Source organism: Engystomops pustulosus, chromosome 5, assembly GCF_040894005.1.
Source record: "Engystomops pustulosus chromosome 5, aEngPut4.maternal, whole genome shotgun sequence".
Lineage (NCBI taxonomy): Eukaryota > Metazoa > Chordata > Amphibia > Anura > Leptodactylidae > Engystomops > Engystomops pustulosus.
In genome coordinates, this window is record NC_092415.1 from 153132436 (window position 1) to 153420793 (window position 288358).

At 41.7% G+C, this 288358-nt stretch overlaps 6 protein-coding genes and 1 long non-coding RNA gene across 13 annotated transcripts; 4 read left to right on the plus strand and 3 right to left on the minus strand.

The window, feature by feature from the left end:
* Positions 1-16366: 16366 nt before the first annotated feature.
* ACAD11 (acyl-CoA dehydrogenase family member 11) lies at positions 16367-79356 on the minus strand. The gene is made up of 20 exons (XM_072153453.1): positions 79098-79356; positions 70383-70482; positions 68851-68976; positions 68294-68455; positions 67287-67451; positions 66853-67000; positions 66419-66540; positions 63717-63823; positions 59125-59245; positions 57408-57485; positions 54965-55103; positions 53521-53628; positions 52010-52108; positions 36930-36996; positions 34773-34858; positions 33585-33656; positions 28685-28839; positions 28390-28506; positions 22555-22664; positions 16367-20073 (listed from the first exon to the last, which is right to left on the minus strand). Exons 1-20 carry the CDS (start codon positions 79235-79237, stop codon positions 19962-19964), a joined length of 2334 nt encoding a protein of 777 aa, XP_072009554.1. The 5' UTR covers positions 79238-79356; the 3' UTR covers positions 16367-19961.
* ACKR4 (atypical chemokine receptor 4) lies at positions 43253-49931 on the plus strand. Its single transcript, XM_072153457.1, has 2 exons — positions 43253-43350; positions 48012-49931. Exon 2 carries the CDS (start codon positions 48020-48022, stop codon positions 49085-49087), a length of 1068 nt encoding a protein of 355 aa, XP_072009558.1. The 5' UTR covers positions 43253-43350; positions 48012-48019; the 3' UTR covers positions 49088-49931.
* Positions 75137-93623, plus strand: UBA5 (ubiquitin like modifier activating enzyme 5). 3 transcript variants are annotated; one of them, XM_072153455.1, is made up of 12 exons: positions 75137-75198; positions 81557-81602; positions 82147-82236; positions 84022-84131; positions 84402-84488; positions 86226-86307; positions 87081-87185; positions 87854-87981; positions 89051-89186; positions 91539-91617; positions 92200-92306; positions 93387-93623. In XM_072153455.1, the coding sequence occupies exons 1-12, from the start codon at positions 75170-75172 to the stop codon at positions 93462-93464; spliced, it is 1077 nt and encodes a 358-aa protein (XP_072009556.1). In that variant the 5' UTR covers positions 75137-75169; the 3' UTR covers positions 93465-93623. The 3 variants fall into 3 exon arrangements, with proteins under 3 accessions (XP_072009556.1, XP_072009555.1, XP_072009557.1); XM_072153454.1 differs by lacking the exon at positions 75137-75198 and adding an exon at positions 79617-79908; XM_072153456.1 differs by lacking the exon at positions 75137-75198 and having other exon boundaries at positions 81555-81602; positions 82147-82231.
* A 6286-nt stretch (positions 93624-99909) lies between these two features.
* Positions 99910-142893, minus strand: NPHP3 (nephrocystin 3). Of its 3 annotated transcripts, none has more exons than XM_072153459.1 (28): positions 142799-142893; positions 140382-140759; positions 138898-139023; positions 137998-138148; positions 137105-137257; positions 136276-136409; positions 136042-136202; positions 134254-134416; positions 134004-134078; positions 128081-128245; positions 119821-119924; positions 118569-118683; positions 117480-117623; positions 116340-116437; positions 115613-115715; positions 115342-115424; positions 115103-115241; positions 113301-113465; positions 113049-113146; positions 111753-111875; positions 111441-111630; positions 109863-110104; positions 109591-109666; positions 109055-109182; positions 106724-106964; positions 104347-104472; positions 101110-101225; positions 99910-100408 (listed from the first exon to the last, which is right to left on the minus strand). In XM_072153459.1, the coding sequence occupies exons 2-28, from the start codon at positions 140703-140705 to the stop codon at positions 100237-100239; spliced, it is 3915 nt and encodes a 1304-aa protein (XP_072009560.1). In that variant the 5' UTR covers positions 140706-140759; positions 142799-142893; the 3' UTR covers positions 99910-100236. The 3 variants fall into 3 exon arrangements, with proteins under 3 accessions (XP_072009560.1, XP_072009561.1, XP_072009562.1); XM_072153460.1 differs by having other exon boundaries at positions 140382-140769; positions 142799-142885; XM_072153461.1 differs by having other exon boundaries at positions 140382-140751; positions 142799-142867.
* Positions 128983-133366, plus strand: LOC140133905 (uncharacterized). The gene is made up of 2 exons (XM_072154594.1): positions 128983-131714; positions 133287-133366. The coding sequence occupies exons 1-2, from the start codon at positions 129917-129919 to the stop codon at positions 133364-133366; spliced, it is 1878 nt and encodes a 625-aa protein (XP_072010695.1). The 5' UTR covers positions 128983-129916.
* Positions 142894-142931: 38 nt separating the features above from the next.
* Positions 142932-177758, plus strand: LOC140133361 (intraflagellar transport protein 70A). 2 transcript variants are annotated; one of them, XM_072153462.1, is made up of 20 exons: positions 142932-143116; positions 146114-146179; positions 150409-150618; positions 152852-152908; positions 153018-153153; positions 153965-154069; positions 155025-155153; positions 155565-155614; positions 161735-161887; positions 162815-162880; positions 166151-166204; positions 166462-166527; positions 166974-167050; positions 168151-168361; positions 168727-168774; positions 171922-171993; positions 174034-174137; positions 174390-174468; positions 176424-176553; positions 177349-177758. In XM_072153462.1, exons 1-20 carry the CDS (start codon positions 143063-143065, stop codon positions 177483-177485), a joined length of 2004 nt encoding a protein of 667 aa, XP_072009563.1. In that variant the 5' UTR covers positions 142932-143062; the 3' UTR covers positions 177486-177758. The 2 variants fall into 2 exon arrangements, with proteins under 2 accessions (XP_072009563.1, XP_072009564.1); XM_072153463.1 differs by lacking the exon at positions 168727-168774 and having other exon boundaries at positions 142933-143116.
* On the minus strand, positions 170500-203736 carry LOC140133362 (uncharacterized). Of its 2 annotated transcripts, none has more exons than XR_011855877.1 (5): positions 203679-203736; positions 182737-182870; positions 178617-178671; positions 172255-172284; positions 170500-170858 (listed from the first exon to the last, which is right to left on the minus strand). It is a non-coding gene; the product is annotated as an uncharacterized lncRNA (long non-coding RNA). The 2 variants fall into 2 exon arrangements; XR_011855878.1 differs by lacking the exon at positions 203679-203736 and adding an exon at positions 192811-192966.
* Positions 203737-288358: the final 84622 nt, after the last annotated feature.

Genomic DNA, 288358 nt, shown 5'->3' on the forward strand with positions numbered 1-288358 from the left:
TAGTATAATAGTTTAATAGTATAATTATTTTAATTATATAAAATTATATAATTTTGTAATTTTGTCTTATTTTTGTTATCATCCCATTATTGTACATGATTCGATTTTATAAATGCAACTGATCAAATTATACAGGTATCATATAAATGAACATTTAGAAATATAAGAATATTTGCATTGAAAGTTTATAACATACACACAGTAGCCCAGACCTATTAAACTGGCTGCAACAGTTTTCTGTTGTACTTTGCACTATGAGGAACGTCTTTAGTGTTGTATTGCATGTATTTAAGAAGTGTCTGCGCCAGTTTTGTGTCGTGGCTGCACTATGTCTGACAAGACAGAAAAAAGAGGTGTGTTCTCGGAGTTTGCACCACATTTAATACAGCGACTCCACAGAATTGTGTTACGCGCTGTATGTTAAAGGTGCACCAAAGAAAGATGGTGCATGCTTTCCGAGCAGCTAATTGTAGACCATGGGGCTTATTTACTAAGGGTCGCGCGGACGCATTTTTGTCGGGTTTTCCGACTTTTCGGGGATTGCATCGAGGATTGTGTCGCACGTGATCGGATTTTGGCGCATCAACTCTGGCTTTCATGAGACAGAAATCGGGGGCTGGGCTGTCGGACGATCTGACGGATTCGGACAAACAGCGGGATTTAAAGGGGTATTCTCGTCTTGGCATTCACATTCAGTTTGATAAATCTGCCATTTATAAACATTTCTTCAATTAGATGTTATTAAAAAAAATGTTCCTGTGTGAAGATAATTTCTCATAAATGTAGTCATTTTGTCCCTTAGAAACGAGATGGCTTCCTCGGATACGGCCACGTCTGCTGAAGGGATTGCACAAAGAAACAAAAGGTTATTGTATATAAAATGCCGGTCCCACAGCCGTCCTGTGGTAATGATCACTGAATCAAGGTGGTCAGGCAGGACTCAATAGCGCATGTCTGGCCAACGCTGCCAGAGTGTGATGTTGTCGTATCCGAGGAAGCCATCTCGTTTCTAAGGGACAGAATGACTACATTTATGAGAAATTATCTTCACACAGGAACATTTTTTTTAATAACATCCAATTGAAGAAATGTTTATAAATGGAAGATTAGTGAAACTGAATGTTAATGCCCAGGCGAGAATACCCCTTTAACTTTGAATTTGTGTTGCAAGATCAAGCACTTACATGCACCGGAATAAGAAGGTGAACTCCGGCGGACCTGAGCGGGGAGCGATACATGCAGGATATCGGGCGCATGCTAGTAGTGAATCGCAGCCGCTGTGCATTGTAGTTGGGGAACGCACCTTTTACTTAGCTTACTTTTCTTCCTGTCTGCCAGTCATAAAAAACAACTGATATACTGGGCACATTTACTTAGAAATTTGGAAAATGCACTAAAAGTGCTATTTCCGTGTATAATGCTGTGTGCGGCGATTCACTTAGATAGTGTGCCAGAAATCATGAATCTGCTGCTTCCCCGCACTGGCTCGACAGAGTTCACCATCTTTTTTGTGGTTCACACTCTTACACGCACTCAACTTTTGGAAAACTTCATGCCTCTAAAAAGGGAATTGCCTGAGTGAGCTTACCTGGTTTCAGAAATTGATCTCATCCAATGCCCTGGTCACTAAAACAATATCTACTTTGTATAAATCATTCTTATCTGACCCCTCAAATCAGATGCCCAGTTACATTCAGGCCTGGGAGAAGGTGCTAGAATGTTTATTTTCAGATCGCTCAGGACCCTCTAGATGTCTCACCCTCCAAGAAACAAGTTACAAACTAGTCAGCAGGTTGTACAAAACCCTTTGATCCTAAACTAGTATGACCCTACAATATCCAACCTGGAGTGAGGGCACACTTCTACACATCTGGTGGAACTGTCCTGATATCTGCCCGTTTTGGCAATCCGTGGAATCTACAATTTGCAGTTTATGCCCAAATGCTCCACCATTGGATGAGTGTTTTATATGATTAACTCTTCTACCTTCTCCTTTGAACAAGAAGTTTAACCCTTTAAGGACTTCGCCCTTTTTTGTTTTTTCATTTCCATTTTTCACTCCCCACAATCAAAAGTCTATAACTTTTTTAATTTTACAGGTACAGAGCTGTGTGACTTTTTTCTGTGTAAGAAATTGCACTTCATAGTGATGGTATTATTATTTCATGCTGTGTACTGGGAAAAAAAATCAAAATGCAGTGAAAATGGTGAAAAAACACATTTGCGCCATTTTCTTGTGGGCTTGGATTTTATGGCTTTTACCGTACGCCCCAAATAAAAGGTCTACTTTTTTCATTGGGTCAGTGCGATCACGGGGATACCAAATTTGTATAGGTTTTATGTTTTCATACATTTACAAAAATTAAAAACTAGTGTAGAAATGTTTTTTTTTTATTTTGCCATCTTCTGGCGCTAATAACTATTTTATACTTTGGTGTACAGAGCTGTGGGTGGTGTCATTTTTTGCAACTTCTGATGAAGTTTTCAATGATATCATTTTTAGGACTGTACAACCTTTTGATCACTTTTAGATTTTTTTATATTTCTCAAAGTGGCAAAAAAGTGCCATTTTCGACTTTGGGCGCTATTTTCCATTACAGGGATAAATGCAGTGAAAAACCGTTAATATATTTTGATAGATCGGGCTTTTTCGGATGCAGTGATACCTAATGTGTTTATTATTTTCAATGTTTATTTATATTTATATCAGTTCTAGGGAAAGGGGGGTGATTTGAATTTTGATGGTTTTTTATTATAAATTTTTACTTTTACTATTTTTCAGACTCCCTAGGGTACTTTAATCCTAGGTTGTCCGATTGATCTTACCATATACTGCCATACTACAGTATGGCAGTATATGGGGATTTTTCTCCTCAGTCGACTCACTCGGTGAAAAACTAGAAGAATAGGTGGACCATTTGTAACACCAATTGTTGATATCTATACCTGGCTACATTAGGGATACCAAACATGTGGTTAGCCTACTAGATAAATACCTTTCGAAAGCCAAAATACAAGTGGTTAACTTGTAATGTTGTAGGGCTATACTCGTCATTGAAACGTGAAATTGCCATACGGAGCTTATGTTTTTTTCTGGATAAACATAGTTTGTATTCCAGTGCAATAAAGGAGTTTCTTATTCTATCTGCTGAGTTTCTTCTCAAGAATAATTATTTTTCTGTTGATGGATAGTTTTATGCACATAAATGTGGGGCACCGATGGGGAGCAAGAGCAACTCCCAATCACTAGCCAATCTTTACATGGCAATATGGGAATAGCTTTCTCTTTTTAGCCCTGACAATCCCTATTTCTCCCACATCAGACGTTATGGTGTTACAGCGACGACCTGCTTCTGGTGCTGGAAGGAATGGAGTCGGCGGCTTAAGAATTTGTTCACTATATTAATGACAACAAAATTAATCAAAAATTCACACACACTCAAGTTTTTCAGAGATACTATTCAATATTTGGACATCAGTCTTATAGGGAGGAATAATGTTTCAACTGAGACATATGCTAAATCTATAACTTTGAACTCCACATTGAATGCTAGATCATGTCCCCCTAAACATGTAATAAAGAAAATACCACTATGGGAAATCAGCCCTATCAAGCGGAATTGTACTAGCATGGATACCTCGGTTAATAAAATCAATAGGAAAAGTAATGATTTATTGCAAAAACAGTATCCCAGATGGATGCTTAATAGAACATATTCCTAGAACCAAATTATTATCTGAAAGTACAAATAGACCTAACAGTCCATCTAAGCCTGAGTTAACATTTCTTACCACATACAGTTTGCGATATAATAAATCATACATAGTATTAAGAAATACTTCTCCATGTTGTACATGGATAATCATCTTGCAACTGTATTACCCCCCCAAACAAATCACTTTTGTTGCATAGCCGTGAATAAGGAAAAAGATTTCCGAAACGCGAATGTTTTAAACTTGTCTCTAGACTACCCTATGCATACTCCTATGTCATGCAATAGATTTTTTCATAGATGTTTCAAAAAATTTTTTACTTCACATGGATTCCGTTTGGATTTTTCTTTCTCTTAGTTGGATATTTTGTATTTGGAGCTGAGGTTTTCCATTGGTCATGGTCCCATGGAAGAACTATATGATCCATTGTTCAGGTAAGCTGAAAAACTTTTTGATTTTTGGTGGCTTTATTTTTTAATAGTATACTTCTACCTTGTAGAGGTTAGCCACTATGATGGATTCTATACACTATGTATAAAATATGAGGGAAAAACTGTTTTCTTGCATCTCAAATTTAGAAATACAGAAACACACAAATGAAAAATACTATAGGTATTTTAAGCCAAGCTTTCATGTTATCTAGCACTTCTAAACTGTGCACAATTATGATGTGAAACAGTTAGTTAGCTGTTTTCAGAGAAAAGCCTGATAATAAAAGTCAAACTGTTCATCAAAACTAGAGATTTTGCCCTTGTGGTCATTGCCACCAACCCAAGTTAGTGTAGAAAGGCTGCTCTCTAGCCTTTAAATAATTAGGTCAGACTTGAAGTCCTCTATGAAGGTGGATCTGATGGAGGTGATCCTATTTTCTGTTTCATAGAGTCACTAAACAAATATCATTGAGTACATTTTGCTTAAAACAGTTTTCTTTTCCAAACAGTTTTGCATAATTAACATTTATTGAAGTTAAAGTTCTATGGTTGCACTCCCATAAATAGTTTTTATGTTCTACCTAAATAGCTGATAAAATTGTATCATAGTGGTTATAAAAAGCCTTATAATATAATTACTGTAATTTTTCACTAGTGGGAACAAGGGAAATTGAGGAGTCGGAGTGGGAGGTTTGGCTTACCAACCATGCAGGCTGGTAAGTGCAATCGTAATAAATGGAACTGATAATATTTGAAAATCAATTCCCTGGTAACAGTGACCCCAAAATGTACTGCAAGTACATTACAGTGACATTCCTCCATTACCTTTGACTGGTATTGAGAAGGTACAAATAATTTGCCTGCAGTGGTGTTGTTAGGAGCCACAGCCACAGACAAAACTATTTTAGAAGGTAAATTTGTCACAGATTCCTGCAGATTATAGAAACCAAGTCTGAGGCGTTTGGTGTCTATTACTTCTTAACCAACAATGGCCTTGTCAGACACCGTACACTCAGCGAAGGAAAAGCGACATCAGGCGACATTATCTGCGGTCAAATAGTGGATTATAATATAGCCAGTTTGGTGGTAGCCTAGGGACCAAGACTTCTTGTGGTCCCGTGTCCATTAAAACTACACACCAAATTTTATACTCAGAGGTACCTTGACCTATGAAATTATTGTACAGCTTTTCCTGCTCTCAATAACCATGTACACAAGAGCCATTTAAGGACATTTGAAGGTCCTTACCTTGGTGGCAACACATTAACTCATGTCAGGCTCCTCATTTAATTAACCCAAATAAAATGCATCAAATGAAAACAATTATGGGGCGCCAGAAAATAAAGAGAATGCCCACATCTGAGGATCTCCATTCAAAAGGGAAATTATTATGCCCAATCTTTTGGCTTCAATACCAGATGGCTGGGGTTTTAATTGAAAATAAAGCTTACAGTTGTCTCCTAACAAGGTAGATCCGATGGTAGTTTCCTATTATCAAGCTCATCCCCATACTGTACGTGGCTGATATAAGAGTTTAGCAGAACCTAAGAAAAACCTATGTCATATTTATGCAAATGCTTTGCTGCATCTACTTGGGTGTGGAGTAGCCACAGTGTGAAGCGGGAGCAAAAGTTAGTCCACTCTCCTATAGCTGCAGCCGATCCCACCTTTTAGCGCATCCCTGCCTCGCTCCTATCTTTTTTCTGCTTCACAAAGAAAGAGCGTGGCAGGTACGCAATGGAGGTAGGATCCTATGTTCATATCCTCCTTCTAATGAGAATGCAAAAAAGATGATAGGAGTGCGGCAGGGAGGTGCTGATAAGTGGGATCGGCCTCGGCTCCAGGGGAGTGGAGTTGCCTTTGCTCCCACTAAACTCTTATACAAGCCACATACAGTATGAGCTCGATAGTAGGAACTTACCATTGGATCTACCTTATTAGGTAGCTCTGTGATGGTAGGTTTCCTTTAAAAGAAAAGTTTTTGTGTCTCCACTGAAAAAAATCAGGTAACTTTACTTTAGGTTCCGACACTGACCAGTAGTGGGAGGGCTATTCCTGCTGCTGTACATATTCACCAGGTTCCCAACCATCTGAACCAGATTCTGCTCCTAGTTAAACACAGCGGACATGGTTTCCATACCAGAGATGTGTTACATCATGTTGATATTTCGACAGTAGATTCCTGTACTTCCTTGTTTTGCCAGCACTCTATGTCCGCCAAGATGTAACATCACAATGGGGGTCATTCATCTCAGTTCCTTTTCTATGTTTTCTGTGGTTCTTTTTGGTTGTGTTTTTGTCTTTTGTTTAAATTTGTCAATTCTTTTTTTGTCTTCCTGGCTTTCATGGACACAATTTGCACCCTTTTGTGCCTTTTTCCTCCTCCTTACATGAAAGAAACTTGCGCCAAGGTTATGCTGCCAAAGTTTTGGCCAATTAAGAAGATTTGTGCCAAAAAGGAGCAAATCAAAACAAGAAAATCTGCAAAGGGGCAAACTTCAGGCAGACTACACCTTATATAGTACACTAATAGATTAGGTGCAAAAAAGGTGCAATGCACCAAAAAAGAGCAACTAACAACAAGAAAATACCTAAAATAAATGACCCCCCATTGAAGTTTAACTGTGGAATGCATCCAAGAGTATCCCGGTTTTCTTTGTCTTTCAGTGATGGTAGATTTTAAGTTTCTTTTTTCTTTTAACATTTGATGGCAACCTTACTAATATTATGGTACCTACTCTTGGTATACATCAAATTGCAAATAAACTGTGTATTAAAGGCTGCTGAATAGCTGACTACAATCAAAGCAATACTTTCAGATAAATCAACATCTTATCTTAGTTGAGCTATTCAGATTGATAATATTCAGTTATCTGAATCAATTTTACTGATTTAGGTTTGCCAGCAGGTAAAGGCTGTGAAGCAATTGCCCAGTTTGCTCACCCCTTATTCTATCCTCATCCATATTTTAGCTGTTTATTTATGTAATTTAATTCAAATATATTTTGTAAATCAATATTTATGAGCCCAAATTCTTTTGTGACCATTTTTTATTTAATAACTGTTATCATGGTTAAAGTACTTTAATTTCATTAGGGTGCTTGAGACCATACATTTGTTTTCCGATAGGAGCACGAAAAGCTGAAAGCCATTTTACACATCTGCAGTTTTAATTGTGTGGTCAGCAAAACAGTTTTCCAAAAATATTGCTTTATCAAAGATTTGTCTCCAACAAGATGTCTTAAGATTTGACACAGATAGTAATATCCATGTGCTGCACTGAGATTACATTATGCAGAGGGAGGGGGAAGTGCTGGGAGAGCAGAGGGGGAGACAGTGTAAAAACCTGTGAAGCTACTGCACGGAGAGCCTCTTGTAACGCCCTCAAAACCCTGCTCGCTCATTAGCATAATTTTCAAAGTTAATAACATGGATAACAAATATAACAAGATTACCACAGATTACTCGAATCTATGGGTAAGTGTTCCTTGTTTATCATGTGCAACAACCGTTGCAAATAGCACCCTCTCCATTGGGAACTTTGTAATTGCAGCTGGGACCACTGCCTGGGAGGGCCAGCGTTAGCATATCCATTGTCTAAAACCAATGATATGCTGTGTTCTTATTGTATTCTTATTGTAAAGCAAGCTTAAAGCTGATTGGAGAGTGCTGCCGCCTTTTAGGAAAGCCCCAGAGCAGAGGTTCCCTGTCTACACTTGGCTCCATCTTTACCAGCTTGACTGAAGTTACTACTGGGCTGTGAGCAACAGTTCCTGTGGACCAGCTATCTCCTTACAGCTTTCCAGCCTGCTGCAACAGCTGTTGATGTTAGGCCCTTACCTGTCCTTGAAGTTCAAATAAAGAACTGTGAGTTGATTTAGACAACGTACCTCTGTGTGATCCCTGGATCAGGCTGTTCACCATCTCAGGCTCCTCATTCTTTATCATCCAGGGATCCCTCTTCATATCTCAGGGGTTGCCCCAGGGAGAAACCTCTTTCATCAGCCTCTCCCTCCACTTTTTTTTTGCACACACCACCTGCTGGAGGCTGTAGGGCCTGTCCTCCGGTCCCAATACCAAGCACCGTGACCACATCGTGCCTAGGCCGCAACCGGCAGCCACTCCAATATTCTGGGCCCCGGCTGTCTATAGCCACTCGAAGAAAGGCTAGGCCTCAGTGGGTGGACGTTTCAAATGCTTGATTTTGACAATAGACGGTGCTCGTGCGCATCCGGATACATCAGGAGGGTCTAGCTGGTATAGAAATAAAAGCAGCCAGCTGCAGCAAGTGCGCAGGTGCAAGAACAGGAACGGCCCATGCAGGCCGTTCTGATTGAGGTAATATTTTAAGTTATATGTTAAAGGAAACCTGTCATCAGAAATTGGTCTAATAAACCACTACTAGTATGTTGTGAAGCAACTGAACAGCTTCTAGATGATGTTTCTTTTATGGCCCAGAATGGTGGCATCATCCAGAAAATCAACTATGATTTAATTGGTTGTTTAAAGTCAGGGAGGCGGAGAGTTTAACACTGAGGCTCGTATAATGTACATCAAATACTTGAAAAAAGGGGGTTAAAATTACCCAATATCCTCTGGAGCAATCTCCCATCATGGAAGCCTCAGATGCAAAACAATGTCGATCTCAGCGTCTGAAGATCCAAACCGAGCGTGTGCCAAAAATCTGCGTATGCACAGTAGCATCCACCTTTGGGAAAGGGCAACTTGTATGGTAAAGAAAAATATAAAACGTCTGTGGCAATAGTTTGAGCATCGCAACCGGCATAAACATGAATCACCTAAAGGGGAAGGTATTATATATAAAAGGAGGTGTATCCAACATCCACATATGTTTATGCCAGTCGCGATGCTCAAACTGTTGCCGAAACTGGCCCCAATCCTGAATTTGTAATCAAGGTTGACTCAACACTACCCACTACAGCTCTATTAGCTCTTTTAAGGTATCACAATTTCCATCATACTGATAGATATTTTTCAAATATGCTTTAAAACGGGGGATTTACAGAAGTAACTTTTTGTTCTACAGTCCGCACAATTATAGCCATCCAGACTAAAGGCCAATAACAAACTGTGGTTCAACGATCCTCATTACTTCAGTCTCAATATTTCTACGAAAACACCCTCCAGGCACCATTGTCATCCAAGCGTGCTTTACACTACAATCAATAGCATAGACGTTCATCCTTAGTTGCCCAGGGTAACATTCAGCTGTAACCTAGAATCTACTCAGTTTTATAAATCAAGCAAAATGTTTTCTTGTGTGTAAATCTTTTCATACAATGCTGCAGAGAATTTATATTTTCTGTATTGTCAACATTTAAATAAGAAATATTTATCTGCAATACGTAGATGTTTGTCCTTAGGCAGCACAAATATAAATGGGTTTATGTCCCCAGGATGGTATTATAAGAGACGTGTGCATAATCAATCACCATTGGACCATCTATGCAAGGCTAAGCTGACCACATGATCAAATTCTGTATTACTTTGACCCTGCCGGAATGAACAAGCTGTTTATTTTAGCTGGTTATGGGCCACATTTATCCTTCAAAATGTGATCTATGTTGCTCTTTTCCCCCCAAATATTTGCATTGTTGTAATATTGTGATCTAATTGCAAAGGTTTTTTTTACGTAATTTTTGAAAATGTTACTTGGGCAACTAATTTATCAATTTTTGTGGGTGTGCAATGTTGTATAACGATGGATTTATCTTTTGCTAATTTTTTGTAATCTTGAGCAAAAAAAATCACAAACTCACTCCCCTCCTGTCATATGCGCCGCAGCAATTATTTCTAAAAGAAATCCCATATACTGCTGAGAGATTTATTAAAGGGTCAGTGCCGCTTTAATAAATCTGATGCAGAACAGAACTTTAAAGTAGTAAGACAATCATAGAACTATTGCAAGGAGTCTACCTGTTGATAAATGTCCCCCACTTAGTGTAAAAGAGTGACCATCTCATATTTCCATTTGTGCTTATCATAAGCATGATTGACCTCTTATCAGTCTCTAATGTCATCCCTTGAGCTATATCATACATGGCCTCCCTCCTGGCCAGCAATGGGTTATACATATGGGCTTCCCTAATTCAACACTTTGCTCAAAGAGAGTGTGTCTTAAAGACACAGATGCCATTGAATGTTTCAGCTACAGTAAAAGAACTTGAGCAGCCAGTTTTGTCTTCATCGACTACTATTATTATCACTGGCAAGGGCCTCATATAGGGACAGAGGCCCATTTCATAATGCCATGTTGGCAAAGGTGTTAGGGCCCACAGTGGATTCACCAGTCTACCGGTGGCCATGTCTTAGCCTGTCTCACCACCGATGATGACACAAGATGACACCTGGGACCGGAGCCTAAGTGGCACCCAGTCTTCACCAGAGCCCGCCGCACAGGATGGTCTTGCTGCAGCGTGGTGCCACTAGGTTGTTCTACAAGAGCGACTTGTCCATGGTGGCAGCCAAGGTCGAGGTACAGAATCACTAGGCAGTCCTGGGGTCGGAAGACAGGCAGGTGGTCAGGACAGGCGCCAATGATACAGAATCAGGAGCAGAGCAGGTGGTCATGGCTGGCAGCGAAGGAGCGAGGTCAAGGGTAGGTCCGGGGTCACAATGGGAGGTCAGAACATAGGGGAAGCTTTATGATTGGCATAAGTTCAAAGATCCGGATCGGTCCAGACTGGGGTGCCGCCACGGAGAGGGGCCCAGGTGTGCCTGCGATCCGAGATGTGGATTGCAGGGGAACCCATGACAGGCACTTTTTAAAGATCTGATTAATAACTTTAATGGACAAGATACAACAGGGCATAAGCTGTAGAGCACTGCATCAAAGTAAGAAAAATGTACCTCAAAAATGGAGAGGCCCACTATCTCTATACAGACAGGGGCCCAAGGTAGCTTTAATCCAGCACTATATACAAAGACTTCACTCAAATACATATATGTATGTTAGGAAGTCTTTCTAACATTGGGCAGATTTATCAAAAGTTGTTCACAGTTAAATGACAAAATATTTCTCACTGAGGCACATTTTGTCATACTAGTCATAAAAGTAGCTCTTTGAGAACCCATTATAAATGCGGGGTAGACTTTTTTTGGTGCAAATTCCGACACAATTCTGTCATAAATGGATTTTTTATTTTAGCATCTGTTTAAAAGGATTTTAATAATACAAAGCAGCAGACAGTGCTAAGTATTGGCCTTGAAGATCTGTATAACCTGTCCTTTTTGTATGTTGTAGCAGTGACAGGGAAAGGGAATTTATAGTCTAGCTATGCATCTATTGCAAGGTTTATGGGAGCGTCTATGGGCCTGAAGAGCTTTCTGCTCTCTGCACAGTGCTGCTCCACAGCCCCTTCCCTTTGGTATGAGATATATCAGGATATTGCTTGGATAATCACTCAGAGCAGAGGGGAGGGGCTATGGAACAGTTCACTGCAAAGAGTAGAAAGGTCTTCAAGCTGCCCAAAAGACTTGCAGAAGCTGCAAACCTGGATTCAAAATTCACGTTTGACAGGCCTGCTGCCCTTTACTACTACCTAGCACTGTCTGCAGTTTATAATGGACAAAATTAATGATGGATTCCTAAAAAATGTTTTGTGTGATATTTCTGTATGGCCAAAAGTACTGAAAAATTGATTTGAAAAGAAGATACGGATTATCAGATTTTTCAAACTGGCTGTGCCAGCTTTCTGTGGCACTTTGCACATAGATACAGTACATGTGCAACTGCTTTCAAATTTACTTATGTTGTGTTTGCGCCAGTTTTTTTTCACGGTTACACTGTGTCCCCCACAACACAAAACTCTGCACCTAAAGGGGTGCCAATTTGCCTCACTAATGATAAATCTAGGCCACAGTCCTCTATAGACTTTGAGGAGAGTTAATAGAAGCGTCTTGAGGTAAAACTGTTCTAGTTGTCCATAGAAACTAGAACTCAGCTTTAATTTTATAAACAGCTGCTGGAAAATTAAAACTGAGCTCTGATCAGTTTCAATGGGTAACTAGAACAATTTGGCCTCAGACACTTCTGATAAATCTCCCCTATGATGTTTACACATTAAAGCAGAATGCACTTCACAATAAGCTCATCTACAAAAATCTATTTTCTGTTCACTTGAATCTGATGAAAGTTCTAGATCTCAATTGACCATTTACTTAATTGCTGCCAAGTGCCCAGGTGGATTTACTAAAGTGAATGGAGCAATGTGTCACATAATGTTTTTTTTACAGTGAGTCCAATAAGAAGTAATTCTATTAGATATTTGACAGAACTTTTCAGACCGCATATTTATTCCTACACAGTACTGTAATGCATAGAGTGGGTATAGGTTCATATTTTGGCCCTCAGGCACGTTATATCGCACTATGGTGCCTCTATTTGACATTATATAAAGTACACCCCGAAAAACTATATAAATCTCTTCAGAAGAAAAAGAAAACTTGTGCATTCGCCACAAACTGTGAATATTTTTTTATTTTATGAACAACGGACCGTTTTGCGCTGCCTGTGCTTCCTTGAGCCTACTGATAGAATGTATGATTACATGGCAAACTACCTACATAACAAAGAATAATTTTTAAAAAACCTCATGGTACAAAGGTACAATATGGGCATGTGAAATCAATCAAATTCACTATCTGTGCAAAATGAATCCTAAATAAATATGTGCTTGAAACGTGCATCTGCAGGATTAACACACTGGGGCTCATTTACTAAGGGTCCGAATCGCTCACTTTTGTTGGGTTTCCCGACGATTTCCGATTTGCGCCAAATTGCCCTGGGATTTTGGCCCACGCGATCGGATTTTGGCGCTTCAGCGCCGGCTTTCATGTGACAGAAATCGGGGCTCGTGGCCGTCGGACAACCAGATGGATTTTGAAAAAATGCGGAATTTAAAAAAGAATTTGGGTCACAAAATCAAGCACTTACATGCATCGGGACGAAGAAGGTGAACTTCGGCGGACCTCGGCGCAGCAGCGACACCTGGTGGATATCGGGCGCACGGACCCTAGTGAATCCCGACAGACCCGAATCCTCGTTGGAGAACGGGCTGCTGGATCGCGACTGGACCGGGTAAGTAAATGTGCCTCACTATATACATATAAAAGTATTCATATTAAATATTTCTAGATAATGATGGAATTTAATCACATTCTTTCTTGAAACTTTTCTTAGAAAATTACAAATCAAATGGACCAAATGTGAAATATATGCTACAATTTGAGAACATTAGATTAGAAACATTAAGAGGAATCCTAAAATGGAAAAAAAATCATTACAATTTTTAAAATGTTGATAACTTTACATCTTTTCCACATTGTGTTGACATCTATATTCACTATCTGAAAGTGAATATATTAACATGTTAGGATTATAGCTTAACATCAAACTGTGCCAAATGAGGTGGGAGAACTTTACCTTTTAAGTTAGAGGCTACACAATAATGGCAGAATTTTCTTCAATATAAAGTTGGAATTGTCTGAGCTTTTTCTAGCTATTAGATCAGATTATAAATGTTTTGCCTCCAGGAGAAACTAAATAAAATAAATCAAGACCAGAGTCTGCCGGTCAGGCCCAGGAGAGTCCATAGGATTGATTTTTGTGACAAACTGCATCGGGTTAGCATATATAATGTAACGAGGTTAGCAGGGAGAGAATACTAAATCCAATCCAGAATCAGTGACTGTTTAATGTATGTTAGCATTTATTATATATCACAGCTGTATCAGCCCATGCCATGTCCCATCCATATCCATAATACAGAATGGGCAAAGGACTCAAGTACAGAGTATAAAAGTGAAGCTGTAATTGAATTGTTTTTACAGTTACCACATTTAAATATATTATTTTATATAAGTTTAATCATGTTTTTCTACATTGACAGATTAACAGACCTTTTGCAGTCTTTCAATATATTGTTTATAGGAAATCTTCCATTGGGAACCTACTTACCAAAGCAGATTCAGTGGTAATTTCCCCATGCCAGCATCATCCCGAAAGTGTTTTATATGTACTAGAATACAGCTTTTTCCTAAAAGCCTGTGCGCCCTTCTCCATGCACCCGCGGCCAACCCGTGACGTGCTATTTCGTCATGCGACGTGAAAGGGTTAAGAAGTGCCTATGCCACATTTGTGCCGCCCGCAACAGTTTTGTGGCGTGGCTGCACTTTTCTTCTCGCAACATACATTTCTGGTCTGATGTGACAAAGATTGAACTTTTTGGTGTAAATTCTAAACTGGTATGTGTGGAAAAAAACAAGCACTACTCAACACCTGCCAAAAACAATCCCAAAGTGACACATGGTGGTGGCAGCATATTATATTTGTTATTCTGTATACACATATGAGAAAGCTGAATAACACAGCTGAAATGTGTTATATAATTTCCTGTTATAAAATTGTGATAGTTGGCTAAAAAGTACTAATGGACCCTCTTTGTCTTACAGCAATTAAAGAGGAAAAGAAGTAGGAGAGGCAGCCAGACATGGGTCTGCAACTCTGATAGGGGTGAAGTCAGTGTGACACATACAGTATGAGAATAATCCAAAGAACGTGGTCAATAACGGTTAATGACCCGTGATCACTTATATTCTTAAGGCAGAAAAATACATACAAAGAAGTGATCTTTTTAAAACTTAATGTTTGTATATTTTATGAGACTTCTCAGTAAAAGTTAAGTGGTACAAATTAGCTGCTGCTATTTACCATTCATGTGTGGGGCGGCTTCTCAGCCAAGGGAATCGGTTGTCTCAGTTTTGCCTAAAACACATCCATGAATAAAGAATGGTACCAGAATGTCCTCCAAGAGCAGCTTCTCCCAACCGTCCAAGAGCAGTTTGGTGATCAACAGTGCCTTTTCCAGCATGATGGAGCACCTTGCCATAAAGCAAAGGTGGTAACTAAATGGCTCAGGGAACAAAACATAGAGATTTTGGGTCCATGGCTTGGAAACTCCTCAGATCTTAATCACATTGAGATCTTGTGGTCAATCATCAAGCGACGGGTGGACAAACAAAAAACAACAAATTGTGACAAAATGCAAGCATTGATTATGCAAGAATGGACGGCTATCAGTCAGGATTTGGTCCAGAAGTTGATTGAGAGCTGCCTGGGACAATTGCAGCGGTCCTGAAGAAGGGGCAACACTGCAAATATTGACTTGCTGTATGGGTGGGCAACGGCAGTGTGAATATAGCCTAAGGGTGATGCCACACGACGCGTTTTTGGACCGTTTTAACATGGTTTTAGCACTTTTTGTGAACTCCAAGGCACAGGTAAGTAAATGTGCCCCAATATTTTTACAGTCCATCTCTGGAGTGCTGCAAGCTTTTTGGTTAAGATTGAAAGATAGATTATAGATAAATAGAAAGCTAGGAAGAAAGAAGATAGAAGTTATACAAGTAGGCAGAGTTACAATAGCTAGATATGTACCTCTTAAAGGCAGCAGCCCAGACTTTCTCTGCTTTATTATGGCACTCACAGGCAGGAACTATTTAGCAGCTGCACACTGTGCTCGGATCTTCTGTTCCTGCTGCTTTTGTGTTCCCCTGCCCTCAGCCAAATCCCGACTGGCCAGGACTAAGGTATTTGTGCTTTGCTCTCACAAAGCAGAGCAACTTCTCCCTCACAGAGCTGCTGACTGCCCCCTCAAAGTTACTGCAGTATTTGTTTGGTCTATGGGGGAGAGCAGCAGCAAGAACACAGACCCCTGCTGCTGCTCTACCACCAATGAGCGAGGGCTCTGCACAGGGGGCAGGGCTCTTCTCCCCCTTCCATGCTGCTGCCCGAAGTGGGTGATTCGGCCCCAGAGGGGATCGGCCCATCGGGAACTTTTCCGGCAGATTGTATGGCCAGTCCGCCCCTGATGGTGTTGTATAGATAACATTTATAATTATTCTTAAAGTGTCTTGTAAATTCATATTCACCATTCAAAATTAGGGGCTCAAACAAAGACCAAATGATTATTCAGTAGACTCCGTTTGACCTGATTTCAGTTCATTTCAATATTTTTCCTAGAAAGTATAAGTACATTTTTTTTTCTCTTTTTCAAAAATTGGTACATACATTCCATAACAATGTAAAATCACACCAAAAATAAAAGAAATGAAAATATATTTTTTTAAATATTACAAATCTTGTTTATTGCTTATTAAATTCAATAAAAAATAAATTGAAGAATGTCATCATTACAACAAAGTATTTTATTTTCAAAAATTTCCATATTGAAATGGTTTTTATCTATGTTCATTACAAGTATAAATTGGTAATTTGTTAGCAGTGTAATAGACAATCAAAGATAAAGTACATCTTAAAGTCTCAATAGGTACATGATAAAGACAGAAGAGAAACTGGCATCATCTGTTTAGTGATAGCAGCTGAGTGATCTAATGCCAGTAGATACTAAATCTTATCAGTTTTATTTTTCTTCAACAAAGTGATCAAAATAAGTTATCGTCCAAAAATTGCCGTGACACTATACCGTCTATAGACGAACAAATCACATCAGGTTACTGAGATTATCCTGATAAATTTTGCTTGTAAATCGCAATTACTAAAACAAAAAATCTGGTTGAGTTTTGAAAATGGTTATCCACAGTGATTCGTGTATGACTGCCCCTTTTAAGTGGTTTACAGCTTTTCATTAATAGTAAGCCATAGGACAGGTACAGGGCTGGGGCCAGCACTGGGCATACCCAGGCAAGTGGGGTGCCCTGAGGGACCCACATAAGGCTGTACCTAAAGGAGGGGGGCTGTATCTAATGAGGGGGCTCTATATTGAATAAAATAAACATAAGGGGGCTGTATATAAAATAACCATTAAGGGGATGTTTGGTATGATAAACTAGGGAATATTTTAGGCACCAGGAGACTATTTTAGTTTCAGAATTTTTACTGCTACCATGTGAGTTTACTGCATGTGGACAGGTAATTAATATTAGATCGATGGTTGTCTGACAATCTGATCCTCCGATTCCCACACACAAAGAATGGAGCTGCACTATGTCCATCTCTGTAATGTGGTGGTGGGGTCTCCAAGCTATGAGCTACAGTATTAGGCTAAATTCATAGCACGGCAGGCACACGCTGGCGCTGCTCACCCCCGCTCCTCTCCACAGAGAAACATGTCGCACAGCGCCGTATTCCAGGGAAGGATAGGACATGTCCTATCTTTTCCCTGGGTACGGTGCCACATGTGTGCGGCACCGTACCACTCCATACGGCCTTGCGCACCCATTGCTGACCTATGGGGGACGTATATATAACGGCCATATATACGTCCCACAACGGCCGTGTGAATGCAGCCTTATACTGCACATGCAGCTTGTACTTTGGGTCTGCACTATTTGGGGGGAATAAACTTAGCCATTCATCTTTGTAGATTTCACTAAATAATGTATTTCCCATGAACAGACTGCACGAGTCTGTCCTGGTGATAGATTTACTTAAAAAAAAAAAAAAATTTTAGGCTTTAAATCAATGTAAAAAGAAATCACCCAAAAGGTAATCAGCCACTTGGTCATAACCTCAGATCTGCAGATCCACCCTCGACACAATCGTGAAGGAGAAGTAAAACCGGCCCTCATGGATCACTCCGGGGGATCTTTCCAACGCAGATCCTTTATTAAAGTATAAAAACGGTTACATGCAACACAGGGAAAAAGTTAGGTCAACATGTTTCGGTGCCGAGCGTCTTACTCACACACACATGTTATTGATTGCCTTTTAAACCCTGCTTCTGGTATGTCACAGGCAGGACTAGATACCCACCCCTTATCATCACATGACTAATGATGGGAAAGACAGATGGGAAGACAGGGTTCTGCGCCAATCCAAACCCACACCTAAACTATACTACAGACTCCGGGTGTGGGTTTGCAGGCCAAAAAATGGTAGCTTCCTTCCATTGGGAAATATATTATATATTTGCAAGGGAGGGGGAAAATTTGCCCCCCATAGGAGGCTTCTTTGGGTTAACCCCTTCATTACAATGTGCTATCAGCTCTTTGTAATGAAAGAGGAGTAAAATCCCCATATACTGCCATACTGTAGTATGGCAGTATATGATAGGATCATACAGGCAACCTAGGCTTAAAATACCCCAGGGAGTCTGAAAAATAGTAAAAATAAAAAAAAGTTAAAAAAAAAATTATAATAAAAAATCCTAAAAACTCAAATCACCCCCCATTGCCTAGAACATACTGAATATAAATAAACAGTCAAAATGATAAACACATTAGGTATCGCCGCGTCCACAAATGCCCGATTTATCAAAATATAACAACTGTTTTTCACTGCGTTTAACCCGGTAACGGAAAATCGTGCCCAAAGTAGAAAATGGCACTTTTTAACATTTAAAAAAAAATAAAAAATTCTATAAAAAGTTATCAAAAGGTCGCACAGTCCTAAAAATGACAACATTGTAAACATCATCAAAAGACGCAAAAAATGACAAAGTTATTAGCGCCAGAAGACTGCAAAATCCCACCCCCAAATTTAAATTTTTGTAAATGTATGAACACATTCTAAAACCTATACAAATTTGGTATCCCGGTAATCGTATCGATCCAAAGAATAAAGTAGACATGTCATTTGGGGCGTACAGTGAAAAACTTAAAAAATTTGGATTTTTTTTCCCGCTTCCCAGTACACGGCATGGAATATTAAATACCACTGTTTTGAAGTGTAATTTGTTACGAAGAAAATAAGCCAAAACACAGCTCTGTAAATGGGAAAATAAAAAAGTTATAGATTTTTGAAGGTGGGGAGTGAAAAATGAAAACGCAAAAACGAAAAAAGGGCTGCGTCATTAAGGGGTTAAATTTGTAGCAACTATAGGCATGAGTATTTCGCCAAACCTATTTAATAGGCACAATGGTAGCCACACGTGGCTTAGCCTTTCTGGATGTTTTAAATGTGGCCACAAACACTGCAAAACTTGTGCACACACCGCAGTGGGTAATACTTTTGCATCTTGCGTTACAGGAGTTCGTTTTCCTATTAAATCTCATGTAACTCGCAATGCTTGCAATGCCATATAACATTTTAAACATGTGCAACCACAAGCCCCCTTAAAATACAAATTTTATTCCATTTATGGGATGTAACAAATGTTTCACCAGCACCTAGACATTTTAGTGAAGGTCATAGGAAATCCAAAGTTTTTCTTTGGAGGGTATAGAAAAAGTCAGGCGAAATTATTTAATTGTGAAACTTACTGGATCTTCATATTGGAAAGTAGGTTTCTGCTAGGCTTAAACAAAAGATGGGATCTTATTCTTAATTATTGAGCGATTTAGATTTACTTTATCATGATTATGTTTGGTGTTCTCATAACTTATATTTTAGTCAAATGATATGAAATTGGTTTTCCTGTTGTTATGTTATGTGAAATGACGTATGTATGATTTGGATGTTTAATCCTCAATATCTGTATTTCAATGTTGTTTAGGATTATCCCATTGTAAAAGCACACTGTAGTTTTGTGTATCAATATACTGTAGTTGTCCGTCCTATTATTAGTCATGTGACGATGGGAGGCGGATACCTACTCCTGCATGTGACGTCATAAAAGCAGGGTTTACATGGCAATCGTTAACACGTGTGCAGGATCATGAGCAAGACCCTTAGTGCCGAAACTCATTGACCTGACTTTTACCTCGCTTTGCATCTAACAGTTTAATAAAGCATCTGTGTTGGAAAGATCCCCCAGAGTCATCCATTGGGGCTGCTTTTCCTTCTTCTCAAAGAGAAAATTAAATTCATTTTGTTTGAAAATCATAAGGCGTGTTTTACATTTTTGACAACCACTTTGCTTGTTCCATCAATTCCATTCTTGCAATGGCTGATAGATGAACTTCATCAGGGCCATCAGCAATACGGAGAGTCCGAACAGCTGTATACCTGCAAACAAATATAAAATATAAATATAATTTATGCCACATGACATCTCACACATGGCATCCCATCTGTACTGTTTAAGGTCCAGGTAAAGGCACGCTCGGCTCTGACAACTTCCGCCTGCCTGGCACAGGACGGGTGGACGTGACACACACATGATCGATAATATGACTTCTAATCTTTAGAAAATGTAACGTCAGTTTTTCTGCAGTTTATGTAAATGGTTGACTATCTCCAGGCAATGAACAGTATAACATTGAGAAAGCTCTCTTTATAAAATAAAGACCAAGTGCACCACTCTTGCCAATGCAGGAGTGGTGCACCAAGGTGGTTGGTGCGAATAGCGCCCTCTCCTTGCCGGGAACTATCTAGTGAGCCTGCGCAACTCACTCAGAAGCTACTGCCCCGGTAAACTCTGTAATTGCAGCTGTAAGTCACTCCCTGCTAAGGCAAGAGTTAACATGTGAAATGTTATTAAACAATGATATTCTTTGTACTATTGGAAGCGGATTAGAGGGTGCTGCCACCTGACCCGGGGATTATAAAAACCCCTGGTGGGGGGGAGCACGTGGGCTTGGATTTTTCGTCAGAATTTGACAAGCAGGTCCAGTGTGCAGCTCCGACAGAGCTGCCATCCAGACACACTACCAAGAAGCAGAGGTGTCTTGGGCCAGCTGCCTGACACTGTGGGGAAGTCAGGAGACTAAGCCCCAGAGCAGAAGTCCACAGTCCGGACTCAGCTCCATCTAGCAGCCCAGCCGGAAGTTACTACCAGGCTTTGAGTAACTCTTTCTGGGGATCAGCCATCTCCTTCCAGCCTGCTGAACCTGCTGCTGATGTTAGGTCGTTGCCTGCTGTGCCAGTTCCCATAAAGAACTGAGAGTTGATTTGCACAATGTGCCTCCGTTTGATCCCTGGATTAGGCAGCTTCATCGTCCTTCATCATCCATATACACCTCAGGGGTTTCCCCAGAGAGAAACCTCTTTCATCAGCCTCCCCCTCCACATTTCTTGCACACACCACCTGCCGGAGACCTGCCAGGCTGTAGGCCCGCCCTCCGGTCCTAATATCAAGCACCGTGACCACAACATGCCCAATGCCACATAAGCCAGCCACTCTGGTATTCTGGGCCTCGGCTGTCACCAGCCAGCTAGGCGGTTGGGGATGTTGAAAAAGGTTCCAAAAAAATCAGCAATACAAAAGTCAGAAGATCATATTCAAAAGTCACAAACCCTCACACTGTGTTTAGCGATAGGTAAAATTATGGTCATCTTTTTTTTTACATTTACTAAATGTTTATTTGGCATAGAGGATATTAAAGGGGTTCTCCGGTCACTATATGTACTTTTTTTTTTAAATAACCAGTTCTTTTGCATATATCATAGTTGCACGCCCTTACCTCACCACCATGGGCTGTATACTTTCTTTTCCTTCACTTGTCACTTCACAGCTCACTGCTGCAGCTGCATAACTCTAAGATGGGGCTGCCCCCATTCTGTTAAAAGATTACATCTCCCACAATCCCCCTGGTCGGCACAGCTTCTTCACACAGAGAAAGGTGCAGCCACACCCCCACAGCAGGGAGCAAAGAGCTGACTGCACATGTCAGACCAGAGAGCAGAGACAGTATACAGGTCGTTTCTATGGAAACTGTAAGTGTAGCAGGAGCTGGCAGTGCACAGGAATGACTTTGATTTTATGAAAAGGGGGCAGAAGATTTAATGACACGGAATTAGTAAAGTGATAAGTGTGGGGAGATAAGGTATAGTGAGGTCAATCTTTGTCACCGGAGAACCCCTTTAACTTGACATTTAACACATCACATTTCATTGAAGTAAACGGTATTGGAATGGAATATGCAAATAGGTTTTCCTGGATGTAAGAAGGGGACCTTTGTCTCCCGTGTTGCCTTTTAGAAAGGAGCTCCCGACTTTCAAAATTACTTGTGACATGATGAGCAATTAAACCAAACCGGTCCAATCTTCAGGCAGCAGCTGTTTTAGAGTTGTCAGCTGCTTATCAGTACAGGGTAGATGTTTTGTATGTATGCTTTAACAAACCACTTATGAATATAATGACTAAAATCACACAACTGTAAACTGCTTGGCCTTAGTGAATAATCTGTATCAGGTCCTCTAATTTTCAAGAATAACTAAAATTAACAATCTGCAAATATACACAGTGCAGATGATAGTACACTTTGTATTATACTTTATTAAGGAAATATGTTCTTCATATGTCCTACTTTTCCCTCTGCCTTGTGTAAGCAGTTAGTGGATACAGGACTGAAAGCTGATTTACACAGACAGTTTAGAGATGAAGGAATCTGATAATGTTCCTAACACAGAGAATCTTCTTTTATTTATGAAGCATATTATAAAGTTTACTTTTATCACTTTTATTATTAATTTCTAAAATAATGCAGTTACATATTACTAGTCTTCTAGTGTGACCACACCCTAGTTACAGTGATAAAAACTTACATGAAAGCCAGTGGAAAATCTTGAGACACTCCAGCTCCTCCAAATACTTGGATTGCCCGATCAGCCACTTGACATGCCATTCTAGGTGCCACAACTTTGATCATTGCAATCTACAAGGAATGAGAGCGGACAATTTGAGCCATATATTGTAAGAGGATCCAAGCCCGAACTGTGCAATAAACTGGGCCTGGGCAACTGGGGGCAGGGGCGCCAATACTGGGGGGAGGAGGGGGGGACTGGCGTGCAACATCAGATAAATACCCCCAAAAGATTTTTATGTTACAAAAGCCTAAGCAATTTTTATGGTCCTCTGTTCCCCTTGCATATTAAAATGTCAAATTGTAAAGAGGTTCTTTAGTGTAGTCATTGCACCATTCATCTACAGTTGTGAGCTGAGCTCAACACAGAGATAACTTAGTAACTGAATTTAAGCATTAACCCTTTAAAGTGAATATATCACCAGGAATGTTTAACTAGTGACAGGTTCCAATAGCCTATGCCAGTGGTGGCGAATCTATGGCACGGGTGCCACAGGTGGCACTCAGAGCCCTTTCAGTGGTTACCCAGGCCATTGCCATTGCACACCAGACTGGATTCAAAGGATCTTTCTGCAGTTCCAAGGAACTTAAAAGATGCTGCCTTCAGTCATATATTAAAGTTATTACTTCACTGCTTGCGACTGTAGGAAGAGAGAGAATGTGTAGACAGGGCTGAATTATCTTTGGAGGACCTTCTGTTGGCCCCACGATTCTCTGAGTACACAGGGACACTGGACATTTTGTCCTCAGGAGGCCAATATGATCAAAAGTTGTTGAAGAACAGGGAGCAATAAGTTACTGCTTTAATTTTTTGTTGGCACCTCGCAATAAATAAGGCAGGTTTTGGGTTGCAGTATGGGCACTCGGCCGCCAAAAGCTTCGCCATCACTGGCCTATGCTATACGGATTTTAAAAATGTCTGAATCATTTCAGTAATTCCCTACCAGCAGCGTGTGGTGTGCCCCTGGGACCATCACACACTGCTGACAGGGAGCAAGGTAAAGTGAAGTTAACCTATATAAACTACTGAAATGATTCAGAATGCTGACAAAGGCCTTTAAAAAAAACCTGCTTTTATTAAAGTTTATGGTACTGATTATCATTCATATACAGTGCAATTTTGTTATACATCGCCATCTTCAGATTATGTATACCGCATAAACAATTGCGATATTCTAAATAAACTTGTTACATTACAAATAATTTGAATGTTATCTTTGTTTCTATCTAAGTAGGAATTGCAACACTCAGACCATATAAAAAAATCTAGAGATTCCCTGCTCTAGAGAGAACGTTCAAAACTATTCTAAACTTAACTGTCAGCACTTGTCTACTAAGCTGCTACAGTGTCCTATTATCTCCTTGCCAGTGCCACTCATCCGGTTTTACCTACCATATCAAAGCCCATTAGCTGCCAGAGACTAGTCTCATGTTGTGTGTGTATCTATTGAAGTCACCATCCTCATATGTCTTTAATATGTCTTTTTATCCACTTTATGTGCTGGTGGATGGACTGCTCATTGCCTTGTTAATCCCTCGACTCCATGCTCCCTAAACGGTCAAAATCTGGTTAGTTTGGAGGTTCCACATACTCAGGGTTGGAGTATTTGGAGCGTACCACCACTTTCTGGTCATAAAGTTTCCCAAAGGCATATGTTATGATGGTAAACAGACCAATCTTCTTCAGAGATTAGGCCCAGAAGACACTACACAGGGGAAAAGGCAACTGAATATACAAGCAGTCCCCTGGTTACGTACAAGATAGGGTCCGGAGGTTTGTTCTTAAGTTGAATTTGTATGCAAGTCGAAACTGTTTATTTATAATAGCAGATCCAGACAAAAAAATTTTCGGCCCCAGTGACAATTGGAGTTTAAAGGGAACCTACCACCACAAATCTACCTATAAAAGGTAGATCGGGTGGTAGGTGAATCAATGGGACGTGAGGATAGCCCTTTTAAGGGCTAATCCTCACGTCCCCACACTTTTTTGTTAACTTTTATTAAACTTGTATGCAAATTTACTTATGCGGCTACTGGGGCGTGGAGTAGCCGCATCTGAGGTTACACGAGGCGGCTACTCCACACCCCGGTAGCCTCTTTTCCCCTCCTACTCACCATCTTCGGCGCGCAGCTCCGCGCCCTCGTCCGGCGATCCTGCTGTCTGAACATGCGCAGAAGAGCAGGCCCGCGCCTGCGCGGTCACTGCTCCGAAACAGGCGCGGGCCTGCTCTTCTGCGCATGCGCAGACGACAGGATCGCCGGACGAGGGCGCGGAGCTACGCGCCGAAGATGGTGAGTAGGAGGGGAAAAGAGGCTACCGGGGCGTGGAGTAGCCGCCTCGTGTAACCTCAGATGCGGCTACTCCACGCCCCAGTAGCCGCATAAGTAAATTTGCATACAAGTTTAATAAAAGTTAACAAAAAAGTGTGGGGACGTGAGGATTAGCCCTTAAAAGGGCTATCCTCACGTCCCATTGATCCACCTACCACCCGATCTACCTTTATAGGTAGATTTGTGGTGGTAGGTTCCCTTTAAACATTTTTTGCTGTAATAGTACTAAGGATTATCAATAAAGACATTCATTACAGACACCTTACAGCTGAATATTGCAATCTGGGACTATAGTAACATCCAGAGAGCTTCACCAGAGGTCAGAGGGGTCTGTCTGTAACTATGGGTTGTCTGAAAGTCGGGTGTCCTTAAGTAGGGGACCGCCTGTATATTAATGTGAATAAAAAGTTTGTTAAGTCTTTCCAAAAGGGCTGTAATAATGAGGCCCCTATACAAAAAGGACCTTTCCAAATCAAATAAAATCTGCTGTAAATCCGGGAAAGAGTGTAGAATGTCCACATTATAAACATCTGCCAAGGTTCGTACTCCTCTGATACTCAATATACTGCCATAGTGGGGTCTCTGCTATGATATCAGTAAATTTGGTTATTTTCATTGCTGCCTGCCATACATGTCTAGCCAGTCTATGCAGCGGAAAGAGGGAGGGGGAGGGGGGGGGGGTGAAATCAGGGTGAGGCGCTAACACGGGCCATAAAGTGGAGAGGCCAAGGTGGGGCTTTAGATGATGTTCTGCATTAGGCAGCTTTTGCTCTGCCACCTAATGGCTAAGGTATTTAAGTTGTTCTGCAATGTAATAATGATAGAAGTTGGGCAAAGCTCGCCTCCTCTTTAGGGTGCTGTAATGTGGAGAGACTAAGTTTGGCTCTAGATGTACCCTACACAAACACTCCTGTTATCATTCTTAAATGATATTACATTCTTTAAAAAGATAAGTTTTACTAAGTTGATTCTCCCTCCTACTGACAGAGTCAGTGTTTTCCAGGCCTTATCCAGAGTATATGAAAACAGTAGACTCATCACCAGTTCACTCAAGTTTTGGTTTGTCTTTCATATGACAAATCCCAACTATTTAAATTTTGTGACTACTTGAAGTCTTTCTATATAGTCGGGTCCTGTCCAGGGGGAGGCTCCAAGCGGCACAAACACTGATTTAGACCAATTTACTAAAAGCCCGGAAAAGACTCTGCCCCATACCATCTCCCTTATTAATGAATTCAATGAGGTGGGGGCGTTGGATAAAATAAAACCATATCCTCCGCGTATAGACCCACGTAAATCTATATTCATGCCTAAATCTATATTTATATTGATGCCTTAGTACTCCAGATCTTGCCAGAGCTTTATAGCTAGGGCCTCTAATGCCAGGGCAAACAAAAGAGGGGAGAGCGGACACCCTCCCGGGTGCCTCTTTACAGGGTAGAGGAGAGCGATAACTCTCCCTTAACTAAACCTCTACTAAAAGGGGAGACATATAGGATCTCTATCGTTGTACGAAATCTCCAGCCAAAGCCGAACCTCTGCAAACATTGCCCAAAAATGCCTGGTCAGTGGAGTCAAATAGCTTGGCCGTATCCAATAATGACAAGGCCTAATTTCTCCCAGTCACCTGTCCTATTTGTGCTACCACCTGAACCCAGAGTATATTATCTGAAGTGGATTTCCCAGACACATAGCTACATTGATCTGGTTGGATCAGGGAAAGAATCACTGTGTTCAATCTGGTTGCCAGTATTCTGGTAAGGGTTGGACTGTGTAGATAAACAGCCAAGTCCCTACGGTGTTACTATTTTCACAAATTCTAGTGGGGCTATTCAAAAATATAGCCCCAACTAATTCACATCCTACTATCCTTGCATCATTTTATTAGGGTATGTGTGGATCATCCCAGGTACAGGACCCATACAACATGTATGTGATGAATTATTTCATCTTTTAATACATCACAAATAAAAGTACATTTTTAGAATGTAGGGGAATGGGATTATTATGACTGTGTGTACAGTATTTGGTGGCCAGTATTCTGGTAAGTAATTAACACTATGGGTCGGTATGAACCACTGTTTGTGGGGTCCTTACCCGGCTTTAAGATTAAAACCACAGTTGCTTTGTATAGGGAAGGGGGAAGGGCCTGGGTCTCAAATGAGGAGGAATACATCTCCAGTATACAAGGAAGTAAGAAATCCTTATACTTAAAGAAGATGTCTTTTGGTAGCCCATTCGGGCCCGGTGACTTATTATAATAGTTCCCCCGCATCCTCCACCTCTTCTAAAGTTAAGGGTCTCTCTAACTGGGCTATTTGCTCTGGGGTCAGGGAAGGGAACTGTATGTCGTTCAGATATTGTCTAATGTCCTCGTCCGTCTTTTCCAGTTTGTCCGTGTTCGGGCAAATTTACGTAGCTTATCAGTCGTATTTGTCTTTGGGGGGCTCATGTTGTTTATGATGGTTCCGGGTTCTGTAGAACTGGTTATGATGCTTCTTCCATTAGTCTGTGGTCCTCCCTCTCCAATCAATCAAGCAGGTCTGACAGTCTACATCCAGCTAAGGACTGGGCCTATAGGTGTTATGCCTGGACAGCAGGTTGGGACACCCGGATAGGGTACAGTTTCTCACCGCAACTCTACAGGCCGAGCACTTGTGTGGATGTCAGCAGCGGCAAGTTTGAGTCTACGTGGTGCTCCATCCCCGGATGTCCTCCCGCGACCATTGGGGTGTCTATCACTGCACAGGGTCCCGCTGCGCGTGGTCAGTTGTTGTGGGTGACTGGGAGGGCCGTTGCCCTGCGTATTCCCCATTGTGTCTGGGCTCCAATCTCCCACCTCACTACTCCAGAGCAAGCATTGACAGGGGTAGGCCGTATCCGGAGACGAACTTCAACTCAGGCATCGCGTCGTGCTCAGGCCGCAGGATCCATTGCTTTGTTGCCTGCTGCTTTAGTCTTTGCCTGTGCCAGATATTTCCTCTTGGTAAACTTCTCAGGTGTCTCTAGCTAGCCGGGGGTTGTTTCAGGTCGCTTTTAAGCCTCATTGGTAGAATTATTACCGGGTTACTAGAGGTATGCACGGAGCTCAGCTAAACACGTCCAGCCATGCAGACTGTTAGACTGCTAGCCATGCTCCTGACAAAGGCATTTTTAAAATCAGCATAGCATAGAATAGCATTATTGGAGGCTGTCACTAGCTAAAATTCACATTGCTGGTAATAGGTTCACTTTAACTGTCCCTAACTTCCTGGAATGGGGTAATTAATCCCTACAACATGAGCCACCAATAGTTATTTTTGTGATTTAGAATTGTTTTAAAACTAGTAGAGTATCAATCTTACATGTATATGTGGTTTACAAAATAATCAATTGTGGAATATGGATTTACTTTGATAAACCCATTTTCATTCAAGACGGTTCCCAAATGGGAGAACCCCCTCTATGACATCCATACATCTGGTACCTCTTTCCGAGCTCTTGCGGCTCCAACTGTGTCTATGGCTTTTGCTGCTCTCAGTGTCAGCAATCTGGCTTGTTCAATGGAAATGCGGCTCTCTGCTATCCAATGCGCAACCACTTCCTGTGTGAAGAAAAACACAAAATCCCACATTTGTTTTTATATGTGAATGGCCTTCCGGTAAACCAAATTACTAAGGTCAGCACAAACTGTATGAGTGGGAAGCAAACATGCTGCTTATTACAGGAAAAATAACTTCTTTTATCATGTGATGACATCTCCAACTATGGATTAATCTTACATGATGGTAGAGTTTCTTCCCAAAAGTTGTTCTTTCCGCAGCTCTGGCACACATAAGCTGGAGAGCACTCTCAGCCGCCCCAATAGTCCTCATGCAGTGATGTATGCGGCCAGGACCGAGGCGTCCCTGGGCAATCTCAAAACCTCTGCCCTCCCCTGAAAAATAGGATAAAAACGTTCATAGCAAAAAAGCAGGGGGTCATAAATGTTTCATACAACCTACTTAAAAACATTAATAAAATTACATATAAAAATTATATACCCATAAATGAGGCTTCAAGGATGCATGGGGATATACTAAACTTTAAGCTACTGTAGTAAGCCTGGCAAATTAAAACGCCAACACGAAAGACTCATAGAACTCAAGAAGACAGAGTGATTTAGGAGACTCCACTGCCTAAGGGATGTGTTCAACTTAAAACACTTTTACTCACTTGGTCAATGTATATAAACTAAAAACTATACCACTATGAAATATGGTTGTGTTTACAAATGTTGTATGCTTTTATATCTACAGGTCCTATGAAAGCTATGCATCTCCATGGTAAATACAACAAATGAACCTGGTGTACATCAGATTTCTTTTGGCCAACCTACCAATTGTATGGAACACATGGAAGAATGTATAACTTTGCATTTTGTGGAACATTCTGCTCTTTTCACCGAGAAGCTCCACAGCCCATTCCCTCTGAGTACCTGCTGTAGTATCCAACCAGAATCCCGCTACAGCTCATACTCATAGTAAAAGCGAGGGAGCGGTCGAGCTTGTTAATAAGACAAGCAGAAAGACCCACCCATAGCACTTGCAAGAGCGGTGGACCTGCATTATAACTTAATAAAATACATAAGTGTATGGTTACACAGTTCTCAATGCCTATTTTACTACTTGATGTGTTGGCTACTGGTTGGAAAATTGTATGGTTAATAAAGAAATCTTTACTAATATATAGTATGTTTTAAAAGCAGGTTCTATCCTCTTTAAAATATCACACAACTATGTAATGACTGAGAATTGGCTCATAAAGACCTGGAAAGTGTGAGGTATGTGCATGTCCAGATAATTGGTAACATATCCAAACATAACTAAATAGTGTAAATTGAAACCTTCACTTCAAACAAACTGCAATTCCTTGCACATACCATCATCGTTTCTGAAGAAATCACCTTAACAGCTTTTAAAAGCTCTATTATGATCTAACCAAAGAGCTTATAAATCTGCAACACATGAAATGAGGGAAACAGCAAGCAAAAGCATGCCTAGAAAAGTTTCCTGTAAACAGGGTGACCTATTCCAGATACACAAAGTAATACAATGCACAGCTACAGAATAGATGGAGAACACACAGCACGCACTGCACACACACAGATAGTGTGTACACAACACATATTCACTGATTATAGCCTTTTTGTTATTTTGTATAGACAAGAACTGGAAAATTAAATGAATAAGGAAATAAGACATATTAAATCATCTCTGCCAGTCTAACGTCTAGCTGCTCAATCTTTAATATGTATCTTCTAGAGATGCCATGTCTGGAGGGGATATTAAAAGTGTTTGTCCCAAGTTTATAAGTGGTGCCCTATCCACAGAATGATTGATGGAGGTTCAACTTTGACCCTCCCACCAATAACAAGAATGGGACCCCAAACAATGCGGAGAATGGAGATCCTATGAGTGGAGCTGCAGGATGAGCATGTGCCCTGCCACTCCATTCATTCCTTGGATAGGAGTGGCGGTGTTTGCCAAGTGTTACCCCGTTCTATGGATCACTGGGATCCATTCTCATGATCGGAGAGGGTGCCAGCAGACAAACCCTCACTGATCACCTTGATCAGTTGTAACTTGTAAACTTGGGACAAACCCTTTAAAATATCTTCACATATGCTATAGAAAGATGGAGAATAATGTATTTATATTTCAATTGTTAACACAGCATACTGGCCGTATAAAGATATAGAGCATTTCCTATTTTCTCCCGTATTTCAGTTCCGTATGCCCTTAGAAGTCTATGGGGCTGTATAAATACGGGTTAAATACGTGCTGCATATGGATGAAAAATGTCACGCATATATGGTTTGTGTAAATTTGGCCTAAGGCTGCATTCACACAAACGTTTTTTCCGCCACGTGCCTGGAAGTAATAAAAATGCACCAATAATGGACAGGGAGCCTCAATAAGGGTTCTAATAATAATTCTGTGCATAATTCTGTTTGAAACCTCAGCTGCTGCAGAACCTTTTTATTAATAGTTGAAGAATACCTTTTGGCCACAAACTTCTTATAATATCAATGTCACAAAAAGGGATTACTATGTACAGTATTATAAAAAAAAACAAGCGATGGAAAGTTTGTCATTTTGCATTTTATACCTCAATTCTTTATTTGCGTCAGTAAAACATTAGACATTGTCTAACACCAACCACCTGCTTCAGACAAGCAATGTAGATCTCACTAACATTGGAGTGCTCTGGTCTAACAGCATTTTGGCAATGACTGAACTGACATCAGCCTCTATTGTTATCTAAGCAGAAAGTGCTTTTATATCTTCAGCTGGCTTCCTCTATGAAAGGGAAATTCCAGAATTAGTATAGGACTTGACGGACTTCTCATACTCAATTGTTAATCACTTCATAGTGTTAAAACCTACAGCAAACATAATAATCCTAAATAGTTCAAGATACAAGATACCACATTCCAAAAGCCAAAAACTAAATTTTCCAGTGTGTTTCCTTATGGTATTCCATGCTTCAATCTCTTACCTGTTCTTCTGCTTGCTGTTTCTATCTCTGCATATCGCATTTAGATGGTTGCTTATACGCAGTGTGAATCTACCTTCCTGTAACATGGTGTTTTTACTTGGGTATTTGGGGGTCAACGTTTAAATGATCACAGGCATCAGATCTTTCAGATCAGAAAAAAAGCAAGTCTCTTCCAGCACTTATTCTTTAGATTAAAAAATCCATCTCAATAATATCGCTTGAAAAACAGTGTACAATCCTGCAGGCTTGCATCACATAATAAATAAAAAAAAAACTCTTAATTTGGACCTAGGCGTTTCGGACAAAATACAAACATCTCAGTCCTTAACCCCTTCCCAAAGCATGCCGTAATAGTACGGCGCAGTGGGAAGTGACTTAATGATGCACACCGTAGTATTGCGGCGTGCGGTAGGTGCCAGCTCACGTTCGGAGCCAGCACCATACAAAACAGGTGTCAACTGCAAATCGCAGCTAACATCCTTCTGTAACATCCCCGACCCGAAGTGTTAGCCCCTTGTAAGAAGCCTCTCATGTTGTCTGTTCCTCATGGCAGGACCCACCTGTATACATGCTTAGTGTATTACGCTAAACAGTGTAACACATCTGTATTGCGCTGTGTAAGCTGTGTTTGAGCTTGAATAAGTGATCAGAAGATCACTTGTTGAAGTCAACACGTCGGTAAAAATAAAAAAAAATGTTAAAACAATAACGTTTTTTTGAAATAAAATGAAATTAAATAAATTGAAGTCCCCCAAACAACACAATTCCCTATACACAACTAATAAAGTACAACCCCCCCCCCCCCCCCCACTAAATCACATAATTCGTATCGCCACGTCCATAATAATCTGTACAATAAATCATAATCGGACCAACTTGGTAAACCCTGTATAAAAAATAGTGCCAAAAAAAATTTACATGTTTTATTAAATTTCTTTACAAAATTTTTTTTGAATAGGTGATCATAGACCAAGAACAACTTGTCATGCTAAAAATAAGCCAACAAACAGCTTTGTCAACCAAAAAATACTAAAGTTATGCCACTGCAAAAATGGCGATACTAAAAACTTGTATGTGGATAATAATACCAACATATGCAACCCAAAGAAATAAAAAAGAAGAATACCGCAACGCACAAAAATGTATCAACCTATCCAAGAACTAAAATCTGAAAAACAGTAAAAATAAAAAAAAAAAGCTTATAAAAAAAAAACTGATATAAATAGAACTGATATAAATAAACACGTAAATACATTAGGTATCATCGCATCCAAAAATGCCAGATATATCAAAATATAATGTTTTTTTCACTGTGTTTAATCCTGCAACAGAAAATAGCGCCCAAAGTCGGAAAAAACCCCCACTTTTTTTGCCAATTGGAAAAATATAAAAAATTCAATAAAAATTGAAAAAAAAATAAAAAAGGTTGTACAGCCCTAAAAATTGTAGCATTGAAAACGTCATCAAAAGTCGCACAAAATGACATCACCCACAGCTCTGTACTCCTTAGTTATTAGCACCAGAAAATGTCAAAACCAAAAAAAGAGGTTTTAATTTTTGTAAATTTATGAAAACATTATAAAACCTATACAAATTTGGATTCCCTGTGGTCGTACCGACCCAAAGAATAAAGTAGACATGTCATTTGCGGCGCACAGAAAGCTGTAAAATCCAAGTCCATGAGAAAACAGAGCAAATGCAGTTTTTCACCATTTTCACTGCATTTGGAATTTTTTTTCTCGGTTCCCAGTACACAGCATGGAATATTAAATCATCACTATGAAGTGCAATTTGTTATGCAGAAAACAAGCTGGTAATTTACTGTACTTTAGCCCCGATACAATAAACAATAAACAGCTGTAGGGGTTATCAAATGTGTCTGTAATTAAGCTTTATTGTGAAGCCTGGTTCTAATGGCAATCCAATTGTCTCAGAGACCAAAAATTAATTTGTCTGTAGTTACAATTATAAAATATACAGTTCCGACTTACATTCAAATTCAACTTAAGAACAAACCTACAGAAGCCTTCCTGAAAGTAACCCAGGGACTGTCTGAGATGTTATATATATAGTCAGATGGGGGAGGTACAGGGATGAAATTTGTGTTACAGTTACAGGACTTCCTTAATACCAGCAACTTACCCAGAATAAGATTTGTTTCAGGAACTCTTACATTTTTGAAATGCACTTCAAAGTGTCCTCCATGTGGTGTATCTTAAAAAAAACAAACACATGTTTATACAGTCAGTAAAGTTTGCATAAATCAATAGTACAAGGGATTATAAGAAATGGCAATATTAATTTTATCAGAGAAAAAGCACAACCCCCTATCCCTTCACTAAACGTACAGTTTACAGTAATCTGAAATCTCTACGGACTCCATCATGGTTTCCCAAGATAAACAGCAGGGAACTGTCACTCGGGGAGGGAGGAAGAATTAGGGGCAGTGACATACGTTTTACAACAATACTGGTTATTTCTTTCCTGTAATGTCCTTTAGGGGGCTGCTTCCCCACCTGCTCATGGAAAACTCTGGAATATCAAGACTTATTATGAAAAGTTAACAAAAAAGTTTAGTAGGTCTTAAAAGCAGCAAAGCAGAATTATTGATAAAGTTATAGTGTGAGGTGAATGATCAGGAATGTGCTTTCTCCCAACATGTGAGGTATTAACCTGAATATTTGAGTTTGTGTAAAATACTTACATCTTAATAAAACATGTAAATTTTTAAACCCTTTCCAACCATGGGCTTATTAAAACTGCAAAGGGGCTTGGGATATATCAAAATTGTGGGCCCTCTGCAAGTTTTTTTTTTAAATGTTTTTATATTTCCTGCCTATGTTCAGTACCAGAACTAAACTTCTTGGAAAAGGAAGCAGGTCCCTTCTGCCTGCTTTTATTTCTGCAGTTTAAGGGTTTTTGTTAGACCTTCAAAGGTCCTGGAAGGGCCCTTGTAAAAATCTGTGTCGAGAGCTGACATGTGTATGAGAAATTCAGGGCTTGAGGTCTCTTTATTATCTCTACAGGGCAGTATCAAACTTGGCAGGTCATTTGGGCCCTCGGCTGCTCCTAAAAACATAATCTGCTATCGTTTCAAAACCTTGTGAATCTGTTCAGAGTGACCATTGTGATGGCCGAAAGCAAATAGACACATTTTATTTATTTTGTGGTATTTTGATTTAGAAGACCTGCATTCCTGTTACAAATCCCAGCATAACATGAAGTTCACCAAATCTTCCTGCAGCCACAACTAGTAGAAGTACAAGTAAGCCTGACACATATAACTCTATAGCAGAAGACATATATTTGTGATGTCAGTGTCATCATTACCTTCATAGCCAAACACTTTTAGCGCTCTGATAATCTCAACACCTTTTGTGTCCATGGGAACAAGGATCATGCTGTGCTGCTTATATCTAGAAAATATTATATAACAATAGATGAATAAATACTGTTCAGAGTGAATCTTTCATGAGTGATGCATTGCCTCCTAAAATGAAATAGCATCATTGGATAATAGTAAAGGATTCACTGCACTAGCAGGACCCTTAGGTAGGGTATGATACATAATTTCTAGAATTATAGTCAATCTGAACTGTTAATCTATTTTAAAAAGAATTGCAGCCAAAGTCATTATGAAAATGACCAGAAAATAATCACCTTTTGTCTGTGATGAGATCTTTGGCTGTTTAGGTAAAGAGGGCTTTCTAGGGAGGACATTTCATACCCTACTTGAGGGGTCTGGTAGTTAGGAAGTCATTTAAATGCTGTTTTCTACATGGTATCCAGTATGCTTCTGGAATAAAATGTAACTGTTCTGGGGATTTTTAAAAAAGTGATGTCAAAGTGTTCTGGCGATATCCTCTCACATATGTAAAGGACTGTCCTGTACACAACCCCTCTCCGCTGCACTGCTATGTTATATATATTCTATTTTTTATTCTGTATTCAACAATGAGAAAGTTGAATAACACAGCTGAAATGTGGCACTTGTGACCATCTTAACTTAAATAAATTAAAGATTTGCAACTACGAGTTATAAGACTTAAGGAATGGGAAACGGAAAGACCATTAAAGTTAGTTTTCTCCCAAAATGTATCCACGTGGGTTCTACAGGAATAAGCTTTTACAAATTTGAAGGCTTTGCCTCGGTGCTTCAGAGTTTTTCCTGGTTTCCATTTTTTAGCCAACATGATATACATGGATTTTCCAAACAGTATATTAATAAGGTTGCCCAGGATTGAAGGAAATGCTCTACTAGATTCAGAAACCATTATTCATAAGCTTTGTCACTTTATTTACATTCTTTAGATTGAGCTGCAATAGAGGACAAGGCCTATAAACAAGAGACACGCTGTTTCTGGATATAAAAGTAGACCCTTTTGTTATAATTAGTGCTATGTTATAATTTCCTGATATAAATGTGTGACATTTGGGTAAAAAGTACTAATGGACCCTCTCTTTGTGCCTTACCGCAATTAAAGAGGAAAAGAAGTAGGAGAGGCAGTCAGACATGAGTCTGCAATTCAGATAAGGGAAAGAAGTGTGTGGCAGACACATATGAGGCAGCTCTATAGAATGTTTGAGTTAAATGGAACCTGTCATCACATACCTCAACCAGAAACCTGCAACAGTACCTTGTAGTCAAGTGTAAAAGTGATCCATTACTTACTTTTGTTCTATTATTGCTGCCACCATTCATGTCAAAATAATTTATACTCTTACTTTCTGAAGATAAAGTCAAGGAGGCGCACCAGGGCTGGCAGTCAAGCTGGACTGCCCAACATCATCATCCTCTTCAGACGAGTTCCCATACCGAGTGCCCCAGAAGCTCAGCACCAGTCCATCATGTTCCCGGCTGCTGCCACTCTGTTCCACAGGCTCAGAGTGATAAGCGAGGAAGAGCTAGCTGGCCATGCTCCAACATCTACACGCATGTCATTGATGAGACATGAACTCAATCGGAGCATTCATGATGTGTCTGTAAAGCAAGAACGCTCCAGCCATGTGCTGCATGTACAGGAACTCAGGCTATGATGTCGGTGGAGAGGGGGATGCATACAGTGAAGGTTGCCCGGCTCCATGACTTAGTCTTCAGAAGGCAAGAGGATGAATAAAAATTATTTTTACAGGAATAGTGGCAGCAACAATAATAGAACTAGAAGCAGCAATGGAATGCTATTGAACGCCACTATAAGGTACTGTTGTGGGTTTCTGGTGACTATTTTGCTTTAAAATGGATTCTAATAGATAACATAGGACATAGGACTGATGGGTGGACATCATCAGACATTTGTAGGATTCCCTTGATACTTTTTAAAGATGATTCTCATTAGCAAAAGCTTGCAATGGGCACCAGAAAGGTGACCATACATGCCCTATTCTAAAGTCAAATTTTAGGTTTAGATTTCAGTCTCCCATAAAAAGCTTATCTTTTATTAAACATTTTCACACTGGTGAATTAATAGGTTTTTCTCCTACATGTACCTGGAGGAGGAGGCATTTTCTGTTTTGCCCATTACAATTGCTATTTTGCAATTGAAATTTCCAGCACCTAAAGAAAAAGGGATAAAATGGGAAAATAAACATCAAAAGTCTGTACAGTCATTTACTAAAATCAGCATGACCAACATAACTGTATTAATTGTGATGGCAATGCCTCTTACTCCCCCAAATCTATATGGCGATTTCCATTTTAACTATATGTCATAACTACTTTTTACCTTTGCTTTACTTCAGTTCCCTTTTTCACTACACTTAAAAGGTGTATTTCCAGCTGGGTATTCAAATGTAGTTTAATTCAGTTGCCATATATAGTATAAACATTTCTTCAATTGAATGTTATTTAAAAAAACTTAACATGTGTGAAGATAATTTCACATGAATGTTGCAATCTTGTCACTTAGGAATGAGATGGCCGTCCTTTGATACAACCACCTCTGCACTCTGCCAGCATTGGCCGGGCATGAACAATTGATGCCTGTACGACCACCTGGATTCAGCAATCGTTACGACTGTGGGACACACAGTAACTCCTGTCCATTTCATATCAAAGAACAATTTGTTTTGTTGTGCAATCACTTCAGCAGCAGTGGACAACATGGCGACATCCATGGAAAATTATCAATTGAAGTAAATTATGTAAATGGAAGATTATATGAATTAAATTAAATGTGAATGCCCAGATGAGAATACTCCTTTAACCCCTCCCATGCAGCTATATATGTTCTTTCTGTACATACACCATGTAAATAGTACATGTATAGCTGTCATGACAGTGACCCAAAGCTATATGTTCTAAACCGTGGTATCATATTAGGAAAAGGATTGTGTTTCTAGGCGCCACAGAGATCCACTGTCAAAGTTGCAGTAAAAGTATTATTTTATGTACAGCTCTCAGTTCCAACTGTACCTTTAACAGTAGAATTCTCCAATGACACCTAGAAACACAATCATGATTCTTTCATATGACACCAGATCTGTGTTTCTAGATGTCAGCTGAATGGAGAAGGAGCTGCAGGTAGACAGAGCTGAGAGTTTGCAGAAGTACATGGCATCTGTAGATAAACCTGGGGAAAGGCGGTGGATTCACAGATTGAGGTTTAATTAATTTTAGTACTGGAAAAAATGACAAAAAAAGTGTAAAAAAAAAAATTCTCACATAGCATGCAGAACAAACTAAAAATTGTTATATGTAAACCAGTTCCAAAAATATATTATCATTTCAAGAAGAACAGAACTGCAAAAATTGACCTGGGCATTCAGGTAGCAATGACCCTCAGTCATAAAAGGGGTACGGTAATCTACTGTGTTTACATTCCAAATCAAAGAAAGGTTAAAAAAAAATTATAAAAATATTTACATAACTAATTTGCTATCATTATAAACGTATCAGAGAATGTACAACTTTGCAGGTGTAAGTGGGTGAAAGAGGGTTTCCTGCCGATGGACAAATAGAAATCCCCATGGCATCTCTTGGCAAAACATTGACTTTAGGGAGTTTACTTAATTCTGGTAAATGGGATGTGCTAGTCACAAGACAAAAGCCAGATTTCCTATTGTCCAAATACTCCAACATTACAGAGAATGATAGATTGAAACCAGAAAAAAATATGTTGAGATTAAAGACTTCTAACCTGCATATATTTTGACTATTAATAATAATTCTCCTCATAATACATCTATATACAGCTGCCTCGCCCCTCAGTAATACATCTATATATACAGCCGCCAACCCCCGTAATACACCTGCATACAGCTGCCAACTGCCCAGTAATACATCTATATGTACAGCCGCCAACCCCCCCATAGTAATACATCTATATATACAGCCACCAACCCCCCAGTAATACACCCAGGGCCCGATTCTAGGCGTGGCTCCCGGGGAGCGCCTCCATTACCCCCACAATCGCTGGCCAGGCAAGTCGAAACGCATACATTTTATTGATATTAGTCATCTGGTGGGGGCCCGCACTGGGAACAGGATGGTGGGGGCCCCTGGCATACTCCCGGGCATCCAGCCCTGGGCTCTGATGCAGTTTTATGTTCATTTATCCATAGAGTAAAGAAGCACCCTTTACTACTCATTATCCACTACTCCATTCCTATATACTGATGTATGGATGTGATGGTAACTGCAGGATTCCCTGCTAGCAAACTCACAGCTTCCTCCAGCACTGACTGGCCCAGGACTTCATTGCAGAGACCCCACACAGGTTGCGAAAACGAGGGGTCCGACGGACCCCTTGCCACTCCTCGGAATAGTAGAGCAGATGGCCTTGCATGACCATTCTGCTCAATTAATCTCTATGGAGCTGACGGAGATCGGTGAGCGTGGCACCCGGCAATTTCTGTCAGCTCCATAGAGATTAATGGAGCAGAACGGTTATGCCGGGCCGTCTGCTCCATTAATCTGACGGAGTGACGAGGGGTCAGAGTCACTGAGACCCCAATGATCAGCAAGTTAGGCCCTATAAACGGCATAGGGCCTAACCTTTCTTCGAGGAAAACCCCCTTTAACCCCATAGCGCAATAAGACGTACCTGTACGTTTTATTGCGCATGGGGTAGTATGAAGAGGGTTCACGGGCTGAGCCCTCTTCATACACGCCGGGTGCTTGCTTCACAATGAAGCAAGCACCCGTCGCTAACACCCGCGATCGGTGCTTGTACCGATCGCGGGTGTTAACCCTTTCATCGCCGCCGGCAAAGCTGCCGGCAAAGCTGCCAGCGGCGCGTGGGCGCCGCGTGGGCGCCGCCATCTTGGCTCCGATCGCCGCTCCCCGTGACGTCATCGGGGAGCGGCGATCCATTGCCATGACAGCCTCGGATCACACAATGATCCGAGGCTATCATGTTTTAGGCCATCTATTACAATGTGCGATCTGCACATTGAAATAGATGGTGTGCAAAATCCCCATATACTGCCATACTGTAGTATGGCAGTATATGGTAGGATCAATCAGACAACCTAGGGTTAAAGTACCCTAGGGAGTCTGAAAAATAGTAAAAAATTTTAATAAAAAAAATTAAAAATAAAAAATTATATTAAAAAAACCTAAAAATTCAAATCACCCCCCTTTCCCTAGAACAGTTATAAATATAAATAAACAGTAAAAATCATAAACACATTAGGTATCGCCGCGTCCGAAAATGCCCGATCAAAATATAAGAATGGTTTTTTTACTGCGTTTAACCCCGTAACGGAAAATAGTGCCCAAAGTCGCAAATGGCATTTTTTGCCATTTTGAAAAATATAAACAATTCAATAAAAAGTGATCAAAAGGTCGTACAATTCTAAAAATAAAAGCATTGAAAACGTCATCAAAAGTCGCAAAAAATGACACCACCCACAGCTCCATACACCAAAGTATGAAAAAATTATTAGCGCAAGAAGACGGCAAAATGAAGAATTTTTTTTTTGTACAAGAGGTTTTAATTTTTGTAAATGTATGAAAACATTATAAAACCTATACAAATTTGGTATCCATGTGATCGTATTGACCCAATGAATAAATTAGACATGTCATTTGGAGCGCACAGTGAAAGATGTCAAATCCACGCCCACAAGAATACGGCGCAAATGTTTTTTCACCATTTTCACTGCATTCAGAATTTTTTTCCCGCTTCCCAGTATATGGCATAGACAATTAAATGCCATCACTATGAAGTGCAATTTGTTACGCAGAAAACAAGCCATCACACAGCTCTCTACATGGAAAAATAAAAAAGTTATAGATTTTTGAAGGTGGGGTGTGAAAAATAAAGACGCAAAAACGAAAAAGGGCCTGGTCCTTAAGGGGTTAAGCTACAAAAGGGGATTTGTAGCTGTTAAAGTTTAGAATTTATTTATTAAAAAAAAAAAGAAAGAAAGAAAAATTGATGAATTTTTTAAAAAAATTTCCATTTTCAAAATTCAAAATCATTGCATTTTCAGGCAGATAGTTTTACCACCTAAACTAGTGGTTAATAAATTTTCCCATATGTCTGCTTTACATTTTCATAATTTTTGAAATGTCTGGGTAACTTATTTTGATGTCATGTGACTTACAAATCAAATATCAGTTTTCCGTATTCTCAGAATTGACTATTTTGGGGATAATTACGGATTTAATGAAATTTAGATACATACTGTATATACTGTAATATAAGCCAAACTGAGTATAAGCCGAGGTACCTCATTTTACTACAAAAAAACCTGGGAAAACATATTGACTCAAGTACAAGCCTAGGGTGGGAAATGCAGCATCTACTCATCAATAAAAAGTCTAGCAGAGTACCCCCATAGATTAACCCTCCAGTCGAGTGCCCCCTTAAAAAGAAATAAAGTCATTACTGTCCCCTGGCGTCCTCTTCTCCCTGCAGCAAAATGGAGGTTAAATCTTGTCAGTTACACGTTCATACGTTAACCCATCTTGAAATTTGTAATTTCTCCCAAGTGCAGAGACCCCCCACATGTGGCCGTTACTTGTTTTATGGGCGCAGAATTGACAGAGCCCCGTGCAGCTACCAGGATTTTAGGTTCCTCATTGGCCCCTTTTGTAGGCTATAAAATTTTAGCTTCTTCATTATTGGGTCCATATGATGGCATTTTTTTGCGGGATGAGATGCTTTTACCAGTGTTACCATTTTGGGGTTGGTATCTCCTATTGTTGAAAATGTATGAACTTTTTATTGAAGGCCGGAGTAGAAAAGCATCATTTCTGTTCTGGATTAAAATTTTTTTTTTTGGGGTGTCCACCGTATAGCCTAATAATCTTGTTGTTATCTTTATTCTATGGGTCAATACGATTACTATTTTTGCCAAATAAAACCCTAATGTGGTGAAAAATCTTATGTGGGGGCAGTTTAAATGCTCTTCGAATTGTAACAAATTCCTTTATGCAAATACTTCTCTGAAGAGAGGTATTTCCATTGTCTATAACAAACTTTAAAGTTATGGGGGGGGGGGGGTCATAAAAAATGGGCTACATCGTAAATTGGGAGAAAGAACTGGTGAAAACGTTTATGATAATTAGCTGGCAACAAGCAGTATGCCGATCAAATAAGCTATTTTACTGTGTAAAACATATTGAGACACTGTAACTTGCAACTAAGATGCTACCTACCACCATCAAGAGTAGCTAAATTCTCAGAGCAAGAGACGATGTTGGCGATGTAATGAGAAGGAGGTGGACTTATTACATATAGTTGGAATGTCCCAATATTAAGAATCTATGGGTTGAGGTCCAGAAACTGATCAAGGAGATATGGTCTATAGAGCTTAATCTGAAACCAGAACTTGTTCTTTAGAATGGACGCAATACCCCTTGTATCTAGTTGGTCAATTATGAGAATGCTAGCCGTTGTGAGAAAGGTTATAGCATCTCAAATTGTCCAAATCTGAATATGGTTTTGAAAAATTTTAGACAAGTGTATCAATATGAGAAAATCCTGAGCAATAATGCCACCATTATAGCGACTAACTTTGAAGAAAAGTGGGAAAAATTGGTATTACCGTATATCTGCAAATCAATGATTTATTCCTTTTAGGTATGAAGGTCCCTAGTACACATATATATATATACACACACAGGGAATAGACATATTTATATTATTTTATATTTATGTCTCTGTAGATACTGATTTGGAATGTTTTGTACATTTTGTATAAGATGTAAAACCTACATAACTCAATATGATATAATGTTATTTGTGTGAATATCACAAATAAATAAAAAATACATTCCTAAAAGATATGTTTAACATTTAGGGGGAGATTTATGATAAAGGCCACACACCCCTGTCGTGGCAGATACATCGAGAGGCATAGATCATTTGATGTATCCATCAGGAGGAGGTGTCCCTAGGCAAAACCTTAAATTTTCAGAGAGTACGCAGACACAGGGCACGAATGCCCCATGAGGGCGCACTACACCGGTGGCCATGCCCACATGGTGTGGAAGAGGTATAGATGCAAAAATAGCCACAAATCGGCATTGAACTACTGATAAATACCCCTCCCATTAAATTTCATTTCATATACAGGTCATTCAGCAATTTGGATGCAGAACATCAGATAAGCATAGGAACATCGGAGATCACTTCTTATATATGCAAAATGTTACCTTCATTTTACCCTGTAAACTTGCTTGTATAAATATTATGAGAACCTTTTAACATCATAAATCTTTACACAAGCTAATATACTGTAGTACGCCAGACTGAAATAAAACAACCTCCTCTAATATTTCCTGAAACTGCAGGAAAAGAAAACAAGCAGGATAGGAGGGTAGCTTTATCTCCATTTCCAGAAAGGGAGGGGTGTGGGCTGGATGACACAAAAAGACTTGTAAACATTTTTTTCCCTTGAAATGACATTCTTATAGTGGTGCACACACTGCAGAAGTGCCAGGGTTTCTAAGGAAGAGGTGAGTACATCTGCTGCTTTAAGATGTTTGCCTTGTAAACTCTTAGTTATCAGTGATGCTATTATATTATATTCTAAATGCTACCTATCACATAACATATGAAAAAACTGGCTGCATCCAAATACAGAAAGACTCAATATCTCCTACTGCTTTACGACTTACTTTTATTATGTTTAATGTGTACAATAGTTGTATATAAAAGTTCCATCAGTATAAACTATGGCCGATTATACAATGGTTTCCAGGAATTTGTGGTGTGTGTATCTCTACAAAGTAGGGACAGGAGCTCAGTGAAATATATGGTTGTAAAATTTTTCACAGCCTATAGCACAATCTGTTTCCAATCCACATGTTGTACTCTGCAGTCTCATCCCTGCTGGAGTTGTACTACACTGACTTTCAGGAAACACTTGTGCACTTGATTTGTTGATCTAGCTCCTTCTACACTGACAAGTGGGTCTCTGGGATATAATGAACAAAATCTATAACAGACAAAACCATACAGGACATGTAGTAACTGTCTGACGAATCCCATTCACATACTGTAGAAAAATAGAATACAAGATCACACCTTTCCAAACCTAAAACTAAAATATACACTGTATTGATTCAGTGTATGTTGGTTCATTACAACTAAAACCATTATAAAACTCCCAAATAGTAATTTAAGAAGTATTTTCAAGGGAAAACATTGAAAATAGTTTGGACTTTTTTGTATTTAAGTGTTTTAAAACTTCTATTTGTCCAATTCTTTGTCCCAAACCTAAAAACAGGCATTGCCATAGAGGTGAGTGAAACCCCTGGGCAGCAATTAGATACTCTGGCTATCACCAAAGAATAAATCAATTGTAATCTTTAATGTCGTATGCGTAAATATGTATTTTCTTTTGTCAAAAACAAGCAATATATGCCAGAGTTCTAGTCTAGGAAGAGACTATGAAAAATTTAGTGCCCAGGGTTTAACACAATCTACCATCGAAATCAAGCATGGTAATCCTGGGGCACTTACTTATAGATCCAGGCACTGTAATCTTCTTATATTTGTTATTCATGGCATCCATCCTTCTAAAATCATCACAGAAAGGGGTGTTATCTGAGCCCATCTATGCTGCAGATTCACAGGCTGTGACACTGTACAGGAGCACTTTCCCCTCCCGTTGTGTGAGATTACAGCAGGCAGGGGGAGGATGATAGTGTAACAGGAACCCCAGGAGCCCTTTAATCTCATTAGCATAATATTTAAAGTTGGTTGAAAAGAACTTACTACCATATACAGGCGCCCCAGGACATAAGGATACTCAATACAACCATTGTGACCTCTTGTGAATCTTTCATGAAACTTTTACTTTAGTCTTAGGCTGCAATCGGCTGTAAGGTGGCTGTAATGGTTTTTTTCACAGGGATTTTGTTATCTGGAGTTACAATTAAAAATATAACTTAAAGTTATAATATGTTATAAGTTAAAAGTCCATATTCTTTATTCTAATCAATTAAAATCTTTTAACATATTTTCTACGAGTGCTGGCAAACCCAGCACTTTAAAAGCTAAAGGTGTGTTTATTATTATTTCATGGGGACAGTGCTCTGGCTATAGTATTAGCAAAGGCATGTGTGTGTCTCCCACAGGGAGTTTTAGAACTACTACTCCATTATTTTGTAGCATCTGAAGACTTAGGTCATATACATAGTACATAATAGGAAACAGTGATTTCCTTTAACAGTTGCTTAACCCATAGAAAACCATAACAGCAGATGTTTTTCATTTCATAGAAAGGGGATTAGCATCCTGCACATAAGGATCATTATAAGCAATACTGGAATGGAATGCAGATTTCAGCAACAAATGGACACTATTATGTATAAAAATATATTAACGTGGGGGAGAGTTAGCATGTAGGCTCTATGGGATAAGTTGAGGAACAAATCTTTCTCACTCCAACAAGTTTTATATCCACTTGTATTAGCTTTCAATTTCAGAAAAAACACTGTGCAAAAACATTGTACATCCTAAGATATCAAGATCCAGACCTTATGTCTAGTCATCAAAATGGTTGCAAAACCAGGCTCATCACTTTCCTATTGAGCTCCACAAGCTGTTTTTTTTTAACTACCATAATTGACCACCGGGAAACATGGAGGTATAGAGGGGAAGCACCTCCACCCTATTCAGAGTCTAAGGCATCTGCACATGTCCAGAATGGACACAGTAATCCCGCAGTAATAATGCTGCAGCCATTCCTCAAGCACCTGATACAGATACCGGCATATCACTGCTGCAGCGGGTGGGTGATGCTCAACCTATGCATTGCCATGGTTGATTTCCACACCACAAACCTCAACAAGTCACTAATTTGCAGCAGATGAAAAATTTTCGGGAAGTTGTTTCCACTGGTAACACTTTCTGGATTATGTGCATACAATTGCCTTCACAGTCACATCCAAAGGCAACATGACAGTTTTACGCTGCCCTGCCATGATGTAGAAATAGTTTGAGATTAGTATTTACACAAGCAGACTCAAGACACTGACTAATAACCACATTCTGGAAACCGCACCTTCTGATTCATTCATTACAGAATTGTTTTCGGTTTCTCTTCCTATAATTTTCTGCCTTCTTTATTTGTCTGCTCTAAATCACAAATTTCCCTTCGCATATGGACAGACTTCTAAAGAACTGAGTGACATCTTTAAGTAAATTCTCCAGTGTAAAAATCATCAAAAAAAGCCTATGAACTTAATGAGGAGTCACTGTGTACTGGTTCTGTAGTGCTGAGCTATAAGGTGAAACATCAAACTGTGACTTGTAACAAATGTGACTTGTAACTTATTCCATCAACTAATAAACTAAAATATTCTCTACTTGTGAACCTCTCTCTCTAACTGCAGGCGGTCTGGTTAGGAGAAGACATATAGGTTTGGTACACATCTCTCTAAAATATAGGACTTTCTTAAAGGGGTTATAACACACTAGTTTTTACTCATGAATGTACCTAAAAGGCTAATAAAATTGATTAAAACATTTTTTTCTGGCTATTCCTACCGTTACTGTGAGGAGCCTGACATGAGATAGAGGGGGCAGGTCCAAAAGGATTTACACGACCATTGAGGGACATGTATACGACCGCAAGCTTGCTGCCATATATACACACCTTTTACCACTTTGTACTCTTCCTCACAGATTGTAAGCAGTTATGAACAGCGGCCTCATTCCTACTGTTTTAACTAAAGAATTATTTATTACTCTGAAATGTTTCATTTTTTTCTGTCTATTCACCCATTACAAAATACTATGCTACCAAAAATTATTATAACTATTATCATATTTAGTGCCATCATCATGAAGCTATTAATATATAAGGGTGCTTAAACTTCATCTATACAGCTACCTCGGGGGGAAGGAAGACTTTAAAGGGAACCCTTCATCATATTTTCACAAATACAGCTAATGACAGTTTCCCATAGAGCCCTATTTACCAACTAACACCCTTCTTTTAGCTAAAAATTGTTCCCTCACAGCCCCATAAAATCAACCTTAGGGTTATATAACCTGGCATCAGACCTTCTAGTTCTCCCCATCCCCCATGGAGGAATGCGGTTAATGTGATTTCATGTGATTAGATACATACATGGGGTAGAAATGGCAAATATTAGGTGGAAAAGGACTTTTGATGACATCACCCTGGTCACATGACATAAATGTAACACAAGGGACTGTGTTAAAATGTTGACACAATATTTTCTATAAGTAAACAGAGCTTTATACGTAAGTTGTTGAATATTGACGGTCCCCAAGTACTAGTCCTCTACAGCAGCATGTCCTAGCAGTGAGACCTGTCAATCAGGAAGAAGGAGGCAGGGCAGTGCGGGGGTGGGTTTACTGGCAGCCTGGGAGAAATGAAGAGTCATATCCAGGAAATAAGTGTCAAGTATGGTAATTTGCATGTAAAAAACAAAAATGGCTGTAATTAAAGTACAGTGCCTCACTAGAAGCCAATTTTAGGTGATATGGGAAGTACTTGTAACCCTTTACCAGCAGGCATTGTTGGTTTAGGAGGTAATATTCTGATGACAGGTCTTCTTTGTGCACCATACACAGCAAGTGTACGTTCCACAAAAATGACACCTTATAAATTTTAATTACAAAAATTACAACTTTTTTTTACATTTTACAATAAAACCTTAATAAATTTGGCATCACTGTGATCGTACTGACCCATAAAATAAAGAGACTGGTTAGTACCAGCCGTCCAGTACATTGCATACAATATTTAATTGTGCCACTGACAAATACACTTTGTTACACAGATAACAGGCCCGTATAGGTCACTGTTAATTGTAAATTAAAAAAAGGTTTTAGCTTTTAGGTTTTAGAAACACAAAAACGAAAAGAGAAAAGTCCTGAAAGGGTTGATGTTATTTTAAATATTTTCCTTACAGAACCCCTCCAAACTGTGAAACATGGGTTTCTATATTCCAGGTACCGCTGTATAACATTACTACTATTTATCCATTGCTTTATTAATCTACCTTGTGAATACTTACATTTTCTTTAGGGTGCTCTGGACCACACATAAGTTCCCTATAAACTTATCAACATAATTTAAGAAGTTTAAAAATGGACCACTGTCTTTCTAAAACATTTTTCTCTGTTCTTTTTATAGTCAGCAAAATGGTTCAACAAATAAACACTACAGTGACAACATCAGAAAGCTATGAAGATTACAACCACACTACTTTTGATTATGAAAGTTATGAAGAACTTTGCATGAAGCATGACATCCGGAGATTTGCTTCCGTTTTCCTCCCGGCATTCTACTCTGTGGCATTTGTGGTTGGCATTGCTGGCAATTCCTTAGTAGTGGCCGTTTATGCCTACTATAAGAAAATGAAAACGAAGACGGATGTGTACCTCCTCAACCTGGCAGTGGCAGATCTGCTGCTGCTCTTCACCCTCCCCTTCTGGGCTGTAGATGCTTCCATCGGGTGGCAGTTTGGGAATGCAATGTGTAAGATAACCTCTGCTTTGTATACTATAAACTTCAGCTCCGGTATGCAGTTCTTGGCTTGCATTAGCTTGGACAGATACTTTGCAGTGATAAAAGTATCAACCAATCAAAACTTCAGAAGAAAATGCTGGGCGATTTGCTTTTTTGTATGGATCACTTCAGTATTACTGTGCATCCCCGATTTACAATTCAGTGAAGTAAAGGAGCACAATGGAAAAAATGCCTGCCTACCAACCTATCCTAAAGATTCGGTAAAAGAGGTTACTGCCTTCATTCAGTTTCTGGAATCTGTATGCTGCTTTGTCATCCCTTTTGCTATCATATTGTTCTGCTATTCTGCCATTGCCAGAGTCCTTGTTAAAACCCCAAATATTAAAAGGTCTCGATCACTAAAGGTCCTATTGGCGGTGGTGGGAATGTTTCTGATCACACAGTTGCCATATAATGCCATCAAAGTTTGGAGGGCTATAGATATAGTATATGCTTTGATAACAAGCTGTAAGATCAGCAAAACCCTAGACATAATGATGCAGGTGACAAGCAGCATGGCCTTATTTCACTGCTGCCTTAATCCGCTACTATATGCTTACATGGGGACAACATTTAAATCTTACGTGACTCAAACAGTGAAGAAAGTTGGCTCATGGAGGAGACAAAGAACTCAGAGTAGTGAGGAGTATTCAATGTGCTCTAACAATCATGTGGAAGAAACAGACAGTTTCTCCATCTAAAACCTCTAACAGAAGTTAACCATAGCTAGAGAAAGCCTGATAAACCTATAAATGTTACAATGTACAGGAGAGATAGAGTGTAGTGTTATACCTCGTAGCAAACATTTATGGATATAGTAACCCATGTAAAGGACAAATTTTGGCCATTAGAAGGGGAGGCAGTAAAATGAAGAAAATCCTATACTTCTCTCTTTTCTACACTCCAATCCTTCATGTGGCTAGTCTCGGTTTGCAAAAAGAGGCACATTTATTGACGCTATGGGGACGGCACTTGACCCTTGTGGCCACCAGAAGCCAGAGACAATGTGACCCACAATGAAAAAGAAAATTGTGAAAAATCCATTTCTTCAATCCATATTTTCAAGTGTACAGCCAGAAAAATCTGTGTGATGCCTAATTCTTTGTGTTCAATAAGATAAAAGTATTATGGACTGAAGAGAAGTCAAAGGAATTACATTTACAAGCCTTCAGAGAACAATCTTACATTGCATCATAGAGAAATACGATACAAGGAGTCCCTGTCTGCTGGCCAAACAGCACTGTGCATACTGGGAAAACTGGAGCCGTATCAGTGCTGTTGTATCATCGTGATCTGTAAGGACTCCCTTTCCGTCCACTGCACTGTGTTCTGCCCTTGGGGATAAAATTCCATCTTCTATGCTGCTAATATAAACCACTGCAGACTAGCCGCAGACAGAACCGCGCCATATATTACTAAACCAAGGTATAAAGCAGAAAAGTTGGCATTGAAGGCCATTCCCGCTATTTCCATTTAATATGACAGTTTTACATTTTTTACATTTTGTAGTAATGTTGCATCATTTATAATAAAATATATTGATATTATTAAAAATCCTTTCAAATGAAATATGTTACTTCTCTAATGTGTAATATACGAGGGATACTGACAACAGCTTATCTTTCTGAACAGTCGTATTATTCCCAGAGCAGTATCTTGCAGATATTTAGTATCTTTGACCAGTGGCATAACTAGAAGCTGATGGGCCCCAGTGCAAAGTCTGTGCCAGGCCCGTGACTATAATGTATGGTTTATAGTAATAGTCTTCTCATATGACACCATAAGGGCACCCTAAACCTCTTGGGCCCTGGTGCGATCGCAACCTCTGCACCGCCTCAAGTTACACCCCATCTTTACCAAACTAAACAGGGAATGACTAGAGACTTCACAAGAATCTGAATGTTGTGGTGTAGTACTATGACCATAGATGAATAATAAATGTCAGACAAGGAAAAAAAAAAAAATATATCAGCATAATAATGATGATAGTGAAGACAGGGATGTGAGTGATCTGTACATACTTGTCACGTATGTTTCTTACAGATCCCATCAGGGTTGCTGATAAAATCATCTGTACTTTTCCATAAATCTCTGGGGAAAGCTCAAAAGAGAAGATTTAAACCAGGCGTGGAGCATCTACCAACACACCGTTTTATTGCATTGAAAGTTTATAGTATGTGCCAGGAAGTACTTAGGTACAGTCAGAAAGCCTAAACATTTACAACACACATCCCCAAAGGAAATCCTCAGCACTTGCTTCATCTGCACCTGAGTATACACGTTGGTATAGTCCCAGCAGGCGTATCCCCCGATCAGCTTGTTATCCCTTATCCTTGGAATAGTGGATAACATGCAAACTTGGTACAACCCCTTTGAGCTTTTGTGAGTGTCTGAACGACTCTTTATTAACACGAAGGCCAATTATTCTTGCTGTCCCTACCCAGATTTCTTTTTGCAGTTACAAGACTACATGTTGAACTTGTAGCTTAACAACAAATGAAGGGGAAATTTGTTAAACAGGAATTTTATCAGAGGGTGTGATAACATTCCATCATGAAATAACCAGCTTTTGTAAGTGTTAGGGTGTGCAAATGTATTACCCTCCAGGAATAAACACAAAGAAGATCTACAAGCTATCAGTGGGGCAGCACAGTGGCTCAGTGGGTATAACTATAGCCTTGTAGCGCTGGGGTCCCCAACCATGTCAACATCTGCAAAGAGTTTGTATTTTCTCTCCGTGTTTGCGTGGGTTTCCTCTGGGTCCTCCGGTTTCCTCCCACACTAGAAAAAATACTAGTAGGTTTATTAGATTGTGAGCTGTATGGAGACAGGGGCTGATTTGGCAAGTTATGTGCAGTGCTGCGTAATCTGTGTGTGCTATACAAATAAAGCCATTATTATTATTATCATCATCATCATCAGGCACGGCATAACTGAGAGAATTCTATGCAACCTAAAATATTGTAATTACCTATGACTTTTTTTTTATTACACGTCCACGGATCTGTATATCTTATGCTTTCATTACACACATTTCATTACAGTATCATTGATTGATGCTTACATGTGGATAAGCCCCTGGTCCAATAATCTTTATTTATATAGCGCCATCAAATTCCACAGGGCTTTACAAATCAATAGGAAGGTTACAGCCGCAGAGCCATGTTACTACTCAAACTAAAGCTCCTTTTTTCTATCCAGGAAAGCTGATGTGCATAATAACATCTCCTCAATACCCAGCAGAGAACCTATGGAGTGATGGTAACATTTATATTTTTAATAGAAAATGTGATTTGAAGAATAAAAACTTGAAGAAGGAATATCCCTTTGTATATGTGAATGAGCTATTCAGAGAGATTGGAAAGCCAAAGAAATAAATTAATGACTCTTTACTGTTAGCTTATTGTTAATACAATTTTGCTTGATTATTTCATATGTGTATAGAAAGACTGCAGATTCCGAGCTTCAGAAGATAAACAGTTTGTCATGTCAAACAAAAAAAGTTTTTTTTGTTAAAAGCAAAATGTGTTAAAATATAGTCAGCATTCAAGTAAAGTTCCCTTTAATCTATCCATACCTCACCCTCCAGGCCTTTTGGGAAATGAAAACTGTGTTTTACTCACCACTGCTCCACCACTTCTTTCCATTAACTATGTAGCTATCTCCATCCCTTTTGATACTGCACTCCATGTTGGTGGCATCACTGGAAGCAACATCAGGTTCTGGGTAAGTAAAATAAAGCAGTTCATTTATAGCCCTGCACTATAGATACCTAAGAGCTTGTTGATGGAATTAGGCATTCATGTTTAGGAGGACATCTATTGTGCTCCAGCCTCCGGGTGCATATGGCGGGCGGCTGGCTGGGGGGACAATTCTATGCCATTTCCTGTCTGGCATAGAATTTCCCTACAGTCTGTGAACTTACAGGCCTGAATGTCTGCAGGTTATAGCTAGTAGGCAGGTGTAGGGCAATAGCATCATCCTTCACTCCCCTCCATGCCTACTTGAAGTGGAGATGGCATGAAGGGAAAATGATCATAATGTAAAATAATAGTAAAGTATTTTCTTTATCTAATTTGATCTTTCAACAAACATTACTAACTGGACTAATACTATCTGTATAGTAAATTTTAGTAAATCAGGACCTCGGTGCCGTAAAAGCCCTGAAATAAACACAAATGCTAGCTTATTGCTAGCACTTGCAATTATTTACCCCAATCCGCCACCTTCACGCTAGTGGGATGTGAAGAGGCATGAAGGGAAGGCACGGCACATGGGAAAATTCGCCAGCTGCATTTATTTCTACTCCAGGCAGTGCCTGTTGTGGAGATAAACGCTGTGCAGGACCCCACTGGATACATCAAGAAGCCGAAGCGTCTTGACCTATCGGGCTGCGAAAGAGCAGCGATGGGGCTATCATACACTGGAGCACGAATGCCGGCGTATGATAAATATCCCCCACTGTGTTGATATATATATAATATACTGTATTTTTTAAATAAAATATTCTTTTGTTTAATAAAAGACATTTACAAAGAACAGAAAAGGCAGCTACATGTTTTGGAATGTCCCAAAATTGTCATGCAGTACAAAAAAAATATCACAAAGACTTTAAAATTAGCACAGGACTGCCAGGCCATGTACCATTCTTGGGAGGGAGGACGTATATTAATCATTCTGTCTTCCCTTTCTATTCTACCTCATAGATTGTTGCTCATGTCTGGATGATGCCAATACTGTGCGCCACCTTGTGGTGAAGAAGAGTATTGTAATTTTTTTTTAATTTAACTGAATTTTTTATTATTTTCAATCATACAAGGTACAAATTCTGGTGGAATACAAAAACATTTACCGGATCTCCGGTCATCGAACAGAGTATTGCATTTTAATTTTAAAATAACACAAAAGTAGATTAAAATGTTGGTAAATTAAAAAAAATCTAAGTGCCCTTCAAGCAGGTCAGCTGTTGTGTGCATCCAAAAACAAAGCTTGAAACAAAGCACTGGCATGCCACGGCCATAATTCCAACATACAATCACCCTTAAGTACACATCCCAACATTGTGGAAACTGAAATGCAATAATATTCTATTAAAACTATAATAATTCAGATTTATATAAGTAGGTATCCTTACCGGTCATGCAGAAACAAGACTGAATTTTCCCCTCTAGAAGAGGCTCCAGCCATTGTTTCTTTTGCTCCTCTGTGCCATACATGTGAAGCACCTCCATGTTGCCAGTATCTGTACATCAAGTACATAATTATTAATAAAGTGAAACCCTTGGTGTACATACACGTTTTGACAAGCATTTACTATTATTTTAAGATTTTACATTATCCATATGATTCAATGATATGTTCACATCATATGTTGGTAAGACAGTTACCAACATGTTCGATGGACCCCTTTAAGAGTTTGTTTACAGGTTCAGCTTTTTAGATGCAGTTTTTCATATCCAAATTAGGAGTGTAATGAAAAAATAAGAGGAGGAGCAGCATCTCTTGATGATATGTTCACATCCGTTATAATTCACACCTGGCTTCAAAAACTGCATCCGAAAAACTGAACATGGGAACACCCCCCTAGCCATTTTGGCTTATGGACACGTACAGATATCTTTTTTTTTATTCTTGGCTTCAGTGATTACTCATAGATCCAGGCCCTGTGACTGTGGTAATCATCTAAAATTTGTTATCTATGGCCTCCTTCCTTTTAAAAATCAACTTACATTTATATTATAATTGTGCCGAAAGGCTACTGGGGTGGTTCCCAGAGCCCCTTGTGCTGCAGATTCACAGGTTGTTACTATGTTCTCACTGTGTGCGGAGACTTCCTCGGCTGCAGTGAGATGAAATGTTTAGGGAGCAGAGGGGAAGGGCGAGACAGTCTAACCCAGCCTTTCAGCTCATTAGCATCATTTTATACGTTAATTTTAGAGAGAAGGAGGCCATGGATAACAAATATAAGAAGGCTGCAGTCCCGAATCTAGGAGTAAGTGTCCCTGGTTTTCCCATGATTGCTTTTGATGGTAGATTTCCTTCCATCAATAAATCTCTTCTTGCAGTGCAGTGAAGAGTGGCCAATGTATAATGCCTACCAGAAGGTTTCCCTAGACAATGTGCCTGCCACATGCTCTGTGCCCAAAATTTCACTTAGACACAATTTCAAAAGGGGAATTCCCTAACATCAGATTTTAAAGTATTTGTCCAGAATGTAATGGAAATTCCAGTCTCTATAAACGTGCATCAATAAAGAGGATTTGGAGACACACAGGACAGACCATCAGTAGTTGATCCCCCACACAGATCAGCTCTTCATCAATATCTCATCACACCTTACAGACCTGGAGTACGTTGGGTGCCCCTCTAATGGACAAGTAATCACTGCATCTGCTGCCCCCTTTCAAACTGAATGAGAGTTGTGGCTGCAGTGTGGCTCTCATCATCAGCTATTGATGGCTTATCCAGCACATGGGTCTCTACAGCAATTCCTGGAGAATCCTTTTAATCCCAATAGTAAAGAGCCGGTAAGTTTTATGACCAAATAAAATATATGTCAGTATCTATAAGATGCATACCAGGTGCTTGGCAGTTGAAAACTTCTGGAGCAAAAAAACATTTTCCAGTCTCTTCTGCAATGAAGGCGTAGTCCGTCTGGGTAAGACCACTGACTGCCGGCAGGAACAAGTTCCACAACCCCTCAGCTTTTGCCAGTTCCTAAAGAGAGAATTGAAAACAATTGTAATATGCTTATGAGTCAAATTACAAAAAAAGAAAGAACTCTTGCTCTGACCAAAGAACCTTATTGTCAAACAGAGATTGCTAACATTTAAAGGGAACCTGACAGCCGCACCTCACATTTTCACCTAATGACAGGTTCCCATAGCCTTTTTAATACTAATTTCCAATTTATTTCGGCTTCCTGACTGCAAACTGCATCGAGTCGTCCCCATCCTGGAACCATCAAATGGTGTATTTATCATTGTTCACCAACTATATTGTTCCCCTTATTGTTTATTTAGGATGAGGTTGAAGGAGAATTCCATTTGTTGTAGATGCTCCCTGGAGAATGTGGACTTTATCCTTGTAGCAATCAAATGCCAAAAGTTAAGGGCAGTCCCCGGGTTACATACAAGATAGGGTCTGTAGGTTTGTTCTTAAGTTGAATATGTATGCAAGTCGGAACTGTATATTTTATCATTGTAATCCCAGCCAAAACTTTTTTAGTCTCTGTGACCATTGGATTTTAAAAATGTTGGGTTGTCATTAGAATCAGGATTAACAATAAATCTTCATCACAGACACCTTTTCTAACTGTTACAGCTTATTATTGTAGCCTAGGACTAAAGTACAATAAATTACCAATATCCAGAGGTCCGTTTGTAACTAGGGGTCGTATGTAAGTTGAGTGTTCTTAAGTAGGGGACCGCCTGTATTGGGAAAAAATCTGTTGTATAAAAATTCTTTTTTTGGCCAGGTTGCTCCTTCTTTTCATGAATGTTTGGCAGAGGTGCAGAGAAGTAAGAACTACGAGATGATAATGCCCAAGTGGGGACGGTATTTGGTGAAATGGAAGAAGATATGGATGGTTGGGCATGCTAAATTTCTGGAGTTATAAAGTGTTTCTTTGTTTTTTTTCAGGGTTTTTTCACTCTCTTTTTCCCTCTCCTCCTCTCTTTTTAGGTTGGTGCGAGTTGGCTGGGGGTGATTGGTATGTATTGTATAATATATTTGGATTATAGTTTTGTATCCAGTGCTATTGGTTACCATTTAGGAAAATTTTATTGGAATAGATGATTGGATTAATGTATTTTGTATGGTTGTATTTTTTGATATACAATTAATAAAGTATTTAAAAAAATAAAATATTTTATATAAATACTCATGGGCAAGGCTGCAAGTCTCTGTGTCATCATCATTATCTCCTCTGTAAGGGAGGAGCTCACATCTGCATAGGGAGGTGGGAGGAGGAGTTGGAGGAGAAAGCAGGAGATAATGAGGAGTTAGTGTTAACCCTTCCTTGCCGAGGCCCTTTTTCGTTTTTGCGTGTCCATTTTTTACTCGCCACTCAAAAACTTATAACTTTTTTATTTTTCTATGTAAAAAGCGATGTGAGGGCTTGTTTTCTGCGTAACAAATTGCACTTCATAATGACGTTATGCTGGAGGCATTTACAAGGTTAACACTCGTGATCGGTGCCAGCAAAGACTGTGGGTGTTACCAGTGGGTGTTTGCTGCAATATGCAGCAAACGCCCACCTTGTATGGAAAGGCTCAACCCGAGAGCCCTCTCCATACACCCGCAGCCGGCATGTGACGTTATAGTACGTCAAATGTTGGTAAAGGGTTAAAAAGCCCATAGAAACCAGTCATGAGGTCAAAATGTGAAATCCTTAAGACAGGTTCCTTTTAAGGGGATTCACCCAGGAGCAGAAAGAATACATAAGCAGCAGGCGACTTGACTACAGGAAAAATCTGGAATTGCAGTTCTACCTCAATCACGTGCATAAGATTGAGCTTGAGCTGGGCTTTTTGGCATAAAAAGTCTCAAAAAAAGTTGCATTGAGGTTTTTGGGACTTTGCACTGAAAAAAAAAAAAAAAACCTGCACAGGACTGTTTCTGTTGCTTCATTAATCTGGCGTTAACATAGAACTACGGCTAGTATAACATTGTACAGAGCCAGCGTCATGACAGCGACGTGTGCACTTAGCTGCCAAACAGATTTATTAAAGCTTCATTGTCCCGTTAATGAATGTTCCTATGCTCACTTGCTGTCTGGGATTTTTTTTTAAATTTTATTTCAAAAAGATGCAGAGCTCCAAAAAAAGGACTAAGAACTGTGGCAAGGAACTGCCTATTGATGGTCACAATAATGAACACAACAATTTTGTTTCTTATTTTGTTTTCTAGTCAAACAATCTAGTCAATAAAAAATCCAGTCCTAGCGGTGAGCAAATATAGAACAGTTGTAGGATATCTTGTGTAGAAAAGTATGTTTGTTTCTGTAATATTACCATTTACCTTGAGCTTTTCTATAACCAATGGCTTTGACCATCTCAGTGGGGAGTTTTCATGTTTCGTGTAATACTCTAAAACCTCCTAAAATTACAGAAAACACATTACCTCAAAGAAAATTGCAGACAAAACTTTTACTTGTACTGTAATAATTTTTACATTGTTACATGTTTCAAGTTTAAGTTGTTCATGGCACAAGATGGTGTAAAATTTCTTCCCTCATGGCCCTATAGAGGGTTACTCTTGGATAGTGCACCTCCTGGTTAAGAGATTGTTGACTGTTATGTTTTTACAATGTACTCAAAACATATTTTGCCCAGTTGCCAATCTTTGAGCAAAAAAGCATCATTGGATGGACAGAGCATTCATATTCACGAAACAGGCTCTGGAGGGTCCACAGGGACCATCAGGATGGAAGATTGTTTGATCTACTGACCAGCAGGAGCAGCTGCCATAGTTTCTTTGTCTACCATCCATACAGGTGACACCTTCATTAGACACATCTGTGTTAAGGATCTACAAACCGTGGTGCTACACCTATAGGCAAATGTGCTGCTTCATACCATATGGAACCCGTATGACTCCACAACCAACCACATCTCATCTATTATTCAGGCTAGAGGTGGACCAACAGGGTAACCGAAAAAATGTATCTTTTTAAACAATATATTGGTTCAAACACTTTGCATAAAGTAGGGCCATAAAAAATTGGCTTAGAGGTGAATGTGAAGATCCATACATTTATCAAAGGGTACCTGTCACCATGGACCTCATTTTCACTAAATACAGGTTACAGAAGGTTACAGAAACAACTGCATTACAAATATGCCTTTCTGCCTTTTCCAAGTATTTGTATTACAATATAAGTGTGTGTTATAACCTACCTTGCACCCTGACAGAATCCTCTGTTTAGTCTCAGGGGTTTGCTTTGGTTTGGATTAATTTTTAAAAGCAAAAAGTGACTTGTCACTCCTCAGCTCTCAGTTGCCACCTTTGTGCTCCTGTACAACTCCTCCCTCCAGCTCTTTCACAGAGCTCACAATGTGGGGAGCTGACATCAGTGAGGGATGGAGGAGCTGTACAGGAGCACAAAGGTGGGTGCCGAGAACTGAGCAGTCTGCATCACAGACAAGTCATGTGTTGTTTATCAAAATGAATACAAACCAAAGCCCAACCCTAAACAGGGACTAAAGTTATAACACACAATTCTATTGTAATGCAATTGCTTATAAAAGGCAGAGTGAAAATTAGGTTCCTGGTGACGGGTTCCTTTTAAGGAGTTCTGAAAGAGGAGTTTCATGACCTTTCAAACTGCAGTGAGTGGGGCGGTCAGTTGGAGAAGCCTTGTCCAGCAGATAACGTTGCTAGAGAAAGCACAATGTCATGGTCATTATAAGACACTATGGGCCACATTTATAAAAAGTAGTGCAAACAGTACTAGGTGCCTATGGAGAGTGCAGAGTGGATTCATCAAAAGTGGCGCATGGTCTTCATGAATAAATATAAACATAAAATAAATCTGGCGCTCCCTGCAATGCTCTGGAAGGAAGTGTGCACAAACTTTTTTTGGTGCTCTTTAACATAGAGCGTGCAACATAATTCTGTCGGGTCGCTGACAGTTTGCATGTTCTTTTCAGTGCAAAGTCAGAGTGAAAACTGGAAATGTGGGCCTATGTGTGGGTAGCGCATTGTACTCTATAAAACAAGTGATAAGAAGGCTAACCTGTTGTGAAGGGAGTATGTGTTGCTGCATAAACTGCTTCACTTGCTGCAAAACACGTTGCCCTTTGGCACTAAGCAGGAACAGCTCTCCGGGAGAATTTGGCAACTCTACAGTCTTTTCTCTAGACAATTGAAAAAAAAAAAAAAAAAAAAGCTAAATTTTACTGTGACAAAACATCAAAACAGAGAAACGTATTTAATTACACAAATGTTATATACTGTTAGTAAACTGTTATTATAAAGCATTGTCCCTCTACATGCCTGTAAACCTAAGCAATGAGGTCCTAAAGCTGCATGCAAATGATCTGTGAAATGTCCAATGAGTCATTGGTATATTTAAGCTGTCCGGCTTATTCATGAGTGGGAGGCACAGCCACACCCCCTAGTGCTTGACTGACAGTATGAGGTAAAATGGTATAATGGTCCTCCATTTGCTTCCTGGTGCTGGAACCTCCTGCAGCTCGTGTGTGTATGAGATACTCCTATACACATGACTAACAGTCTGTGTAATGGTGTGAGGTATAATGGCGTAATGGCTCCTCTATGTGCTTCCTAGTGCTGGTGCCCCCTGCAGCCTGTGTGTGTATAGGAGAGATACAACAGCTCCAGGCAGCCATATTATAGCAGAACATGTCAGGTACTTGTGTAGCTGATGTCTGTGTCCCTCACATGTGTATTAGGAGGATGCAGCATGTCAGCAGATAAAGCACAGACACTGGCAATGCTTTACTATACATTACACACAGACATGAGCAGGGGGAGGAGAGGGGAGGGGTAACAAGGGTGACATCACTGCCTCGGACCATGTGACCAGACTCATTTACATAATAAAGAAAATAGGATTTTATAATGATTAATGTATGAGTTGACTAGATAAAGGCTGTGATGGATCCTTGTGAGCTGCTCCAACAGGTAGTGGTGACAGAAATAGTGACAGACACCTGATGACAGGTGTCCTTTAAGCTCTGCTTTAGGTTCATATACATCAACACCAATAGCACCAAACATGAAACGGGGTAGTTTTTTCAGTGGCTAGCATATGGCCCTATTAAATTCTATAGGCTCATACACACGGCTGTGGATTCCACATACCCTGTGCTTGAGTCGAATGGCCATAAAAGATAGATCAGGTCTTTTCCTATTGTCCTTTGGGCCGACCCTCGATCTAAAATGACGCAATTGATACCGACTGTCACGAAAAGCCCTTGTGATCAGAGAAGACCAGCACTGAGCGATATTTCTTGAGTTTTACTCCAGTATAGCAACAAGTTACACATCAGCCATGTACTATGGTAGAGCGCCGCAGCATGCTCTTCAGGCAAGGTTCATCAACAATTCTTCTAAACAAGTTTTCAAACACCAGCCCCACACCCAAAATCCACCCCCACTTCCTCTGCTATCTGATTATCACCTAGTAGGGGGGGGGGAATTTATTACACTAGTACAGCAAACCCCCACTGTATCTGTGGAATGACCAAGACTTCTGGAGGAGTGTAGAACATTCCATGACTACAAACTTCCAGAGGTCAATGTTACACACATGAGTATATACAAATACACATGAAACTCACTACAAAACACCATATAGTGATATATATCAAGAATGCGCCATAGCCTACCGTGGAGTAAAAAACGGAAAAAAAAGGAGAAAGGCCAAATCGTATCTAAAATAGCTAATAAATAGCTGGAAATAATCTGAATTGAAAATCTTTTATTATATAAAACAACAAACAGTGATAAAAATAAAAGTCTAGGCAACATGCTTCGGTTATAAAAACCTTCTTCAGACCAAAATAGACAGATAATACAACCGGCAGATAATGGTCCAGCTAAGTGGCTGTAGTGTGCTGCCTGGAGGATAAAATAGAACCCCCACATTGCTAGAGAACAATATCCTCCAACATAACCCATATGAGGACTATTCTAACTACTGGGATGCTCTTGAAGCATATTTGAGAGGTTGCTTACAGTCCTCCATCTCATACATTAAAAAGTCATCCGCTATAGAGGAGGAAGCCCTAGCATCCAGTTTTGTGTTCCTTAAAGCAACTTATGTACTTGACCCTACAGTTTTAATAGGCAGGGAAGGAAATATCTCCACTGCCTATATAAGAAGAGTAAGAGACACATGTTTTTTACAAACCAACGGTACTTTGAACATGGCAACCAGTCAAGCAGCCTCCTGGTGCACTTGATACACCACAACACTGCGTCCCCTGCCATACTTAGAATATAAAACAACACAGGTACGGTTGTAAACACAACACAGGAGATACTTTCTGTATTCACCAACTATTACAGTGAGTTATACAGCTCCAAATTGGAGAAATCCCCAAGCCAGATAGACAAATTCCAGAATTCACTGACATGTAGGACATTAGACCAAGAGCAAAGGGAGTTATTAGATACCCCCATCACCCTGAAAGAGTTACAGGAAGCTATGGAAAGCATGCCTAAAGGGAAAGCGTCAAGACGTGACGGTCTCCCACTGGAGGCTATAGCAAAATACCTGGAGTCTAACACTTTTGTCCCTATCCCCAAATCCTTTTTTTTTTTAAATCATTGGACTCCCTGATGATTCCATTAAGCTGGGGCTCAGGACGCTATAAACTACAACTAGCAAAACTTTACCAGATATGTATTTGTACTATCTAGCTGAACAGACTAAACATCTGGGAACTTTGGTGAGCAATGAGGAACTCTCTACCCCAGAAATACATGTTTCTGCTCTTGCCCTTTAATAGAAGTGGTCCGTTCACAGGGTCCTGGAGGACTGATATTTACGATATACTCATACTTTATTCAGGCTAAAACCAGCTCTAACGAATTGAGGGCCTTGAAGGATTGGAAGGTTCTGATTCCAGCATTAGGCTAGGAGGAGTTCACCAAGCTACTTGAGTCACATTGTTACGTATCACCTTAAAGGGAACCTGTCACCAGGGACCTCATTTTCACTAAAGACACATTGCAGAAGCCCTTCACACCAGCAATGCAAAGATGCCTTTCTACCTTTTCTAAGCATTTGCATTACAATATAATTGTGTGTTATAACTTACTCTTGCTCCCTGACAAAATCCTGGGGTAGTCCCAGGGGCTGGGCTTTGGTTTGGATGCATTTCAAAAAACAACATGTGACTTGTCTGTTACTCACTCCTCAGAGCTTGGCCCCCACCTTTGTGCTCCTGTACAGCTCCACCTCCTGCTCCTTCTCAGAGGTCACAGCCTGGTCAGCCTGACATCAGTGGGGGAGGGACAAGCTGTACAGGAGCACAAACATGGAGACAGCCTGCAGCACAGACAAGTCACATGTTGTTTTTTTTTAAATGCATGCAAACCAAAGTCCAGCCCCTGTGACTACCCCAGATTTTGTCAGGATGCAAGAGTAAGTTACAACACTCAATTATATTGTAATGCAAATGCTTAGAAAAGGCAGATGCATTTTTGCACTGCAGGTGTCATGGGCTTTAACAATCTGTCTTTAGTGAAAATGAGGTCCCTGGTGACAGGTTCCCTTTAGGTAACTAATAGGTTAATACAACTTTTTATCATCCACCAAAGCTACCTCACACTAATAAGGCTCCACAAAATGGGCCGAATTCCGGCTCTTTACTGTCACAGATGCAGTTTCTCCCCTGCCTCTTTTTGGCATATGATATGGACATGCCCACACCTTCAGACGATTTGGAGGGAGGTTTCTGCGGCCATATCTGATATAGCGGGGTCCCCGGTGGAGTGCTCCCCAGAGATATGCCAGTTTGGAATATTGAATGAGGAGATCTGGCTTCATCACTCAAGGATTCTTCTTAGTGAAGTGTTAATCGTGGTGTGTAAAGTGGTGGCCATAAGTTGGATGGATTCCAGATCACCACCTGCTAACATTGGTAATCTCTTGTAAATAGTGTAGTCCCTTATGATAAAGTAATATACATTCATAGAAATCACCCCGAAAAAATTGATATGGGGTGGGATAAATGATATGACTCCCCCATCACATTGTATTCTGCATCGACTTTATCCTCCTTGCTGGATGCTTATTTATAAAACATATTCTAAATGGTGAAAAGTGTATTTTGATAGGCCCCGCAGTCCCCATAACATGTGGGGGTAGACTGGGGTGTCGTGCATATACCCATTGTACATATTTTATTTGTATTTTTTTTTTTTTTATGCTGTCAAACGCTGTGAATTTGCTGTTTTTCTCCATGGAATCAGAAGAATGTGATGAACATTTATGTAACACACTGCTTATTCACTTGTATGTTCTTTTATTGTTCAATAAACTAGTTAAAAAAAATTATACTAAGGGTCCATTCACACGCGGTATGCCCGCCGTGGCCCCTCCTCCCTCCATAGAGAATAGCGGCGCACGGCCGCACATCTGCCGAAAGATAGAGCATGCTCCACGCCGCTATTGCTGTCTATGGGGACGAACATGTGAATGAGCCCTAACAAGAGTGAAGAGCTCTAGGGCAATTCCCAGGCCATGGAAAACAAATATAAGAAGGTTATCACAGTCACTATGCCTTACCATGAGTAATTGTCCCTGGTTTATCATGTTCGAGTTTGATGGTAGATTTCCTTAAAACTTCTTACCTTTTAGCTAGTCTCAATCCGTTTTCAGCCAAAGGTTGAACCATGTCAGCAAATATGCTGGCATTTTCCCCACTAGAGTTTCCAAGTAAGAACCGTGCATGAATTCCCTGAAAAACAGACATCACAATCAAAATAGATAATAGAGGGACCACTCTTGAGTTAAGGCAGTTATATCCAGTTGTATTGCTCTATTTATCCTACTGTAAGTGAAAAACGATCAGTAGATATCCAATAAGATTAATGATAGACAGATAGGGGGAGAGTTATCACCGCTTCTATGCTAATTTTCTGGTGTGGAAGCAGTAAAAATTGCAAATTATTGCACAGGGCAAGAATTTGCAATGTAAACAGCGTCTATGCCACCTCCGCGCCACGTGGGTGCGGAGGGGGCATAGAGGAGGCTTGGAACCCCAAGCCTCTTGATGTATGGGGTGGGACACATGGGAGCGTGGCCGCTATCATGCAGCGCTCAAGCGCCATCGTTTAATAAATCTCCCCCATAGTGTCCATGATGGAACTGTTGTTAAACTGCATCCAGAAATGCTGCAGAATGTCACTTCTAGACTAATAAGGTAATAGTATTCTTCCAGGAGATTATTTTGGCGCCAAATACTCTGAATCTTGCAGCTGTCTTGTTTCATAGATCCATGAAACAAGACAGCTGCGAGATTCAGAGTATTTGGCGCCAAAATAATCTCCTGGAAGAATACTATTACCTTATTATGCACGCTCCATAGACGCCCATGGCTACGGAGACCAGGAAGGCTGCCGGATTTACTCATACTTTATCCAAAACGTCCTTTAACGTGTTGTACCGGCCGTACAACCGAAAAAGGTGAGTAGAACTGATCTTGTCTAAAGCTCTCACATTGAAAATACCGCATATTCCGGCGTATAAGACGACCTGGTGTATAAGACGACCCCCCTACTTTCCTGTTTAAAATATAGAGTTTAAGATATATTCGCCGTATAAGACTACCCCTTTTCCAACGCATACAAAACACCGGTAAAAATGTAAAAAAAAAACAGATTTGAATTTAACATGGTCCTTTTTTCATTTAAATTCTTATGACATGCAGGTATATAGCAGGAAAACTGTCGCTCATAAACATAAGGCATACAACAACATTACCATCGTCCATTTTACCATACTGTACCTTAAATTTTTATTTTATTAAATATTCCATGCCATGTACTCAGAAGCGGGAAAAAAATTCCAAATGCAATGAAAATGGTGAAAAAACGCATTTGCGCCATTTTCTTGTGGGCTTGGATATTACGTCTTTCACTGAGCGCCCCAAATGACATGTCTACTTTATTCTTTGGGTCGGTACGATTAAGGGGATACCAAAAATAGGTTTTATAATGTTTTCATACATTTACAAAAATGAAAACCTGAACAAAAATTATTTTTTTTATTTTGCCAACTTGAATTGCTTTGTTTACGGGGGCATCAGAGACAATACTGTGCCAATCACTGATGCATCAGATGGTTATCTCTAGATGGCACAGAAGTGACTCCCTGGGGGGCTGCTGTCACACAATGGCCCCCCACATGACTGTAGCCTACAGGGGAGGGCATGGGGGAGAGCCTGGCACCGAGCTCTGGGTGAGATACAGCCACTGGCAGGGCACGTGTTTCTCTCTCCAGAAAAGGGGATGTGTGAGGCCGTGCCAGTGCTGCATGGATGGAGCTCACCCCCAGATGTGGGGCACCCCTGGCAGGGATGAGGGGGCACAGGCAGCACAAAGCCTCATTAGATGCAGATCAGTAAATCTGGAGACATTTCTCTACATGACGAGAACTAGTTCCCTTTGTTACAAGCAGAGAAACAAGCAGCCTGCTGCAGCACATGGCTACCCGCGCACGCCCAATCCTGCCGGGCACCAACCTGGTACGGGCACCTCACAGACCGCGGGCACGGGGGTCTCAGTGCCTCCTGTTCCTGCACAGCGACCTCCTCGTCCTCCTCCTGGTCCTCGTCACGTCCGTGCCCTCCCGGTGACCCCGTGCCCAGCGCCGGCAGAGGCTCCTTCATGCCAGTCTTGGGGGCAGCCCTGGCAGTGCCCAGCTTGTTGCCCAGCACGGAGCGCTTGCTGAGACGGCGAGGCTGCATGTTCTTACCCGGGACTGTCCTGTCTTCTACCCCTCAAGTCCTGGAGCTGTCAGATCCAGCACCTCTCCGGGTGCGGTACACCCCTCACTGCCCACACTGTGAAAACACCCGCGATCGGTGCTAGCAGAAGACAGAAGATTTTTCTGTCTTCAAAAGTCGTCTTATACGCCGGAATATAAGGTAGATCTCACACAGTGGCGCCTGCATTGTCCTTCTTATTTTCTCTGAATTCACTTCTAGACTAATGATAGACTGCCATGTGGATATTCTAGAAGATTCAATTTGATAAATAAAGGAAATCTACCACCAGGATGAAGGATTATAAACCAAGCACACAGACATACTGGTGTACTGCGCCTCTGGCAGGATCCGTTCTTTTAGCTCCTTATGCCCTTGTTTTTACAAAAAAAAAAGGGAATTAAAAATCAAGCAGATTAACCTAAAGGGACTTCAGGCTCAATTAACAGCTATGGAGCCTGGAGTTCCTCACCAGCATGTAAGTGTGCTTGGTTTACAATCCTTCCTACTGGTGGTAGATTTCCTTTAAAATGATATAAGTTATATGTAAAAAAAAAAAGTCCTTACCTGTAATATCCCGGCTAGCTTAAAAAAGGTAAGCGCAAGAAAAAAGTTCCAGTCATCTTTTTGTGATGATGCACCACGACAGCGATTATATATATTAAGCAGATCCTCAAATGCAGGCATTCCTTGGAAAAAAAAAAAAATTTTTGAATTTGAATTATTATTATTATCTTTAGGACAGCATCCCCCACTAAAGTTAGACTTGGTATATCTGGGTCCCAAGCAAAGTGACATCTAGATGCTCCCCTAATACAGTGTTCCCCAGCCTGTTTTGTATTTGGGGACTGGCTGCACCCAAAATTTTATTCCAGGGACCGGACCCATGGTCCTTGTTAACAAAAAATAATTTAAAAATTACGTGCCCCACAAATACCCCATACCTTACCCCACCCCATGTAATGGGGTGAATCTATGCTGTATCTATCTTTATAACCTACCTTCAACATCTGTAAAGGATTTGTTACTACCACGTCCAAGGAACTGCACATTTCGAGGCCAAAAATAAGGCGAGGTAAAGTAAGCCAAGTCAGACATAGGATGTCCAATAGTGGAAAGCTCCCAATCCAGAACAGCAATTACACGGGCCTAGAGAGAAGGATTAAAACTGAGATAGCCAGGATGTAGGCAAAGAGGTGTCTGCAGCCAGTGACTGGTTAATGAACTGCTGTAGCCCATGAATGGTTAAGCATTTTAGCAAAGAGGGTATTGTTTCCTTTCCTTTTGTTTCTTAACACAATAGGCAGCATATACTGAAATAAATATGTACATATCCTAACAACTTTGGGGTGAGATGCACTGGTCCAGGACTAAAAACAAGTAAAAAAAATCATGGTTTAAAAGAAAAAGAAACATGTTAAAACAGAAAAACTACCTCTGTTTGGTGGAAAATAATATTATCAATCCTATAATCTCCATGGATCAAGGTCTCTTCATTGTCATTGCTTGGCACGTTTCTTATTAACCAGTCTGCCAGTTGGTTCATTGCAGGAATATCCTTATGTGCAGCCCTTTCATATTGCTTCTTCCATGTGGTCACCTGACAAAAGAAAGGACATCCTCTTTGATTCTCTAGTTTTTACCTTGCACATGGCCAGGTGTAGAAGGGTATGGGGAAGCTGAGAAGCCGCGCTGTAAATCCGGGCAGGCACGACCTGCTCTATCTCCTGTACCGTGGCTGCCTGGCTTAGACATGGTGTGCTCACCACACTGTCACTGGGTATAATAGACCTCTATGGGGGCCATGATCTGGCCAGATCACAGCCCTTATTACAGTATTGTGCATGTGGCCTTAAATTTAAAAAAATGACAAAATAATATGTGCATGTAAACATTTTGCAGCTTTTTGATGTCATGACTGCAAATACAGCACCACCTCTAAAGTTATATAGAAACAGTTAATGTCCACTTTACTAGATACATCTTCTAGTGTGGGAGACTCTCTGTAGCCCTTAGAGCTACAGAAATGCCTTGCAGCAAACAAGGGCATCATCCACATGCATCAGAGGATCCTTGGCATGACACATGGTCATCTGATGTTATAGCCCAACCTACAGCAAGAAATAAATAGCTGTGTATTTGTACAAATGTTGTGTTTGGCTGAAACGTGCATGACCTTTGACCTCTTTCATCAGTCCCGTAATTATTCTGTTTAATCTGAACTATTTTCACCTCCATAGAAAAGTTTCTCCCTGGAATTTATGCTGCAGATGTCTCTAATAAAGTGGCCATTCAGTGTATGACATACAGTATGTGCTTTTGATAATGAAGACGATGACGGCAGAGTTCAAACCCAACACTACAAAGAAACATTTTATATGAAGACAAATTGGGAGTTTATTAGTGATAAATATGTGTAACTGAGGATTATGTAGACTTTACCTGCCGCTGGCAATATCCTTTTCCCTTGCCGTATCCAGAAAGATTTAATGTATGTATATTAAAGGAATGGAGCTGGGCAAGAGTTTCAGAGAGAGCGACATACAAGGCGGATCTTTCTGCAGGGGTGACTTCTGGTAATGTGACATCTCGAAATATGCGTCCCTGACAGACCAAAGGAGACATGTTATTCTAAGAACTATGAAAACAGTTCCTTCTTAGCACCATATAGACATATGCCCGTAGCAGGGAAAGGGTTACGGAATTTATTTCTTTGTTGTAAAGTGATATAATATTGAAGTTTTCCTGTATATAGAATGTTACCTATGTATACATGTTCATTATATTTTGCTCTTTTGATATACACATTTATATTTATGGTATTTTATACTATGGTATTTTTACATGTTTTTTTTTACATGTAGAGCCCACCATCAAACCCTAGGTCCTTTAACACAAACCAGAAAAGTTTGCTTCATTTGGAAAGATACAGACACATACATACATGTTGTCACATACATGGTTTGTCACATACAAAACTATACATAAATAAGACTAACCTGGACGTGCTCCATCAGATAAAATTCTGTACCGATAACCGCCTTATCATTGCAGTACAATAAAGGTCTCGGCACAGGAAATCCATTAGAAAACAAAGCTTTCTGTACCTCATATTCTCTTTCAATCTAAGGGAAAACCTGAGATATTACTACATGATATTTTTATTTTAAATCATTAAGTTTATATTAAAAAGTTAAATATAGAGAACGGCGTAAAAAGACTTTCATAGCACAAATTAGGGCCAATTCACAGGTTTTTGTATCAGTTATGCAACCAGGTATGTAAACTACACACTAATTAATACATTGGGTTCCCTGACAAAACAATGATCACTTCGCGTGGAGAAACCTGAAGCCAAATGTCAAGAACCCAAATGTATAATCCTAGAATTAACATGAGGAATGTACTGTTGCATCCCTGGGATCTATGTTTAATACCACATGCACACCATAAGGAATTTCTACAGACTGTCTGCAGTATACATTCTGCCAAACCATCTAAGGAACCTTCCTGAATGTATAAAACATTGCTTTTTTCTCTAAAAGTGCACACATTTAGCAACATAAGCTTTGTGCAAATGATTGCGTACATCTAAAATTACATGTACAGAAACCATTTTAACAGTATCCATTGGTTTGGATGATTGTGCAAGAAATATCCACATATTTTCTCTACCAGGAATAGGATCTGCCCTTTCTCCTGCGGTGCAGCCTCCTGGGATCTCTATGGCAGTGGTGAGTTAGCTACCATTTTGCGGCTAGCTCATGGCTGTGGACTTGCACATGCAGCCTAAAGGAGGCGTCTGGCAGATGTCATATAGATATTATGGCCTCTATTAAACAGATACCTTTATTTGTTGTAGCTTGGAGGATGAAGCTTTGTAGTCTACTTTGTTTTACTATTTACCATATTTTTTAAGCAGTTTACTGATGTATACCAATCCAGGTGGAGGCTGAACACCCTTTCAATCTCCTTATGACAAGTGAACCATTTACAAACGTTTAGAACATATGTCAGGATTTTTTGTGGGACACACATAGAACGTATCCAAATATTTATGTCTTAGCCTATAGGTTCACAGTGACAATCATGACAAAAGTGAAGACTGTATGTACAGCAGTTCTGTAAAAAAGCTACCGTATATAGCCTTTTAGAACTGTATATCACAAGCAATGGTATGTTAGTAAAGTGAGTTTATATATGTCATTTACTAGTAGATATAAGCTAAAAAACGAATCTAATTTTATAGATATCTGTACAAGGTAGCAGTGAGCTAGCCACAAAAACAGCATCTAGCTCACAGCGCCATAGGTGGCCACACCACAAAGATAGGGCAAGTCCTATTCTCGCCCTGATTTATGGTTTGGCCACTCAGCTATTTATGGAGAGGGAAGGGTTAAGCAGCGCCCACCTCCTCCTTCCCCAGACGGCTTGTGGCTGATGGCACACGTCTGATCATATGGGCATGTGCATGGAGCCCAAGCAAAACCTAGACGAAAATGAATGCGTTTATATAAAATGATGACTTTACCCTATGAGCTCCTGGCAGCAGCAGACCATGTGGCTTCTTCCTGAGAACAAATTTTTTCTCCCCTTTCTGCAGGAAAAATGTGGGGTTGGACTGTCCAGATCTACAATAATAATCAGATAAAAACATATTTAAAACCAAATATGCAATACATAAAATTAAAAACAAAAATTACCCAAGAGCACATCTACAGAGTAGTTCTTACAAGCCACATTACATTGTCTGGTACCGGCTCCACTCAGTTCGGATCAGTTTGTTTACTACCACAGAGAAGAACTGGCCTCATGGAGTGTCTTCTAGTGATACCACCTACAGCTGACATTCTAATATTTGGTCGCTTGATAACTGAAGTGAAATAGATCCTGTAAAATATCCACTTGCCAGATAGATTCCATTTCTTTCTCACAGTGTAAAATAACAATGGTGACTACAGCCAAGCCAGTACAATGCCGTGGGAAAATAGTTATTTTTTTTTAAATAGAAAACTAAACTAAAAGTAAATTTTATACACTGGTATTGAAAAAGAATCATGTACACCATATTCCCCTGACAACTCTGTCTGTTTCCCCATCTACATCACTGCGATAACCAACAAATCATACCACAGCTTTCATTTATTGCACTTTAACCACAGCTCGGCTTTCATTTGAAGCTGGTATAGGCAGCAAAAAGATTTTTAGACAGTTTCCCAAATATCCCCCCTCATATTTCCCTCATAATTGCTGGTTGTGGGATAGTGGAATGCCCCATAGAAGTCTATGGGAATGTGGAAAGCATGTGATGCATATGTACAGCAGATGGTTGTGCACTGTATGGTGTTATGTATACGTGTAGTATCCATGGAGACCAGAACCAGCGAGAGGTGAGTTCTGTCAGTCAGCCAATAGTTAGCCATCCACATGTAACCCCCTCCATCAGCAAAGCCCACCGGATTTTATATGGATTCGATATGGTCAGGCAACCAATGTACGACTGAATGCAGTCCAACTTACGATGCCTAGAAATGATGATGTCTCAAACGTACCTTATACAGTATGTAACAAAAAGGTTCAAAAAATAGAATCCACTGGTGGAAAGGATTAAAAAACTTTCAATTCTTCAATTCGATCTTGACATAAACAAAATACCAGGATACAAAGAACATAGCAAATCAAATTGAGCCTACACGTTTCGGATAGAAACTATCCTTATTCATTGATTTGATGTGTTCTTTGTATCCTGGTACCTTGTTTTTATCAAGATCGAATTTAAGAATTGAACCCATTTCCACTGGTGGATTCTATCTTTTGGAGCTGGATTGTCCTTTTTTTTTGTGAATGTGCTTGTAAGCTGGAGTATCCGTGCTCAAGATTTACACCGGAGAAATCACGACCAGCCTTCAGGTGAGCTGACCATTTCTGTTTTAACAAAAAGGCTAGGACCGTTGAATACACATTGGATCAAAAAACAGATGTGTCAAATATTTTTGAAAAATCTATCAAATGATACCACACCTGGCCCTCTACCTTCACCCCCCAAGTGCAGATTCAGATTACCTAGGAAAAATGGTGCTGTAAAAAATTGAAATTTGTGCAAAAATATTGAAAAAGGGGATAAATAATAAATTAAATATATATAAATAAATATACATCCGATCCAAAATCTGAAAATAGACAAATGCAGTATTTTTCTAAAAACAATGCAATGTTACCAAATACAAGCACCCAATGTAGAGCATTTGATATTTTTTCAAAGATGAAAATACGGTGTCAACTTTAGTATCATTGGATAGATTTTTGAGAAATATTGGTTTCATAATATTTGTTTTTCACTCCCCACCTTCAAAAATCTATAATTTTTTTATTTTTCCATATAAAAAGCTTAGTGACGGCTTGTTTTCACTTCATAGTGACGGTATTTTGTATTCCATGACGTGTACTGGAAAGCAGGAAAAAAAATTCCAAATGCAAAATGACATGTCTACTTTATTCCTTTGATCGGTGCAATCACGTTGATACCAAGTTTGTATAGGTTTATAATGTTTTCATACATCTACAAAAATAAAAAAAAAATTATTTTGCCATCTTCTGGCACTAATAACTTTTTCATACTCTGGCGTACGGTGGGTGGTGTCATTTCTTGCAACTTTTGATGATGTCTTCAATGCTTCTATTTTTAGGACTGTACGGCCTTTTGATCCCTTTTTAATTAAGGTTTTATATTTTTCAAAATGGCAAAATATCTCTCACGTGGAGAGACGATTTACACCAAGATGGCGGCGCCTACACGCCGGCGGTGTTAGGCGGGTTAACACAGACAATCGGTGCTAGCAATACTTAGCCCTCTCTATTCACCTGCAGACGGCGTGCAACATACGGGTATGTCACGCCTCGGTAAGGGGTTAAAGTTGCCCCTCGCCCCCATCCTTAGGGGGTGTGGGTAGGGGGCCAAGTTTAGTATCATTGGATAGATTTTAGAAAAATATTTAACACATGTATTTTCATTTTTTCGATCAAATGTGTATCTTCTTGACATATTCCACCGTCCCAGCCGGTTTTTTACACTCTGTATACTTCAGATACAATTGCATAACTACCTACTGCTCTCTAGTGGCAGTTCATGGAACTTCAACTATCACCTATAGAGTGTGCATATAGCTGAACACACTCAGTCCTTCAGACCCAAAGATCACTGTCCACAGCAAGGCGTCCCCAGTCTGTAGCTCACAGGCTCCTAACATGGCCTGATAGACCTTTTATAGTATTTATGAAACTCCTTAGTGCATGTACAGGAGTTATCAGTTTTGACACTCTGCCACAATAGACTCCTAGGGGCATCATCCATGTGAGCAGAAGTGTTCAGTGTGCTGCAAGCTGGGTGGAGAGCAGCACTCACCCCTCCCCTCTCCGGGTGTAGAGCGCAGCACTCACCCCTCCCCTCTCCATAGAGAGCTGAGCAGCTGCACTGTAAAGTTGGGCAGGAATAGGACCTGCTGTATAACTTACAATGAGGCCAGCCATGCAAAAAGCACATCTATTTTTTGTGGCTAGCTCATGGCCGCCGCTTGTGGATGTGTACATCTAGCCGAAGATGCACCAAGACCCCTTTTTCTCGACCTTTCTCTTTTGCATAGTTTTATCAAAGAACATACATTATAATTCGCTGCTCAGAACAGACTTTCCTGTCACACCCTCTCTTATCAATATCACCTCTCACAAGCAGTCACTTTCTCTTATCAGTATCCATGGTTCTTCATGTGCCAGTACTCCATTTAACCCTGAATTAAAACACTGCATTAAAGCTAATTTAAAACAAGTCTTATTAAAGGAGCCAACTTCTATATAGCAACATCAATGCTAGATGGTGACCTGGGTGGACACTACACTACTAATAGTATTACACCCCGATACAGTGGTAGTATCCACGTCTGGCCACTTGTACTGTGGCTCATCACTATATCCATGCCTCCTCCTTGGACACCACTCCTATGGCCGGAGTATTTGGTATTTGTTCCCAATTCCTTTAACTCAGCGGCAAACAGTGCCTAATAGGGGGAATATGCATTTTTGTGTCACTTGCCATATGAACTATCCTTTTTCCCAGACAAGCGCATTATGATTTCTTTTTTGCTTGGCTGCTCACAGTGTCACTAGAGACCTCGCCTTTGTTATTTTGGCAACCTATAGCGATGTCCGTTATCTCCAATTAAAAAGAAAAATTCCCCATTAAGTCCTTTGCCAACTGTGATTCTACTTACATTGTATACATTATAGAATGCACAGTTTGTAATATTATGTATGTAGGCTCCACCACCCGCAAACTCAAAATTAGAATTGCGGAACATTTAAGGGATTGTACCAAAAATTTCCAGAAAAACATGTCAGGAGCGTCCAGACATTTTGCCTACATACATAAAGGAGATCTATCCTCTTTTTGCTTTTTTGGATTTGAAAAAGTACACTCTCCCTCAAGGGGAGGTGACAGGAGAAAAATATTGTTACAGAGAGAAGTTTTTTGGATTTTTAAGTTGGGCACCAGATCACCCCAAGGTCTAAATTTCAGAAGAGATTTATCATATTTTTACTAATTATGGGTCTATTTATACGTACCGATAGAATGTTGTTAACTTTTCTATGTTTACAGAGGGTTTGAAACACCATTACGAATCTAATGACATCTGTACTCAGCATTCTTCGTTTTCAGGTTTTATAACAACGAATACTTCAAAATGTGAGCTGTTATTCCTAAATTTGGGTCTGTTCATACGTACCGATAGAATGTCGTTAACTTTTCTACGTTCACAAAGGGTTCGTAATATCATCACAAATTTAATTACATCTGCACTTAGCTATTTTCGTTTTCAGGTCTTACAACAACGAATACTTTAAATATTAGCTGCTATTCATAGATTTATTATCTGTTATCATTTTTTATCTTGCTACAAATATTACAATGTTTGCATTGATTATATCTGGATGTACTGCAACACATACGATCCATTGAAACAGCGGTGGCTGTGACGTATCGTGACGTATGATTGACACACACCCCTTAATTTTGATTGGTGGATTTTTCCTTTAAATTTCTAAACATATTGTGTATTTACATGCTATGACTAAGAGCTGTAATAGCTCGAAACGCGTCAGCTGTAACCTTGTCCTGCCTATCATGTTTTAATCTTTGAACTAATAAAGAAGCAAGATTTTAAGGAAGTGCCGTGTTCACCTTGATTGGAAACGCATCATTACACCTGCAGGCTACACGGGCACACCCAAAGACGTGTTGGATTCACACGCCACTACACTCCTCGAATGGCTGATCGTTGGAAATTATTGGAGAGGTGAGCTGCACGATACTTGTTTATCCATGTTGTATACTTACCACAGGCTGTATACTACTTGGGGCAGGGCAGGCTGTATACTACTTGGGGCAGGGCAGGCTGTATACTACTTGGGGCAGGGCAGGCTGTATACTACACCCTCGTCTTATACTCGAGTCAATAGGTTTTCCAGTTTTTGGTGGTAAAATTAGGGGTCTCGGCTTATAATCGGATCGGCTTATACTCGAGTATATACGGTAATTATGTCCTATGCTTCCCCCCACCATTAATTATTTCCTAAGCTGCCCCTCATAATTAATTATTCCCTATACTGCCCCTCCACCATTAATTATTTCCTATACTGCCCCTCATAATTAATTATTTCTTATGCTGCCCCTCATAATTAATTATTCCCTATACTGCCCCTCCACCATTAATTATTTCCTATACTGCCCCTCCACCATTAATTATTTCCTATACTGCCCCTCCACCATTAATTATTTCCTATACTGCCCCTCCACCATTAATTATTTCTTATGCTGCCCCTCCACCATTAATTATTCACTATACTGCCCCTCCACCATTAATTATTTCCTATACTGCCCCTCCACCATTAATTATTTCCTATACTGCCCCTCCACCATTAATTATTTCTTATGCTGCCCCTCCACCATTAATTATTCACTATACTCCCCCTCATAATTAATTATTTCCTATGGTGCCCCTCATAATTAAGTATTTCCTATGCTGCCCCTCATAACTAACTATTGGCCACCACAATCTTTTTACTGCCCTTTTTAATAAAAAATAAAAACCCTGTACTCACCTAAGTCTCCCACCGCGCGGCCGCGCAACCTAGTTCATGGAGCGATGTGCGTCCGGGTTGTCTTCCGGCCACACCGCTCCAGTAATAGTGCCCGTTTCCGGCCGCATCGAGCACTATATAGTGACGGGCAGGAGCTTCCTGTCCAGACGGACGGAGGCTCCTGCCCGACTGTCGCAGGCCGCGAGGTCCCGGCGCTGCAAACATCGGGGGCCGGATCAAAACGGCCCGCGGGCCGTAGTTTGGGGAACCCTGTACTAGAGCAATACCAATATTACAACACATTTTATACACTCTTCCCCCTTGTTTTCCTGTCTTTCCTTTCCCCTTAGTTTTACTGTTTAGGGTACATTCACCTCTCTTCCCTCCATAGGAAATAGCGGCACACGGCCGCACATCCGCCGAAAGATAGAGTGCCGTTATTGCCGTCTATGGGGACCCCACAGACGGCAGTGTGAATGAGCCCTTACTATGATGCTGTATTTGACTATGTACCCAACAAAGCTGACTTCTAATATGCTCCCTGCGAGGGGTCTCTGTTCAGCCTGTTCGACATGCTTTTGATAAACGGAACTTGCATTGCACACACACCCCTTTTTTTTTTTTTTTTTTTTTTTTTACACGCGTATAAATCTCGGCATGCTCTACTTTTGTTACACACATAAAAAACGCACCATGCATCAAAAATGCATTGCACTCTGAGACACACGCAAGTGCAAAGCAAGTGCAATGCGTTTTTTACTGATCAGTTGCCACAGAAAAGATAGAGCTCAGATAACACGCGTTATCTGCGTGTGAAAAACTGAGACACTGAACAAACTCAGACTGAAAACTGATTGAAAAATGTCAGTTTTGAACCCTCTTGAACATGTATAAAGTATTGATCATAACAACCTCCTGCGGCAGAGAGTTCCATAGTCTCACTGCTCTTACAGTAAAGAACCTTTGTCTATGGCTATGGTAGAATCGCCTCTCCTCTAGGCGTAGAGGATGCCCCCTTGTCCTGGTCACAGGCCTAGGTATAAAAAGATCTTTGGAGAGATCCTTGTACTGTCCGTTCAGGTATTTCTACAGAACTCGAGGTAAAAAATAATCTTTAAGTTTTAGCATTCTGAAGGCGTAAACTGGATGTGTCTGGGTTAATCTATGAGAAACTGCAGATTTACTATAAAAGGTCATAGTATATCTGAAGTCTCTCTCTGACTGTGACTTACTTGTAGGTCATACTTGATGTTAAGGGGGCTGCCTTTCAAGGTAGCAAAAGGAGGAATTGTTTTCAATTTAAAGAGGACCTGTCACCCAGAAATTCGGCACTGGGAGCTGCTTACTAAAGTTACAATGATAGCATTATCGGAAACCTTGGATAACGCTATCTAACACCGCTGCGGAGTACAACAGAAACGCCAGGCCGCTCTCAAAGCTGCCTCTTCCCCGGTCTGCCCCGCTCGCTCCATAGCTCAGCGATGACTGTCGCACGTCATGCGGCAGTCACCGATCCTAATCCCGCCCCCTCATGAATATGCCGGACCGCTTTGAGATCATTCCGGCGTTTCTATTGTACTCCGCAGCGGTGTTAGATAGCCTTATCAGAGGTTTCCGATAACGCTATCATTGTAACACTGCTGCTTTTGTTTTAGCACTAGGAGCAACTTACTTTAGTAAGCAGCTCCTACTGCCGAATTTCTGGGTGACAGGTCCTCTTTAACACCTAGGAAAACATATTTGCATACTTCCCAGAATTCCCTAGTGGAGCATCTATGGCTTTAAAGAGGACCTGTCACCCCCTAAAAAGAAACTCACCAAATATGCTTCCCATGATCCTCTCCCCAGCCAGTTTCTATTTATGCAATTTAAAAAAAAATTTATGTTGGGAAAGTTGAATTTAATAGATACGATCTCTTACCAAATAAGAGGTTGTATCCTGTGGGCTGCAGTCGGCCTTATTCATGAGAGGGCCGGCTGACACTTCCCTTCCACGCCCCTGTCAGCGGGGACCTGTAAGAATAGCCGGCAGCAGCGCATATGCTGCGCAATCACTGCCGCCTCCTCGCGATGCGGCCACGCTGTACTTTTGGAGAGCCGAACTGACAGTGGCTGCGGCCACGCCATGCTTATTCACAGCGCCAGCTGAATGTTATACGAATCCTGTGAATGAGCACGGCGCAGCCACTGTCAGTGTGGCGCGACCGACGCTGTCAAAAAGCATGGTGCCCCCGCATCACAGAGAGCCGGCAGCGATTGCGAGAATTTATGCGCTGCTGCCGGCTATTCTTACAGGTCCCTGCTGACAGGGGCGTGGAGGGAGAGTGCCGGCCGCCCCCCTCATGAATAAGGCCGACAGCAGCCCACAGGATACGACCTCTTATTTGGTAAGAGATCGGATTTATTAAATTCAACTTTCCAAATGTTAAGGAAATCGGACTGGTTTCGGACGACATCTTGTGTACTGTCAGCCATGTTAGATCAAGCAAACATTTTAGCTGACCTCTGTCCAGGCGGGGAGCATGATGCCAGACGGGAGCCGAGGGGGGTTGAACCGGGGGCAGAGGTATGCGGGGAGTGGGGGCGGGCGCACGGTGCCAGACGAATGGTACCGTCCCCTCGTCGAGCAGGAGATGCTCAGCTCGCCTCATGGCAGGTGTTCCCCTGCTTGGTGTTGAGGGGGCTGCCTTTCATGGTAGCAAAACGAGGCATTGTTTTCAAATTAACCCCTTGGAAAACGTATTTGCATACTTCTCTGACTGTGACACACAGTGACCTGTGATGACTCCCTGTCCGACTCTCCTCTCATCCGGCAGATCGTTAGTGTGTGACTGGATGATATGGGCTATCAGAGGTGACAGGCTAAGTTAATAATAAATAGTTTTAATAAGTGCAGGGAAAGATTTAGCTGTGAATATACATGTAGGCAGCAGGCGGGAGAGTGCAGACATTATCAATATTTCAAGGTAGATTATTTTTAAAATAAACGTTTAAACTCCCATCTATCGGATAAAAAGATCACCAGACATTATGTGACAACTACAGCCTGGAGAGGTGCACTACCTGCAGACTACAAGGCAGGGCGCCCCCTGGCACTGCACTCGCAGGTGCTCACCTGTACTGCCTGACTGACAGGGCGGCACCGGGACTGCTGCTGAATCCCGGCAGGTGGAGGGACAGGTAGTCGTCTAGTTTGCTCTCGTCAAACTTGTGCTTGTCTCTAACGGCGCTGGTGTCCGCTTCTAGAGCTGCCATCTCTGCACAGTACACAGGTCTGCGAGGAAAGTCCACTCCTGCAGCTGCACCTTTGGAACTCTACCTTTGACACATTACAGTATTTTGTATGCTCTGCCTTGTAAATAAAGTTTAAAAAGAAAACATAAAAAAGTACACGCGTTGACGAATAGAACGTTACGTTCTCATCATAGTACTGATGTGCCGCAGCAGCCATATTGGAGACTGGCAAGCGCCACTCTGCTATCTATTATAAGGATGCTTACTGGTGTTCTGGGCTCACAATAGTAAAGAAAATGTAAGCTTCACTCTAATAACTACTAGTCCTAACTATCCTATGTGATAACTGAGCCACCTACAGCTGCGCACAACCCGCAGTCAAACTCCTGGCGCTGCCACACCAGCTAAACTACAACTCCCAGCATGCCATAAGGGTCTGATAGATTGCAGGCATGCTGGGAAATGTAGTGTAGTGACTCCTCTTCCTGACTGCAGACGTGTCTCTAACCAGCGGCAGTGACTAAGTCAGAGCATCACTGCACTGCTATGGCTGCTGACAGGCTGGTGGAGGAGCTGCGGGCCAGGGTTAGGGACCTAGAAGAAGAGCTGAACAGGGTGAGGAGCAGACATGACACCCGCCGAGCTAAGATTGAGAAGATGAGTGCAGAGGTGGTGGACTCCAACCCCTACAGGTAGGTACATGCCAGCTGCTGGGCATCCAGGGGGGCTAGGGTTATGTATTCCGGGGTGCGGTAAGTGAACCGAGATGACATAACTCCCAATGATCGGGCGGATTGTGTGTCCGAGAAAGGTCTCCCTGTTGCCTGCAATAACCTGACTGTTTCCAGTAGTAAGAGCTTTTTCTGTTATTAGATGTTGTAATAGGACATTACAGGTTTCATCATGATGTGATTACTAATATACAGGCGGTCCCTTACTTAAAAACACCCGACTTACAGACGACCCCTAGTTACAAACGGAGACCTCTGGATGTTGGTAATTTACTCTACTTTAGCCTTAGACTACGATAAACAGCTATATTACTAAATGTGTCTGCAGTTAAGATTTATTGTTGTCATTGTTATGACAACCCAACATTTTTAAAATCCAATTGTCACAGAGACAATTAACAGAGACAAAAAATTTGTCTGGAGTTAAAATGATAAAATATACAGTTTCCACTGACATACAATTTCAGCTTAAGAACAAACCTACAGAACTTATCTTGTACATAACCTGGGGACTGCCTGTATACATATTTAGATCAGCACCTTACACGTCCTGTGATGATGTGATGGAGAAGTGAAGTAATGGCCAGAGCAACTAGTTGCTATAGGCAATCTTTCATGCCTTGATGCATCATTCCCCTTCCATATTGGAATTAAAGGGTCTGTCTAATATCACAACCGGTGAACTATTATTGTATGACCAAAGCATATAGTACGTTCTACAAGTTGGGGCCAGTTCACACCTCAGTTATTTTATCTGCGTTTTGCATCAGTTATTGGAAGGCAAAACCAGGACAAAACATCTGCATGTCTTCCCATCGCGCTTTATCTCTTCAGAGTCTCCACACCTGGATTTGCATTAACTAACCCTGAGGTGTGACCTTACCCCTACCAAAGGTGTTAACCCCTACCAATCTCTGTATCAGAGTACAGCGTTCTCTATAGGACTAGTGCAGCAGGCCCCTCAAGTGCATTTTGTTACCCCAGAAAGCTGGAACATATGTCTGAATAGATCGTCCGAAACAAACGCACACATCTGGCATACGAACCCTGAAATAATAATTATTGTTGGGATTATTTTACCCTTTTTGCCACCTCCACGCCAAGTGAGGGTAAAGGGGGTATACCGGCCGACAAAGTGGGGCAAGAACTATGTCTGAATGGCGCAGGTTAAAGAGCAACTCTATGCCACCCAGAGCCTGGTGTAGAATTGTCCGCCCGATACTTCAGGAGGCCAGAGATGATAAATTACATCTATTGGGCACATGACCCATTTATAGTCCAGTTGTATTCAAGTGAAAGGGACTGTGCTACAATACAAAGCAAAGTACACCTCCTATATAGTGTCTCTGGTAACAGCTGATCGGTGTTCTAGAGATCACAAAAATCCTGCAATATCTTTGTTCAATTGTCAGGTGGTTACATCACATATACTGAAGTAAAATGCTTCATTACACAAGGAGATCTGCTGACTATTATTTGTCCCTGCACCATTGATAATGTGTGTGATCAAGCAACATTTTGCCATTCTATATCACCCATTCACCCTCATCAAATACTGTTTCTGTTTATACCTTGCTGATGGTTGTTATATTTTTTTTATTTCTTTTAGCCGTTTAATGGCATTGAAGCGAATGGGAATTGTTGAAGATTACGAGGTATGACATAAATATTTCAGCGAAAGATATAATTGTATTTGTTGTTGCGAGCAGGGCTCTCACTCCTATTGTTCCATATTACTATGTTTTTACTCTGTACTGTCTTATTGTATTTGTATATGTCCCCTATGATTTGTAAAGCGCTACGGAATATAAATGTGCTTTATAAATAAAGATTATTATTGTTATTGTATAAAGATGGAGCTACTGTAAAGTTGGTTATCTACTAAGAAAATAAATAATAAACTAGCAGACCTCTCCCCCTGGCAGGGTACGAAATATCCTTTTTAGCATTCCTTCTTTTAGGTCCAAACTGATGCATACACCTATAAAAAAAAAAAAAAAAAAAAAAGAAGAGAGGAGAAGAGTCACTTTTAGCCTTAGAGGAGTCACTTTCATAGGATGATGAGTGTTACTTCAGATAACCCTATTTTTGGCTCTATAGCTGCTAGAAGCAATGGTTCTCCGATTGTAAAATGGTTTTGGATGTGTAGTTATATTCCTGTACTTAGCCTTAATGTTTTGTTATTAATTTCAAAAATAGAAAATCCGTACATACACTGTGGCAGTAGTGGGAGTCGGTGGTGTTGGCAGCGTAACTGCAGAAATGCTAACAAGATGTGGAATTGGTAAGGTAATAAAGATTTTTCACAAATTTTAATTACTCTGTTTCTTCATGTCTGCATATTTATTCTCTACGTATAGCCAAATCTAGAGGTTGCATGACCTCCTCAGACTGATTCCAGCAGCTTCTTCTCAGCATTCAGCAATTATGTCATTTTATCAGACTGACATCATCTCAGTTCCTTTAGCCTCCTAACATTAGAAAACTACCCCATGTATGTAAATTATCACATCAAGTCACAACAGCCTGCATGGAGAGGAGTAGAAGTCCATGCAGGCTGCTGTGATTTCATGGGATCAGATATATGCACGGTGTATAGTTTGCTAATGTTCGAAGACTAAAGGACCAGAGATGAGGTCGGTCTGGTCACATGACATAATTGCTGAATGCTGAGAAGAAGTTGAAAAATTCAGCCTGAGGATGCTATGCCCCCTTGACCCCTTCTAGATTTGGAAGGCAAGGTTATAAATTTTGATTTATGGGGATCTGAGATAAACAATTTTTAGCTAAAAGAAGGGTGTTAGTTAGTTAATTGGGATTTATGGAAACCTGGCACTAGCTGTGTTTGTGAAAATGTGGTGACAGGTTCCCTTTAACCTCTTAGCGCTCTGCTGCTCCGGCATCTTAAAACATGGAGTGTCCACTGTAACACCCGTGGTCGTAGTTAGCTCTGATCATGGGTGTTTAACCTGTTAAGTACCGCGTTCAACGTGACCATGGCATTTAATGTGCCTGCTGGGGCTGACTTAGCTAATACCCTCCAAAACATCAATATTGCAGGGTATTATCATGAACAAGCAATCAGATGATTGCTTTTTCATGTCCAATGGCGGAAGTAAAAAAAAAAAAAGTTATCTTATTCAATTCATTCGTAACCAAATTTCCACATGTAGTATCATCGCCTCTATAACAGCTGTAGAATATATATAAATCATTATTGAACCTGTACGATGAACGCCATCGTAAAAAAACTGTGGAAAAACCCACCAAAAATATGATTTGTTCCTATTTCATCCCACAAAAAATACAATAAAAGTGAACAAAAAACATATCTCCTCCAGAATGATACTGGTGCAAAGAACTACATGTCCCGCAAAAAAACGTCAATGAAAATATTAGATTTTTTTTATTGTGAGAAATTAAGTAAAACGTGAGAATAACTATCTAAGTATGGCATCAGTAATCATATTGACCCATAGAATAAAAATAAGATGTTTATTAGGCTATATGGTGAACACCCAAAAAATGTTTTAAAAAGTTTAAAAAAAAAAAAACAATTCTATAATTGATGCTTTTCTAATCCTCCACCCCCCAAAAAAAGTTAATGGGCCATGCGACAGTTTTCTGTTGGACTTTGCACATTCTCTTTAGTGCAAACTGCTTGCACAAGTATTTAAGAAGTGTCCGAGCCACTATTGTGTCACACACGACCCTTTTGTGGCGCAAAGATAGAAATAATGGGACACATGGGCGGGATGGGGAGAAATGTACAGTAATAGGTAATCTGATGATAGATGTCCTTTAACTTAGAAACTGGCAGCGTCTTGAAGGGGTTAACATGCACCCCAGGCTTGGACAAAGTGGTGTTTAGAAGCAGATATCATACAGGAGAAATAAATGGGGCATCTGTATCCATTGTTTCCTAGCTTTTAATATCTGATTTCATGAAAGGCCCCATTCACAATAGATTTACTTCTGAACCTGCTCAGAATTTTCTTGCCCTTTAATAAAAAAAACATTCATTACTGTTTCTTTTCTTATTTTTGTTTTTGTGTTTTTTTCTTTCAATTCTAGCTCTTGCTGTTTGACTATGATAAGGTGGAGCTGGCTAATATGAACAGACTCTTCTTCCAGCCACACCAGGCTGGACTCAGCAAAGTGGAGGCAGCGGAGCACACCCTGAGGTAAAGAAAACCTCTCTAGATGTGTAGAAGTTTTGATGTCACAAATGAATGTGATCAGATAAATACAGGATCTCTTTATCCCCTTTGTTCAATTCTATCAAATAGACACTACATCCAAGTTTTTCTATGAACAATTTGGTATTGCTTGGCAGATAAAGGGCAATAATACATTTGTACAGTGTTCATAACTTGGTATATTCACCCATTAGTGCTTTGCTTGATAACAGGAATTTTCTGATATATCTGTTGTGCTTATTTTCTTTTTTACAGGGAAATAAACCCTGACGTCCAGTTTGAGGTCCATAACTATAACATCACAACTATAGACAATTTCCAACACTTCATGGATAGAATAAGGTAAATTTTTCTGTTCACTTACAAATTGTGTTCTTTACGCAGGATTTTAACACTTTCTGGCTTTCTTCCTACTTTTCTCATTTTTGTCTTTGGGGATAACCCTGTACTAGACAGTATAACAATCGTGCTATGCAGACAGCTATATCACCAACTTACAGAGAGACTGGCGCTTTCACCTGTTTTATCCTCCACCCTCTTATATGTCTTCCACAATATACTCTCTGCTTGCCCCATGTTTGCCCAATTAGGTGTTTTTGCTCCAGTGTTGCTATTCACATGTACATTAGTGGTCCCCTACCTTTTAGTATCCGTGGGACTGGCTGCACCCAAAAAAAATGTTTTCCAGGGACTGGGCCGGGTAACCCCCTTAACCATGGTCCCTTGGAAGAAATAAAATTGGTCACCCGCATATACCCCATATCTAGCCCCAACCCATATAATGTGCCATTTGCATCAGTCTAAAATGTCCCCTCCTTTTTCTGACGCTTTTTTTTTTCTGTCTATGTAAGAAAAGGGCTACAATACTATACACTATAGTACCCCCTTTTCTATTCCACTTTTCCCCCTAATTTTATCATAAAAAACAGGAAAAGAGATTGACACGAGTATAAACCTAGGGTGGGAAATGCAGCCGCTAATCTAACAAAATGTCCAGCAGCAGAGCTTCCCCCTCTTCCCCCATTCATGAAATGTCCATAGCAAGGCCACCTTGAGAAAAAAAAAACCTCTTAACTTGCCTCAAGCTTCTGTTCCTGCCCGCACGCACACACTATGACGTCACTAGGCCGTGAAGTTAAGAAGACGGAGCTGCGGGGAGAAGAAGCCCAAGGAGCTTAGTATAGAGGTTTAATTTTTTTTTATTTTTAGCTATTAGGCCACGACCTGTTAGACTACTTTGGCAAGTGTCACTTCCAAAAGAGGTCTACCCCTCCTTCATATATTTCCTCATTTTCTATCCTCAATCTACTTCCATTCTTTCCTTCCTAGGACAGGCCAATTTATTTTCCAAATGTGCTCTCCCCTCAGTGATCCATATTTATTGTGCATAGGGATAAAGGATTTAAAATGTGCACTACTACTGAGGCTACCTATCTGCAATAAATCATTGTACAAGTGCACTGAACCTTTGGATGGGCAGCGCCCCCTGAAAGATAAGGGATCAATCTTCTATTTGGTGGGAGCACTGGACAACCTGTTTAATGCCTGCCCCTTGTGGCAGCAGTTTTCTTTAGTCTTCTGTATATACCACCAGGATGAAGGGCTGTATGCAAATGATCCTAAGGGGCTCCATTAACACCTATGGAGCCTGGAGCCCCTCAGCCTCATTTGCATACAGTCCTTCATCCTGGTGGTAGATGCCCTTTAAGAACTTACATGGTAAAAGACAGGATGCTACATTTGATGAAAATAAAAACATAAACCTTCCTATATTTTTATCTATCAAAAGGATTGTGATATCTTTTGTAAAATGCAGAGGGGGGACATTTCCTATTACTTCCTATGAAACCTGAATTTCTCTGTTTTTAGGATTTTTTTTTTTTTTTTTTTTTTTTTTTAATTTTGGCTTCTAAATTTGATGCAAGATACTGACCAGAATGTTTCTGTGTGAGAATGACCTAATAGTTTCTTCCTTACATAGTCATGATACAGTAATTTAATTGATCCTTTTTGGTCCCAGTTGAGGGGTGCTATTCTTGGATAAAAAAAAACTACTTGAATTTTTTTTCGACATTTTAGCAAAGGTGGACTAAAAGGAGAGCCAGTAGACCTTGTGCTGAGCTGTGTCGACAACTTTGAAGCTCGCATGGCAATTAATACCGTAAGTAGAATTGATCATTTTTAAAAAAACTGCCCCCTTGTGTTTTGTAGCAAAAAAAAAAATGTTTTGATATTTGCCCAAAATTAGGATTCCTAGCATTTTAATTCTTCTTGTCACATTTCACACTGGGAAATGGCATTTGTATTAGAGCCACAACACCCTACGTCCTAGTAGTTTACTCCAAATAGATCTTGCAGCACCATAAACCTCAGTGGTGATCTCAAATCAACTCAACACTAGTGATCCATATAATATAAACTAGCCGCCATGGCGCTTGGCTGTAATGCCTACTAAAGCAACAGAAATTGGGGGAAAAAGAGTTCAAAGGAAATCTACCCCTAAACTAATCTGAAATGAAACTACACATACTCTATCGTCCTCTTGTCCAGGATCCCGGCACTTGTTTTCTTTGATATTGACATGCCGGGATCGCATGGAAAAGGAAGAGTTAGAAAAAGCATCCCCGAAAAAATGTCTAGAGTACCAACACTAGTATTCCCTCTACCTGAGGAATAATGTATGATCATGAGTCAAGATAAAATAAAGATAAAATGAAGATAAATTTATGTGAACGTTATTTTATCTTGGTACAATGGGGTTGGGGGATTGCTCAGAGGACTGTTATAATTTCTTTAGCTCTAATTGATTTAGTTCTTTCTGAAAGCTGCTCCACCATAACCCTGACGTTCATTCATAGTGCCCTGCTAGTGAGATGGACTTCCATTCAAAGCCACGTGTGTGTTTTCTGAAGTTCTGTGTATTTTATCTTCTAGGCTTGTAATGAACTTGGGCAGATCTGGATGGAGTCGGGAGTCAGCGAAAATGCAGTCTCGGGACACATTCAGCTTATTAAACCTGGGGAAACGGCCTGCTTTGCGGTACTTTATTCTTTGTTTAGATTGTTTACTAACTTTTCAACAAACGTTTCATTTATCAAAAGTGAATAGAAGAAGCCTTTAAATTTGTCTAATAGTGGAATGTCCTTCTTTTTACGTCCCTAACTTTTGTCTCTTCTTCCTTCTTGATATAAGAAGTTTCACTGTAAAATCTCTGCAGAATGATTGGCCGATCTGTTAAAGAGAGCATATCCTAGTCAGAAATAGGTCCTCATAGACCCTAGTTTACAAGGATCCATCAAAAATGAATGCCCTACTGAGGCTTTTTGCTATGTTTTTGTAACATAACTTTCCAATGGCAGTGTGCACCCAGACTGAGCCTTCTCTATACAGGGAGCCTGTCTACTATGCTACAGCAGACATCCGCCATTAACTCTAGCAATCGGTTGTTATGTTGCATCCCTTATAAATGTGTGCAGGTACAGATGTATACATTTACTGCAGTATATTATATGAGTTTTCAGACTTCTTGGGTAACTAAATTAAGTATATTAAAATTCAGAAATGTGGTGCATTTGGAGAAGTTCAGTGAACCTCCACCGTACACTGTGTGATCTATCGGCTCACTTTTGGGTTGAACTGCCGTTTTCTTCAAACCTGAAATATATGGATATATTCATTGACGTCCGTGTCTTGTTTGTGTTCTCTAGTGTGCTCCACCTCTAGTGGTTGCTGCAAACATTGATGAAAAGACCTTGAAGAGGGAAGGCGTCTGTGCTGCCAGTCTCCCCACCACGATGGGAGTCGTAGCGGGAATCCTTGTACAGAACGTGCTCAAGTAAGTGATAAAAGACCCAAAAAATATATTACTGTAAAAGTAACTATGTCAACTCGGTTGTGGATTTGTCAGTATTCTTATAGATTCTTTCAAAGATCAGGCCTTGTTATTGGTATTAATGACCAGACTACACGCACAGTAGGCACAGCAGTAATTATTACTATCAGTGTGTATATATATCTCCGCTTGTAGTATAGAAGGTAATCTTGTGACTGGTCCGTTTGAAGGGAATGTGCCCAATATTTGGTGGCAAGATGAAAGATACTGCACATGTTTATGCTTGTGTTTTTGAAAACTTGTACAAACTACTGTAAAAGTGGAGAAAAAGAGAATAAGGCTTGCACCTTGAACGGCAGCAGCATGTTTCTCCTCTCCCCCTACACTTCCTGTAATCACAGCAGCAGTGAACAGTGAGCACACATTCGGAGGGGGAAGTGCTGCTTGCACACTGTAACAGCCTGTGATGCTACAGCACGGATGGGCTCTGGTAACGCCCCCACAGCCCTTCTGGTTTGTTAGAATAATTTAAAAGTTGATTTGAGATGGAAGTACAAGAAGATAACTACAGTCACTTAGTCTGGATCTGGTAAGTGTCCCTGGTTTATCATGCTGTACCTCCAACATTCTCCACTCAACGACCTATCCTAGAGATAGGCCTTTAGTTGTCAGTCTTGGAAAACCCTTTTATTTCTTCTTCAAGATTTTCAAGCCATTTGTGTTATTTACCCAGAATATGTTTACATCCTGGTTAAGTAAGAATTTAAAAGGTTGTGTAATCACCATAACTTATCCGCTAGCTACAGTTTAGCAGATTTTGGGGGAGAGCTTAGTGGTGGGATTACGAGTATGATGGTCCATTATATCTCAAAAGATTGAAGCTCCATTTACTTTGGCACAGGCTGACGAAGCAGAATTCAATTCTAGGTTATCTCTGTCTTTGTGATATGTGGGTGTTGCCAACAACATGAAATAATGATCATGGCTAAAAGATCTTGACAAATAGTCACGATTTTAAAATCACAGATAAGGTTTAAGGGCTCTTGAAGGAACAATATTTCTTACTTTGTAGGTATCTGTTACATTTCGGCACAGTCAGTTACTACCTTGGATACAATGCAATGCAAGATTTCTTCCCTACTATGTCAATGAAGCCCAACCCATCCTGTGATGATAAATACTGCAGACAGCAACAGGATGCATACAAGGTAAGAAGGTGGCGATGTCTTGTAAACCACATGTAACTTACAAAGACCAGGCACCTGGCGTTTTATTGTATAATAAAAATAGTACAAGCTTAGTGTTTCGCCCACCGTATTTGCATTCTCCTACATTTTGTAATCTGGACGAGTTGACTGCACAGACAGTCCAAAATGCCCGCAAGATGATAACCCTGCTGTGTAAAGGACATCAACATTTTTACATAAATCATAGTTAAAAAGGAGCAGAAACATATCTATAAGGGATAACATTGGGCAGCAATGTCAAAGGTAAGAAGGATTTGCATATTCATAAAAAGTTATGGCTCCATATAAAGTTGTTATGACAATGGTGACAAATGTTTACCTGTAAATAAATGAGGCCACTATATGGTACCATTATATATGTAGGGTTTTCCAGTAGTGGAAGAAGAAGGCAGCCAAGATATTTGAAGCAGAATTTTAAGGATGAGTAAAGGGAAGCAATATGTACCATTGGCAATGGGGTCAGTAGTGGATTATAATATAGGCGGTTTTGGCGGTAGCCTGGGGCCCATGGCCACCCACACCACCCACCAAATTTTACACCAAGAAGGACCTTCACCCATGAAATTCTTGTACATTATGCTCTCTATACACATGAACACAAGAGCCATTTTAAGACCTTTGAAAGTTCTCCAGAAGTCCTGATACCACAGATTGAAAGCCGATCGGAAGGGCACGTCCCCCCTAACTTGGGTCTATTACCTTGTAAGGCTACATGCACACTGCCGTTGCCCGCCGCACCGTAGCACAGTGGGCACACGGCAGCGCGCGGGAGGAGGAGGAGGTGAGCGCAGTTCACCCCGCCCCTCTCCATAGGAACATATGCGAACATATGGGCCAGGGCACCGTAATACGGGAAAAGATAGGACATGTCCTATCTTTTCCCGGGGTACGGTGCCGCACGTGTGCTGCACCGTACCACTCCCGTACGATGCCGTGAGCCCATAGAAGTGTATGGGGGATGTATGTCGCCCATATATACGTCCCCCATACATGTGTGTGAATGCAGCCTAACAAGTGAATTCCAGTTACAAAATACTGTTTGACACGAAGCACAATGAGACAGATTTATCACAAGTTTCTAAAGATTTGTGTAAAGTTATTCTGTACCAGATTCATCACTATGTCTAATACGAGATGATAAATCTGACATGGTAGAAAACTGTCTAGTAAAATTTGCATCTCCTGTTACATAACCCTTTTCCCATTTCACTAAACCAGTGATTCTTAAAGAGGACCTGTCAACCCAAATTAGTGCCCCCATCCAAACATACCTACTGAATCTATGCCCCGGCCCCTATCTAATGCTGCCCATTTCAAAGCCCTGGCATTAATCAAACTTCAGTAATCGGCGCTTAAGAATATGACACATAACATTCATGATGTCCGATCGACGGACCAGCAGTCTGGCTTATTCATTAGGGGGCCGTCCAGGCAGTCCTCTTTCTCACAGGCCGCCACTCCCCCAGGCACCAGTTCTTGTCCTATGCACTAGATACCGGCGATCGTGGCATCCAGTGCGCAAGTGCTGCCGCATCATTCTCGGCACTTACTTTGCATGCGCAAGCGTGACAATTGGGGATGGGGGAGTGGCGGCCTGTGGAGAAAGGACTGCCTGGACGGCCCCCTAATGAATAAGCCGGACTGCTGGTCTGTCGATCGGACATAAAGTATGTTTTGTCATATTCTTAAGCACTGATTTTTCAAGTTTGATTAATGCCAGGAAATGGGCAGCATTAGAAAGGGGTCGTGGAGTAGATTCAGTAGGTATGTTTGGATGGGGCACTAATTTGGGGTGACAGGCCCTCTTTAACCTTTTTTGAGGTACCAAACCCACCAGTTTCATAAGCACATTCGCCGAACCCTTCTTTGGTAAGAAATCAGAAATGTGTATGTCTTGACCTCCGTGGGAGAGGCTCCGCCACTCCACTAAACCATGCGCCTCCCTGTACTAAAAAAAAAAACTAGTAGTAAAAGTGCCTAAATGGAGTCAAAAATCATTAATAGATGTGGCATTTTAGACAGTTGGCAATAATTCACAACCTTTTTTTCTGAACAATTTTCCATAGGTCCTAAATACATGTGTCAAAAGAGTTTTTCTCCTGGAAATCTCACAAGAATCTGACCTATCAGATTCCATTCTTTTATAGTGATTGGTTAAATTAGATTTCATTAGTTAAATGCAGTGTGACTCCCAAAATCTGAATGCATCTTTATACAGAATGCTCCATGGGATTTTTGTGTAAAGAAATAAAAATGTTGGCATCTGGTTAATAATACCACTGCCTGTAATCAGCAATTTTTGTTTTTTCCCAGCTCAGATCGGCTTCAGAACCAAAGGCTGAGGTGGTAGTTGAAGAAGAATCTCCAGTTGTACATGATGACAATGAATGGGGTGAGGTGACCCTGCAATGTACAAAGCATGTCTAACACCAGTATGACCCTTATGGAATATGAACTGGGAAGTTTTCAATCCTACTAATTCAATATTTTAATACATAATCTATAGATGGTTCCAGTGCCTTGATGGGTACAGTTTGTTGGTGCAGTGTCCAGAAGTCCTGCAGCTATATTATTTTAATGAGAAATAGCTCATGGGCCAAAAACCGCTTAGAGGAAGTAGATCTGATGGTAGATTCCTCCTGCCTGCCACTAATCTGTAATTGAATAATCCTGGAATTTAGCCTTATTTTTAAAAACTTTATTTTAGTAATCTGTAAATTAACTGCAGAGGCTACCGGAGCATGTACTTGCCTGGCCAGGCACTGGGAGCTAAGGCTACTCCGCTCCAGTAGCCTCTGCCCTAATCTGTTATTTAATCATTTTAGTAATATGTAAATGAACTGCAGAGTCAGGCAGGATCTACTTCTGTTGGTCGGTTTTCTTTTAACAACTTGGCCCTTTATTTTTGTGTTTACTTTATTCGCTCCCCACAGTTTGCATGTCAGGCATTGATAATGTGCCTTACATTTTCCAGGCATTGAGCTGGTATCGGAGGTTTCTGAAGAAGAGCTAAAAGAAGCTTCTGGACCGGTCCCTGAGCTGCCGGAAGGAATCACTGTGGCTTATACAATCCCTATAACAGTACGAAAATAATCTTGCCTGACTATTCTTGACAGCAATATGACAATATTACCACTCCAATGTAATCAATTTGGGGAGCTTTGAGAACTAAATTATGAAAGATTTGGGTTTAATTTCTGGCTTTGGCATAGGCCACTGATATTAGAAGGGTGAGGTCCGGTTTCTGCAACTTTCCACAGCAGAGTGCTCCACAATACAGTACAGTGTTTGCTGACATGCCACAGCTCTTTCAAGCAGCTGATGATCGGGGGTGCTGGTTTCTGCATGATTTTACTGTGATAGGGGACAGATGCAGTTGCACACGAACCGGATGTCAAATCTTACAATATTTATAAGCAGCTTTGCCTATAGACACACGAATAAATCAGGAGAGGAACAAACATTACTCTTTGTCCTTTTTTTTTTTTTTTTTTTTGGTAACTTGAAAAGTTCAATAAAAGGAGTTTTTCCCCCCACGCATTAAACATGCACAGATTCCAGAAGTCTATTCTTTGACTTAAAAGCTATAGGGTAACTTAAAGAGGACCTGTCACCTGGGAAAAACATCCCCAACAAATTAGCTCCCCCTCATCCTATCACCAGCCCCTTTATATTTATTGAATATGTATTGCGCAATCGCTGCCGGCTCTATGCGATGCAGCGCTGTGCCGGCAGCATAGAGCCGGCAGCGATTGTGCAATACATGCGCTGCTGCCGGCGAGTCTTACATATCCCCGACTGACAGGGGCGTGGAGGGGGGGTGTCGGCCGGGCCCCTCATGAATACGGCCGACTGCTAGGGAACTTGTACAACGATCCGACCTCTTATTTGATAAGAGGTCGGATCGTTTTAAACCAAGTATAAAAACACAAATCTTAATAAAAATTCAATAAATATAAAAGGGGCTGGGGACAGGATGAGAGGGAGCTAATTTGTTGGGGGTGTTTTTCCCGGGTGACAGGTCCTCTTTAAAGGCATCCCATTCAATGTTCTCTACTGATGTCCATTAGCTAAAATAGAAGGTCGCAAATTAGGACAACAGCTTTTGATAAAAGTTGTTATTCTGTCTCTAACCACAATCCATTGTGTTCTTCTTTACAGAAACCCACATCAGGCGCCACAGTAGAAGAGACAGAGCAAAGTCTGGAGGATCTGATGGCACAAATGAAGAACATGTAGAACATCCAATAATTCTTGTTCCCACCACTGCAATTGTCCATCATTCCCATACGTGTCCTAGTGTAATGCATTCTTCTAGTTCTGCTATAAGAGATATTAGTCCTCTGTCAGGTTGTATTTACACTGTACTAATAAATGGTTCAGCATTATTTAACTTTACATATTATTTGTGTGATCTTGTATAACAGCTGGGGCAATGGAATAATTATATAGTCCATCAGTAATATATATAATTCACTATTTTTATCATTTTTTTTGTGTTACCTATTTTAAGACCTAACCATCTGTAATTGTTGGGTGGATAAACAAGAGTTATAAACCACAAAAACGAAGATTCTACCTCCAAGCAGGGTTTCCGGATTTTATTTTCTAGTAAGTATGTCTCAAACAGTACATTTATGTTCTTCAAATAAAACAGAGCTACAGCCGTTTCCTTATTATTTTCTTTGAGCATCTCGTAGATCCTTGTTTATCTCAAAAGAAAGAGGCTGCGATCCACTCTCCTCGATGCGTTATTTTCTCACCAAAGATATGAGGGAGACTGATTCCCAATAGTACAACACAGTAGTGATAAAGATAAAATATTTTATACTTATTATACTCACAAAACGAGTAAAACAAGCGCTTCACATAAAATCACAAAAGCCAGCAGACAGCATTGTCCGACCCTGGATTTCGCTGTAAACCTTCTTATGGGGCATGTCTCTGGCTATTCAAAGATATTTTTAAGCCAAGAACATAATCATAAATATTAACAACCACTGTCCATAAATCTATATACAGGTAGTCTCCGGGTTACGTACAAGATGGGTTCTTTAGGTCTGTTCTTAAGTTGAATTTGTTGGAACTGTATAGTTTATAATTGGATTTTCAAAATTTTTTGCTGTAATGGGAACAAGGATCATTACAGACACTTTACAGCTGATTATTGCAGTCTGGGACTAAAAGAAAGCATCCAGAGGGTAACATTGGGCAGAGAGCTCGGTCTGTAACTAGGGGTCGTCTGTAAGACGGGTGTCCTTAAGTAGGGGACCGCTTGTATGTATGCACATTATAGATTTTAAGTAAACTTTACATAACTATTTTTCTAACTCTGTTATTTCATAAAATGTGGGTTTTACCCTCTAAACAGCGATAAGCCAATTATAGTGCCCCAAACAGACATTCTAAAATCCCGCTCAATTTTGCATGAATGTGTATTGTTGGCCAATCAAATTCATATAAATTGGCCAATCCATGTCCTTCAATCCAAGAGCCACCTAGTCTTGGTCTTTATTTTATTTGTGGATTATATGAAGGTTGGACTTTGCCTTTGATTGTAGCTCCCTCACTTATACCATCACAGAAACACCTCTCAAATTTTTTGTAAACTAGTTTAAAAACTTGAATAAACAGAACAAAATTTTACAAACAACATTAACTGATTACAGTAAAAGAGGGATAAGACGATAAAGAAGCAATGAAATGATATCTATCACCAGATCAAGGATTGTAAACCAAGTACACTGACATACTGGTGTGTGCCCCCTCTGTCAGTATCTACTCTTCTTTTAGCTTCTCATGCCCTTGTTTTTAAGGGGGAAAAAAGGCTTTTAAAATTATGCTAATAAGCCAGAGGGGCTCCAGGCTCCATAGGAGTTAATGGAGCCCCTCGGGCTCATTTGCAAAATTTTTAAAGCCATATTTTTTTAAAAACAAGGGCATAAGAAGCGGAAAAAAAAACAGATCCTGCAGAGGGGGTGCACACCAGTATGTCAGTGTGCTTGGTTTACAATACTTGATCTGGTGATAGTCACATTTTACTTTAAAGGACATCTAAGAAACTTTGTAATATATCTTGTCAGAGAAGAAATTTGTTGACCATTGTGTTTTTTAAGTGGTTGTATCCACCATAAGTGATTTTCAAGGCGTATCTTAAAAGCCATATATTAAAAATATACACTCACCGGCCACTTTATTAGGTACACCTGTCCAACTGCTCGTTAACACTTAATTTCTAATCAGCCAATCACATGGCGGCAACTCAGTGCATTTAGGCATGTAGACATGGTCAAGACAATCTCCTGCAGTTCAAACCAAGCATCAGTATGGGGAAGAAAGGTGATTTGAGTGCCTTTGAACGTGGCATGGTTGTTGGTGCCAGAAGGGCTGGTCTGAGTATTTCAGAAACTGCTGATCTACTGGGATTTTCACACACAACCATCTCTAGGGTTTACAGAGAATGGTCCGAAAAAGAAAAAACATCCAGTGAGCGGCAGTTCTGTGGGCGGAATTGCCTTGTTGATGCCAGAGGAGAATGGGCAGACTGGTTCGAGCTGATAGAAAGGCAACAGTGACTCAAATCGCCACCCGTTACAACCAAAGTAGGCAGAAGAGCATCTCTGAACGCACAGTACGTCGAATTTTGAGGCAGATGGGCTACAGCAGCAGAAGACCACACCGGGTGCCACTCCTTTCAGCTAAGAACAGGAAACTGAGGCTACAATTTGCACAAGCTCATCGAAATTGGACAGTAGAAGATTGGAAAAACGTTCCCTGGTCTGATGAGTCTCGATTTCTGCTGCGACATTCGGATGGTAGGGTCAGAATTTGGCGTCAACAACATGAAAGCATGGATCCATCCTGCCTTGTATCAACGGTTCAGGCTGGCGGTGGTGGTGTCATGGTGTGGGGAATATTTTCTTGGCACTCTCTCGGCCCCTTGGTACCAATTGAGCATCGTTGCAACGCCACAGCCTACCTGAGTATTGTTGCTGACCATGTCCATCCCTTTATGACCACAATGTACCCAACATCTGATGGCTACTTTCAGCAGGATAATGCGCCATGTCATAAAGCTGGAATCATCTCAGACTGGTTTCTTGAACATGACAATGAGTTCACTGTACTCAAATGGCCTCCACAGTCACCAGATCTCAATCCAATAGAGCATCTTTGGGATGTGGTGGAACGGGAGATTCGCATCATGGATGTGCAGCCGACAAATCTGCGGCAACTGTGTGATGCCATCATGTCAATATGGACCAAAATCTCTGAGGAATGCTTCCAGCACCTTGTTGAATCTATGCCACGAAGAATTGATGCAGTTCTGAAGGCAAAAGGGGGTCCAACCCCTTACTAGCATGATGTACCTAATAAAGTGGCCGGTGAGTGTATATACATATATTACTTGATAACCACTTTTAAGATCACTACTTCAGTTAAATAGTATAAGATGTAGGAGTATGTGGCCCTACGAAGCGGCAACTTGATATAAGAATAAAACCATTGAAGGGACCAATAGAGTCAACAACACAGAACTTTCACTTAAGAACTTTACTTGGAAGGTGTAAATATAATAAAACATAAAAGTGAACTGGTCAATAAAACTTAATCCTGCAGCAGCACTACTAATAAATATAGTTTAGAGTACAAAAGTGTATATGTTTCTCCATTTGCTATACAATATGCTACTAAACAAGAACATTACAATGTCATTTCAGGTTCAAGTATATGGAATCACATTTTCTTGATCAGTACCTGTAAATACTGGTTATGGAGGGGGTCACATCTCTGGAAAGTGGGTCACCTTTTTATCCAAGAAGGTGTAAAAGGCTCCATATAAGGGAATTATCCATCAGTTTTATACCATTTTTCTTCATTCCCAAATAAAATATTTTTTAGACTATTAAAATTGACAGAAAATGCATAGAAATAAAAGCTAAACCACATCTTACTACAGGCGGTCGCCGGGTTACATACAAGATAGGTTCTACAGGTTTGTTCTTAAATTGGATTTGAATGTAAGTCGGATCTGTATACTTTATAATTGTAGCTCCACGCTAAATTTTTTGGGTCTCTATGACAATTGGATTTTAAAAATGTTGGGTTGTCATAAGAACCAGGATTAACAATAAAGATTAGTTACAGACACCTCAGATAACTGTTACAGCTGATCATTGTAGCCTAGGGCTTAAGTACTGCAAATTACCAAAATCCAGAGGTCTGTTTAGGTACTTAGACTGCAGCAGATCAGAAGCTTGAAGATTGCGCTCAATGGTGAAGTGATGTGTTATATCTATGGGGATGGAGCTGTCTCTTAACACTTCATTGACAAATGTATGGGGTGTAGAATGGAAGGAATAATATCCCATGTCCTATTAATGAAGTAAATTAGATTGAAGGCTCAGTTCAGACTTTTAAGGTTATAATAATTTATAGTAGGGTTAAATGTAGTCTGGTATAACAATACATTTATGGTTTTGACTCCTGTAGGCAGACGCACTCCATTACAGATAATGCTGCACTTCCTAAAGTTCTAATGAACATCTAAAAAAGTTTAAATAGATTTCTGAGACAAATCTATTTCTTTCTAACATTGGGGGACACAGCACCATGGGGATAGACCCTGCCACTAGGAGGCTGACACTTTTGTTGGCTCGGCCTTGTTGGGCTATCCCCTCACCACAGGCCTCTGCTGATCACTTTTAAGCCTTGTGTCAGTAGGAGGCAGACATGACCTGCAAGCTGTTCTGCTGCTTTTCCTTTGTTAGCTTACATTTTTCCGCAGGGCGCACACTGCTACTTTCCCCTGCTGGTGCTTTTTCGCCGGTCACCCAGTCCGCTCTTGTCTCTACAGAACGAATTCCAGTGCCCCACTACAGTGCGCGGCTACTGAGGGGATGTTCCTGCAGCATCGGAGTGGTAAGTGGGTCTGGTTTATTCTGCCTGGCTCCACTTTCCCTTGCTAACCCTCAGGGGTCTATTCCTGGGCTTTCTGCTGCTAGGGGAGGGGGGGGGGGGGGCTTGGATTCTTCACCCAGCTGTTTTTTACTTTTCACCTGGTAGTTTTAGGCCTCTGGAATGTTCTGGGAGCCTTCCCCGCCAAAGGCCTCTCATTTTCAGAAGGCTTTTATACTTATGGCCGTACCCCTTTCCTGGCTCCTGGGCAATCTCCTGACCCTCCCACAGTTCTCATTGGCCACTGGAGGAAGACAGCCCCCCTCCTATCACAGGCTGCTGGGTTTTTGCTGTGGGAGGGGCTTAGGACTTCTGTAACCAGCTCTCTCTGATGTCCCCTGTTCTACCAGAAATTACCAAGGCTGTGTTTGACTGTGTGGCTCAAGTTATTAAAATGATTGAGACTTATAAGCCTCAGTCCTCCAAAGTCTTCCTTTGATGTGAGCAGCGTGGGTTCCATCCTCTGGTCTGATCCACTCCCAAGCTCCTCTTCTTCCTATGGTTGGGGTTGGACCAGGGCCTTAGTCTTGTCTCTCTAAAGAGCCAAGTCTCTACTATGTCCATCCTGTTCTTGAGAACACCTGCCATTAATCCTCAGGTTAGAACCTTGATTTCGGGGGTAGCGCACTGTGCTCCCCTCACTGGTACCCTTGTGAGCTGAATCTTGTTCTAGATTCTCTTCAATCGCCTTCATTCAAGCCCCTGCGGAGGTCTCCTTACACTTAATTTCTTGGAAAGTTGTCTTCTTGGTGACTATAACATCCTTATGCAGGGTTTCAGAGCTGGCCTCTCTTACTTGTCGGTCTACCTTTGAGGTGGGAGGGGAAGCCTACAAAGCCCATGGTCTACTACTCCCCCTTTTGAGTCACTGCGCACTCGATCCAGACTGTCAGAGCCTCCTGGGTTGCCCAGGTGTGCAAGGCTGCCACACGGGTATCTATTTCCCTAGCCTCTGCCAATCCCAGCCTGGTGCTTCAGACAGCTATGTACTAGGTTGTGCGCACAAGTGTGACAATCTGTGAATTTGCAGTAAGGAGGTGCTCTGGTAAAACCCCAAGAGCATTTTTGGCTCATTAGCATAATTTTAAAAGTTGATTTAGAGGAAAGGAGGCCTTGGTTTACCACAGTTACCATGCCTGGATCAATGCATAAGTGTCCCTGGTTTATCATGCTTGATTTTGATGGTAGATTTCCTTTAACCATACCGTGTGAGTTTTTAATAGCAGCAGAACTGTGAAAAATTGATTTATAATGGAGATGTATAGCAGGCTTGTGTTTGAGTATTCAGTTACTCAGGAGAGAAGTGCTGTGTTCAGTGAAGAGACCTAACACGCCACTACACTGCAGTGCTCCAAGTCCAGCTACAATACTGGAATATAAATGCAATTTTCACAGTTCTGCTACTAACAATATACATAAATGTATGGTTATATAGACTACAAATGAGCTGCATTATCTCTTTCTGAAAATGCTGTGGGTGGATACTTCGGTTAAAAAATTATTACAGGCGGCCCCCTACTTAAGAACATTCGACTTACAGACGACCCCTAGTTACAAATGGGCCTCTGGATGTTGGTAATTTACTGTACTTTAGCCCTAGGCTACAATAAACCGCTATAATAGTAATATATTATCAAAGGTGTCTGTAATGAAGCTGTATTGCTAATCCTGATTCTTATGATAATCCAACATTTTTAAAATCCAATTGTCACATACAAAAAAAAAAAAAATTGTATGGGCGTACAATTATAAAATATACAGTTCCGACTTACATACGAATTCAACTTAAGAACAAACTTACAGAACCTATCCTGTACGTAACCCGGGGACCGTCTGTACTTAAATTTCAATTTACTTAATCAGACAGAAATGTGTATTATATGTATTATCTTTGGTGTCTGTTGTGTACACATCCAATAGTTCTACTGAAGCACTGACTATGATGTGCAGCTTTCATAGCTGATGTCTGTAGTACCTATGAGTGAGGTCAGGCTGGTTTTTCACATCCTCTAGCTTTCTAATCTGCAGACAATGTCCATTATTTCATATTTCATTATTCAGTGAATGCATTGACTGGTAAAGTGTTCCTGAGGCTATATGTGTCTCCTCCGCTGGATGAATGGCCAGAAGGAGCCTTCGCTCCTAATACAGAGGTGTCGGCTTCTTTGATTTCCATTGCTCTTTTATAAAGCTCAGCTGCTTTTTCATAATCCCCTTCTTCATATCTGTTAAAAGATGTAAAAAAAATAGAATTCACTAATACCCAAATTTACTACACCCAGCAACAAGTCAAAATATTCTTACAGAATACAAAACTTTTTGTTCTGTAACTCCTGGTGATCAGTTGTTATTGTTATTTATACATCAGAGAATCTAGAATTACAGGGGCTTCATGTGGTACATGAAAATGCCCATGAAAGCAGAAGGTGCAGAGGGGGTGTTTTATAGTCCGGAAACTACTTGATGTCTTTGGGCGGCACACTGGCTTTTGGATCCCAATGCAATCCCCCTGCTCCTACTCTTTGCCTCTAGTGTAAGCTCTATATCCAATTGTGTACCTATGGTTAGGACTTTTTATGTTTTAGCTTACTGGGTTTGTTTAGGAGGAAGTATCACTTGTCACTATTATCTGCTTATACTATATCTACATGTATAGCTTTTACACATATAAGTGCAGGGAATTCTTTCCAGTTGTGCCATTTTACAGGCCCACATCATATGCAGTAGTCATTTTCATTTCCCTGACTTTCCTTGTATTTATGTATTTTAGATTTTCTGATACTTATTCAATAAAGGGTTCATTTTTTTGTATATTGGTTTATACTTGATGTCTTTGTCATAAGGTGATGGACTCAAATAATTTTATTGTACAGAAGTTTTGTACAGAAACCCAACCGAAAAATACATAAAATAACAGTAGCATTACCTTAACAAAGCAAGGTTTTTCAGGGTTTCTCCAACTCTGGGGTGCATTCGACCAAGACTGTCTTCATAAATCTTCATGGCACGCTCATATAGAGGCAAGGCTTCTGATTGCTTTTTCTGAATGATAAGAACAGGTAACATAATAAAGACTATTATACAGGATATGCAGTTTCATTCTCACAAAGTAACATTTGAAAAGTTATTTTCATACCTCACTCCTTTCTGTTCATCTAGGTTATTGCTCTGTAATGTCTCATATTGTTAGTGGGTAGTAGATTAGTGGGAAGAGTGCAGAACTTAAAGGACATCTACCATCAGATTTACTAATGTTAGATGTTCCAAACTTACTCGCTCGCTACGTCTGTCAGGGGATGACCTCGCTGTCATCTCCCAGGACATCCGCAATCTTGTTAAAAAAACAACTTATATCACCTGAGCGTCTCTCAGTTCCAACGCCTGCTAATATATGCCAATCCCTCCAACCAGGTCAGTGCAGACTTGAGGTGGTGAAGGAGGCAATACCGTTTCTAAGAACAAATTCATGGACTCACTAAACAATTATTATTCAGTACATTGTTTGTTGAAAACGGTTTATTTCCACCTAGTGTTTGTTGTAATCCAATATTTTTTATGTTCTAGCTAATACCTATTATTGTACCATAACGGTTATAAAACAAAAGTCTTATTAGAACTGTAAATTTCAACTTTACAATCCTGCCAATAGTCATCACAGTCACATGCTCCAAATAACAGATTCCCCTTAACCCCTAGGCGCACCAGGACGTTATAGTACGTCCCCGGGGCTAGATGCTTAGCGCACGGGGACGTTCTATAACGTCCTGCTTCTGGCACCGGCTCACGAACGGAGCCGGTACCAGAAGCAGCGGCTGTCAGCTGTCTAGTACAGCTGACAGCCTGCGCTAACACCCGCGATCGGAGCCGGCTCCGATCGCGGGTGTTAACCCCTTACACGCCGCGGTCAAACATGACCGCGGCGTGTAAGGGTGTTTGCGCTGTGGATCGGATCCCCCGTGCCGCTTACCGGGGGATCCGATCCACTTCTGGGCAGCTCCGAGGACTGGCATGTGCCCCGGAGCTGCCCGGTCTCCATGGCAGCCAGACCCCTTCCGGGTCTGACTGTAAACTGTCTGAGCATGCGCAAGCTTGCTCAGACAGTTTACACTGCTCTACAATAAAATAGTATTGTAGAGCAGTGTATTGAACTTAAACCAGTGATCAGAGCATCACTGGTTCAAGTTCAAGTATGTATAAGTAAAAATATGCAAAAACACTTAACACTACACATTATAATAAATAAAAAATAAATACATAAAAATATAAGCCCCTAAAATGTCACTTTCCCATAAAAACACTTAATAAAGTATAAAAAACACAAAAACACAAAAAACCCCGCATATTTGGTATTGCCGCGTCCGTAACAATCTGTATAATAAAACAGAATCGTTACTGGACCCGCACGGTACACGCCGTAGAAAAAAAACGCAAAAACGTTCCGAAAAAAGATAATTTTTAATTAATACCCTATAAAAAAATGCTCTAAAAAGTAATTTAAAAAATGTTATGCACTCCAAAATAAGCCCACTAAAAAGAACAACTCTTCTCGCAAAAAATAAGCCCCTAACCAGATTTGTCAGCCGAAAAATAAAAAAGTTATGCATATGAAAAGATGGTGATGCTAAAATGAATAAGATTTTCTCCAAATTGGTTTTTATTCAGTACAATTGAATAAAATACACAAAACCCCCACATATTTGGTATCCCTGCGTCCGTAACAATCTGTATAATAAAACAGAATCATTATTAGATCCGCAAAGTGAACCCCGTAAAAAACAAAACAAAAAAAATCTCCAGAAAAAAGATCATTTTCAATTAATACCCTATAAAAATGCTCTAAAAAGGGATTTAAAAAATGTTATGCACTCTAAAATAAGACCACTAAAAAGAACAATCCTTCTCGCAAAAAATAAGCCCTTAAACAGATTTGTGAGGCGAAAAATAAAAAAGTTATGCATATGAAAGACGGTGATGCTAAAATTAACAACATTTTTGCCAAATTACTTTTTATGCAATAAAAATGGGAAAAAAATAAAAAATCTATATAAATGAGGTATTTTTGTAATCGTGGCGACCCATAGAATAAAAATAATATACTATTTTTATGGTATGGTAAACAGCCAAAAAAAAAAACCATAAAAATCTTCCTGAAAAGTGATGATTTTCATTTCCTCCACCAACAAAGAGTTAATAAAATCTCACCAATTAGCCTATAGATTCCCCCAAATTACGTACCAGAAAAGTGCATCTCATGTGGCAAAAGAAATAAGCCCCTATAGGTCCACAATAAAAAAAAGAAAAAAATGATAGCCTGTACAATGTGACATAGCAAATCTGATGTGGATGGCGCCTCCTTCCCTTCTATGCCCGGCCGTGCGCCCATACAGCAGGTTACCACCACATATGGGGTATCCGTGTACTCGGGAGAGATTGGGTAACAAACTTTGTGGAGCCTTTATTCATTTAATCCATTGTAAATGTTTAATTTTCCACCCAAAATGGGTGTATTGTGAAAAAATATTACAAATTGGAGACTGCACCTCCATTTTGTTTTAACCCCTATAAAACACGTAAAACGTTAACAAACTTCTTAAAAGTGGTTTTTCATACGTTGAGGGGTGTAGTTTCCACAATGCGGTAATTTACAAGTCTAGCTATTATTTAGGCCTCTCAGTGTCAATTAGAAGTTGAGCAGGTCCATCTAAATACAGGTTTTGGTGATTTTACAAAAAATGTGAAAAATGATACCCAAATTCTGAGCCTCAGAACATTCTAGTAAAATATGTGGAATCTTAAAAAACCATGCCAGCATAAAGCAGACACTTGGGAAATGTAAGTTATGATTTTATTTGGGAGCTATGACTATCTGCATCAAAAGTAGAGAATTTAGAACGTTGAAAATAAAGAATTTTTCCAAATTTTTGCCAAATTTTGTTTTTTTTCATAACTAAACACAAAAGATTTCATCCAAATTTTTAAACTAATTTGAAGTACAATGTGTCACGAGAAAACAATCTCAAAATCCCCTGGATATCTCATAGCGTTCCAAAACTATAACCACTTATAGTGACACAGGTCAGATTTGAAGAATGGGGCCGCGTCCTTAAGGCCAAAAGAGGCTGCGTCCCGTAGGGGTTAAGTAAAGTAACTACAAAGTTCTTACCATTTGACAGTACAATACAGCAAGATTCACTAAAGCAGTAGCAACACTCGGGTGTTTTGGGCCAAAGGACTTCTGACGGATCTCCACAGCCAGCTCATAGAGGGGTACCGCTTTATCAAGCTTCCCCTGGGGGAGAAAATTTAAAACAAAACAATAGATGTAAAAAAAACTATTGCCAATAAATAATTGTATTTTCACGTGAAAAAATAAAGATCTCACCTATTCATTCACAATAAGACTGGACATAAACATTAGATAGCTTTATTAGTGTGCCTGCTAGTTTATAATGATACCCCAATTGTCCCAAGTAGAGATATAGACAGCTTAAAAGGGGTATTCCCACAAAGACAAGATTCTTAAATATACTCAGGATAACAAAATAACACATCTTCTGACCTTGGGTCGGGAGGACACTGAGCTGAGCTCCTCTCTGCCTACAGCCCCCACCCTTGCATTCCAGGAAGAGCTCACACAGAGAGTTCCTGTCGGCAAACAACACATCATGAGGAGAGTGAAGCTGCAAGCTACAGAGAGATAAGGTCTTTATCCAGGGGTGGGGGAAGGAGGCATATAGCAGAGCTAATGGTGTATATTATGGCTGTGTAATATGCACCTCTTGGATCTCATCATCTCTGATCTGTTTTATCTCTCTTTCTACGTGTCCAATACAAGTAGAATGTTCATAATGTAAATCAGGGGTCTCAAACTCAATTTACCTGGGGGCCGCTGGAGGTAGATTCTGGGTAAGGCTAGGCCGCATCAAGTTTTCCACACAAAATGCGCTTACAAAATATCATTATTCAGATTCAAATGTCATGGCGTCTCCCAGCGCAAGGAAAGCCCCGAGCTGGGAGACGTGTTTTCTCTATGAACGCGTCCTGTGCACCGAGGGGTCCCAAGCTCCTACCGCACTGAGCCCAGTCAGGGGCTCAGTGCGAAATTTGATAATATGTTCAATGATATCATTTTTAGGACTGTACGACCTTTTGATCACTTTTTATAGATTTTTTTATATTTTTCAAAATGGCAAAAAAGTGCCATTTTCGACTTTGGGCGCTATTTTCCGTAACGGGGTAAAACGCATTGTAAAAAACGTTATTATATTTTGATAGATCGGGCATTTTCGGACGCGTCGATACCTAATGTGTTTATGATTTTTACTGTTTATTTATATTTATGTCAGTTCTAGGGAAAGGGGGGTGATTTGAAATTTAATTTTTTTTTATTCTAATTTTTTTTTAAAAAACTTTTTTTTATTTTTATTTATACTATTTTTCAGACTCCCTAGGGTTCTTTAACCCTAGGTTGTCTGATCGATCCTATCATATACTGCCATACTACAGTATGGCAGTATAAGGGGATTTTCCTCCTCATTCATTACAATGTGCTATCAGCACATTGTAATGAAGGGGTTAAAACGAAATAGCCTCGGGTCTTCGGAAGACCCGAGGCTACCATGGAGACGGATCGCCGCCCCCCGATGACGTCACGGGGAGCGGCGGTCCCAGGTAAGATGGCGGCGCCCATGCGCCGCTATCTGTTTGAGGCTGTCGCAGCTTTGCCGGCAGCCTACGCTGTAAAAACACCCGCGATCGGTGCTAGCACCGATCGCGGGTGTTACCAGTAAGCCTTTGCTGCAATATGCAGCAAAGACTTACCGGCTATGGAGAGGGCTCAGCCCGTGAGCCCTCTCCATGCAGCGCGACCCGACCGCCGCCGTGAATACACGGCGGGCGGTGCTTTTCCAGGTGGGGGCCGCAAAATGTTGGGCCGCGAGTTTGAGACCCCTGGCTTAGAGAGTCCCCGTCCACACTGTGGAATTTTACACTGACAATCGCTGACTGATAGGAGTAAAAAGGTAAAGTAAGGGGGTTAAAATCATTTTTACAGTGTAAACATCACTAGAGGACTGAAAGTTGAGAATTTTCTTTCATGGGCAAACCGATTTAAGCCTTGACCTGTTTTAATTGGTTTGTCCCACAATTGTTGATAGGGGATAACAAGGTGATCGATGTGCGTTTAACTGCTGGGACACCAATTATAATAAGAACAAGCACCCCTGTGATCTAGAAACAAGGGTTCCCATACACGCTAATAGATGGAGCAGCAGGCTGATTATGTGACCCGTTGCTCCATTCACTGACTCAGTGCCTAAGTGAGCACTGAGCTCAGCTATCTCCGGCACTTCCATAGTGAGAACTGGATCCCTGTTCTTCAGATCATGCAGGTCTTGTTCTCGTGATCGGCTGGGGTCCCAGCAGAGGGTCTCATAATGATCACCTTGTTATTCCCTGTCCTGTGGATAAGGGATAACTTCTATACTTTAGACAACCCCTTTAAGGGACTTCTATGTATACTGGAAAATACAAAAACATACTTTTCTTTTGTAGAGTACAGCCAGATGCTTCACAGTATAAGCCAGGGATGGGTGGTCTGGAGACAGAGCCCTCCTCCTGATGTCTAAAGCTCTCTCGTATAGTTCCTCTGCTTTGTCATATTGCTTTTTCTCATTATATAGAGCGGCTAGATTGTTCAAGGACTGGGCACAGTCAGGATGTTCTGGACCAAGCACACGTTCTCTCATTTCTAATGATCGCTTAAGGAACATTTCTGCTGTTCTACAAAGATAAAAATACAAAAACAAAAAGTAGTAAATGCAAAAAGAAATGTTTAACACAGGTGGCCATATACATTAGACTAAGTCTTTAGTTGATAGGCTACACAGAATGCTACACAGTTCAGACTAGGACACAACGTACACACAGTCCATTATACAGTTTTCACTCGTGGATCACTCATTGACTACAATTTGAGAAGATCTATGAAAAACAGAAAAAAAAATGCCAGATTTTCACAGGTGAGACTCTAATTGGATGTAAAAGATGCTTGGTCACCAACTGTTCATTCAACTGCTTAGGTGAGGGAAACGTACCAACATGCTAAATTTCCACAGGTCTGGTCCTGTTTTCCAGCAAATTTAAGGGAAACTGTAATCAGGGAGGTCATTTTTTTACCTGCAGACAGGTTACAATCATCTATGGCATGTTCACTTCAAAAATGCCTTTGTCAGCAATATGAATAAATCCAGTGCGTTTCCAATTATTTCACATTACCTGGCTCACTGCCAGCAAGATGTACCAAGTCCCAGGAAGGGGGCAGTCATCTTCTCCTTAACTACTCCTCCTCCTCACTCAGGGAGCAGGGAAGAGGATGAGGTAGAGAGAGGGAATGAGGTGAAGACACCTTGTGCCATTTGGTCCTCCCCCCCCCCCCCCCTTTCCCAGGACTCAGCACATGCCTCTGGCAGGGGGCCAGATAATAGAAGCACTGGATTTATTCATATTACTGACAAAGGCATTTTTGAAATCGACATGCCATAGGATATTCAACCAATGCACATGTGCTATTTAACAGACATAGAGCTCACACATTAAACATCTGTGACGATTTTTCTCTGTCCGTTCTTTCCTCCATAAGAATTTTACGAAGGCACCTTGAAAAAGGTTTTATGTTTTAGTTTATGTATAATTTTATCTCCTTCTATGTATGAACACAAAGGTCAATTACTCATTGGAGAACAAATAATAATATTTTTTGGACTATATCACATCCAGAAAAGATATGCAGATTTCTTGTGTTATACATTAGTTTTTTAATTACTGTTTTAAACACTGGTCTTTAACTATTGTTGTTTATTATGGTATCGATATAAGCCAATTGAATTAAATATATTGTTTGTATATTTGGTAACAATCTGAGACAGTTTCTATTTTAGTGCCCACATTCTCTGTACATAGGATATTCAAACCTGTCTTCTGGCAAAATTTACTTCCCTGATGACAGGTTCCCTTTTATATGGTATGACATGCATGAAAGGGGGAAAGTCAAAAGCTGCCACACAATGCGACAGCTCATCATACATTTCCCCCCATTGGGCACTAGATATTCTATACATATCTAATTTAATTGGTTTTCCAAAATATTGATATAGATGGCTCATCCACAGGATAAGCTGGGGCCCAACACTTAGAGCCCCCACTGATCAGGTAATTTGAGTGCTACATCAATTCAGAAAACAGAGCCATCACAACAGCCCTGTGTATGGGCCAGCCTTATTGTAACTGCAGCTCAGCTCCAAATAAAATGAATATCGGATCTCCACTGATAGGTCATGGGTTAACATATTTTGGATAACCCCTTTATATGAAAATGCAAGCAAAATTTTTCCAGGAATAGGCCAGCTTCAAGAAACTGTATTATTGTAGTCTGCAATTGGTCATCCATAGAACAACTACAGACTGTTCTAAATATCACAATATAAAGAGAGAGTCAACCTCTTCCAGAAGCAACCGCTGTGATATTATATTCTGATCTGATGCACTTCTCTAGCACATTATACCAGAGCTCACTAATGTATAATATGTATGTATAACACTGGGCTCAGAATCGAAATAGGGGCAACAGCACTATGGAATTTCAATGTTCAGCAATGCCAAATAAATTAAAGCTATATATCGGAATAATGGAAAATGAAATATTCTTATTGTTTCCATGAACTCAACATGAAGTAATGGGTTTTCTGAATTAAAACACAACTAATAGCTAGTTTTCTATAAATCAGAAAAAATTAAATATCCAATACACAGTCAAAATAAATCATGGTGAGAGATAAATGATTGATAAACTTTAGTCAGTTTTCCGTACTTACTCTAGGTTGTTCTGCAAATAATATAGAACTCCCAGTTCGTTCAGGGTCCTTGCATTATCGGAAGTATCTTTGCCCAGTGTCAGTTCCTCCAGCTGAAGAGCCCGACGCCTCAATAGAGCAAATCCATACTAAACCGAATATGGAAAACAGCCCTTTTATAATAACAGTGGAATATAACACACATGAAACATTGTTTTCTGGCAGCACTGTGAAAGATAAGTAAAAAGAAAACTGTGCAGCTACAGTACTGCTCCACAGTACTCTCTATAATTGGTCAAAGATATTTAGTAATGTCCAGCCAATAATTAATGGTCTGGGGGGAAGACTCATTTTGAGTGAGTATGGCCTCTGAGCTATGCTGGATCTGCCCTTTGTAAACCATAAACGTGAGCCAAAAAGCACATATTGACAATGTTTTTTTAAATGCCTCATTACAGGTGCGAAATACATACATCTAGCTATAATAATATGTTGTGTAAAGTAACAGCTCCTTCCTAGATTCACTTTCATGAAGAATAATGGAAGAGTAACATTACCACACTCCCTTTCCTTCTTGCCACTTTCTGGCGGATTCTGAAGGATCTCTTCCTCAGTTGTTCAGCTTGCTCATATCTGTGAACAACAGAAATAGTTATACACGTCACTGCGTCATCAGTGAAAATGAGTGGAATTTTCTGGGATGTTACATAGGGTCTGTGATTTGTTACATTAATGCATGCGTGTGTTAGTAAGCTCTACCTCATGCAATAGTATGGAGCATGATATAATTCATTGCACGTGTGTCAGGTATATTAGTCAGATGTCTTACTTGTTTTGCTTCTGGTACAACACGGCTAATGCGTCAAGCTCCCAGGCTACTCTCAGGTGTTCACTACCATAAGCATTTTCACTTATTTCTAGAGCTTGTTTATAAAGCTGCTCAGCATTTCCAAATTTCTTGGATTGTACATAGACTCCCGCCAGCTGGTGCAGAGACTGAGCTACACTGGGGTGATCCGGATCTAGGGCAGTCTCTCTGATCTCTAATGAACGTTGGAGAGGGGTCACAGCCTACACATTAAAACAAGCATAAGACTGTAGTACTACAACCTAGAACTGCAAAGAGGAATACAAGATTGTGTAAATCATTATACCCAGCATAGAACTCATGAAAACATTTTCCAACCAAGCTGAAAAAGATACATGGACAGAACCAGAACAGGCAACAAATACAAATTTGGCTACATCTTTGTATTTTTTGTTTACCAAGAACCTATGAACTGAATAGAGATTGGGTATGTAAACCTTAAGAGCCACAATGAAAAGGCCACAAATACAACTTTAATTAAACTTTTGGCCATGTTCAAAGTGGCATTCGAATAGAAGCCTGGCCCTATCTTTTATGTATGTTCCACTGTTTACATGCAAAACATGTGGTGCTTGTTCCCAATTGCATACGTTTCAGTGGAAATGCATACACCATTAGACCAAGCAGCTCCCCTTTGCATTCAAATTGCATTTCAATCTTGTGAATGCTGCTTAAGGCCCGGACCTTCAATGCGTAGCAAAGGAGTCTTTTATATCAATCATGCTCAGTAAAGTCACTAGATACTGCGAAAGGGACTTAAAAACCACTTCCGTGAGTGGGCAGCCTAAAGCATGGTAAGTCCTGTTTGCAAAATTTTCCACAATCCCTTCCCTTTGGTGTTGATTGATGGCTGCGCATTGTGAGGAACTGTTATGCTTGAGATCATCCACATGGACTTTGTAAGCACATTTACTTACATTTATAAAAAAAAAAATTCTAAATTGCATTCATCTAACAGACCAGGAGAGCCTTTTAAAAAGATCACCTCCTGATATGCCAGCTATACAGAATACTTGTATTTTTATTCTTCTTACTCTTGGTTTTCCCTCTCCTGTTCCTTCTAAAAATATATGAATAAATGTCCAACTGAGGTCAAATCAGTTTTGATGAGGTCAAATCAATACCAAACCCTGTATAGACAAACCACTCTGCAAAGGAGATTTAAAGGCACCATTCGCACATTTCTAAGGGCAGATGTACACTAGTGTTTTCAGTCCATAAATCAAGGACCTTGCACCATCCGGTTTCATGGACAGTAAAGAGGGCGAGATTCTGTGCATCACAGTGATATATGGTGTGATCTTGTTCTCAGTTTGGTGCTGCTTTTTTGCAGGAAAGCATGGACTCCTTTCATCATATATCACTATGATGCTTGGAGTCCCGTCCACTGTACTCTGGTCACACTGTGAAACAGTACTTCATGGTTGGTGATTCAGAGGCTGACAATTACAGTAAGTAACTGTCCAAAGAGGAATATTTGAGTAACATTACAACTATTACTTGTTTAACAAATCTTTTTAAAGGCAATAAGCAAGAGACCTGACTAAGTAGACCCAAGTCTTTAAGGAAACGCCCAAGCGTTTCATAGAGGTCTGCCAAACAGGTCATGCTCTCCTCTCCTTCACAGCTTTTTTCATATTGCTTCAAAGCATCAAAGTATTCAGTGGCCATTGAGTTCTTGTCTTTCCCAACAAGTTGCCAGTAATTGAGCAATTCAGCAAAGTGCCCCCTGTGGATAAAGAAAACAGATGTAAAACTTGTTTCATAAAGCACGAGTTGCAAAACTCAAATCAAACAAGTCACACAATGAAGAACACTTTACAGAAAATGATTGTTCTCTGACAAACCTACCTTTTGTAAAGATTCTGAGAAACAAACAGGTTCATTAGACAAAGATGAAGTTTCTGCTTTTCCCCTTGTTGCTGGAATAGCCATGTGAGCTCATCCGCACTTCTCCAAGTCACTCTTTCCCGACTAGAATTAGGAAAAAAAATAAAGAAAAAAGGTCAAAGTGGGGATCGTAATCCATGTTACATTAGTGTGAGCACGAAAAGTTAACAGCTTTCCTGCTGTGAAGATGGTGTCAGAAGAGCAGAGGCTGGTGTGAGGGGTGAAGAGTGTAGGGCAGTGATGGCGAACCTTCTAGGCACTGAGTGCCAAAACTACAAGCAAAAGCCAGATATTTTCACAAAGTGCCAAATGACAATTTAAAGTAATTCACAAGTTTCAAACGTATCGGCGCCCTGAGGACCCCAATACAGGAGTAAGAAGGAGAAATTTGGATTGTTATTGTAGATTCCCTCTAAAGTCCTCTTAACAGGATGAATCATGAGTCCGGAGAAGAGGCTACAATGATAATCAAGCTCTGTCCACACCTCCCTGATTCAGGTCTTGAGTCCTGAATGCTGACCATTGTGCTGGGCAATGGCCTGGGTGCCCAAAGAGAGGGCTCCGAGTGCCACCTCTGGCACCCGTGCCATAGGTTCGCCACCACTGGTGTAGGGTATAGTTGCAGAGAGAGACAGAGAAAGTTATGTACCATCATGGACTGGGAACAGGGGAGATCTTCTACCTCTACTCTTTGCTGGAGATTTTTGCATCTACAGATCTGCAGAAACAAGGCACTACTACTAGCTACACACAGAGAGCATGTGCAGAGTGAGCAGGGAGCAGCAGCCCTACCCCTCCAGCAATTACAATCTTTCCAGTTTATTGAGTAAACAAGCTACAGTCTCACATACATAAGCCAGGGGAGACAGCTACTGCCACAACAAGCAAACTGAGGAGGATAGCAAACTGTGGGGCATAGATAATTAAAGTAATAGACAAAATTATCACACATCACAAGAGCTATTGAAAGGTATTAGATACACATCCAAAGCTATAAACACAAAAGGCAATTTTTGGACTAATCAAAGCGAAACATTTAAAAGTTACATGGCTCCTAAATATGGAGCCTATAATCTACAATACTGCACTGCCATGTGTCTCCACATTTATTTTCCTATCCTGCTTCAGAAGTTGCTAGTATGTAGTATTTACCACCTCTAGAATGTAAGAAACCCTTTTTAAAGAAAACGCAAAACCGCACCAAGTTTAACGACAAATGTCGTTAACGGCATTTGTATTAGTAATGTAAACCTTTACCTTAGCTGTGAAGTGAAGTATTGTATGAGTTTCTCTCTGTACTCAGATACAATATTGTGTCCTCCTTGCATATACTCCAGTCTCACAGCTTCCCACGCCTGGGGAGAGAAAGGAGATGGCAATAATATTTCCCAAGAATACAGACAATAATCTTTCGAACTAATATACAAAATATCACATGCAACTTTGTATTTCTCCAGAGACTCTAAGGATCAAGATTTCCATGAAGACTCATGAGGTGTTCTAACATACCTGGAGATGCTGAAATTGAAGGAGTCCACAGCTATATCGGAGTATAACCATCCTAAAAAGATGGTGTACCAAAAATGTCAATATTGGCCACGTCAACCCAGTACAGAGTTCCATCAGTTCACATTCACTCACTCCATTGTGGCTTACGCTGATCAGACAGAGGACCTACAGTCAGGTGAAAAAGAGTATTAATATGGTCAACCACTAAACTAGTACAGAGACTCTTTCCCATTCTTTACCATAGCATGTACTTACCCAGATAGAAAAGTCCAAAAGGGAGCAGAAAACAAAGAGAACAAGTAGTAAAATATTAATACTAGCAGGAACTATGCATAACTACAAGGGGATTTAACCCAAGTTTCTGGTCCAAAATCTGATCAAAATTCTGTTGTTGGGTTTTCCAACATAGATTTTCCCCGACATACCCTATATTCTGAGCGGTATCTGTCTGGATTGCACTCAGAACATAGGGCATGTGGCTTCTTTTTCCTGCATGCGCACAATGCCTCTCGTGGAAAAAAGACACGACAACCTCCAATTAACTTCAATGAGGGAAATGCAATGTGAACCAGACCTAACAGCCCTAGAACAGGCAGAGATTGCATGGAATAAGTGCTGATCAATAATATGAAAAGAAAGTCCATGAAAATTATCTGGTATGAATATACTGTTATACTCGCTTCTCTCCGTGCTCCAGTTCACCGTTACTGCCAGCTTCTGTCTCTATATAGAGACCAGCAAAGCCACCTTGACCTAAGCTGCACCCCTGCTACTGCCTGCAACTCATGCTTTAGCAGGCCTACATGATAAAATGATAAATGTGGTATATCTTAAGACGTTACAACAACCGCTGCTTGGTTTACCAAGCAACTAAATTTAGCAACACGCTGTCACATATTAATCTACACATAAAGTCTCACTCTTATCCCATAAGGATCTTAAAAGGGAACCTGTCACCACATCTGAACATATACAGCTAGTGACAGGTTCCCATAGAGTGCTATTAACTTACCGACACCCTTCTTTTAGCTAAAAATAGTTTCCTTTACATCCACCTAAATCAACTTTATCTTATCTTATATTATTTGGCATCAGCCAGCACTTCCCATCTACTCCTCCCCATGTCCTATGCCTCTTCTCAGCATGTCATGTGACCAGGGTGATGTCTTCTAAGGTCCTTTACCCAGTTAACTTTGCAACATCTACCCCATGTATGTATCTGATAACATGGTGTTATCATGGTATGATCACAGCTGCCTCCACGGATTTCTACTCCTCGCCTTGGGGGCTGCTTTGATTCCTTGTCATCAGATACATAGATGGGGTGGGCTGTACTGTAACAGGACCTTAGATGACATCACCCTGGTCACATGACATTAAGTGGCCAATGATGTAACAGAGCTCTCTTTCAATGTTCCACATGGCGGCATATTCAGTAGTAGTGAGACCTGTCAATCAGGTACAAGGAGACAGGGCAATGCACGTAACCCATGATTATGCAAGGCCTTATTGGACTCACGTAGTGACATTGGACTCAGGTGACTTGCATGTAAGTTTACAAACGGATTTTCTTTTTAACATTGCCATGAAAATGAGCCAATTTGGGATAAGGGCAATGCTTTTTAATCATATTTTTTTAATGAAGTCTTTATTTTGGGTGGGTTCATTTGCATGGCAGGTTCTATTAATGTTTAGTACAAACATATAGTAAAAGAGTTTTTGTGTTGTGTTTGTACCCTGACATTACAAACTACACACAAGAAATGATTTCTGGCTTGAGCTCCAAACATTTGGGTTCTCACCTCTCTCATGAGCTCCTTGTCTCTTGCAGTTGATAGAAATTCCTGCACTGTGTGAAGGGCAAGTCGATACAACGAAACTGTATCTTGACAGTGTAGACAAAGCTGCAGGACATCAGACACGTCCCCCATATTCCCTGCCCTGTACACAAGACAGAATTTATATTTTTTACTTCTTGAATTTCAAAAGCCAGGGTGCCAGCGCACCCTGCGCTGTAAGATGTAGCTGTATTTTAACTCACCAGATCAGTATTCTAGCCAACAAAGTTACGTATAGAGGATTGCAGGTTGTAGCAGACCGACAATGTCTTTCCAGTTTTCTCTCCTGGGAAAAATTACAAAAGATATAGCATCACCGCAGCAAGAAATGCTCCATAGTCCTACTGAATCACTAGACATTATGTAGACAAGTTGGGCAATCTGTAATAGTAAAGGATGTAACCAGATTATGAACATTTAGAGGAACAGGAAATAAAACACTTGATCCAATAAGTAAAAGATAGGAAAATATACCTGTTCTTTAGATAACGAAATACTAGTTGCACTGCATTCAACATTGATAAGAGATTTCACATCCTTTGGGTTCAGTGGATCCAGATGGAGAGTTGGCCACAACCTGTAGTCAATCACATATATAATATAACAAAGGTTGTTATCTTCTAAATGCCTCGGCTATAGAAAATGTATGAGCAAAGGCAGCCAATACATGTTTTATTTTTCAACAGATTCCAAAGCTAAGATAAGATTCTCTATCAATCTACTGCATGGGAATTCTACTGTTTCTCATAGAGAAAAGAAACACTTCAGGTCTATGACGGACGCTCATCACAAGACCCTATAAATAGAAAAGCATCTGTGTAAAAAATGTAAAAAAAACATTTTTTGCTGGATTCCACAGACCTGAAGAACAAGGTGTTACCATTCTCCTACTTCCAGCAGTATATTGGGACCACAATTTAACAAAACACACAACTCCTGACACACAAGGAAGTAAAATACAGCAGGTACCCGGGCAGAATCTGCACCTGGGCAGCAGTGAACTGGAGATAGCAATTATGTTCAGCCATTTTATGAATGTATTTATGCGGATGCATATCCCTTTATTCTTTTTAATCACTAATGAAACATAACTGAACATAAAATAGGAAAGGAGGATATAATACGGATACTATAATAGATTTTGAGGAGTGATATCTAGTATTAAGTAAGTGATAATATACATTATAGTCAAGGAACTTACCTCCATGCTTGGGGACAAGTTTCAACATTTACGGAGACGATTACACGAACATTTACCGGTAAGGGATCGATCAGCCATTTCATGTGTTTTTCAGATTGCTGGAAAACATATAAATCCTTATTACACTTTTCACTTTTCTTATTATATAGTATTGATCTTTGAGTTTTATTAGTTTAATACTTTACTAAAATATACATTTTGTGTAGTTTTGCACAACTACCCATTGCGAAAAGACAGGGAACTTTTTCCTTGTCTTCTTTGCCCTTACATGTTACACTCATTAATGGGTGAGATCTATCAGTGTCTGAAGTAAAACTTTGCCTTGAAGACCAAGCAGGCGCCCATTACTGCATTTTACACATGAAATATGACTTTACCACTGGGCTGAAGGTTTGTAAACCACGCACACTGACATACTGGTGTGTGTTCCCTCTTAAAGGATATGAAGCTAAACGCAGAGCAGATCCTGCCAAATTTCTCCACAAATATACCCCAATAAAAGATGTACTAACACCCCAAAAGTATTATATCAGCTAATAAGTGAAAATAGAAAACTAGAAAAGTTATGCATAATAACCTGTACCTGATTGGTTGCTAATTTTAACACTTTTCTACAGAATCTAATGCTAGATTTTAATTTCTGCAAGTAGTGATATGGAATTATTATATTATCACATATAACCATATTTACCACATTATCATATGCACCCTGGATCAGCTGAATGGGTGGTTGCAAGAGTTGGATGCATATAAATGCGCATATATTTTAACTTATTTGTGTGTTACTAGATTAAAATACAGTTTTCCTCTATTTGGAAATCTATGAGGTGCGCATGCATTTCTCCAACCTAGTTTCCAAGAAGATGCAGAAGAAGGTGGGTAGTCGTGTGGGTATCTGGCTTCCGTGTGTGAACAATTACCTGGAGACATCGAGAGGAGTTAGCATACTAAAAATTTAGAAATCCCTCTTTATTCCACTACAGAGGTGGTGAGATGTTCCTTGGAAGCCTTAATTCATTAATACTGAGCTCTATCAATTTGACTTTTTGATCTCATATCAGTGGCACCCCCTAGGCTGTAAATTTTCACATTAACCCCAACAGCACACAATCACACAAAAAAGATGGTATTCTTGCAAACCTCGATTTGATCAATGGAGTCAATTATAATGATGATGTTTCCTTGATAGCGGCTGGAAAGTTTCTCAAGCCAGTGAGGAAATTCTTCCAGGAACTTGCCAGGGTCCATGGAAAATGAGGACACTGACCAGGAGTGTTGCATTAGCTAAGAGGAAAAATTGAGATCATATCTACATAACATTAAGAATATTACACATAAAAGGCAAATACCATAAGAGTTCACATAGGACCATAGCAGATTTAGAGTCTACTTTACACAGCTGCACACATGGCTTCCATGTGTGATGTCACCATAATAATCCAGATTTTTCCTTTTTTTTCATTATCTGTTCAGAAATGTATCAAATGTAGAACCCTTAAAGGGGTATTCCGGGAATATGAACGTCTTACACAAAAACCCATGATGATATAAATAAATGAATACAACAATACTCAATGTCATTAGTCACAAAACGGAGCTAAAATAATATGATTTTATGATTTACAAAATTTATGGCCTCTCTAAAGTAGGTGGAGTTATCACTAAGATGGCCGCCACTGGAAAGTACAAGTCCCATGATCCTTTAGTTCTCAGTAACTCCTCCTACCACTTATGCTCTGCTCCCAGTGATGATATAACAGGTTTTCTTGCTCTGTTACCATAGTAATGATGTGTAACTGCCATCACCACAACACTGACCATACTGGATGCACTGCAACCAACCGACTACAGCCAAATGTAGTGGTGATCACATGACCCTGTGCAGGCAGGTACAGGACATGTGATGTGGACATGTGACCAGCGGCCATCTTCTTTTCTGCGACGGACCGCGCGGAGGAAACTAACGGACTGATTAAAGGGCCAGTAGCATTTTAATTCTCCATTACAGTCTATGTCACCAGCATTTTCTGCTAAGGGGAGCAAAATTTTAAATAACAACTAATTACACATTAGCTTATATTTTGAGTGCCCACTTGTATATGAATTATGCCGATTCCTGGAATACCCCTTTAAGCATTCCTATGACAAGAGAGAACACTATACTGACCAATGACCATCGTTGTGATGTTTATCTTTCACACCCTAAGTCAGTGGTATAGGGAACATTACCTTAAGAGTGAGTCGCTTTATGATCAAAGCTGGCTCCGAGCTGGTTGACATTGGTTTCCCAACAAAGTGATACAACATAAGAGTGTTGGGTGAAAGCTTCTGCTGTAGTTGAATCCTGCACAAATAGACAATTATTATTGGGAACATGAACTGCTGAAATGGATACAGATGTCATAAGTTCAGAAAACTGGTTGTGCTGACAGGTGAATACTTAATCTTCTGACCTGTTCAAATATGAGTGAACGCTCAATAAGAAAACAAGGACTTCTCTTACACAATACTGGTGGAAACAGTTCATAAATACATGTGCCAGCAGTTTGCGAATTTATTTATGTGCAGTCTATGCCAGAATATTGGCCCAACTACTTACTAAATGTGGCCCATTGTGTGGGAGACGGTCCAGAACGCTTGGGACCAAAGTGGGGGGTTTGGAACACTAAACCTCATATCCATAAAGGACCTGTATTTAGTTTAGTCCCCCAAATGTCCCTGACATGTTCTCCTTAAGGAGATGTTCTCACCACATTTGTGCCAGTCACTGTACTTTCTGTAGAGTCCATGGTATCTGAACACATACCAAGAGGATCAATGTATTGTTTGGAAGCGTAGCAGGCTCTTTTTCATTCTCAACAGCGTTTATTGTAAATATTGTTTATTTCCGTTTGTACATAAAATGTCTTTGTCAGCTGGTGTCTGGTGTCAGTTTTAGGCTAGGTTTAAACCACATTTTATGTATATGCTAAGTACACATACACTTGCTCACTTTTAATGGCAGAGGTAGGCATAGTTTTTGCCTCTGTCTGCCCAGTATACATCATATACTGTACAAAAAGCAGAATGAAAGATGTAGCAACCTATGCCCTGCTGCCTCCTGCTGAGCGATGTGTATGCTCATTTAAGACCATTGAACTCGTTTAGGGGTGGGTTTTGAAGTACTGCATCCCCCGGCCTCCGCTGAGCCAATATGTCTCCAGTTATGTCACTGTTCATAAAAAGATTGGGAAAACACCCCAATGTTCACTTCTACCCCCACATTTAGGGGTGGGGGGAGGCACTGGGTGACGTATACCACTGTATAGCATATAGTGGAATACGTCTGTACCATAAATTGTAAGGACATTGTATCCTTACAAATGGCAAACACGAGATATGAATGCAGATTTACACGACCCCACCTACGAGATCTAAATGCAGACTTATATATCCCTACACATAAAAGAAAAATACTAAAAAAGCTTTGAAGGTCAAATACCACTTTGAGAGGAGAAGAGTTTTCCCAGAACCCGGTCCTCCAGATATAAGTAGTGGCGGTATAGGTGCAGGAGCAGCTACTAAATCATTCAAGCGATCATAATACTAAAAGAAAAAAAAAACAAAAGAAAAAGCATTATAGACAAAATCCAGAGTCAACAAAGGGTTTTGTATAAAAAAAAGCTTCATTTTAACACTTTTACACCTTTTTTTGGATGACTAAATCTGTGGGGTTTCTTATAGTAAGGAGCGTCTTATAGTCCGAAAAATATGGCATATACATAGAAAATTAAGTGATGGCTGAAAGAAATATCTTCCCAACGGTCTTGTTGGTTCTTTAGATCAGTACTACTGTCAACAAAAGCAATTATAGCTTGAGGACTGAGCCCTGAGGATCCCCAACAATGAGAGGAAGAGGAGAAGCGAATGATCCACAAAAGGAAACACTAAAAGGGGGAGATCAGAGATATAGGAAGAAAACTAAGAGTGTGCAGTGTCCTTCAGGGCACTTGAAAGAGCAGTTTCAGAGCACTTGAAAGAGCCAGTGGCTCATTGTAATGAATGAGCTGCAAAAATGCCATATATTGCTATACAGAAGTATTGAGAAGGAAGAGAAAATAGTGGGGGATTTTTTAGAGCCAGGCGCCAAAATGTGTGCACAAAAAAGGGGGGGGGGGAAGGGGGGTGTGTGTTAGGGTGGAGTTGCAGCGTCAGACCCCAGAGCTGGATGGGGATCCAGATCAAATGTGCAGTGATAAGGAAAAAACGGGGTCGAAGTAGTAAGACGCGCCCGGACCTAACCTGCACGGTTCTAAATACCTCTCCATTCCGAAAAACCTCACCAGCCTCATCGTACCCTTTCCTCCCTCACCAGGAACGGACACTTAGGCAGCACAGAACCTGCCACACAAACAGCAGGACTCCCTGCAGGTACCTCTTTTGCGACCACATTCCACCTTTCATCATCTTTTCATCTGTCACTAACCATTTGCCTGTTTATCCACTCATCCATAGAGGCTTTTATTATTTTATTTAATAGAGGCTTTATATTACATTTAATAATAATATTACATATTACATATATACTATATAACACTTTAATAGAGGCTTTATATTACATATAATAACACTTGGTGAATCAATTATCTAACCAATCAATCAATCAACTTTTCATTTGTTCATCATGACCATCATTGATTTAATTTAATTATTTATTTATTTTCCATTACCTCTACATTATATTCCCCCCTTTTTTACCATTGTTTTTACCATTGTTTTAACCATTGTTTGTACCAAATCGTATGCCTTCATGCTTACTAATTACTAATTACTAACCATGACATGTTCTGTTTTCTGTTTTTGTCTTGTATTATGTAATTTTACAGTGTTTGACCTGATGAAGACGCCATTACGGCGTTGAAACGCGTAGTCACATTCTAAAATTAAAACCCTCAATATTCCACTTTGGATGTAGCGCGTCTTACTACTTCGACCCCGTTTTTTCCTTATCAATACAGAAGTATTGCAGTATATGGTAGGAGCGATCTGACCATCTAGGGGTAATGTACCCTGGATGGTCTAAGAAACAGTGAAAAAAGAAAAAGAAAAAAAAAAAAAAGTTTAAAAAATAAAAAAATTTAATAAAATATAAAAAATTCAAATCACCCCCCTTTCGCTAGAACTGATATAAAACATAATAAACAGCAGAGGTCGCATTAACGCCTCACCACGCGTCATAGACGCGTGATGAGGCGCCATTACCCCCCAAAATAATTGCCATGCGTAAAGTTACGCTTGGCAATTATTCCTTGCAGCGCGCAGGCTGAGCGGTTCGGCGCGCGCTGCAAAAGAGGTAAATGTCGCGCGATCACAGCGCGCGCCGGGCCGCTCAGCGCGACACGTGACACAGTGATCAGTGTCATCAGCGCTCCGGAGCGAGAGCGCAGGCCCCGGGAGACCTGTGGACAGCGGGGCTGCTGCTCCCTGTCCTGCTCCATCTCCCTACCTGCCCGCAGCTGGCTGTGTTTATGTCGGGACTTCAGAGCAAGGCCGGGTGAGTGTGTGCAGTGTTCTGTGTGTGCTGTGTAGTGGTGTGGAGTGTGTGCTGTGTGTAGTGGAGTGGAGTGTGTGCTGTATGTAGTGGAGTGGAGTGTGTGTAGTGGAGTGGAGTGTGTGTAGTGGAGTGGAGTGTGTGCTGTGTGTAGTGTAGTGGAGTGGAGTGTGTGCTGTGTGTAGTGTAGTGGAGTGGAGTGTGTGCTGTGTGTAGTGTAGTGGAGTGGAGTGTGTGCTGTGTTCTGTGTGTGAGTGGAGTGTGTGCTGTGTTCTGTGTGTGCTGTGTAGTGGTGTGGAGTGTGTGCTGTGTGTAGTGGAGTGTGTAGTGGAGTGGAGTGTGTGGAGTGGAGTGGAGTGTGTGCTGTGTGTAGTGTAGTGTAGTGGAGTGTGTGCTGTGTGTAGTGTAGTGGAGTGTGTGCTGTGTGTAGTGTAGTGGAGTGGAGTGTGTGCTGTGTTCTGTGTGTGAGTGGAGTGTGTGCTGTGTTCTGTGTGTGAGTGGAGTGTGTGCTGTGTTCTGTGTGTGAGTGGAGTGTGTGCTGTGTTCTGTGTGTGAGTGGAGTGTGTGCTGTGTTCTGTGTGTGAGTGGAGTGTGTGCTGTGTGTAGTGTAGTGGACTGTGTGCTGTGTGTAGTGTAGTGGAGTGTGTGCTGTGTGTAGTGGAGTGTGTGCTGTGTGTAGTGGAGTGGAGTGTGTGCTGTGTTCTGTGTGTGCTGTGTGTAGTGTAGTGGAGTGGAGTGTGTGCTGTGTGTAGTGTAGTGGAGTGTGTGCTGTGTGTAGTGTAGTGGAGTGTGTGCTGTGTGTAGTGTAGTGGAGTGTGTGCTGTGTGTAGTGGAGTGGAGTGTGTGCTGTGTGTAGTGGTGTGGAGTGTGTGCTGTGTGTAGTGGTGTGGAGTGTGTGCTGTGTGTAGTGTAGTGGAGTGTGTGCTGTGTGTAGTGTAGTGGAGTGTGTGCTGTGTGTAGTGGAGTGGAGTGTGTGCTGTGTGTAGTGGAGTGGAGTGTGTGCTGTGTGTAGTGTAGTGGAGTGTGTGCTGTGTGTAGTGTAGTGGAGTGTGTGCTGTGTGTAGTGTAGTGGAGTGTGTGCTGTGTGTAGTGTAGTGGAGTGTGTGCTGTGTGTAGTGTAGTGGAGTGTGTGCTGTGTGTAGTGTAGTGGAGTGTGTGCTGTGTGTAGTGTAGTGGAGTGTGTGCTGTGTGTAGTGTAGTGGAGTGTGTGCTGTGTGTAGTGTAGTGGAGTGTGTGCTGTGTGTAGTGTAGTGGAGTGTGTGCTGTGTGTAGTGTAGTGGAGTGTGTGCTGTGTGTAGTGTAGTGGAGTGTGTGCTGTGTGTAGTGTAGTGGAGTGTGTGCTGTGTGTAGTGTAGTGGAGTGTGTGCTGTGTGTAGTGTAGTGGAGTGTGTGCTGTGTGTAGTGTAGTGGAGTGTGTGCTGTGTGTAGTGTAGTGGAGTGTGTGCTGTGTGTAGTGTAGTGGAGTGTGTGCTGTGTGTAGTGTAGTGGAGTGTGTGCTGTGTGTAGTGTAGTGGAGTGTGTGCTGTGTGTAGTGTAGTGGAGTGTGTGCTGTGTGTAGTGTAGTGGAGTGTGTGCTGTGTGTAGTGTAGTGGAGTGTGTGCTGTGTGTAGTGTAGTGGAGTGTGTGCTGTGTGTAGTGGAGTGGAGTGTGTGCTGTGTGTAGTGGAGTGGAGTGTGTGCTGTGTGTAGTGGAGTGGAGTGTGTGCTGTGTGTAGTGGAGTGGAGTGTGTGCTGTGTGTAGTGGAGTGGAGTGTGTGCTGTGTGTAGTGGAGTGGAGTGTGTGCTGTGTGTAGTGGAGTGGAGTGTGTGCTGTGTGTAGTGGAGTGGAGTGTGTGCTGTGTGTAGTGGAGTGGAGTGTGTGCTGTGTGTAGTGGAGTGGAGTGTGTGCTGTGTGTAGTGGAGTGGAGTGTGTGCTGTGTGTAGTGGAGTGGAGTGTGTGCTGTGTGTAGTGGAGTGGAGTGTGTGCTGTGTGTAGTGGAGTGGAGTGTGTGCTGTGTGTAGTGGAGTGGAGTGTGTGCTGTGTGTAGTGGAGTGGAGTGTGTGCTGTGTGTAGTGTAGTGGAGTGTGTGCTGTGTGTAGTGTAGTGGAGTGTGTGCTGTGTGTAGTGTAGTGGAGTGTGTGCTGTGTGTAGTGTAGTGGAGTGTGTGCTGTGTGTAGTGGAGTGTGTGCTGTGTGTAGTGTGTGGAGTGGAGTGGAGTGTGTGCTGTGTGTAGTGTGTGGAGTGGAGTGGAGTGTGTGCTGTGTGTAGTGTGTGGAGTGGAGTGTGTGCTGTGTGTAGTGTGTGGAGTGGAGTGGAGTGTGTGCTGTGTGTAGTGTGTGGAGTGGAGTGGAGTGTGTGCTGTGTGTAGTGTGTGGAGTGGAGTGGAGTGTGTGCTGTGTGTAGTGTGTGGAGTGGAGTGTGTGCTGTGTGTAGTGGAGTGTGTGCTGTGTTCTGTGTGTGCTGTGTAGTGGTGTGGAGTGTGTGCTGTGTGTAGTGGAGTGTGTAGTGGAGTGGAGTGTGTGGAGTGGAGTGGAGTGTGTGCTGTGTGTAGTGTAGTGGAGTGTGTGCTGTGTGTAGTGTAGTGGAGTGTGTGCTGTGTGTAGTGGAGTGTAGTGGAGTGTGTGCTGTGTGTAGTGGAGTGGAGTGGAGTGTGTGCTGTGTGTAGTGGAGTGGAGTGTGTGCTGTGTGTAGTGGAGTGGAGTGTGTGCTGTGTGTAGTGGAGTGGAGTGTGTGCTGTGTGTAGTGTAGTGGAGTGTGTGCTGTGTGTAGTGTAGTGGAGTGTGTGCTGTGTGGAGTGGAGTGTGTGCTGTGTTCTGTGTGTGAGTGTAGTGTAGTGGAGTGTGTGCTGTGTGTAGTGGAGTGGAGTGTGTGCTGTGTGTAGTGGAGTGGAGTGGAGTGTGTGCTGTGTGTAGTGGAGTGGAGTGGAGTGTGTGCTGTGTGTAGTGGAGTGGAGTGTGTGCTGTGTGTAGTGTAGTGGAGTGTGTGCTGTGTGTAGTGTAGTGGAGTGTGTGCTGTGTGTAGTGTAGTGGAGTGTGTGCTGTGTGGAGTGGAGTGGAGTGTGTGCTGTGTGTAGTGGAGTGGAGTGTGTGCTGTGTGTAGTGGAGTGGAGTGTGTGCTGTGTTCTGTGTGTGCTGTGTGTAGTGGAGTGGAGTGTGTGCTGTGTTCTGTGTGTGCTGTGTGTAGTGGAGTGGAGTGTGTGCTGTGTGTAGTGGAGTGGAGTGTGTGCTGTGTGTAGTGGAGTGTGTGCTGTGTGTAGTGTAGTGGAGTGTGTGCTGTGTGTAGTGGAGTGGAGTGTGTGCTGTGTGTAGTGTAGTGGAGTGTGTGCTGTGTGTAGTGTAGTGGAGTGTGTGCTGTGTGTAGTGGAGTGGAGTGTGTGCTGTGTGTAGTGTAGTGGAGTGTGTGCTGTGTGTAGTGTAGTGGAGTGTGTGCTGTGTGTAGTGGAGTGGAGTGTGTGCTGTGTGTAGTGGAGTGTGTGCTGTGTGTAGTGTAGTGGAGTGTGTGCTGTGTGTAGTGTAGTGGAGTGTGTGCTGTGTGTAGTGGAGTGGAGTGTGTGCTGTGTGTAGTGTGTGGAGTGGAGTGGAGTGTGTGCTGTGTGTAGTGTGTGGAGTGGAGTGGAGTGTGTGCTGTGTGTAGTGGAGTGGAGTGGAGTGTGTGCTGTGTGTAGTGTGTGGAGTGGAGTGGAGTGTGTGCTGTGTGTAGTGGAGTGGAGTGGAGTGTGTGCTGTGTGTAGTGGAGTGGAGTGTGTGCTGTGTGTAGTGGAGTGGAGTGTGTGCTGTGTGTAGTGGAGTGGAGTGTGTGCTGTGTGTAGTGTAGTGGAGTGTGTGCTGTGTGTAGTGTAGTGGAGTGGAGTGTGTGCTGTGTTCTGTGTGTGAGTGTAGTGTAGTGGAGTGTGTGCTGTGTGTAGTGGAGTGGAGTGTGTGCTGTGTGTAGTGGAGTGGAGTGGAGTGTGTGCTGTGTGTAGTGGAGTGGAGTGTGTGCTGTGTGTAGTGTAGTGGAGTGTGTGCTGTGTGTAGTGGAGTGGAGTGTGTGCTGTGTGTAGTGTAGTGGAGTGTGTGCTGTGTGTAGTGTAGTGGAGTGTGTGCTGTGTGTAGTGTAGTGGAGTGTGTGCTGTGTGTAGTGTAGTGGAGTGTGTGCTGTGTGTAGTGTAGTGGAGTGTGTGCTGTGTGGAGTGGAGTGGAGTGTGTGCTGTGTGTAGTGGAGTGGAGTGTGTGCTGTGTGTAGTGGAGTGGAGTGTGTGCTGTGTTCTGTGTGTGCTGTGTGTAGTGGAGTGGAGTGTGTGCTGTGTTCTGTGTGTGCTGTGTGTAGTGGAGTGGAGTGTGTGCTGTGTGTAGTGGAGTGGAGTGTGTGCTGTGTGTAGTGGAGTGTGTGCTGTGTGTAGTGTAGTGGAGTGTGTGCTGTGTGTAGTGTAGTGGAGTGTGTGCTGTGTGTAGTGTAGTGGAGTGTGTGCTGTGTGTAGTGTAGTGGAGTGTGTGCTGTGTGTAGTGTAGTGGAGTGTGTGCTGTGTGTAGTGTAGTGGAGTGTGTGCTGTGTGGAGTGTAGTGGAGTGTGTGCTGTGTGGAGTGTAGTGGAGTGTGTGCTGTGTGGAGTGTAGTGGAGTGTGTGCTGTGTGTAGTGTAGTGGAGTGTGTGCTGTGTGGAGTGTAGTGGAGTGTGTGCTGTGTGTAGTGTAGTGGAGTGTGTGCTGTGTTCTGTGTGTGAGTGGAGTGTGTGCTGTGTTCTGTGTGTGAGTGGAGTGTGTGCTGTGTTCTGTGTGTGAGTGGAGTGTGTGCTGTGTGTAGTGTGTGTGTGTAGTGTAGTGGAGTGTGTGCTGTGTGTAGTGTAGTGGAGTGTGTGCTGTGTGTAGTGGAGTGGAGTGTGTGCTGTGTGTAGTGGAGTGGAGTGTGTGCTGTGTGTAGTGGAGTGGAGTGTGTGCTGTGTGTAGTGGAGTGGAGTGTGTGCTGTGTGTAGTGTAGTGGAGTGTGTGCTGTGTGTAGTGTAGTGGAGTGTGTGCTGTGTGTAGTGTAGTGGAGTGTGTGCTGTGTGTAGTGTAGTGGAGTGTGTGCTGTGTGTAGTGTAGTGGAGTGTGTGCTGTGTGTAGTGGAGTGGAGTGTGTGCTGTGTGTAGTGGAGTGGAGTGTGTGCTGTGTGTAGTGTAGTGGAGTGTGTGTAGTGTAGTGGAGTGTGTGCTGTGTGTAGTGTAGTGGAGTGTGTGCTGTGTGTAGTGTAGTGGAGTGTGTGTAGTGTAGTGGAGTGTGGAGTGTGTGTAGTGTAGTGGAGTGTGTGCTGTGTGTAGTGTAGTGGAGTGTGTGCTGTGTGTAGTGTAGTGGAGTGTGTGCTGTGTGTAGTGTAGTGGAGTGTGTGCTGTGTGTAGTGTAGTGGAGTGTGTGCTGTGTGTAGTGTAGTGGAGTGTGTGCTGTGTGTGCGTGTAGTGTGTGCTGTGTTCTGTGTGTGTGCGTGTAGTGTGTGCTGTGTTCTGTGTGTGTGCGTGTAGTGTGTGTGCGTGTAGTGTCGTGTGCGCTGTGCGCTGTGTATTACCGAAATTTTCATACTCCTCCTCGGGTAAAAATACTCCTCAAAAATGGTGAGAGGAGTATTTTTACCCTTCTGGAAAAATGTTAGTGCGACCTCTGATAAACAGTAAAAATCACAGACACATTAGGTATCGCCGCGTCCCAAAATGCCCGATCTATCAAAATATAAAAACGGTTACGGCCGGCGGTGACCTCCGAGACGGGAAATGGCGCCCAAATGTCCGAAATGCGACTTTTACACCTTTTTACATCACATAAAAAATGGAATAAAAAATTATCAAAATGTCGCACAGACCTCAAAATGGTAGCAATGAGAACGTCAGCTCATTTCACAAAAAATTACACCTCACACAGCTCTGTGCGCCAAAATATGAAAACGTTATTAGCTTCAGAAGATGGCAAAAAAATTTCAGCTTCACAGTACATGGCATGTTAAAATAAATAACATTACGGGAAAGTAAAATTTGTTACGCACAAAACAAGCCCTCACATAGGTCTGTACACGTAAAAATGAAAAAGTTATGGATTTTTGAAGGTGGAGAGCGAGAAATGAGCGAAAAAACCCTGCGTCCTTAAGGGGTTAAGAGTTATTATTCACAACTTGGAGCCATTGCCAAGAAATAGCATTGCTCAAGACATTATCTGGCCTATCACAGTGACAGGTTTAATGAGAAAAAGCCATGTGACATGTTCCCTTTTAAACCTTTACACCATTTCTACTTACTTTGTCAAATCCTAACTCACACATAGAGCGAGATGCATGCTGAAAAGCCTCCATTTGCTCTTGCTCATCATGAACATCCCATAAAACATCCCCAAAGTCATCATCTTCTTGAACTGCTGGATCATCTTTGGTATCAGGGTCAGAGATCTCAACACCCAACAAATCCTGCCAAGAAAAAAAATGCAATTACCAGGACATTGCAAGTCCATTCCTTAACATTTCAAGTTAACTTTGGCTACGGTAATTTAAAACTATTTTTTATTATGCCGGATAGAACATTGAACATTACAGATCTAAACTCAATGATAAGCATCCTTCATGATGTTCTACCAATAGACTTAAAGAGGTTATCTAGCACCAAAATCATTAAATTAAAACCTTATTAATCACTTATTAATCTAAATATTTTAGACTTCAGTGATATAAAAACATTACAAAAAAAACTTAATACACAATAAACAGTCAAGCATAAAATACCCCCCCCCCCCTACCCAGAGCCCAAACACACACCTGCAAGTTCCTTATTATTAAGTGCAATGACAAAAGGAATAAAAGACCTGCGGTACCGTTCCTTGCTCATTTTCATCTGCACATATCTGCCAAAAAACTGGCTTTTCCTAGCCTTCACAGTCTCAAACAAGGGATGGGCTGGGTTGTTGGTAATGCCCTTAAATTTGGTCAGTATCCTTCTGTCAAGGAGATATTAATTGTGAATGTATAAGATGGGGTTAACTATAGGGTAATTACAAACTTTGTTTAAATATTTGGCATCTATTGAAGCGTCCAGGCAGCTTTTATGACATCCTGGAGCTTTAACAGCCTGATAACCTCTGAACTGAAGACTGGTCTGTTCAGACCCCAAAGGACATTTGGTCTCCCCCCCCCCCCTCCTTCTGCATCAGGATTTGGAAACAAAGAACTGTTTAAATATTCCTGGACTCTCCCCCCTCATTAACACTTTGCCCAATCGTGAATGACCCTCTGGACTAATTAATGAATGGGAGGTTCTGAAATCTGAACCAAACTGAGAAGTTATAAAACAATATGAAATCCAAGAATTGGTGTTCACATTTTGGGGGCTGCTTGACAAGCTGAATGTGTCCCTTATTTCTCCCACCTCCAGGGATCAGGATTTACTTTAAGTTTGTAAGTTTCTGTTATTTTGCTCCCTTTTTATTTTATAACTGTTTTGCCGTGTTGTGTGTCATTTTATTTTGTAATTCTTTTGTTTTTAATATCTTTTTTATGCACTGATCAACTTTTTGTAATTAAAGCTTTTCACTTTAATTTTGGTCCCTGTATGCTCTGCGAACTCATAGCCTTGTGAAGTGTGGTGAACTGTGTGACTGCTGGAGTGCCGAGTGTGCATGTCTAGTGGTGTGACAAAGTGACTGCTTGAGAAGCAAGAGTTGATGTAGAGTGGGATACTTATTGGTCCCAGTATAAATGCAATAAGTGGTGGCAGCGGGTCTGGTTCTGGTGCTGGAGCTGTATGAGGTGTGATTTATGCTCAATTTGTGTCCTGAGTGAAAGGTGAGCGCAAGTTTGAGTAGGCTAAATTAACCCGTACAGTTGCACCCCACGTCACGTGACGAGGCGGCGGCGTCCTCGCCGTGACAAATTGGTGGCAGCGGTGGGATAAATTCATTTTTGTCAGAGCATTAAGTGTTGGGATTAAGTAACTAACCCCTGCACTTAAGGACTAGAGGAATCCTTGCGAGGAGTACCCTAGTTTTACACGGACCAAATCAGTGCTGTTCTAAGACACACGTGCAAACAGTTTCCCTTCCCCGTTTTTCTTTTCTATCTTTTATTTGGCAACGGTTGCACTCAGTGATGGCAACCATCTACAAGAGACAGAGCAAGGAGGCTCTAGTCCACCTCTGTGAGCAGAGAGGTATCGACCCGGCTGACAAGTCCAAAGAGCTGCTGGTTTGTGCTTTGATGGAGCAAGATGCAGAGCAAGGATCTGGCACGGCTCAAGGGAGCCAAGATATGGACATTAATCCTGGAAGAGTTTCCCCTGAGGCTACCCACAGCAGGAGCCCTCAGGAAGGCATGGATGTGTCTCTACAAATGGCCCTACAGCAGCTAGGTGAATGTGACCCTAGCCTGCGCCTGCAGCTTATCCTTCAATTTAATCAGGCGGCCGCAGCGCGAGAGGAGAGAGCAGCGCGAGAGAAGGAGAGAGCAGCAGCAGAGAGAGAGGAGAGAGCAGCCGCAGAGAGAGAGGAGAGAGCAGCCGCAGAGAGAGAGGAGAGAGCAGCCGCAGAGAGAGAGGAGAGAGCAGCCGCAGAGCGCCAGGCTGATAGAGAATTCAGGCTGGAAATGGCGCGTATTGAAAGGGGTATCAATTCTGTGCAACCCCAATCCCAAGATGTAGACCCCAAAAGACCTCGTCAAGAACGTTTTCCAGTACTGGACAAGGATGGGGACTTGGACATTTTTCTGCGATCGTTTGAGAAGACCTGCAGACAATACCATCTGCCCCGTGAGCAGTGGGCACAGTATTTAAGCCCAGGGCTAAGAGGCAAAGCCCTGGAAGTATTTGCTGACCTTCCTCTTGAGCTTGATGAGGACTATGATGCTATAAAAGCTGCTTTGATTAAAAAGTACAACCTAACTCCAGAGGTGTACCGCAAGAAGTTCCGGAGTGTAAAGCGAGAAACAACTGAGAGCTACGCTGATACAGTAGGCAACTTACGGACTACCTTTCTACAGTGGACCCGAGGACTTTCTGTCAACAGCCGTGAGGACCTGGAGGATCTCATGATAAAAGATCAGTTTCTGCACATTTGTCCTGTGGATGTACGACAGTTTGTTTGTGACAGGGAGCCTAAAACTGCGGATGAAGCTGCGCAGATTGCAGACTCCTATACCGCCAACCGGATGCCTGAAGCAAAGAGGGAAACTTCCCCCCAAAGGTCCACCAGCTGGAAGGAGAAACAAGCCAGGACAACATCACAGCCTTCTGTCTCCAAAGTGGGTGAGAACCTTACACTGAGGGAGTCTATAAATCAGGGGGATATGCGCAAATGTTTTAATTGTAACAAAGTGGGTCATCTGAGGTCTGCGTGCCCAGAGAGAGGGGCAACTGTCTACTCTACAGTACCAGTAGTCATGCTGCTTTCTGGTGATATGGACAAGTTACAGCACCATATGCAGACTGTGATAGTGGGTGATAGAGTCACCCAGGGATTAAGAGACTCAGGGGCAAGTTATTCTTTAGTTCGCCCTGAGGTTATAAACCCTGAGGACATCATTCCAGAAAAGACTTTGCCTGTGAAGGGGATAACCGGATGCCATCCAGGAGTGCCCGTTGCCAAGGTTTTTATGGACTGGGGTTCTGGTAGAGGTATCAGACAAGTGGGAGTGTCACAAGAATTGCCTGTGGATGTATTGTTGGGAAATGATTTGGGAAAAATGACAACTGTGTATGTGCCTGATGTACAACAATCATATGAGAAAATGGGCAGAAGCCCAAGGGGACTGGTTTGGGAAGGAGGACAGGATAGCAAGAGCAAGGCTATGCCTGCTCCAGAACCAGAGGTGTCCCAGTATGAGGAAGCTACGGGGGAGGGGGTGGTGAACGGGCCCCCAGAGATAACCCTACAGTCAGCAGATATGGTGAAGGGTGTGAGAGGCTGCCAAGATGGAGTCTCTGAATCTGCACATCAAAGCTCTAAGGTCCTGAGTGTGGATCTGGTGGAGGCCATTACTCAAGGAGAGGTCCTAGAGCAGACAAGAGGTGTCAAGATGAGTAAGGCTCAGAGCATGAGCCACAAAGATGCCTCTACTCAGACTGGGGAGATGCAGTGTGTCTATGAGCCAAAGACACCGTGTACACTAGAACCAGTGCTGATAGAGGAGACTGGGGTCCACAGTGAGGTCGGGTTCCCAGTGATGAGTGTTGCCAGTGCAGTTTTGGGGAGCAATCAGAAAGGGGAGCAGGGGCATAGGGACTCTCAGGAGAGCGTTCAGTCAGTGGTCCAACCTAAGCCCTGTAGTATAAATGATAAAGAGAGGGACTCTAATAGCTGTATAGTGGGAAAACCAAAACACAATGTAACTGGGTACAGTAGTCCTACACTTAACTCCATTGGCATTTCATCCAGCAGTGAGAGGGTTAACCATTTCACACTTGGGAGAGGGGACACAGAACTTAGTGTTTCTGCAGCACAAAGCCATAAAGTCAGCAGGGGGTCCCAGCACAGAAGTGTTCAAGTGACCAGGGGAGATAGTACTTGGCCTTATACACAGGACACAGGACCAGATGGTTGATGTGCCCAGGTAATCACATCTTATGGCAATGATTTTTATGGTACTGAACTTCTGCTATGTATTATTGGTAATTGGCTTGGGAAAATTCTGCATCAGGATTTGGAAACAAAGAACTGTTTAAATATTCCTGGACTCTCCCCCCTCATTAACACTTTGCCCAATCGTGAATGACCCTCTGGACTAATTAATGAATGGGAGGTTCTGAAATCTGAACCAAACTGAGAAGTTATAAAACAATATGAAATCCAAGAATTGGTGTTCACATTTTGGGGGCTGCTTGACAAGCTGAATGTGTCCCTTATTTCTCCCACCTCCAGGGATCAGGATTTACTTTAAGTTTGTAAGTTTCTGTTATTTTGCTCCCTTTTTATTTTATAACTGTTTTGCCGTGTTGTGTGTCATTTTATTTTGTAATTCTTTTGTTTTTAATATCTTTTTTATGCACTGATCAACTTTTTGTAATTAAAGCTTTTCACTTTAATTTTGGTCCCTGTATGCTCTGCGAACTCATAGCCTTGTGAAGTGTGGTGAACTGTGTGACTGCTGGAGTGCCGAGTGTGCATGTCTAGTGGTGTGACAAAGTGACTGCTTGAGAAGCAAGAGTTGATGTAGAGTGGGATACTTATTGGTCCCAGTATAAATGCAATAAGTGGTGGCAGCGGGTCTGGTTCTGGTGCTGGAGCTGTATGAGGTGTGATTTATGCTCAATTTGTGTCCTGAGTGAAAGGTGAGCGCAAGTTTGAGTAGGCTAAATTAACCCGTACAGTTGCACCCCACGTCACGTGACGAGGCGGCGGCGTCTTTCGCCGTGACACCTTCTTTTAGTCACACTGGTAAAGCATTCAAGTTTACCACCCACAACATTATGGGCCCTTCTGATCACTTTATCCAATTTTCCCTAATACTCATTCCGCTTCCAAAACAGACCGTACAGTAATAGATAGCACCGGCCACAACTGCACATCAAACACATCAAAACCCCCTCAACTTGCACAAGAAGAATAATGGGGACAAACCTTTTTTGTACAACTTTTCAGAATTAAATTTCCAATAATTTCCAATTAAAATCTGTATCCAAATCTAAATAAAGATATTTAGAAGTTGCAACCTTCTCTACTTCAATTCCATTTATAAGAACTGGTCTAACAGTCGGCACCTTCCATCCAAAATTCATAACAATCTCTTTGGTTTGTTTTCGAATGTAAATAAAACTTATTCGTTTTACTTCATATCACAAAATCATTTAAAAGGTAAAATAAAAAGGGTGACAAAACTGTGACCTGCGGTACTCCCACAGTGCTGACCACTGTTTCAAATGCCCGTACAAACCAATGACTTATCCCAATAACAAGAGCAGTGCCTGTAATGAGCAAGGACAGTCGTGATGCAGTCCACTTTCTGCAGTGATGTTGCTGTTCTATATAAGTTATTATTAGATTTGGGACAGGAAAACCGCTTTTAATTTCACACATTTGTGTAGAAAATTCATGCAGGCCACAAAAATATTTATGTGTAAAATGCAGCGGTCATTCTCCATAAATATCGTGAAATTGATACTTTTTACCAACCTGATACTAAAAAGTTGTTTTATTCATCCCTTACAGTTACCCCTCTAGTGATAGACTTACATAAACCAACATACCTGTTTTATAATTTGCTCTACATGACAGTAGGTTGTATATGCCCCTTCCTCAGGTTCGCCATTGTGCTCAATGATCTGAAAATACAGACAAACATCATATTTTAGAAGCTGTCAGTCAGTAATAATACATGGCATTATTTATTTTTCGCTTGAATGTTGATGGTAAGACAACGGCCGTCTACAATTGATTCAAGAAAACTGATAACCATCGAACATGTTCTTTATATCAGTTCTGAACCCCATTTCTTACCTTAGTTTTATTTGCTTTATTAGGATCCTCTTCCACAAGCTGCTGGATGCAGTCGGATCCTCCAGGACCATCATCTATTTTGTAATAAATAATCCTTGGCTTGGCCTCTGTATTTTTCAGGAATGCTTCCTTACAGTCTTCCCAGAGAGAGCTGCATTGTACGCTACAAACAAGGGTTAAAAGAAATAGAGAGACAATTTCCAGGGAACCAATTATAAAAATCCAAAGTAATCTGCAAGCGGCCTGATATAGAGCAGGAAGAAAAAAGATAAATTTATACCCGTATATACTCGAGTACAAGATGACCCGAGTATAAGCCGAGACCCCTAATTTTGACACAAAAAAAACTGGAAAAACCTATTGACTTGTGTATAAGCTGAGGGTGGGAAATGCATTGCCCCCCCAGTATATAGCCTGCCAGCCCCCTGGAGTATATAGCCAGCCAGCCCCATCAAGTATATAGCCTGCCAACCCCATCAAGTATATAGAATGCCAAACCCCTCAAGTATATAACCTGCCAGCCCACTGGAGTATATAGGCTGCCTGCCCCCTCAAGTATATAGCCTGCCTGCCTGCCCCCTCGAGTATATAGCCTGCCAGCCCTTCCCGGTCCGTTGCAGGCCCATGACGTCAGCCGAAAGCTGACATCATAGTGTGTGCCGATGCGGCTGACGTCACGAAGACTGTGACGGACCAGGACCCAATGTCAGGGACACGATGGATGCCGGGGAGCGTCAGAAAGTGAGTTCACTTTTTTTTTTTTTTTTAAATTGACTCGAGTATAAGCCGAGTTAGGGGTTTTCACCACTTTTTTTGTGCTGAAAAACTAGGCTTATACTCGAGTATATATGGTAATTAGAGTTGAGCTGACTTGATGTCCACATTCGGGTTTGGCCACCCGAACCGGACTTTTTGCCAGATTGGCAAATGAACACTCCTAGCTACTAGCCATGTCTATAATAGGCCAGGAGAACTTTCACAGGGACTAAAAAGAAATTTGCTCCAAAATATACCTCTTATATACAAATTCGACTTAACCCACCTTTTTCAACGGGTACAGGCAGTCTCTGGGTTACATACAAGGTAGGTTTTTTAGGTGTGTTCTTAAGTTGAATTTGTATGTCGGAACTATGAATATTATAGAATTGTAGCTCCAGACAAATTTTTGTTTGGCCCAGTGACTATTGGATTTTCAAAATGTTGTGCTTTTATGGGAACATGGATTATCAATAAAACACCTTACAGCTGACTGTAGCCAAGGACTAAAGTAAAGCCTCCAGAAATATTCGGGTTGCCTGTAAGTCGGGTGTCCTTAAGTCAGGGACCTCCCTCCTCTATTAACAAGTTTCCATAGAGCCCTTATACCACAAGGGCATCCATCTTTTATCCCAAAAAATATCTCCTCACAAGTCGATTCCCTACCTGGTAACAAGGCAGAGAATCCAGCGAGTTGGGAGGAAGTGGGAGGGGAGTGTCCTCCACACCTCATCAGTAATCCCCCACACCGGCCTGTATTCGGGGTCACTCCACTCCAGCGCGCCATACACAAACTCTGTAGCGAGTTATGTATCACACAGAGAAGAGAGATTTTTTTTTGGATAAAAGAAGGGTGCCCATGTGGAATAAGGGCTCTATGAGAACCTGTCAATACCATTTTTTATTAAAAAGGTAGTGACAGGTTCCCTTTAAGGGACTGTCTGTATATGTTTCTCCTAATGGCTTATTAGTGAATTACACAGACTGGACAGTGATAGAGTTATTCTTAGTCACAGATATTCAGAACCTTACCTGCTGAAGGAGGACGACATGAATAATATCACCAGTGAACTTTTCTCAATTTCCCACTTGCGCACAGCAGTGTAATAGTTCTCACATTCCTCAGGAAATTGGACCACTTGAAAAAAGTAGCCCAATGTTTCACACATCTTCTGAAGCTTTGGCGAGTATTCCTACAAGACCACAAGCAGAGAGAATCATTTGTGGTTCAGGGTAACATTTCTATAACTTCTTATGTATACTCACCCTTAGAAAGACCTCCACCTCAGTCTGGGTATGCTTTGTGTTCATTAGGTAGCAGCGCACAGTATTGCTCCACAGAGACTGAGAGAAGAGAGGTGTGACCTGTAACAGGCTGGCCACCGCGGCATCCCAGTCATCTGTATAGTGAAGGAATGGAGATCAGACATCGTATTCAGTACACATCTCTATCATTAAATGCTGAAGTAGTCATCACAAAACACAAAGTCTATTGTGGGGGAGGGATTCTGGCTTCCATGTTTTTGCATGTACAGGTGCTCTCCGAATTAAGGACACCCGACTTACAGACGACCCCATAGTTACAGACGGACCTATCTGCGCACTATGACCTCCGGTGAAGCTCTCTGGATGCTTTACTTCAGTCCCAGACTGCAATGATCAGCTGTAAGGAGTTTGTGTTTAATCATATTTATCAAGTGAAACATTTCTTTTTTAAAGATAAATAAAAATTGTCAAATTTACCTGGAAGGATTAGAAGAGGTGTAACATCACAGTACATTACAGTTAATAAACTTGGGACACCCTGAAGTTAAAGCAGTCTTCGGCCAAATAGTCAAAGTGAGAAGGTTCCAGCAAACACTTCCTGTCTGTCTGCGCTGGAACCTTTTCACTTTGACTTTTCGTTGCTTCTGTCTTGGGTGCCCGGGACCCGGGTTATCGGACTGCTATCGGGTGGAGTAGCTGAGCTCACCTGCATATTTGCTTCAGTCTTCAGCCAAATGGCCTTTAAAAAGTCACATAATAAATCTACACTCCAAAAGTGTTTACAGCCAGCAAAAGTAAATTGTAACTATTCAAGATGAAGCTCATTTACCTCGATTTACATTTGCAAATGGTCCCTCGACATCAATCGAACTGTGAGCAAACTCTGGGCCCCGAAAAGACTGCTGGAGCTGCATCATACTGCCCATGGAAGGCTCACTGCCCAAGGCTCCACTGGTCCAGTAGTCGCACTGTGTTCCGGGGACTTCAAAATTGTATACATGCAAAAAATGCAAACAAATATTATTAACCATTTTCAGAAATGTCAAAGAACCATTTGTCTCTGCATTGCCTCTGCCCATTCCAACTCTTCGTATTTATGGATTTTCCTGTGCAGTTCAAAGAATACTACTCCTTTATTCTTTGGGTCAGTACAATCACATATTTGTGTATTTTTTTCCCCCAATTCCAGGGATGTGTGTAATTTGGACGGTTATTTATTTACTTTTTTAATTTAACTTATTTTACTTATTTTTTTAGGCCCCCTCGTGGTACTTGAACCCTAAGGGGTCTGATCATGGATACAATCTACACTGTATAGCAGTTCAATGGATCTGTGATATTTTCTTCTATAACAGTTATGGGTTTCAAAGAAAAAAAATCCAACTGCACCAGATGTGAAAAGGATTCAAAGAGATGCCGAGGCTGAGAGAAGCCTCCGCAGTTCTACTGATATAAAATAAACCATAAACCTCGGTATAATGTGGCTGTAATAAGAATCGTCGACGGACCTATATCACAGCTATATGAAGGCAGCCTAGAAGGTGAACAATGTTTACTAAGTAATAGATGATCAGGTGTGAGGGGTGAGTGCAGAGGTCACTGCACACTCCCTGCATGTGTCACCCATAAAGCCTGATGTTGAACAACTATACAGTGAGGGGATATGGTATACTTATAGGTTACTTCAAGGGATAATTACCTGTTACTTCAAGGGATAATTACCTGTCACTTCTGTGTCATTATCATCAGAATCAGATTCACCAGGGTCAAACACTTGTATTCCCTGGGCTTGTAATCTCTGAAATTTGGCCTCAAGATCTCTTTTGGCTCTGAGTAAATCTTGAATCTCTTTTTCTTTTGTTTCTCTAAAGATCTGTTAAGATTTATTACAAACAGCTTATAGTTACAATATAGATAAAGACAATAAGATATATTCATACTACATGGTGCAGAGAACCGGAGTATCTGTGCACTATTGGTCGCAACAAATCCGGCCTTTATAGAAGAGTGGTAAGATGAAAGCCATTTCTGAAAGAAAGCCAAGCTGTTTGCAAAAAGTTATGTACAGAAGGCATATAGTAGAAGATGCTCTGATCAGATGAGATCAACATTAAACTATTTGGCCTGAATGCCAACCTCTATGTGTGGAGAAAAGCCAACACTTTCCATCACCCTGAGAACACCATCCTCACCATAGAGAATCGGGGTGGCAGAATCATGCTGCTAGGATGCCAAGATTTCCAGGATTTGCTCCTAAAGTTTACCAGTAGGTAAAATACAACTAGGTTTCAAATACCCAAAGCTACATGTAGATCCATAGCCTTCATCTACCCCTTCATCTACCCCCAGGATGAAAGTCTGTATGTAAATGAGCCTGAGGGGCTCCAGGCTCCATTAACATCATTTGCATACAGTCCTTCATCCTGGTGGTAGATGCCCTTTAATAAAATATTGACATTTAAATAAGATCTTTTGAAGTATTTAAGTAAAATAGGCCAATACAGAAACTGTCACCTTGTAAAGCAAATGTTTAAGTTTAAGCCGGGTGTTGTGTTACTGCACCCATGTTGGTAAACTACATGGACATCATTAGGACTCAATACTCTGCAGACTATTGCTCACCTTAAACTGTCGTTTCACCTTATCTCTGTCATGTTCAAATGTAGCAGCTCTCTCCATAGCCTGGTATTTGGCTTCCACCGCACTCTCCTTCTCCCTTAGGATCTTTTGGTATGTTTTCTGAAGTGCCTAATACAGAAAGTCAATTTTATTAGAAACAAATGTATAGCTTTCTCCAATAAACCAACACTCAATGAACTTACATAACAAAAAAAAAAATGCATTTTAGTCACCGCCAAACAAACCCCAAAGATCACTAGTGTCAAGATGTAAAGCAGTTGCCAGTTGAATATTACAGATATGTAATATTACTCATATATCTGGCAGTCCTAAATGTACACACTGGCGTCGTAGCTTGGTCTGGGTTTGATGTATTTGATGCGATTGGAGGCTACTCCGTATATATATTTTTTCAATAAAAACTATAATATATACAGTATATAAAACAAGAATACATTTGACATGTTCAATACATGCAGTCCAAACCTAAAGGGGTTGTCCAGTCACAGTAAATGAGCCCCTATCCAGAGGATGGGGGAAACTTGTGGTGGGGGTCCAATGGATCATGAGAAAAGGAATCCGTAGCACCAGTCCATAAATACTGAACACTCCATTTACGGTCTATGGAATCGACTGAGAAAGCAGACTATGGCATGCACCACTGTCTACTCTGTTCATTTGGGGTGCAACAGACCCCTGTCCTCATAATCCCTGGGGGTCCCATCCCTAAGACCTCGACCATTTAGAAAGTTATCCTATATCCTCCTTTTAACTGCGTTGGTGTCCTTGGGAGGCTGAACGATTGAAAGTTGTCAATGAACAAGGAGAAATAAATTACTACTTAAATTGCTGTGCTGGCACTTTGCAATAAATAAGTGGCTTTTGGTTGAAGTTTGGGCACTGAGGCTCTAAAAGGTTCGCCATCACTGCTAAATCCTGTCAATAACTTGTTGTGACTGGACAACATCTTTAAGGCATATAACTGTATAATTTATGTGGCTGATGCAGCCAATCACTGGCCTCAGTAGTCAAATGTTTTATATACCCGCATCATGTGACCGATTTCAGAGACCAGTGGAGACTGGAGTGGTAAGAATAAGTGGATAGGTTGGTATATTTTAGTATTTTACACAGTTTTCTGCCTTTTTTAGATCTTGGAACCTTAGTGGATTTCAGTTTTTGTTAACAGGGAATAAAGAACAGAACAAACAAAAATATGGTTTGGGTTTAAAAAATTATATTAAGCATAAAAATGTGACTTAATGGTTAGTAGAAGGGAAGTAGATCACATGGGTGAATTCACATCACCAGTGGTTTAATCCACAATGAAACATTTCAGCTAATGTACAGTAAGCCTTTACAAATCCCTACAGCATGTATTCTTATTCCTGCATTGTTGGGGACATTGATGGGCCATGTTGTAATTTAGAAAAGGTAGAGAAGAAATCCCCCCATCATCGCATGAAATTGCCAAGTGCTTTACACACCTGTAACTCTGCTCTAAGTCGCTTATTCTCTTCATCCAGTTTCACCTCTTTCTTCTGCATAGATGTAATTTCATTATTCTTGCTAACACGAAATATCTCGTATTCCTTCTTAAGCCTTTCATATTCAGCAGCATATTCCAGGTCCACTGATGCAGTGGATTTAAAACTGGCGCCGATAACCCTGGGTCCACGTCTGAAGGAGCTGCGGAGAAGACGCGCCTTTGGCTTCACTTCGACTGGAATCTCACAAGCTTCTCCTCCCCCTCCACCATATGTATCTTCAATCACCTCTCCAGGGTTCACCAGGGAAGATGCAGTTCCCATTGCGTCACGTCTGAGTATTGCTGCTAACTCACCATCTCAGGGCATTCTGAAAAACTATATTGGGCTAAATAAACAAAACACTAAAGCAACATACAAATCACATGCACTAAGGGATGTCACATCAAGACAGCTGCTGTACAACTCATATTCTAGTAGGGTACAATGACATCACTTAAGGGGGTCTTGGCCATTTTTTACAACACTTTTCCATGGATGTTATCAGGCATTGGGAAACCCCAAATGTGTCAAAGATTAAGGGATCCCTAGTGTGGAAATTAATATTCTAATGGATAGTCATGACGGAGAATGAAGAAGTGTCACCTGCTAAATTACACAATTACAGAGTGGGTGGTGTATGAGCAGTCCTACACTCGGACGCACATTATGCCCTTCGTCATAGATAACAATACAAAGAATGAAGTGGATTTTAAATCTTAACACAGATATCACGTGATGATTACGTCATAAAAATGGCATGATCACGACCAGTCATGTGTGTCTGTGACCTCACTACAGCAAGATGAACATATAATTGGAGGTATTTGATTTAGAGTATTACAGATTACATCGTATACATGCCTATATATCAAGACAATGCATTTTACCCACAACAAGGTAGGTCATATGTTGTAGTTGCCACCAAAATAATAAAAGAGACATCATCCAATCGGAATTGTGACTAATCACACAGGTGTATAGTTATACAAGATTAAAAGAAAAAAGTGCCAAATAAAAATAAGAACAATTGTATGTAACTATACATTTGTGTCACAATTAAGATTGAATGATGTCTCATTTATTATTTTGGTGGCAACTACAACATATGACTTAACTTGCTGTGGGTAAAATGCATTTTCTTTATATATAGGCATGTATACTATGTAATCCGTATACTCTAAATCGGACCACATGTTCATCTTGCTGTAGTTTGGTCACAGACACACATGACTGGTTGTGTTCATGCCCCTTTTTGTGATGTAATCATCACGTGATAGCTGTATCAAGATTTAAAGTGCACACCATTCTACGCGTTGGATGATGACGATGTCCATGTTTTAAAATGCTGAAATAAAGGGTGTTCCTCGTGGTTGGAGCTGGACATTATTTTCTTGTGTTATAGAATCAAAGCCATCATGAAGTCACCAACTGCCTTCGCAAGCAACGTACTGGACCAGGCTGCAATGCGTGGAAGTGGAAGCGTGTATATATCATCAGGCGGTGAACCAAGAGGTGCTCCAGTGATGTGCAGGATGGTGCACCTCTGGCTCATCTGCATATTTTTATAAAGACTCTTTTTAAGAATAATCTGGCTGTTCTCGGACATAAGAAAAATGTTACCATCCCCTAGTTAAAAGAACTAGCAAGTAGGTTTGGGCAGTCTACCATCAGTCTAAGGCTACATTCACACAAACGTGTGTCCGTCTCCATAGAGATGCACATGGAGAAAGATAGGATATGTCTTTCCCCCACCTATTGTTGTCTATGGGGGACATATGAACATCTGCAAGCTCGCAGCGGTACATGCATCCCCCATACGTCCATATGAATGAGCCCTAAGTACACAGGGCATAACACACATATGTAATACAGTAGGTGTCTTGTTGTCTGACAGCAGATAATAGTAGACACATAATAGGGGAACGGTACGGATTTTACATTGGAGCCCTCAGGCACCAACACCAGGAGCCTCCATCCCAGATCCCATCACATTTGACAGAAAAATTATTTTTTTGTGACATTTCTCTGGCTCAGCAGCTTGGCAGAAGGTGATGCACTCAGTTTAGAAGTAGTATGGGCGGCAGATCCTGCGCTACTGCAGGAGTGAACACAGCCAAAGTGATTGAAAGGTTTAAGGTCACATGACCAACAAGGGACTGTACCCAAACTGCTGTCGGTTTCCATTGGCAACCAGTGCGATTCTGAAACAAGTAGTTACATATTTGGACAAGAATTCAGTAAGTCATTGAGAAACAGCAAAGTATCTGCCAAGAGGCTCAACTTCTCCTCCTCTGCATTGTACACATGTATAAGAGGTTCTCCCTGTACCTAGTAATCACTGACATCTATGGGAAACAACAAGAAGAAGAACTCACTGTTAGGTTGCCACGGAGAAGATTTGGCTCTTATCAACAGTAACGGAGATTATCAGCATTGCTTCTGAACAATAAAGTTTATTGAGTAAGGAAAAAAAATACACAAGCAGCAAATCAGCGTCACGTACCATAAGGAGGCGGAGTTAGAAGGGAGGGCTTCCGGTTGGTTGCTAGGGAGCTGCATGAGCGGCCTTGGTAACCGTGATCAGGGACAGAAGATCGGGGATTCCGTAGACGGATTATTCCGTGACATTCATATCAGGAATGGCTGCGCTGCAGATCAAGGATGGGGAGTACACCGCCACCATCTATAAACTGGTGAGAGGCGATACTGCATGCTGGGACGCGGCGTGTCCATTGTATACGAGGCCTTCTCCGTCTCGGTCCTTCCCGGATGATAAATGCTGTTTAACCTATAAACAGCGCCAGTTTAGTCCTCTGGTTCAGTCTGGTATTGCAGCCTGAAACCGCAGACCCCGCTCACTAAGAATGTGCCCAAAAAAGGCAAATGTCATCAAAATGTTTTCATTTTATTTTTTGTAGAAATTAAGTTTTTTTATGTGCATTATGTAGCAGTGAGGCCTGTGGTCAGTGACAGCAATGCTCCCAGGCTTGGTGAGGTACAGGGCACTGCATTCTGCAGGCAAACTATGAATGTGATCACGCCTGGGCTATAAATTACTGTTTAGATCAATCTGTGAGTGTTGGCTTCTCATATAGTAGTTTTACACAGATTCTGAAACCTTAAGCCATTTCATAGAGAAACCCAAACTCTGTGATTTCACCGGGAGTTATTGATGGACTTTTTTTTAAATTGGTAAAACAATTTAATAGACATCCTGTAATATCTCGTACCAAAACAGTGCCAAGCAGTATCCGACTGCGGGCCACCAGATAAAGTCATTCTGTAGGCCTACTCTTCATTCACCTCTACAAAAGTGACTCATTTCTTTCATATTGGGTTGATATTTGCGGTCCTTCTGTGTGACTATCTGTGCCCATCAGAGGATTCTCTGGTACTATAATAGATTACAGTATTCCAACCCTGGTATCAGGTAAGGGCACATGGATTAACCTGATTTCATTGCGATGCTTGGAAGTACCAGGCTCCACCAGAGAAAGACAGATATTTCATGTCCGCAATGTGGTTTTTGAGCAACATGTTTATATTTTCAGTCCACCGAGACGTGACCTAAGTTGTCTCCTTCCCTCATGGATAGGAACCCCGTTTAATTGTAATTTTGAAAATGACTTCTATGGCGCCTGATTCCTGTTTTATTATGAGATAATGTTATAACTCTGTAATGTGTTATTTTATATGTATATGTTACCCATAATCTCTATAGTGCTGCATTATAAGATGGCACTATAAAAATAAAGATAAACATTATATGTTTATAAGTGATATTTTAATGTACAGAACATGTGTGGCATCATTGAAACAATATTAATGAAAACACTGTGGGGCACATTTATCACAGCTTGTATGCCTGAAAATAGGCGTACATGCTGTGATTTTTGCGTAGATTCTAGAAATGGAGAACTTTACCCACTGTATGCCAGGTGGGCCTGGAGGGTGCAATGCTGCCCCACTCCTGCACTCTGTCTATAGCCTGCGCCTGTTCAGGCGGCAAAGGCTATGGCGCTATTCTACGCAAGGTCAGACCTGGCACGGAAGTGTTCCGGCGGCGCAGCCAGAGCCTCCTGATAGATCTAGTGAGTGCCAGGGGATGCGACCAGCATTATACACTGGCGTAATTAGTGCCAGAGTATGATAAATGTGGCCCTATACAGTACATTTCAGTGATATTGGTTACATATGCAGCTCACCCTTCCAGACTGATCTGGAAGGAATGAAGGCCTCCCAGAGCCACAATCCAGAAGTAATGGGGGTCATTTACTAAGGGCTACGGAAATATTTCTTGCATATAACTTTGTTTTCAATTGATTTTATGTGTCCATCAGTTCATAGGGGGCATTCTCTGGCTGGTTCTGCTTTAGGCTTCATCGCAAGTTCATATGTCATGCTAGTCTGTAATTTATAACAGCAAAAATAGTGCAGCAACCTGCATAATTTGTGACGCTATAAATAATGGAAACATGAGGGGAGGGACACTTTTGTACATGTTATCCTATGGGGGACAAAAGATAAAGTTAAAACTTGCCATTCATTTTTATTACTTAGTTTCCATCATACTTCCGTACAACATCTTGGAATATTAGCACTGATGTAAACTGTTCCTCACGCTAACTAACACAAAATAAAGTTTGCGTGTGTGTTCTCACATTTCTGTATAATGGATGAAAAAGTTATAAGAGTTTTGCCCAGGGGAAAAAAGAGAAGTAGGATATAAATGATAGTAAATGGCGTACATTTATCTCTGGTGTAGCAGATCTATACTCATGTTTATATACTGTACTGTACTGTAATAGTCTGGATGTCTCTATGGTGGAATATTGAACTGTGGGAGAAATATTGATGAGATAATGCTTTGTCTATAAACTTGAAACATGAAGGAGAATAAATAATTCTCTACAGCTTAGTGTGAAACAGGTTTTTATACTGTTGCACTGATGAGGCTTTATACTATTACGCTGAAATTCAGCACAACATATAAAAGGAATGAACCAGATCTATAAAAGTGGCTTTTTATTTTTCAGGAGTATTTAAGAAGTGTGTTGCGGCTGCACTGTGGCCAAAATAATGTGCACCTAAAGGGGCGTGTAAGGGCTTAGTTGGAGTTTGTGACACAACGGAATTGTGGCGCAGGCTGTGGCCCAGATTTATCATTAGTGAACCAAACTGCACTAAGTCTTCAATAATCTGGTGCACTCGGTTTAACAAGTGTGCACCACAATTACGTCGGGACTTTCAACATAAATGTGGTGGTCGGTGTGAATCCTTACCGGAACGCTCCTTCAGGTGCTCTGTGTCCGCCGCAACACAAAACTGGAACAAACCCATCAAAAATACATGTGCAAGCAGTTTATAAATCTGTATGTTAATGGTTAATGAAGACCGTGCACCCATTTGTGATGCAAACTACAGATTGCACTACTTTGATAAATCTGGGTCAATGAGTTCAGTTGGCTGATGTTGGGGTCATGTTCACAAATCAATGGTCAGTAGACTGTCTCCTCTCCTTTTTTATTACCTATAGAAATGTACGAGTAGTTATCCAAGTAGGTGTTACAATTTGGGGAAATTCCTTGCACAATTTGATACAGTCCAATACAAGTAGATACTAGAATAAGAATATACACTACATCAAATAGACAATGGGTGAGAATTTATTAATTTATGCCTTTTTTCAGATAAAAGAAGGAAGATATGCAGAAGCTGTGCAGATACTCAGTATGGAACTGCAGAAACAATATCGGGTAATGTTATACTGTACATATATATACACTCACCGGCCACTTTATTAGGTACACCTGTCCAACTGCTCGTTAACACTTAATTTCTAATCAGCCAATCACATGGCGGCAACTCAGTGCATTTAGGCATGTAGAAATGGTCAAGACAATCTCCTGCAGTTCAAACCGAGCATCAGTATGGGGAAGAAAGGTGATTTGAGTGCCTTTGAACGTGGCATGGTTGTTGGTGCCAGAAGGGCTGGTCTGAGTATTTCAGAAACTGCTGATCTACTGGGATTTTCACGCACAACCATCTCTAGGGTTTACAGAGAATGGTCCGAAAAAGAAAAAACATCCAGTGAGCGGCAGTTCTGTGGGCGGAAATGCCTTGTTGATGCCAGAGATCAGAGGAGAATGGGCAGACTGGTTCGAGCTGATAGAAAGGCAACAGTGACTCAAATCGCCACCCGTTACAACCAAGGTAGGCAGAAGAGCATCTCTGAACGCACAGTACGTTGAACTTTGAGGCAGATGGGCTACAGCAGCAGAAGACCACACCGGTTGCCACTCTTTTCAGCTAAGAACAGGAAACTGAGGCTACAATTTGCACAAGCTCATCGAAATTGGACAGTAGAAGATTGGAAAAACGTTGCCTGGTCTGATGAGTCTCGATTTCTGCTGCGACGACATTCGGATGGTAGGGTCAGAATTTGGCGTCAACAACATGAAAGCATGGATCCATCCTGCCTTGTATCAATGGTTCAGGCTGGTGGTGGTGGTGTCATGGTGTGGGGAATATTTTCTTGGTACTCTTTGGGCCCTTTGGTACCAATTGAGCATCGTTGCAATGCCACAGCCTACCTGAGTATTGTTGCTGACCATGTCCATCCCTTTATGACCACAATGTACCCAACATCTGATGGCTACTTACAGCAGGATAATGCGCCATGTCATAAAGCTGGAATCATCTCAGACTGGTTTCTTGAACATGACAATGAGTTCACTGTACTCAAATGGCCTCCACAGTCACCAGATCTCAATCCAATAGAGCATCTTTGGGATGTGGTGGAACGGGAGATTCGCATCATGGATGTGTAGCCGACAAATCTGCGGCAACTGTGTGATGCCATCATGTCAATATGGACCAAAATCTCTGAGGAATGCTTCCAGCACCTTGTTGAATCTATGCCACGAAGAATTGAGGCAGTTCTGAAGGCAAAAGGGGGTCCAACCCGTTACTAGCATGGTGTACCTAATAAAGTGGCCGGTGAGTGTATATTCTGCTTGTATATTTGCATTTTTTAACCAAAACTACATGTATTTAAAGAGACAGGGATACAGGCGGTCCCCAACTTACAGACGACCCCTAGTTAAAGACGGACCCCTCTTCCCACCGTGACCTTTGGTGAAGCTCTCTGGATGCTTTACTATAGTCCCAGACTGCAATGATCAGCTGTAAGGTGTCTGTAATGATGCTTTATTGATAATCCTTGGTCCCATTACAGCAAAAAATTTTGAAACTCCAATTATCAATAGGGCAAAAAAAAAAAATTTGTCTGGAATTACAATTATAAAATATAATGTTTCGACTTACATACAAATTCAACTTAAGAACAAACCTTTGGAACCTATCTTGTATGTAACCCGGGCCTGTAACTGCCAAATTCAACTTAAGAACAAACCTTTGGAACCTATCTTGTATGTAACCCGGGCCTGTAACTGCCAAATTCAACTTAAGAACAAACCTTTGGAACCTATGTTGTATGTAACCCGGGCATGTAACTGCCTGTATACTGCTTCTTCTACCACTCTCTATATGAAACTTTTTACTCTTTACTCCAGCACCATTTTCCTTTGCAAAGTGCTGGTGCCTTATAAGTCAGGTCCATTTATCAGACAATGCCTAAATCTCATGGGCCAAAGCTCACAGTCCAAGACAGAGGAAACAGGGTATACTAGAGGGATTAAAACTTTGAAACCCCCTTCCATTATGACGAACCATTATGTATCCAATTTTATCTCTGTGTTAGCAATCAGGGATATATCTTAGTTTACAATAACGTGTCCATTCAAGCAAAATAATAAGGTTTCACTTAGTAGCAAAAGATATTGCAATTTACAGTATGTAAGAAGCATGTAAAATATGTAATGTGTCTTATGTGGTAGATAGTGTTTCTGATGCATTGCTCCCAACCGTCCCGATTTTGACGGGACTTTCCCGTTTTTCTTACCTCTGCCCCACGTCACGGGCAGCTATGAGATTGTCACGGATTCTCCCCCCAGGTCCCGCTGTGTCCCGGCGCTGTGTCCCCATAGTAAATACTTTGAAAGTCTGAACGCACAGTACAGAACGGCTTCTACAGACATCGGGAGGGAATCCTTTTCAGAGAAGTGTTGGCTTTAGCGGAGAGCAGGGACCACGTCATCAGCTTCAGATCAGCATCTGTCCATATATGGTCACTGCATCTCCTAGGGTTCCCCAGAGCAGACATCGGGCAGGGAATCCTTTTCAGAGAAGTGTCGGACCAGGGACCACGTAATCAGGTCAGATCAGTATCTCTCCATATATGGTCTCCTCTAGGGCTTCCCCAGACACAAGCTCTTTATATAATTAAATTAAATAAAGTTTTGGCCAGGCTGAGATTCGAACCTGGGACCTTCTGCACTGTAGACAGGAGCTTAACTAACTGAGCTATAAGCCCAGTGATACTAATCAAAGGATTTCTGGTAACTAAGAAGTGTTATCTGCCATTTACACTGTGACACAGACTAATGCACTGATATATAGAGAGGGATCTTCTCAGAGATTATTATTGTAATTATTGAGACTATTATTATTATTATAAATTTTATTATTATGGAGATGATTATTAATAATAGTAAAAATAATAATAATCATCTCAATAATAATAATAATAATCTCCATAATAATAATAATAGTCTCAATAATTACAATAATCTCTGAGAAGATCCCTCCCTATATACCAAGGCAGTAAATCTGTGTCACAGTGTAACAGTAGTCATAGTTCTTAGGTAATCAAAAACAAACAAAAAAGGAACAGAATAGCGGGGGAGAACAGGGTGTAATGTAATGTAGGTGTGGGTATACGAACTCCGCACCTAAAGGCCTAGTGGCACCACCTCAGTATATGCAAATGTGGTCAAATGACCTCAAATAATAGCTACAAATCCAATGGTATTCCCTCGACGGGGAAAAGGAGGAAAGACAACTACGAACAAATCATGGAAATACAATAAATCTTTAATGAAAAAATGTATAAAAAAAAAACATTAAATGTAAAAACATAAGATGCGTACAGGATGGTGAAACACAGAAAAATTACAATCGGCAGCAGCAGCATAGGGAACACAGCAGAGAATTCTACTTGGTGTGAATATATATCGGGACTGGAGATGATGTATGGTACTAAGGATGTCTATTACATGTGCTGAGGTGCAAAGACATGCCAAGTTGGCACCTTAGGAACATAGTGAGGCATCCAGTATGCTATAACTACCAGTCCTTACCGTTAAAACAGGTGTGGTGTTGCCAATGGCTGTGCCGGCTGCAATGCCCCGACGCGCGTTTCAGCTCCTGCTGAGCCTTCGTCTGACCCCAGACGAAGGCTCAGCAGGAGCCGAAACGCGCGTCGGGGCATTGCAGCCGGCACAGCCATTGGCAACACCACACCTGTTTTAACGGTAAGGACTGGTAGTTATAGCATACTGGATGCCTCACTATGTTCCTAAGGTGCCAACTTGGCATGTCTTTGCACCTCAGCACATGTAATAGACATCCTTAGTACCATACATCATCTCCAGTCCCGATATATATTCACACCAAGTAGAATTCTCTACTGTGTTCCCTATGCTGCTGCTGCCGATTGTAATTTTTCTGTGTTTCACCATCCTGTACGCATCTTATGTTTTTACATTTAATGTTTTTTTTTTTTATACATTTTTTCATTAAAGATTTATTGTATTTCCATGATTTGTTCATAGTTGTCTTTCCTCCTTTTCCCAGTCGAGGGAATACCATTGGATTTATAGTTCTTAGGTACCAAAATTCTACACCTTGTTAATCACTGAGGTTATAGCTCAGTTGGTTGGGGCACTGTGTCATTATTGTATATGTACACTGCAGGTTCTGGGTTCAAATCCCAATGATGGCGTGCCGCCATTTTGTCCCTCTTTCCCTTTCACAAATGTTGGGAGGTATGCTGATGTATGTATGTTGTTATACTGTCTTTCAGTCTAGGGCTGGCCTGTCTCTGCTGGGATACTGTTATTATCAGATGCAAGACTTTGTCAATGCGGCAGATTGCTATGAACAGCTCACACAGATAAACCCTGAAGTTGAGGAGTACAAACTATATTATGCCCAGTCCTTATACAAGGCGTGTATGTACCCAGAGGCCATGAAAGCCACTTTTCTCTTGGACAGTCCTGCATATCAGAGTAAGGTAAGGGTGCTATACCTCTACATGACTTTTATACTTTATGTTCCTGCTGTAACCACCTTCAACTGCGCAAAAAAGTATTTCTTACGTACCCTCAATGCAATTTTACTTTTTGACTATTGTGCACCTCAAGGTCTCTAGAATTGCAGTTTAGTAAAGTTTCCACTAACCACACTCATGAGATGTCGGTAGCTAGGGGTTTAGCATAGGGGAGGGGCAAGCCCACCCAAGTGCCCTCCCCAACCCAAGTGTAGCAGTATTCCACTGTACAGTGACCATTTAGTGGTAGATACTGGTTCTCCTCAGCCCTCCCTATTAATATTCACAGGACATATTGTAGTGACATACAGAAGAATTTGTTAAAGAGAACCTGTTAGGTGGATTTGGGACACTAAACCGCCCACAGGTCCTTATGGGACGTTTATAATTAGATGAGGCACATAAGACTCGCATATGGAGCTCTTGGTGCCTCCTCTCTTAATGAAGCTGAACACGCCTACAGTTCTTGTGCGGTGAAGCCAGTGTATACTAACAGCAGCACTGAGACTTCCAAACTAAGGTAAGTATAAACATTTTTTTTGCAATGCAGTCGCAAACGGTTTTACAGGGCAATTTGCAACTCTAAGCCACCAGTCTATGAGGACCTGTGGGTGGTTTACTGTCCCAAATCCATCTGACTGCTTCCTCTTTAAGTTCACAACAAGATATATTCTTTACACTTTCATCTTACAGTCCTGCCCATGATAACAGATAAGAAAGGAAACTTCAATTTATAGCCATATACCTGGCTTTATCATTACTAGTATGCAGGATAGGGGTAGTAGTACTAATAAGTGCCCATGTATGCAGGATATGGGTAGTAGTACTTAGCTGTGCTCATATATACAGGATATGGGTAGTAGTACTTAGCTGTGCTCATATATACAGGATATGGGTAGTAGTACTTAGCTGTGCTCCTATATACAGGATATGGGTAGTAGTACTTAGCTGTGCCCATATATACAGGATAGGAGTAGTAATACTTTGATGTGTCCATATATACGTGATAGGAGTAGTAGTAGTGAGTTGTGCCCATTTATAAAGTGACTGCAGAGAAGCCTGGAGCTCGGTATATATCTGGTGTTGGCCGGATAAGCAACGTGAGGAGGACATAGGATGGATTAGTAAAGAGAGTTGACATTTCATGCAGTTACCAAATATGATAGGCTTGACTAAAAAGAAAGGTTTTAAGAGTTTGAAAATTTGGGGGGTGGGTATTACTCTGAGAGTCTGCGGAAGGGAATTCCAGAAAATTGGTGCGGCTTGGGAGAAGTCCTGGAGGCATGCATGAGAGGCTTTTAAAATTGTGCATTCATTCATTAACACCCATAAGGTCCAGAACCCCTCAGGTTAATATGCATAATTTGAAAAGCCTTTTAAAAAAAACAAAAACAAAGAAAAGCAGATCCTACCAGAGGGGGCACACACCAGTTTGTCAGTGTGCTTGGTTTGCAATCCTTAATTCTGGTGATAGATATCCTTTAAAGGGGTATTCTCACCTGGGCATTCACATTTAATTTAATTTATTTGCCATATACATACATTTCTTCAATTGGATGTTATTAAAAAAATTAACCTGAGTGAAGAAAATTTCCCATAAATGTAGCCATGTTGTCCCTTAGAAACCAGATCGCTTCCATGGATACGACCACACTTCACCTGGGTAGCAGGGGCCAGACATGTGCTATTAAGTCCTGCCTGACCACATGGATTAAGAATTCATTACCACGGGATGGCTGTGGGACAAGCAATAACTCCAGGACATTTCATATGAAAAATCAATTTGTTTCTTTGTGCAATCACTCAAGCAGTGGTGGTGGTAGTAACCAAGGACTAGAATCTTGTTTGAAGGACAAAATTATTACAGTTATGGGAAAGTTTTTTCACACAGGTATATATATTTTAACAAGATCCAATCGAAGTAAATGTATGTATACAGTAAATGAGTTAAATTAAATGTCATCACCCGTTTAGAATACCCCTTTAAGTGTGCATCAAGGGGCATAGTCAGACTTTGGGACCACTGTATAACCTACTACTACGGTATGTGTAACCTAATCGTATGTTGGCCATATTTAACATACTGAAAAGTTGCCGTCTAGGCCCCATAACAGAGCACAGCATGTGAGAAAGTGCTCCCCACATAAAACATGGCTGTGTATAACTGTGATTATGTCTTTTTATTATTTTCTTTTAGGTGTTAAAATTACAAGCTTGCATTAAATATGGAGAAGAAGAGCTGTCAGGAGCAAAGGTACGAATTACATGGTCTCTTACATGGTAGCTCCTGATACTGAGCCCTGTAGCTGTAAGACGACCTTTCATTGCCAGCTTCAACTCTTCTGACATGATCTATTTCTTAGAGTCTGGTAGAACAGATACCTTCTGAAGATCCGGATAGTGAAATTAACTTGGGTTGTTTACTGTACAAAGAAGGACAATATGAAGAAGCCTGCAAAAAATTCCTCACTGCCATGCAAGTTGTTGGATATAAACAAGGTAAGAAAAAAAAAATAGAAAATGTTCTAATCTTATCCAGACTTAATGATAAACACCCTCTAGAAGTAGACACCAGCACATAATATAAAGGTAACTGGCTTTCATTGAACACCTTAAAAAAATCTTATGGTCCTAATATACTACACAAACCTCGATAGACATTATTAGAATAGTTGGAAGGATCAGCTAATTTTTGCTCTTTCCTTCTGCGACCATCATAATTGCATAGAAATATATAGGTTTTCTAAACTGCACCATATGACACGGCTAAAGAAGTTTTCAACACCATTATGCTTTTTAAAATAAGCTGCCATTTTCAGTCTCCCATTGGTGTAATTAAAACGGTGCAGAATCCTCATGGAATCATCACCAAAATTTTTACTTCACTATTGAGAAAAAAAATCCTTACCTACCTGAACAGGTGATTGCTGGCGGTCTGACTGGGTGGATCAGGAAATGGAACGCCGCAAGTTCCCCATAGCTGCCCAATAGTGAATATTACATCTGGTTTCAGTGGTTCTGTAATCCAGCCAATAAGTCTCAAACAAGTTAATTGTGTTCAGAACAAACTGGCCCTGTACTGGACTATTAGGAGAGCTAACAGAGCTACCAATAACAGAAATCCTAATTAACATAGTGGTCCCTTGTTCTTCCATACCCCATTGATAATGTAGCTATGCACTATCCTGGGAAAAGAGGATACATTGCTGGAAAAAAAAATCCTTTAATGTTGCTCTTGCCAGGCAAGCAGACAAGAAATGTTGTACATTTGTGTTATATCAACTTCTCAATATTTTTTTTTTTTGGATAGACCTATCCTACAGCATTGCCTTATGTTACTACAACATGAAGCAATATGTTCCTGCTTTAAAGTACATTTCAGATATCATAGAGCATGGAATTCGGGAGCATCCAGGTGAGTGCAAATGGAAAATGTTTAGGATAAACATAAACTATTACTTGAGTTAATTGTAATGTTTAGGTGCAGCTTGCACTATAGCTACTATTTCCATTATAGATGAGTGTAATGGATACAAAATGTGAAAGGGAGAAGGTTCCTTTCATCAAGATTAAAGGAAACCTACCATTTGATTTGATGCATTATGAACCAAACATACCTTGAGAATGCTGTTGCTACATTGATGCAGGATCACAACTTGGTTAATCCCTGTGTTGAGTAGTTTTTCTGATAAGACAATTATACCATTCAGGGATGGGCTTGAAATTAAAAATGGAGGTTAGTCAAGCATGACTAGTCAAGCACTAATCAACCTGAGCTGGATCACTCATAAACAGCAGCTGGGGAATGGTGCAGCAATTGATTATTTTGCCTCCAGGCACAAGCCAGATTACATAATTTTCTCCTGCAGTCACAAGTGTGAAGTGCTAGACAAGTGCTGAAGGAGCCACAGAAGCCAGAAAGCTTCATTATCATAATGTTAACTCTGTTTTATCAGCAAAACCACTCAGCACAGGGATTAACCAAGATATGATCCTGCATCAGTGTAGCTACAGTATTCTCAATGTATGTTTGCTTCATAATGTATCAAATCTCATGGTAGGTTTCCTTTAAGTTCATTTTTATGGTACATATGATGTAAGAAGATGACCTATTTTTGCTATTGTAGACGGAACAGCCTGATAGAAGGAGCATAACCATGGTGTGAACTGAGCCTAACATAAACCTATCCTTTATTCCTGCCATTGTCTAGTAAATCGCAGCGAAAAATGCGGCAGCAGCTTGTAGAGTCCTATTATATTCCTTATAGAATATTTTTGAGCTATGTATAAGCATAAAACGTCCTAGAGATTCTGTAAAAAGCGACAATGCTGATCTATGTTTTATTCTTCATTATTTTATTATGTTCCAGAGCTTGGCGTTGGCATGACAACTGAAGGAATTGATGTCCGTAGCGTGGGTAACACATTGGTGCTGCATGAAACTGCACTTATTGAAGCATTTAACTTGAAGGCTGCCATTGAGTATCAATTAAAAAATTGTAAGTCCCCATCAGCTTAGTATATCTAAAAGACATCTAAAATATTGTATTATTATTTTTAATATTGAGTCATTGTTTCCACACAGTGACTTATATACTACTGATAGCGCTCCTAAGATAATGGGTTAATATATATATATATATATATATATATATATATATATATATATATATATATATATATATATATATTATGTTTTTCTGCATGCTGTGAATAAAACATACAACAGATCTCTTTGTATGGTAGAAAGTGACAGTCAGTCCCTCTAATCCATCACCATCTTTCCCATTGAGATCCCTTGGATCAGAGCTCAGGGACTGAACTGCAGCAGACTGAATCATATGAATATAAGAAGTATAAAACTACTGTTTCTCTTTTTCCTTAATGAATATCTTCATTTGTCGGTCTAGATGAAGCAGCTCAGGAAGCGCTGACAGACATGCCTCCGCGGTCAGAGGAGGTAAGCATTTAGCTTCATGTAGTACAGATGTTAGTCCATTAATATCAGGATGAATACCAATCCCTTGAAATGCTGGAATAAAAGCATATATATTTGCAATCATTAAATCATTCAAGCATGCATGTGTCTTAATAAGTACCGGGCATGTTTTTTTGTTAGCTTATCTTCCCTAAGAACAAAAGAATCAGGCTAGGAAATGCGATTTGCCCAATCCATGGACAGCAAGACTTAGGACTTCCTGTGACGTCTTGTGTCATGCAGACCTCCGGTGGATCAGTGAATGCATACCCCTCCATGGACACCGCATGTCAGTGATTAGGGGGATGTGCGGATAGAGGGATCATGAATTCAGTCCGTGGTCCCCTGATCCATCAGAAGTTAGCAGGACAGTCCTTAAAGCAGCTACTGCAGGGTCACATGACATCGGCTCTTATGTACAGAAGAGAAAGGTTACCATTGGAAGTATGATTTGGGTGGCACTATAAGTCTCCAATGATCTCACTCAGGGGCGCACCTGCCATGAGGCGAGTTGAGATTCTCGCCTCAGGCGGCGCGCTTCCTGCTACACTAGGGGGCGGCGTCGGGCTCCCGCCCGCCGGAATGTGTTACGGCCGGTACATCTCCCCGAACCCCCCGCCGCCCATCACATACACCCGCCCGCCCGCGGCCGGCACATGTACCTGCGCGCGGGCCGTCACTTCCCCCCACAGCCCGCCCATCCATTCAACACGCGCGCGGCTGGCACCTGTACCTGCGCGCCCACAGATATTTCCCCCTGCGCACCGCCCTACACTTCCCCTTGCGCGCCCGCTGACACTTCCACCCCCCGCAGCCCGCCTAGCTCATCCACCGGCCCGGCACAAGTACCACTCCCCGCCCCAGCCCAATGTCCGCGCTGGTCCCCCCCCCCCTTCACGCTCCGTTTTGGAACCCCCCTCGGTCCGTCACTGCCACCGCCCCCCCGCTCCGACATCCCCTATAATATATATATGTATGTCTGTATATTTGCTGTATATACTGTGTGTATATATATATATATCTGTATGTATGTGTGTACATTTATCGTGCCACCATTTAAAATATACTATATGGAGGCACGCTGTATGTATTATATGGTATATAGGGGCACACTGTATGTATTATATGGTATATGGCGGCACGCTGTATGTATTATATGGTATATGGCGGCACGCTGTATGTATTATATGGTATATGACGGCACGCTGTATGTATTATATGGTATATGGCGGCACGCTGTATGTATTATATGGTATATGGAGGCACGCTGTATGTATTATATGGTATATGGCGGCACGCTGTATGTATTATATGGTATATGGAGGCACGCTGTATGTATTATATGGTATATGGCGGCACGCTGTATGTATTATATGGTATATGGAGGCACGCTGTATGTATTATATGGTATATGGCGGCACGCTGTATGTATTATATGGTATATGGAGGCACGCTGTATGTATTATATGGTATATGGCGGCACGCTGTATGTGTTATATGGTATATGGCGGCACGCTGTATGTATTATATGGTATATGGCGGCACGCTGTATGTATTATATGGTATATGGCGGCACGCTGTATGTATTATATGGTATATGGCGGCACGCTGTATGTATTATATGGTATATGGCGGCACGCTGTATGTATTATATGGTATATGGAGGCACACTGTATGTATTATATGGTATATGTCAGCACGCTGTATGTATTATATGGTATATGGCAGCACACTGTATGTATTATATGGTATATGGGGGCACTCTGTATGTATTATATGGTATATGGCGGCACACTGTATGTATTATATGGCAGCACGCTGTGTGTATTATATGGTATATGGCGGCACGCTGTATGTATTATATGGTATATGGCGGCACGCTGTATGTATTATATGGTATATGGCGGCACCCTGTATGTATTATATGGTATATGGCGGCACGCTGTATGTATTATATGGTATATGGGGGCACGCTGTATGTATTATATGGTATATGGGGGCACGCTGTATGTATTATATGGTATATGGAGGCACGCTGTATGTATTATATGGTATATGGCGGCACGCTGTATGTGTTATATGGTATATGGCGGCACGCTGTATGTATTATATGGTATATGGCGGCACGCTGTATGTGTTATATGGTATATGGCGGCACGCTGTATGTATTATATGGTATATGGCGGCACGCTGTATGTATTATATGTTATATGGCAGCACCCTGTATGCATTATATGGTATATGGGGGCACGCTGTATGTATTATATGGTATATGGGGGCACGCTGTATGTATTATATGTTATATGGCGACATTCTGTATGTATGATATGGTATATGGCGGCACGCTGTATGTATGATATGGTATATGGCGGCACGCTGTATGTATTATATGGTATATGGCGGCACGCTGTATGTATTATATGTTATATGGCAGCACCCTGTATGCATTATATGGTATATGGGGGCACGCTGGATGTATTATATGGTATATGGGGGCACGCTGTATGTATTATATGTTATATGGCAGCACCCTGTATGTATTATATGGTATATGGCGGCACAGTGTATGTATTATATGGTATATGGGGGCACGCTGTATGTATTATATGGTATATGGCGACATTCTGTATGTATGATATGGGATATGGCGGCACGCTGTATGTATTATATGGTATATGGCGGCACACTGTATGTATTATATGGTGTATGGCGGCACGCTGTATTGATTTTATATTATATGGCGGCACGCTGTATGTATTATATGGTATATGGCGGCACAGTGTATGTATTATATGTTATATGGTGGCACGCTGTATGTATTATATGGTATATGGCGACATTCTGTATGTATGATATGGTATATGGCGGCACGCTGTATTGATTTTATATTATATGGCGGCACGCTGTATGTATTATATGGTATATAGGGGCACACTGTGTGTATTATATGGTATATGGCGGCACACTGTATGTATTATATGGTATATGGCGGCACGCTGTATGTATGATATGGTATATGGCGGCACGCTGTATGTATTATATGGTATATGGCGGCACGCTGTATGTATTATATGGTATATGGCGGCACGCTGTATGTATTATATGGTATATGGAGGCACGCTGTATGTATTATATGGTATATGGCGGCAGGCTGTATGTATTATATGGTATATGGCAGCACCCTGTATGCATTATATGGTATATGGGGGCACGCTGGATGTATTATATGGTATATGGGGGCACGCTGGATGTATTATATGTTATATGGCAGCACCCTGTATGTATTATATGGTATATGGCGGCACAGTGTATGTATTATATGGTATATGGGGGCACGCTGTATGTATTATATGGTATATGGCGACATTCTGTATGTATGATATGGGATATGGCGGCACGCTGTATGTATTATATGGTATATGGCGGCACACTGTATGTATTATATGGTGTATGGCGGCACGCTGTATTGATTTTATATTATATGGCGGCACGCTGTATGTATTATATGGTATATGGCGGCACAGTGTATGTATTATATGTTATATGGTGGCACGCTGTATGTATTATATGGTATATGGCGACATTCTGTATGTATGATATGGTATATGGCGGCACGCTGTATTGATTTTATATTATATGGCGGCACGCTGTATGTATTATATGGTATATAGGGGCACACTGTGTGTATTATATGGTATATGGCGGCACACTGTATGTATTATATGGTATATGGCGGCACGCTGTATGTATGATATGGTATATGGCGGCACGCTGTATGTATTATATGGTATATGGCGGCACGCTGTATGTATTATATGGTATATGGCGGCACGCTGTATGTATTATATGGTATATGGAGGCACGCTGTATGTATTATATGGTATATGGCGGCAGGCTGTATGTATTATATGGTATATGGCGGCACGCTGTATGTATGATATGGTATATGGCGGCACGCTGTATGTATTATATGGTATATGACGGCACGCTGTATGTATTATATGGTATATGGCAGCACACTGTATGTATTATATGGTATATGGCGGCACGCTGTATGTATTATATGGTATATGGCGGCACGCTGTATGTATTATATGGTATATGGCGGCACGCTGTATGTATTATATACTATATGGCGGCACGCTGTATGTATTATATGGTATGTGGCAGCACACTGTATGTATTATATGGTATATTGGGGCACGCTGTATGTATTATATGGTATGTGGCAGCACACTGTATGTATTATATGGTATATGGCGGCACAGTGTATGTATTATATGGTATATGACGGCACACTGTATGTATTATATGGTATATGACGGCACGCTGTATGTATTATATGGTATATGGCGGCACGCTGTATGTATTATATGGTATGTGGCAGCACACTGTATGTATTATATGGTATATTGGGGCACGCTGTATGTATTATATGGTATATGGGGGCACGCTGTATGTATTATATGGTATATTGGGGCACGCTGTATGTATTATATGGTATATGGGGGCACGCTGTATGTATTATATGGTATGTGGCAGCACGCTGTATGTATGATATGGTATATGGCGGCACGCTGTATGTATTATATGGTATATGGGGGCACGCTGTATGTATTATATGGTATATGGCGGCACGCTGTATGTATTATATGGTATATGGCGGCACGCTGTATTGATTTTATATTATATGGCGGCACGCTGTATTGATTTTATATTATATGGCGGCACGCTGTATTGATTTTATATTATATGGCGGCACACTGTATTGATTTTATATTATATGGCGGCACACTGTATTGATTTTATATTATATGGCGGCACACTGTATTGATTTTATATTATATGGCGGATTGTTTTATGTATATTGTTCTTTGTAGTAGCTCGCTGTGTGTATTATATAGTTATGTATTTTGCATTGCTTTATTTTGACATTTTTCACATTGGGCCTGGTCCTGACACTCCTTGATATTTTACAAGTTTTTTTTGGGGGGGGGCGTTTTTCTATAGTTCGCCTCAGGCAGCAGAAAGGCTAGGTGCACCCCTGATCTCACTGCTATATCCAAAGGTCACTATTCTCTCTTTTCTTTCATCTGATTCTTGCGATAGTTTGATACTGTGGACCACCACAGTTCTTTGCTCCATTGGCCTGAAGGACACTGTACTCTCTTGATTTTCTCTCCATCTCTCTAATCGCACTTTCAGTGTTTACTTTTCTGGATCTCTCGCACCTCATCTCCTCTCAATATCGGGGTTCCTCAGGCTTGGGTCCTCTTCTCTTTTCCCTCTATTCTGCTCCCATCTGACAAATAATAAGCAGATTTGGTTTTCAGTATCATCTTTATGCTGATACCCAGCTGTATACCTCTACATGTTACATCACCCCTGCCTCACTTCATAATACCAGTGACTGTCTCTCTGCTGTCTGTAACATCAGGTCCTCTCTCTTCTTGCAACTTTCCAAAACTGAACTTTTTGTCTTTCCACCGTCTACTAACCGACCCAACCATGGCATCTCCATCTCTGTCTGTGGGATCATCAAAGCCCCAAGGCAGCAAGCCCGCTGTCTTGGGGTTGAACATGGCTTGGACCTCTCCTTTGCATACCATATTCATCACTTGCACCTTTTTTCTGCGCTCCACTCCTTTCTCATCTCAGTCTACCGGCCAAGCCATGCTCTTCGATCTTCTTATGATCTTAGATTATTCTCTTCCCTTATTCGAACCTCCCACTCAGGTCTCCAATTGCTGCACCAATTCTCTGGAATGCCCTACAACACTCTTTGAAGGAAATCTACCATTTGTTTTTATGCATTTCCTTTTAAAGAATTAAGTTCTTGAAACAATAGGCCCTCACTCCTGTTGTTTCACATGACAATGTTATTACTCTGTAATGTCTTATTTTATTTGTATACATTCCCCAAAATCTGTAAAGCGCTACAGAATCTAATGGAGCTATATAAATAAAGATTATTATAATTATTCAGGAGATTACGGTACTCTTGTCTTATCATTCTCAGGTAGTCCCTTTAATAGGTATTTTATTAGGTTTAGGCTTTTCAATTTTTTTCTGTAAATCTTTACTTGTTGTTATTGCTGGCAGGAACTGGACCCAGTGACCCTTCACAATCAAGCATTGATGAACATGGAAGCCAAACCCACTGAAGGCTTCGAGAAACTGCAGTTTTTGTTGCAGCAGAATCCATTTCCTCCAGAGACGTTTGGAAATCTTTTACTGTTATACTGCAAGTATGAGGTACAACTCCTATTAACCCCTACAACTCCCCCTAAACCCTCCTCCCTCTAGCCATGTAACATTTTCACTCAGTGTTTGAGCATGCCCCGATCCAGCAAAGAGCCAATCCTAAATAGAAGACATCAGGGAGCTAAATATTCAGCAGTTTTATTTGGCTCCAAATCATGATGAATATAGCAGAATGTTTCATTCAGAATTTATTTTCTGGTAAAAGGGCACAGTTATATAGTATGATCACGTATTAATTCAAATAGAAGTTACTTCTTTTAGCAGAGAGGTATCACATATTATGCATTAAAGGTTATTTTTTTTAACTGTGTCATGTATTGGCACACTCATAGGGGTAAACTCATAGTTTACTATTACCATGGCTGTACAAAATTAGAAAAGCAAAAACAGCACCATCCTTGTACAGAGTATGTGTGTGGCATTGCAGCCCAGCTTCAGGAATGAATTTTGACAAGAGGCCCCTTTAACTTCTCATAATAAATATCCACCATCACACTGCCCTGAGATTTAGTCCTCATTCACACGACAGTAAATGTGTGCTAGCCGGAAAAAACAGCAGCTAATTCATGGTCCCCATTAAATTCTATTGTGCACAGTCATGGTGCATACACCGTGTCTCATCGCACTGGGAGTGCGGCAAGCAGCAGGTCTTTTTCCTGCCTTGATTTGTGGCTCTATGTCCACCCAGCTAAAACGGTCTGCAAACAGGGTTTTCCCCTGTTTGTGGCCCATAACACACACCAAGGTCTTATGCATGTAGCCTAACCTAAATTTTAAATGTATTGACATTTTTTGTTTAATTTTTCCAAATTTGGACTGTATGAAAATAGTCATATTCTATAATAGTACATGTGTAGTAGGTGACCTTTTCATGTATTATTGTGTTTTATAATATGTATTATTTTTATTTCTCTTTAGTATTTTGATCTTGCAGCAGATGTATTGGCAGAAAATGCTCACCTCACCTATAAATTTCTAACTCCAGTAAGTATTGATTTTACATGAAAAAAATAACCCTTTGTCTTTATTTTAAATATTTAACAAGATAAATTTGTATTTTTGTAAAGTTATTTAGTTCACGTTAAGTAGCAGCTTTTTCAGCAGGAAGAAAATATGATTTTATGTGAGACCCCAATGATCATGAGAATGGATTTCTTATCTACCGTATATATAGCCTGCAGCCTCCCAGTATATAGCCTGCAGCACCCTGCCCCAGTATATAGCCAGCAGCCCAATAAATACATAGCCAGCCCATTGCCCCCTAGTATATAGCCAGCAGCCCTCTTATATATAGCCGGTGCCTGTCCCCTAGTATATAGCCGGTGCCTGTCCCCTAGTATATAGCCGGCGCCTGCCTCCTAGTATATAGCCTGTGCCTGCCCCCTAGTATATAGCCTGTGCCTGCCCCCTAGTATATAGCCAGTGCTTTCCCCCTTGTATATATCCAGCAGCCCCCTATGCCCAGCCCAAAAAAATATAAAAACTCTATGGTGTGGTGTCCCCGTGTGGTGCTGTCTCATATACTATGATGTCGGCCGCTGTGCAGAAAAACTCTGCTTATATTCAAGTATATACTGTATTTCCTTCTGTCTCATAAAGAATGAGTGAAGCTACCACGCTTGCTCGATCAGTCACTCCAGCTCTTATGATCAATGCTGGTCTCAGCAGCCAAAACATTATCCCCCATCCTATTATGAAAAGGGAGAATATCTCCTTATCAATACATTTTAATTGTCACTGTCAACGAGAATCACCCACTAGCTTTAACACAATTAAGGCTTGCCACTAAACTAGTTTGATAAAATTTCCTATTCATAGGAATATTGATACACATTTGTTATTATCAGAATAACTAAAGTATTGTTCAATCCAACCCTGGGACGGGGCTAACAGCTGAGCAGGGAGAGGGCAAACATCTGAACTGGGTGCTTATTTCTCCAACACACGGAAGCTGCTCTTTTTTATTAACAGATGTAGCGGAAAAACATAGAGAAATGGGGTGAGAAACAGAGGGATGATAATGGAGAAAGAAAGGAAGCATATAAATATAGAGGGATGGGAATATAGACAGATAATGGGGACAACAGGGAGCCTGGGCATAAAGAGACAAGTTAGAACATAGAAAAACGGGACATAGAGATAAGAATGTGAAATATATAGAGATGAGGGCTTAAAATTCAGAAAATTAATTTTAAGCTACAGAGTTGTTGTTTTATTTGAAAAAAAAAAGAGAGATATATTATTAATAATTGCACATTCGTGATTTAACTATAAAATATTGACACCAAAGTCATAATTAATATTGTGACAACACTGTATTTACTAGGCCTATACTGTGACATAATTGTGGGGCATTTCATAAGCACTTCCCTGGGGTAGGTGGTTGGGGAGAGAGCCAGCGACTCTTGTGTTGTGTGATGTCTTGTTGCTCCACCTCTATGAGAACATTAGTTTGTTTATTTATAGTGGAAATCCTTACAGGCTGGCAGTTCACCGATTGCTATATAAATATTTTCCTAGCTTCTTTCACAGCTGTGTGTTTTATCCTTGTACTATGGCATCACTGTGTTTATTACCCCTGTACTGTGACATCACTGTTTGTATTATCCTTGTACTGTGACATCACTGTGTTTATTACCCCTGTACTGTGACATCACTGTGTGTGTTACCCTTGTACTTTGATATCAAGGTGTGCATTATGCCGGTACTGTGACATAATTGTGTGTATTATCCTTGTACTATGGCATCACTGTGTGTATTACCCTTGTACTGTGACATTACTGTGTGTATTACCCCTGTACTGTGATATCACTGTGTGTGTTACCCTTGTACTGTGATATCATGGTGTTCATTATCCCGGTACTGTGACATAACTGTGTGTATTATCCTAGTACTATGGCATCACTGTGTGTATTACCCCTGTGCTGTGCCTTCGCTGTCTGTGTTATCCTTGTACTGTGACATCACTGTGTGTATTATCCTTGTACTGTGACATCACTGTGTGTATTACCCCTGTACTATGACATCATTGTGTGTGTTATCCTTGTACTGTGACATCACTGTGTTTATTACCCCTGTACTATGACATCACTGTGTGTATTACCCCTGTACTATGACATCACTGTGTGTGTTACCCTTGTACTGTGATATCAAGGTGTGCATTATCCCAGTACTGTGACATAATTGTGTGTATTATCCTTGTACTATGGCATCACTGTGTGTATTACCCCTGTACTGTGCCTTCACTGTCTGTGTTATCCTTGTACTGGGACATTATGGTGTGTATAATCCAGGGCTGTGGAGTCTGAGTCGGTGACAATTTTGTTAAAGCCGGAGTCGTGATAAAATGGTCTGACTCCACAAACATATAATAAATTATAAAAATTTTGAAATGTCCATTAAATGTCTATTCTATTCCTGATCTAAGGATTAAGGCTTCTGCTCTGCACTGCACTGCAGCTTCTTCTCTCCACCATGTGCTCCTTTGCACTGCTGATTGTATACGGTGGCATCAGGGCCCGTTGCAGAACTGCACTAGGAGAAAGGGAGGGTCCAGGAGCAGTACAGTACAGCTGACACCTGGGTAATCTCTCTACCAGAAAACAGGCGGACAAGGCCGAATGTGTCTCCCGTTGTATCCAATCGGAAAACATGGCACACACGTTATATATTCTTATTTCTCTTTTTTTATTTTTCAACCACTTTTTCACATGATAGAGCCTTAACCATAAAGCAACAAATCAGTGAGGATTTTTCACAAGAGACAGATCAAAATTATAAGGTTTCGCTCATCCCGATCTGACTGTAAGTTGTGTAGCAGGGGGTTTCGTGAGGCTGTAACCTCCTACTACGCAACTTACAGTCAGATCTAACTTGACAAAGGTCAGGATGACCGAAACATCGTAATTTTGAGAATCCCACATTGAGCACCACCACTAGAAAAGAGTGGGCGGATTCAATTGTCTTGGATATTGTGTCTCCCATTGTGTCTGAAAATTGTTTACCATTACCGTATATACTCAAGTATAAGCCGACCCAAGTATAAGCCGAGGCCCCTAATTTTACCACAAAACCTGGTACACCTATTTTTTTACTCGCGTATAAGCCGAGTTTGGGTTTTTCAGCACATTTTTTTGAGCTGAAAAACTAGGCTTATATTCGAGTATATATGTATGTTATATATATCTTCTAGCCATGTCAGTAGGATACTAGATAATATGCTGAAAATATGTATTTCTCTGATTTATTTTTTAGTATTTGTACGATTTTCTGGATGCCCTAATAACATGTCAAACAGCTCCAGATGAGGTAATGTACAGTGCATACTCTTCTTATACATTTCTCTAATACAGACAGATTTATATTTTACGCTCACTAGTCTATCTGTCTACAGAAGTACTACTCTTTATTGGTACATTTGCATTGATTTATATCATAGTGTTATTATGTATCACACCTCATAGATAAAGAAGTGATCCAATAATAGTGATCTACTGTAGAGTGTTCAGAAGTGTCATACGGTAACAGACCTATGCATTTTATTTAACCTAATTTAATCTTTTTAGGCTTTTCTAAAATTGGATGAACTGGCTGGGATGCTCACAGAACAACTGAGAAAACGGACAAAACAGGTACTTAATCTGTGTTCTATAGATTAGGTCTCAGGTATTTATTAGGCCTCATTTATAAATCATTGTCACCTTTAAGCAGCCAGTGATTCTATGTGAGAATGGGAATTACACTACCAGTCATTTATCTCTTACAAAAAGAACTTGTGAAAGTCCTTGAATGGCTCCTGCATACATCAGGAAGAAGCACAGATGTGTGCAGAGATGCATCATGCCTAGTATTATCACGGAAAACCAATTACATATGGCCCCATCCCCAGTATCTGGATGTAGTTGTAAAATCAGAACCACTGGACTATGTGGTCCATCGGAGCAAGGACTAATGCAGTGAATAAATACTGGGTCATTACAAAAGTTAGCACTCGTAGACAATTTCTGCCAATGACCTAAATGTATATTTCTTTTTTGTGTAAAAGTTTGTTTTTATTTTTCCAATTTACATTATTAAGGTACAAGAAGCGAGACTGAACCGAGATGATGAAGCGGTTAAGAAGGCTGTGAGCGAATATGATGATGCCCTAGAAAAGTAAGATGATTTCATATCATGTTCATCATGGAAAGTATAGAAATAGTTTTGTGCTTTATGAAAACCTTTCATGAATAGAGAACTGTTGCCAGTAGGATAGATGCATATTTATAAGTCGTTGGCAACAAAGATGGAAGTCTTTCAGGATGAGAAAGGTCAAAGGAAAAGCTTTTCTGTGCCCTTGTTCTACCCTTTCTCCTGCAGTGATCAGTTTATCTAAAAGCTTGCTGAGCTCTTGCCACTTCAGACAGTTAAGGAGGCTAATGATTAACTCTTTCATTACCTTGATAATATCTAGACTATCCAATGCCTTTATAGAGTTAAGTCTATAGAAGCTTTATCAGGTTCATTTATCTCTTAGATGTCTTTGGGAGAACAGGACAGAAAGCAGATTTACTCAAACTACTGAAATAAGAAAGGAAGGCTGGGGGAAAAGAAAGACATGGGAACAAATGTATTTAATAAAGTATTAGAGAGTTTACTATTATCATCTGTACTATCAATATATAAAATGCTTTTTAAAGTTTAGTTATACTTTAAAGGAAATCTACTATCAAAATCCAGCATGGTAAACCAGGGGCACTTACTCATAGATCCAGGTGCTGTGACTGTGGTAATCTTCTTTTTTTTTATCCATGGCCTCCTTCCTTATAAAATTGTTGCATTGTCTCACCCTTCTCTTTCTCAGCACTTCCTCTCCCTCTGTCTGATGTAATCTCACCACAGTAGAGAAAGTTTCTGCAGTGAAAGAGGAAAAAGTGTGCAATGTAACAGCATGTGAAGCTGCAGCACAGAGGGGCTCTGGTAACACCCCTGGAGCCTGTGTGGCTCATTAGAATAATTTTAAAAGTTGATTTTAGAAGGAATGAGACCATGGATAACAGCTAGATTGCCACAGTCACAGTACCTGGATCTATGAGTACGTGTCCCTGCTTTATCATGCTTAATTTTGATGTTAGATTTCCTTTAACTTACAATATATTAGCCAGTCTCGCTTCTATTTCCCTGTCTATATGTCCATGTTGGGGAAAAGCCACTATCCACGTGACATTCTCCTAGTCCATTTTCTCGGTGATAACAATACTCCATATTTTATTTAGATACATTCCTGTCTTAATGGCCCAAGCAAAAATATATTGGAACATGGAGAACTATTCAATGGTGGAAAAAATCTTCCGTAAATCTGTGGAGTTTTGCAATGAGCATGATGTTTGGAAATTGAATGTGGCTCACGTCTTGTTCATGCAAGAAAATAAATACAAGGAAGCCATTGGATTTTATGAGCCCATTGTTAAAAAGCACTATGACAATGTAAGTATTATTCTCGCTGTGGTTATGACAATATTACAGGATTTCTATGGTTTATATTTCAGTATATGCAAGTTATGTGTTGGCTTTTTAACAAGGGTCAGATGTAAAATTACCAACTATCAGTGTCCATGCTGCAGAGAGGGAAGCAAGACTGAGCATGTGTGTCCACCTCTGCACCTGCTTGTTACAGGCTGCATTCATACTTATATAATATTCTTTATGGGACCACCCCTTTAATGGACGGTACAACATAAAAGCAATGATCTGACTGAAAGTGTCTTACAACTTTTGACAAATGCTCTGTTTACTCGCTGTTTACTGACGCGTTCACATCATCTCTGCACCGTTTTTCTCCTGTGTCTTAGCTGGGACAATGTAACATTGAAGAATGTCCTTGCAAGAAAAAAGTTTCGGTAAACTGAGCGTTTGTCTTTCTTGTCTTTCTTTATGCATTTTTTTCCATTGCTTTTGTTGCATGGATTTTCTGCCTCTATATGGTGTGTTGCTCTGCCTCCAGTCTGCAGCCCTCACTATATCCTATGCTAGTGCCATCTGATATCAGTCATTGTATTGCTAAGGCACATAATGGCATCTTTCAGTAGTGATCATAGGGTAAAGGATTTCAGTACCCAATGCATTCTCCAAGTCACAATGACCTCGGGGGTAACATGCATTGGTTTAAGGTAAGCATGGAAAGGATATATCTGGAGCTTGCAGGACTTCTTAATGGCCAAACTACAGGTTAACCAAAATTGTAGAAAAATGGGTAGCCAGCATTGGTTGAAAACTCTTATCCATTAAAAGTTGAAGCTTTATTCCATCAATAAAAAGCTGCGCAGCAGAGAACAGAACATGCGTCTGGACTGACGCTCTCATGTTTAGCCTTTACCTTTCTTAGTAGACTTTTTAAGGATGGAAAAAAGCTTGAACTTTTTATGGATAAAATACCCGTGCTGGATTTCCACTTTTCTACAACTTTGGTTGCGCTGACGTCCAGATCCAGGCCAGGGGCGTCACAAGGAGAGGCAGGGCCTATAGTAGACTTCTGAATGGTGCCCCCTTCCCCCTCAGAAAATGTGCATATCATCCATTCTTGTCACATGCTGGGCCCCCTAACACTGCAGGCCCCTAAGCAGTTGCTATGGCTACTACTGCTGTAGTTGAGCCCGTACTCCGGACATTACCAGTCATGTATGTATATGAAGACTTCTGAGCTTTACTGGTTTTATATAAACATCTCTTTTTAAACTACAGGTTAGTCCTGTCTGTATAACTGCATTGCAGTTTTACACTTGATATATAATACTGGCCTCTTTATATAGGACATTAGGGCAGGGTGCTGCCACAATCGCCTCTGTGTTACCTTGTTCGTACACCTGCATAAATTTAATTAATAATTCTTTAGATTAATATTTTTAGATTTTATGCATCATGATACATAACATAATAGAAGGTATGTTTATGCAAGGGAACATGGATTAACGCTAAAGCTTCATTGCAGCCTAAAGCCAAAGAACAGTAAATTACCAGCATTCAGAGAGCATCATCAGAGGTCACAGTGGGCAGAGAGTCTGTGCGTAACGAGGGGTCGTCTGTAAGTTGGGTGCTCTGAAGTCATGGAAGAAACAACTCTTGGCTCCCAAAACACTGTTTAAATGGGTCAGGGCCACCTCACTGTCTACAGCGCTTTATACTGCACAACACCTTACTCTTACCAGTGACTATGCTTGGTATTCAGATTTTTTTTTTTTACTCAAATGAGTTGGGCCACTGGTTTAAAGGCTTGGAGAATCCATTTAGTATACTTTGTACTAACCCCTTAAATTACATATCTTTCCTATTTTCTGAATGACCTTATAAATAACCGCATATGAAGAAAAACTGACAACGATTTTGTATATAAAGTATTACCCAAATATTTTACAAGCTTTCTCATTGGCAAATATAACTGAATGGCTTCTATGTTGGAAAAATCTGTCCAAAGGACAGTCTTTTCTTGGTAGACGATGGAGGATTTCTCCTATCATCCCTTCCTAGATGTCTTTTTCTGATTGTCCTGAAACTGAGCGTTTCACATATTAACTAAGGACAGTAAAGTCAGAGATCTAGTTCTTGTTTTTTGAATTTTTTTTACTGAGCATTGGGGAGAACATGCAGAAACTTCTACACATGATGATAATATCACCTGTCTTGAATGTTTTTTACTTGTGAATAATCTTTTCCATTGTACAATGATGGATCACAGTTTACTTGGAAATGACCTATGTCTTTGCTTCTTGCCATTTTGTTAACACATGTCTGAATCCTCCAGGCAGCAAACTGTCCAAAGTTCTGCTTTGATTGGCTTGGTCACACTTCAATCCAAAGAATCCACCATGTGGTGGTTTTTCTATTTTTTTTTTCTGTAGATTTTTTTACTTTAGATATTCAACATTCTTATCAATGGACTGGATGTTTAAACATTTGTATGTGCTGGTACTGTATATTGACAACTTTCCTGGAAAAAAGATAAAATATGATTTTTCAGCACTAAAATATATACAGCTTGAGAGTTTTCTATTGTTAATAGTAACATTTTCTGTGTTGTACCAGTATATTATATATACATATGACAGGCCTTTTAGGTTCTGAAGATAACTAACAAGTACAGTACATGGCCATTGTTCATAAATTGTTCTTGACCCCAATTGTTTTATGTTGTCTGTTATAGATGAAATTAGGAAAAATGCCTCAATTTCGGATTGAAGTACTGTCATTATGAATCCTTGGCACATAAGCTTTTTTTTAGTTTAAAGGGGTTTTCCAACAAAAGAAAAAATCTGGCTTTTGACATTGTACTAACACACTGACACATAGAAAGAGAGATGAGACAGATGAGAGATGCATAAGATGCCTCTAACACAGAGGCTGACAGACAGAGACTGACAGACTTTTACACTGCTACACTTTTAGCTCTGCTACATCCGTGTTCTCACACATATGTGCCTCCCTCTCCCTTCCCCCAGATCACTTATCTGTCTGGAGTTTGTAGTTTGCAGCTCCTCTGTGCTCACAATGTGCTGGCAGGAAGTGAATGTCAGTGAGTTTCTCTGAGCTCCGTGCAGGGGGCATGGGTACAGGCTCAGGGCATAAAGACACAGAAACAGCACGGCTGTCACACAGAAATCCAAGATGGCAGCCACACAACCCTAAAGTCAGAAGTTACAGGGTCGTGTCTAGGGGCAACTGAAATTGTGTACAGCAGGACTGATAGAGACAGGTTGGACTTATCTGTGAAATGTTGTATTTCTGTTAATAAGTGAATTAAGAGAATGTGTTATTTTGTTTTCCTGAGTACATAGAAGAAACTTGTCTTCGTGGGAATACCCCTTTAAAAGAGAATTGTTTATGCTTCATAGAGGCTATGTGTGTGAAATATTATTTGCAATCATTGTGAAACTTGAGACACTTTTCCACCATCTTCATAGTGTTCAGACAATGCAATTCATGTGCTGTATATGTATTCATTAAAGGCTTTCTAATGATTAAAGAATATTAATTACATGTGTCTTATCTTACAGATTCTAAATGTCAGCGCCATTGTCCTTGCAAATTTATGTGTCTCTTACATCATGACTAGCCAAAATGATCTGGTAAGTTAGTTCTGATGAAAGTGCCCTTTTAAAGTCAACCTCTGATTCATTAACCTTAACCTGGTTACCTGTAGGTGTTAAACAGTAACAAAACTTTTTAAGCAATTTTTTTTTATTTCAGAAATGAATAGTGCAGGGGATAATATTAAACTTTCTAATCTACTTCATTAAGTAAAACACATTCTCTACGCCTTTATTATGCTACTTCTTTCTACTGTAGTGAGCAGTGTATCTGAAAGTCCCCATTAACTCTTTCCTTACCTAGATTGTTTTCCTTGATGATTCAGCTCTCTATGGAAATAAAATTATTCAATGATTGTCAATGACTTATCTATTTACAGACACTTTATCAGGTTTCTTTATCTCTCAGCTGTCAGTGGACACAGGACAGAAAGCTGATTAACACAAACTTCTTAAATAAGGAAGGAAGGCAGTAAAAATAAAAGACGCAGAAATTCCTTTAATAACGTATATTACTAAATTTACTATAATCATCTGCACGATTCAATTATACAATGTTATTAAACGTTCAACATTAAAATCAACAAGCTGCTGTATGTACAGTAGATATTTTTTATTTGTATGCATTTTTATAGCTATACAATTATTAAATATGAGAACAATCTACTCCATTATAATATCCATCTGTAGCAATGTTTCTGATTGTTAATGATGTGGTACTGAACATTGCTTAAAAAAAGACAAACTGAAAAAAAAATTACCAAATCAGTAAAAATGTTAGTTGATAAATATCACAGATAATAGTATACTGTATGCTCCAATATATGAAAAGAGGATGTGAAGGAGAGAGAAAAGTTGAATTATTGTTATTATTCATATATTCGTTCATAGAACATCACTTATTTCATGTTGCGGTACATTGGAAAGGAGGTTCACATTCATGCAATAAGACGAGAACAAGTACAATAGTTATGGTACAAAAGACTCAATACTACTTAAACTGGTGCACGTGGAAGGAGGATGCTGTCTGTGAGGACTCACAATCTATATGGGAGGTAGATGGAGACACGAGATGAAGGAGCATAGTAGTGGGATAATGGCGTGTTGTTGGCAATACTAAACAGTTAGGTTTTCAGATTACAATTGAAGGTTTGGAAGGTGAGGTACAGTCTGTTTCAGTAGAGTGTTCTAGAGTATGGGGGGATGCATTGAAGAAATCCTGGAGATGGTTGTGAGAAGAGCCAATAGTAGGAGAGCAAAGCAGAAACATAAGGTCTAAGAGCAACAGTATTGGTGGAATAAATCAGAGATGCATGGATGGGGACAGAGGGTAGATGGTATTATTTAGGATTATTATTATTATATGAAGCAAAAACCAGAGTTAATCCTGTCAAGCTTAACACTGCTAGAATATTTGTGTCAAATACAGGGTCAAAGTCGGCTCTCAGGATATCCGGATACTGCTCAGAATATAGACCATGTAACTCATGATTTTTACAAGTTGACAATACAGTGAAGACTATATTGATTTCAGACTAGAAATCTGTATCCACATTGGCCGTGTAATCAAACTTGCTGTCTCTCTCCTAGGAGTCCTGTGGGATTTCTCCTGCTCTCCCAGAAATCTAGCTCCAAATTTTTAAAAATCTATATATTATTGCTCAGCTTCATGGGAGTTTCTCTTTAAATAATAACGTTAATGTATACGGTCTCAGTTTAAAAAATATATTAAAGAACTTGCAGGAAGCATAACTGGCTCTGGGCACGATAAATACTGGTTCTTTAATTAAGGACATTGTTAAGATTCTTATGGAAAGTAAAAGCTTATTGTAGGTGACCTGACAATTGATAGGGCCGCCCTCTTGATGCTCCACCCACACTAATATATTAGGAAGGATTGAAGGTGTGGCTTGTCGCTTCTCATCCCATAGTGGTCAGTCTATGTTGGATTTTATTTAATGTGCCTCTGTCTCATAAAACATATTTCCTAAATGTTATTCGACGCAAATAATATTTTATGGAAAACAGCTGTCACTAAGCCAGATGTTAATTGTAACCTTCTGTCCTTTCTTCACCCAGGCTGAAGAATTTATGCGAAAGATTGAAAAAGAAGAAGAACAGATTGCTTATGACTACCCTGATAAGAAAATCTACCACCTCTGTATTGTTAACTTAGTGATTGGGTAGGTGAACACCAGGTGAACACACAGGTCCCATGGATGGATGTATATCACAATAGATAGGAGACTGCATATTGACACAAACTATAGTTTATAGCAAGTTATCATACAATGGGATATATATGTTATGAAAAGCACCAAATAATTCATCATGCAGAGTCCATAATGGTGGCCACATTATTTATATTCCTTGTAAAGCTCCTTTGATAAATTTACTACTGATGATTAATGTATGTTTTTTTTTTTTTCATTCAGAACGCTTTACTGCGCCAAAGGGAATTATGAATTTGGCATCTCACGAGTTATTAAAAGCTTGGAGCCATACAACAAAAAGGCAAGTCTGCATATTGCAGCTGGACCACAGAGGTTTAGTCTTTGAGGATATTAGAAGATTGTAACGTAACTTGTCTTATATTATGTACTCCCCACTTTACTATAATTATAAGAATTTCTGCTGTCACTAAAGTAAATGAACTAAATCATTAAAGGGGGATTTCCCAAATCCGACATTTATGTGTAATAAATATCTGATAGATGCAGGTTCCATCTCTGGAGAAAGGATCCCCCTAGCCATGATAGTTATGCAGCCTCTGGCATTAAGATGGGAAATGAATGCAGAGAATTGAATGGAAAGAGCTGTGCACATCATATTCTTTTCAAGAAGTTTTCCCATGTAGCCTATTTATGACATATCCAGAGGATATGTCATAAATAGATGATAGATGTGGATCCTATACAAATCTCAGAAACTGGTGTGTGCTGACCCCCTTCCCATAACATGGCTGATTGGAGAGTGTGCCGCACATTCATCTGTATGGGGAGTGTTGAAAGTAGCCAGGACCCGCAGACCCAATTGCTGATACAGGTACAGGTCCCAGAGGAAGTACTTGCATCTATAAAACATTTATTTCATATCAAGTGGAAAGTTGTATTCATTTAAGAGTGTGTGTATGTGTATATATATATATATAATACAGTATATATATACACTCACTGGCCACTTTATTAGGTACACCATGCTTGTAACGGGTTGGACCCCCTTTTGCCTTCAGAACTGCCTCAATTCTTCGTGGCATAGATTCAACAAGGTGCTGGAATCATTCCTCAGAGATTTTGGTCCATATTGACATGATGGCATCACACAGTTGCCGCAGATTTGTCGGCTGCACATCCATGATGCGAATCTCCTGTTCCACCACATCCCAAAGATGCTCTATTGGATTGAGATCTGGTGACTGTGGAGGCCATTTGAGTACAGTGAACTCATTGTCATGTTCAAGAAACCAGTCTGAGATGATTCCAGCTTTATGACATGGCGCATTATCCTGCTGAAAGTAGCCATCAGATGTTGGGTACATTGTGGTCATAAAGGGATGGACATGGTCAGCAACAATACACAGGTAGGCTGTGGCATTGCAACGATGCTCAATTGGTACCAAGGGGCCCAAAGAGTGCCAAGAAAATATTCCCCACACCATGACACCACCACCACCAGCCTGAACCATTGATACAAGGCAGGATGGATCTATGCTTTCATGTTGTTGACGCCAAATTCTGACCCTACCATCCGAATGTGGCAGCAGAAATTGAGACTCATCAGACCAGGCAACGTTTTTCCAATCTTCTACTGTCCAATTTCAATGAGCTTGTGCAAATTGTAGCCGTAGTTTCCTGTTCTTAGCTGAAAGGAGTGGCACCCGGTGTGGTCTTCTGCTGCTGTAGCCCATCTGCCTCAAAGTTCGACGTACTGTGCGTTCAGAGATGCTATTCTGCCTACCTTGGTTGTAACGGGTGGCGATTTGAGTCACTGTTGCCTTTCTATCAGCTCGAACCAGTCTGCCCATTCTCCTCTGACCTCTGGCATCAACAAGGCATTTCCGCCCACAGAACTGCAGCTCACTGGATGTTTTTTCTTTTTTGGACCATTCTCTGTAAACCCTAGAGATGGTTGTGCGTGAAAATCCCAGTAGATCAGCAGTTTCTGAAATACTCAGACCAGCCCTTCTAGCACCAACAACCATGCCACGTTCAAATCACCTTTCTTCCCCATACTGATGCTCGGTTTGAACTGCAGGAGATTGTCTTGACCATGTCTACATGCCTAAATGCACTGAGTTGCCACCATGTGATTGGCTGATTAGAAATTAAGTGTTAACGAGCAATTGGACAGGTGTACCTAATAAAGTGGCCGGTGAGTGTATATATATATATGGTATTCTATTCTATATGTTATATTGCATGTTGGTAAAATAGTGATTTAGTAGCAGTATCTCTTGATTTGGTTTACAGCTGGGAACAGATACGTGGTATTATGCCAAGAGATGCTTCCTATCTTTGCTGGAGAACATGTCTAAGCACATGATCATGCTGCAGGACAACGTCATCTATGAATGTATTCAATTTTTGGAACATTGTGAAAGTAAGTTTTGAAAGATAGTGGGTTTTTGGAGGCAAGAGTATAAATTAAAAGTTTTTGTATTTTGTCTGTTTTGCAGCAATTTTTGCTGTTATTTTGCTACTTATGCACAAGGGTTTAAGAAATAATAACAGGCCATTTGAGTCAGTAATGGTGATGAGTTGGCAGTTCTACTTTAAGGGTATTCTCCACTAAGGGGTTATAATCTGCTGACAGCATGTTGTACAGATATTTACTGTGATTTCCAACATACCTTTATTATTTCTGCCTATTATGGCATTTCCAAGATATCACCCCAGGTTATTCTGTATGCTAATGAGGTGTCCCCAGAACCCAATGCACTGCTATTCCCTCCTGAATCACTTCTTTCGATGCTCCCATGCTTCTGACAAGATAAATATCCTGCTTATCTGACAGATTGGATAGTAGTCCAGGCAGAACTAGCAGTGCTCTGTGTGCTAAGGACAAGACTTTGATATTCCAACTGCCTTATTATCCTACCGATAAAATGTCTCAGAAATGGTAAAACGGAAATAGTAAAGATATTTTGGAAATCACATTTCATTTCTCTACAGTATGCTTCCACAACAATTTTTTTACAAATCCCTGAATGCAGATGTGTATAGATTTGCAGTCCAATCGGCAGCACGGTCTACCGTGGGTTGGCTGGGCAAGTAATCCAGTAGAGTTGCAAACCGATAGTATGTAAACCCATGTATGAGTGGTTAAGATTTGTTTAAATGTAGAGTCAATCTTCTAGCAGAGGAATGTTCTGAACCTATTATTTTCCCTTGACAGTTTATGGTAAGAACATTCCCGCCCTGATTGAGCAACCGCTGGAAGAAGAGAAGATGCACATTGGCAAGAACACTGTTACTTATGAAGCGAGACAACTGAAAGCATTAATGTATGAGATAACATCCTGGAACATGTAGATGACCTGGCCTTTCTTCTACTTTGTGTTTCTGATAATAATGGATTTGTAAGGCCCCATGCACACAGACGAGTGGAAAAGAGGGTACGGGTGAGCGCTCCTCACGTAAGACATGTCCTATCATGTCCTATCATGCCATAGACCCCCAACGGTGGTCATGATCTGGTGGTCCAGATCATGGCCACTATAACTGTTGTGTGCATGGGGCCTAAATGTAATTTTGTAGTGTTACAATTAAATTATTTTGTTAATAAATACATTGATTAAAAATTTCTATGGGTGTTGTTTCTAAGGTCACAAAGTTCTTGAGATCTTACTGGAGGCTTCAGTTCTTTGGGATACTCTCGCAATAATAAAGCATTCTGCTAGTTGCTTGTCTTTGCTCTAACTGCAATGTTCTGGAGTGTTACAGCTCGGCTCCATTTTTCAGCTACCTTTTTGGCCCCTACACCATGGGTAGTGGTGTTTTACCATGATTATACTTTGTATCTTAGCCCTCACATGGTTATTATGAGGCTATCTGCTTCACATGAGAGAACAGAGGCCCTGCTGGAGCTGTAGCACTGGATTGATGGGAACTCAAGGTATGCAGGGTCCCTCTGCCTAGGGGAAAGACTTTTTTTATTGGGGCGTGTGGTCGGGTGACTGAGGTCGGCTGCAGCAGGTAAGTACTCTCTTTTATATTATTGTAATGTATTTGGGAACAATAAAAGAACATAATTAAGGCTTTATCCAAACTGTGTTCAGATCTTTCATGAAAAATAATATTATACTTCCTATGGAAGGTTCCAGTATTTGATACCATATAGACATACAGTAACATAGCCCATCCATTGACTCCAATTGTCTTTCCAGAAGATATACATTTTCTTGATGAGAATATACTTTATGAAGTATATAACTTAAAAAGAAAGGAGTGAAGTAACAATTGTTTTCAAACAATAATTTGGAAAACCTGTTTAAAGCCATAAGAAATACTGTCAATATTGAAGATGGCATTTCGGAGAAACTGTTTTGGTGAGACAGTCTGTAAATCCAGATCACAGAGGGCCTAGGGCAGAATGATAAGCTTAATTGTAACAGTTGATTTTGGAAGGAAGGAGCCCAAGTATAAGAAATATAAATAAATTACCCCAGTAACAGAGCTTGGATCTATCAGTAAGCGCCTGTTTATAATACTTGATTTCCTTTAAAAACAGAAAGAAAACATGTGGTTAAAAGAAAAGAACTTGGGATCAAGATCCACTCATCACAATCCAAACAGATGCCAGTCAGGAAGGTTGCGGAGCTAATTTCCTGGACCATCTAGCCCCGAAGTGTAAGTGTAGGAGCTATATGAAAAACTGAAAATAGCCATCACTTTGGCCAGGAGGTAGACTCTGGCTCTATCCATCAAGAGCCTTATCTCCTTATCTAATTCTAGGAGACCGAATTGTGCTAACACTTGATCCTAAATTCATTCCCAAGGTGGCTCCAGATTTTCATAGATAGCAAGAGATTGTTGTTCCACCATTCTGTGAAGACGCCAAAAATTCTAAAGAGGTTGAATGGCATTCCACAGAGATAAGGAGATCTGTCTTAAAATATTTTGAAGCAACAGAGTCTTGGTGCATAGACATTTTCCTTTTAATTCAATTCCCGTGGAGGGACAAAGGCTCGAAGGCATCAAAACCCTTAATTGTTAGATGGCCAAAATTGACGATTACCACCTACTATGAACCACAGAACAAAGCAGTTCTTAAGAGCTCATCCAACTTGGTCAATGGCTACCACATGGGCCGAATAGAGAAGACTGACGCTCGAGCAGATAGGCCAGTTCACTACCTGCTTTTTTTCTTTGACATTTTTTAAACATAATAGATTGGATCTTCCAAAAAACATAGACTTGTCATTTGGGAGAGAGGTTCTACAAGCTTTCATCCCTCCCTTATTTTAATTATTGGCTATATCTCCAGGTGGCCGTCATGGTGGATGGGATGGAAATATGAAATTAGAGCTACCAACAATTCAGTTTCCATTAGTTCACTAAGGTGGCCCATTTATTGTCATGTTAACATGCTAATAAAATTGTGTAGCATTTATTCCTGGTGTGGTTCTTTTGTAGTCACTGATTGCCGGATGCTGGGAGGAGCTTTCAACTTCTCTGTCCCTACAGAGGTCAAAGGGGAATCCTTCAGGTTCCCGTCATGGTGGACTAATTGAAACCGAATTACCGATAATAATTCCATATTTTTGTCCATCCAGAATCCCAATAGAGTAATTTGATTACACCCAACATAGGGCTTGATTGGCCGGCACGAAGCTTTGTATTAGCTAATTGTTGTGATTTTCAGTTTAGTGTAAGATTACTTTGAAGCCCTTTCATTCCGAATGATCATGACTTGACTATGATATGATCTATGTTAGGGTCCACGCACATCTACTTCAAAAGCTCTGTTGCCAAAAAATTCCTACATGCAGGATTTTTTGTCATATCATATTAAAATAATGGACGCCCTTGGGATCCTGATGAACCCCATAAGTATGAAAAACTCTTCATGTAGTGCTACATGAAGAGTTTTATACATACATTACAACAAGGCACATATTGACTGAAAATGAATTTGAATAGAGCCCTTGGAAGTTGTGAAGAATCGTAGAAATGATAAATTGCTATGGGCCACCACGCGCTCTCACAGACAGTTTTACACAGCATTTGATGACTTGCTTCCTTTAATGGATCTGAAATTGTAGAATAGCCTGGAGCTATAGACGTCTATCCATGACTCGTGAATCACATTAACACATAACTGGAGTAACTCCAGAGCAGAGAAGAGAAAATAATAATGGTGTAAAGGTCTGACAAGTAATCATATGAAACATGGATATCAGATGCCCTATTCGACCCTAACAGGAAGCTGAATTGGAAGGCTCCAGATTGAAGGTGTGATTAAATGGCCGTTGTATGGCGGAGCTGATTACACTTCAGCAGCTTTGTCACAATCAGCTGTGACATATCAGAACAAGAAATACTAACTCTACATGCACAATCCAGGAATTCTAGAGAAGTGGCTGCTGAAATTGCTTTTTATGTCCATTATACTGCGGATGAATGGCCCCACGTTTTCCTGCAGGATTTCTTTTTAAATTGTCCCATTAGCATTGCATTGCTTCACTAATTATTGATCCTAAAGGGATTGTCTGCTTTCAGCAAATAATTGATAATGTTGTGCAAAGAAAAATTAGACAATTTTCCAATATACGTTCTGTATCAATTCCTAACAGTTTTCCAGATCTCTGCTTGCTTTCATTTATCCCAAACAGGACTCAGCCCTTTTTCGATTTTTCTGTTCTGTTTTTTACACCCAGTATTTTACTCCCAAATACTTTTTTATTTTTACAGATTTTTACAGTTAACAAGCTTTCACTCATCTCTGTAATCTGTGGGACAAATTGTACTTTTTAGAGGCTCCATTTAATATCCCATGCAATGTACTGGAAAGTTGGAAAATAATTCCAAGTGCAGTGAAATTGACAAAAAAAACACATTTGCTGCATTTTCTTGTTTTTACAGGTTTCATTTTGCGTTCCAAATTACACTTCATTTTTATTCTTTGGGTTGATACGATCACTGGGATACCAAATTTATATAGGTTTTAATGGATTTAAAAAAATGTTAATCTTTTGTATAGAAAAATATTTGCCATTTAGGGAATTCTGAGGCCAATAACGTCTTCACACTTTGGTGTAGGGGCCTATGCAAGGTGTATTTTTTGTGGTATGTGCTGTGTTTTCATTTATTTCATTTTGGGATCTATATGTTGCGAGAAGGGCCCTCACTTAAGTTGTTTCATATGGCTGTTTGTACTCTTTAATGTAATATTATACATGTACAGGCAGTCCCTGGGTTATGTACAAGATAGGTTACATAGGTTTGTTCTTAATTTGAATTTGTAGGTCGAAGCTGTATATTTTAACTGTAGTTCCAGGCAAAATAGTTTTTTGCCCCAGTGACAATCACAGTTTTCAAATGTTTTGCTGTAGTGGGACCAAGGATTATCAATAAATCTTCATTACAGACACCTTACAGCTGATCATTGCAGCCCGGGACCATCCAGAGAACTTCATCAAAGGTCACAGTGGGCAGAGAGGTCTGTCTGTAACCAGGGATCCTTTGTAAGTCGGGTGTCACCTGTATATGTTCCCTATGATTTGTAAAGTGCTGCAGAATTTGATGGCGCTATATAAATAAAGATTATTATTATATGACTATTTGATTATTTTTTATTCAAATATTTATGGATGGAATAATTGCGAAAAAGTGGCGATTCAGACATTTGGGCGCCACTTTTTGTTACTGTAGAATAATCTTTTGTATATTTTGATAGAACGGGCATTTTGGGGAATGGCGATACATAACATGTTTATGATTTTTACTGTTTCGTTTTATGTGTTCTAGGGAAAGGGGGGGATTTAAACTTTTACTGTCTTAAATTTTTTTGTAATTTTTTTTTATATCAGACCCCCTAGGGGTCGACCATGGTACTTAGCAGGTTAAATAACTCACAAGAAAATAGATGGCAATTGCTGCTGATATAGTGGATACTTGATGGTTCAGAACCTATCTCAAGCTTATTACGTGTAGTGAACAACATACGCCTTAAATCTCTATTCACAGTTCAGTTTTGTATTGAAGTACTATAACATCAGAATAGACAGACATAGAATGGCTATCACCCTTCTTGGTGATTCAATCAATACAGACAAGCGATGGCCGTTTTGCGTGCCGGAAGAAGCGTGGTACATGCACATGTGGGATTCACTGGCATGCTGAGTTGAGTTCAATGGAGGGAATGTATCAGTCTAATTACACCAGTTTTCTGGCACTTGATTTTGAGAGAATTGCATCCGTCAATTTGCAACTTTTCTGCAACTTTTGCCGACCTACTCCCTTTTCCTGTCATCCTACTAATGCAGATTTATGAAGGAATTCTAGATTTGTAAGTTAGATTTATGAAATTGAACTTTTAAAAAAAGTCACAAATTTTGGCACAAATCCAGTCCAGTACCTTCCTGGCGAAAGAAATTGTATAGAAGTAAATCTGCAACTTCTCACTTATTATATTGCCACTAGATTCTGTGCTGCACCTACATCTTGAATTTGACCTGGTTCTGCCTAACTGCACTAGTCTGTTTTCTCTGTCTTTGTTACCCCTCTGTTCCTTGACATCTATCCTGGTGTCAACACTGCTCTGTCCCTGACTTTCTGTTACCTGTCTGCTTCACGGTACTGCAGCTGCCAGATAAGTTTCACACCTTGCATGGTCTCTCAGGGTCTGTTAGCAGGTTCCTCATAGTGGACTTGTCCTTATCCTTGCGGATTATCTGCTGTAGCCATGGTTCTTGTCTGCAGGGAAATCACAGGATTAGTTCGCCACCACTTACCAAGTCTGACAGCTTGTGCCAGGTCTGGTTGTGGTGTGCTTGTCAGGTTCTGACAGGTTCTTGACAAAAATCTCCTAAAACAGTGTTAAAACCGGTGCAAGATGCTTGCCTAATGTTATATATCACCCCAGTGATTCTTGACCCAGTAAATCCTGAAGATGCAAGAGCAAGTTTGACATAACAAACTTGCTCAAGGTGGGAAATAGGTTTTACAGAACTCTAAAGAGGTATCAGAGCTCAGAGAAGGTTAACGTTACAAACAGCATTTTGGGTACAATTTTTCTGGGAGAGACAACTATTTTGGTAGAGGCTAGAGAATTTAGGTGAATCAGGTTGCATTACAGATTGCCATTTGGAAAAAAAATTATTTGATCCAGACCGGAATAATTCTTTTTTTCATCTGCACCAAATCCATAGCAATGCAAAGAAATTCAAACCTGCAGCAGAAAAGGTGAAACTCATATGTGATAGGGAGAAACTGTGAATTTCTAGCGGAGAAGGCATAAACATCTCTAAATCCCCGCTAGCTTCGGGATTCTCCATCCTGCATGACACTATGGTCGTTACGAGGCCGGAAGTGGCGTGAGATAGGAGATAGGGAGAGATAGCAAGCTTCATAGGAAAGACCTACTAATTTCTGGGGGTAGACTACAGTACCAAAAAAGTATCACAGGAATCATCCAGCATAATGAACTTGCAAAAATTCTTTACAAAGCTGGTCACACAGTTTTAATTGCCTCCTGTCAGAAGCTCAACAACACTAATTACTTTTTTCTAGCTCTATGTTATGGAATAAACACATATAAAGGCAATGTTATTCTTCGTGCATTTTAAGCTTTGGTTCATTTATCATACTGCTCTAATTGCCCCAGGGCAGACATTCTCAAACTGATAAGAAATGCAAAACTGCTGCTCTACATTTTACTTACAGTGTGTTAAGTCACAGACACTCAGATTTGTAGTCAAGCTGCATTTTCCAGTTGAATGCATCTCCAGCTGACGATTTCTATTGCCAGATCCCCTGGCAATATCTAGATCAGTTACTGCTTGGCAAATGATCTCATACCTCAGAGTAGGTGATCGTAATTAAAATGACATGTACTTGGCTTCAGAGCTGTTAGTATTTTTAGGTTGCAAGAATTATATATGAATTCCATGTAGCTCCTTGAATTTGAATGTAACACCATGAATTTTAATAAATAATAAACCAGAAATTGTGATGAAAATTTCAAATATTACTGTACATTTTCCAAACATGACATTTTAAGTTGTTTATAAAGTAAAACGAGAAAAGTTTACTGTAATATAGTGAGGGAATAGCTAGGATAGACTGGAAGGACAGGCAAAGACAGTGAGCCCTAAAACCAAATCCCCTTCCCAGCTGTCCCTACCTAATTGACCAGCCTACCCTAAGGCTAAAACTGGTCGATTTTCCCTTCATTTGCCAAAATTACAACACAAAGACAGTACAATACAAACATAGATGAGTATTCGACATAAATAGAAAAAAGAGAATGCGGTACAGAACTAATAGGGAAAATGGATGGTCAGAAAGCAGAAGATAAACACCAGAAACCCCAGAAAGCTCCAAATAAGGCTTGATGCTTATGACAGTGTGCTTATTTCTGTCCATAAAATGGCATCAAATGGATTAAGCATGTGATTATAACTGTCCATGACCAATCTACCTTTCAGGACCTTAAGCTTCTTATGAATACTATCATAAGGTCCTGGAAAGGAGATTGGTCATGGACAGTTATGATCACATGACCCTCCATGTGCTGCCATTTTATGGACTGGAATGACTGATGAGATAAAAGACATTTCTGAACCAGGGGGCTTTACTTTGCATTTCAAGATAGTGGTGCTTAACCCCTTCCCGCCGCAGCCCTTTTTTGTTTTTTGCGTTCTCATTTTTCACTCCCCACATTAAAAAATCTGTAACTTTTTTATTTTTTCATGTACAGAGCTGTGTGATAGCTTATTTTCTGTGTAATAAATTACACTTCAAAATGGTAGTATTTAATATTCCATGCCGTGTACTGGGAAGCGGGAAAAAAAATTCCAAATGCAGTGAAATTGGTAAAAAAATGCATTTGTGCCGTATTCTTGTGTGCTTGGATTTTACGGATTTCACTGTGCGCCCCAAATTACATGTCTACTTTATTCTTTGGGTCTGTACGATTACGGGGATACCAAATTTGTATAGGTTTTATAATGTTTTCATACATTTAAAAAAATTAAAACCTCCTGTACAAAATTTTTTTGGGGGAATTTGCCATCTTCTGGCGCTAATAACTTTTTCATACTTTGGTGTATGGAGCTGTGGGTAGTGCTGTGTTTTGTGGATTTTGATGACGTTTACAATGTTTTAGGACATTTTTAGGACTGTATGACCTTTTGATCACTTTTTATAGAATTTTAAATTTTTTTTAAAATGGCAAAAAAGTGGCATTTTCGACTTTGGGCGCGATTTTCCGTTACGGGGTTAAACGCAGTGAAAACCGTTATCATATTTTGGTAGATCGGGCATTTTCGGATGCGGGTATACCTAATGTGTTTATGATTTTTACTGTTTATTTATATTTATATCAGTTCTAGGGAAAGGGGGGTGGTTTGAATTTTTAGGTTTTTTTATTATTTTTTTTTTTTTACTTTTTTTTTAATTTTTATTTTTACTATTTTTCAGACTCCCTAGGGTACTTTAAAACTAGGGTGTCTGTACGATCCTATTAAATACTGCCATACTACAGTATGGCAGTATATGTGTATTTTACTACTCATACATTACAATGTGCTGATAGCACATTGTAATGAATGGGTTAACCCGAAGTAGCTTCGGGTCTTCGTGAGACCCGAAGCTACCATGGCGATGGATTGCTGCTCCCCGATGACATCACGGGGAGCGGCGATCCTCAGAAAGATGTCGGCACCCACGCGCTGCCATCTCTTAGAAGCCGCCGGCACCTTTGCCGGCGGCGATCAGCAGGAAAACACCCGCGGTAGGCACCGATCGCGGATGTTACCGGTAAGCCTTTGCTGTAATATACAGCAAAGACTTACCGGCTATGGAGAGGGCTCGGTCCACGAGCCCTCTCCATGCACCGAGACCCGGCATGTGACGTACTATTACATCACATGTCGGTAAGGGGTTAAAGGGGTTTTCCCATGAACGCAAGTTTGGCCCTATCTACGGGTTAGGGCCTAACTTGCTGATCGGTGGGGGTCTCAGTGCTGAGACCCCCACAGATCGTGCAAATGAGGGGTCCCTCGGACAGAATAATAGAGCAGACGGCCGTGCATGACCGAGCACTGAGACCCCCGCTGATCAGCGAGTTAGGCCCTATCCCGTGGGTAGGACCTAACTTGTGTTTGTGGGGAAAACCCATTTAACTATTAATAGATGTATACTGATAAGTTACCTGATATCTGTAATGGTTTAGTGGTCTAAGTGGTTTTCAGCCACTACCTGTTTTCCTCATGAGTCTCTTATTTAACTTTCCTGCCCCCAGTATCTCATGTCAGAGATTGTCATCCTGTGGCTTTAGCATCCTGCTGGTTTGTCTGTGGCTTAGTCTGTTTCATTGTTTGCTTGTTGTGATTTGGGCAGTTCAGATTTTGTACGTTCTTAAATATCTTGTTTTGGCTTGGACTGACTGACTGACTACTCTTTGTACTTTGTGCTATTTTCCTACTTTCCTACTTCCCACTGCACTAAAAAATAGCGGCCTGGAAAAGCAAGTTCCAGTTCCCTTAGGGAACCTGTGCAGGGTCACTCAGGGTCTGTTGGCAGGTTCAAGATAGTGGGGCACATTTACTAAGGCCCCTACGCCAGTTTTTTGTCAGACTTTGCACATTCTTTCTAGTGCAAACTGCTTGCACATGTATTTAAGAAGTACCTGTGCCACATATGTGTCGCATGCAACCCTTTTGTGTTGTGGCTGCACTATTCTTCATACGACACAAATTTTGTCACTGAAATGGGCGTTCCCGTGCACAGTCTAGCCTTGCGTCATCTTTAACCTGCAAAATCCAACAGTGTGTTGCATGTCCCATGTTAAAGGTGCACACCCTCTGCACACTACACAGGTAAACTGCACATAGTGCAGTTTGCACAGTTTTTAGTAAATGTGCCCCAGTGGGTTTGCAGGTACGTCTCAGGGCAAGAAATCCATCAATTGCCTAGTCTGACAGTAGTGCCAAGTCTGGTTGTGGATGTGCCTTTTGCTGGGCTTCATTACACATTTTGCACAAGATGATGTTGTATAATACTTAATGTTGAAAATTAAAAATTCAACATTTTTTGAATATATTAAACGAAGAGTGAAAAATTTAAAGAGGTCTGAATACTTTCCTTACCCACTGTATCTTCACAAGTCCATACATTTTCATCATTCTAAATCACACACAAAAATCTGAAAAGCTGCAGCAGAAAAGTGACATTATTAACTAATTTGGCTACATTTCACAGCAAGTTCCAAATTGAAAAAATGCTTTTTTGTTTTTCTAAATTACAATGCAATAACATGGTGCTTACAATCATATAAGGATATGCATTGGGGAGTGTAGGAGTATAGGTGCGGAGAGAGCATGGCAAATGATCGTGCTTAGGTAATGACTGATCTTTCTTTTTCTGATGTTGATATGAAACCCATAAAGGTCCCAAAGGGGGCAATATGATGTAAGACGGGACACAGGTGATGCTCTGGATCCGACAGAAAAACGATGATGCCATCATAAGCAAACAATGACAAGCTCACTTTTTTGATGCCAACCTTAATACCCCTGAACAGTGATGAGTCTTCAATGTAAAGCCAAGCTAAAGAGGAGAGGTGACTGCAGACGTCCATATCCCTTGTGGAGCATGAGCAAAGAGGACATGAATTCTGCTATATGGATGCAGGCCATGATAGCATCATATATTCCCATCAGCAAGATACTAAAGGTGTCTTTAATGCCAGCACCACCCGCAGCCTAAGTCATCAATTATTATGAAAAACTTTCTCTGCATGTAAAGCCAAGAAGACAGAATCCTCGCCTTGCTGAGGGCAGTGCTTTGCCCCGTCTAGAATAATCAATACTTTTCTGATGTTAGCACTGCCTTGAATGAAGTCTGCTTGATCTTCTTCCACCAGGTGGGGACTAAATTGTTTGGGGCTGTCTGCCATTATCTTGGATAATAGTTATATGTCCTGGCTGGAAGGGACATAGAGAGCTTGAACATGTAAGGATTTGTATCTTCCCTTTTTCTATTTTTGCAAATAATCAGCCTGATTTATACCCATAGTGGAACTATTTGGCCTAAAGGGATTAGTGATACACATCATAAGCAGAGGTTGCAATGCCCTTTTCATTTCAGGAGGTGATGTGTTTCTTAAGTGAGGAAACGTAGGCTATCAATCTATTCCACACCACTGATTTCACCACCCATCAAGTTCTTCAAGGAGTCATTCTTCATTATAAAGTTAGGGAACTGGCATAGAATGTCAGTACCCTTGAGGTGTATGTGATGGAGGAACATCAGAACTGAGGAATGATTGGTCACTATTAAATCATGGATTTCGATAGTGAGCAAAAATAGACATGCTCTTTCTGAGAGCAAGATGTCATTTCAGAATGAGCAATCATGAGGGTGTGCATAGAAGACAGAATCCTCACCTGGCTGAGGGCAGTGCGTAGCATCGCAGGATGTAGCAGATGAAACGCATCTTTTAATCTTGTTTTTTTTTTTCCAGAAAGCTTGTTAACACTGTGTTTGTCATTCTAGGTTTAGGTCAAGGAGCTAGTTTTATCGGAGTCTAGCTCTCTAGCCTTCAACTGGGGATAGTACTGTATTGCAGTAGCCTCCCACTATCTTAAGGCTTTTATGATTAATGACCAGCAGGTCAGAAAGACTCTTGAAAAACATCCTGTTACTATCATTGGGACAGGTTTCCACTTGGTATTCCAGGATCACTTACGGCCATCGACCCTCTGAATCTTGAGTCATCCCCCACAAATTATCCACTAGGCCCCTCCCAGCTCCGGACATGTAAGACATTACATAAGAAATGGATGTAACAGATCCTTAAACAAAGATTAGGTACAAAACAGCACAACAACTCAACCAAGTTAAAACAAGATTACGAGCAGCAAGGCGCAGGCAGCAAGAGTAACCCAACCCCAGACCATTGGAGTTCTCAGAATGCTTTGTCCCAGAGACAAAGTACATGAATTAGTGCTGTGCAAAGGCCCCTTGGAACTCTGTGGGGTCCTTGCAGTCTATTCCTCTTCATCAGGGTCTATTCTACTTCGGTTAGAGAGAGATACACACAAACGGAGCCATCCTCATACAAGACTCTCAGCTTTGCTGGGAAAACCAATTGGAATCACATTTCCGTGTTCACCAAGGCAGAGCATAAGTAGCAAGTCTCTTTTTTCCTTCGGTATTTCCATGCTGGATATCATGGTCATGGTCTATGGTTTGTGCAGTAGTATGTTTCAGATTCATTCATAGGTGGTGGGATCTCTCCTCTCTGTACCCAGTGCCATTGGAAGATCTACTTAAAGGGGTTTCCCACAAAAGAAAATACTCAAATCTCAATTCCCTTGTAATGTTTACACAATAAAGATCATTTTAACCCCTAACTTTTTAATTTTACTCAGTTTTACTGCTGTTTTAGCTCTTATTACTCAGTGATGATCAGTGCAAAATCAGTGTGGGCAGAGACTCTCTAAGCAGACACTTTATAATCCATTTCGTTCTGTGGGTTGACAATGTGGTTAGATTATCGGGTTCAGGTGTATATAGACTTTCATCTGGCTTCTTACATTGTACTAACAGACTGACACATAGAGATGAGACCGATCAGAGATGCATGGGATGCCTATTACACAGAGGCATGACAGACAGAGGCTGACAGACAGAGGCACTGTCAGCTCTGCTACATCTCTGTTCTCACAGATATGTGCCCGGCTCCCTCTTCCCCCAGATAACTTATCTGCCTAGTTCGTAGTTTGCGGCATCTCTCTGCTCACAATGTGTTTGCTGGCAGGAAGTGATGAGTGTGTGTGACCTCCATGCTGTACTGCAGGGGGCGGGGCTACAGGCACAGAGCAGAGAGAGACAGAAACTCAGCCTGCAGCTGCCACACAGGAATCCAAGATGGTGCCTCCCGTCCCTAAGCCAGAAGTTGCAGTGTCATGTCTAGGAGAAACTGAAATTGTGTACACCAGTACTGATAGAGACAGGTTATATCTGTGCTGTATTGCTGTATTTTTGGTAAAAACATTGAATTAGAGAATTTGTTATTTTGTTATCCAGCAGGACTATGGCACCTGGCACCTGGCACGGTTTCTAATGTCGACAAATTTCTCAGACAGTCTTTGGGCATCTAACGTCACTTTGTCAAGCAGGTGCCGATCAGCAATTGTATTGTGTTGGTTGCATGTCACCTTGTAGGGATTGTGGGGTGGCTTTCATTGTGACCTCCAGGAACAATTGCATGTCAGGAGCAAGCTTTCCCATAAACTCCTGCTGCCAGTAGTTGAGAGTATAATTGCAGATCTCTAGGTGGACTACCATTCAAGGATGCACATAGGGAAGTGGACAGCAATGGAGGCAATGTTGTAGAGGGGTCAGGGTAGCATTTTGTGGGTGGCCTTCTGAGGGCATGGCGGATGAGTCTGAGTCAGTGGTAGGGTCACCAGGCCTTTGTATCTGAGTAGGCAGGCAAGGTTCAGATGGCTAATAAATCCTATTTAGAGACAATGAACCGCAGAAGATAAGAATTGCAAGAGCAAAATGCTCAAATAGGGCAGGACACCAATGGTATGGAACTATTTTGCTCATGAGAAAGCACTACCAAAAGATAAAATATAGTATATAGTAAAGTTTACTGATTACTGTATTTTTCGGAATATAAGGAGCACCGGATTATAAGGCGCACCATCAATAAATGCCTACTAAAACGTCTAGGTTCATATATAAGGCGCACCTGATTATAAGGATGAATGACCAGCAGGTGGCAGACTTGTGCACTGTTCAAGGCAACTTTTGTTTGTAAGTACGGTTCATACATAAGGCACACTGGCAACCTACTCAGCCTGGATGAGTATAAAGTATTGTTCAATGAACATCCTACAATAGCCACCTTTTACGCACTACCCAAAGTGCACAAGGGACGGATGCCGATGCCGGGTAGACCGATTGTGTCGGGCTGTGATTGCCTGACACAAGCCTGTAGCATCTACATTGACAAGATGCTGCAGCCCTTTGTCTGTGCTCTCCCATCCTACTTACAGGATACTAAAGACACTATTACAAAGATACAGGACCTCACGCTCACATCGGATACATTGATAGCCAGCCTGGACGTAGAGTCTTTGTACAGCAATATTGAACACTCCTTGGGCCTTAAAGCTGTCGAATATTTTCTGAACACTAGAGGCATCCAGTTCAGAGCACACAACAATTTTGTGTTGAAACTTTTACATTTTGTACTCACCAGGAATTATTTTCTTTTCAGGGGGTCCTTCTACCACCAGGTTAGGGGTACTGCAATGGGGGCGACGTGTGCGCCCTCATATGCGAACCTCTTTCTTAGTTGGTGGGAGGACTCCCTAGTTTTCTCCGATGAATTCGCAACCTACAACTGTCACATTGCCTATTGGGGCAGATTTATAGACGATGTGCTGATCCTCTGGGAGGGTGGTAAGGCACTATTCCATGAATTCGTTGAGAAACTCAACAATAATGATATTGGGATGAAATTTACATCCGAGATTCATGAGACCCAAATAAACTTTTTAGACCTTACCATCCATTTAGATCCCCAGGGACACCTTAAAACAGACATCTTCCGTAAACCCACTTCCACCAACAATTTGCTGGATTGGAACAGCTGGCATCCCCAACCATTGAGATCTGGCATACCCATCGGACAATATCTCCGAGCCCGCAGAAACTGTTCTGACGAGGCTACATTCAAGAGGGATGGTGATAATACTCCAGAGCAAAAAATGCGGATAGGAGTACCCTCTTTCAACAGAAACATCAAAAACCAATTCAGCAAGTCATTAGATGTATTGGCACATATGACGCTTATGCAGATACCATCAAGAAGATCTTCTCTAGATATTGGCCAATCCTCACAGCAGACCCAGATTTGAAAGAGAAATTGACTTATAGACCTACTATTACCTATCGTAGGGGTCCCAATTTGAGAAATCACTTGGTACATAGTCATTTTACGGAAGATGCAACATCTATTCGAAGTGTGAGAAGTCCCACTGTAGGATCCTATCTGTGTGGCACTTGTTCCTTTTGCCCCTTGATGCCGAGAACAAAAACTTTCATCAATCCAGCGAATGGAGAAAACATCTCCATTAGACATTTTCTGAACTGTAAGAGCATTGCAGTGGTCTATGTGGCACAATGTCCGTGCCCAAAACTGTATGTTGGAAAAACCATACAACAATTACGGAGAAGAATCTCCAGCCATGTCAGCTCTATAACGACCAATAAAGATACTCCAATCTCCAGACATGTGACACTGGACTATAAGGCGCACCTTTGATTTCTGAGAAAATCAAAGAATTTTTTGTGTTCTTATAGTCAGAAAAATACAGTACACTTAAAAATAGAACATCAAACAAATATTGGTGGTTACATGGCAAAACCATAAAGGTGCTGGGCAGCAAGCTTGTACAATAGGCATATAATAAATAATATTATAAAGTGGACACCAGAGGAGATAGAGTGACTGGCACCACCTGAACACAGGCACAGAACAAAGTCCAAGTCCGACAGTCACAGCCATACATTTGAACCGGCAGACAAAGCAGTACTGCTGCGAGGTGCTTGTCCAGACTTCACAGTAGAAACTAATCCAACATCCATAGAAAAAGACAGCGGCACTCACCGATCACAAGCAGGAGAACTTTATTGGGGAAGGAATCAGGACAGGAGTGATGCACGCCACGGAAGGCGACGGGCCGTTTCGCGCTGAAAGCACTTTCTCAAGCCTCGGACATCGCGAGATCTCGGGACGCAGGTAATATAACCGCCCCGAGCGCGCGTAGTCCTGGCAACGAGACACAAACAAGAAAACACACAGTATCACAGTATCATATTATAAAGTGCATAGTGCATAAACAGATCAGAATGAATAAATTGAAGCCTACAGGATAAAATAACAGAGTATACCTGAGGATAGGACGTGATAGAGTGCATGAAAGGGAAAGCTGCCCAGCACCTCCCCGAAGCGTGTTTCGTCCGCACAGGACTTTGTCAAGGGGTGACAAAGTGTGTGGTTGAGATGATGAGCCTCATTTTACTATACTGATAATTCAGCCCATACAAAGTTACCCAATGGCGCTTTGAGGTGTGGCATGGCAACCCGAGTTGGTGCTTAAATTATGCTGTATGCACTTCATGCTACTTTAATGTGTGAATTTTGGAGTTATTTATTTTCTTGTGTTTTTGCTTTCTTTTCCTTCTAGGTTCACAAATTTTTTGTTTATATATATGCAAATTCATAGTTAGAATTATCCTTCCTAATAAGACAACTACATGATTGTCATGCTCTTTTTCATGTATGCTGTGTAAGCATTATCCATGAGTGTGACCGCTTTTTAAAATTATTATTCCTTTTCAAGAGCAATTGAAATTTGCAGTAGTGCCTCTCCTCTAGTAACCTGGTTGCGGTCTTCCTGATTGCTCAATCCTGTTATCCTAACCATGTCTGGCACAGAGGAGCCCCGAGCTGCACCAAAATAAAGGAGTCCTTGCATTGCCAGCATGTGCAATAATAATAATGACAATAATAATAATGATTTATTATAACAATAGTAATAAATAATACATAATAATAATAATAATAATTATTATTATATATATATATGTATATAGCATTTACTGTTTTGACATGTAAAGAATATGTAATTTTATTGATTCCTATTATTAGAATCTGATCTACTATTAATATTGTGTGAATGAGTCTGAACACTAGGTGTCTCCAGATCCCCTATTATGCAACATAGACTTTATTATCAGAATGTTTTTATGCTTGGTGGATGATGTTATATTTTTTGCTCCACACTGGATCATGCAGTAGCTGACATTGATGCCATGGTTAAGGTGAAACTTAATGAATCTTTTAAAGTATTTTTTTTCTATGTAATAACAATGACATAGGAGGCACCACTGATTGACATCAAATTTTGATAACGAAGCAATGATAAGTATGTATGTCACCTTCTGTATTAATGACTGTTTTTACAGTTTTAGAACTTACACTGTAACTGCTTTACTGACTGAACCAACCAAGGAAACATGTGATGTTTGTTATGCAGTTTACTGGTATCTATTTTTATTTTATTGAATCTTTAGTTTACAATAGTAAAGGGAATGTCTTGAATAAAACCTTTGTTATTTTTTCTAGAATATAATGCATTAATAGTTACCGGGTATCAATAGTAGGGGGTTTGTCACTGTCCAATTGTTGTTGACAGTATCAGATTGTGCAGCAACACTGGACTGGAAACAGAAAGGTTCCAATGCAATAGAAGTTCCAGTTTCAGACAAAACTGTGATGAATCCATTTTTTTCTTTTTCTTATTAATATCTTGTTTTATCCCTGTGCTGAGTGTTTTTGCTGAAAAAAATTATTATAAAATTATGATAATGAAGCTCTCTCGCTTCTGCTCCTATTCTCGGCATTTTTCCTTTCACATTAGTTATGCATTGCTCAGAGGATGATGTAATCACTGTTCTCCCTGCCAGGCAGAATAATCAATTGCTGCACCATCCCCCAGGTGCGGTGTATAAGTGATCCAGCTCAGGTTGATTAGTCCTGTCTGTTCAGATAGCTTGTGTGTAATGTGTGTTATGTGGATCCAGCTTTCCCAAGGTCCTGAATTTTATAATAGTTTTTTTCTGCAAAGCCACTCTGCTCAGGGGTTAAACAAGGTATGTTTCTGCATCAGTGTAGCTATAGCATTCTTAAGGTATGTTTGATTCATAATGCATGATGGTAGATTTTTCTTTGATGCCATTTTCATGGCCGATTTGCATTTGTCTGACATCAGTTTTGCACTGATCCTCATAAATTATAGTCTATAATCTGAGAAAACATAGGACACGTTCTATTTTTTAATGGGTCAGTCACACAGTCTGTTAAAGTAAAGGGCGTGGCCACTGATCGATTAAAAGTATCAAATTTAGTGCAGCCAATTTTCACTGTTTCCCTCTCTGCATCTTCCCTAGTGGGTGCAAAGCAATAAAAGGGGAGAAAAAACATGACAAGAAGAAAAAGATTTGTATGTGTAGCAATTTAGATCAGAACACAATATTGAGATCAATTAAGATGTCAGAGTACATGATTAAAGCCGGAACAGCTAGCTTTTGGCTTTCACACAGAAAAAAAAACAGAACAGTAGGTTCTTTCACTCACTTTATCTGGAAAATATTGTTTCGCCAAGGAACTGTTAATCTTTTAAAATTCAGAATTTGAACAAAATCATGAAATTGGTATTAGGTTCATTATGGCAGGCAGGGCTAATATTGGGCTAAGAGGAGGGGACACAGGTTGTTCTGTAATGTATGGAGGAGGTCAACCCCTTAATGTGTGGAGGAGGTCAACCCCTTAAAGACGCAGGGTTTTTTATAGAAGAGTATCAGTGTTTATGTTTTCTTTAGAGATAAGCCCATCTAGCCTCAGAACAGTACACATATAGACTTCCAGTTCCAGCAGAATGTGCAGCGGATGTGAGGACTCTCGCAATGGGAATCTTGCTGACTGTCTCACATCTGAGAACAGGTGAAAACTGCCATTAGCAACTGGCCCTCTTCTGTGCCTCCATGACTAACATGGAGCTTAATGCTATGATGCAAGCGCTCAGACACACGGGCGCGGTGTCCATATTGTCTCAGACAGGCAGCCTGCAAAATTCCAGCTTCATAGTGCAGTCAATTTAATGGGCATTCTCACATGCAAGACTGAATAAGATTATTCAGCTGATGTATCGAAAAACTTTGTGCCTTTAGCTCCACTTACACGGCTTTGATGGATCTATGGGAGATTTATCATAGGATTTTCTTGACTTGTTGTTGTTGTTAAAAAGTGGCAAAAAAATATCATTGGGCTTTTGGGATTTTTTTTTGAGAGCGGGGCCTTTTCCCGCCACTCAGGAATAGTGGCTTAAACATAGAACCACTGATGGTATATATCTAGATTTATGATTTGAAACTTTTTTGGTCACTCCAATCCCCTATGTGTATGTGCTGCTTCAATAATCTTGTGATTATTTTGTGATTATTAAAAAAAGAATCCAAGACACTGATTAGTGATTTATTAAAGCAGAGCACTCTTTAATAAAGCAGAGTTCCTAAGACAGTCATAGAACTATTGCAAGTAGCTTGCCTAATGATAAATAACTACTTTTGAGTGTATATACAACCCACAAGGAGGCTGAGGAAGCTTTGAAATGTCACCATATTTTACTCCTTGTAGAATCCCGTGGTTGTAACAGGAGCCACAGTTTCATACAAGGGATAAATGTCCCTCAAGTCAAGCTTTCAGCAGTGTTAAAGACTCCCTTAAGGACTGTGGAGTAAGATTGTGGTTGGCCACATACTCCTACTTACCAGTGACAATTGATGCCCTTAGTTGAAGGGGTTTCCCACCAGTCAAGTTAGGCTCTATCCACAGGATAGGGTCTAACCTGCTGATTGTTGGGAGATTGTGGAAGACCCCCACAGATCATGAAACGAGGGGTCCGACGGGTTCCGAGGTACCTCCGTCACACCCCTATTCGCTCCCAGAAGTGAATGGAGCAGGCGGCCGTGCACAACCATTCTGTTCCATTCATCTTTGGGAGCTGACGGAGATTGCTGAGCATGGCGCCCCCTCGGAGCACGGTTGCCATGTGAATCGTAGCAAGACAGAGAAGATGAGGGTGGGTGTTGTTGGGAGGGCTCACTAGCACATGCACGCTCCTTATCAGTAAAGCCCAGAAGCTCCAGGATCTGGAGTGATGTCATTAGCATGTAACTGATCACATGCTTCAGGTTATCCAATTACATACCAGGAATGGTGGGCCATCGTGACGATAATTGGCTCTGGCCAGCCGCCTGCCCTGACAAATTTCCAGCCCCTTCCTGTGTCTCCTGACGGATCTTTGTGCCTCGTGCCTTTGAGAAAACTTTCCTATTGTTCGCCTGTGCGGTTTTATTGATTTACTGTTGGTGCTCTGGTGAAAACCAGGTGCCACTTAGACTCCGCTCCTAGGTGTTACGTCATTGTTTGCGGTGGTTCAGTGGGTCCACTACAGTTATACTGACAGTTATTCTTTATGACAGCCGTGCCTCTGAGGATCTGTAAATCCTACCTTTCTTTCCTGGAACACTCCTATTGGTACTTTGGTGGGACCTCGGCCAGAGTTCTTAATGAGGTGGAACTGGGGGTTCATAAAATTTTCTGTGCTTAAGGAAGAGCTTGACCCCTTTAGGCAGATACTAAATGTCAGTATGAGTGCCTGACAGGAAATACTCAGGCTTTGATGCATCCTTAGAATTTTGCCACCCTCTTTGGGCTGAGTTGGTTAATCATGTTTTATCACTAAACATGCTAATTTAACATTGTGTAATTTTATTTGTCTGGAACCAACTTTGGTTTGTCTTAGCCAAGCTGAGGGCAGCTTGTTTTCCCACCTAGAGAGTATGTAATGTCCTGGAGATGGGCCATTACGAAAACTGGTCCCTGGAATTACTGCCCAAGGAACATGGGAGAGAATTATAATTCAAAGAATAATTATTGAGTGACTTTCTTAGGGTTCTTGATCTGCTCTTGGCTATATGCTTTCCCAGCTGTTGTCAGTATATAATACTGTGCTTTCAGGTCAACATAATTTCTTGGCAAGACTAAATTATCCAGATTACGAGTGATGGAGCCTGATGTTCATGCCACTGAAATTCTTCTCTTTTTTGAAAGCTGAGAACTAGATTTCAGATAGTGTTGCATTCTCTGCCTTTTTAATTGATCTTAATATTGTGTTTAGTTTTCTAAACTCTAAACCTCTACAAATACAGAACTTTTTCATGTGCTGTTTTTTTTTCAAGTTACTCTTGCAGTATAAAACACTTCAGCTGATGCCTAGTGTAAAACTAAATCTTGAAATCAAATGATAATATAAATAAGATACCATTAGCACAAGAAAACACAGATAAAATACTAAATAAAACCTGAGTTTTTATTTTTGGATCTGTTTATACAACAAATAAGAGGGAGTAACCAGTGGAGGTTTTTTTACTAAGCGCCCGAATCGCGTTTTTACGCCGTTTTACCCGAATTTTACCGTTTTGCACCGTTTTTCCCTGAATTGCCCCGGGATTTTGGTGCACGTGATCGGATTGTGGCGCATCGGCGCCGGCATGCACACAACGGAAATGGGGGGGCATGGCAACCCGTCGGATTTGGAGAAACCGCCGTATTTTAAAAACAAAATGTGTTGCTTGACACATGCTTACCTGCTCCCGGCCTGGCTTGGTGAACTTCAGCAAACTCCGACGGAATTCAGCGCAGCGACACCTGGTGGACATCGGGGGAACTACCTTAGTGAATCCTTAGTGAAGACCCGAATCCTCCACAGAGAACGCGCCGCTGCAAATAAATATGCCCCATAGACATACATCTGCCCAAATTGCAAGGAGCCTGAAGACCAGATGAGAACATTAGGGGAAGAGAACACGGGAGGTGTGAGCCGGAGGGTAAGTACTAAATTTATTTTTATTAATGAGGAAGCTTGGACATTTCATTAATTTATGAGAACATTTTATAATTAATGAGGAGGCAGGGCTGGACATTTTTTTAATAAGGGGAGGCTGCTGCTGGACATTTCATTAATGAGGTGAAGCTGTTGCTGGGCATTTCATTAATAAGGGGGTTAGCTGGACATTTCATTAATGAGGGGACTGGGCTGGACATTTTTTTAATGAGGGGAGGCTACTGTACATTTTATTATAGAGTAACGGCTGCATTTCCCAACCTAGGCTTATGCAATAAGTTCTTTCAGATTTTTGTGGTAAAATTAGGTGCCTCGGCTCATACATTGGTCATCCTATACTTGTATCTACGGCAAACTCATTAAAATAAATCTGGTCATGGCTCCTGGACCAGATGGATTACACCTCAGAGTTTTTAAAGAACTTAGTTCTGCTATTATTATTGTGCAAGGCAAATGATATACCAATTTTCAGAAGGGGTCTAGGTCCTCAACAAGTAACTACAGACCAGTCATCTTAACTTCCACTGTGGGAAGACCCACAAGAGAACACAGACCATGCTTTCTATTGTGCTGGCACATGTCTTTTTCCATTGCAATGAACAGAAGACAAATTATCTGTGTTTTTCAAAATGGAGTTTATGCTGTAAAATCTGCTCCACCAAATCTCTGTGTGAACATACCCTCAGTTTCGAGGGACCATGCAGAGGAATAGCAGATTACCATTCAATGTTTATGAAAGAGTATTTAGAGGATATCCAGCTTATTACTATAGTCATATTCAGGCTGATGTTTCTTCAATGCTCTAATAAAAACTAATTTAACATGATTATCTGCATCAGAAACAAGAATTATTGGCACAATTGTCAAGGACAAGATGTTCAGATTTACTATGCAGTTTGAGAAGAAGAAAAACAAGAGACAAAGACAAGAAAAATGACTGAATACTTGGCCTTAAAGTTTTAATAATGGAATCAAATGTAATGCTTTTTTCACTCTTAATCCTCTGCGGAACTGCTATTCTGTGGCTTTCCACCATCACTGCATATTTATAGCATTTTTTTTTAAAGAGACTTGCTCTGCAGAGTTTTCACTCCCTAGGGCCATTATTCAATTGAGAAAATTAAGAAAGAAGACTCCATCTTAATATGGACCACGTCATCTCGACCTGTCCTCAATAGATAGAGATGCTTACTACTAACTGGAAGCAAATGAATGTGAAATATTTGGGCATTATTATATTTTATGGTTGTTGGCCTATGAATATTGCCATATTGTTAATCTGACACTGCCAATATTTATTGGTGATTGGTAGTAATTACATTTACTATACTATTCTCTGAGAAATGATTCAGACATGCCCCTTTTCCACAAAATAAATTTTACTCCACTGAAAAAAATGCTTATATAAATATTTATTGTGTAGGTTCCTTTCTTCACAAATGGTCCCATTCTATAAACGAAATTGCCAGCTTCACACACTAAAATGTCTGTTTATAATTATGTAATTTTTTGAATCATATAAAAAAATTTTATTATCTCATTTTTTCTTTCTCTGATTATTTTGATAGGTTTTTAATTATCTCTCAGATTTTCATTTCTTTCAATTATTTAATGGATTTCACTGCAAGGCAAGTGTAAATGAATCTACAGACATCTGCCCTTGCCTAATCGTAATTAATATTCATTGGTTTCTTGACGGAGATTATTTATCTTTATTTAGAAATACAAAGGTTCGTGAGGAGTAAATATTACTATGTCCAGAAATAGTCAGTTTTTATTTTTTCTGAGCCTTTGTCTCACTAGTAACTTCCTCATAGGGAGTCTTCGTGTATTGTTTTTGTTTGCAAGAACAGATGAAAATCCAGCTGGTAGAAGGAAATAATATGTGGAAATCAGAACATTTTTCGAGTCACAGTTTGAATTTATTTGAAAACTAAATTAAATAATGCCTCATACTTGCTGCCAATCCTATGAATGAACACAAGGCCTTCGCGCACCATATGGCAAGAGGAGGGGGAGATATCAGAGTTTCAAAATGAAATAGGCTTTTGACTTTTTAATGATATGTCTAGCCTTTGTCGAGACAGGCTTTCATGGACTGCTGAGTGAGCACTTTTTAAACCAACAGATTAGTGGTTTCTACGGCAACTGCATATGACTGAAACTGATATATTCGCTATAGGGTCTGAGCTGATAAATATTTAGCATTGTATTAACCAAAAAAGGCTTTTTTATTGCATCTTATTCGAAAAAAATTACTTTTTTTTCCCTTCATGTTATTCAGAAGCCTGATGACTATGTAATGTAATTATAGACTAATTACGCAGTTGAGGATAGCCCCCCATGGCTTTGAACAGACTTGTTAATAGTAATAATTATGTGTTTAACTGGTTCAATACAAGACACAGTTGCCCATCCCTTAAAAAATTCAACTGAGACTGAGCTTCAGTGTGTGATTCCACTATACAGAAATAACTGAAGACACTGAACTTCCATATATTCCTCAATATATTTTGTTGTATTTTGGTTACCTGCTAAAAACAAAGCCTAGCATTGTGAGCTCTTTTTTCTAGGGATGAGTTCTTTTGTTCAATTCCAACAATAAAATATTCATGTTTTTCTATTTGATTCCTTTAGCAAAAAAACTTCCTTTTGAAAGCGATCATTTTTGTAACATCTGAGTCAGCATCATCCTCTGCCTGTAGAGTGTGGGTGAGGATGCATTGATTGTGTCATCAAGTTTCACTCTGACATTGCTAGTAAGAACAGTGATTTATGTTTGCTGGGTACCTTGGTTAATTTTCAACACCCCCATCACTCTCCTACAGCTCTGCTCTGGTTCATCAACAGTTAACTCGCTGTTACTGACAGACTCTCCCTCCACTCACAGCACTCCTTTCCTGTTCTGTCTTGTCTGGATTTTAGATTTCTGCCCCAATTATTCCTGCAGCCAGGATGCTGACATCACATAAGAGGTCAGCTTGCATTTAGTTATTTTTTTGCTACAGATTCCTGGTATCCTGTATTTCTGATCTCTGTATTTTGGTATTTTGACCCTCTGCCTGTATTCAGACTATCCTTCTGCCATGTGATTTTGATCTACATTTTGTCCTCTTGGTTTTGACCCAGCTCTGGAGACTTTTCCTCTGTATTTGTATTGTTTAGTTTTTGACTCTTTGTCTTGCATTTTGGAGCATGAAGGGTATATCCTCTCTCTCTCAGACCTGTTAGTTTTACCTTAAGAAGCTCCTCCTACTTTCCACTCATTACCTTTATCAATCGTCACTGTTTCTATTTGTTCCCTGTATAATAGACACCAATCCATCAAAGATCAGTCTATTAACCAGGGACATAATTGTAGACCTGAACAAAGCTTGTATTAAGTGTTAAAGGGGTTATGTCACAAACCAGCTAATAGCTCCCCAAAAGCATTATATATTCAGAAAACTTGGGTAAAAAAGACCTTTAAATTTGTCGTCATGATGGTGTTTCAGCCTCTAATCCAGTGGTTCTCAACCTTTCTAATGCTGTGACCCCGCAATACAGTTCCTCATGTTGCTTTGACCCCAAACCATGTACAAGAATATAATGACTCTAAAACTGCCACCTATGTACAAGAGTATAACTACTATAATACTGCCCCCTATGTACAGGAATATAACTACTATAATACTGCCCCTATGTACAAGAATATAACTACTATAATACTTCCCCCTATGTACAAGAATATAACTACTATAATACTGCCCCCTATGTACAAGAATATAACTACTATAATACTGCCTCCTATGTACAAGAATATAACTACTATAATATTGCCCTCTATGTACAGGAATATAACTACTATAATACTGCCCCCTATGTACAAGAATATAACTACTATAATACTGCCCCCTATGTACAAGAATATAACTACTATAATACTGCCTCCTATGTACAAGAATATAACTACTATAATACTGCCCCCTATGTACAAGAATATAACTACTATAATACTGCCCCCTATGTACAAGAATATAAATACTATAATACTGCCTCCTATGTACAAGAATATAACTACTATAATGCTGCCCCCTAGTTCTCACTCCCTCCTGCCCAAGTTCTAGTCCTTCCTCCTGCCCCCAGTTCTAGTTCCCCCTCCTTCCACCAGTTTTCATCCCCCCTCCTGCCACGAGTTCTAGTTTACCCACCCCTTGCTGCTCCCAGTTCTAGCCCCCCCCCTCCTGCCCCTAGTTCTAGTTCACCCCTCCTGCCCCAGATCTAGTTCACCCCTCCTGCCCCCTGTTCTAGTTCACCCCTCCTGCCCCCTGTTCTAGTTCACCCTTTCTGCCCCCTTTTCTAGTTCACCCCTCCTGCCCCCTGTTCCTGTTCTAGTTCACCCCTCCTGCCCCCTGTTCTAGTTCACCCATCCTGCCCCCAGTTCTAGTTCACCCCTTCTGCCCCCAGTTTTGCCCCCCCTCCTTCCCCAGTTCTAGTTCACCCATCCTGCCCCTAGTTCTAGTCCCTTCCCCCCCTGCTGCCCCCAGTTCTAGCCCCCCCTCCTGCCCCTAGTTCTAGTTCACCGCTCGTGCCACCCGGGTCTAGTGCCTCCCCTCCTGCCCCCAGTTCTAGTCCCACCCCCTTCTGCCACCAGTTTTGTCACCCCCCCTCCTGCCCCCAGGTCTAGTGCACCCCTTCCTGCCCCCAGTTCTAGAGCTCCCCCTCCTGTCCCCAGGTCTAGTGCACCCCTTCCTGCCCCCAGTTCTAGTGCTCCCCCTCCTGCCCCCCAGGTCTAGTGCTTCCCCCTCCTGCCCCCAGTGCTAGTGTCCCCTTCCTGCCCCCAGGTGTAGTGCTTCCCCTCCTGCCCCCAAGTATACTGCCCCCCTTCCTGCCCCCAGGTCTAGTGCTTCCCCCTCCTGCCCCCAGGTCTAGTGCTTCCCCCTCCTGCCCCCAGGTCTAGTGCCTCCCCTTCTTGCCCCCAGTTTTGGTGTGTCCCCTGCTGCTTGAAGTTCTAGTTTCTACTCACTGTGAGCAGAGCAGTCCTGTTCCGCGGGAGTCTGTATAGAGGGGAAGTCGGAGGGTCATGTGATGATGACATCACCACAGGTCCTCAAGCTTCCCCTCTATACAGCAGCCACAGGTCCTCAAGCAGTTTGTGCTTATTGCACACATGTTTTATTCCGTTTTTGCCGCAAATCGCGGCAAAAACGTAATAGAGTTGCGACCCCTGTGTTTTGGTCGTTCGACCCCCGCTGGGGTCGCGACCCACAGGTTGAGAACCGCCGCTCTAATCTGTTCCACACAGAAGCAGATGTGGGAGGGGCCTAGCCGACACATGCACAGTACTGAGGGTGCGGTCACACGTCGCGTTTACCGCATGTGTTAAAAAACGCATTGGAATAGCTGGAGAGTGATTTGCCTAATTAAACACCTCTTAACACTTGTGTTTACAAAACGCATGCGTTAACTGCGATGTTAACACATGCGTTAACAATGCGTTAACAACCGCATGCGTTAACCGCGATGTTAACGCATGCGTTAACAATGCGTTAACGGTTGCGTTTTGTAAACACAGGTGTTAGCAGCTGTTTAATTAGGCAAATCACTCTCCAGCTATTGCAATGCGTTTTTAAACACATGCGGTAAACGCGACGTGTGACAGCACCCTGAGGGCGCGTTCACACGTTGCGTTTTGGTCGCGTTGGCATTGCGTTTGAAACGCATATACAACAGCTGATGAGAGGTGATTTGCCTAATTACATTACCGTTTACGTTTCTTAACGCAATGTTAACGCATGCGTTAACAAAACGCATGCGTTAACGCGTTGTTAACGCATGCGTTGACATCGCGTTTACGATGCGTTTTGTAAACGGAAATGTTAGCAGTGATGTAATTAGGCAAATCACCTCTCATCAGCTGTTGTATATGCGTTTCAAACGCAATGAAAACGTGACCAAAACGCAACGTGTGAACGTGCCCTGACAGAGGCAGCTTTATCACAAATCCCATAATGCTTTGCAGGTGTCTGTCTCTAATTGGACTTTCCTTAGCCCTACTTCACTTTCAGAGTCTCTTTCCGCCTGCTGTATCCAATTAATCCCTATACTTACTGATACCATGCACAGCAGGATTCATCTCTACCAAAGCCCTGGCACTCTCATCCTTGGCACCACATACTAGAATAACAAAATACATGTTTATATAAACCCAACATTTACCTCGTGAAATATATTTCATATGGGCCTCATTTATAAAATCGTCTCACAGGAAAACTGTCTATGTTGTCCATCACAGCTAAGCTATTATATTTCCAAAGCAGTAAAAAAATTTTTTGCAAAGAACATATATTTATATATGTGTGTGTTTCCTGTTGTTCGTAAATATAGATCACAGATAACAGTGATTTTATGATAGCGGCCCATTTAATGGCGGCTATCAGTGATCTGTATACAGACATGCTGAGAATGTGCACATCATACCTTCTCTACATGCCTCCAACTTCCTTCTGTTTCGGTAATCTCTGTGATGTCATCACTGATGTCACATAATCCCCCACCATTCAGGTGCACAGTGCTCAGTATGAGCACTTTTTTGAGAGGGCTCTTTATTTCAGCCCCCTGTCAGAATTCAGGATCCTGCCGATGACACTGAGAGCAGGAGTTCACAGTGCCATCATATGCACCACCAGTGGAGTAACTTAAAGCTGATGGGCCCCATTGCAAAGCCTTTGCCAGGCCCCCGACTATAATGTATGGTTTATGGTACTAGTCTTCTTATACAGAAAGGTGACACCTTATGGGCCCCCTAGGGCTCTGGGCCCATTTGCGACCACACCCTCTGCACCCCCTCAAGTTACGCCCCTGTGCACCACATAAATGGACCATAAATGAACAGAAGCTGAAGCTTGTGTCTGCAATAAGAGATCATGTACCCGCTCCTTCAGGAGCATGTGCTGCATTACTGTGCTCATGACCTAATATTGAGGCTGCAAGCAGCAGCAGTGAGAAGTTTCATTAGTTAAACATAAATACAAACACACACATGTTTTAATGATTTTACCCATAAATAGTGGGGCACATTTATTATCGGCCCGATTCGCGCTTTTCCGTCAGGTTTTTGTATTTTTTCCGTTTTGCGCCTAATTCCGCTGGGATTTTGGCGCATGCTATCGGATTTCGGCGCAATTGTGCCGGGTTGAATGCGACGGAAATCGGGGGCATGGCTGTCGGAAAACCCAACAGATTTTTTTTTTAAAATTGGTCACACGCGCCATACTTACATGCACCAGGAAGAGATCAGTGAACTCCAACGCACCTCGGCGCGGCAGCGACACCTGGTGGACATCGGGCGCAGGACCTTCATGAATCACCGGAAGTCCCGAACGCTCGTCGGAGAAGCCGCCGCTGGAACGCGAATGGACCGGGTAAGTAAATGTGCCCCAATATGTTTTGTGTGTTCATTGATATAAATACACACAATAGGGCTCATTTACTAAGTGTCCGCGGACCGCGGTTCCGTCGGATTTCCCGAATATTTCCGTTTTGCGCCGAATTGCCCCGGGTTTTTGGGGCACGTGATCTCACACAGTAATAGTGTGTCTATTTATAGAAAGCAGTTAAGTCCTGTCTTACTACTGTTTATAATACTTATTTCATGAACTTAAATGCTAATTAATTATTTAACCCCTTAACGCTGAAGCCACTTTTCACCTTCCTGACACGGCCCATTTTTTCAAATCTGCCCTGTGTCACTATAAGTGGTTATAACTTCAGAACGCTTTAACATATCCAAGTGATTTTAAAATTGTTTTCTTGTGACACTTTGTACCTCATGTTAGTTGAAAAATTTTGGTGGTATGTTTTGCATTTATTTATGAGAAAATCAGATATTTGGTGAAAATTTGGAAAAATTCTTGATTTTCAAACTTCAAAATGTTCTACTTTTTCCATACATAGTCATAACCGCAAAAATACTTAATAACTAACATTCACCGAATGTCTTCTTTATGTGGACATGGTTTTTTATGCATAGTCTTATTTTTGTAGGATGTTATGGGGCTTTGAACGTTAGGTGCGATTTTTCACATTTTCATAAAAAACGCAAAATCCTGCTATTGAGGGACCTGCTCAGGTTTCAAGTCACTTTGAGAAACCTAAATAAAAGTAATCCCATAAATTACCCCATTATAGAAACTATACCCCTAAACGTACGTAAAACAACTTTTATGAAGTTTGTTAACCCTTTAATTGTTTTACAGGGGTTAAAACAAAATCGGATAAAATTTTGAAAGGGAAATTTTTTGGGCTAAATTAATGTGTTTTTCAAAAAATGTATGAATTTTCGGTGGATAAAATACCAAAACGCTCCACAAAATTTGATACCCTATCCCTCCCGCATATAAAAATACCCCATATGTGGTGGTAACCTGCTGTATGGGCACACCCCAGGGCATCGAAGGGAAGATTATGCATTGTCACTTTTTATTGGCTATACAATCTTTATTTTTTGGCAATTTGGACATATAAGGGCTTATTTTTTGCGACATGAGATGCACTTTACAAATACTTCATTTTAGTGGGTCATTAGCTAATTGATGAGGTTTTATTAACTCTTGAATGTATGGGTGAAAAGAAAATTGTCAATTTTGGTTTACTTTCGTTTTGTACTTTTTGGGGGTCGTACACCGTACATTAAAAATACTATATTATCTTTATTCTACAGATCACTACAATTACAGTGATACCTCATTTATATAGTTTTTCATTTATTTTTACAATTTTACTGGTTAAAAACTAATATAGAGGAAATCTCATTTGTTCTTGCATCGCCATCTTTTCGGAGACGTAACTTTAATATTTTTTGGTTGACAGAGCTAGTTTAGGGCTTATTTTTTACGTGTTGAGTTGTTCTTTTCAGTGGTACCATTTTGGCGCACATAACTTTTTTGATCACTTTTTAGAACATTTTTGTGCAGAGATTTTATGAAAAATGTACATTTTGGCGTGTTTTTCGGGTTTCGTTTTTACAGCGTTCACCGAGTGGGTCCAATAATGTTTCTGAGTTATTGTACGGATTGTTACGGACGCGACAATACCAAATATGTGGGGGGGTTTTGGCGTTTGGCGATTTTGTGTTTTCTCACTTTATTGCATGTGTATAGGGAATATTTGTGTTTAGGGGACTTTAACTTTATTTAATTAATTATTTTTATTCAAAAATGTTTTTATTCAATGTTTTTAACTTTTTTAATTTACTTTTACAGGTAAGCTTGAAGAAGCGATCCACTGATCACTTGTTCAAGCTATTCTTCACATTACACAGTGTAATACTCAGTGTGCTCAGTGTGTTACAGCCGGGTCAGTGTGTTACAGCGGTAAGCGCCGCGGGGGGGTCCAATTCACTTTAAATTCCCGGTAACACGCCGCGGTCAGCGCGACCGCAGCGTGTTAGGGGTTAACACCCGCGATCAGAGAAATCTCCGATCGCGGATGTTAGAGGCAGGTGTCGGCTATAATATATAGCTGACACCCGCAGCTTCTGGCCCCGGCTCCGTTCAGGAGGCGGGGCCAGAAGCATGACATAATAGCACTGCATTTTGCGGGAACGCACCTCCCGCGATGCAGTACTATTACGTCAAATGTCGGGAAGGGCTTAAACATCATTCAATGGGATTTTCTGGATTTTTCTTTAGAGTCTGTCTCTCACATTCTTGGTAGGTGGGAAAACATGCAAAATCTTCAGCGTATCGAATACTTATATTCCATGATGTATCTGTTTGCTTTATAGATATCATATCATGTAAAAATAAGCAAAGCGAGAAGAAAAAACAAATAAGAAATATTGTTGTCCTTTAACCTGTAAGATTAACACCAAGGAGCTATTAGTCATTTCTATGAAATCTAATTTGTATTAACATTAACTATAGACATTATAAAGGGCTTCGAATATGTAAACTGTCTTTGAACTTACTTTTTCTTTGAAAGTCAAAGCAAAATCATCGACTACAGAAAGCATCTGTTTGGCACCATATCCATTATAAATATACAAAATGTATTTTCAGTGGATGCTAAACATTGAGGTTTCCACCTGTTCATTTCCCACCTGGGATCCTTCACTGCAGTTGTGTGCAGCTGCACTATACCCACCGGTAAAATCTGTTACTGTACTTTATTTTGTTATTTGCCTTAACTAATGAAGTTTTTGCCTTTTGGGAGCACTGACTGTTTCTTGCTTGACGTTAGTCTTTGACTCTTTTTTTATGACTTTTATGCTTCAGTATGCACCACTGCATTGTACTCTAAGATATACTTCTTATAAGTCTGTGTCTGAGACAGTCTTCTTGACTTATTTATCACAATAGACTTCCCTGAATAAATTCTCTTGTTTTTGCAGCAAAACCTTTGGCTAGAACTTAGCAATATATAAAGCTATGGGCTGTTGCGAGGGAAGTTATAAAGTGAACCTATGGAATGGATGCCATGCATTATCTTATTACTTTGGAACTGACATAAAAACCATAAGAAGATTCAACATTTATTCATTTTTATTAAGAAAAGCATTTCCTGGGGGGGAAAGTGGAGTTGGTGACAATATTCAATGCCCTCTCCATCTTTCTGTATGTTATATGTAGATTGTGCAGAGTGTGAATACTTTATTGCAGTTGAAATTTTTCTAGCATTAAGGTGTCCATAAGATCCACAAACAATCAACAACTTAAAGGGGTATTCCCATCTGGGCATTTACATTTACTTTAATTTGCCATATGTAAAAATTTCTTCAATTGGATGTTATTAGAGATGAGCGAGCACTAAAATGCTCGGGTACTCGTTATTCGAGACAAACTTTTCCCGATGCTCGAGTGCTCGTTTCGAGTAACGAGCCCCATTGAAGTCAATGGGAGACTCGAGCATTTTTCAAGGGGACCAAGGCTCTGCACAGGGAAGCTTGGCCAAACACCTGGGAACCTCAGAAAAGGATGGAAACACCACAGAAATGGACAGGAAACAGCAGGGGCAGCATGCATGGATGCCTCTGAGGCTGCTTAATCGCACCATTATGCCAAAACTATGGGCAACAGCATGGCCATGACAGAGTGACAGAATGAAGCTAGATAGCATCTAAAACATCCAATAATTGACCCTGACACTATAGGGGACGGCATGCAGAGGCAGCGGCAGCAGCGGCAGGCTAGAGAGTGGCATGGCGACATACCCTAAATGGACTCAGGCTTCAAACCAATGGGTGGCAGAGAGGAACCAAAGGAGGTGAGCAAGAAGCGCTCAAATAATATCGGTACATGATAAAAGTTTGCCAGTATATTTTGTGGATTACACAGCAGGGTGGCGACAAAGTTAACATGGAAGCCATGAAAACAACCCAAAATTCTGCCTGACACAGCTCGTTTGATAAGGGGACCATGTATGGAGGCAGTGAACTAGTAGTAGATTAAAGGTGCTGCAGTTAAAACTATGTTAGTTGGATCTTGGCATGGAGCTGGCGCTCCGCTGCCAGGCGAGCTTTCGCCAATCCAAGCCCCTGTCTCTAGGCTACTCCCCAAACAGCACTTCTAAGAACCTTTTGTATAAGATCAAGTGTAGTAGCGTTCTTATAAGTTTGGGATATGGCGGGTGAGGGGAATGTAAACAGATGCGCAAGAAGCGCATGATGCGCATGGAGCTGGCGCTCCGCTGCCAGGCGATCTTTCGCCAATCCAAGCCCCTGTCTGTAGGCTACTCCCCAAACAGCACTTCTAAGAACCTTTTGTATAAGATCAAGTGTAGTAGCGTTCTAATAAGTTTAGGATATGGCGGGTGAGGGGAATGTAAACAGAAGCGCAAGAAGCGCTGAAATAATATTGGTAAATGATAAAAGTTTGCCAGTATATTTTGTGGATAACACAGCTGGGTGGCGACAAAGTTAACAACTTTGATGTGGAATCCATGAAAACAACCCAAATTTCTGCCTGACACACCTCGTTTGATAAAGGGACGATGTATGGAGGCAGCTATATGGACGACTTTTGGAGGTAGCAATGGAGACAACGTGTGGAGGCTGCTATGGAGACAATTTAATTTGGATAGTGCCTGTATGTGGCAGTCCAAAAAAGTTTTCAAACCAGAGGAGCAGGTAGGTGGCCCTCCAGAAAAATGAAATAGATTGAGTGCCTGTATGTGGCAGTCCAAAAAAGTTTTCAAACCAGAGGAGCAGGTAGGTGGCCCTCCAGAAAAATGGAATAGATTGAGTGCCTGTATGTGGCAGTCCAAAAAAGTTTTCAAACCAGAGGAGCAGGTAGGTGGCCCTCCAGAAAAATTAAATAGATTGAGTGCCTGTATGTGGCAGTCCAAAAAAGTTTTCAAACCAGAGGAGCAGGTAGGTGGCCCTCCAGAAAAATGGAATAGATTGAGTGCCTGTATGTGGCAGTCCAAAAAAGTTTTCAAACCAGAGGAGCAGGTAGGTGGCCCTCCAGAAAAATGAAATAGATTGAGTGCCTGTATGTGGCAGTCCAAAAAAGTTTTCAAACCAGAGGAGCAGGTAGGTGGCCCTCCAGAAAAATGGAATAGATTGAGTGCCTGTATGTGGCAGTCCAAAAAAGTTTTCAAACCAGAGGAGCAGGTAGGTGGCCCTCCAGAAAAATGAAATAGATTGAGTGCCTGTATGTGGCAGTCCAAAAAAGTTTTCAAACCAGAGGAGCAGGTAGGTGGCCCTCCAGAAAAATGAAATAGATTGAGTGCCTGTATGTGGCAGTCCAAAAAAGTTTTCAAACCAGAGGAGCAGGTAGGTGGCCCTCCAGAAAAATGAAATAGATTGAGTGCCTGTATGTGGCAGTCCAAAAAAGTTTTCAAACCAGAGGAGCAGGTAGGTGGCCCTCCAGAAAAATGAAATAGATTGAGTGCCTGTATGTGGCAGTCCAAAAAAGTTTTCAAACCAGAGGAGCAGGTAGGTGGCCCTCCAGAAAAATGGAATAGATTGAGTCCCTGTATGTGGCAGTCCAAAAAAGTTTTCAAACCAGAGGAGCAGGTAGGTGGCCCTCCAGAAAAATGAAATAGATTGAGTGCCTGTATGTGGCAGTCCAAAAAAGTTTTCAAACCAGAGGAGCAGGTAGGTGGCCCTCCAGAAAAATGAAATAGATTGAGTGCCTGTATGTGGCAGTCCAAAAAAGTTTTCAAACCAGAGGAGCAGGTAGGTGGCCCTCCAGAAAAATGGAATAGATTGAGTGCCTGTATGTGGCAGTCCAAAAAAGTTTTCAAACCAGAGGAGCAGGTAGGTGGCCCTCCAGAAAAATTGAATAGATTGAGTGCCTGTATGTGGCACTCCCAAAAATTGTTTAAAACAGAGGACCGGGTCGGTGGCCCTCCAGAAAAATTAAATGCATAAAGTACTATAGCTAGAGCCAGTGGGCCCTGTCAAAAAATAGCCAGTTTCCTCTGCTTTACTGTACAAAGAGGAGGAGAAGGAGGAAAATGAGGAGGAGGAGGAGTGGATAAATTATTCAGGTTGAGCTTCCTTCACCTGGTGGAGATTGGAAATTATGAGAAATCCAGGCTTTATTCATCTTAATAAGCGTCAGCCTGTCAGCACTGTCAGTCGACAGGCGTGTACGCTTATCGGTGATGATGCCACCAGCTGCACTGAAAACCCGCTCGGACAAGACGCTAGCGGCAGGGCAGGCAAGAACCTCCAAGGCGTACAGCGCCAGTTCGTGCCACATGTCCAGCTTTGAAACCCAGTAGTTGTAGGGAGCTGTGTGATCATTTAGGACGATGGTATGGTCAGCTACGTACTCCCTCACCATCTTTCTGTAAAGATCAGCCCTACTCTGCCGAGACTGGGGACAGGTGACAGTGTCTTGCTGGGGTGACATAAAGCTGGCAAAAGCCTTGTAAAGCGTACCCTTGCCAGTGCTGGACAAGCTGCCTGCTCGCCTACTCTCCCTCGCTACTTGTCCCGCAGAACTATGCACTCTGCCGCTAGCGCTGTCAGAAGGGAAATACTGTTTCAGCTTGTGCACCAGGGCCTGCTGGTATTCATGCATTCTCACACTCCTTTCCTCTCCAGGGATGAGAGTGGAAAGATTTTGCTTGTACCGTGGGTCCAGGAGAGTGAACACCCAGTAATCGGTGCTGGAATAAATTCTTTGAACGCGAGGGTCACGGGATAGGCAGCCTAGCATGAAATCTGCCATATGCGCCAGAGTACCAACGCGTAAGAATTCACTCCCCTCACTGGCCTGACTGTCCATTTCCTCCTCCTCCAACTCCTCCAACTCCTCTTCTTCTGCCCATACACGCTGAACAGTGAAGGACTCAACAATGGTCCCCTCTTGTGTCTCGCCAACATTCTCCTCCTCATCCTCCTCCACCTCCACCTCCTCCGATATGCGCTGAGAAACAGACCTAAGGGTGCTTTGGCTATCAACAAGGGAATCTTCTTCCCCCGTCTCTTGTGACGAGCGCAAAGCTTCCGACTTCATGCTGATCAGAGAGTTTTTCAACAGGCCAAGCAGCGGGATGGTGAGGCTGATGATGGCGGCATCGCCACTGACCATCTGTGTTGACTCCTCAAAGTTACTCAGCACCTGACAGATATCAGACATCCACGTCCACTCCTCATTGTAGACTTGAGGAAGCTGACTGACCTGACTACCAGTTCTGGTGGAAGTTGACATCTGGCAGTCTACAATCGCTCGGCGCTGCTGGTAAACTCTGGATAACATGGTCAGTGTTGAATTCCACCTCGTGGGCACGTCGCACAACAGTCGGTGAGCGGGCAGTTGGAGGCGGCGCTGCGCTGCCCTGAGAGTGGCAGCATCTGTGCTGGACTTCCTGAAATGCGCACAGATGCGGCGCACCTTCGTGAGCAAATCAGACAGATTGGGGTATGTCTTGAGGAAACGCTGAACTATCAGATTTAACACATGGGCCAGGCATGGCACATGTGTCAGTCTGCCGAGTTGCAGAGCCGCCACCAGGTTACGGCCGTTGTCACACACAACCATGCCTGGCTTCAGGTTCAGCGGTGCCAGCCACAGATCAGTCTGCGCCGTGATGCCCTGTAATAGTTCTTGGGCGGTGTGCCTTTTATCGCCTAGGCTCAGCAGTTTGAGCACCGCCTGCTGTCGCTTAGCGACGGCACTGCTGCTGTGCCTAGAGCTACCGACTGATGGCGCCATGCCCACGGATGGTAATTCGGAGGAGGAGGAGGTGGAGGAGGGGTGGGAGGAGGAGGAGGCATAGTAGGCCTGAAACACCTGGACCGAGGTAGGCCCCGCAATCCTCGGCGTCGGCAGTAAATGACCAGCCGCAGGGTCAGACTCGGTCCCAGCCTCCACCAAGTTAACCCAATGTGCCGTCAGCGATATATAGTGGCCCTGCCCGGCAGCACTCGTCCACGTGTCCGTGGTCAGGTGGACCTTGTCAGAAACGGCGTTGGTCAGGGCACGGATTATGTTGTCTGACACGTGCTGGTGCAGGGCTGGGACGGCACATCGGGAAAAGTAGTGGCAGCTGGGGACCGAATACCGAGGGGCGGCCGCCGCCATGAGGCTGCGAAAGGCCTCGGTCTCTACTAGCCTATAGGGCAGCATCTCCAGGCTTAGCAATCTGGAGATGTGCACATTAAGGGCTTGGGCGTGCGGGTGGGTTGCACTATATTTGCGTTTCCGCTCCAGCGTCTGGGGTATGGAGAGCTGAACGCTGGTGGATGCTGTGGAGGATCGTGGAGGCGACGCTGGGGTTTTTGTGGCAGGGTCCTGGGCAGGGGGCTGACTATCAGCTGACACAGGGGAAGGAGCAGTGGTGTGCACGGCCGGAGGTGAACGCGCTTGTTGCCACTGAGTGGGGTGTTTAGCATTCATATGCCTGCGCATACTGGTGGTAGTTAAGCTATTAGTGGTGGAACCCCTGCTGATCCTGGTTTGGCAAATGTGGCACACCACAGTCCGTCGGTCATCCGGTGTTTCCTTAAAGAACCTCCAGACTTCTGAAAATCTAGCCCTCGCCGCAGGAGCCCTCGCCACGGGAGCTTCACTAGTTGACACATTTGGCGCTGATGCACCAGCTCTGGCCCTGCCTCTCCGTCTGGCCCCACCACTGCCTCTTCCAACCTGTTCTGGTCGAGGACTCTCCTCCGTCTCAGAAGCACTGTGTTCACCCGGCCTCTCAACCCAGCTTGGGTCTGTCACCTCATCATCCTCCGATCCCTCAGTCTGCTCCCCCCTCGGACTTCCTGCCCTGACAACAACTTCCCCACTGTCTGACAACCGTGTCTCCTCATCGTCGGACACCTCTTTAGACACTTCTTCCAGTACGTCAACAAGGTCATCATCACCCACAGACTGCGACTGGTGGAAAACCTGGGCATCGGAAAATTGCTCATCAGCAACCGGACAAGTGGTTTGTGACTGTGGGAAGGGTCCAGAAAACAGTTCCTCAGAGTATGCCGGTTCAAATGGCAAATTTTGCTGGGAGGGGGCAGACTGGGGGGGAGGAGGCTGAGGTGCAGGAGCTGGAGGAGTGCCGATTTCGGTGACATGGGTGGACTGCGTGGAAGACTGACTGGTGGACAAATTGCTCGAAGCATTGTCGGCAATCCACGACATCACCTGTTCGCACTGTTCTGGCCTCAACAGTGCTCTACCACGAGTCCCAGTAACTTCAGACATGAACCTAGGGAGTGTAGCTCTGCGGCGTTCCCCTGCTCCCTCATAAGCAGGTGGTGTCTCACCCCGCCCAGGACCACGGCCTCTGACCCCTGCAGTAGTTGGACGCCCACGTCCCCGCCCTCGTCCTCTACCCCTAGCCCTCGGGTTAAACATTTTGAAAATGAGAGGTATAACTTTAATTTTTTTTTTAACTTTTTTTTGTGTTTTTTTTTTTTTTTTGTGTTTTTTAGTTTTTAAAACCAAACGATGCTATCCTATTGCTATGGCTATTTTCTAGCCAAGTATGAAAGCACACTGCTATGCCAGATGAGATGACACTGAGTTATGAAAAAAATAAACGTAAAATAAAAAAGGAAATGGCAGACTGTGCCTAATTGAAATCCAACCCCGGGCCCTAATAAATTTTCCCACTTCGGTCTTTGCGATGGATATGTGCGTCACTAAGCACAAAACACAGTGGTCGCAAGTCTCACTCCAAATTGCTCACAATTTGCTAGTAGATGCACTGCAGCAAGTACAGCCACCAGCAGATCAACCAGAAATCAAATATATATAACGCTACTGTAGGCGTAAGTAAGCCGTTTGGATTCTCCTATGGCTATTTTCAAGCCAAGTATTAAAGCACACTACTATGCCAGATGAGATGACGCTGAGTTATGAAAAAAATAAACGTAAAATAAAAAAGGAAATGGCAGACTGTGCTTAATTGAAATCCAACCCCGAGCCCTAATAAATTTTCCCACTTCGGTCTTTGCGATGGATATGTGCGTCACTAAGCGCAAAACACAGTGGTCGCAAGTCTCACTCCAAATTGCTCACAATTTGCTAGTAGATGCACTGCAGCAACTACAGCCACCAGCAGATCAACCAGAAATCAAATATATATAACGCTACTGTAGGCGTAAGTAAGCCGTTTGGATTCTCCTATGGCTATTTTCTAGCCAAGTATTAAAGCACACTACTATGCCAGATGAGATGACGCTGAGTTATGAAAAAAATAAACGTAAAATAAAAAAGGAAATGGCAGACTGTGCCTAATTGAAACCCAACCCCGGGCCCTAATAAATTTTCCCACTTCGGTCTTTGCGATGGATATGTGCGTCACTAAGCGCAAAACACAGTGGTCGCAAGTCTCACTCCAAATTGCTCACAATTTGCTAGTAGATGCACTGCAGCAACTACAGCCACCAGCAGATCAACCAGAAATCAAATATATATAACGCTACTGTAGGCGTAAGTAAGCCGTTTGGATTCTCCTATGGCTATTTTCTAGCCAAGTATTAAAGCACACTACTATGCCAGATGAGATGACGCTGAGTTATGAAAAAAATAAACGTAAAATAAAAAAGGAAATGGCAGACTGTGCCTAATTGAAATCCAACCCCGGGCCCTAATAAATTTTCCCACTTCGGTCTTTGCGATGGATATGTGCGTCACTAAGCGCAAAACACAGTGGTCGCAAGTCTCACTCCAAATTGCTCACAATTTGCTAGTAGATGCACTGCAGCAACTACAGCCACCAGCAGATCAACCAGAAATCAAATATATATAACGCTACTGTAGGCGTAAGTAAGCCATTTGGATTCTCCTATGGCTATTTTCTAGCCAAGTATTAAAGCACACTACTATGCAAGATGAGATGACACTGAGTTATGAAAAAAATAAACGTAAAATAAAAAAGGAAATGGCAGACTGTGCCTAATTGAAATCCAACCCCGGGCCCTAATAAATTTTCCCACTTCGGTCTTTGCGATGGATATGTGCGTCACTAAGCGCAAAACACAGTGGTCGCAAGTCTCACTCCAAATTGCTCACAATTTGCTAGTAGATGCACTGCAGCAACTACAGCCACCAGCAGATCAACCAGAAATCATATATATATAACGCTACTGTAGGCGTAAGTAAGCCGTTTGGATTCTCCTATGGCTATTTTCTAGCCAAGTATTAAAGCACACTACTATGCCAGATGAGATGACGCTGAGTTATGAAAAAAATAAACGTAAAATAAAAAAGGAAATGGCAGACTGTGCCTAATTGAAATCCAACCCCGGGCCCTAATAAATTTTCCCACTTCGGTCTTTGCGATGGATATGTGCGTCACTAAGCGCAAAACACAGTGGTCTCAAGTCTCACTCCAAATTGCTCACAATTTGCTAGTAGATGCACTGCAGCAAGTACAGCCACCAGCAGATCAACCAGAAATCAAATATATATAACGCTACTGTAGGCATAAGTAAGCCGTTTGGATTCTCCTATGGCTATTTTCTAGCCAAGTATTAAAGCACACTACTATGCAAGATGAGATGACACTGAGTTATTAAAAAAATAAACGTAAAATAAAAAGAAACTGGCAGACTGTGCCTAATTGAAATCAAACCCCTAATAAATTTTCCCACTTTGGTGTTTGAGGTGGATATGTGTGTCACTAAGAGCTAAACACAACGGTAGCAAGTCCCCCTGCTAATTCCTCACAATATGGTACTAGCTGCACTACTGGTGCCAGCAAGCCCAGCCACAAGCAAACAAAAAAAAAAAGTATAACGTTATTGTAGCCCTAAGAAGGGCTGTTGGGTTGTTGTAGAATCACTCCTGCCTAACAGTAAGCTAATAGAACACCCTAACGCTTTCCCTGACCAGCAGCAGCTCTCTCCCTAGCGGCATCCAGACAGAGAATGATCCGAGCAGCGCGGGCAGCGGCTAGTCTATCCCAGGGTCACCTGATCTGGCCAGCCAACCACTGCTATCGACGTGTAAGGGTACCACGTCATGCTGGGTGGAGTGCAGAGTCTCCTGGCTTGTGATTGGCTCTGTTTCTGGCCGCCAAAAAGCAAAACGGCGGGAGCTGTCATTTTCTCGAGCGGGCGAAATACTCGTCCGAGCAACGAGCAGTTACGAGTACGCTAATGCTCGATCGAGCATCAAGCTCGGACGAGTATGTTCGCTCATCTCTAGATGTTATTAAAAAAAATGTTCCTGTGTGAAGATAATTTCTCAGAAATGTAGCCATGTTGTACCTTAAAAACGAGATGACTTCCTTGGACCACCTCAAATTGGCAGCAGTGGCCAGACATGCACTATTCAGCAATCATAACTCCCCCAGATTTCACATACAAACACCCTTTGTGTCTTTGTGCAATCACTCCAGCAGAGGTGGCCATATCCAAGGAAGTCAGTCTTGTTTCTAAGGGAGCATATGACTACATTTATAAAAAATTATCTTCGCACAAGTAAATTTTTAAAAAAAACATCTAATTGAAGAAATGTTTATATATGGCAGATTAATGAAATAGAATGTGAATGCCCGGATGAGAATACCCCTTTAAGATAGCTGTCTTAAAAGTCTGGCAAAGCATCATAAGGTAAGAAACCCAGCATTTGACAATGTTTGCAGGTTTCATTGCCTATAAATGATTCACTACTCAGTATTCAAAATAAATATTTTCTTTATTGTAACAAATCCAGGAGTGAAATAAGGCAGCCTTCAGACTAGAGCAAGACAGAAAGCAAACTAACTGCAAAATCATAGTCAGTAGTGCATCTTCTGCCGTACATTACAGACAGAGGATGACACTGAACAGAGATGTTACTGTATGGTAATAACTTTTGAGACCCTGATATGAGAAGGCTTTGCAGAGAAATTGTTGCATTTTCTAAGCGTTTCACATTATATTTATGTTGAATCCCTTAAATGATCATGTATTTTTTATAACTATTAAATGGGGTTTGGCTGGATTCTGGCTATAATATATAACATGTGGACCCATGGTCATACAATTTTGTTTTTGCATTGCTTTGTTTATAATGCACACATACAACATAGCACATTCATGCACATTATGTATACTCTTATTTAAAATGCCATGCCTGCAGCAACATAAATGATGGCATGGTAAACTTTTAACTTTAGCTCTGATTTAATGTTATTCCTAACGTTATTTTAATTTTTTTATTTTGTGGCTGAAAGCAATTATTTTTACTCTCAAGCACATTTTGATCTAAGCAAAGTAATGTATTTATTTTTACCAAATGATGCCCTGAAAAAATATATTTCCATTAATTTTGCACAACACTCAAAACATGTCAACAAGAAACTAATAAAGAGAGAGATAAAAGAGCATGAAAGATAACTTTACTGCACATAGCAATTTTAAGGTAACATTTATGTTTTGAGGTAAAGATTAATTTAACTATTTACATTGGTGGACATTTTGGGTACAGCCAAATTCACTCCTTATAGTCCTTTATGGAGAAACCAGGCTCTGCCAGAGATTTTTAGATTGGAAGGCTTCTCGCCCTGGGAGGAAAAGGGGATCCATACTTTGGAAGATTTATGCACCGATGGGGTGCGCAAAACATTTGAGGACCTTAGTACCACCTATGAGCTCCCCCGCTCCTGGTTCTTTCAATATCTGAAACTGAGACATGCCTATGACACCCAACACAGATTGACGCCAATTACAGTAGGACCCTGTGGCGCTCTGAATAGGGCTTTGTTGTCTGCTTCTACTAAAGGGTTAATTTCCTTCTATTATTAAACAAAAAATTGGAAAATATACCAGTGAAATGCCGGGGAGAGAGATATTGGACCTATTCTAGATGAACAGTGGTCTGACTGCCTGGAGATTATACCAACTCTGTCTCCAAATGAGCCTTACAGAATGTCACATTTACTCATGCTGCATAGAGCTTATAGGTTGCCTCAATTGTTATGTAAAATAGGCGTCCGTGGGGACTCATCCTGCCCCAGGTGTGGGATTGAAGAGGCGGGTATTCTACACATGATCTGGGAGTGCGGGGAATTAGAAGGACTGTAGAAGGAGGTGCTAGAACTCCTGGGTAAGGTGTATTCAGTTGTTATACCAGCAACTCCCCTTGCTTGTTTATTAGGAATCCTTGATATAAATAATGTCTCGTCCTCCAATGTTACAGGGATCCAACGGGCTCTATACCAGGTTAGGAAGCTAATTGCTGCTCAATGGATAAAGCCAAGGCCTCCGGCACTAAGTGAATATATACCGTATATGCTCGAGTATAAGCCGACCCGAGTATAAGCCGAGGCCCCTAATTTTACCACAAAATACTGAGAAAACCTATTGACTTGAGTATAAGCCGAAGGTGGAAAATGCATTGGTCACAGCCTCCCCAGTATATAGCCTGCCAGACCCTGCCCCAGTGTATATAGCCTGCCAGACCCTGCCCCAGTGTATATAGCCTGCCAGACCCTGCCCCAGTGTATATAGCCTGCCAGACCCTTCCCCAGTGTATATAGCCTGCCAGACCCTGCCCCAGTGTATATAGCCTGCCAGACCCTGCCCCAGTGTATATAGCCTGCTGCCGCTGACGAACAGATCGCACAGAAGGTATACAGGGGTCGCCGGAAAGGTGAATTTAGATATATTTATTTTTTTTGACTCGAGTATAAGCCGAGTTTGGGTTTTTCAGCAAATTTTTTGTGCTTAAAAACTAGGCTTATACTCGAGTATATAAGATAGATAGGGTCAACAACGTTATCAGGCTAGAATATGGGACATATTTAAAGAGAAATTCTATAGCCAAATTTGAAAAAATATGCGGGAAATGGATGGATGTACCAGGACTGCCATCACGATCCTTGCTCCAACTCAGAGCGATTCTGCAATACCAACTGTCTTTAGCCACATAAGTGGGAACTTGGAATGAAGTGCCTCTGGGCATATTAGCCCAGTCCTCGGGAGCTGACTCTGGGGTAGGAGGGGGGGGGGGGTTCTTGGTCATTGCGATTCCTTGTAAAACATAGATCCAAATACTGTCAGATTTTTCTAGATACAGTTTTTATTGAAATTAATTAAGGTTGTTTGTAATACAGTGTAATACGGTGACAATTTTCTACATGTAACATACCTTGTCAATAGAGCTGTAATGCATGACCACTTGTTTATTCATGTTTATAAAAATCAAATAAAAATTATCTGATTTAAAAAAAAACTATTTACATTTGTGAATTATATATCAACTTTCTTATGTTGCAGCATTGCAATAGAATAAAAACAGATCTGATGAGGGGTCCAATATATTTTTGTTTCCATGTAAGTTCTAAATAAAAAAAGATTCAAACAAGGGGGGACTGTCTTTGTCTGGAGAAAACAAGTTTTAATCACCAGGGAGCAACACAACTTCTTTACTGTGAGAACTATGAGTCTGTGGAATAGCCTGCCTCAGGAGCTGGTCACAGTAGGGACAGCAGAGAGCTTCAAGAAGGGTTTAGATGCCTTTTTACATCAAATTAACATTGACAGTAATGTAATAATATACAATTGTTTCCCCTGGCTCCCTTCCTCATCCTATCCGTTCCATTCCTTGGTTGAACTTGATGTGTATATTTATTTTTTCAACAAATATTAACTATGCAACTATGTAACCAAGTCTTACCACTGGTTCCCTTACCAGAATCAGTAAAAGGAGGAAAAATGTCTTAGAGAGAGACCGGATGAGGGAAAGCAAAATTGAGTGGTTTGGACCTCAGGCTGGACCAAAGGTTCACTTGCCAACAAGACAATGACCCCAAGACCCAGTCATGATTGGAATAAGGACAACTTTGCTGGAGCAACCTAAAACAGATTGACTAACAATCTTCCCCATTTAAACTGACATATTAGATAGGATTTGCAAAGAAGACAGCTAAAAATCCCCAAATCCTGGCTGCCAAAACAGTTACATAAATCTGATGTTTCCTGTGTATTATGACCCGCTGTAAATATATCCATAATTTTTTTTGCTTCTTTGTTTCTTAGACCATATAGGTCTAATCAATAGATTCTGTATATTCCTCAGATTCTCCAGAATTGTGATGTTGCGTTATTACATTCTAATTTCCAATAACTTTTTTACAGTTTAGCCTAAACAATACATTTTTGTTACAGTGGCATATATCATATTTCGGAGCATATTTATTGTATAATGCCTACATCAAATTATATTATGAAACATACATATCTTTCTTTTTGGATAATATAAATGTGCAGTAATATAATGAATGTTTATTAATTGATATTGTCCTTGGCCTAAAATACATAATAGTGAATTATTATTATTTTATGCCTAATTGTGAATCATTTATTATTTATTTCGTGAATAGTCCATATTATTAATAACCTTCTTTCTCCTAAAAACTTAGTGAATAATCCATATTAATACTAACCTTCTCTCTTCTGAATGTACAATGTTGAATATTAATATAGTGTATATATCCTGTATTACAATTCTCCTTATTCCTATTTATCCTTCAAAAAACATTTCAATTCAAAGTCTATGGGGCTCATTTACTAAGGGTCCGAACGTCGCACTTTCGTCTGGATTCCCGAATATTTCCGTTTTTTGCCGAATTGCCTGGGTTTTTGGCGCATGCGATCGGATTGTGGCGCATTAGCGTCGGCATGCACGCAACAGAAATCGGGGGGGGGGGGGGGCGGCATGGCCATCTGACAACCCTTCGGATTCGGAAAAACCGCTGAATTTTAAAAACAAATTGTATCGCAAGATCAAGCACTCACATGCACCAGGAAGAAGAAGGTGAACTCTGGCGGACCTCACATCTATTGGTTTAAAGTTATTTCTACTCTTAATTTTTGTCCCATCTAAGAATAATTCCAGATCCAGAAAACAAATTTTTTCATCTCCCTTCTCATAGGTAAATTTTAAGGGAGACGAATTTTTTGATTGGTGGAGAGTAGAACTAGAAGATTATAGGTTAGAACCCACGTGGGTTTGAAAATGAGGGAATTTTAAATGTTAAAGATTATTTGTAGATATGTTCTTAAGTAGAGATGAGCGAGCACTAAAATGCCTGATGCATTTTTCAAGGGGACCAAGGGTCTGCACAGGGAAGCTTGGCCAAACACCTGGAAACCTCAGAAAATGATGGAAACACCACGGAAATGGACAGGAAGCAGCAGGGGCAGCATGAATGGATGCCTTTGAGGCTGCTTAATCGCACCATTATGCCAAAATTATGGGCAACAGCATGGCGATGACAGAGTGACCGAATGAGGCTAGATAGCATCTATTGGATGTTTATCCAATAATTGACCCTGACACTATAGAAGACAGCATGTAGAGGTAGCGGCAGCAGCGGCAGGTTAGAGAGTGGCATGGCAACATACCCCAAATGGACTCAGGCTTCAAACCAATTTAAAAAATTCCTTTTGGTGAGGATAACGTATAGCACTGTATGTATCAGTAATTTGCCTGGTTAAGGCACCAGAGAGGAACCAAAGGAGGTGAGCAGGAAGCGCTGAAATGATTTCCTATGTGAACAAAAGGTTGACAGTATATTTAGTCGATAACACAGCATGGTGGCGACATAGTGACCTAGTTCCATAACGTATCTGGTGAAACACCCGAAAAATTAGCCTGACAGCTCGTTTGATAAGGGGGCGACATGTGGAGGCAGCCATGGAGACGACTTCCATGATTAAGAGCGACAGTATGGGGCATCCATATTGCGCTGCTTTGATTGCATCTTCAGGTCTCCAGCATGGAGGCGACAAATGGGCCGAGTTCCATTATGTATCTGGTGAAACACCTGAAAATTCTGCCTGACACAGCTCGTTTGATAAGGTGATGATGTGCTGTATTTCCTCTCGCGCTCCAGCGTCTGGGGTATAGACAGTTGAAAGTTGCGCATGGAGACATTGGTGGACGCTGTGGAGGATCGTGGAGGTGAAATGGACAGGAAACAGCAGGGGCAGTATGCATGGATGCCTCTGAGGCTGCCTAATCTTGGGATGGAGCTGGCGGTCCGCTGAAAGGCGAGCTTTCGCCTGTCCAAGCCCCTGCCTCTCGGCTCCTCCACACCCAAAATGGGCCTGGGGGCCAGAAGCGGTTACTTTGAAAAAATTATCATTTTCAAAGCAGGTGGGGTCGTTTGAATATTTCATCTAGGAATAATGGAATAGCATAGCGGTTCTATTTTCAATTGCTTTTTCGGAAATGGTTTCATGATTAAGAGCAACAGTATGGGGCATCCACATTGCGCTGCTATGATTGCAACTTCAGGTCTCCAGCATGAAGGTGACAAATGGGCCGAGTTCCATTATGTATCTGGTGAAACACCTGAAAATTCTGCCTGACACAGCTCGTTTGATAAGGGGATGATGTGCTGTATTTCCTCTCGCGCTCCAGCGTCTGGGGTATAGACAGTTGAAAGTTGCGCATAGAGACATTGGTGGACACTGTGGAGGATCGTGGAGGCGAAATGGACAGGAAACAGCAGGGGCAGTATGCATGGATGCCTCTGAGGCTGCCTAATCTTGGGATGGAGCTGGCGGTCCGCTGAAAGGCGAGCTTTCGCCTGTCCAAGCCCCTGCCTCTCGGCTCCTCCACACCCAAAATGGGCCGGGGGGCCAGAAGCGGTTACTTTGAAAAAATTATCATTTTCAAAGCAGGTGGGGTCGTTTGAATATTTCATCTAGGAATAATGGAATAGCATAGCGGTTCTATTTTCAATTGCTTTTTCGGAAATGGTTCCATGATTAAGAGCAACAGTATGGGGCATCCACATTGCGCTGCTATGATTGCAACTTCAGGTCTCCAGCATGAAGGTGACAAATGGGCCGAGTTCCATTATGTATCTGGTGAAACACCTGAAAATTCTGCCTGACACAGCTCGTTTGATAAGGGGATGATGTGCTGTATTTCCTCTCGCGCTCCAGCGTCTGGGGTATAGACAGTTGAAAGTTGCGCATGGAGACATTGGTGGACACTGTGGAGGATCGTGGAGGCGAAATGGACAGGAAACAGCAGGGGCAGTATGCATGGATGCCTCTGAGGCTGCCTAATCTTGGGATGGAGCTGGCGGTCCGCTGAAAGGCGAGCTTTCGCCTGTCCAAGCCCCTGCCTCTCAGCTCCTCCCCACCCAAAATGGGCCTGGGGCCAGAAGCGTTTACTTTGAAAAAATTATAATTTTCAAAGCAGGCGGGGGCTACAAACAGCACTTCTAAGAACCTTTTGTATAAGATCAAGTGTAGTACTGTTCTTATAAGTAATTGGCTTGGTTATGGCGAGTGAGGGGAATGTAAACAGATGCGCAAGAAGCGCTGAAATAATATCGGTAAATGATAAAAGTTTGCCAGTATATTTTGTGGATAACACAGCAGGGTGGCAACAAAGTTAACAAGTTTGATGTGGAAGCCATGAAAACAACCCAAAATTCTGCCTGACACAGCTTGTTTGCTAAGGGGAGGCTGTATGGAGGCAGCTATATGGACGACTTTGGGAGGCAGCTATGGAGATGATGTGTGGAGGTAGCAATGGAGACAACGTGTTGAGGTAGCTATAGAGACGACATGTGGAGGCTGCTATGGAGACAATTAAATTTGGATAGTGCCTGTATGTGGCAGTCCAAAAAAGTTTTCAAACCAGAGGACCGGGTGGGTGGCCCTCCAGAAAAATTAAATACATAGAGTACTATAGCTAGAGCCAGTTAGCCCTGGCAAAAAATAGCCTTCCTCTGCTTTAGTGTACAAAGAGGAGAAGAAGGAGGAAAATGAGGAGGAGGAGTGCATACATTATTCAGGTTTAGCTTTCACCTGGTGGAGAATGGAAATGCTGAGAAATCCAGGCTTTATTCATCTTGATTAGTCAGCCTGTCAGCGCTGTCAGTCGACAGGCGTGTACGCTTATCGGTGATGATGCCACCAGTTGCACTGAAAACCCGCTCAGACAACATGCTAGTGGCAGGGCAGGCAAGAACCTCGCCAGTTCCTGCCACATGTCGAGCTTTGAAACCCAGTAGTTGTAGGGAGCTGTGTGATCATTTAGGATGATGGTATGGTCAGCTACATACTCCCTCACCATCTTTCTGTAAAGATCAGCCCTACTCTGCCAAGACTGGGGACAGGTGACAGTGTCTTGCTGGGGTGACATAAAACTGGCAAAGGCCTTGTAAAGCGTACCCCTGCCAGTGCTGGACAAGCTGCCTGCTCGCCTACTCTCCCTCGCTACTTGTCCCGCAGAAGTACGCCCTTTGCCGCTAGCACTTTCAGAAGGGAAATACTGTTTCAGCTTGTGCACCAGGGCCTGCTGGTATTCATGGACCTTGTATTCTGACAAGGTCAGGTGGACCTTGTCAGAAAAGGCGTTGGTCAGGGCACGGATGATGTTGTCTGACACGTGCTGGTGCAGGGCTGGGATGGCACATCTGGAAAAGTAGTGGCGGCAGGGAACCGAATATTGAGGGGCGGCCTCCGCCATGAGGTTGCGAAAGGCCTCGGTCTCTACCAGCCTATAGGGCAGCATCTCCAGGCTAAGTGGGTGAGTTGCACTGTATTTCCTCTTGCCCTCCAGCGTCTGGGGTATAGAGAGCTGGACGCTGCGCATGGAGAAATTGGTGGATGCTGTGGAGGATTGTGGAGGTGAAGGTGTGGTTTTCGCACAAGAGGTGTTTGGGCCGAGGTTCTGGGCAGAGGGCTGACTAGCAGAGGCAGCAGATGACACAGGGGAAGGAGCAGTGTCATCCCGGCCGGAGGTGAACGGGCTTGGTTCCATTGAGTGGGGTGTTTAGCATTCATATGCCTGTGCATACTGGTGGTGGTTAAGCTGGTAGTGGTGGAACCCCTGCTGATCCTGGTGTGGCACAGGTTGCACACCACAGTCCGTCGGTCATGTGGTGTTTCTTTAAAGAACCTCCAGACTTCTGAAAATCTAGCCCTCGCCACGGGAGCCTCACTACGTGAAACATGTGGCGCTGATGCACCGGCTCTGGCCCTGCCTCTCCGTCTGGCCCCATCACTGCCTCTTCCAACCTGTTCTTGTCGAGGACTCGCCTCCGTCTCAGAAGCACTGTGTTCACCCGGCCTATCAACCCAGCTTGGGTCTGTCACCTCATCATCCTCCGATCTCTCAGTCTGCTCCCCCTCGGACTTCCTGCCCTGACAACAACTTCACCACTGTCTGACAACCGTGTCTCCTCATCGTCTGACACCTCTTTACACACTTCTTCCACTACGTCAACAATGTCATCATCACCCACAGACTGTGACCGGTGGAAAACCTGGGCATCAGGAAAGAGCTCAGCAGCGTCCGGACAAGTGGTTTGTGACTCTGGGAAGGGTCCAGAAACCAGTTCCTCAGAGTATGCCGGTTCAAATGCCATATTTTCCTGGGAGGGGGCAGACTGGGGGGAAAGAGGCTGAGGTGGAGGAGCTGGAGGAGTGCTGATTTCGGTGACATGGGTGGACTGCGTAGAAGACTGACTGGTAGACAAATGGCTAGAAGCATTGTCCGCAATCCACGACATCACCTGTTCGCACTGTTCTGGCCTCAACAGTGCTCTACCAGTAACTTGAGACAGGAACCTAGGGAGTGTAGCTCTGCAGCGTTCCCATGCTCCCTCATCAGCAGGTGGTGTCTCACCCCGCCCAGGACCATGGCCGCTGACCCCTGCAGTAGTTGGATGCCCACGCCCTCGTCCTCTACCCCTAGCCCTCGGGTTCAACATTTTCAATATTAAAGTGTAAACTGTAAATTTTTTGTGTGTTTTTTTTGTTTTTTTTTGTGTTTTTTGGTGTGTTTTTTTTGTGTTTTTTTTTAAACAAAACAATCAGAAGAAATCACACAGCAACCACAGAAGATGATGATGATTGTTATGACTAGTTTCTAACCTACACTGACAGCACACAACTGGATATTGTGGTGTGCCTGTCACTTTAAGTTTTGAAAAAAAAAAAATCGTCAGACTGTGCCTAATTCAATCAAACCCCTAATAAATTGTCCCACTTAAGTGTTTGAGATGGATATGTGTGTCACCAAGAGCTAAATAGAACGTTCGCAAGTCTCCCTGCAAATTCGTCACAATATGGCACTAGCTGCACTACTAGTGCCAGCAAGGCCAGCCACAAGCAAATAAAAAAAAAATAAAATATATAACGCTATTGTAGCCCTAAGAAGGCCTGTTGGATTCTTGTATGGCTAGTTTCTAACCTACACTGACAGCACACAACTGGATTTTGTGCTGTGCCTGTGATGATGACTTTTAGTTTTGAAAAAAAAAGAAAAGTAAAAAAAAAAATCGTCAGACTGTGCCTAATTCAATCAAACCCTTAATAAATTGTCCCACTTAGGTGTTTGAGATGGATATGTGTGTCACTAAGAGCTCTATAGAACGTTCCCAAGTCTCCCTGCAAATTCGTCACAATATGGTACTAGCTGCACTACTAGTGCCAGCAGCCCAGCCAAAAGCAAAGAAAAAAAAATATTCTAGCTCTAACAAGGGCTGTTGGGTTGTTGTATACTCACTCCTGCCTAACAATAAGCTAATATAACACCCTAACGCTATCCCTGCAGCAGCAGCAGCTCTCTCCCTAACGGCATCCAGACAGAGAATGATGCGAGCAGCGCGGGCAGGGGCTAGTCTATTCCAGGGTCACCTGATCAGGCCAGCCAACCACTGCTATCGACGTGTAAGTGTACCACGTCATGCTGGGTGGAGTGCAGAGTGTTCTGGCTTGTGATTGGCTCTGTTTCTGGCTGCCAAATATCAAAACGGCGGGAGATGCCATTTTCTCGAGCTGGCGAAATATTCGTCCGAGCAACGAGCAGTTTCGATTACGCTAATGCTCGAACGAATGTGTTCGCTCATCTTTATTCTTAATTCTTACGTTATGTTTATGTAATTGTGTTTTTTATGAAATATGAATGTGTTAAAGATATGTATAAATTGTAAGGGAGGACTGACATCAGTCATGCCCTGGAAGAAGCTGAAACCCAGGGTCGGGCAATGTCTGGTGTCCTCGTGGATTGATTATATGCACATTTTTAACTGATTTTATGTGAGTAGAACCAAGAACAAAACGTTTTTACTTGTTGAAAACATCTACGCTATATCCATACTTATTTCCTCTGAATAGCAAAGCTGAATTACGGAGGATATTTGTGGAAAAAGAACTGCAGCGGTTTCGTGTCTGAACAGTGACTTATTGGAAATATCTTCATGGACTGAAGGAAGACGCATATGCACATCCATTGGAATAGAAGATTACAATAACTGTGAGCTCCGGCCAGATCAAGAAAACTTTTTAAAATTTGCATGTTGGATGTTTGGTGGATCCATCCGGGACCGGTTTTATTTGCAGCTCTTAATTTGTGTTTGGAAGGTGCAAAATCTTTACTTTTTATCACTGACTATAATGGTTTTAAGGGTAGCAATTAGAAGTATCTCATAGGAAAAAGTGCTGGCTGAATTAAAGAAATTCACTATCCCTATCTGTTTGATGTTCCTAAACAGAAGCAGAAAATGTTTGTGAGGAAACATAAGATTTTTAACTCGTCCCCAACTGATCACAGACTTTAGACATCATTGGATGAGTCCTTTAACCCGTTAACGCTTAGTGTCCGATATATCGGACGCTGAGCCGATGCCGATTCAGCTCAAGATCTGAGCCGAACCGGCATTGGGAAACACGGGGGGCCGGCTGTAACATATAGCCGGCACCCCAGTGGGCTCCGATCGTGGGTGCTCATCCCGTGGCATTTAACATGCCTTTGAGGTGTCTCAAGGAAAGAAACAGGATACAACTTAAAAAAAAAAATATAGGAATAGAGGGATTATATACCAATTTCCAGGACACTTGGAGAAACATTGCTTCATCCAAAATTCTGAAAAGAAATTAGATTCACTGCCAGAAAAATGGCAAATTTGTATCACATCTACAAATTGACCTATAGATTTACTGATCTGTAATTATGTCACATAATGACTGGAAACATTGTTACCTCTCATACACACAATAGAATACTAATTTCAGTAGAATTTATGACAAGGTGAGTTGTGCTTTTATGTTATTATATGTTTGTTCATATTTTAGCACAGCCATCAATTTATTTATATATTTTTGCCTTAGTTATAAGGCTTTTCCAATATTGATTTGCCCCTAAGACTTCAGGCGTGTTACATCGGAGCCCAGTGAATTGGGAATTAGTCTTTGTGTGTTTTATATCATATTTAAAACATTTAACAGCTAATTTCCCAATCTCTCTGAAATTATACTGTTTTATCCTGGAAGAAAGTACTTTCATTAGTTGGTTATGTATAATTCAAAGCTTAGGATCACCAATCTACTTACTATTCCATTTTGACCTTCAAAGTTAAAATATTTAACTACACATATGAGAGGCTTATTTGAAGAGCCGTGTGTGCGCAGATAGGTAAAGGAGGCCAGTCACATCTGTGCGCTCATTTCTTTTAGTTGACACAATATATTTTATTAGTTGTTAGTGGCCTTTTGCCGATGTGCCTTGTTTGCATTAAATATGCATCACAGCAGCTGACTGTACAATGTTCTCTCTCACAGAATTAGAAATAGAAAACTGCATTTCTTGGATGAAGAATATTAGCTGGAATCATTTGTTTGATATAACATTTGCTCTTCATATGCAGTATATTAATTGTGTTTGGCTGGAACTTTGATAGAATATAGCAAGAACAAACTTATCCTACTTCTTATTGCTATTGGAGACATTTTTATTTATTATTTTATGGATGCATAGGAAATCGTGTTAGTTTTAGGTAAGCTGTGAACATTGCATTGCCGCATATTAACATTTAATATTGGAATTGAAAATCTTTTATTACTTGGAAAGAGAAATCAGACCGAAACATTTTGTACTAGGAAGAAAATAAAAAATGTCAGGTCAGCAATTCTTCCATGATTTGTGATTCAAAGAATGTTAGAAAATGATTGTGATTTCTTCTTCTTATTTTATACTTATTAAATTTGGTGATTTGACTGTAAATTGAAGGGGGTGTTCTAAAAGTAAACGTCACAGTTGAGACAAGTAGCATGTTGTCATGTAGCATGTGATGGTACTGCCTGCCTTCCCTTCTGTGTCTCACTGCACGCCCCTGCAACAAGTAACATCCACATGTGGGGTATCTCCATACTCAGGAGATATTGCATAAGAATTTTAACACCAGGGTTCCCTTTTTATCTTTTATGAATGTGTAAATTTTAGGGCATATTACCAACAAAATCAGACCATTCTAAATTTCAACTACATTTTGATTTACTTACTATGAAGATCTCAAAGGGTTAACAAACTTCCTAAAAGCTGTTTCTGATAGTTTGAGTGGTACAGGTTTGAAAATGGATTGATATATAGGAGGTTTCTAATATTATTTATTTCAAATTTAATTATAAACAATAATGATTCCCAAAAAAATTAACTCTGAAATCTCCGATGTTCGATTTCTAAGCCGCATGACATCAAAATAAATTATGCAGGCATTTCAAAAACTATGAAAATGTAAATCAGACATGTGGGAAATGTTATTTAGCAACTTTAATTTTGAATTTTGAAAATGGCAAATATTTCTAAAAATTCATTTTTTATTTTTTAAATAAATAAATGCAAAACGTAGTGGCTAAAATTTACCACTAAAATGAAGTACAACATGTGATGAAAAAACAATCTCAAAATAGCTGTAATAAGTAAAAGTGTTCAAAAGTGTTTTCAATATCTTCCTCCAGATCTCTATCAAGAGGTTCCAGATAAAAAAAAATATGGCACATTTGTCACAGGGGTATTCACCCTGGAACTCCTGCTCCAGTAGTGCATACATATTGCAGAGTGTTCATGGAGTTTAAACAAGAGAAGTAAAAAAAAGGGTTCACAGAACTGTAAGTAATCTACATTTTATATCTCTTGATTTATACACTCTTCACAGTTTTGTAACTAGTATATGGCTAGCAAAATTGGTGGTACGTTCCAGTGCACACTCTGCAATATGTATGCACTGCTGGAGCAGGAGCTCCAGGGTGAATACCCCTGTGACAAATGTGCCATATTTTTTTTATCTGGAACCTCTTGTTAGAGATCTGGAGGAAGATATTGCACATCTGCATGCAATTGACAATCTTGAGAGGAGTATTCTGCTCACTGAGCATGCATTAAGTGGGATAGAAGTGGAAGGTGGAGAAGAAAGCCAGGAGGACAGGGCAGGTAGCTGGGTTACTGTAGATAGAGGTGTAGTAAGGGGTCCAAGAAAAGGAATGCAGTTGTTTACAGCGTTATTTGAGGCTTCTTTCAGTTCTTCTGAAGAAGTTGTCACAGTTGGACACTGGCATCTTACTGTTTCACCCCGTATGAGGCTCCCGCTGTTGCCCATTCCGCATCACCGATTGCAGGGTGCTAATGATAACAGATGGAAGCCAGGGGTCTGCTTGTCGCATATGTCTATCGGTCTGTGCCACAGCCTAATAGAAAGGCTGTCAGTTTTTGACAGTATAATACACTGCAATGCATAAGTAGTTCAGTGTATTAAATAGCCAATTAAAGCTAACCTATCACCTCCAAACTACTAAACACAATCAGTACAGCAGACTGTTAAGGGTTCTCTTTCTTCTTTCAAGTATCCAGTCAAGGAGACAGGAGAGCTCTTGCTCACAGCTACTCTGACCTATAACCCGACCTCTCTGCTTTGCCCCTTGCTCCATGGCACTGCACTGTAGTTTCACACTCTATTGCATGTGTGCTCAGTTCAGGTGTACCACACATCCATCAGTAATGGATCAGCATCCAAGAGCTCTCTTGTGCCCAGACAATTAAGAGTTGATTTTACACCACAGCATTAACGTACATGAACAGTAATAAAAACATTAAAACACCTTAAAGGAAATCTACCTTTTGATTTCATGCATTATGAACCAAACATACCTTGATAATACTGTGACTACGCTGATGCAGAAGCATATCTTGTTTAATCCCTGAGCTGAGTAGTTTTGCTGAAAAAACAAATATAACATTCAGGATCTTGGGAAAGCTGGATTGCCTTACATGGAGCTTCCTGAACTGTCCGACAGGACTAATCAACCTGAGCTTGATCACTCATACACAGCAGCTGGGCGATGATGCAGCGATTGATTACTTCAGCCTGTCAGGCACAACACAGTGATTACATTATTCTCTGGAGCAGTGCATAACTAATGTGAGAGGAAAAGCACAGAGCCCCAGCACAGAGGTGAGAAAGCTGCATTATCATAATTTTATCATTTATAATAATTTTATAATTAATTTTTCAGCAAAACCACTCAGCTCAGGGATTAAGCAGTGTAGCTACAGTAGTCTCAAGGTATGCTTAGTTCATAATCCATGAAATCAAACGGTAGATTTCCTTCAACAGTCTGCTATAAGGTACTGTTTGTCTTTTATTTGATAGATTGGAGGTGACATGTCCCTTTAACCCCTTAAGGACTTAGGGTTTTTTCGCTCATTTCTCGCTCTCCACCTTCAAAAATCCATAGCTTTTTAATTTTTCGGTGTACAGAGCTGTGTGAGGGCTTATTTTGTGTGTAACAAATTTTACTTTCCCATGATGTCATTTATTATTCCCTGCCGTGTACTGGGAAGCAGGAAAAAATCCAAATGTGGAAAAATTGAAAAAAAAACGCATGTGCTTCACATTTTTGTGAGCTCAGTTTTTATGACTTTTACTCTTCGCTACAAATAACACCTCTACTTTATTCTTTTGTTCAGTATGATTGCGGTGATACCAAATTTATACAGGTTTTATTGCGTTTTAACCCCTTCCCGACATTTGACGTAATAGTACTGCATCGCGGGAGGTGCGTTCCCGCAAAATGCAGTATTATTACGTCATGCTTCTGGCACCGGCTCCTGAACGGAGCCGACGCCAGAAGCTGCAGGTGTCAGCTATATATTATAGCCGACACCTGCCTCTAACACCCGCGATCGGAGATTTCTCTGATCGCGGGTGTTAACCCCTAACACGCTGCGGTCGCGCTGACCGTGGCGTGTTAGGGGGAATTTAAAGTGAATTGGACCCCCCGCGGCGCTTACCGGGGGGGCCCGCTGTTCCGATCGCAGCCCCGGGACTGCCGGTGCCAGGGGCTATGCGATCTCATTCCTGTAGCCAGGTCCGTGCCTTCTGACAGGACCCGGCTGTAACACACTGAGCATGCGCAGCATGCTCAGTGTGTTACATTACACAGTGTAATACATCTGTATTACACTGTGTAATGTGAAGAATAGCTTGAACAAGTGATCAGTGGATCGCTTCTTCAAGCTTACCTGTAAAAGTAAATTAAAAAAGTTAAAAACATTGAATAAACACATTTTTGAATAAAAATAATTAATTAAATAAAGTTAGAGTCCCCTAAACACAAATATTCCCTATACACATGCAATAAAGTGAAAAAAACACAAAATCGCCAAAAAACCCCACATATTTGGTATCGCCGCGTCCGTAACAATCCGTACAATAACTCAGAAACATTATTGGACCCGCTCGGTGAACGCCGTAAAAACAAAACCCGAAAAACACGTCAAAAATGTACATTTTTCATAAAATCTCTACACAAAAATGTTCTAAAAAGTGATCAAAAAAAGTTGTGCACAAAAATGGTACCACTGAAAAGAACAACTCAACACGTAAAAAATAAGCCCTAAACTAGCTCTGTCAACCAAAAAATATTAAAGTTACGTCTCCGAAAAGATGACGATGCAAAAACAAATGAGATTTCCTCTATATTAGTTTTTATCCAGTAAAATTGTAAAAATAAATGAAAAACTATATAAATGAGGTATCACCGTAATCGTAGTGACCTATAGAATGAAGATAATATAATGTTTTTAGTGTACGGTGTACGACCCCCAAAAAATACGAAAAGAAAGTAAACCAAAATTGACAATTTTCTTTTCACCCATACATTCAAGAGTTAATAAAATCTCATCAATAAGCTAATGACCCACTAAAATGAAGTATTTGTAAAGTGCATCTCATGTCGCAAAAAATAAGCCCTTATATGTCCAAATTGCCAAAAAAATAAAGATTGTATAGCCAATTAAAATTGACAATGCATAATCTGCTCTGAATGGCGCAGCTCCCATCGATGCCCTGGCGTGTGCCCATACAGCAGGTTACCACCACATATGGGGTATTGTTATACACGGGAGAGATTGGGTATCAAATTTTGTGGACCGTTTTGGTATTTTATCCACTGAGAATTTGTACATTTTTTGAAAAACATATTAATTTAGCCAAAAAAATTTTACTTTCAAAATTGCATCCAATTTTGTTTTAACCCCTGTAAAACAATTAAAGGGTTAACAAACTTCATAAAAGTTGTTTCACGTACGTTGAGGGGCTTAGTTTCTATAATGGGGTAATTTATGGGGTTTACTTTTATTTAGGTCTCTCAAAGTGATTTGAGACCTGAGCAGGTCCCTCAATAGCAGGATTTTGCGTTTTTTATGAAAATGTGAAAAATCGCACCTAATGTTCAAAGGCCCATAACATCCTACAAAAATAAGAGTATGCATAAAAAACCATGTCCACATAAATTAGACATTTAGTGAATGTTAGTTATTACGTTTTTTTGCGGTTATGACCATGTATGGAAAAAGTAGAACATTTTGAAGTTCAAAAATCAAAAATTTTTCCAAATTTTCACCAAATATCTGATTTTCTCATAAATAAATGCAAAACATACCACCAAAATTTTTCAAATAACCTGAAGTACGATGTGTCACGAGAAAACAATTTTAAAATCACTTGGATATGTTAAAGCGTTCCGAAGTTATAACCACTTATAGATTTGAAAAAATGGGCCGTGTCAGGAAGGTGAAAAGTGGCTTCAGCGTTAAGGGGTTAATACATTTTCAAAAAAAAGGAAAAATTCTTTTGCCATCTTCTGACACTAATAACTTTTTCATACTTCGGTGTACGGAGCTGGGGGAGGTGTAATGTTTTCATTGCTACCATTTTGAGGACTTTGTGACATTTTTATCACTTTTCATTACATTTTTTATGTCATGTAAAAAGGTGTAAAAGTCGCATTTTGGACATTTGGGCGCCATTTACTGTCTTGGAGGTCACCGCCGTCAATAACTGTTTTTATATTTTGATAGTTTGGGCATTTTGGGATGCAGCGATACCTAATGTGTTTGTGATTTTTACTGTTTATTATATTTTATATTAGTTCTAGGGAAAGGGGGTTGATTTGAACTTATAATATTTTATTAATTTTTTACATTTTTTAAACTTTTTTTTTCTTTTTTTTTTCTTCACTATTTCTTAGACCCTCTAGGGTACATTAACCCTAGATAGTCAGATCGTTCCTACCATATACTGCAATACAACTGTATATGGCATTTCTGCACAGTATACGTTACTATGAGCCACTAGCTCATTGTAGCGAACATGCAGAAGCCATTCAGCCTCGGGTCACATGAAAACCCAAGGCTGTCATGGCAACTGATTGCCGCCCCAGTTCTGCCGGCGACTTTGCCGGCGGCAAAGAAGAGGTTAACACCCGCAATCGGTGCAAGCAATATACAGCAAGCCCAAAGCCCGTGAGCCCTCTTCATACACCCTTCATAGCTCTGTGGCGGATATATCCGTCGCAGAGCGTGAAGGGGGTTAAGTGATTGCTTCTGAGCTCCCCTTTGTAGGTAAAAGTGACTGCAAAGTGTTAAAGCAATTTTTTAAAGTCTTAGAAAAAAATGGCAACATTCAAATAAAAAAGCTCACCCTGTACCGGGGTAAAAGAAAAAAAAGTAAAAACTATGACCAAATTAAGATTTTTTTTATCATCTATCACACAATAGATGATGTTAAAAGTGATGATAAAGCTTTATGAACTTCAAGGTTGTACAAATGAAAGTACACAAATAAAAGCACTCGCACACAAGCACTCATAGAAGGCAATGATGCAAAGAGATTTTTTTTCGCAAAATGTTTTCATTGTGCAAATGTAGTACATTTTCTATAAATGAAATATTATTGTAATACAAAAAAGGTTTCTATGCTATAACACAGAAAAAGCAGAAAGAAATAATTGCAAAAAAACCCCAATGCTAATGGTCTGATGTTTGTAGACTGAAGACTAATTACTTATTATAATAAAAGACAGAAATAATGTATCTTGTCTGAAAGGATATGTTGCATTGTGAGAGATGGGGTGCACTTTAAGACTTTGGCTTATAGCAAGTAACACAAAACAAGGTTAATTGATGTGATCTGATGAAGTTACTATGAATTTTACCAGATCATTCTTCATTATGTTATTATCTTACTTGAAACCAGACTATAGTTTCTGATAATTTATGATATTTTATGTTCAGTGACTGACCTGTAACTGAGTGTTCAGTCAGGTAGAAAAAGACTAAAATGTCTGATGTACACATCTGTGTGAAATGAGATCACTAGGCCAGTAGGGAAAATATATTATTATAATGACACATAAAAAGTGAGAGTTTTTACAGCAAAGGTACATAGGAGTTAGAAGAAAATGCATCTGTTATTCTGTAAATCTATCACTTGTGAAATCAGTCTACCAGGCTTCATGTAAACTCAAGAACAGATGGAAGCCATTTCCTGTAAAAATTCTTTTTTTTTTGTTTTAAAATAATATCCAGATCTTTCTGTCTTAAGAGAAGAAGGTGTTAACGCCATTCAATTGTTTATGTCAACTAATTCCCTTCATTGTGGAATAGTTCTTTTTTTATGATTTTGTAATAGGCAGATATAACCTGGTTTAAACCAAATAATCACCTATAAAAATATTAAAGGAAGCCCAATAGGTCCCATATATCTCCCGAGCCGGCGGTCCCTAACCTTTTTTTGACCAGGGATCGGCTCTGAGCACTAAGTGGGGATGTGCATCACTGTTTCAGAGCCAGAAATGTACGTTTGCACGCCACTCCATAACTATCTGCGTGCCAAGCTTATATTGTTCCATTTCTCTAAGCAGCGCACCACACTTATATTGCTGCATGGACCCCCTGCTTCTAACGTTCCCTTTTCTGCAGCTGCCCCCCACCAAACCTTTCTTTTTGATGTCTCAGCTGATATCTGTAAAAAAAAATACTCACCTTCCCCGTTTCCCAGCGTCTTCTCTTCCTTCATTTCTCTTCTGTGTTAATGCACTGCTTCAGCAGATGTCATGTGTAACATCATCACACCTGCCTGCAATAGAGCAGTCAATTGACACAGAAGAGAAGTGAAGGAAGAGAGGACTGCTGTGAGGGATCGGTGTGTAGTTTTGTCTTTTTATTCACCTCCAGGGAACAACTGCTCCACAGCCGGTCTTGAACCATTGTCCCTGTGGATTGGGGACCGCAGTCCTAAGCCATTAGAAATACTTTATTAAGGGCCTGTAATCAGAAAAACAAACATTCCTTTGTGGTCAAATTAAAGAAGCAATGATAATATACTTTTAAATGTGTATTGTGTCTGAACTTTGGAGTTTGGAAATTGGAGTTTTTATGCTCTATTACTTTTGTTAATTACTACTTTTCCTTTTTTAATTACTATTTTCCCTCCATTCTTCCTTCCCCTTTTTCTCAACCTATTTTTTCTTATATTTTTTTTCTAAATTCTACACTTTTAATCAGTTTTACAATTGACTTAAAATGTTCATTGATTTCAACTAACTTTTAACCCCTCCAGGACTCAGCCATTTTTCTTTTTTGCGTTTCTGTTTTTTACTCCCCTCATTCCAAAAGCAATAACATTTTAATTTTCTGTTAACAGTAGGCGTATAGATGTATATGTGCTTGTTATCTGCTGGACAAATTGTAGTTTTAAGTGGTGCCATATAATATTCCATGCATTGTACTGGAAAGCTGAAAAAATTTCCAGCTTCGGTGAAATTGACAAAAAAACCCACATCTGCAGCATTTTCTTGTGGGCTCTGTTTTTACGTCTTTCATTCTGCAGTCCGAAGGGCACTTCCCCTTTATTCTTTGGATTGGTATGATCACAGGGATTTTTTATCTTTTGGTAGATTTTAAAAAATTGAAATCTTTTGGACAAAAAAAAAAAAAATTTGTTGTTTTTTCCAGATTCTGAGGTCAATAACTTTTTCATGTACGAACCCATGTAAGGTGTCATTTTTTCAGATACGCACTGATATTTTAATTTACATCAATTTGATATATTCATTTTTCATGTTATTTTTTCATAGAATGGGCATGTTTATGATTTTTACTGTTAAAACCTTTTTTTTTCATATTTTTTTACTTTTATTTCAGACTCTCTAAAGTACTTTAACCATGCGATTTCAAATTACACTATATAGTAATTTTACTTGCCATCGGCAGAATATTATAGATCACTATCCATGGCAGGCCGGCCTATGAGTCTCCGCCAATGTCAGGGGCGCCAATCGGCCATACAAGATGGTGGCGCACACCGGTAGCTCAGTTCGTTGCTGTTGTTGACAGTGGCACTTAACAGGTTAACTGCAGTTACAGGTGAGCATGTGAGAGACCATGAGCTCTCTGAATACACCCCACAGCACCAGGACATAACAGTATGTCCTGGTGTGCGAAGGGGTTAGTGGCGTACGTTAGTATCTGTTTGCACCTCTTCCAATAGGCTTCCGTTATTTGAGATGGATAAAATTGTACTTCAGCTCCTTTTCAAATTTACTTCTAATAGACATCTTACATCTAAGGACATTTTAAAGGATCCATTATACTTCTGTTATTATTATCGCTTTAGTAACTGAAAATAATAAATAAACAGAGATCCAAATGCAATTGTGAACTGAGTATATGCATTTTTTAAATAAGTGATCTGAAAGTAATGTAAAGAGTTTGCAGCTTTTCCATGCATGGTTCTGCACCTGTACTTACCATTAGAAGTAAAAACAAGTGGTAATCAATTGTGCATAGTGCTGGGCCAGACCTGTGCTTGCATATACAGGTACCACATACAAGTACATTTCTATAGAGTGACAGCCTTTAATTCATCTACGATACTACAATAATGATGTACCTGATTACCCCAAATATCCATATTTCATTTAGCTTCTGAACATTGTACTAGTATTTGACACATAGAAAGAGAGATGAGACAGATCAGAGATGATGACATCCATGAGATGCATATTACACATGACATTCTCAGCTCTACTCTTACATGCATAACTTACACAGCTATGCTTTATCTCACTTATAACACTGTCAGTTCTGCTGCGCAACATTTCCCACCAGGGCCTAGCCTTTCTTCGGAGGCTGTAGACAGCCAGGGCCTGGAATACCAGAGTGGCTGGCTTATGTGGCCTTGGGCACACTGTGGTCATGGTGCTTGGAATTGGAACCAGAGGATGGGCCTACAGCCTGGCAGATCTCCAGCAGGTTTCTCCCTGGGGCAACCCCTGAGGTGTATGTAGGAGTCCCTGGGTGATGGAAGTTGGGGAGCCAGTGATGGTGATGCAGCCTGATCCAGGGATTACACAGAGCCACATTGTGCAAATCAACTTACAGTTCTTTATTCAACTTCAAACGGCAGGCAATCTTCAGAAAATATTGCTCATATCCTGGTAGTAACTTCAGGCTGGGCTAGTAGATGGAGTCGAGTTCAGATGGTGGACCTCTGCTCTGGGGCTTAGTCTCCTGACTTGCCCCGGGTATCAGGCAATGGCCAGGTGTTACCTCTGCTTCCTTGTAATGTGTCTGGATGGCGGTTCTGCAGGAGCTGCACAATCGACCTGCTTCTCACTCTGCTGACTAGAATGTACTAGAACTTCAGACCATGTGCTCCCGACCACCAGGGGTTTTTATACTCCCTTGGTCAGGTGGTAGCACCCTCCAACCAGCTTCCAGCTTTCTTTACAATAATTGAATAAAGATTCTTATTTGATAACAACATTTCACATTGTCAACTTGCAGTGGCTACTGGTGCGATTACGAAGTTCTCCACCATTTAGAGACCTCCTAGAGAGGTGATGAGTCTACCTAGTAGCTCCTAACATGGAGAGGGCGCTATTCGCAACAACCACCTTAACTATTCATTGGCAGGTGTTTTGCACCTCAAACCACCCCTGAACTTTACTGCTCCTGGGTCTCCTGTCCACCTTTGTTTTAATGCTACATTGCAGGAAGGTTTGTTCAGGAGCAGAGTTGTTCAGTATATTAACCTTTGCTTCACCACACATGCAGAAAGTTAACTCTTCCTTTACCTGATACAGCACACACAACATATAACAACACCATAACTTCCTGGCCTTAAAATCAAACTGAACCCTAACTGAAATACAACGAATCAGCATGGCTACATTAGTTGATCATGTAAAGGGGCAATTAACTTTTTGGCCACTTGGGGCTAACAGATTCCAGCACTGTCTAACATAAATCATTAGAAGCCAGACTCTAGAGTATTCAGGCATGCACAGAGCAGAGTTCTGCTGCAAACTATAGATAACCACCAACTCAATGTGACCATAAGCCAGTGGGCAGAATCCAAAGAGAAAACATAAATATAGTGGTTTGGTTGGTTCTTAAAGGGAACCTGTCATCACATGTACCCTTCCAAATCCATAAACAGTACCTTGTACAGCAGGTTAGAAGTCCTCAAAGCATGTTATTATTGATGGGCGATGTTGCATCATATTTACAAAAATGACTTCAATCTTTCCCAAGATGCAGTCAAGGAGGTGGGGTAGCTGGACCATACAGTAAAGCATCCCCACTTACTGTCACCATTTTCACTGCCCTTCCTGCCTTTTGTATGAACTACTCAAGCCACCTTCTCCATCCAACGCCACTCTCCAGCTTGCTGGAGCTCTTGCACATGCGCAATGCTCCTGCGATCTCCAATCTGACCCTGCATGTATCTGACCCAATCACAGGCACTGTGCGCATGCTCCACGTGACAACAGCATGGCTAGCTGCGTTCACGTGTGCATACAAAAGGCAGTGGGTGGGGTGGGCAGAGGAAATGTCCAGCGGCAGAGAGGGTTGCTTGACTGCATGCATGGTCAAGCTACCCCATCTCCTTGACTGCATCTTGGGCAAGAATTAAAGTCATTTTTGTAGATACGAAGTAACTTTACCCAACAATTAAAAAATGTTCTGAGGACTTCCAACGTGCTGGACAAGGTACTGTTTGTGGATTTGGAGGGGTATACATGGGGACATAAAGCATCAATTACAAATAGCAACCAACATGAAAATAAAAACAAAAGAAAACAACCAAAAATAATTGACAATACTTACACTTATAAATGCAATGGTGCAAGATTCAATATGCAGTATTCTGGGATGATTTACCATCATTAGCTCAGAACAAACAGATATAATCTCATCTGAGTGCAAAGGTTAAGAGCACAAGCATTTGGAATTTGTGGATAGTCTTAGAAATGAGATTACCATCCAAATGCCAAAAATGCTTAAGATTTAAAAACAGAAGATTTACAATGAGTTGTTCATAAACATGGTTTTACAAAGGATTGATAGAAAGTATTTTGGGCATAGCAATTCCTACCAACATTAGAGCACAATGTGTGTCATAAGACATCTGTTAGAAGCTTAACACAGCCAAGCATTTCATTCAGGTTCCTTCACTGAATCCTTGTTTCTCAAGCAAATCAAGTAAACAATGTTTGGGATCAAAGAGCTTAAATTAACCATAAAAAAAAAGCGACAATACATGTTGCTAGTAAAAAGATGACCACAGTACAAGTTATCTCCCTATGTCCCCGGGGTTGGCTGCAGGTTTCAGGACACCCTTGGGCGACAGAGCCTCAGTGGACCGCTTTGCAGTAAATTCACGTAGCAATATGGATTCATTATATACAGCCTCCTCACCACCATGGATTACATACGGTCACATCACCCCCTATAGAAAATATGCAGGACCTGCTCCCTCAAGGGATAAATTATATACAGCACAAGCCCCCCTCATTGCCTATAGATTAATTATATGCAGCCCCCCTACCCCCATTAAATATTTATATACAGCCCGGACCCCCCTCAGGGTGCTGTCAAACGGTGCATTTTTGGACCGTTCTTAGTGCGTTTTTTGCATGTTTACCATGCTTTTGGCTGGTTTGAATCCTGTATTAACAGCTGTTAAAACTTCCACAGATTCAAACCAGTCAAACGCGGGTCAAATATGCAAAAACACATACATTTACAGTGCATTTAAAAACACACCAAGAACAGACCACGAACGCACCGTGTGAAAGCAACCTCATCATTAATATATTAATAACCACACAGCGCTTCTAATGCAGAGATGCAGTCCGGCAGCACACGGGCACTGCCAGGCTGCTGGGGATGGAGATGGCCACAAATGGGCTCTGGCACTTGCTTGGGTGCACTGGATGCTGGCTCCAGCACTGTATGTGCACCTCATATTATTCATTAAGATGTTGCTAGGAGAGAAAATTTTGTAGAAGAGTCTAATTGATGTCAAGTATAAGTACTACATGAGGTTGTAGTGTAATTAAAACATGACAAAGTTCATGAAATAGTATAGATTGATAAATATGATGATCTGCAAACATCCTAAATGTAATATAAAATCTCAAACTGGTTGCTATTGGTGTGATAACATGTGATAACAGATATGTAAATTATGACAGGTCTAGTCTGATTAGACACTAGATATTACCCCAAGAGCATACAAAAGTGTGCCGCAGGCTTATTTAAAAAGGCTTATGGAGGCTACCCTTCACTTCAGATTTTAGAAGCTACCATCCTATATTGTATCTTTATTGTAAGTGCGAGATGTAATGCAGTTGTTGTGAAGTCTCAAAGCCCAAAACCTTGGGGACTCTGCCTGTCAGTAGGGTCGCTGTTGGGCTGCAGAGTTTTGGCTTATGCTATCTGATTTAAATGTAACTTAGAACTATGAGTTCTATTTATTAATTTAACCATGGTAATAGATCATTGTATACTATGTGGATGTCAGATCCTAATCTCTTACTTTCCAAATGTTGGTATATTTCTTTCAATACACAATCTATTACATATGATTTCATATTCAGCTGACAGATCTACTTTTAAAGTCTACAGATACTTTACTTATTCAGTGATAAGTAGCTTTGAATAAATAGGTAGATACCCTTGTTAGAAAAAAAACACAAAGCCTTTTGTTACGTCTTTGCCTGTATCGTCTTCTGTCCGCGGTATGCGGCTTAGAAGGCGTTGAGGTTGTTCAGTGTTCCTGTGTGTGAACTGAGACTGAGATTGCTGCAGGGTTGATTGTTGCACCACACCCGCTTCCCTGCAGTCTAGCAACAGTTAACCTGCTGTGAATGACAGATCCCTCCTCCAGTCACCTTGAGGGGAGGTTCCCCAGTCACCTATATTACTTCCCAGCACAGGTTTCCCAGCGCTGGTAATACTCGTATTTTCAGCTCCCCAGTCCTTTCAGCGTTTTGTTCTTATATTGACTTCTCTGGCATTCTGACTTTGGCTTTCGTTACTTACCTCGGCTCTCGCTTTCTGATTCTGCTTATATATTGCTCTCTCCGTTGTGACCCGGTTTACCTGACTTCGCTACCTTTGTGTATTGTTTGTTTGTCGTGTTCTTTGTCTGCACTGTGGCCTAGGAAGGGATCGTCTTCGTGGTTGTCCCGTATCAATAGGATACCGGAGGCAAGTAGGCAGGTGACAGCATTGGGGGGCTCAGACTTAGGGCTCACTGTCTGGTTTGTTGTCCCTGTATCCCCGAGCCATCATTACACCTTTATTATTTATTTTTGAATACTAATTGGTATTTAATTATTTAAAAAACTTTAAAAAGTATATAATTTACCCAAAATTGAAAAGTACTGTAAATATAGATCAGACAGATGGTATGAAGAACACAATTTCATTATTCTTCAGTTTTAAGACATGTCTTAGATGATTGAAATGTAATTAGCAATTATAATTCTAACAACGGGATATCGGAAATTAACTATATTGGAATATGGATTGAATTAAAACCTATTTAGTATCTTAGGCTTTTTTTCACAAGATACATCCGAGAATTTAATTGAAATGAAAAAGAGTCTCTTAGTTGCTATAGAAACATTTCCCAGTGGCCACTGCCTTAAATTGTGAATGTACGTTTGGGGGTAACGAAACACCTGTAAAAATTCTTCTTTCAGAATTAATTAATGCATAATGCTTTATAATACTAATATATCATAGGAGTAGCTGACCGTGCCTTTTAGAATAGATGAACCAATTTTTTGTCACTTAATTGTTTTATGAGCTAGGCCTCTCATCATCTAGCATCATCAGTTCTATATGGCCATGATAGAACATTGAAATGACAGGACTTGGTACTAAGCAACTCACAGGGCCACTAGCTTTATAATTAAAAACTTCAATGATATTAGGACTTTTTTTAGATTAGCAGGGTTTAACTTTTTGATGGCAAGTCAGTAAATAAGGTTAGAAAAAATGTTATATTTAAAAAGATCACTGGATCAACAAAGAACTTTAGAGTTAAAAGGGAAGGTTGTTGTTGGTCTAATTTGATGACCTGCACTCAAATAAGAAGAGCCCCTATATAGTAAAACTTTGATGAATATATATCAAATGTTGCTACACCTGCGCTAACTAATGAGACAGGAATTCTAAGGCAAAGACAATGCAACAATTGATAAACTGTGTTTCTTTACAATGTTCCTTTACATGTGCTCTTTGTCCAAAAAGGAGAGGAGTTCCAAAGGTTCAAACAAGATTCTTCTGATAATCTGAAAGGGAACCTGGCATCAGCAATTGACCTAATAAACAACAACCAGAATATTGTAAAGCACCATAACAGCTTCTAGTTTTTGTTTATTTCATCTCCCAGTGTGATGGCATCATTCAGAAAATCAACTTTGAAGTGAGCTGTAAATTGGTTGTATAAAGTCAAGGAGGAGGAGAGTTTAACACTGAAGTCACGGTGAGGAGCTCTGAACATCTCTTCCTCTGTGAATGACATCATGCATCAGACTTCAGGAGTTCAGGAGATCAGGTTAGTGATGTCTTTGGATGCATGACCATTAATTACAGTAAAGGGGGATTTATGAGGAAGAGAGGGCTTGACTTCAGTGTTAAAATCTCTGCCTCCTTGACTTTATACAACCAATTTACATTTAACCTCAAAGTAGATTTTCGTGATGATTCCTCCATATGGGGTCATGAAAGAAACAAGATCTGTTTGGCTGCTTGACACCATGCCGGTAGTGGTTTATTAGGTCAATTTCTGAACACAGGTTCCCCTGAAGTTGTTAGCATTGATAATGCAAATTTTCGATACAGAAGTTGGGTTGAAAAATGTCCATATGCAGTCTGGACCAAGCCCTGTCCGGCGACCAGTGCTCCGTATACAATACAAAATGAGTTCCGTGCAGTGATGTCACCTGACTACGGTAAGCCTCAAAGGACAATCATCAAACACGTTTAGAAGACGAATGCTGTTCTCTTCGTCAGGGAATTGTGCCTTTATGGTTGTAGTATGCTTTAAATAGACAAAGGGCATATGTTGGATCACAAAATTTAATGTGTCTCACCTTGTCGACCATATACTACGTATGTGAATTAACCCCTTAACGCTCTGCGCCGTAGCTCTACGGCGCAGAGGTATAGGGAATGTATGAAGAGGGCTCACGGGCTGAGTACTCTTCATGCAAAGGTGGGGGTTGTTGCATATTGCAGCAAACCCCCACCGCTAATAACCGCCGTCAGTGCTTGCACCGATCACAGCTATTAACCCGTCCGTTGCCGCCGGCAAAGTCGCCGGCAGCATTTAAAAGACGGCGGCACGCGGGCGCCGCCATCTTTATTACGATCGCCGCGCCCCCGAACGTCAATGGGGGGCGGCGATCGGTTGCCATTGTAGACTCGGGTCTTCGTTTGACCTGAGGCTATCTGACTTCTGCAGATTCGTTACAATGAGCCAGTGGCTCATTGTAATGAATGAGCTGCAAAAATGCCATATATTGCAATACAGAAGTATTGCAGTATATGGTAAGAATGAACTGACCATCTAGGGTTAATGTACCCTAGATGTTCTAAGAATTAGTGGAAAAAAAAAAAAAAAAGTTAAAAAAAAAAAAAAATTAATCACCCCCCTTTCGCTAGAACTGATATAAAACATAATAAACAGTAAAAATCACAGACACATTAGGTATCGCCGCGTCCCAAAATGCCCGATCTATCAAAATATAAAAACGGTTACGGCCGGCGGTGACCTCCGAGACAGGAAGTGGCGCCCAAATGTCCGAAATGCGACTTTTATACCTTTTTACATCACATAAAAAATGGAATAAAAAATGATCAAAATGTCGCACAGACCTAAAAATGGTAGCAATGTAAAGGCACCAAAGTTTGAAAAAGTTATTAGCTTCAGAAAATGGCAAAAAATGTTTTTCCTTTTTTGTACACATTTGTTTAATTTTTGAAAATGTATTAAAACACAATAAAACCTATATAAATTTGGTATCACCGCAATCACACCGAACCAAAGAATAAAGCATGTTATTTGGAGCGAAGAGTGAAAGTCGTAAAAACTGAGCTCACAAGAACGTGACGCACGTGCAGTTTTTCTTTCAATTTTTCCACATTTGGAATTTTTCTTCAGCTGCGCAGTACACGGCATGTTAAAATAAATAACATTACGGGAAAGTAAAATTTGTTATGCACAAAATAAGCCCTCACACAGGTCTGTACACGTAAAAATGAAAAAGTTATGGATTTTGGAAGGTGGAGAGCGAGAAATGAGCAAAGAAACCCTGGGTCCTTAAGGGGTTAAAGTAAATATGCTTATGTTTTACAATTTTTTAGTGTCTTATTTATTCTTAAAAATATATTTTATTACATAAAGGTTAAACATATAAAAACAGGGCATTACTATAAATATCTTTATTGTAATATCTTTATTGTATGGTTGTATATATATTTTGTTTGCCATTACTTTACAAAATCATCAATTATTCAATTATTAAACCCTTAGGGATGCAGGGATTTTGTAGTCTGAAGCTCAGCCCCTTTAATTGTAATCTGAAATATGTTGCTTTATATGCATATAACTTTTAAACACTTTATCTTGCCAAAATGATTTTGAGAATTGTTTTCTTATTCACATGTTGTACTTCATGTTAGTGGTAAATTTTGGTTGATGAAAAAAATTTAAAAAATTGGTGTTTTTTTTTTTTCTTTAAATTCAAAATGATCTCCTTCCAGACAGAGACATTAATAACATGAGACATTACTTGTTATATGGAATGGGTGCACAGCTAGATGCAGAAGGTAAGGAGGGCCCTGATTTAGCCAGTTCTGCTATGTAGGATGCAGTGGTTTTTAGTTGGTTCATTGGCACATTTTTGTGAGCGATAAAAAATTTTTTTTTCATTAAAGGGGTTGTCCACTTTCAGCAAATAATTGATATTGTTTGTGTAATAAAAAGTTATACAACATTCATTTTCAAAACGCTTTGGAAGATTGTCCTTTTAGACTTAATGTAGTCATGTGACGTCACCAACTCATTTGGGATTGTAAACAGAGCGATAGCCGCCGTCAACGGCTTTCTCCTCTTATAAGACTGCGTATAGGCTTGATGGGGTTAACACTAATGACAATTTATATCCATTTGTGATTTGGATACACATTTTATAGTCAGATCATGGTATGATTATATGACATTGCTTAGTTACTTTTTCTCTTTGCCTGAGAATTTCTGTACAGTCTTTTTAGTTAAATCCCTATTATGCCTCCCTTTTAGAGCACACATATAAACTTCAAAAATATATTAATAATATCACATCTTTATTCCAAAATTCATTATACATTACATCAATACAACACATCTGGTTAAAAGAACCCCATTAAAAAGAGACATATAAAAACAAATAACAAACAAAATGGACCATCACTGGAAGGGCAACAAGTAAATGTAAATAAAGGCACTGGACACAGTCCTCAGACTACTAGGGCTGTGATTCATATGAAACAAAGTTACGGTGTATCACTATATCCAAGAAACAAATGCCAATATTCTGACCATATACCTCTAAAACATCTAAAATATAACCACCTTTCCAAAAAATTGACCAATACCCACCAGACTCCATGTTGCCCAACCAGTCCTCACAGTCCGACACCCCAACGCGCGTTTCGCACCCTGCTACTGGTGTACCAACATTTTTTGAAGGTTAGAAAAAAACATCAGTCCATAAAGTCCAACCTATTATTTATACAAAGTGTCTATCCATTGGAAGACAATAAAAACTTCAAGGCTAATACCAATTGGCCCGAAGTAGGGAAAATTCCCTTCCCTACCCCAAATATGTCAGTCATAAAAATTATTTGAATCATAAGAAACTACCGCAAATACTCGAGTATAAGCCGACCTGAATATAAGCTGAGACCCCTAATTTTAACAAAAAAATTGGAAAAACCTATTGACTTGAGTATAAGCAGAGGGTGGGAAATGCATTGGTCGGTCACACCCAGAGGTCGCACTAACATTTTTCCAGAAGGGTAATAATACTCCTCTCACCATTTTTGAGGAGTATTTTTAGCTGATGAAGAGTATGGAATTTTCAGTTAATACAAATATATAACTCCAAGTTGTATAAATTGTTAATAGCCAGCCCCAAACCCCCTACCTCCCCACACTGAGCAGGCTGAGGCTGCCGCCTCTAAATTTATTTCATTTATTTTTGGGGGGTTGAGGGCATAACACTTTTTTTTACACGGTTAATTTTTTACTAGATAGTCCTTCCCAAAAACATAAGCCTTCTGACCAATGCACTTGCGTTCACTAACTAGCGAGATGTGTTTGGCTGCGATAAAGTTGTTACTTACTGAGCACAAGTGTTTTGGTTCAGGGAGGATTTTTTTCAATACAATGTGAAAACATTGGGGTCTTTGGTGTATTTATTTATTTTATCCCTTACTTGAAATGCCTGGATCATTGTACAAGCACTATCACCTCCTGTGTCCCCTCCTCCTCATAGATTGTAAGCTCTTGTGACCATTGACCAAGCACTGTCATCTCCTGTGTGCTCTCCTCCTCATAGATTGTAAGCTCTTATGGCCATTGTACAAGCACTGTCATCTCCTGTGTCCTCCTCCTCATAGATTGTAAGCTCTTATGGCCATTGTACAAGCACTGTCATCTCCTGTGTCCTCTCCTCCTCATAGATTGTAAGCTCTTATGGCCATTGTACAAGCATTGTCACCTCCTGTGTCACCTCCTCCTCATAGATTGTAAGCTCTTATGGCCATTGTACAAGCACTGTCACCTCCTGTGTCACCTCCTCCTCATAGATTGTAAGCTCCTGTGATCATTGTACAAGTCCTGTGTCCTCTCATCCTCCTCATAGATTGTAAGCTCCTGTGATCATTGTACAAGAGCTGTCATCTCCTGTGTCCTCTCCTCCTCATAGATTGTAAGCTCTTGTGACCATTGTACAAGCACTGTCATCTCCTGTGTCCTCTCCTCCTCATAGATTGTAAGCTCTTGTGACCATTGTACAAGCACTGTCATCTCCTGTGTCCCCTCCTCCTCATAGATTGTAAGCTCTTGTGACCATTGTACAAGCACTGTCATCTCCTGTGTCCCCTCCTCCTCAGATTGTAAGCTCTTGTGAACATTGTACAAGCACTGTCATCTCCTGTTCCTCCTCATAGATTGTAAGCTCTTGTGACCATTGGACACGCACTGTCACCTCCTGTGTCCCCTCCTCGTTCTCATAGATTGTAAGCTCTTGTGACCATTGGACAAGCACTTTCACCTCCTGCCGCTCCCCTCTCAGATTGTAAGCTCTTGTGACCATTGTAAGATCACTGTCCCCTCCTGTGTCCCATGCAGTCCACCCATGCATAGAATTTTCAATCATAACTATTTTGTACTTTATTGAATACATCTTATATCAGGCTCAGGTAACCACTATTAATCAATTGAACTCCCTGGGAATAGGTCAGTCACACAAACCTGTGAGAACACCACAGCAGACACAGGACCCCCACCACAGCAGGCACAGGACCCCCACAGCAGACACAGGACCACCACAGATGACAACAAGCTCCTTTGGAATCAAACGCTTCTCCACTCTCCTCCTTTCTCAGACTTTGCCATGTCTGCTAGTGCGCATGTGCAGCTGTATATATTAGAGCTAGAGAGACGGGTCAGGAGGGGAGGAGGAGCTGAGACCCCTGTAAAGGTCACATGTCCTGTCCTCCTGCTTGTGCTTGCCCCGCCCCTTTTTAGTGTAATGTGATTCCCCTGCTGCTCCCTATATGTGAAATGAGCTTGGAGAAGACAGTGACCGGCAGCAGTGAGTGCTCAGGGGGGCGTGGCTTCATCTTCCCTTCTGCCGGCAGAAGCAGAGACCTCTCTGCAGTGTAGTGGGTCCATGTGCACGTGACTGCTCTGTGCGCTCCGCTGTCCGCTCTGCTCCTTACAAACTAGCAGGTGGCAGCTGCACATCACTACTGCGGAGAGCCAGCGCTTTTACAAGAAAATCACCAAGCATATTTATATGCTTGGTGGTTTTTTTGGAGAGTAAATCAGCCTCTGCATGCGTCATAGACGCTTGTAGAGGCGTTATCGCGATCTCTGGTCACACCCCCATGATATAGCCTGCCTGCTTCCTGTAGTATATATCCAGCCAGCCCCCAGTAGTTTGTAGCCTGCCTGCACCAGTAGAAGGTAGCCTGTCAGCCCCCAGTAGAAGGTAGCCTGCCAGCTCCCTGTAGAAGGTAGCCTGCCAGCCCCCTGTAGAAGGTAGCCTGCCAGCCCCCTGTAGACGGTAGCCTGCCAGCCCCCTGTAGAAGGTAGCCTGCCAGCCCCCTGAAGTAGGTAGCCCTCCAGCCCCCTGAAGTAGGTAGCCCTCCAGCCCCCTGTAGAAGGTAGCCTGCCAGCACCCTGAAGAAGGTAGCCTGCCAGACCCCTGTAGAGGGTAGTCTGTCCATAAAAAATATAAACTCAATACTCACCATTCTGCCATCCCGGGCAGCTCCTCTTCATCTTCATGCTGCAGGTCCACGATAGCTCCTTGGCCATGCCTCTTCTGACTTCATGCCGACTGTAGGTCCGAGACGGCTCCATGCGCATGGCCTGGCCGGCGCACAACTAGGATGTCAGCTGCTGCTTGAAGACAGAAGAGGCGTGGGCACGGAGCTGCTGTGCACATGAAGATGGAGAGGAGCTGCCCAGGCTGTCGGAATGGTACAGAGTTTCTTTTTTTTATATACACGAGTATAAGCTGAGTGGGGATTTTTTAGCACAAAAATTGTTTTAATTTCCTAAGATGTGATATTTTATTTTCTCTAAAAAGAGGCATTCAGGCCACTCTTGAATATGTACATAGAGTCCGCCACAACAACATCTTTTGGCAAGGGGTTCCATAGTCTCACTTCTCTTACAGTAAAGTATCTATGGCGATGGTAGAACTGCCTCTCGTCTAGACATCTAAACCTCTCCTGCCCACAGGACTATTTAAAAAAAAAGCTACACATAAGGTACAAGGCTTAGAAAAGAACAAAGCGGCAACAATGAGAGCATGACAATGGGGCAGGACAAGCACAGCAAGCTGAATCCTTTTAGCTTCAGTTTTCCTGATCGCCTCTGCTTCAAAAAGTAAATAAACTGTGTGTCCATAATGTGTAGTTTTGTGTGAAGGAGTTGTACTATGTATCTAAATGTTGTTTGTGCTTAGGTATACATGTATGTAATAATCATATATGTAATAAGCATATTTGGGTATGTCATGTATGTGTCTGGTCAGTTTTCTATGTGTTTATAGAGTAAAGTATGTTAGGGCTAAAACACAGCCTCCAACAGTCACAGAAGCAGGACTCTTCTCATCACCATTAAAAGTCGCAGGCGGGGCTGTGGTTCAGGAATGGGAAGCAGGAGTAAGTTAAAGGGGTATTCCCATCTGGGCATTTAAATTTAGTTTAATTCATTTTCCATATGTAAACATTTCTTCAATTGGATGTTATTTAAAAAAAATGTTCCTGTGTGAAGATAATTTCTCATATATTTAGCCATTTTGTCCCTTAGAAACAAGATAGCTTCCTCGGATACGACCACCTCACATTTTGGGAGCAGTGGCCAGACATACACTATTGAGTCCTGCCTGACCTCCTGGATTCAGCAATCATTACCACAGGACAGCTGTGGGACCTGCAGTGACTCCCAGACATTTCATATACAAAAACTTTTTGTTTCTTTGTGCAATCCCTCCAGCAGTGGTGGCCGTATCCAAGAACACAGTGTTGTTTTTAAGGGACCAAACGACTACATTTCTGAGAAATTATCTTCACACAGGTAAAAATTTTTTAATGACATCTAATTGAAGAAATGTTTATATATGGCAGATTAACAAATCTGGATTTGAATGCCCAGACGAGAATACCCCTTTAAGTTAAGATAAAATTTTACCAAGTTGTATATTTTATTCGGTTGGTCTAAGTCAGCAGTTTCTGTACAGCAGTTGGAGAGAAACCCCAACCTAACACCAAATGTGTGGTGGATCATGTGATAAAACATCTTCTTGCCGGATGGTAGTTCATTCTATCATAATAGTATCAGTAGCAAGTAAATGTTTTTTGTTGATTAAATAACTATTGGTTGACTTCTAAATCATAGAATAAATAATTTATTACTGCTAAATACAAAGAGGCTAAGTTGAGCATTTGTTAACAGCATACCTAATGATAATTGGTGCATACTCCAATGACTCTCAATACAGTGGCCATAGCTTCCTATGGGCATACACTTTATCAACGTGCCTCTGATTTTATATTGGATTAAAAAAAATATTGGTATATCTAACAGGTAATAGTTGCGTCTATAGAAGGATATGAGTTAAGTCTATGGATTATTATAAGCCACTATAGGTATTTGGATTTGATCTGGATTTGTTACCTTCCTTACAGTCCTCTATACAAATGGAGTAGAACTGAACCATGAAGTGCGACATTTAGCCATTTTATTGCATAATATTTAGTATATTTTCGGCTTGCATTTCTATTACACTTACTTCAAAGACCTGTATTTGAGCCTTTTTCAGTTTTGCGTGTATGTTTCTGTTATCTAGTAAAGTGTCATTGCAGTCAGTAATAGCATGTTCTCTCAAGTATCATTAAAGGGAGCTTGGCAATCACTCTTATCACTGCTTATCAGAGTATACCACATAATTCACATTCTCCAGGATGTCTTTATAAACTGCTCTGCCCTGCCCTGTTATCATGAACAAGTATTTTTCTTATCTGGTGTACATGGCATTGAATTACACTGCAGTATACACAAGATGACTTTTTTAGGGTGGCTCTGTTCTGTGACCACTGAGCAAGCTAACATACCAGATTATGTTCTCCCCCTCCTCCTATCTTCGGTTCAAGTTCTATGCTCCTGACCATCCATGATTTGTTGGTGTCCTCTAAGGCAAATGCTACCTGCAAAAAAGAGGCATCTTTCACCAAAGGTAGTTGTCTGAGCATTCAATTCTCCTTCCTTTGTGTCTTTTGGTGTTCTCCGATCTTCTGTTGTCTGACTTCTGTATTCCTGGCCCTGTCATGTGTGTACAACTCTGTCTCTAACTTGCCCGCATGTTCTGTTATGTTCTGGGTTTGCCTGACTGAATTCTGCTGGCCATCCTGACCTCCGGCTTTGAAATAGACTATGCAAGAACTCTGCATGCCATTGAAAAAGGACATTGACTTTTGGTATGCAATATTAACTATATATTTGCCAGGTTCAGCTGACAACTAATGTCACGGGCACGGGTGCTCCTGAGAACTGATCAGGTCAGCAGGACACCTTGGGAGTAGCCAGATGGATCAACCTACCTGGAGAGAGATAATTAATTAAGAAACAATAATGATGGGATATGTTTTCCTAAAACTGTATCCTAATGTTATGGATAATTATGATATTTCCTTCATTCAGTAGCAGATTATATTGTGTGTGTATATATATATATATATATATATATATATATACTGTGGAAGATTTGGCCCGGTAGAGACCGTGGTAGCGGGGTGCTGTGATGCAGTTCAAGACAGTGACACCAGGATACAGTCCAAACAGGTCTTGCCTGCGTTTATTGCAGCAAAATAAACCAGCCTTTACATTCAGGTATTTGAGTAAACAAACAAAAACCTACCCGTCAGGGTGTTAACTATACAAGTAGTCCACTAACTCACACTTATACAGAGATCACGTGGCTGCTCCAGACACAGAGGTCAGGGCTGTGTCCTCTCAGCCTCCTTCCACAGAGAGACAACACACTCCACTCTGCTGAGTCATTTTATGCAGCCTCATTAGTCTGCACCCATCACCTGTGTCCAAGGTGCTGGACAAACCCACCTCAGCACTAAGGCCTTGCATAGAAGCAAAACCTAGGGGAAACATACCGCCCATCCACAGTTAACCCCTTCAGTGTCTCACATACCCTCCCCCTCTGTTTGACCCTGTGGGGACGAACACTTTTGGCCATCAGACAGTGGGTACGGGATAGGGCATCGGCATTCCCATGCAGCTTTCCTGCTCGATGTTCCACCGTGAATTTAAAATTCTGGAGCATGAGGAACCACCTTGTGACCCTGGCGTTCCTCTCCTTGGCCTGACTCATCCAGGTTAGGGGAGAGTGATCAGTCACTAGTGTAAACTGTCGCCCTATTAGATAATATCGCAGGGATTCCAGAGCCCATTTGATCGCCAAGCACTCCCTCTCAACTATACTGTAGTTCTTTTCAGGAGGTGTGAGCTTGCGGCTCAGGAATGTTACAGGATGTTCCTCACCCCCCACTACTTGGGACAGGACAGCCCCCAAGCCCACGTCAGAAGCGTCAGTCTGTACAATAAAGGTCTTGGTGAAGTTAGGGGTGATCAGTACCGGTCCCTCACACAAAACCGTCTTAAGTCGCTGAAACGCCCCCTCAGCCTCTTCACTCCACTTTACCATCACCGCCCTGCTACCCTTAGTCAGGTCAGTCAGGGGTGCCGCTATTGTCGCAAAATCGGGGATAAATCGGCGATAATAGCCCACTATGCCCAGAAAAGCCCTCACTTGCTTCTTGCTCAAAGGTCGTGGCCACTGCTGGATCGCCTCTACTTTATTTACTTGGGGTTTGATGACCCCTCGCCCAATACGGTACCCCAGGTAACGGGCCTCTTCCAGACCCAGTGCACACTTTTGGGGGTTCGCTGTCAGCCCTGCTGCCCTCAGGGAGTCTACCATTGCTTGTACTTTGGCTAGATGACTCTCCCAGTCGTTACTATAGACTATGATGTCATCCAAGTAGGCCGAGGCATAACTCCGGTGAGGTTTTAGCACGAGATCCATTAACCTCTGGAATGTGGCGGGAGCCCCATGTAGCCCAAAGGGGAGTACCACGTACTGAAAAAGCCCATCAGGGGTAACAAAAGCGGTCTTCTCTTTAGCCCTGTCAGTCAGGGGTACCTGCCAATACCCTTTCGTCAGGTCAAGGGTGGAGAAGAACCTAGCCTGTCCAAGTCGTTCTATCAACTCGTCAACCCTGGGCATGGGATAGGAGTCAAATTTGGACACCTCGTTCAACTTCCTAAAATCATTGCAGAACCGTAGGGAACCATCAGGTTTGGGAATCAACACAATAGGACTCGACCAGTCACTTTTAGATTCCTCGATAACCCCCAGGTCTAACATCTGCCTGACTTCTTCGGATATGGCAAGCCGGCGCGCTTCAGGGACCCGGTAGGGTTTTTGGTGTACCCGGATGTGGGGTTCGGTTATGATGTCATGCTTGATGACTGAAGTACGTCCCGGTAACTTAGAGAACACATCCACATTTCGGAGCACAAACTCCTTCGCTTCCTGAATCTGTGCCCTGGAGAGGGACTCCGAGATCCGTACTTCAGGCACCTTGGCATCGGGTACACCTACCTCCGGTGTCCCCTTCTTGGAGACAAACGCCTTCTCTACTCCCATGGCCATCAGGGACTCTCTTTCCCTCCATGGCTTTAGGAGGTTCACGTGGTATATCTGTTCGGGTTTCCTCCTCCCCGGCTGAGATACCCTGTAGGTTACCTTCCCCACTCTCTCCATGACCTCATATGGTCCTTGCCATTTGGCCAGGAACTTGCTCTCCACGGTGGGCACCAGAACTAGCACTCTGTCGCCTGGGTTAAAGGTCCTGAGTCTGGCTGACCTATTGTAGACCCTAGACTGGGCCTCTTGTGCCCTTGTCATGTGCTCCTTTACAAGGGGCATTACCGCCGCTATGCGGTCCTGCATAAGGGAGACGTGTTCTATCACACTACGGTGGGGAGTCCTCTCCTGTTCCCAGGTCTCCTTGGCTACATCCAGAAGCCCACGTGGGGAACGGCCATATAACAGCTCAAAGGGTGAGAAACCCGTGGAGGACTGGGGAACTTCCCGTATGGCAAACATCAAATAGGGCAACAAACAATCCCAGTCCTTCCCATCTTTGCTGACCACCCTCTTAAGCATCCCCTTCAAGGTCTTATTAAACCTCTCGACCAGGCCATCTGTCTGAGGATGATACACAGAGGTGCGGAGCTGTTTTACCTGTAGTAACTTGCACATCTCCTTCATTACCCTAGACATGAATGGGGTACCCTGGTCAGTCAAGATTTCCTTGGGGAGGCCTGTGCGGGAGAACACCTGGAACAGCTCCCTAGCAATATTTTTGGAGGAGGTGTTCCTTAATGGAATCGCCTCGGGATACCGCGTAGCGTAGTCCAGGATAACTAGGATGTATTGGTGCCCCCTGGAGGATTTGACTATGGGGCCAACCAGATCCATTGCAATCCGTTCAAAGGGCACTTCTATGATGGGTAGGGGGACCAAAGGACTCCTGAAGTGGGAGACCGTGGCAGTAAGTTGACACTCAGGGCAGGAGCTACAATACCGGTTTACCTCCTCCCACACCCCGGGCCAGAAAAATCGCTGCAGGATCCTCTCTCGGGTCTTCTCAGCACCTAAGTGCCCTCCCAGCACATGTTTGTGTGCCAACTCTAGCACCAGCCTACGGTGAGATTGGGGTACTACCAGTTGCTCAACCTCCTCACCCCGTATCTGGTCGACCCTGTACAACAGTTCCCCAATAATCACCATTCGGGGGTATATTTTATCAGCCCCTGGTATTTGGAGTACCCCATTTATCACCTTAACATTCTCCCGTGCCTTAACCAAGGTAGGGTCCTGTAGCTGTGCAGCCCCAAAATTTTCACGGGAAATCTCAAGGTCCAGCATGTCGGCCACCTCTTCGTGGCCCTCGACCTCACCAGCTAGGACCTCTAGGGGAGAGAATTCATCACATGGGGTCACCCCTACTGCTGGTGTGGGTACATCGGCCTCAAAGGGTTCAGGGGCCAAGGCCGGACATACCTGATGTCCATTATCTGCAACAGCACCTGAGGTGGGTCTTCGTCTCCAGAGGTCCCAAAACACCGGTAAGTCTCTGCCGATAATAGTCTCATGAAAAAGGGTCCCCACCACCCCCACTTCATGGGTAACAGTACCACAAGGGGTATGTAGGTTGATGACAGCAGTGGGATATTCGCGAGTGTCCCCATGTATACACAACACTCCCACTCTCCGCCCACTGTATAGTCCCGGATCAACCAAAGTTCCCCGCACCAGGGTGACCAGACTCCCCGAGTCTAGCAAGGCTTCCACTGTGTGACCACCGATTGTGACCATGCATACTTGGGGTTCTGCATCCGTGACTGACTCAGCCGCCAGAACTGGCCGGGCAAACAGTGACACTCGCCGGGTCTGGTTGCAGTCCATTGGCTCCACTGACAGCGGACAGTTGGCAGCAATATGGCCCATTTCATGGCACCGCCAGCACTGGATACGGCCATGACCTCTGTCACGAGCCTCACTGGGTTTCTGGGTATCCACGCCCCCCAATGAACCCACTCCCAACCTGACATGTCTCCCCTTTTCCACAGTAGCAGTCTTACCAGCTGGTTTGGTGACCCTGTCACTGGCACTGCTTCGTGTCGGAGAGGTAAGTAGAAGGTCCTCCGTAGCCCGATACCTCTCTACTAGGGACACAAGCTCCTCAGCTTTTGTGGGACCAGCCTGTCCAACCCACCGCTGGAGCCGAGAGGGCAGAGAACGGGTGAATTTGTCGAGGACCACTCTCTCTACCATCTGTGCTGGGGTGCAGTCCTCTGGTTGTAGCCACTTCCGGACAAGATGGATCAGGTCATGCATTTGGGAGCGTGGGGGTAATTTTTCTGAGTAAGTCCACTGGTGGACCCCGCTGGAGCGAACTTGAATGGTGACCCCAAGACGAGCCAGAATCTCCGCCTTTAGCTGGGGGTACTTACGGGCCTCCGTTTCACTCAGGTCGTAGTAAGCCTTCTGCGACTCGCCGGTCAGGAACGGTGCCAGGACATCTGCCCACTGCTCAGCCGGTAACTCCTCTCGCTCAGCTACTCGCTCGAACACTGTGAGATACGCCTCCACGTCGTCGGTCGTCGCCATTTTTTGTAAAGCCTTTTGTACTGCAGCCCGTGCGGAACGCTGGACAACCGGGTACCCTTGTAGACCAGTATGGGACCCCTCAGTAGTCGTCGCTTGCTGTGCTGCCATAATGCCAGAAAACTTCTCCATCATCAGCTGGAACATGGCTCGGGACTCTTCCTGCTGCTGGCGGGACCTCTCCTCCTGCAGCTGGAACATGGCTTGCTGCTGGCGGGACCTCTCCTCCTGCTGCTGGAGCATGGCTTGCTGCAGCTGCCGATTAGCCAGGGACTCTTCCTGCTGCTGCTGCCGATTAGCTCTGGCCTCCTCTTGCAGGTATTTAATAAAGTCCTCCATCTTGGCTTTATCCTGCACTTTCACCCAGGCCATGCAATGTTGCAGGATGTAGCAAGCCCTTCAGGTGTATGTCTTTTTGAACTGCCCGCAATCCGAAGCACCATATGTGGAAGATTTGGCCCGGTAGAGACCGTGGTAGCGGGGTGCTGTGATGCAGTTCATGACAGTGACACCAGGATACAGTCCAAACAGGTCTTGCCTGCGTTTATTGCAGCAAAATAAACCAGCCTTTACATTCAGGTATTTGAGTAAACAAACAAAAACCTACCCGTCAGCGTGTTAACTATACAAGTAGTCCACTAACTCACACTTATACAGAGATCACGTGGCTGCTCCAGACACAGAGGTCAGGGCTGTGTCCTCTCAGCCTCCTTCCACAGAGAGACAACACACTCCACTCTGCTGAGTCATTTTATGCAGCCTCATTAGTCTGCACCCATCACCTGTGTCCAAGGTGCTGGACAAACCCACCTCAGCACTAAGGCCTTGCATAGAAGCAAAACCTAGGGGAAACATACCGCCCATCCACAGTTAACCCCTTCAGTGTCTCACAATACATATATATATATATATCTATATATATATATATATATATATATATATATATATATATAGTATTCTATAACACTCTGTTTTAGCCCCATGAGTGTGCATATAGGACCACTGCAGCCAATCAAAGGCTTCAACAATGACCTGCAGTGCAGGACCAGTGGTATTCCTTTAAGGGGCCCGGACACAGTTTTTAAGAAAGAGTGTGGGTTTCCTTTAATGTATATATATTCCTCCCACTATACAGTGCAACCTTAATAAATGTATGTACAACTGCCACACTATTCAGTGCCCTATTCATTAATGAGTATATAGCTCCCTGCTATACAATGCCCCCTTCATTACATTAGATTATATTCAGTCTGTGTAGTTATAAACTCTGACCCAGAGCTGACGCAGTCCCATATACAACCTGCTCCAAGGAGCTCACACTGTAAATAAAGTAAACAGAAAGCATACATGTAAATATAGTTTACTTTATATTCATAATATAGAGAAGCAGCAGCACTCCTACAGTATCATCCAACATTTCGACATAGTGGGCCAAATCTATTTAACTGGCTGAAAAGTGTCTGCATCAGTTTAGTGTCACGGCTGCACCGCGTCTGGTAAGCCACAAAATTCTGCACCTAACATTTATTACAGCAACTTGATAGAATTGTGTTGCACGTTGTATGTTAAAGGTGCAGACACTTCAATACATGTGCACGCTCCAAAGAAGTTCTTTTTAGTGCAAAGTGAGACAGAAAACCGGCGTAGTCTGTTTAAAAGATCTGGCCCACTATGTTGAAACGTTGCTTGATTCTGTGAACAAGGACTACTTGTTTACTTCACTGAACAACTAAGGAGCACTGCTGCTTCTCTATATCATGGACTATGTGTGCACCTAATAGCTGTGGGCACCTAGCTGATCCCTGGAGACCCTAATGGTCAACACAAGAAGTGCTGTCTCACCGCTACATTGGTTACTTTATATTCACAATTAAATGACAGTAAATGACAGTAAATGACATGCTTTACAAACATATAATAAATGCCCCAATCCAATATAAAGTAAATGCCCTCATCCTAGGAAATATTGTGCTGTATATTAGCTTTTAGTTTACTTTATTATTATTTATACTAAATAAAGTTCCCAGTATTTTGGTTTACATTGTGGCCACCTCTCTGTTCGCTGTTACATTGTGCCCCTCTTTCTTCACCTTCAAATTCAACCACCCCCCATTCTACTCTCTCTCAGATTGTGCCTCTCCCGGTGTTCCTCCTTAAATTGTGGCTATCTCTCTTTGCCCCCTCCCATTGTGCTCACTGTGTTCCTCACATTGTGCTCCCTCTCACATTTAATATAATACATGAATATAATAAGAAATAACAAGCTGAAGAGAAACATCAATTATATACCTTTCGTGCTCTTGTGTGGATCTGAAGCTGCCAGATGCGATGACATCATCACATTGCCCCTCTATCTGAATATAAATGCTAGGATTTTACAATCTAATATGGGTCACCATTTGTTAGATATTTTTTATGGAATAATAATTGTTTTCCGTGTAATTTAATATATTCTTCACAAAATACCTTACTTGAGTGACATCAGAAGGACTCGGTAATTATTATAAAAAGGTAATTATTGTCATCATCCAGGTTACAGAATACAGAATACTTGTACAGATTATCAGTCATCTGTTAAAGTCAGTGAGTCCTTGTTGAAATTATGTTCTGGTGAAGGTTTCATCATCTTCTGTTGGTCTTCCTTCTTCCATCTCTTCATTCAAATATAGTGTGTCCTTAAGTCTCCTCCATCTGTTTCGGCCTGTGTGTGCTTGGTGTGTGCAAAGCAAATGCTCCCCCTTCACCCTTGGAGAGCATCCTTTTTTAAAGTTTGCACTCCTATAGAGTTACATTGTAAACCAAATTTATCCTCTCGACTTCACATCCTTATATGGTCAGCTCTAACTCTTTGCCTTATAGATGTGGTAATGGGTATTTCCTTCCATTATCTTTGAGATATGTCAAGAATGTCCATACAACTCAAGTTCTGACCATATATGGTCCTGATTACACCATTCGTATCTTATTTGAATCACATTCGTATCTCATTGACCAGGTTGTAGCACTCTTTTTGCTTGATCAACTCTTGAGTCAATATTCACCCCCACATTAAAATATTGTAAATCCTTAATATTTAACAGCTCTGTTCTAAGGAGCTTAGAGACTGTAAGATGGTAAAAATTGTTGCATTGTATATCAAGTGAAGGAGCTAATTTACAAGAAATGTTCTTCTGCCATGAGCCTAGGGTAATGCTCACACTTGCTTTTCACAAGTTCTGTTACATTTTCCATCGTAGTGGAAATACAGTGCAGCAGTCCATAAGGGAAGGTAATCTCGAGTACAATAATGTCTATTGGAAACAGATGGAAACGTTTTTAGTTTCTACCATGTACAAAAGCTACAAATGGAGGAAGTCTAACAATTGGCAACCACAGTAATCAGCTTTTAAGCAGTAACATCACTTCAGTAAGTGCTACTTTCATTTCACAGGACTATGAACATGGTCTATTTGTAGTTTAGTCCCATAACAGAGAAGTGGTATGTTATAATTATAAACAGTCACTATAAAATATTGTTTATCTTATTAATTTATTATTAAGTTTAAAAAATTGCTAAGTTGTCCAGGATAGTAAATAACTGCTCTTAGCTACAACAAAATAGAATGGGTTAACAAAAAATATTTTATATGTATCTATAAACTTTCTGTCACGGTTACACCCGCGATCCTCGGTACGGATTGAGGGTGTACCCGTGCCTGCTGCCACGGTCCTCGCTCCCCCAGCCCTCACTTACCTCTCCAGGCTCCGGCCTGCACTCTTGCTCCCAGCATGTAGGCTGCATGCTGTTTCCATGCAGTCGCGTGCTTCTGCCACTAGAGAGGGCGCACGCAGGCTTCTCCTAGCCTTAAAGGGCCAGCGTCCTCCTTATTGGCTCTGGCATTCCTGGCTCGGCTATATAGCCTGGCGACTCCCAGCATCCCCTGCCGGATCTTCATGTCCTGTTACTGAAGAGAAAGCCCTCCGTGTTCCCGAGCGTTTCCAGACGCCTCTGTGGATTCTGTGATTCCCGTGTTCCTGGTTTCCTGTGTTCCCCTGTTCTGTGTTATCCTGTGGCGGTCCTGCATTCCTGCGGCGGTCCTGCATTCCTGTGGCGGTCCTGCAATCCTGTGGCGGTCCTGCAATCCTGTGGCGGTCCTGCAATCCTGTGGCGGTCCTGCAATCCTGTGGCGGTCCAGTATCTTAGTGTCCTTCAGAGGTCCTGCCAGCCGTCCTTCAGAGGTCCTGCCAGGCGTCCTTCAGAGGTCCTGCCAGCCGTCCTTCAGAGGTCCTGCCAGCCGTCCTTCAGAGGTCCTGCCAGCCGTCCTTCCAGAGGTCCTGCCAGCCGTCCTTCCCGTGGTCCTGCCAGCCGTCCTTCCCGTGGTCCTGCCAGCCGTCCTTCCCGTGGTCCTGCCTGCCTGCCTTCCCGTGGTCCTCGTGTCCCTACCTTGGCTGCCACAGCGGGCCTAGTCGCACCCGTGGAGCGACCTGGTGACTCCCGCCGCAGCAAGACCATCCCGCTTTGCTGCGGGCTCTGGCGAAGACCAGGAGTTCACTTAGACTCCTCTCCCGGGTGCGGCTAAGGTTGTTATCTCCCGCGGTGGTCCAGGGAATCCACTTACTTAGTCCTAAGGGACTAATCCCCATAGACTGTGACAGTAAGATCTGGCCATGGACTCCGCCAAGGTCATGATCTCTGCCAAAGCCATGGACAGTGTCAAGGATCCGTACCTGCTTCTGGGTGACCTTCCCAGCACTATTGCCCAGCAGTCCCAAGAGATTTCTGCGCAAAAAGAACTCTTGGACAAACTCGCTGCCACCCTGCGGTTTATTGCCTTCCAGTAGCAGGCTCCTGTGACTCCTCCTGTTGCTTCTGTCCCCCAGCCATGTTTTTCGGCAGTGAACTCTGGAACAGATATTTTGATGCCAAACAAATTTGATGGCAACCCCAATTTTTGCACGCGTTTTGTTGTCCAGTGCTCGTTGTACATCAAATTGACGTCCTCCCAGTCCACCCCCGAACGCTCTAAGTTGGCATGCGTTTTTTCTTTGCTCACTGGAAAGGCGCTGGACTGGGCTACTCCTCTATGGGATAGTGGTGACCCGGACATGGTTACCCATACCAAGTTCCTGGCAAAAATCCAGTCCAGATTTGAACCACCTCAAGTTCGACCACCTCTGCAGCTTCCCAGAGCTGCTCCAGCGGCGCCCAAGCCTCTGCAGCTTCCCAGAGCTGCTCCAGCGGCGCCCAAGCCTCTGCAGCTTCCCAGAGCTGCTCCAGCGGCGCCCAAGCCTCTGCAGCTTCCCAGAGCTGCTCCAGCGGCGTCCAAGCCTCTGCAGCTTCCCCGAGCTGCTCCAGCGGCGCCCAAGCCTCTGCAGCTTCCCAGAGCTGCTCCAGCGGGGCCCAAGCCTCTGCAGCTTCCCAGAGCTGCTCCAGCGGCGCCCAAGCCTCTGCAGCTTCCCAGAGCTGCTCCAGCAGCGTCCAAGCCTCTGCAGCTTCCCAGAGCTGCTCCAGCGGCGCCCAAGCCTTTGCAGCTTCCCAGAGCTGCTCCAGCGGCGCCCAAGCCACCGTAGCTTCCCAGAGCTGTTCCAGCGGCGCCCAAGCCTCCGCAGCTTCCCACAGCTGCTCCAGCGGCGCCCAAGCCACCGTAGCTTCCCAGAGCTGTTCCAGCGGCGCCCAAGCCTCCGCAGCTTCCCAGAGCTGCTCCAGCGGCGCCCAAGCCTCCGCAGCTTCCCAGAGCTGCTCCAGTGTCTCCGCAGCTCCCCGCAGCTGCTCCAGTGTCTCTGCAGCTCCCCGCAGCTGCTCCAGTGTCTCCACAGCTCCCCGCAGCTGCTCCAGTGTCTCCGCAGCTCCCCGCAGCTGCTCCAGTGTCTCCGCAGCTCCCCGCAGCTGCTCCAGTGTCTCCGCAGCTCCCTGCAGCTGCTCCAGTGTCTCCGCAGCTCCCCCAGTGTCTCCGCAGCTCCCTGCAGCTGCTCCAGCGGCGCCCAGGCCTCTGCAGCTTCCCAGAGCTGCACCAGCGGTGCCGCAGCTTCCCAGAGCTGCTCCAGCGGCGCCCAGGCCTCTGCAGCTTCCCAGAGCTGCTCCAGTGTCTCCGCAGCTTCCCACAGCTGCTCCTGTGTCTCCGCAGCTTCTTGCAGCTGCTCCAGAGTCTCCGCAGCTTCCTAGAGCTGCTCCAGCGGCGCCCAAGCCTTCGCAGCTTCCCGCAGCTACTCCAGTGTCTCCACAGCTTCCCGCAGCTGCTCCAGTGTCTCCGCAGCTTCCCGCAGCTGCTCCAGAGACTCTCCAGCCTCCGCAGCTTCCCGCAGCTGCTCCAGAGGCTCTCCAGCCTCTGCAGCTTCCCACAGCTGCTCCGGTGTGCCCAGAGCCGACCCAGCCTGCGGCTTCCCAAGTCTTCCCGGTGCCTTCTCACCTCCTAAGGTGTCTCATCACTAAGAAGAATTGGAGGAGGCGAAGAAAGAAGAACAGCGGACTGAAGAAGAAGAGAAGAGGGGCCCCAAGGGGGGGGGGGTACTGTCACGGCTACACCCGCGATCCTCGGTACGGATTGAGGGTGTACCCGTGCCTGCTGCCATGGTCCTCATGCACTCTTGCTCCCAGCATGTAGGCTGCATGCTGTTTCCATGCAGTCGCGTGCTCCTGCCACTAGACTTCTCCCAGCCTTAAAGGGCCAGCGTCCTCCTTATTGGCTCTGGCATTCCTGGCTCGGCTATATAGCCTGGCGACTCCCAGCATCACCTGCTGGATCTTCATGTCCTGTTACTGAAGAGATAGCCCTCTGTGTTCCCGAGCGTTTCCAGACGCCTCTGTGGATTCTGTGATTCCCGTGTTCCTGGTTTCCTGTGTTCCCTTGTTCTGTGTTATCCTGTGGAGGTCCTGCATTCCTGTGGCGGTCCTGCATTCCTGTGGCGGTCCTGCAATCCTGTGGCGGTCCTGCAATCCTGTGGCGGTCCTGCAATCCAGTGGCGGTCCAGTATCCTAGTGTCCTTCAGAGGTCCTGCCAGCCGTCCTTCAGAGGTCCTGCCAGCCATCCTTCAGAGGTCCTGCCAGCCGTCCTTCCAGAGGTCCTGCCAGCCGTCCTTCCAGAGGTCCTGCCAGCCGTCCTTCCAGAGGTCCTGCCAGCCGTCCTTCCCGTGGTCCTGCCAGCCGTCCTTCCCGTGGTCCTGCCAGCCGTCCTTCCCGTGGTCCTGCCAGCCGTCCTTCCCGTGGTCCTGCCTGTCTGCCTTCCCGTGGTCCTCGTGTCCCTACCTTGGCTGCCACAGCAGGCCTAGTCGCACCCGCGGACCGACCTGGTGACTCCCGCTGCAGCAAGACCATCCCGCTTTGCGGCGGGCTCTGGCGAAGACCAGGAGTTCACTTAGACTCCTCTCCCGGGTGCGGCTAAGGTTGTTATCTCCCGCGGTGGTCCAGGGAGTCCACTTACTTAGTCCTAAGGGACTAATCCTCATAGACTGTGACACTTTCTCTATAAAATCTCTTTCAGTAACTGTCTGCCTATCAACGGCAGTCTCTTTCAGTAACTATCTGAGAGCTCAAGTTTAATTTTTGCACAGCTGTTTATAAAATTACAGCTGATCTCTGATTGGTTTCCATGGAAAACTGGAACAGTTTTACCTCAGACATTTCTGATAAATATCCCCCTATCTCTGTATCTGTATCCATCTTACCTCACTTATAAGCATCTAATACTCATTGCCTATAGTAACCAATCACAGCTTAGAGCTCATATTAATGACCTGTGGCAAAACAGAACCAATCATGGCTCAGCTTCTAACTGCCACAGCAGCAGACAATGGCTCCTGTATATGGTGGTTAATAAGTGAGTTTTGGAAAATGTTGGCTCAAAACCTGGTCTAAGACGTTCCCTGAGTCACAGGCAACAACTGTGCAAAATTTGGTGATTGTAAATGTGACGGTACAGATTCCTTTAGTGGACATACTTACATACATACACACACCCACATACATTCAGCTTTATACATTAGATGTACAATCACATTAGTGAAATGTCATGTGCTTCAACAATATTTAAATATATATGAATATAATATGTGTGAAGCACAGCATAATCAGTTGTCGTGTGAGGGGCATACATGGTATATGTGTGGGGCTCAGCACAGCCAGATGTTGTGTGAGGAGTATATGCTGTATACTTTAAGTTACTGTGGTATCCTTAGGGTTGCAGTGTGGATATGCAAGGATGTAAAAGGTATCTACCGGTATCTACCGAGGAATTCTGCAGTGATAAATAACAATAACATTTATTTATATAGAGCCATGTTTACAAATCATAGAGGACATATACAAATAATATACAAATAATATACTACATTACACAGTACAAACAAAATAGGAGTGAGGGTCCGTATAGTCTATAGATAAATTATAGCCAATAGAAGTAATCATGCAGTTATGTTGCTGAAGGATTGCTGATTGTGACCGGAAAGTTACAACATGCCACTTCTACTTACATCTGATCAGTGACTAAATTTCATAGTATGCGTCACATTTAAATGTATGTATGTCATATGTTTCATGATCAAATTACACAACTACTGAAGGTATTTTTAAAATGACACCAGTGTTTGTGTTTCTTGTGTCTGGCAGGATGGAGAAGAAGGGAGGAGCTGCAAGTAGACAAAGGTGACAGTTTGCAGAACTTACATGCTGTCTCTGCATCTGTAGCTGAACCTGGGGAAGAGTGAGAAACTGACAACATACACATTTTTTTATTATAACTTTTTCAACTTTACTTCTTGGTAAAAAACTTTAATGGGAAAAAGTGTATTTTTCACATTTTTAGATATTTGTCTGACAAAAAACAAGTAATTTATTTAAAGGAGTTGTCTTAATACAGTGCTGGGACATAGTGACAGGTGGGCCTGCCAGGCGGTCCAGAAGTTGTTGTAGCAAAGCTTCTATGCCCCTGTAAACAGGTCCCAAATACTGTGGTGCAGAAAACCGGGAGCTCCGGAGCAGGTGAGTAATTTTTTGTTTTTAAATTGTTCAAACTGGCAGACAACTCCTTTAATTATTCCACAAATATAAAGTCTCATGAAAATAAAAAAAAAGTAAAAATTGTTATGATATGTAAAGCTGTTATCATCATTAAAAGAAGAGCAGAACAGAACTGCAAAATATGACCTAGAAGTTCATGTACCAATATCCCTTTGAAAAGGTCTTGAAAGGGTTGGAAGATGACATTTCTTCTTTTTATACATAGTTTGACATTATTCATATCTATCATTTGGGTGATTGATCGACAACTGTACTCTGTATTTGAGTTTCAGCACATACTGAAAACATTATCCTACAAGATCTTTGTCAGCCCATTGATTTACGATGATGATTCTCACTGAGGGGTTGGGATCATAATAATAGCAGCACTCTTCTCAGCTACGGCATAGAATCTGATAAATGTGTAATCCACAAGCCTGGACAATTTTACAATTATGAGGGGCCCTGATTTACAATATTCTGATATTAGTCTGATTGCTGGACACCAATGGCAGTGGCTTGCCTTCCATAAAGGCAGACCATGTAACTGTCCTCCCCAGGGGTGTAACTAGGAGAGGCTGGGCAAGGGGCCCCCTTCCCCCTCAAACATAAAAATACATATCTTTACACACATTGATACACATCATATACATACAATATTTACACATCATATACACAAACATACTGTATATACACATACACTATATAAAGTTTTTTTTTTTTTTTTTTTTTTTTTTTATTTTAACCCCCCACTCCCACCCTACCACCCTCTGCCCGTGCTGGAGATGTGAAAGATAGCCAAAAATTTAACTAGCTTATCCCTATCGACCCATCAAAAGGTCTTCCCGGGACTAGAAAGGGACACAGTTCTTCAATTTCTCCACTGGTCCCATAACCCACTCAATCTGCTACCATTCCTATAGCGCTTCTCGTATGCGCATTCATACGCTTTAGTGCGTACCACAAGGTTGCTCCATTCTTTCACCACTGGTGATTTGTCATCTTTCCAATGTTTCACTAATATTAGTCTGGCGAGAAAGAGTAGCTTCAACGCTAGATCACTTTTTGCTTTAGATTCAATAACAATCGGATGGAGACCCAGTATCCCGCAAGTAGCATCTCGTGTCAGGGAGCATTGAAGCTGAGACTCTATTATCTTATAAACCTCCTCCCAATATAAACTAATTTTAGGGCAATCCCATAATATAAGAATATTAAGTTGAGTGCATCTGTGATTTAAATTAATTGTGGATCGAACAACATTTTTATATAAATCTCTCCATTGTGCTGCTGTGATAGGCCCAAGCTGGTTTATCCATTTTACTTGACTTATATGACTGAAGTTCTGATCTATGTCCGCTCTCATCAAATGATAGATCCTAGACAATTTCAGAAGTGACGTCTCTAACCCTAAAATTTCAGAACAATAACCACCTTCGTGTATCGTGAACTTATCGTGATATATTTCTTTCCTAAATGCATGTGCTAGTTGACAATACCTAAAATAATCTTTCTCCTCCAGAATCCCCTTCGTGCACCAAAACTGAAAGGAGGGTAGCCCCCCCTGTACCCCCAGATGCTCCAAAGAGTGAATCCCTTTTCTCTTCCAAAATCCGACATCTTCCATTTTATATAGTTCTAAAAAGTTACGATTGCCCCATAAAGGGGTGAATTTAAAACCCCCATTAATCCCATACAACCTCTTAAAGTCTCTCCAGGTGTTTTCCAATAATACTGCCAGTGGAAATATTTTACTAGCACAGCCTTTCAATATACCTGACTCCAATAGGGAGAGAATAGACATAAATCTATGCCCCACCCGGTCACTGATAACCTGAAATACTGTGGAGCATTTATTTTCAAGGATATACTGAATCTGTGCCGACAGAAAATAGTGGTACAAGGAGGGGATTGAAAGACCACCCCTCTCCTTGTTAACCATTAATGTTTCCTGTTTGATGCGTACCCTTTTCCTCCCCCATAGTAATTTATTTATGATCGCCCGAATAAAACCAAACCATTTCCTACCAATCCAACAGGGAGAGTTGCATAGTACGTATAACATTTGAGGCAGCAAAATACTCTTTGTGAGGACAACTCTCTCAGCTCGATTTAATGGCAGCGTATTCCATGTATTCACCTTATTTTTCAATTTTGCTAATAGCGGGGCCAAATTCAAAGATATATAATCAGCTACGTTTGGTGTAATCTTTAACCCCAAATATTCACATGAAGATGAAATCTTTAGATCCGCCTGGATCAAATTAAGCCGAGAATCACTATCGAGTGGGACCACAATAGATTTGTGAGTATTGATCTGAAAACCTGAAAACCTCCCAAACTCCCTAATCACCTTTAGGGCTTTTGGAACAGATGTATTAGAGTCCTTTAGGCAGAGCAAGACATCGTCGGCATACAACATTATCTTATCTGTAGGACCGGCCAGTCCTCCGCCCCCAATCTCCCCATCTGACCTAATTTTTATTGCCAATGGTTCTATAAAAAAAGCAAATAATAGGGGAGACAGGGGGCATCCCTGCCTAGTGCCCCTAGACAGACTAAAGAAAGGAGAGTAGTCACCATTTATTCTAATACAAACCCTAGGGGCCTGATAGAAGAGTCTAACCCAGTCAACGAATCTGCCGCCCAGCCCGAATCTCAGCAAAACTTCCCAGAGGAAGTCCCACTCCACCCTATCAAAGGCTTTGGAAGCATCCAATGACAGGATGGAGCAGGACTCCCCCTGTCCCAGCTGAAGGCCCGCAAACAACCGTTTTACATTAGTCTTACCCTGGCGACCGGCCACAAAGCCGCATTGATCTTCATGTATAAGGGTTGACGCATATTCTTTTAATCTATTCGAAAGCAATTTGGCCACCAATTTGGCATCAGTATTAAGAATAGAGATCGGCCGGTAGGATTCTGCCTCCAAAGGGTCCTTATTTTTTTTGGGTAATAAAACTATACATGCCTCATACCAAGACTCGGGTAGTCTCCCCACCCTCTGTGCCGCCTCCCAAATCTCCACCATAAGGGGAAGGAGAATAGCACCAAATCTATTGTAAATTTCTAGAGGTAGCCCGTCCAACCCTGGTGAGGAGTTACGTCTGGAGGATGAGAGAGACTCCTCGAGTTCAGAGATAGATATTGGACGAGATAACCTGTCCGCTCTGTCTGTCAATAGTCTAGGGAACTGGATATTATCTAGGTAGTGGCCTATGTCCTCCGCTGACACCTCCAGATCTGAGGAATAAATATTTTGGAAAAACTGCAAAAAGATACCCCTGATCTCCTGAGCGTTGCCAGTTGCTTCCCCATGTAGATTTTTAATCATAGTAATTCTATTTGATTCCTGTTGTTTTTTAACTTTGTGTAATAGCCCTTTTGAAGGAGAGCCACTCTCGCAATGTGACTTCTGATCCAGGAAGAATAACTTCTGCAAAGCCTTATTGGTAATAAATCTGTTATACTCCTCTTGTGCTTTATTAAATCTATCATATACATCTAGTGAGCTATTTACCTGATAATCCCTTTCTCTTTTTTCCACTTCCTCTTTTAAATTCTTCTCTTGTCTGGCCCATTGTTTACGGAGAAATATAATTTCTGAATTTATTATCCCTCTAAGGAAGGATTTCAAGGCATCCCAGATCAAACCCACATTATCAGAGGTCCTATTAGCAGATATAAAATTACATAATTCTCTCTTAATTTTATCCTCATCTGTTAATAGGGACAACCAGTGCGCATTAAGTTTCCAAAACCTCATAGCAGGTTTAGTTGAAGCGGACAGCTCGAGAACCAATGGTGAGTGATCAGAAATGGACCGATTATCATAACGGATTTTCCGCACCCAGCCGATGGCGTAATCATTGGCCAATGCCAGATCAATCCTGGAGAAGGAGTTATGAGAGCGATTATAGCATGAGAATACTGATAAGTCCCCATTTAAAGACCTCCACACATCCTTCAAGCCCACCTCCTGACAAAATCTGGAGAAGGGGGTGTCCATCGCGGTTGTAACTACCCACTTCCTTTTCCCTAGTCGATCCTTCTTCTCTGACATAACAGCGTTGAAGTCCCCCAGAGCCAATACGGGACAGTCTCCAACCCTCTCCAGGAACCGCATCAAACTTATCAAAACGTCATATCTGAAGGGAGGTGGAATATATATCCCTGCTACAACGCATTTAATGCCTTCTAAAATACCACACAGAAAGACAAATCTGCCCTCTCCATCGCACCAGGCATCTGAGATTTGAAAACTGATAGCTCTATGGACCAGAATAGATACCCCTCTAGAAAATGATGAGTAGACTGAATTATATACCTGACTAGCCCACCTCCGGTCTACTAGGGCTAAGGAGTCTTTGTCAAGATGTGTCTCTAACAATATCACAATAGCAGGAAGTTGCTTGATAATGTAGTCGAAAATGATACAACGCTTCAGACGGTCCTTCAATCCCCTTATATTCCAGGATATAAACCTAGTGCCCATTGGATAAGATAAATGGGAAAGCGAACAATCAATCAACATCTCCAGCAACAAGGCATCCCTCCCCCCCAAACCCAATCACATGTCCTACCATGGTAGAACTCTTCCTACTTAGGCCACTTACCCACCCCCATCCAACCCCCGCTCCCCCGAAGCTGATATACCTTGCCCATCTGTGTCATGCACTTCATAGACCCTTAAGATCTAACCAGTCAGAGACTTGATCTGGTGTGCTAAAAAACTGGGACTGACCTTGAAAAATAATTTTTAGTTTTGCCGGGAACATCAGTGAATAAATAATACCTTTCTCTCTTAACCTTTTTTTCACCTCAAGAAAACTTTTCCTTTTTTGTAGGGTATCCCTAGAGAAATCCGGATAGAGCGATATTTTTACACCTTGAATCGATAGATCTTTTAGATCGCGTGCTCTTCGTAATATAATATCCCGATCTCTAGAGAGTACTGTTTTACAAATGAAGGTCCGGGGATTATTACCGGGAACATACGATACTGAAGGAATTCTATGAGCACGTTCTATGTCAAAACTGGGGGAGAGATACTCCTTCCCTATTTTTTCCACAAGCCATTCTTTAATAAAGGTAACTGGGTCTTCTCCTTCAGCCTTTTCTGGTATCCCTATAACCCTCAAGTTAGCTCTCCTTGCGCGATCCTCCATATCGGCCAGTTTTCCTTTAAGGCCCTTGTTTTCACTTTCTAATGAGGACGTAACTTTTTTAAGAGTACTTATCTCTTTCTCAATATTAACAATTTTATCCTCAAAAATTTTCTGCTTATCTCTGACTTTATTCAAGTCCTCTCTCAACAGAGAGACATTACCTCTCAAGGCGCCCACTTGATCTGTAAGATCCAAAATGGCTGAGTTGCAGGTTTTTATAGAGTCAAGAATCTCTCTGAGCATAGCTTTTTCTCCCCCAACTCCTGCCTCATCGCTCTCCTGTTCTTCCCCCTCAAGGACTGCAAATCTCTGTTATCAGACCTGTGTTATCAGACCAGTACGTGTTTTCACTGAGGGGGACTTCCATAATTTGTCTAGTTTCGTGGAATTATCCCCTTTGGACCCTCCTTTATCTTTCTCCCTAGGAGATGTTGTACCCAGGGATTTCCTTGAGGTATTTTTGGGTGGCATCATAAAAGATCTATAACCTCTTCTACCAATCCCAACAAATGTAACAAGTTTTCAATATTTAACACCAAACTGGTAACAGTAAAATTATGACATATACAGGCCTCACACGGCAAGAGGCCACAAAAATTTGTCTCACACAAAAAGAGGGCCTTTTAACCATATTACACAGACCCGATAAAGGAGGCGATAAATGCTGACAGAGTTCTGTACAATTCCTACTAATATCCCCACTGCCTGCGACAGTGGTTAAAAAAAAAGGTTAGTATGAAACTGAAGTCCATATATTGGAAGCTGGTTAGTATCGGATGAAATGACGGCAGAGAAGCAAGTCTTCGTAGTTAAAGTTCGGATAGAGAGGGAAAAGGAGTTTAATGCTAGTATTATATTAGCAAAGCGACAAGTCTCAGTTAGTACCAGTTAGTAGCGCCTAAAGCACAGCACAATCTCAGTTAATACCAGTTAGTACTGATGAGTAGAGACAATAATTCCAAACACTCAAAATATAGGAACAGGGACCCCAAGGGAGCGAATAGAGAGACCGATAAAAGGGATGGGGCCAATAGGACATGGAAAAGCACCATCAGACACACTAACTACTCAAACATGAAAATACCACCAGAAGGCAATATAGTTACCACCACATCAAAAGCCAAGCCGAGCACTCCACAGACACTCAAATACACTAATAAAACTACTACGCATAACCCTCTTTCTGTTGATCCCCTTTCTGTTATCCCTGGGTTGATCCCCCCCCCAACAAACTCTACTAATCTGGTTAACATTGAGAATCTTTCAAAACCTAATTTACCGTCAGGGAGGTACATACCCGTGGAATCCTCACATGAGGATACTATTTTCACTACACATAGTATCAGCTGTGATGAAGATAGTCATGCTGAAGAATCCCATCAGTTATTTTATACACCCTCAGCAGGCGCACGTACAGGGAATATACCCCTGGAACTTCCCAACACACAGGATTTACCCTCACCAGATGAGACAGTTTCTTTTTTAGGACTACCAGGGGCACTCCGAAAGAAAAGGATAGTACAACATTATGTTCTAGACCCCATTGTGAAGGAAATAAGCCACCCAGCCTCCCCTTTAGGGATAAAACGGAAAAACCTCGCAGGCGAGGCAAAAGAGGCGGTAAGAAACGACCCAGACACGTCCGTATCGGAGGAGGACTCTATAGTAGAAACTCCAAAACACAAGAAAATCAGGTAACTGTGGCATTGACGAAACCAACAACTGGTAAGGATGTACAGGGTACTAATCTGGTTAAAATTTTTAATCTTTCATCTCACACACTGTCGGACTTTGAAACCAAGGTCCTGGAAAAGGGTTTGTCATATTGTCCGTCTTCTAGGTCAAATGAATTCGAACTATTTCTGGACCTCAATAGATTTGTCCGAGGGCTCACTCTAAAAAGACATTTTAATATTATTGACAATACCAAAACCACTCCTATCTCTGAGGAGCCATTTACACATGATACTTTAGCCCCGGTACATACTGGTCTTAGACCCAAGTCCCTTTTCTATCCTTCCCATCACAGGGGGAATTTCGTCGACACTTTTTACACTCTGGTGTCGACGGATTTCCGGAAACTCCACTCAAACACCAACAATGTGAAAAATCACCCTGGCAAGAAAGATAATTTAACATTTAAAGAAAAGAAAAGCCTAAAAGATCTAGCCTCCAATGAGAATTTGGTTATTAAATCTGCCGATAAGGGGGGGGGGTCGTAATCCTAGATAGGACTGACTATGTTACAGAGGCAATGCGGCTGCTGTCCGATACAGAATTCTATTCCAAATTGGACCACAATCCTACCAATGAATACAAAAAGGAATTGTATAACCTTTTAGATGAGGGTCTCCAAATAGGGATTCTTGACAAAAAGGAATACCAATATCTTAAGATAGAAGAGCCAGCTACGGCCCTCTTCTACTATTTACCTAAAGTCCACAAGAATGACACCAAGCCACCAGGGAGACCAATAATATCAGGTATTAATTCTTTAACGTCTAACCTCTCTCATTACACCGATATTTTCTTGCAGAAATATGTAAGAGATCTCAAATCATTCTTACTTGATACCTCGGATTTAGTAAGATACGTTAGAAAGGAGACATGGGAGGATAATTACCTGTTCATAACCATGGATATCTCCTCCCTTTATACAAAAATCCCCCATGATTTGGGCATCCATGCCGTTTCCCATTTTTTAAAAAATGATGCTTCCATTCCTGGATTTCAATCTAACTTTCTCTTGAGAGCTATTTCTTTTATTTTGGAACATAATTATTTTTCTTTTCTTCACAAAATCTTCCTACAAAAAAGGGGTACCGCGATGGGTAGCAAATTTGCACCCAGCTTCGCCAATTTATATGTGGGCCTCTTTGAAGAAGAGTTCATCTACCCACATAATGCTTTTAGTAAGTGCCTTCTCTATAAAAGATTCATTGATGATATTTTTATAATTTGGAAGGGTAATAAGGATGAAGCACTCGAGTTCGTAAGAGACATAAATGAGAATGAGTGGGGCCTTGAATTTACTTGTGAAATTACATGTAATAATGCTGAATTTTTGGACGTTACTGTCTTTCATACACCTGATGGGCAAATTAAGACCAAGACCTTCTTTAAGAAGGTCGATAGTAACAGTTATCTGGATTTCTCTAGTAGTCACTTCAAGAAATGGCTAACCAATGTCCCGTATGGACAATATAAAAGGATAAGGCGTAACTGCACTGAGGATGGTGACTTCATATCTCAAAGTAAAGTCCTAACAAATCGATTTAAAGCTAAGGGCTATCCCCCTAATCTTCTGGCTACAGCACAAACAAGAGCAGGTTCTTTGAGCCAAGAAACCTGCCTTGAACTCAAGTTGAAAACAACTACTGATGACATGGAAACTAGAGGGGTCAATTTTATCTCTACCTATTCCTCAGATAGTGCAGAAATTCGGAGTATTATCAATAAACATTGGGGGATTTTACTACATGACCCATTTTTGAAGGAAATCATCCCAAAAAGACCTAAACTGACATTTAGGAGGTCACGTACCATCAAGAACATCTTGGCCCCTAGCCGGCTCCGGCCTGAATCTAGCAAATCACACCCTAGCTTCTTTCCCAAGGTACTTGGCAGCTACCGTTGCGGCCATAATAGGTGTAAATGTTGCATTAGTATTAGACATAGACAGTTAAATTTCACATCCAATGTTACAGGAGAATCCTTTGGGATTAAGAGTTTTATGAACTGCGGCTCAAGTTATGTGATTTATCTCATAGAATGTACCTGTAAACTCCAGTACATTGGTAGGACTATCCAACCCTTGAGGGAACGCTTCAATAAACATAGGTCTAATATAGAGAATGGTTTTGCCTTACACAGCGTATCCCGACATGCTGCTACTCACCATAACAAATGTTTTAAGGACTTTAGTTTGACCCCAATAGAATTCATTGATGCATCTACCCCACAGAGATTCAACCATCTCAAAAGGAGGGAGATGTTTTGGATTTTCAAGCTCCAATGTCTTACCCCCATTGGTTTGAATGAGAGTCTGGAGGGGGTCTATTGATTCTCTACCTATTTACTACTATCCTGCTATCTTTTAGGTTATGTGCTGGTTTTTTGTCAAGTTAATAAAATTTTACAAAAAAAAAATAAATAAAAAAATTGGTGATGTCACTTCCGGGACTCACTTCCGGTTTCGCGCCATTCATCCCGCCGGTTTGTCTTTCCTAAGGTATATATCCCACTGTCATATTAATTATAATGTTATATTACTGTCTGTAATTTTGATAAAGGGTCATAGTACCCGAAACGCGTTATAGGGACATTTTATATTCATTTTTATTGGCATTTTATTGTATCTTAATGCCTGTTTATTTTATGCGGATTTAAGAATAAATTGTTTTTATTTGGACGCACAACTTTGTTCCTGGATTACTTTTTAGCGCCCCACTAGTGCTCAGAGTTCTTTCGCTTTTAATCTTTTATTGTCTACGGCTATCAATCACTGTTAGCCGGTCATCTGAGCCCTGGGAGCTGCTTCCTGTATCCTGGAGACTAGTGTTGTTCAAACTCCTCATCCTCTGGACGACTCTGGCTGGACCCCGGGTTGGGATATACATGCGCTATTGAAGCATCTATAAGGTGAGCACCTTTTCAACGTACCTACCTCTACTTCACTCAACGATATCACCCGAGGCGCCGCCTCCTGTGTCCTCTTTTCGATTTTGTGTATAATACCAGTTAGTAACACCTAAAGCACAGCAGAGGGGAAACCGTATCCAGATACATCTCACCCATCCTATAGAAAGGCTCCAAAAAATTCCAGCAATTAGTAGGCACGTAGTGGAGGAAGATGGAAACCAGGCATGAAAAAAACTGCAGGATCCAACTCACGACCACGCCGACACCAAGAAGAAAGCCCCGGCCACGCCGCCTCAGCAGCGATACCCGAGCCCAGTTCGAATCAGGTCAGCGCGTCCTCCGAGACCACGATCCACCTCGCAGTAGAGATCCTGTCTCCTTGATACACCTCCAGCCATCCACCTTCATGCGTACGGAGCAGGGAGCCCATCAGATGGTGACCGCACGCCGCTGCAGCGGGGCAGCCCCCATACTGCCGAAACACCGCGGAGGGGAGATGACAGCGCCGGAATCACCCGCTACCCGATCCAGCAAGGGCGCCGCGGAGTCAACGCTCCACGGAGTCTCCCATCATCCAGCGTGCGGCGGCCAGGACAGCAGGGGAGAGCGGGGAGAGTTGGCGGGGCGGCTGCGCAGCGTGACGCGTCTACGTCATGCCGTTACATCTCTCCTGAACCCCGTACACTATATAAAGTTGATAGTATATACACTTCATATACACTCACATACAAATACACAGACATACAGTATGTGCACATCAAATAGACTCACATACAGTACATACACAACACATACATGCAGTATATATACTCAAAATCCATCAGTGTTCTCATGTTCATCTCCCGTTGTCACCTTCTCATTACAGGAGGAGGGGGGGGGGGCAGAAGGCCACAGATAAGAAAAGCAGCCCAGTACCTGTGAAGCACATGGTGGAAGTAGACAACAGGATATCTTTTGGCTTCAGAACGGCTCCCTATCAAATATATAATAGGGGGCCTCAGTCCAGGCAGTCACCCCACTCCACTTTTAACCCAATTTTGAGGGGCGGGGTTAAGTGAGCTACCAGCTCACTGAAGGGAGCCAACTCCCGTTGTTCACATGAAAGAGCGGCTTTCCGTGCTGGCGCATTTGCAAACAACCCGTCACTACTTCTCTGAGCCGACAACGATTTAGCTTGCAGTGAACTGTATGTAGTGAAAGTATATCTAAACACTGATGCACATGTTCTCCTCCATTCTTTGTAATGTGTCTGGTCCGGGGGCCAGGTTACGATTTTTATTATCTTAGAAGATAAGTGTCAATGTCAAGGGGTTAATATTGTGTAATCTCCCAATGTAAATATTATTAGTAAATGTAAATATTACTCATGGTGTCACTAACATATTAATCCAGTCCCCTGATAAACTTTAGAAATTGATAAAATCCCACAGAAACAATCACAAGATGTAGGCACATGTAAGCTCAAACGGTGGCCATAAGGTATATAAAAGTATCAAGTGAATAAGGACTATACATCTGTTAGCAATAGAAACCACAAAGAGGATAGGGGACATTTATCAGGAACGTTTTCTGGCATACAGGTCCTGACATACAGTAATTGCAATACCTAATGAACTGCAAGTAGTTGTGATTATTTTCTCCTTTATGTCACCAATAGGCCAAGCGGGCAAGATGCAGCATAAAGGGAGACATGGCCGGTGGTGGAGTGCCTATGTACTCACTATTGCCTGCGACCATTCAGGCCTGAACAGTTTCCTGTACAAAACTAAATTCCAGAGCTGCATGCCTACAAATACATCTGGAGGCCGGGGCCTCCCAATATATCTGGCAGTGATGGAAGGGCGGGACTTGCATTATACGTCAGCTAAAGTATGATAAATCTCCCCCAATGAGTGTATGTATAGTAATAATCAGGTGACACTTAGAAAGGTAAAGAGATGAGCGAGCACTAAAATGCTCGGGTGCTCGTTATTCGAGACAAACTTTTCCCGATGCTCGAGTGCTCGTCTCGAATAACGAGCCCCATTGAAGTCAATGGGAGACTCAAGCATTTTTCAAGGGGACCAAGGCTCTGCACAGGGAAGCTTGGCCAAACACCTGGGAACCTCAGAAAGAATGGAAACACCACGGAAATGGACAGGAAACAGCAGGGGCAGCATGGATGGATGTCTCTGAGGCTGCTTAATCGTACCATTATGCCAAAATTATGGGCAACAGCATGGCCATGACAGAGTGACCGAATGAGGCTAGATAGCATCTAAAACATGCAATAATTGACCCTGGCACTATAGGGGACGGCATGCAGAGGCAGCGGCAGCAGCGGCAGGCTAGAGAGTGTCATGGCGACATACCCTAAATGGACTCAGGCTTCAAACCAATGGGTGGCAGAGAGGAACCAAAGGAGGTGAGCAAGAAGCGCTGAAATGATTTCCTATGTGAACAAAAGGTTGACGGTATATTTAGTTGATAACACAGCATGGTGGCGACATAGTGACCAAGTTCCATAACGTATCTGGTGAAACACCCGAAAAATGAGCCTGACACAGCTCGTTTGATAAGGGGACAACATGTGGAGGCAGCCATGGAGACGACTTCCATGATTAAGAGCGACAGTATGGGGCATTCATATTGCGCTGCTATGATTGCAACTTCAGGTCTCCAGCATGGCGGCGACAGATGGGCCGAGTTCCACTATGTATCTGGTGAAACACCTGAAAATTCTGCTCGACACAGCTCGTTTGATAAGGGGACGATGTATGGAGGCAGTGAAGTAGTAGTAGATTAAAGGTGCTGCAGTTAAAACTATGTTAGTTGGATCTTGGGATGGAGCTGGCGCTCCCCTGCCAGGCGAGCTTTCGTCTATCCAAGCCCCTGTCTCTAGGCTACTCCCCAAACAGCACTTCTAAGAACCTTTTGTATAAGATCAAGTGTAGTAGTGTTCTTATAAGTTTGGGTTATGGCGGGTGAGGGGAATGTAAACAGATGCGCAAGAAGCGCTGAAATAATATCGGTAAATGATAAAAGTTTGCCAGTATATTTTGTGGATAACACAGCAGGATGGCAACAAAGTTAACAAGTTTGATGTGGAAGCCATGAAAACAACCCAAATTTCTGCCTGACACAGCTCGTTTGCTAAGGGGACGATGTATGGAGGCAGCTATATGGACGACTTTTGGAGGCAGCTATGGCGATGACGTGTGGAGGTAGCAATGGAGACAACGTGTGGAGGCAGCTAAAAAGACGACGTGTAGAGGCTGCTATGGAGACAATTTAACCGGTTCGCGACCGCCTGCCGTGTATTCACGGGGGTGGTCGGGTCACGCTGTATGTAGAGGGCTCACGGGCTGAGCCCTCTCCATAGCCGGTAAGTCTTTGCTGCATAGCGGTCGCTAGCACCGATCACAGGCGTTATCACAGCATGGGCGCCGCCATCTTACTTGAGATCGCCGCTCCCCGTGATGTCATCGGGGAGTGGCGATCCGTCTCCATGGTAGCCTCGGGTCTTCCGAAGACCGGAGGCTATTTCGTTTTAACCCATCTTACTTGAGATCGCCGCTCCCCGTGACGTCATCGGGGAGTGGCGATCCGTCTCCATGGTAGCCTCGGGTCTTCCGAAGACCGGAGGCTATTTCGTTTTAACCCATTCATTACAATGTGCTGATAGCACATTGTAATGAATGAGGAGGAAAATCCCCATATACTGCCATACTGTAGTATGGCAGTATATGATAGGATAGATCAGACAACCTAGGGTTAAAGTACCCTAGGGAGTCTGTAAAATAGTAAAAATAAAAATAAAAAAAAGTAAAAAAAATTATAATAAAAAAACCTAAAATTTCAAATCACCCCCCTTTCCCTAGAACTGGCATAAATATAAATAAACAGTAAAAATCATAAACACAGTAGGTATCGACGCGTCCGAAAATGGCCAATCTATCAAAATATGATAACGGTTTTTCAATACGATTAACCCCGTACCGGAAAATAGCGCCCAAAGTCGAAAATGGCACTTTTTTGCCATTTTGAAAAATATAAAAAAATCTATAAAAAGCGATCAAAAGGTCGTACAGTCCTAAAAATTATATCATTGAAAATATTATCAAATTTTGCAAAAAATGACATGCCGCACAGATCCATACACAAAAGTATAAAAAAGTTATTAGCGCCAGAATTTGGCAAAATCAAAAAAATAATTTTTGTACAGGAGGTTTTAATTTTTGTAAACGTATGAAAACATTATAAAACCTATACAAATTTGGTATCCCCTTAATCGTACCGACCCAAAGAATAAAGTAGAAATGTCATTCTGGGCGCTCAGTGAAATACATAATATCCAAGCCTTCAAGCAAATGGCGCAAATGCGTTTTTTCACCATTTTCACTGTATTTGGAATTTTTTTACCACTTCCGAGTACATGGCATGGAATAGTTAATACCATCCCTATGAAGTGCAATTTGTTACGCAGAAAACAAGCTGTCACACAGCTCTTTACGTGTAAAAATAAAAAAGTTATATATTTTTGAAGGTGGGGAGTGAAAAATGGACATGAAAAAACAGGAAAGGGCCCGTATAGTGCCTGTATGTGGCAGTCCAAAAAAGTTTTCAAACCAGAGGAGCAGGTAGGTGGTCCTCCAGAAAAATTAAATAGATTGAGTGCCTGTATGTGGCAGTCCAAAGAAGTTTTCAAACCAGAGGAGCAGGTAGGTGGTCCTCCAGAAAAATTAAATAGATTGAGTGCCTGTATGTGGCACTCCCAAAAATTGTTTAAAACAGAGGACCGGGTAGGTGGCCCTCCAGAAAAATTAAATACATAGAGTACTATAGCTAGAGCCAGTTGGCCCTGGCAAAAAATAGCCAGTTTCCTCTGCTTTAGTGTACAAAGAGGAGGAGAAGGAGGAAATTGAGGAGGAGGAGTGCATAAATTATTCAGGTTGAGCTTCCTTCACCTGGTGGAGAATGGAAATCCTGAGAAATCCAGGCTTTATTCACCTTGATAAGCGTCAGCCTGTCAGCGCTGTCAGTCGACAGGTGTGTACACTTATCGGTGATGATGCCACCAGCTGCACTGAAAACCCGCTCGGACAACATGCTAGCGGCAGGGCAGGCAAGAACCTCCAAGGCGTACAGCGCCAGTTCGTGCCACATGTCCAGCTTTGAAACCCGGTAGTTGTAGGGAGTTGTGTGATCATTTAGGACGATGGTATGGTCAGCTACGTACTCCCTCACCATCTTTCTGTAAAGATCAGCCCTACTCTGCCGAGACTGGGGACAGGTGACAGTGTCTTGCTGGGGTGACATAAAACTGGCAAAGGCCTTGTAAAGCGTACCCCTGCCAGTGCTGGACAAGCAACCTGCTCGCCTACTCTCCCTCGCTACTTGTCCCGCAGTAGTACGCCCTCTGCCGCTAGCACTGTCAGAAGGGAAATACTGTTTCAGCTTGTGCACCAGGGCCTGCTGGTATTCATGCATTCTCACACTCCTTTCCTCTCCAGGGATGAGAGTGGAAAGGTTTTGCTTGTACCGTGGGTCCAGGAGAGTGAATTCCCAGTAATCGGTGCTGGAATAAATTCTTTGAACGCGAGGGACACGGGATAGGCAGCCTAGCATGAAATCTGCCATATGCGCCAGAGCACCAACGCGCAAGAATTCACTCCCCTCACTGGCCTGACTCTCCATTTCCTCCTCCTCCAACTCCTCTTCATCTGCCCATACACGCTGAACAGTGAAGGACTAAAACAATGCTCCCCTCTTCTGTCTCGCCAACATTCTCCTCCTCTTCCTCCTCATCCTCCTCCACCTCCTCGGATATGCGCTGAGAAACAGACCTGAGGGTGCTTTGGCTATCAACAAGGGAATCTTCTTCCCCCGTCTCTTGTGACGAGCGCAAAGCTTCTGACTTCATGCTGACCAGAGAGTTTTTCAACAGGCCAAGCAGCGGGATGGTGCGGCTGATGATGGCGGCATCGCCACTAACCATCTGTGTTGACTCCTCAAAGTTACTCAGCACCTGACAGATATCAGACATCCACGTCCACTCCTCATTGTAGACTTGAAGAAGCTGACTGACCTGACTACCAGTTCTGGTGGAAGTTGACATCTGGCAGTCTACAATCGCTCTGCGCTGCTGGTAAACTCTGGATAACATGGTTAATGTTGAATTCCACCTCGTGGGTACGTCGCACAACAGTTGGTGAGCGGGCAGTTGGAGGCGGCGCTGCGCTGCCCTGAGAGTGGCAGCATCTGTGCTGGACTTCCTGAAATGCGCACAGATGCGGCGCACCTTCGTGAGCAAATCAGACAGATTGGGGTATGTCTTGAGGAAACGCTGAACTATGAGATTTAACACATGGGCCAGGCATGGCACATGTGTCAGTCTGCCAAGTTGCAGAGCCGCCACCAGGTTACGGCCGTTGTCACACACAACCATGCCTGGCTTCAGGTTCAGCAATGCCAGCCACAGATCAGTCTGCGCCGTGATGCCCTGTAATAGCTCTTGGGCGGTGTGCCTTTTATCACCTAGGCTCAGCAGTTTGAGCACTGCCTGCTGTCGCTTAGCGACAGCACTGCTGCTGTGCCTAGAGCTACTGACTGATGGCGCCATGCCCACGGATGGTAATTCGGAGGAGGAGGTGGAGGAGGGATGGGAGGAGGAGGAGGCATAGTAGGCCTTTGAGACCTGGACCAAGGTAGGCCCCGCAATCCTCGGCGTCGGCAGTATATAACCAGCCCCAGGGTCAGACTCGGTCCCAGCCTCCACCAAGTTAACCCAATGTGCCGTCAGCGATACATAGTGGCTCTGCCCGGCAGCACTCGTCCACGTGTCCGTGGTCAGGTGGACCTTGTCAGAAATGGCGTTGGTCAGGGCACGGATGATGTTGTCTGACACATGCTGGTGCAGGGCTGGGACGGCACATCGGGAAAAGTAGTGGCGGCTGGGGACGAGTACCGAGGGGCGGCCGCGGCCATGAGTTTTCGAAAGGCCTCGGTCTCTACCAGCCTATAGGGCAGCATCTCCAGGCTAAGCAGTTTGGAGATGTGGACGTTGAGGGCTTGGGAGTGTGAGTGGGTTGCACTATACTTCCTTTTGCGCTCCAGCGTCTGGGGTATGGAGAGCTGAATGCTGGTGGATGCTGTGGAGGATAGTGGAGGCGAAGATGGGGTTTTCGCACGGGAGGTGTTTGGGCCAGGGTCCTGGGCAGGGGGCTGACTAGCAGATGACACAGGGGAAGGAGCAGTGGTGTGCCCGGCCGGAGGTGAACGGGCTTGGTGCCATTGAGTGGGGTGTTTAGCATTCATATGCCTGCACATACTGGTGGTAGTTAAGCTAGTAGTGGTGGAACCCCTGCTGATCCTGGTTTGGCACAGGTTGCACACCACAGTCCGTCGGTCATCCGGTGTTTCTTTAAAGAACCTCCAGACTTCTGAAAATCTAGCCCTCGCCACGGGAGCTTGACTACGTGAAACATTTGGCGCTGATGCACCAGCTCTGGCCCTGCCTCTCCGTCTGGCCCCGCCACTGCCTCTTCCAACCTGTTCTGGTACAGGACTCGCCTCCGTCTCAGAAGCACTGTGTTCACCCGGCCTATCAACCCAGCTTGGGTCTGTCACCTCATCATCCTCCGATCCCTCAGTCTGCTCCCCCCTCGGACTTCCTGCCCTGACAACAACTTCACCACTGTCTGACAACCGTGTCTCCTCATTGTCCAACACCTCTTTACACACTTCTTCCACTACGTCAATAATGTCATCATCACCCACAGACTGCGACCTGTGGAAAACCTGGGCATTAGAAAATAGCTCAGCAGCAACCGGACAAGTGGTTTGTGACTCTGGGAAGGGTCCAGAAAACAGTTCCCCAGAGTATGGCGGTTCAAATGCCAAATTTTCCTGGGAGGGGGCAGACTGGGGGGAAGGAGGCAGAGGTGGAGGAGCTGGAGGAGTGCTGATTTCGGTGACATGGGTGGACTGCGTGGAAGACTCACTGGTGGACAAATGGCTAGAAGCATTGTCCGCAATCCACGACATCACCTCTTCGCACTGTTCTGGCCTCAACAGTGCTCTACCACGAGTCCAAGTAACTTGAGACATGATGAACCTAGGGAGTGTAGCTCTGCGGCGTTCCCCTGCTCCCTCATCAGCAGGTGGTGTCTCACCCCGCCCAGGACCACGGCCTCTGACCCCTGCAGTAGTTGGACGCCCACGTCCATGCCCTCGTCCTCTACCCCTAGCCCTCGGGTTAAACATTTTCAAAATTAAAGTGTAAACTGTAAATTTTTTTTGTTTTTTGTTCTTTTGTGTTTTTTTTTTTTTTTAAAACAAAACGATGCTATCCTATTGCTATGGCTAGTTTCTAACCTACACTGACAGCACACAACTGGATTTTGTGCTGTGCCTGATGACTTTGAGTTATAAAAAGAAATAAAGGTAAAAAAAAATAAATCAGCAGACTCTGCCTAATTCAAATCAAACCCCTAATAAATTGTCCCACTTTGGTGTTTGAGGTGGATATGTGTGTCACTAAGAGCTAAACACAACGGTCGCAAGTCTCCCTGCAAATTACTCACAATATGGTACTAGCTGCACTACTAGTGGCAGCAGGCCCAGCCACAAGCAAACCAAAAAAAAGTAAAATATAACGTTATTGTAGACCTAAATTAGCCGTTCGGGTTCTCCTATGGCTATTTTCTAGCCTACACTGAAAGCACACAGCTTTGCCAGATTACTTTGAGTTATAAAAGTAAATAAACGTAAAAAAAAAAAAATCAGCAGACTGTGCCTAATTCAAATCAAACCCCTAATAAATTGTCCCACTTCGGTGTTTGAGGTGGATATGTGTGTCACTAAGAGCTAAACACAACGGTCGCAAGTCTCCCTGCAAATTCCTCACAATATGGTACTAGCTGCACTACTAGTGCCAGCAAGCCCAGCCACAAGCAAATAAAAAAAAAATATATAACGTTATTGTAGCCCTAAGAAGGGCTGTTGGGTTCTTGTAGAATCACTCCTGCCTAACACTATTCTAATATAACACCCTAACGCTTTCCCTGACCAGCAGCAGCTCTCTCCCTAATGGCATCCAGACAGAGAATGATCCGAGCAGCGCGGGCAGGGGCTATTCTATTCCAGGGTCACCTGATCAGGCCAGCAACCACTGCTATCGACGTGTAAGGGTACCATGTCATGCTGGGTGGAGTGCAGAGTCTCCTGGCTTGTGATTAGCTCTGTTTCTGGCCGCCAAAAATCAAAACGGCGGGAGATGCCATTTTCTCGAGCTGGCGAAATACTCGTCCGAGCAATGAGCAGTTTCGAGTACGCTAATGCTCGAACGAGCATCAAGCTCAGACGAGTGTGTACGCTCATCTCTAGTAAAGAGCCATTGCAAATGTCTAATTCACCCGAAATATATACCCTCATCAACATTAATAGAGCAACAGAGGACATCCACCCCAACATCCATTTGGACAAATTTCTTCATCCAGAGGCGCTTGCATGTACTTGCATGTATACAGCAATGGACTATTACAGTGCAGGGCAGAATTTAGTTTTCCAACCTTCTTTGTACACCTTTAGTTAGGGAAGTGTGGGGTCAGTCCCATAGCAATTTCCTGAACAGTTGCCTGAACCTGAATGTGTTAAGTTCCCCTGCTTGTCTGGGACTCTATGTGATGACTCTATATGATCAGTTGTTTACTAAAAGGTACAGCTAGTCGACCTGTTATAGTCACTGCTGTGGCCATAAGTGTTTCTACTTAGCCTTATAGTGCCACCTATGCTACTGATCCAGATCTGACAGCCAGCTTGCAAATTTACAAATTATGGTGCATCTGAAGCAGTAATTTTTGTAATTGTATAACGTTTATTATTAACACTATGCAATACCCCTGCCAATGCAGTGTGGATGCCAAATCTCCCATTAGATCTAATAGTCTGATCAGCTGTTGCGTCATCTACTGTATATAAATGGTAATGCAGCTGTATAATAACTGCCTGGATAGGAAGGTTATTTAATATTGACCATTTGAATGTAATGTTTACGTGTTACA

Coding starts and splice junctions, on each gene's coding strand:
- ACKR4 (XM_072153457.1), top strand. CDS start 48,020: ATGGTTCAACAAATAAACACTACAGTGACAACATCAGAAAGCTATGAA.
- ACAD11 (XM_072153453.1), bottom strand. CDS start 79,237: ATGGCAGCTCTAGAAGCGGACACCAGCGCCGTTAGAGACAAGCACAAG. Junction 63,824..66,418: donor AGCTAGCCGGGATATTACAG/GTAAGGACTTTT, acceptor TCTGTTTTTCAG/GGAATTCATGCACGGTTCTT. Junction 20,074..22,554: donor GATTTTCCACTGGCTTTCAT/GTAAGTTTTTAT, acceptor ATTTGTTTGCAG/GTATACAGCTGTTCGGACTC.
- UBA5 (XM_072153454.1), top strand. CDS start 79,763: ATGGCTGCTGACAGGCTGGTGGAGGAGCTGCGGGCCAGGGTTAGGGAC. Junction 89,187..91,538: donor AGCAACAGGATGCATACAAG/GTAAGAAGGTGG, acceptor GTTTTTTCCCAG/CTCAGATCGGCTTCAGAACC. Junction 92,307..93,386: donor CTTATACAATCCCTATAACA/GTACGAAAATAA, acceptor TCTTCTTTACAG/AAACCCACATCAGGCGCCAC.
- LOC140133905 (XM_072154594.1), top strand. CDS start 129,917: ATGGCAACCATCTACAAGAGACAGAGCAAGGAGGCTCTAGTCCACCTC. Junction 131,715..133,286: donor GTCAGCAGATATGGTGAAGG/GTGTGAGAGGCT, acceptor CTTCCAAAACAG/ACCGTACAGTAATAGATAGC.
- NPHP3 (XM_072153459.1), bottom strand. CDS start 140,705: ATGGGAACTGCATCTTCCCTGGTGAACCCTGGAGAGGTGATTGAAGAT. Junction 111,876..113,048: donor TACTTCACTTCACAGCTAAG/GTAAAGGTTTAC, acceptor TCCTAATTCTAG/TCGGGAAAGAGTGACTTGGA. Junction 109,183..109,590: donor CAAGAAGGAAAGGGAGTGTG/GTAATGTTACTC, acceptor TATTCGGTTTAG/TATGGATTTGCTCTATTGAG.
- LOC140133361 (XM_072153462.1), top strand. CDS start 143,063: ATGGCTGCGCTGCAGATCAAGGATGGGGAGTACACCGCCACCATCTAT. Junction 168,775..171,921: donor CTTGCAAGAAAAAAGTTTCG/GTAAACTGAGCG, acceptor CTTATCTTACAG/ATTCTAAATGTCAGCGCCAT. Junction 174,469..176,423: donor TGGAGCCATACAACAAAAAG/GCAAGTCTGCAT, acceptor TTTGGTTTACAG/CTGGGAACAGATACGTGGTA.